This window comes from Rhinolophus sinicus, chromosome 3, assembly GCF_057876585.1.
Source record: "Rhinolophus sinicus isolate RSI-liver-muscle chromosome 3, RSI-T2T, whole genome shotgun sequence".
NCBI lineage: Eukaryota > Metazoa > Chordata > Mammalia > Chiroptera > Rhinolophidae > Rhinolophus > Rhinolophus sinicus.
The window spans coordinates 145722973-145931327 of record NC_142503.1 but is presented as its reverse complement, the minus strand read 5'-3'; the positions used below and the strand labels follow the sequence as shown (position 1 = coordinate 145931327).

Genomic DNA, 208355 nt, shown 5'->3' with positions numbered 1-208355 from the left:
GACCCACCAGGCCTTAGAAGCACTATCCTCTTACTGTAATATTGAAATGAATGGACCCCCAGGCTGTTGAGATGCGCCTGAAGAAGCTGTGTGTTTAACGGTGTTAATGTTTTGTGCGATGCAGACTTAGAGGTCATCCGGGTAATCCAGTGGGGGAGAGGGAAGTACCTTTGGCACCGGAGAGCTAAAAGGTCTGAGAAAGCTGGTGCCTGCTGGGGAAATCAATAAAGGGGGCAGAGCAAAGCTTTGGTGTTTTGCTGTGGTCAGGGCAGGGCTCTAACCAGGCTCTGTCGGCCTGGAGCGGGGTTCCACCCGGAGCCGAGGAAACTTAAGGATGGGCCGCTGTTAGCCCCCAAGGCCGCGGGCTTGGGCGCGTCCCCCGGCTTCCTAGCACCGCAGGGCCTCCGCGGTCCCGGCGGGCAGGGTGGAGCGCGCAGTCAGGCCTGTGGCTGCAGGAGCTGGTTTCGCTTTTCCCTTGGAAAGTGCGCCCGGGAGAGGCAGGACGCGGAGGAGGGGGCACCCGCCATGCTAGGACCGCAGCCTTCATCCGCTGCCTCCAACCCACCACCCCCGCGGCACCGCCACCCGCAGCCCTAGTGAGGAGGAAGCGGAGGCGGTGGCGGAGGCACCGCCCCCTTGGCCCGCTTCCCGACCCGGAGGCCTCCGCAGGACCCATGGCGGATTCTTCGCCCGCGCTGGCCCTGCGGGAAGGCGGCTCCCGCGCGCCCCGGCCCTTGGCCCCTTCGCCGCCGCCGCACTCACGCTCCGGCCCCGAGCCGGAGGAGGCCGAGCTGTCGCTGAGCTTGGCCCGCACCAAGACCCGCTCTTACGGCAGCACCGCCAGCGTGCGGGCGCCACTAGGCGCGGGCATCATCGAGCGCCATGTGGAGCACCGCGTCCGTGCGGGCGACACGCTGCAGGGCATCGCGCTCAAGTACGGAGTCACGGTGAGCAGGGCTGGCTCCTCGGCCTGCGCTGGCGGCAGTGGGTGGGTGTGGGGGTGGGGAAAGGACGGGGAGAACGGCTAGGGGCGGGGCGCGCGAGTAGTGAGGGTCGAGGAGGCAGCCCTCGGTCCCGGGGAGGCTCGGCCCCAAGCCCAAGTGCTCGCTCCGCGCGCGCCAGCAATGGTTGCCAAAGCTGGTCCTGTAGCCAGAGGGGCGGGCCGCCTACGCTCCCTCCCCAGGCAGGTGCATCGAGTTCCGGGTGCCCTGCCCAGACGCGGACCAGATCTGTCGCGTGAGGAAGGCCAAAGAGGACCTGGGCTTGGCATCACGGGCAGCCACGTTCACCTGATTTTTCACCGTCGTTCTTACCATGACGTATATATTTAATCAAAGCCAACCTGACATGTGGACTTGAGCAGAGTATTTTATTTTCTGTGCAAACAAGCAAGCACTGCGATGAGTCAGGAATGGTAGTTCCCGCAGGATGCTCTGGTTCTATCGATTATGCTGCTTTATTTAGAAGTGAAATTACACCCCTAGGCAATTGTGAATGTGACACCTGTCGTTAAGCAGCAGCCAAGAGCTGTGGTCTAGGTGAGCTGGAGAGCTGTGTTTATTATAAATTTATAAGTGTGTGTGTCTTGGGCATATTGTATTACACCTCTGGGAAGAACATGGAAACCTGAGGGAACATATTGTTTCATTAAAATTACTTATAATTAACTCTGAGCTGTGTGATGGCCTTTTTGCATTTGAGTTCTGTATCAGTTTTCAGTGTTCTTTCCTGAAGCACCTTAGACAGCAATGAGAAGAAAGGTGATCTTATCTAAATCGTTCTCTTAAAGTGAAACTCTTTCTGGTCCTTCACCGAATGACAGAGACTGAGTAATCTATTTTGCACATTCCAGCTAGTATATGTTTACCTAGCAGGTCCTTCTATCATTTAAACATTTTGAGAGCAGGGATCTTGCTGTGCAGGGGTGTTCTGATATTATGCCATGGATAGTCCTATTCTATTCTCTTGGGAGCTTCTATAATATACATCAACTTATAACCACAATTCTTATGTGCATTAATGGGGCCTGTTTTGGGTCAAAGCCAGAGGAAAACATCGTTGGCAAGTATTAGTTGCTACCTTGTGCTGAATGCCTGCTGTGTGCCAGGCATTGCATTTGTCCAGTTCCATCTTGTTCTTACTCAGTTTGACTTTCTTAATACGCCTCGAGATAGGTATAATTAATCTCCTTTTTGCGGATGAGAAGATAAATGAGAGGGAAGGATATTTTTCAAGTATGCTTATTCATAGAGACAAACTTGAATCAGCACAGTGACAAAGCATTTGCTTTTCTCTAGATATTACTTCTGATTTCCACCCTTATTTTTATCCTAGCTTTATCAAAGTCTCTCTTAACAACTTGGCACTGAAGAAGGAAGGCCTTTTCTGTCTATTTTTTATGCATCTTACTTAGTAGGCCAGAGTGACTACACCTAAGAGACCATGATATCCAAAGAAGTGATATTTCCCCATTTCCCTGCCCACCGCAATCTCTCTGCAACCAACTGCCCTCCGTGATTTCACTTGACTTGCGTAGATCTAAACATCTGCTCACTGCAGTTCTACACCTTAGATCAAATGCTTTCTAACCCGGTTTTGCTAATATAGATCCTGTTACTCATAACCTTATCACCCCTTACCATTAAAATGTAAATCAGATTTTTATAAAGACTCGATTATAAGATGTTAAGCTTGATTATGATGAATTGGGAACTATAATTTATAGCCACAGATGGTCTATTACAGACAGGGTGTCTCAACACCAGCACTGTTGACATTATGGACCAGATAATTCTTTGTTGGTGGGGGGAGCTGTCCTGTACATTGTAAGATGTTTAGCAGCATCTCTGACCCCTGCCTACTAGATGCCAGTAGCACCCATACCCCATCCAGATGTTGCCAAATGTTCCCTGAGAAAAAACTCACTCTTGAGAACCACTCGTTTATTACACACACACACACACACACACACACACACACACACACACAATTTACTTTTGGCCCTGAACTATAATTGATAAAATTTTTAGAGACTCTTCCACTGGTTATATAGAACCAATGAAAGTAATAATATTGTTACAGTGAAGTGATATTCTTGCTTTAATTAATATCTGCAGATATTAACTGGATTTACTCATTGTAAATTGAGATTTTTAGGGGGAAGCTAAAAAGGCAGATGGTTTTTTCTTTCGTTGACTGAACAGAAAGAAGTTGAGTGAGTTAAATTTCTAATATTGACTGCCAAGATCATCAACATATTTAAATTATTGTTTAAAGGAGTAGGTAATGAGATATTAGAGATTTAGAGACACATAGCAGGACACTTGGGAATTGAGTCAGTCCACGCATGCATTTAACTTGAATATCCCATGTCTAGTAAGAGCATCTTTACCAGAATAAGAGGCATTTGAGGAAGTGGGTCTGAGAAATTGATACTCTTTGGGCTGAGTTGAGAAACTGTTAAATACATATAGTGCAGATCTCAGACATGAACTTGCTTGGGCTGGAATTTCCCTGGCTGAGCTTATCTCCACTGAGAAGTTAAGGCCCCTCACCTAACTTAGTATTCTAGATTTAGCTATGGCTTTTGCAATGATCCTTCTCTTCTTAGTTGGACACAAGCCTCTGGAGGCAAGTGTCCAGCTTAAGGCAGCCACTGTGAACTCTTTGTTTGGAAACCCTGGACAAACATCTAGAGAACAGTATAGAAACTAAAAGTGGGTAGGAGACAATGAGCGGACCTGTTATTTGCATAAACTTTTTCTTCTTCTCTTTGCTTACCCCTCTCAACTTGCCTGCACTCTCCCCTCTTCAGAGGCCATATTGCATCCAGTACCCTCAGTCATTTCCTGTCCCGTTTTATTCTGCAGGGTCTTCTCTTTCTTTTCCAGTGAACTGCTAAGCCCAGTCAGTCACTTCTTAATACTTCCCTGAACAGAAAAGGTAAAATGATTGTCATGTTAGTGGGAACATGTGTTGGGACTTAGAAATGTAAGTGTAAGTAAATCCTTCATGTTTATAACTCTAACTCCTACTGCTGATAGAAATTGTTGACTCTTGCTGGTCAAAGGGAAGAGAACCATAAATAAATAATGCCATCTGTTGTAGTGAGAAGTATGGTAGAGTAGCTTTTAGTAGTTTGGGGTCTTAATAAATTCTCATGTGTTCTTTTTTAAAAACAGCTTTATTGAGGAATAGTTTGCATAGCACAACACTGGCCTATCTTAAGTGTACAATTCAGTAGATTCAGTCCTAAAAGTAGAACTTTTAGTAGATTTACAGACTTGTGCAACCATCACCAGAATCCAATTTTAGAACAGTTCCATAACCCCAAAAAGATCCCTGTGCCCATTCCCTTACTCACTGTTCATTTCTCCAGTCCCAGGCAACCATGAATATACTTTCTAACCCATGCATTTGCCTTTTCTGAACACTTCATATAAATTGAATCTCATATATTCTTTGGAGATAGCATGAGGAAGAAATAAATCCTTTTCCCCATTAGCATATGGCAGTGGAGGAGTCTGATTGCCACTCAAACCTAGAACTTAACAGGAGACAGTGGGGTGGTGAATCCAACTCTTACTAGAAAATGATCTTGAGAGAATCCTCTAATGATTAAGTCTGTTTTCTTTTCTGTAAAATGATAATCAAATGAGAGTTGTGTGTATATGAAAATATTCTGCAAGCCACACAGTGCTGTATAAATGTTATTTATTACGTATCCTGAAATATTTTTGGAAGGCTGTGTCTTTTTTAAGGAATGGAGAATGTTAACCTAAAAGTGAAAGGCCTTTCAAAATGAGAGGCAACAAGCATTTACATTGATCAATAAGAATAACTATTTGGGAATCATTAATTCAAGCAGAAGCCCAGATAATGTTCCGATTAGGAGACAAAGGCAGTGGGTATTTATGACAAAAGAAAGGGGAACAATTACATCAATAGAAGGAAGACATTTCCATTGGCGCAGATAATATAACATAGTGATGTTAATGCTAAACAATGCTTTTAATTTTTTAGTCCAGTAATCAGTCCCTGGACTATAACTGCTTTCTTGTTATCCTTGCAAACAATTTTTTGGGAAACAAGTTTGCTTAGACTCAGTTCAAAGATTATTTTGCCCTGTTTTTATCTTTCCAAGGTTTGAGACGTAAGACATGCAAAACAGTTCCTCTGGAATGGCAGCTTTAGCTCCATTTTAAAGTGGCTCATTTACATTATTCTTTACAAGAGGAAGAAAAAGAAATTTTGAATGTTACATTCACAGTTAGGCAGGTGGCCGGGTAAGCAGACCAGTCACCTTTGGGGACGAGTTCTTGGCCAGGCCCAGCAGCTGCTGTCAAGATGTCTTTTGGGGGTAACTTTTTGTGATTTCCCCCATAGTGAATTCATCTTTACAAAACGAATTTATAGGGGAGTCATTTTAAATAAGTTGTTTTTAAGTTGTTGATGGTACTTGTTCTATTTAATTTCACCATGGCCTTGTGGCCACCCTGTTAGCTCTTACTTCACTATTCTGTAATCTGTTTCTGTTTCTTAGTGACCAGACAGTGAATTTTATTGAGTCATGCTATTCAATCCTGATTAGAAAAAATTTTTGAAATGAAAGCAATTTGATTGCTATACCTCCCTCCCTACTCATCCGCCCCCAGGAAACTGAGGGCAGTTCTGTGGCACCTTGAAAAGGTCCCACTTTCTATTCTCAGCATTAATTGAGTATTAGGAAATGTCGAACAGAGGGCAGGTGGAAGAGCTGTATGGTTTTCCAGCTCTTCCTTGGATTAAATTATGACTTTTCCCAGAACATTAGACCCATCTAAATTCAGATAAAAGGATAAAACATTCCTAAAACATCCTTTTACTATTTGGGGTTATTTACAGTCTCCTGTCTGTGCTATTGCAGTTTCCTGCATAACTGGGCTGCCTGTTTCCAGTGAGGCCTCTTTTTGGCCAATCCATTTTCCACAAAGCTGCTGGAAGTAATCTTTAACTGTAATCAGATCATGTCACTGCTTTTCTTCTCCCTCCAATGGCTTCCCATCACTTTAGAAATAAAATCGAAGTTCTTTACCTTGGCACCCCAGGCCCTGCATGGCCTGGAACGTGCTCTTTACTCTCCACACCATTGTTTTTCCTGCTCTGGGGCATTTGCAGCTGCTCTTTCTGGCTGGAATGCCTTTCGCCCCCTGGCTTTTTTGTATGGCTGGTTTCATTCCTTAATTTTACTGTGGGTAACTGAGTTTGGAGCCTATGTAGTTGTTTCAAGCCATTGCCTGTGAAGGAGCACAAGTGAAGATCAAATTAATTACCTTTGAAAACAAACTTAAAGTTCACACCGTAGGGCAGTGACAACATATAATGTTATTCATCTGGGCTTGTTTATATGAAATTTCCCTAATGTATTCTTACATCGTGAGAGAAATATTTTTATTAGGAGAAATTCCTACCTCTTTCCTTCTCACTTGCTGAGTACATGTTAGGATCTGCTCTTCCCTGTTGCTTTCTCACTTTTAACCAAATTTAATGATAACAGTTGTTAGCATTTTTGAGTGCTTCCTGTTTTCCATGCATTATTCTAAATGCTTTACATGAATCAAATCATTTAATCCTCATAATAATCATATTATGTGGAAGGTACTCTTATTATCCTTACCTTGTTAAAAAGAAAAGAGGCAGAGAGAATGGTTGCAAAGTGGCAAAGCCAGGATGGGAACCGAGAAAGTGTGGGCCCAGAGCACATGTTTCTAACGCCTGCCGTGCATTAGACGCATTGACTGTTTTCACCTTCAGGCTCAACTCTGCCCATCCTTAGATTGGTTCCCACCTTGATGCTAACTATGTCTGGATATGCCTGGTGTCCTCCATGCTGGCATCTCATGTTTCATCTTAGAGTCTAGATGGACGGGTCGACATAACCCTTAAATGCTTGCTGATAATACTGAGATGGAGCCAGCGCAGTCCCCGATGTCAGGAAAAACATAGACTAACTAAAGGGGCAGCTCTACTAGTGAATCAGCGGTACAACAGCATTCACAATGAGCCAAGGGGGCCCTGTCCTTCAGCCCCCATGGTCTCATGCCTCCTGTCATTGGCTTCTTTCCTGGCTGTGATGGCCTGCCTTGCTCTGAATGTTAAGTGTATCAGTCGGGTCCTGGCAGGATACCGATAGTGAGCTTAGAGGGTGTGGCCAAAGAGAGTTTAATGATGGGACATTTACAGAAGTATGAGTAGGGTTAAGGGAACCAACAAGGGATGGTGAAGCCCCCGAGACTGGTAACACGAGGGAGACATTACCTCCAGGCCTGAAGGGCCAGGGGAAGGAACAGTGTTCCAGACACGGGCTGCCTGGCAGGATGTTTGCCAGAGAGGGACGCAGCCCCCGGAGCCATGGTGCAGGCGTTCTGACAGTGCCTTCCTTTGCGACACCAACTGGAATTCTAAGAACTGGGTAGAGCAGTTCTCAAGAGCTCAGCCTCCTGGGGTTCATAACAGACTCAGGAACAGTGGGGGATGGATTTGCAGGTCAGGGTGAGTTTAGAAAATAACCAACACAACAGATAACTTGCTACCCCTTTCTGGTTACTTCTCTGGGTTCATCTTTTATTCCTGTTCCTCTGACCTGTATCCATCTGTCCATCCATCCATCCATCCTAAACACTTAGTGTGTATATGATCTTAGTTATACCCTGGGAAGCTATAGAAGTAACAGTTCTTGTCCTGAAGGAATTCAGTTTACTGTTGATATTCCTAACCCTGCAGCAGCAGTCATACCCTGGTGTTCCTGGCTGTTTCTGTCTTCCATCATTATTCCCAGAAAACAGTGACTGTTAGCAATTGTAGATCGCTGCCAATAAGCATTCGAAAGGGCCCTGTATCAGTGAGGGCTCTTTCACTTCCAAGTGACAGAAAACCTAACTCAAATTGGCCTAAGCAAAAAACAAAACAAAACAACAATAAAAACCAAATCAACAATGTCATTTGTTGGCTCATGGAACTGAAAGAGCTTGGGGTATTCCAGCTTCAGGCTTCGATTCAGGGGTCTGATTGCCGTCCTCCAAGGTGGCCTTGTTGTCAGGTTACATGAAATAGAAGGATGGCTGCTAGCAGCTCCAGTCCCATCTCCTTCCAGCAGATAAAATAGAGGACCTTCTCCCAGACGCAGCATCTCTGAATTGTTCTGAGATGGGGCTGTGACCTATTATGGAAGCCAGGGCACTGCGATGCCCAAGGACTGGAATGAGTCACACGCTCACCCTCAAGCCCGGGGAGAGCTACTATTGGAAGCCCATGTACTAAGAAAGATAGAGAGATGGATGCTAGATGGTAAACACAAGGGACACTCAAGGCAATTCAAATATACCTGAACCTGCTGTGAATACAGCATTCAAGTTATTTAACTGTCTCAACTCTAAGATTAAACTCGACCATAAATACTTAGGATTTTCAGATTTTTATTTTGTCTCTAAAATGCACCTGCCTAATCATGTTCTCTCTTCTCACTCTTGCCTTCTCCTTTAAAACTAGAGCACAAAAGACTACCCCACCCTACAGAAAAGGTACATTAATGTAATGTCTTTCAAAGAAAAAAAGAAAGCTTTAAAAAAACAAAAACAAAAACAAAACAAAACAAAAACAAAAAAATAATAAGAAGAAAGCTTCAAATGTACTATGTATTTGTGTGGATTTTGCTTATACCCTGTTTCCCCGAAAATAAGACCTAGCCAGACCATCAGCTCTAATGCGTCTTTTGGAGCAAAAGTTAATATAAGACCCAGTCTTATTATATTATATTATATTATATTATATTATATTATATTATATTATACCCGATCTTATAGTAAAATAAGACTGAATCTTATATAAATTTTTGCTCCAAAAGACACATTAGAGCTGATTGTCTGGTTAGGTCTTATTCTTGGGGAAACACGGAGTAAGAAAACAGAAGAACAGGGTCTATTTATTTAACTATTATTTTTTTCAGGCTCTTTGAAATAGAAATCTAATTTTTTTATTCAATAAACTTCGCATTAAAGGATCGCCATAATTTGGTCCCATTAGTCATGCACTTTAATCCCGGTGTTATATAGACTTTAGAGTCAGACAGAAATTCTGGCTCATACATTTAAAGAACCATATGTACTTGGTTCAATCAGTCATCTCTTGTGTGCCTTAATTTCTTCATTGGAAATGGAGAGAAGTTAAGTACCATGTACTGCCAGGTGCTTTGCTAAATAGTCTATCCATCCATCCATCCATCCATCCATCCATCCATCTATCTATCATCTATCTATCTCCTCTATGCAGGTGTGTATAAACTCTCATTTAATCCTTCCAACAACCCCGTGAAGGGTAGATGATACCTGTTTTACACATGAGGAAACTGGCTCAGTGGGAGAAGTTACAAGCTCATGTTCGTAATTGTTCGTATTGGTGGAGCTGGGATTTGAAATCAGGACTGTCAGATTCCCAAGCCTGTGTGCTTAGCTATTGTACCAAACTGTCTCAGTTCCATACCTCACAAGAAAGAGTTGTGAAAATTAGATGGTGCAGTGAATGTAAAGAGCCTAGCATGGTGTGAGTCCCAGGCTAGTTGAGTGGAGAAGTCTGCAGATACACTGTAACACGGTGTGATGAATGTAAGAGTAAGCATTTGTCCAACATGCTCAGTACCAGCATAATATGAGCCCTGTGTGCACCTACCAGCATTGTGGACTTAGGCCACTTCACTCTCTTGACTCTGTTTCATTTGTTAAAAGGAGATGCCAATATCTAGATTGAAGAACTATTATGAAAGTTACATGAGATTAAATAACGTATGTAAATTCCATTCCCTGTTTCACCTCCACCTCCCCTTCCTATCTGGTTTGAGGGAGTCATCCACAGGCCATGAAAGAGTTTGAGGTTATCGGAACCTGTATTAAATTCTGACTTCTTCATCTGTCAGTTGTATGATGATTCCATGGCACATAATCTCTGTGAACTTTGTAAAGTGTATTTTCAAATACATACTCCATTGGGTTAAAAAAAAAAAAAGATACTGTATATAAAGTGCTCCCCACCTCCTTTCCTTATCTGTCTCACTTCTTCCCACTCTTCAGGGTCCATTCAAAATTGAAAGAAACAAAATCAGAACCCCATCTTCTCTGTGCAGCCTTTCTTAAGGACTGCAGCCCCATTCTTCCAAATTCTCATGGTACTTATCTCTGTACCACCTCCTTTATCCATTATGTTTATCAAACACAGTTCTAGAGACACAGGAAGCACCCCAGAAGTAAAATAACAGCACTTGTAAGTATTTTTAAAAACTAGATAATAGAAATGTTGAAAGAAGTGAAATTTATTAAATGCTGCTAAAAATTCTGTGTTTTGTGACTTCCTGCTCAGTGAGAGCTGCCTTGTAGGGTAAATAATATAGTGAGGGGAAATTAGTCTTTCCTTTTTTAAAACTGGGAAACAGAATTTCCTGACATCTCTTGAAATAACTGGGGGTAGCTGGGGAGGTGGCAAAACCCGATTTAAAAATCTTTCATCCAGAGAACTCATTGCACGTATTTTGCTGGTGAGTATTTTTAGCTCTGTGTTGTGTAACAAGCCCTACTTCTGGATTTATTTATATGTAACTCTGTTTCCTTTTTTATATTTTAGATGGAGCAGATTAAAAGGGCAAATAAACTGTTTACCAATGATTGTATATTTCTGAAGAAAACTTTGAACATCCCAGTTATATCAGAGAAGCCGTTGCTGTTTAATGGACTTAACTCAATTGATTCTCCGGAAAATGAAACTGTTGAGAGCAGTTTTTCTCAGGAAGAAGAGCCAGTGACGCCTGGAGAAGACCCCTCGCCTGCCAGTCCTCAGGAATCCGACGTTCAGCCTGTGCTGCCTGAGGAGGTGTCAGCCAGAGATTTCCTGCAGAGACTAGACTTGCAGATTAAGTTATCAACACAGGCAGTCAAGAAACTAAAAGAAGAGAGCAGGTAAAAATATGCTGGTACTGGGTCAAATTTTCTTTTTTGCTTTAAAAACTATATTTCAGTTCCAGAAAGGCATTTGTTTTTTTTTTAAGATTTTATTGGGGAAGGGGAACAGGACTTTATTGGGGAACAGTGTGTACTTCCAGGACTTTTTTCCAAGTCAGGTCGTTGTCTTTTCAGTCTTAGTTGTGGAGGGCACATCTCAGTTCCAGGTCCAGTTGTCATTGCTAGTTGCAGGGGGTGCCGCCCACCATCCCTTGCCAGAGTTGAACTGGCAACCTTGTGGTTGAGAGGACACGCTCCAACCAACTGAGCCATCCAGAGCTCAGCGGCAGCTCAGCTCAAGGTGCAGTGCTACCCACCATCCCTTGCGGGAGTCGAGGAGTTGAACTGGCACCCTTGTGGTTGAGAGCCCACTGGCCCATGTGGGAATCGAACCAGCAGCCTTCGGAGTTAGGAGCTTGGAGCTCCAACTGCCTGAGCCACCGGGCCGGCCCCCGCCCCAGAAAGACAATTTTAATATAGGAAGTTGAAACAGAGCCATTGCATTCTGCATAAGGCTTTATCTGTGGAAATGCTTCTGTTTCTGTTATTTGTTATAAAAAGTTTGCTTCTTTGCTTTAATAGCATAACTGTCCAGCTAGCAATTCTGGGTAACAGCAAAGTAGAGACATCTAGCTGACACCTTCAAAGGAAGTAATGCCCTAGATAATACTTGTGAAATGGTGATCCTTCTAAAATTTGTCAAAGACATTGTCCATTATGTGTTCCCAAGTGTTTCCTATGTAAGATCTCATGCGAGCTTCCTTCTTTGTTCTTTAATTTGGTACCAGGGCAAACCTTTCTCTCTCTTATAGGGTTGGTTCCCTCCTTCCTTTATGATTCCCAGATTGGCACCACCTACTGTGTTTTCTTTTTCCCTTGCTACCAAAAGCCTGCAACTAAAATTGATGCTCGGTTCAACTACAATATGTCTTACGGTTAACATAGTTGTATTTTTCTCTTTTCTTTAGTCCTGATTTTTAATTTCCATTTTATTCATTTTATATGTACCCCTTTTTTTGTAGGCACCTCACACCCTGTTGAAATGTTAGAAATATAAATAAGTATAAATATGAATATAATTTATAATTTAATATAATTTATTTAAATGTAAGATAAATAAATATACATAGCAAGCACCATTTTTTATTTCAGTAACGGAGACACAAAATTGAGTCAATAAGGTACACTCCAATGAATAGTTGTATTTCATGCAATTTTCAAGGCATGTATGATATTATAAATTGATATACTCCTGCATTTCTTTAGTAAGTGGATATTAAGTTGTTTGATAAGTATATGTGTTAGTTTTCTGAATACAGTTTTTAAACACTGGTTTATTCCATATTTCTTTTTTTTTTCAGAGATGAAGAAAGTCCCTATGTAACTTCACTCTATCATAGTTAGATGATCAGGGGGCATAATCTCCCTTGGATTGAGAGATGGTTGGATTGTGAAGAAACCAACGACTGAAGATTCAAAAGCATTCCTTTTGGATTCTCATAGTGTGCATCTTTAAATCATAATTAAGAAGTTCCACCTACTGCAATTGCTCTGAAGTGAATAGTTCCTTCTGGCTTTCTATAATTTTAAGTCTGCATTATGGCATGATAACAAAATTGTATCCTAAAGCTCATCACTTTTGTAGGTGGTGGTAGTTTTTAGACTTGGCTTTTGTAAATACTGGTTGACATAAAGCATCAAAGACTATTTACATAGTCAAGCTAAAAGCAATGTTTATCTCTTGAGAAATCCTAATTATGTGAAAAACATGGTTGCTGTTTAAGTGATGCTGATTTTGCTATGTGTTTATAACTTAAGTGCTATATATATATATTTCGAGATGTACTACAAAGTCTCTATTAATATAAAGAACCAAATTTTGTCTGCTATTTTGTAAAAAATAAACTACAAGAGTCTGAGTGAAAAAATAAACTATGTTTTTATATTTGAGTCTTCAGTTTTTTTCAACAAATGAGGAAAAGTTGATTTTTAAATTATATTTTTGAAACAGTGACAGTTTCTCCTCTACTTTAATGGTTTTTAATTATTTTAACTGCAATTTTGAAAAACATGTCAATAACCTAAAAGCAAACCAATTGCAGTTACTAGTAATATTTACATTTTCGTAATATTTGACTTGATGCATTTCAAATAGAATGAAAACACAGAACACGATCAAAAGAAGAAATATGCCATGACCTGATACATTGGTGAGTTATAGTCTCTATTTCATTGGTAAGCACTTTACAGAGTGTTTTTGTAGTCATTATGTTCATTTGAGTTGAGGGTTAGATTTTTATTCACTTTAATTTCATTTGTCTTACTTTTATTATATGTATAGGTTTTAGCAGGAAACCTTAAGCCCTGTATTGTTTACAATTAAGTGGGATTTTTAAAATTTCACTTTCTATTCAAATGCTGGGTTAAATCTTTAAGCTTCCACAAAAATTCTTCGTAGTTATTCCTCCTCAAAGGAGTCTACTTCCTGTGAGAGCAAAAAGGACTTTTGTTTCCCCTCTTCTTTCCCTCTTCTCTCTTTCCTCTTTTTCTTCTCCTCTTCTTGCTCCTCCAGGTCTCCCTTCAGCAGGAGACACGTGCCGGTGCCCTTAGGTGTTAACGCAGCAGAGCTTGCAGAACCAGAACTGCACGTGTCTAACCCTTGAGGCATGAATGGGAAATAGTAGCTGTCTGCCCTTATCTTGAACTTCTTGTTTATTCATAACATATAATCCCTTGTTTTGTTTTGTTTTCTCATGGTTTTTTTTTCATGGTAATAACATCTCAGTGTTTATTTCTCTTTTTCTTTCTCATGTTGTTATCTTTGATAGAGGGTGATCTCTTCATACTTTGCTGTTTTCTTCTATCCACTTCTACTTGAATTATGGGAAGTTTGTTGGAAGAGGAGAAAACTAAAAGAAAAGAAATAAAGGAAAGGAAACAGTTGTATATGTAAGAAAAGACTCAGGCCTCTGTGGAGTCCTAGGAACTTTAAAAAATACAAAGTTATGCTGTTTAACAATCTACGATTTGAGTGTCATCCAAAAGATATGAATCCAAAAATTCTATCCAAAAGACATAACATAAGCTGAAAATTGATATAAAGACATTTTATATCAGAACATTTTACCTCAAAAACATTTTCCTGAGTCTTTTATTTTTGCCTAAAGTCCCTCTTAGCAATTACTGGCAAAAACATCTCTCCTCTTTTTCAAGTTATTAAAAACTTTGAATTTGTCATGGCTACAATTAAACTGTCCTGGACTAGAGTTCTTTACTCCGTGTCTTGCACACAGACTCACTGTGAAGGAATGGACTGAGAGTTAAGAAACCTGGGTTCTAGTTTCAGCTTTACCACTTCTTAGCCATGCGAGTTTGAGCATATCTTGTTTCCTTGATTTGTGTGTGTGTGCGTTTGTGTGTATGTGTGTGTACTAGTTTCCTCATTTATAAAACAGGACTGACGTTCTCCCTTTTGTCTTCATTATCAATAGGAGCTAATGAATGTCAGCATGTTCAGAAAGCTACAATGAACTCACTAAATAGATTTCTTATTTTTAAAAACACTGCATAGATTTTAGATGAATTATAGCAAATGGAGAAAATGCTTCAGTGACAGCCAATTTTTTCTCTCTGATGTAGAAGCAGCCTGTTTGGACTACAGGACATGGGTGAAGTAGAGTTAGTCATGTTATCAAAGATGACTCATTAGAACAAGTATGATTCACCATGCTTTGGCAAGTGTTGTTTGGGGAAAGTGTTTTTAGTTCCCTCTCATCGCTCACCAATGAGTACTGGCTTCTCTAGAACATATTAAGTAACTAGTTTATTTGAGTGTCAGGCGTTGGTTTTTGTTTATTTTTGCAACTCTATAGAGGATGGGCGGAGCAGTAGTGGTCTCCTACATGTGAAAAACACCCTTTTACATTTTCCCTGTAAGTTCCCCAGTCCTCACCAAAAAGTGAATACCAAGTAGGGGCATTTAAAAGACAAGTATCAGAAGGCTATTTGAAGTAGTGACAGCTAATACACAAAGTATTATTTTTATGATTTTCAACTGAAATATGTGGAAAACAATTTTTATTGAATAGCACATTTTTAGAGCATTCTTTGGTATGGGAACATCGCCCATTAACATTTCAGGAAGACCTTGGGACCGTGTATTGTTTCCAGGGCTGTTTGGGTGGTGGTGGCTGAGAAAGACAGGTTGCAGGGACCTGCAGTTCATTAACTTTTCTTCAGGGAAGCTCATCTCCCAGCTTTGGTTCACAGGGAAGAGAATGATTTTTATCTCTGTTTCAACTCTACTGCCTGGCCCTCTTGCTTTCTGTTGAGAAATCTTGGCTTGGATCAAGTCCAATTTAGATAACGCAGATCTGGCATACATTTTTACCTTGCTTGATGTAGTGTTTATGACCTCATTTTTATTCTTGGAGAGTACATATGTATCTCTCTTAATAAACAAACTCAATGTCTGAAAACTAAGGGAAAATGTTTAGAGTGGGGGAAAATTGGTAATAAATCCAGCAAATCCTATGCCTATTTTTCAGGTTCCTGTTTGTACCATTGGGCCTGATAAAGAGCCAGCAAGAGCAGCCAAAAAAGCAGATAGCTTCCTTTAAGCTATAGAGGCTTTGAGAAAACGTGACTTTATTTCAACCAAAAGGGAACTGGTAGTGGAAATGACATCTTGTAAGAGACATATGCTATGAGATGCTTTGGTACCCAGCATGCCTTGAAAATACAACCCCCTTATTCTTCAGGGGGTGCTTATATGTGTGACACAGCAGGAAAAAGTTTCATTTTTAAGTTGCGTCCATTACAGGATTTTCCAAAGCAACATATCTCTGATTATAAAATTGAAATCTACAGGGAAATAAGGATTCTACATACAAAATCTCAGCTTACATACAACTTTACTTTTCAGATAGTTTTTATGGCAAGAAAGCTGTTTTTAACCACTTCTAAAAGGTTAACTACTGTAAATCCAGCACTTTCTAATAATCCTTGGGTCAAAATAACTTTCATCACACAATTAGAAGAGTTTTAAGCTATATTATGTTTTCTGAAACAGTGGAAAGAATCTTGGATCTTTTGCCATTTTTACAGGCTGCTGTAAATCCGCTTGATGGCATCGGCTTCTTCTTTATCAAGGATGCCTTTCTCCACGTAAGCATCAGCTTGTTGGTTGATGAAGTCCCTCATCTTTGAAAGGTCATAATCTAGAAAATATCATGAGAGTATCATGAGCAAAGACCAGTAAAGAGCAATCCCATTGCAATGATTGCCGTGAACTAAGAAGCGTTTACCATTAACTAAGAACCACCACAACCATCCCGTCTTTCACACTGGAAGACATTTTAGGCCTTGGCATTTGTGCAGGACTTCGCAATTTAAAATCACAGGTATGTGTATTATGTTAGCTCATCCGCTCTCCATCATCACACCTGTGAGGTGTTCCTTCAGTTGGGGTGTACCACCCTCATCTGACTATGGGGGGAACAGGCTCAGAGACCAGGGCTTTGCAAACTTTACTGTATATACCAATCACCTAGGACTCTTGGGCAGCTGCAGATTTGCATTCAGTAGATTCGAGGTGGGGTCCCAGAATCTGCATTTTAAACAGCTCACGGGAGATGCTGCTGCTGCTGTTCTAGGAATCACACTTGGGGTAAGAAGATCCTAAAACTTAAGTAGCTGGTTCAAGGTCACACAGGTAGTAACGTTATGATCCAGGTTTTTTGACTTTCTGAACTTGTTACACTGGTTAGTCAACACACCTTTAAATTTTTTCCCAATTAAGAATTACCTTGATTTTCACAGTTAGAATTATATACACGGAGCAAAAAGCCAAACCATAACCTCATTATGGTTTCTCTGTCCTACTTGAACAAACAAAAAAATTATGTAAACCATTAAACCACCCACCCAAAACAAAGAGATCCCCAAAGTAAGGAGACTGCTTGTGGCATCTTTCTGAAGACTTAAAAAGAAACCACATCTTTCCTTGATTCTTTAAGCATTATATACTTAGTGTTTTAAAAAATGAAAACTACAGAAACACAAAATAAAATTTAAATCACCTGAATTCTATTAATCATGGATAACCACAGCTGGTATTTTGTTCTGTTTCTTTTTAGCTTTTCAAATATATCTATCTCAACCCAGAATTGAAAGTATATAAAAGAATTGAAATCACGTAAAACCTTATAACTGGCTCCTTCCACTTAACTTTAAACAATGGGCAGTAATTTCTTCAGAAACACTATTTTAAAGGCTACATACAATACCATACATCTTATGGAGGTACCAAAATGTATGACAACACCCTTCATGTTGGGTACTGGGTCTTCCACACTATCAAGTGCTTAAGGAGACCTCTCTAAATTGGGAGTTCCTCATTTTGAGGCTGAGTTCCTTGAGGACAGTGCCATTTGTCTTGGATGTTGGCAGCCCTTGAACCAGAGGCCTGCTTTCCATCAGTTTGTAAAGGGAAGAGAAAGGAGAGAGGGGGATACAAAAGCTCAGAGCATTCCACGGCCCCTTTAGCTAGCCTGAATACCTCCTTAATCTGGGTCCCTTGGGCATCTTTAAGCCCCTGCATGAAAGGAAAACTAAGCATGACGGGACCTCTCTGCAAGCACCAGGCATTTATCATATCAAGGTGAGCCGAGGCTTAGAGAGAGCTGTTTCTTCTCCACCAGGGAGAGCATTTGCTCCTCACTCGGGCACAGCCATGAGGATTAAAGAGAGGAGTCTTGGCATCGAGCACTTTACAACCATCATCTGACCTGCTCTTCACAAAACCCATGAGGTAAGCAACAGTATCCCCCTTTCAGAGATGAAGAAACGGGACAGAGGAGGTAAATCATATGCTCGGCTCGTGGCAGTCAGATTCGGACCCCGGATCTGTCTGTCGTCACTGCTGTGACCACTCTGTGGCCTTGAAGTAGTGAACGTGAAGGGTCTAATGCATGCAGAACAAATGTTCAGTTAGTGCTTGGGTTTTGTTTGTTTGTTTGTTTGTTTTTTGACTTTCCCTTTCTCTCAGACACAAAATAGAGAACCGGCTAAACATACATTTTGTGTGCACTTCAGGAGCCGATTCCTGACTGACTCATAGGGCACAAAGAGGCATTTCTTGATTACCACTTGTTCAAATTAATACTTGCTCTTCAGACTGGTTGCAGGGTCAACATTTCAGTGGGACAAAAGGCAGACTCCCATAGACAGATGTGAAGAGGTCCAGGTGATTTGAATGGGCAAATAGGAAACTACTGTGCTTTCTTTCGAAATGGAAAAACTGTGTCTTTATGACAGAGCTACCACTGTATGCCAGGAAAACAAGCCTGGTGCCGAGGAAAGGCTGTTAGCTGGCTGTGAGAGTACACAAGTCAGTAACCACCTTGCTCATCTTAAAAGGGGTTTTAAGGTTGGTAGGTTCAAAAGAGGTAAGGGCTGCGATTCACTTTTTTAAAAGTGCAGACTTTTATTTTAAGGCTGCACAAGATTTTATCATTATCCTCTCTATCACACCACATGGACTGTTCTTGCCTCGATTTGGGAAGGAGATTCAAGTCCCCCAGTCCCCGCCAAACAAAGGGCATCAGCAGAGGTGAAGGAAGGTCAGAACTGATAGTAAGACTTCCTGCTCATACAGCTACCGCCACTGCATGGCCCTAGATCCACACAGGCTTTGAGAGATGACCCCACTCTAGCAGAGCACATGTGAAGGGTGGAGGAAGAGCTCTCTGTTCCTGCCTGCAGGAGGGTCTAGTGCATATCACCCTTACTTCCCGGAGGCAGAAGGGAGCAGCAAACTCAACACCGTTGTTCTGAGGTTTGCTCACAGAGCCTTGGAAGCAAACGTCAGAGGTCCACACTTCACTAGGCTGGTCGTTTCTGTAAGTGGAAGACTGAATTGCAGGATGTTGTCAGTTATGACCAGGAATCTGATTTATAGGTTCATTGGAGAAAGAAATAACATAAATAGTCCATATTGTTGGACCATACCATTTACATTGGTTTTGGAATACATTTCAAATATCGCACCTACTGTCTTACACTGATTCTAAGATAAACTTTTTTTATTTTAAAATCTTCACAGTCATTGATGGCATGTTGTAATATTTCTTCCTTGGTGGTACATGAAACAATGGTACATCTTCCAATCAATGACACATTTGATGAAATATGGTTCACGTGAATTTTAATGGAAACGACAGCCTGGAAATTCACATCATACTGAGCCAAATAAAATGAATATGTGTGAAGATCTGATCATTGTTTCCATCTTGCTTAACACATAAGACCACAGGCTAATGGTATGCTGAAAATACCTCTTCCTCCCACTGTGCTCTATCTCAGTGGTTCTCAAACTTGGCTGCATGGTGGAAAAATGAGGGGTTTAAAAATACTAATGCCCGGGTCCTGCCCTTCAAGTTTCTGATTTGGTGGTGCCATGGGGCATTAGGATATGTAGCAGTTCGGCATATGATTTGCATGCACTTTGAGGTTTGAGAAGCACTGCTTGTCTGGTCTTAGAAGCCTCACCTTGCAACTGCTCTGGCCAGACCCCCGGGAATCATAGCAGACTCCTCTTGATTCGCGTAGCTCTCAAGTTTCTTCCCTCTTTCCTTATTTCCTCTGCCTTGCCTTGGCTTAAGCATCATCATTTCTGCTCTAGATCTTTGTTTCCTGTCTCTCCAGCCTTCTGAGGTCTAATTTTTTCAAGCTGTAATCACACTGCTTGCCAGATAGATTTTTCAGTTCTTAACTGAGTTCTCAGGGCTTAAGTAAGCCCTACTGTAGGCTCCTCTGGCTAAAGCGAGCCTCCTTTGCAGCGTGCACAAGCCTCTTCTTGACCTGGCTATTATCGCCCACCTTCCCAGTCCTGTCTGCGGATGCTCCCCACAGACATCCAGTGTTCCTGGGAAACCGAATGGCTCCAGTTCCCAGAATGCATGTTTTGTCCTTTCGTCTTGGCATGCAGCGTTCCCCCTGCCTACCATCTCTCTTCACTTGCCGGAGGATTTCACGCGGCCTTTCCAAACCCAGCGATCTCTGTCTCTGTAAGGATATGCACCCCTTCCTCTTGCCTCCTTTGCATGACCACTCCTGCCTATGACAGTATCAAGCAGGGCCAACAGTACTTTACTGATGCCGTGAGCAATTTTGGGTGGGGTGGGGCTACCTTATACTGTGCTTCACATTTCTGGCACTCAGAACAGAATCTAGTACTGTGTTTTGAGTGAGTGAGTGACCTGCTTTCATGACTGCAGCGTACACCTAAGAAGTGCTCAGAAAACGCCTTTGTTTAAAATACCCCAAGAAAAGGGTGGGGGGAGAAGACAAAACAAGATTGACAAATGTTGATAATTATTGAAGGTGGGGTGATAGATGCATGGGGATTCATTATACTATTCTCTCTACTCTTGTTTGACTTTTTTTTCCCGTCATAAAATGTCAAAGAAAAGAAAAAAAAAAAAAGCCTTTGTTTAAAAGGCTGGTTTGAAAAATAAGACAAACGGAAGTTCTGTTCCCTTTTGCATCTGGGAAGAGCTGCAGTATTTCTGGACTCAGACTGGAGATTTTGGCCCAGTTTGATTGTGGGAATCTTTATTTAACAAGAGCCCCTGCCAAATGGGTGAAGTTTGCAATTTATAACTACACTAAAGCCTTACCTTCTTTATTTCCTTTTTTGTTATGTTTCTTCAACCATTCAATATTTTTTCTGATGGCTTCCAAATAGGCTTCTGTTTTCCCTGGAAAAGGCAGAGAACCCACATCAAACACTCATAAAATTCCATTGCATTTCTTTCTAAAGACCACTCTTACGTTTAAAACGATAAACAAATATTGGAGTTATCAATAACTTGTGAGTTGGTGTCCCTAGGAGGCTGTGTGCATATTTGTGTGGGGGTAGCAGGGTTAAGGAGAGTGGGTGGGGATAAGATTCCAGGAGAAGGGACCAAGCTGGTCAGTGTCAAGGAGCCAATATCACCCCACACAAATAACACATTTGATATCCTGGCAGAGAAGGGTTGATTCAACTCACTGGATAGGTGGATCCTTACAATTCTTAGATTGGTTCAATTGTGAGTAGAGATGGCTCTTCCAAACTGAGGAGCACTGTCGGGTCAAGACCTGAGTCACAATCTATCATCAAATAAGTGATGTTAAGTAAGCCCAAATTCGTGGCTTTGTGTAAGTTGCTATGCAAGTCTTCTGCCCAATTCTGGTAGGGAGTGTGTAAAAACCCAGATGAAGAGGCAACCTGGGCCTCATTTCAAGGTTTGGATAGCGAACCTAGAACTTATTCTAGTAAAACTCCCTTGGATGTAAAACATTCTCTGATGAACCTCAAGTGTGGTGGGAGAATACCAAGCGTCACTGAAGTATCTGCTGTTTGATGGCCTCTGCATCCCTTGACTGAAAGTGGGTATTATCATCAACTTAGAGAGGAGGAAACTAAGGCTCAGAGAGGCTAAGTGCCGTGCCTGGGGCCACACAGGAAATAACAGAGCTGGAATTTGGACTCTGATCTTGCCAAGTTTTTGCTACCTATACTATCTGAAAGATAACACCTGTCTTCAGACATGGATACTGGTGTATCCTCATTCTGTTTCAAAGAAATCAACCATCCCCTGAATTGGCTGAGGCCCCTAATGCTCAGAGTATCTGTATCAAGAAACCAGGTGGTCTGGAGAGGACTGGATTGCCTAAGAAAAGAGGCTTTCAAAGTCCAAGGCCTCTCCAAAAATAATGGCTGCCAAGGCTCAGTGTAGGAACTATTCATTCTGAGCCCTATTACCTCTAGTCTACTGCCTAGACCTCTTGGTTGAACTGTCAGTACTGTGTGCTTTTCATGAGCCAGGGGCTGTGCCTTGTGCTACAAAATGCATCATCTCTTCTACTCTTCACAACAACCTTTTGAGGTAGTCCTATTTCATACCCATTTTACAGATGAAGAAACTGAGGCACAGAGAGATTAATATGCTGAAGATCACATGGCTAGTAAGTAGTAGATCCAAGTTTGAACCTGGGTACCTTGTTCATGAACAATAACACTGCCTTAAGATTTGACGCTGATCAAAAAAAAAAAAAATTTGATGACGCTCCAATTTCTATTGCATTTAACTAAGTGACTTCCTGATCTTATAAGCCCACTCCTACCTCACTATTGAGGCTCCATGTTATTTGGTCCCCCAAAGAAGCACAGAGAAACTCTTGTGCAAAAAGTAGACAAGAGAAGAGCCCTGCAATTTTCAGTCCCTTTTCACTTCAATGGCATGTGTAGAAAAAGCCTTGATTTCAGTACTTTGTTTTTAAGAACATTTGAGCATGTGAAAAACAATGTCCCCCTGGCTGATGTTATACAATTACAGCCCAATGAATATAGAGATTTTCATTGTCTGTTGCCGGTTTACTGAGAAGGTCAACTGGATTTGGTGACATAAAAACAGTGTTCTCTATTTCAAATTAATTCGGTTAGAAAAGGCATTTTGAACAAGCAAAGAAATCTTAGTGCAGACTATTTCTAAAGAATGCAACTTCACTATTTTTAAAGAGTTTACATCAAATAAGTGGATCTCATAGGGCTTGCTTTAATGAATAGATAATTTGTCATTAGTACATTAAGTAATTAGGGCTTCTGAAACTTTTGAGAATGTATGAAAATAGTCTTGTTCTTTAAATAATTTTAAGCATTCTTCTCACAGTCTTATCTATGACATTGTATCATAATGTGGCGAGCTTATTTGAGAAAAGGAAAAGCAGAGCTTAGTCTCTGTTTAACTACTGCACTAAAAATTCTGCATTAGGAGAATGAAAAACAAATATGAGGTTTTTGTCTCAGTATAGCAGACATTGTTGGTTCCCTACCCTCATGCTTCCCTTATTCCAAATATGCTAATGAAGGGACCCTAAACCTATGGTGGACAAAATTGGTAGATAAATACCCCAGCTTCCTTACTCCTCGCATTGCCCAGAAATCCTCAGTGGGACTGAGCCCCCGCTGTCCATAGCTAAAGCCCACTCATTGACAAACCTTATATTGGCTCCTTTCCCTTCCCTGTCTCATGTACCTATCCCTCCATTAGTGCTTCCTGGTTTCACCTTCCAATTCCACTACTTGACCTCAAATCCTTCTCACAGGGTCTGCTTTGAAGGGAACCCAACCTAAGACAATTTGAAATAGGGGAATCAGCAACTTTGGTAGGTTGCTTTTCGCTCAGAAACCAATTATGTATAAAAATGGTGTTGGATTTTAAAAAGTATGAAATGCATGAAAAGTAATTTCATTCACTAGATTGACATATTAACGCACAACAGAGAACAAGTTTACTATAATAGTTTACTGCAGCTTAAAGAAAACTAGCCTGCAATCCATCAAAACACTACTACCTTGTGGATCATAACATACATAATTAGAAAGTTTCTCTGATTTAAAATAGAATCCCCCAATCATCCTCATCCCCCTTTTCTGCTTTATTTTTATCCATAGCACTTATCACTTTCTACTACATCATATCATTTAAGTTTGTTTGTTTTCCTCCCTTAGGAATATTTCTTGTGTGCTGATGTACTCTCATGCCTAGAATAAAGCCTGACCCATAGTAGGCTCTCAATAAATATTAGCCAAATGAGTGAATGGATGAAGGCTTTTTATATATTAGCCACCTTGTAATGAGAAGATTGTTTGGTGAGCATGGAATTGAAACTACAGAAAACACAATTTTTAAAGTACAAATGTTATAGATTTCTTTCTTTTCCTTTTTATATTTTTTTTTTACAGAAAAATAAACTTTATTTGAAAGACTTGAAATTTAGTGAATTCTGAATGGTTATAGCAGAAACACCTTTAAATACCTATGAGTATGCTAGACATATTACATCCATGTGTCATTCAAGCTCCACAAAGCTCTATGAAATAAGCATTATTATTCCCATTTTACTCATGAGGAAACTACGGCTCAGAAAGATTAAGTGACGTGCCCATGGTGACACAGCTGAGTAAGGGTCAGAGCTTGGTCTTGAACCAGAATGAATCTGGAGCCTTGAATGAGTGGAGCTGGATAAGATCCATCTTTTAGACCGGAGTGACTTTAGTGCCTGCTATTGTTGCCTCTAAACTGGCACTAAGGCAGTGAGTGGTTCTCAGACTAGGCTGCACACTCAAATCACTTCAGGGAGCTTTTGAAACTCCTGATGCCCAGGTCACCCCCATACCAATGAAATCAGGATATCTTCAGGATATCTGTGGGGCGGGAAGGGGGTTAAGGACCAAGCATCAGTTTTTCTGTTTTTTTTTTTGTTGTTGTTGTTGTTGTTTTACAAATAATCCTGAGACGATTCCAATATGGGGTCACGTTTGGGAACCACCGCCCCTGGTATTAGGACCTGTACACATTTACAGGAGCACCAGTGACAACAGGAATAAAATCAGGTGTTCCTCTGCTCTTGGAGAGAAGCAGCTGGTTCCTGTTTACATTTTCTCTTCTCGGGAGCTGTAAAGTACATCCTTTATTTACACAATATGCACTGAAAGCCCAGGAGAGTCCATTTTGGAAAGCTGGACTATTTTTTTTTTTTTTTTTCAAATTTATCTCTGCTTCCTTTGGAAAAAAATAGCTCATAGTTGAGGTAATATGGCAGCAGCCTTAAAACATATGTTGAAGCAGATGGGAAGAGAGCCAGAGTCAGGAGGCAGCCCTGCTTTTCTGGCTGTTCTGGTTTTCAGCACTACAGAAGAAATATCCTTTTTTATACATGAATTCGTCCTGACCCTGACAGGCTATCTTGATCTGCACCACCTTAAAAAAACAAAAACAAAGCTGAAGAAGTCAAGAGTTAACCTATTGAATACTGGATATACTAAAGATGTTAGCTCTTCTAAAAGAGTGTTTATAAAAATTAAGTTTGATATAATGCTTACAATTGTATATAGTAAAGATTATATGGTTAGTTCTGAGCTGCATAAAGCCAAGCAACTGACATTTGTGTCATGGATGCCAACATGGGCCCTACAGACATTCAATTCAAGAATGTTGACATAACGATGACATTTTCTGTGCCGAAAATGCAGTATGGAATACTGGGCTGAGCACGGCATGGGTGACAGCGCACATGAGTTCAGGGCCCGGCTCTGCCCTTCTTTGGCTATAAGATCTTGGGTGAGTCACTTCACCTTCTGAGCCTTGGTTTACTGATTTGTAAATTAAGGAGTAAATCCTAAAAAGAAGATCTGTAGTTTCTACATGTGGAAAGAAGTTCTCTTTTGCTGTCCCTGAAAAACCTGTGTGGATGGCAGGTCTCTGGTGCTTGAGCTTAGCTCCTAGAACACTTACTGACTCACAGGGGAGAAGACGGGGCTCCCTATTTTTGGACATTTCTAGAAGAATGCTTTGGGGCTTGAACAAAGGCAGGAATTTTCTCCTCTTACGTTGCTTTAAAAATAGGAGGATCCATATATATGAGTTAGTCAATTTATTATCAATTTATAATTAAATAGTCTACCTTCTCTTCTGCCTTCCATAAAGAAGATATGGGAATGATAGGATATTTAGGTGAAAGGTATCTTAGAGACCACTTTTTTAACCCAATTCGGTTATCCAGCCATAAACTTGACAAATGACAGCATTGGAAGGAGTTTATGGTATTATAATGCTTACCTCATGCTTTGGATGATTGAAAGAAAAAGGTTTGCAGTGACTCATAAGAGAGAAGTGAATGAGTAAACATCAAACTGGCAAAGACAGCCACAATTAGATCATGGAATGAAGTTTTAAAGTACTTTTCTTTGGTCTCCAGAGAGCAATTTACTTGAAAAGTTAAGCAACTTTATAGATATCATTGAAATTAGAATAAATTTGATTTCATTGGTACATCCCTAAATTTAGGAATAATTATTAAATCATTCAAATACCAACTAGAAATAAATATTCTTACAGATTATTGTTAATGTGAGTCCTTGTAGAAAGCACAAGTTTAAATAGTTTAAACAATATTCAAAGGTGAATGTGTCATTTTTTTTGTCATTGGTAATTAAATTGGATTTTTTTTTACACTGTCTGCCTGAGATGACATTTCTGTAAGTTGATATAAATGTAGGATATTATTATTATACATTATTATTATTATTATTATTATTATTATTATTAATCCTATTCTCCAAGGACCCACATATGCTTGGCATGATTAATAAATATTTGCTGTGGTTGGATGGGGCCATCACCTCACATTGCAAGGCCAAAGCAGACTATAGATGTTTCCTATCAATGTGTCTTGTTTATAATTAATTCCCTAAGTGGTTTTAGCTGTGCCATTACCTTGTCCCTTGCTCTGCTCTTCAATGTGCCCCAACTTTCCCTCTGAAGGGAGCCTTTTGTACATACTCCTGATTCATCGATACAGAAGATATGCGTGCATGTGTGTGGCTTGTGTTACACTTGCCTATGCATGGGTTAAGAACTATTATTCTCAGGTCATTTCGAAGCTTGCTTGAGTCCTCAGAGTTAGGCATTGGTTCTTGTATTCCTCCTGTGGCACAGTGCCAGGCATGCTGTCTGCATAAATCTTTATTTGTTGCTAAATAAATGTCTCAGAAACCCCAGTCAACCCCACCTTCACCCACATGAATGCTTTTATTTTTCTTCCTAGAGACAACAGGTGTTTCCTCAGTGGGTTTCATAATACAGAAGCAGAATAGCCTTTGAAAAAAGTGCAAATAAAGCAACTGTGAATACAAAAGTATATTCTGGGGATTAACTACATTTTTTTTTTTTTTTTCAAGAAATGGTCACCTTTGACTTAAGCTCAGTTTGATATTTTCTAAACTGTACTAGAATCAAATTTCCCTGTCCTATAGTAACGGGGTCAGGGGTAGCATGAATAAATTAAATCTCTAAATAAAAATAATTTTAGCCCCGAATCCCTACCTCTTCCTAATGTTTTAGGAGAACCATTACACAGAGTAACACTAAATGGATGGAGTTTTACTCTCTGCCCTACCCGTTATTATCTGATGGAAATCTTAATGAGAAAAGAAATCTAACCTCATCATTAGTCTCTAAATACATCCTAAATTGTCAATACCATGAATCATGAATCAAGCTACCATGAATTAACTCCTTCATATTCCTTTTTACATAATATTTTCCTAAAACAAGCAAAGAAACCTACCTGTCAGCACCCATTCGTAGGGACATTTGCACAGTGATATAAGGTGTTGTCTTAAGCACAGGGCATGCTGCCTCAGCAAGTCAAAGGACCTAGATATGGTTTGTTGTGTTCTACAGAAATAGATTTATTATACACGGGCTGCTTGCAGAGGACATGATGCAGGCATACTGGGTTTCTGTTGGGGTGAGCTGTAATGCTTTGTGCTGCCCAATTCCTAGCCCAGTCTCAGGCCACAGGACCACCCTTTTCCTCATTAGCTATCTTTCAAGAGTTTACCACTCATCCTCTACCTCACATCCATTAAGATAGCTCTGATTGAAAAACAGAAAATAAAAACTGTTGGTAAAGATGTAGAGACATTGGAACACTTGCACACTATTGATGGGAATGTAAAAGAATGCAGTGCTATGGAAACAATATGGGTTTACTCAAAAAATTAAAAATAGAATTACTATATGATCCAACAATTTCACTTCTGGGAATATTCCCCCCAAAACTGAATGTAGGGTCTCAAGGAGATATTTGTAATACAATGTTCACAGCAGCATTAATCATAATAGCCAAAAGGTAGAAGCAACCCAACTGTCCATAGTCAAATGGATGGATAAACAAAATGTGGTATACACATACAATAGAATATCATTCAGCCTTAAAAAGGAAGGAAATTCTGCCATATGCTACAGCATAGATGAAACTTTAGAGGACATTATGCTAAGTGAAATAAGCCAACCACACACACACAAAAACAAGTACTGTGTGATTCCACTTATATGAGGTACCTAAAGTAGTCAAATTCAGAGACAGAAAGTAGAATGGTGGTTGCCAGGGGCTGGAAAGAAAGGAGAATGGGGAGTTATTATTTAATGAGTGTAATGTTTCAATTTTGCCTGAAAAGAATTCTGGAAATGGATGGTATGCTGGCAGCACAAAAATATGAATGCTACTGAACGTACATTAAAAAATGGTTGGGATGGTAAATTTTTATGTTATGTGTATTTTACCACAATTTCTCAAAAAAATTAAAAGATTAAATAAAAGTTTATACTGATCCAAAGAGGGTCTAGGGTTGAGTGAAAGTATCAAGGCAGCGTGACTGGTCTACAGGGTCAGCAAACATGACATGGATATCACCAATTCCCCCTCAGATACCCATGACAAACATTATTAATTATCCCAATATTCTTTCCTCCTGAGCCCAGATGCAAAATCATAACCTCTCTTAACACAGGCTACTATCAAACAATTAGAGTTCATATGTTAGCTATCTCAACATAGGAGAAAATTGTGAATGTCTTTGAAATTCACGCTAGAGAAAAGAAGGATACAATAGTATAAAACTGCATAAGACAGGAAAAATCAACGTAAACTTGACACGTTAAGAAAAAATTTCTTTTTCAGTCCTCCCTCAAAAATGTCCCATGAACTGAAATAGAAGCAGTACCTTTGGCTAACATCACCACTCATTTGAACCCATGTAATCCAGATTCAGCTCTATATTTTCTACAAAAAGGAACCAGAACTCTTTGAAGGGGAATTGATTTCAAATCTTGAGACAGAGGGTGTCTAGAGTATCCTGTTGTTGTCAGAGAGCAAAGATGCTTTTTAAATCCACTGAATGTAGTGCTAAGAGGACAAAAGAGAAACAGGGGGACTCCTTCTGCCCAAGCTATACCCATATAGCATAAAATCATCATCATCATCAACTAGAACAAGATACATAAATGGAAAAAGGTAATATAAAGTGTTAAATGCAGTAGTAATATAAAAGGGAACTAGTTTGACATTTTATTGCTGTTATTTAGTTACAAGGTACTGAGTACATAGCTAGTCTGTTTCTTGTCTACTTAATACACACACACACACTGTTAAGCATGGGTCTATCAAGTATGGAGTGAACCTATTTCTATCTGTATGAGCAGGGAAGAGTGGGAACTTGCAAATGGGACAAGCAGTTCCTTCAAAATTAAGAGTTATACCATGAGCAGGATCAGCTCTGTGGCCTCGTATCAGACTATAGCAAAGAATAAGCAAAGTCCATCAGCTCATTGCCATCAATGATTATACATAAACAATGAAAAGAGAGTCCAATGGTGTGTTTTCAGGTGATAGATCAGCTGAATGTCATGCCCACTCCCCAAGGGAGAGCAATGACCCACTCCCTCAGCTTATAGGGGATAAAAACCTCTAGATGACCCTACTAATGAGCTACTGATAAGACACATATAAGGTTCCACTTATACCAAAGAGGTCAATGTATCATAAAGACAGAAAAATAAAGTAGGTTTAAGCCATCTGTTCACGACTTCTGGTAAAAACAATGAGTTTCAGAAAAAGCGTATCTGTCTGAGAGACAAGAATATAAATTTTCCATGATGTAACTAGCACGCGTTGTAATAAAAGAGGCTTGAATCACTGGACTATGCAACCAAATCCTACATCCTGACCTGAAATTAAAGTTAACAATTAAGAACTTGCAAACTCACAGAGTCTTCTTTCTTTCAGGGTATGGTAAAGTTTCTAAAATCCTAGGAAAATGTAAATTTTGTATCATGTAGGCATACTAAAGCAGAGTAAACTTCGGACCCCAGGAATGTATAAGAATAAAGATAAAAACATATGTTTTGTAACTATTGGACTAGTTTAATATGTGGTTTTTATGTTTTTTAAGGTAGTTAGGTTATTTTAGGAAATTTGATACATTTGATTTGTGATTTTTAATCAAGTCCTTAAAAGTATTTGTCAGGTTGCAATCACTGTAAAGGATTAAGGAAATTTGCTTTGTTAAATCCATAAATTTTGATGACTTTGCTGAGTATATAGTATGTGACTATTAGAGGAATATCAATTACATTTACAGAAATATTGCTTAATATATTCCTAAGAGTATAAATTGGACAGTGAACAATGCACAAATGTTTGTGAATATTCCTCCCCAAGCACAAAAGTCCATTGGACACTAAAGAAAATCAGAAAGATAAAACCAATTTGCCATCCCAGGAGACTCAAGCACATTAAAAAAAGATTGCTATTCATATAAAGATACCATATGCTGAATCTTTTCTATCCAGATGGTGTTAATTTCTCAGATTTGGTGGGACCTGACTTTTAGATCACTCTTCCAGGTGCAGTGAAAGTTTTTGATTCCCTGATTTCATTGCCAACCTACAGCTATCAATTCCATACCTTTTGGTTCATCTGTTTTTCCTATTGGGTTATCATCTTTTGTGGAATCTTTCAAGGTTCCATATTCCTTTTCCATCTTAGCCGCTTCTTCCTTGGTACTATCTGTTTCTTCATGACTTTTCTCTGATGGTGCTGTAATCAGATTGTGCACTGTTGTTATAACCCTATTTCCTATTTATTAATTAATTCCTAACATAGAAACAAACTTTATTGAAAAGGTACAGTTTGAGGTCAGGTAATTTTTTGAGGTGAAAGGGATTTTCATGATTATCTAGTCCAACTCGCTCCTCCCCATTTTACAGCAGAAGAACCTGAGGCCCAGAGAGGGGAGAAATGTGCCTAAGGTCACTAAGGTCACCCGCTGAGTTAGCAGAACAGCTGACCTCCCCACCCCCACCCCAGCTTTCTGGGTTCTGGTTTAGTGTTCTTTCCCTTCTGTCACACTGTATCATTAGAGAGTGAGTTATTGTCCTTACTTTAATCAATGTAGGCAATCAAGTAGGCTATGTCAGATCCCAACGTAGATTTGAATCTTGATTCCAAAGGAAAATAACTGTAGTTGCCCAATTTCTCCTTGGTGTTGTATTTTGAAGAACACGCTATTACTCAGAGTAGCACCTAAGAATCTGGGGGCTGTGGAAGAGCTTTTCTCCATCTGCCTCTTTCTTCATACTCCCTTGCCCTCGTCACCCCAAGGCAAAGTAGAGAATTGGACCCTTGCTGTCAAGAAAGGATAACCCTTGCTCACTTGTCCCCTAAAAATAGCACTATTTCCTTCTAATACTCCTATATTGAATTAAAAAATCATAAACCTTAAAGTAGGTAACCCCTTGAAAACAATTGTAATGCATTCCTGTTGTCAATAAACTGAGGAGCCTCAAGCAGCCTAATAATAAGCTGGGTTTTTTTCAATAAAAGGATTACTAATACAGAAAAAATAGGAAAGAAAGAAAAATCAGTTATTGTGTCATTATGTAAAACATCCACAACCAGTGCTGTGGTCTGTATTTCTTTTTTTCTTTTTGATGTATAATTTTTTTCTTAGTTGTGGCACAATTTTGTTGCTTGCTTTTGTCATTCACATCATGATGGAAGGACGTTTCCAGGTTATTAAAAACTACTTCAAAACATCATTTTAAAAGACTGTATATTATGCCATCACATATATGTCATAACTTCTGTGATAGGGACACAAACTTAAGGTATAAGAACTTGCAATCTTTTCTTTATTTGCTCTTCCCTCCCCCCTGAAAGGAAGCTCCTTTGTATACATTGGTTTGGTGGGGTTTGCCTAGCTGAGCAGGGTGATGGGTACAGATGCAGAAGTGAAGAAACTGAAAGGGTAAATCATACTAGGGGCAGACTATCCCAGAGAAGAGAGAAGACCTGGGAGGAGAGAGAAAGTGGAAGGGGTAGCAGAGAATGGACAGATGACCAGGGACAATAGTCTGGAAAAGTTATCTGGGGAAAAAAACAACAACTAAAAACTAAAGGAGAATTTTAGGAAGAATTGCTCAGTTTTGTGATGTAGCCCTCTCTGTTTCCCACCAGCCATCTCCTGAGAATCTTCTGTAAAGACATACATTTCTTTTCAATGCATCTTGAGATCAGATTTCTGTGTTGGGACTGGCCACAAAACAGCCAAGGGTATAGCTATTTAATCCCATCGTTGGATTTCAGATGTTAAAACGTTGTGAAATCTTACTAACAATGGTCACCCGAATAATCTTTAATTAAAAAAAAACAACTTTGTTAAATCCACAATTCTTTATCAACATTTATTGAGGTTTATTACTTACCACTCAACAGGGTGGTTGTGCTAAAGGCTAGGAAAAATAGCTAAATTAATCATACCTGGGAAAAGCTTGTTTTTATTGTCAGTAACATTTTTTTCTAGCTTGTTCTTGGTCTGAAGAGCAATCGTTTCATCCAAGTTTTCTGGAGGGAGGAGGGGAAGACATACAATTTTATTTCCTGAAAGATGCTATCAAACTTCTACTAAAAACTGTTTAAACCTCACCAGGAATATCACAAGAGCAATTCCACAATGTTAACACTGCTAGTAAGATGCTTTGACATGGACTTTATTTCTAGGAATCACAGACTCTCAGGACTGAAAGGCATTTTGTTTGAGATCCTCAAGTTCGGTCCCCTGCTCAGTTAATTGCAGAAGTCCCTTCCGTATCTTTGTGGCACTGCCAGAACACATCCAGGGCAGAAACCTATAATGGACACCTATGGTTTTGCCTACTTGATTTTCTTTTGGAGAACACAGACCTCTCCCACTCAGCACATTTGACTCAAATGGGTCTGAACAACCCAGGCCTGGCTCCTCAGGATCTTCCATCCCCTGGGCTACAGTGATTGGTTCAAGGAGAAACATATGCTCAAGTCAGGCCAATGAGATTCATTGCTAGAACCATTGGGAGAAAAAGGCTCTTTCCCACCAGGATTGTTGTGCTGTGAGGACGTGAGGCTGAGGCTGTGCTAGCCATCTTGTTTCTATAAGGGAGCAGATTGTCTGGAAAGTCAGAGCTGTGAGATGGGGAGGAATAGACTCCTCACACGATAGGTAAACTTCACAAACCTGAAGCCACACCAACCCCAAACACAGACTTTTCAGTTACATGAGGCAATTAAATTTCCTTATTGCTTAAGCCAAAGAGTTGGATTTCCATCATTTAGGGTCCTCACTAATTCATGAGGCAGCCAGTCCTATTGTTAGGTAGTCTTAAGGGTGAGAATTTCCCTGTTCCTATCAAGATGAAATCTGTATCCTTGCCTTTGTCCTAACTTTGCTCTTTGGAGTAACATCATATAGGTGCTACCAGACAGAAATCTAGACTATGACCACCTCAAGGTAGACAATGCATTAGAATCCACACTCTTTGTATTCAGTTATTCAACCAACCACATATCCATCTCTCTAATACAGCAGGCCTTTTTTTGCTATTTGCAAACAAGCACTTCTTTGCAATTAGTCTATAAAGATTCCATTGTAACTTTGTATTATTTCTCCCCAAGTAAACTCCTACTTCCACCCTCCCCTCAGGCCTCTTTTGAGAAGAAAATCAGTATTCTATTGTGTGATGCATTTTGTTTTCTTTCTGATAGTATTTTGGTATATTTCCTTCCAACTTTCTAATAGTGTATCTGTTTTTTAACACCAAAATTGATGTCACATTCTAAATGGCTTTGAGCATTCAACAGTATATCGTGAACATTTCATCCTGTCATTAATCCTTATAAACAATATTTACATTGTATATGTAATAAACATATACAATTATTAAAAATACAAAAATTTAAAACTAAAATTAAATAGCCCAACATAAGAATAAATTAATAAATTATTTTAGATATTCTCCTCTTGTGGAGTATCTAGGTTATTTTCATTGTTTTTTTCCCTATAAACCAGTGTTGTCCAATAGAACTTTCTGTAATGATGGAAATATTCATTTCTGTACTGTTCAATATGGTAGCCACCAGGCACATGTGGCAACTGAACACTTTAAATGTGCCTAGTATAAATGAGAAATTAAATTTTGAATTTTGTTTACTCTTAATTACTTTCAATATTAACAGCAATGTGTCGTTAGTGGCCACCATATTGGGCAACACAGCTATAAACAGCAGTGGAAATACCTACCTTGTGCATAAGCCTTGTGCCATCTCTAATTTATTTCCATAGGATAAATGACTTAAGTGTGGAAGTTCTGAGTCACAGGCTCTTGGTATGAAATAGTGACAGATTTGAACCAATGTTTTTGATCTACTGTTAAATGAGTAAAGTAGGCCACAAAGCACTGTGTGTAATATGAACTCATTTTTGGTTAAATAAAAGGAAAAAATGACATACGCATACAAGTGTGTGCGCACACACAGAGAAAAACATCTGAAAAGATATAAATCAAAATGTTACCTGGATGCTGGCATGAGCGATCTTTTTACTTTCTTTTTTTGCATTGACTGATTTTAAAAAACGAATATGCTCTTTTATATCAGAAAAAAACAGCAAAACTATTTTCATGTAGGAAAAAAATGGAGTTCATACAAAATAATTCTAGATTACTCTGTCCTAGTAGGTTTTCTTTTCTGTTTAATTCTCCCTCCCTCATCAGAGATCAGAGTAAGGGGCCATGAAGTCATCTTGCCCAAAGAACATGAGGGATACATGGTATTTGTTGATTAGCTAAATCAAGCAGGAAAACAAAAGGCTCTAAAACAACAACTTACAGGCAGAATCAAAGAGTGTCCAAGCTTATTTATAAAGTTCCAAGAATCAAGGGTTGGCAAACTTTTTCTGTAAAGGGCCAGACAGTAAACATTTTTGGCTTTTCAGGCCATATGGTCTCTGTCGCAATTACTCAACTCTGCCATTGCAGCACAAAAACAGCCAGAGACACTAAAACAAATGAGCACAGCTGTGTTCCAACAAAACTTCATTTATGGACACTGAAATTTGAATTTTAGATAGTTTTCTTGTGTCACAAAACACTATTCTTCTTTTGATTTTTTTCCAACCATTTCAAAATATAAAAGACATTCTTAGCTTGTGTGTTATACAAAAACAGGTGATGGGCCAGATTTGGTCCTTGGGCAGTAGTTTACCAGCCATTGACAACAAAGCCCTTTTCTTTATAGATGCAGAAACTGAGGCACAGCAAGGAGAGTGCCTTCCTCCACAAGACAGAGCTGGTCTGAGGCAGAACTTCTGATGCCAGTCCAGTGCTCTTTCCTCCTTACCGCACACAGACCTCACTGGTTAAAATCAAGACTCTTTTAGTCCTAACCATTCAAACACAATTGAAAAACAGTAAGTCAAATTTTAATAAAGTTATCTATGTGGTGATTATTAGAGAGTGTTAGGAAGATAAAATATAACAAATGTGCAATGTTTGTACTCTAATTGGATCTATAAAGATAAAGAGTTGAACACTTCTGGTTAATTTTATTTGCATATATTATCAAGCTGGGCAATTCTGGTTACCCAGATGATTCAGGTTATTTTGGCATAAACTATCATATTAGTGAAGTGATTATTGCCCAATCCCTAAATCACTTTGGACAATGGAAACTAACCACAATAAAAACAAAACAGATAGGACTCTCACCAAGGTAGGAAACACCTTCTTCTGGAGATATTGTGCCATACTTTACCATCATCTTCACAAAGTCAATCAACGTTTTCATGATAGTAATCAGTGTTTCTTTCTCTTTTGCCTCTTTTTCTATATAAAAGAACAAAATAATTTTTAAAGAAAACTAGTGGAGTATAGCTTCATCTTTCAATGTCAGTTTATGAAATATGGCATCTTACTGAAATATTTCTCCCTATATTTATAGCTAAAACCATATATATTTAATTTACAAAAAGCCTAAGACTTTATTGGGAATACAGGACAATGTACAGGAATACTGAACTTTTTCAGAAATGGACAATTATAACTCCTCCGAAAAGATTTACTTTAATCTAAAATATTTTATTAATAGAGTAGATGATAGAGACAGTTTATGACCTGAGATAATATGAACTCAAAAGGAAGGTTAGAAGATTGGTGACCCAACAACTTTTCTCTCCACTCGGGTTGTACATTTTTGAGGGCCAGAACGACCTGTGTTCATTAATCAAGATTAATATTTTAGATAAGAACACACATGTACCTTCATTTTTTAAATGTAAGGTTGATCTTTAACAGTAGTATATATTATTTTCTATACTTTATTTCATTTTAAAGTATAGATGTATATAATAACACTATTCCAACAGTATCGTAAATAATGGTGAAATTAACATTCTCTTCCTCCTCCCAATTCCTCCTCCCCATCAGTAACCACTAACCAGCTTCTTGGGAACTCTTCATATTTAACATAGTGTTCTGCATCTGTTTGGAACAAGATGGCCAACGATTCTGTAGTAGTTTAGTACACACGTATTAATTCTAAAATCAGAAAAAAATCTATTTCCATTTTTGAAGAAAAGAAAAACTAAGATGCTAGAGGAGAACCCAAATTCCCTATTCTTTTAGGTGTTATGAAGGATTTTCCTCTACATACTTATAGTCTTTCCCCCCATCTTTTCATCTTCCCTATACATGAGGTTAGTAGGCAATAGCCATTGGTCTATATTTCTCTACCAATGGGATTTGGAATCTTTCTTCTCTCTGCTCTCCTGGAACAGTGGAAGGCACCTGAGAAAAGCATTTGATCTGCAGACTCAAACTATCCCTGGGATTGGCTCTTTCAAGAGCTAGACTGAGGAGCAGGGAAGGAGCAAGCCCACTCTCAACTCTCATACTAAGCTCAGTTCTACAACCCAGTCTTCACCAGTCTCAGAGATATTTTGATTTTATACCTGCTTTATTATTTCTCAATTGGTTCAGACCTTGGGTGAGAAAGACAGGAACTATCAAAGACTTCAGCGTAAATATTTAAATTAAAAGTCCATAAAAATAAAGGCAATATGGAATGGGGTCAGAGAAACTGAAAGATTAAAAAACAAAATAAGACACATCCCATACAGTGAAATCTTTAAAAGACCATGAAAATCACAAGATTAGGAGAGAGGAAAGGTAGGAGAAGAGGTTGGGGAGAGAGCCTACAAAAGGACTGGTAAATAACAACTTCAGCCATTCCATTATTTACTCAAGGTCACATCCATATAAATATTTGGTGTCATGCTGATGCTCTTCACTGAGAAGAAGTGAGTCACCGGGATGACAAAGGTTCTGAGCTGGGCATCTGCCAACTAGTGGGGCAAGATGGCTCAGAATGGACCCTCAAGATTACAAGCCCTGCAGACACCAGCAGAGGGGCTGGTGCCATCTGGTCAATGTCTGGAATTGAAGGACAAAGGATATTCTCCAGAAATGAAAACTCACTCTAAGGTAATTTCTTGGGGAAATATGTTACAATTACAGAAATGTTTATTACAAGCATTCTGAGGCTGAAGCCTTAAACAGGGCGAGAGAAGCCATTAAGGCAGTGTAGTGGTATCTGTCTAGACAATAACAACAGAAAATTTGCCCAATATTATTCTCCTCACAGGTTAACCAAAAGTAAACATGAACTGAAATCATCAGTTAACTTACTTTGGTGCACATATAAGAGAAAAGAGCAAGACAGTTAAAGGCTTTAAAACTAAAGACTTTAAAAAACACACAAATCATTTTCCAAGTGTGTTTGGGGTTCCTGACCTCCTTTAGTCCAGTGTTTATGTCACTCTGACGCATTTGAAGACTGACACTGAAAATGTCTAAAAAGCAAAATTCTGAGTCATTTATAAAATGATAAATTATGTTCCACACACTGTTCCCATTAGGAAAGGAAAATGAATAAATCCTTTTAAAAAAATAAAAGATTCGCAGTGGAGTTGAGGCTGAACTGGATCAGGTGGGGACACTGCTTGATTCATCTCCCCACCTGCACAAGATTCACTCCAGGACCACGAATGTAGCACATGTTCATTAACTGTTGAACAAATAAATGAACCCTCTGTCAACAAGAAGATTAAACTGTCCAGAAACCCCACCTTTCCTGACTATCCTTTCCTAAATATTTCCACGACTGGTGTACTTCTTCTGAAAAAATTGATGTGAACTATTTTCCCCAAGGTCACAATACATATCATTGAGGGTTGCATTTGGAAACTGAAAACAGGAAGAAAGTAAAACCACCCACACATTTCCTGGAATTACTGTTTCTGTTCCACATGGTCAGAAAACACAGTTTTTACCTGAGTCGATGCTTTTCAGTAATGCATAAAAGTTTGGGAAATATTGGAGTTCCTCAAAGTTGTCTTCACCATAGGTTTTAGTTCTCCTTTCTAAGCCATTTGTCAAGGTTAAGGTATTAGATACTGTTTCATCATTGTCTCCATTAGTGAAACCATCTTGAATTGCTGCCATTGGAGTCTCCCGTAGGAATAAAAAAAAAAATCAATAAAAAATAAAGTTTGTTAGAACTAATGACATGCCAGCTTGATTTTTTCCTCTGTAGTGTCCTCGAATGTAAAGTGCAAAAAACCCTCCTCCTTTGCAAGCTGCTGCAGGTCACACCCTATTCTAGGTATGCAGGTGGGCATTGAGTCACGTGGAAAAGTCATTGGGACTTAGAGACAGGAGCTGTACCTAAAGACCCTGGACCCTGCTCAGGGGATAATAGACAGGGAATTTCTACGTTCCTGCTCTGGCCAAGTTCCCCTCCATCAATCCTCATGAGTGTCTCCTCGTAAAACTGCCTTTCACCGAGGAGGGGAGTTTTGAGTTCGCAGAATCTACCAAAAGAGATGGTGCTTGTCAGAATACCTACCACCACTAGAGCAGTCACACCGGGAGATTTCTGGGTGACGTTTTAAGGGATGTCTAGAAGGGTATACAGACTTTTTTCCAGACCTGATCCATGCCCAGTGTTCCTCATCTTAATGATCCATTCTCCGTTTAGTGAACTAGACAGAATTTATGAGCCTTTTTCTCTCTCTTCCTTTTCCTTTCCTTCTATTCAACCCATCAGTAGTCTTTTTGGCCCTACTTTCAAAATTTATCCCAAATTTGTACATTTCTCTCTTTTTTCACTACACACTCTGGTCCAAGCTTCTTCATCTCTTACCTTCTAACTAGTGGACCACCCATCTCCAATCTGTTCCCTGTACTGCGTTTTCCACATTTATAGTCAGAGTTAAAAACCTGACCATGTAACTCTTTTGCTTATATTCCTTCAGTGTTTTTCCATCCTTATGATAAAGATCAGAATCCATATACGTCTCATAAAGTCCTACCTAGTCTGGCCTGGATACACCTCCCAAGTATCAGCTCTCATTTCTCTTTCTCTTTCCTCTCCTCTCCTCTCCTCTCCTCTCCTCTCCTCTCCTCTCCTCTCCTCTCCTCTCCTCTCCTCTCCTCTCCTCTCCTTTCCTCTTTTCTCTCTCTCTAGCTCTCTCTCTCTCTCAGATCACTTAATGCAGTTGTAATGAAAATACATGACTATTTAAAGACCATCTACATCTTCCTTTAGACCTTATGCATCATGAGAGCAGGAATTATGTCTTTTTAAATGAGCATTATATCCCCAGTGCTTGGTACATAGTTGGTACCTCAGTCAATATTTACTAAAAGAATATTTCACTTGCATTTTATATGCATTGATGCATTTAGGTAACAGAGTGAACAGGTAGAAGACATGGAAATAAGCAGTACATACATATTTGGAGTCAAGGATCAATCACAAAAAATAGCTATGTTGGTTGCAGTTTAGATTGGTAAGCTTGAGTGAAAGTCACGAGTTCTTTGATGAATTTAGAAAGCTTTTTTTGGAATGGATGGTTCTTCCAAAGGTGTTTAAAAAGATGGCAGCTGCTGGAGATTGAAAGCAGGGAGAGCCAAGGAGAGCTTTTAGGATATCTAGTAAAGAAAATCCAGACCCAATTTCCATTTTCTAGCCTCCTCTAAAACAGGATTATATAAGCCTGTATTCTCTTTTTCCTTCTATTTGGGATAGGATTTTGAACGGGATGAGAAGACACAGGGTTGGGAGCTCTGGTGGAGAAAATCAAATTGGAGGTGAGGAGTTTGATATATTCCTGTGGTCAGCTCCATCTAGAGTTTTAAAGAGAATTCAAGGAGGAGAGAAAGATTTCAGCAGCTTTGCTGAGGTTAAAGAAAAGATGAAGAGGCAACGAGTCCAGCAAGATGAAAGAATGAATGACTGGTCTAAGTAAAGGATGACAGATAAGCTCTGAACCAATGAAAAGAGGGAGGAGCAGGTGAGTCAGTGCGAGGTAGAACAGAGAGTCAGCATCAGGCAACCAGCTCCTGGGAATATAAAAGCTGGTGAGGCAGAGGATCAAAGCAACTGAGTTTTTTGTGGGGGATGGATTGTAGGGGCAGATGACATCCATGGTGAATAGAAGTTGGATACCAAAAGGGCTGCGAAATATTTGGTTTCAGTACACTGAGATTATATAAATAGTTGTCACGTGCACTAACCATTTCACATAATATTATATGTTATTATACAGTGGAGTATAAGATGTAACATTTTCTGTGTAATATAACATGTATCCAAATTATTTTCAAAGTAGAGTTCATTTATATCATTTAACTTAGTGGTATTTCATGAATATATATTTTAAGTGGGCTAAAAATGTCACATACCCTGAATCTTCTTTGGCACCAAGTGAGGTACTAATTATACACAGATTGTATTAATTATATTAATTATATACAATATGTATACACACATCCATGCACATGTATACATATATATATACATAACGTACGCATATACATTCACATATACCTACCATTTTCTCTGGTATTTTTCCAGCCTGAATCTCAGTCCTGCTTGTGGGATTATTGAGTTTCTCTTCATAATTGTTGGCTTCCTTAGAGATCAATTTTTGTAAAACCTCTGCTACCTCATCTTCCAGTGTGTGTGCCTGGCTTTCTGTGATCTGTTATAAAGAGTCAAAAACACATATAAATGTTATTCCCATTTTTATGATAAAAACATCTAGACTAAACTCTGTAGCTGAACACACATTTTTAGAAGACAAGAGAACCTTCTGGTCCCTCTTCTGGACAACCTTGTTTATGCCTCTGTACCTGCAGGCCGATCATAGTGACTGACCAGCTCTCCTGGAAAGAAATGCCTTGGACTCACCGTGCAAGTGGTCAGTCCTGTCTGTTGCAACTCACAGAACACTTACTTTGAGACACATCTTGAGGGTTGTTTCTCAACCCTCATTGCTGGCCATGCATGGCCAAGTAACCCACACTGACTACCCTATTAAAGACAGTCAGGATTGTGCCGGGCTGGGGGCCTAGCCGAGGCAGGGTCAATGAGGACTGCTTAGTTTCCCTAATGTTGCATGACTTTGCTCATGTTATTTCTTTCTCACCTCACACATCTTTTACTTCTGCTGGTTAAATCCTAACCATCTTTCTAAGCTCACTTCAAACACCTCCTCCACTGAAGCTTTCCCTTATAGTTCAACTGGATATAATCCATCCTCTGGCACACTGAACTGATCTTATGGTTGTTACACAGCTTGCATGCATGCACTGTCTAGTTCCTCTGACAGACTATCAATTTCCAGAGGGAAAGGATGTTGTCTTACTTATCCTCAAAACCTATGGTACCTAGTATAAAGTAGCTACATTATAAACATTTCACTACTTGAATCAAGTGGCGTGGCTTCTTAGCATATTCCAGACTGTACTAAGAATTTGGTTTATTCCCATGCATGTGACTTACTAGGCCAAGATTCAGGAGTTTAGAAACGATCTTGTCAAATACTCCTCTGTCGTTTTCCTCGTAAATTCTGGTAGCAATTTTCTGGACAATGTCTTCAGCGGTTAAAGGCGTTCCATCTAGCTGATGAAGGCCATCGGGATCATCTAGACAGAGTAATCACAGTTTCATGTGGACCTATTTTGCGGATCATTTTAGGTTTATAATCTGTACCTTGCTCTTGTACACTCAGATATGTTTGGAATAGATTTATGGTGGTGCTTGTACTATATACACTCTTGGTTTGAAATAAAATTTGACTTCAAGTTAAGAACCTAGGATGATCAGAGAAATTCTGAAAGCTTCTTATGTGATTATAAGAGGCAGGAATATCTGAAGTCAATACAAAAGGTCTCTCCATTTTTTATTATCATTAATAATACAAACAATATTATAATTTTTATTTTTATAGTCCACCACATTTATGTAGTATTCCATATTATTCAAAGCACCCTTCTATATGTTATATAATTTGATATTCCACTTCCATGCAAGGAGTAGATTAGTAATATTCACACATGTACTCGCTTTGCAGACAAACTCTTGGGCTGAGGGTGGAAGAATCTGCCTCACACCCAGAATCAGAAAGTGTGTGCTGAAGATTTTATGACTTACCTGGAATAAATGTTTACTTCTAAGTGAACATGTGTCAGAGTGCCTTTACATAAGGCAACTTAATGTGACAAGCCTCTTTTTCCAGAGAATAGGGAACTTATTTTATGTGCCTGGAACTTAAACTTCTAAAATGTGACAACAGATTTGTACATTTGTGAATCTATGTGAATCTCTGCAGAGAAGATTGCAAATATGTACCCTTGGCATCCCCTGGGAACACATTTGGCAGCACTACTTCAGACTAAAGCAAGGGCCCATCCTGAGGGAAAGGGAGGATGCAGTAGGGCTGGTGGCAAGGAAGCATTGCACCTCCTCCACGGAGAACTCCCAGGAGTCAATTGGTCTTTTCCAATCTATACGACATGGAACAGTATATTTATATGTGCTAGTTTACAAGGCACTGAACTCCCCATCATATCTAGGCAGGTTGAAAAGATCAGAATTTTAGCCCATGATACCTCTTGTTATCTATCTATGTTTATATATCTTCTACTGTAAAGGAAGATAATAAGGTTTAAAAGCACCTTTTAAATTACAAAGTATTATATGAAAGTTAATGTAGTGTCATAACAGACAGTGCATTTGTACCTGAAATAAAGGAACTGCAATTATCTTCTAAGGGAAATAGACATTGAATCCCTGGCCAAATTCTGCCCCTCTAATTCTGATCATATCCACTCAAAGAAAGAAGAACCTAGTATTTCTATTTTGAGTTTACAGTTTTCTTTCATGGCTTCAGGGGATTCAAACAAGGAATTTCTTCCACGGTCTGTCTCAGACTCTACGGAGATGAAAGTATATGCAGCCTCAGGCAGATTATCTTCTTGTTTGGAAAGAAGCTAAGGAAAATGAGTGGGGTGGTTATGCACAAAGGGCTGGAAGGTTTCTGACAGTATATTGTTGCAGAGCTGCTGGCCAACCCATGAATTGTGAGCCCGCTGAACCAGAGTGACTAATGAACACAAAAGCCCTAAGAAAAATCCCATAAAATCAGTTCCTCTCCTGGCTGAAAATTGAGTCCATCATCTGTTTTTTTTTCAGGAGCAGAAACTCACTATCATTTAGGTCTGATTTTTCCATTTGTGGGTTGCAAGTCATACTCTAGGGAATAGATGGAGCAGAAACGGGCCGGCTCTATGCAGGGGTGGAAGAATTTATTTCCCTTCTCACTTATCCCTTAGGCTCTGAAAAGGGAAGAGTATTGGTAGCTTCCGCAGGCAACCAATACTCGTCCTTTTTCAGATCCCAAGGGATATGTGGGAAAGGAAGTAAATGAGATGACTGCTTTTCAGCTCATGTACTTCCCAACAGGGAGAACATTAGCAACATTCTGAAGGAGTAGCCTTTTTCCTCCGCTGCATGGCTCTTCTGTCTTGACGTAGGCCCCCCCAGCAGAGCTTTGCTAGATGGGGTTAATAATCAAGCACGTGGGCATTGCTCCTTACCTCCCACTGATTTCCCCTGGCTCCTCTAACATGGACAGAATCACTCAGAATGATTTATCTAATGCTCAGGAAGGTATTTCACCCTGCTGTACAGATAATTACGGGGAAGCCAAACATGAATTCAACATTTATAACCTTTTTAAAGCAGCTACAACATTCTAAGTGAAGGTAAAAGGGACATGTTCTGCCTGGTTACGTTTTGTCCGGTTATGTTTTGAATCTCCAGCATCTAACATGGCACTTGATATTCATTTGTTGAATACATTTTAATTAAAATCTTAATATGGGCCAGAACGGGAAAGAGAGTGATGAATAGTGTAGGCACGGTCCCTAATTGCACAGAGCTTATTGTCTAGTTCGTAGTCTGACATACAGTAATTGTTCAATGAATATTTGTTTGGTGAATGCACACAGGGGCCTGAAAGCACTACTTCATAAAAGAAACTTGAAAGAATCCTGAATCACACATGCTGCAGAAAATACTGAAGGAGAATCAATGGGCTCTACAGCTCAAGCCTATTTGGAGGTTTACTAAAGGTGAGAAAACACCCAATGGAAGTTAGGTTCCCTCGCCCTCCCGTCTGGGATGTGTCTGCATGCCTCTGAGCTCTAGTCACCTTGATGGTACCAAACACTCTGGTTCCAGGGTTTCCAGGGTATGAGAGGAGAACAGAAATTCACTCATAAATCATTTCTCTCTAAGAATCTTCTCTATAATCACAAGTAGACTTAAAATGACTCCTAGGGGAAACCTAGAGCCATCAGGACTAGCACTTGGTAGTTCAGAACCCATTTGGGATGGTAATAAAATGTTGAATAATTTAAAATCAGTTGCTCAAGTTAGTGGTCAAATCACAAATAGACATGTGCCTCTGCCTGTATGTACAACTAGTTTGACCAAAAAATTCAGTCAAACAGATATTAGACTGTTTTTATTTTATTTTATTAAATCAAAAGGTCAGTTCAGTCAACGTGGTTGAATCCGTTTTGTGTGCAGCTATGCCCAGTGTCTATTTCTAATCCAAATAATTTAGGTTAAAAAGTCAAATTCAAGAATAAAAAAACAAATGCCCTGAGTAGGAGATGTAATATGAAAGGTGTCAAAATATAAAGCATCTCCCCTACCCTATTACATGCACAACACACTTCTGAAATCTCCTCAGGCTATGATATCCTATAAAAGTCAAATTTAATTGGTAGTTGTTTTCTGGCAGAGAGAATCAGCATCATTCTCTTGTGGCCATGGGCAGAATAAGGACATATAAGAAAATTTGTAGTCACTTCTAAGCACTGGTCCTCAGAATGGAAAACATGCTCTCTTCCTCAATGCCTAGGTACAATAGTTCATTTATTCACTCGTGTATTTTTCATTTGTTCATTCATTCATTTATCAACTCTTGCAGTGAATTCATGAGCATCCAGACACGGGCTAGAATGTCTCTTTTCTCATGAGGTATTCAGTTTAGTTTAGGAGAAAGAGATAAATCATAAGTCATCACACTTAGGAATGTAAAATTACAAACTGCATTAAGTGCCATGAAGGAAGAGAACAAGGTTTCCATTAGCTCATGTATGCTGGATAAACCTAGAAAAGCAGATAGGAACCAGTCCATGCAGGACTGTGGAAGCCATGTTAAGGATTTTGGTTTTCAGCCGAAGAGAAATGGGAATCCATTAATGGGTTTTATGCAAAAGAGTGACATGCTCATATTTGCGTGTTGGTAAGATCACTCTGGCTGCTACATGAAGAATGAGTTGGAGAGGGGCAGAGTGGATGCTGGAAGATCCATTCGAAGATTTTGCTGCGTTTAAGTGAGGCATGATTGGAGCTTGGAAAAAGGTGGGGGTGATTAGAGATAGAGAAATAAATTGAGAGATACAGGAGAGAAAATTGATGTGACTGGAGGAATAGAATTTGAGAGGTAAGGAAAGAGAGAAATACTTTAATTCCTAGATTTCTGTCTTGAAAAATTGGGTGAGAGGTAGTGCCTTTCCTAGAGAAGGAACACACTACCAGGCTAAATTGTAAGGTGTACAGAGATTAATCTTGGATGTGTTAAGTTTGAGGTGCTTCTGAGACTTCCAAGACAAGATGATAGGTAAGTAGAATGTATATATTGGGGGTGCCAAAAAAATTGTATACAAGTGGACACTTTGGTCAACGTTGCTCAAGCAATAGTTCGCCGTAATCAGAAGTGTCTGGACTCTGATGGTAACCACTTTGAGCACCTCTTGTAATTGCAGAAGTCAAATATGACTTGTATTTGTCTTTTGTTACCAGTATATATTGAATATTACGATTTTAATAGTTTTCCTTTCTTAAAATGTGTATACATTTTTTGGCACTATATATATATATATATATATATATATATATAGTGCCTATATATATATATATATATCTCACTAAATATATATTTATATATGCATATAAAATCTGTCTATAGCCCTGAAAATTCTGTATTAGTGATATGAGACATCAGGATATCAAATGGTAACTGAAACTATGAAAAGGTTACAATGACTTAGGGAGAAAGGCTATAGCTGGAAAGAGAACACTGGAAAGGGAATAATAGATAGTTCACCTTTGAGAAGAGGGTATTTTCTTGATTTAATTATTTGAGAATTATGATTTTTGTTTGTCAAAATAAGATCTTGTAAAATAAATTGGAAAGTTAAAATGAATTCAGTAACATAAAATATAGACAGTAGATCAAAAATATTTTTTCCAAAGCATCAGTAAAGGAAACTTTAAAGAGAAAATAAAATCTGGACTTCTGGGGAGCTGGGGCTTTGCATATTATCAGTACATTTGGACTTTATCTTAATTTTGGACCTGACTAGTAAAGGATTATGAGTGTACAAGAGATATTTTTTTAAATATAGGACTTTCTTCTAACCCATAATGGGAAACTCCAAATTAGAGAAAATAGGTAGCAAAAGTTCTTTTTCCTCATTTACCTTGAAATTTATGATCCAGTCCACTCTTAGTGGAATCATAATCATCAATCAGTCTTCGATTCTTGGTTGAATCAACATCTTCCACATTCAATTTATTATCATATGGGGAGCTTCTTATGGATTGCCTTTCTTTCTCAATTTTTTCCTTTTCTGTTATTGCCTTTAGCAGTTTCAAGTTATCAACAAAGGAATGATTGCTTTCACCTGGCTTGTTTTCTGGAAGAAAGGCCCCCAAACCCCACAACATCTATTTTAGTTAAGATTCTCATAACGTACATTATTTAAATTAACATCAGTATAGTTTCTTTTTACCTGGAGGGTATGGTTTTTTAATCTTGTCTGCTTCTGCTTCAGCAATCTGTGAAACAAATAGGAGATAGACCTGGTTTTAAATAGTTGCTCCACCACTTACCAAATATGACAGCTAAATGATTCAATCTCCACGGGATTTAGTTTTCTTGTTTGTAAAATGTAGATAATAATTTCTATCTCAAAGCATGTCATAAGGATTAAATGAGATAAAATAAAGGGCAGATGGTCTATAAATATTAATTCCCATCTCCTATCGTATTGATGAAAGGTAAATCTCTGATAAATTAAGTAATCTTAAAATAGAATGGATGTAATGTGGAGCTTACTGAGTTATTATACAGTCAGCCCTATGTATTATACAGAACTTTCTATATAACTGTCAAGACATAGATACTACCAAAATCATATTTCCCATCCTAATTTCTGTCAATTTATTATTAATCTCCTGAAGTTTGTGAATTCAAAATGGCTAAAATGTCATAGCATAATTACATTAAGTTATAATAACTAAAATAAAATAGCATTTATAATTTTATTTTTGACCCACCTGTTCATTCAGAGGTCTTTCTGCACTTAATTCTCTATTATGTAGGGATTTGTCTAGAATAAAAACAAATATAAATTTAATTGTACATTGGAAAGATACAATATATCTCTTATTAAATAAAATCTTCATAACAGAAAAACAAATATTAGGAGAACTATTGTTGGATGAGTGTGGAACAAATATATATATATACAAATATATATATATATATATATATATATATATATATATATATATATATATATACAAAGATTATACAATAATAATGATTATAATGTTCTCTTGCTTATTATCTTGCTGTATTTCCTGAGTTAATAGAATTACACTTTTTTTTTTCTGACCACAAATCTAATACATATCTCTAACACTTGGTCTACCAGCTGTTTTCACCTAGACAGAGTATAATTTGGATTAGTATTATTAGCACATTAAAAGCTCTTTTGTCACATATTGCACATTTTATGAATAGAGTATTTTAGAAAGATTTTAAGACAATAAGAAAAAAACCCACACAACCAAACCTCTTTGTTAGGCGGAAAAGCCACCCCCTCCTAATTTCAAAATAAGATCTTTCAAAACAACCCAGGTTATCGCTCTATCATGTTACAAGTGAGGGGGGCGGGAATCTGTCTCTAAATTCGAACTGATTTCTCTGTCAATACGCATGGATATGATCTGATTAGAAAATCAGGCAAGGTGATCTACAGCTCATGGATTATGCCAAGCTTTACCTTTTCGCGGCGAAATAAAAGGAGGGCTGGAAGGAAAGTGTCCACGTACCTTGGCTGCCTCCCGGTTTGGGGAAAGCTTGAATTGGACTGCTGTGAAGCACCAACACCAGAATCCAAGTGCCGGTCCAAAGGAACCCCATTCTTCCACTCTTGGCTTCAGAAACAGCCTGGCGCTGGCTCCCGGAGCTGTAGCTTTTGTTATGAATGAAAGAGAGGAGCAAAAACAGGAAGAACTAGGAGAGTGGGTGCGGGGAGGAAGAGTGGTAGGGACCCAGCTGCCGGTGGAGCTAGACGCGGCTCTAGAGTAATGGGATTAGAAAGGCTCAAAGCTCTCGGGAGTCAGGTCTTCAGGTGGAGGAGAGCGCTGTCCGCCCCGCGGGTGCTGAAGTTCCTGTGACGCGGAGCCAGCCGCGGGTAGGCTAGGGCGTAGCCTTACTCACGCTCCCTCCTTAAGAGGAAATGAGGAAGGAAGCGCATGCTCCCTGCGAACCAGAGGCGGGAAGGGATGGCGTCAGTGACTCCAACTCCACTCCAATCCCCCGGGAATGGAAGGAGGAGGGGCAACATATCGGCTAGCGTATTTTCTGTGCCGCAGTCCTAGCCTGCTTCTGTGCTCAGGGTCACCTGGATTCCTGTAAGCTTGGACATCATTGTCCTAATTTCCCAAGTAAACGTTATCTCAAGGACCAAATGCCTTCTCTGCCCGTGTACCTGTAAAGGGAAGCTAGGTAACCTGCGTGAAGTGTTCTACTTTGGAATTATTCTGGGATCTGTTCCAGAGTCCCTTCTTTCCATCCCACCCTCTGTACCTAAAAGGTGGATGTAATCCTTAGCAAAGCCCTGCCTTTTGCGTTGACATAGCAAGCATCCTTTGGTGCTCCTATTTGTGTTTCATTGAGCTCTATGGAGTCTTTTTGAATTGGGAAATTCAAGGAACATTCTTTCAAACAGTCAGATTACTGCAACACACTCTCACTCTCGTAGATACTGAAACGGAACTAAAATATACATTGTCTGTTCTCCTAAGAGTGAAAGTCCTCATCAGTCCTGGGTGGGTCAACCGCAAGGGCCAGTTTCATTCTAAAATTTCCCCTTTCCCACCAAGGGTAAAGCTCTCCCTTCACCAACACCATCACCAAAAAGGGAAACAAAACAACAACAACAACAACAACAACAACAACAAAAACCACTTGCACTTCTGCAAAATTCTTCCCCAGGATTCAGTTATGTCTAAAGACCTGACTGTTCCAGTAGACCTTGAAGAGAGGGTATAGTAATGAAAAGCATTTTTCATCATAATTAGGTCGAGGAGGTGCTTGAGAATATTCTGAGAAAATTCTCAGAAGCCTAAGATTATTGCATAAAAGGAGCTATCAAATGACTTTTAAATGATGAAAGTAAGCAATACTAATGTGAGCAGAGTGCTGAGCAAGCTCTTTGGTCTCTGATTTTTAAACAAGAGCTTGGACCCTTTCCTTCCAACTGCGGCATACTGGGAACCAGTCTGACTATTGACCAAAGGGAAGAATTCAGCACAATCAGTCCTTTGATTTCTGCACCCCTGCTTTTCAAGGAGCAAGTTGGTCATTCAAGTACCTTGAAACAAACAAACAAACAAACAAACAAACAAGCCGACAAACAAATCTTCCTTGTACTGGAGGTTTTTGAGTTTGGAAGTCACTCAAATATTTACTTTAAGAATCTAAAGAATACTTTTCATATAACAGCTACTTCAAAACAAATAGTTGTTTCTTGGCAAGGATAACATAGTATCATTATCCCAGTACACTAAATTAAAAAATTCAATCAAAATTTAAAATCCCAGCTGAGTGAAGGGTAAATTTTCTTAGTTTCCTCTTCTTTAAAACAGAGATGGTAGGCTCTGTTTACCTCACAACGTTATTGTGGAGAGTGAATAGGTATATGTTTAGATCAAATAATTTTGATGCCAGGAATATTTTGACACAGCCTAAAAAATAAATCATGAAATGTTTTCACCTTTTAAAAAACATTGCCGAATATTATGTGAACAAGCCATTCACCAATTCTGAAACTCATGCTATCGCTGACCTAACCCCTCAGCTTTGCTCCACTCTTTGTCCTGTTCCTGACTCTCTTCTCCCCTCAATATGCTTGGGAAAGGCTCAGGATGGAACAAAGGTGAAGGATGGTTATTGAGCACATTGCATTGCTTGCCCAAAATAAGAAAGATATTTGACCTTTTTCTTCCATTTGTATTCAAAGTGACTATGTTAAATGAATACTAAACCTAGGAACATGTTATGTTTCTTATCAAATGAGCAGTGGAGCACTGAGTAACTGTAAGGCATGATTTAATTTAGATTCCTCATTCTTATGGATGTTTTTGCTGAACAAAAACATGGGTCTATGAATGGAGTAATGTTAAGTTTTATTTATTCACTCATTCATGTAACCCATGTTTATTGAGCACTTGAAATGTACCAGGTATTGAGATAATTTCTGGGTGTACAAAGACAAGTAAAATATAATCACTGCTGGTCTTATAACCTCCTAGAGAGAAAGGACTGTGATTACAACAATTAGAACAACAACCACAACTGTTTACTGAATAAGTTTCATGTGCTATACATTGATCTCATTTAAATATAAGTGAACGAATAAGCACAAGAGTGTGTTATGGGTCCCCTGTTGTATGTTAGGGGTTCGGTGGGGTGCAAATAATGGAAGAAATGATCGTGAAAGGTTTCAAAGAGAAGATGTCTCTTTTCTTAATAATAAAAAGATTAAAATATTTGATTATTGTGTGTAGCCACACTATAAATGTTGAATAATATAAAAAATATATGCTGAAATTGTAAGGCAAGTGTCATTGAAACAGACCAGATGATCATGAAATCGACAACATACAATGCACAGTGAGTTGAATGCTTTTTGTGTGTGCATCAGCGTGTACGTGGTTGATTGTCATGTGCTCATTCACTGGTGGAGAAGATGTCTTTTGAGCTGAGACTTGAAGATATGTTTGAGGGATGTTTTTATTTATTATAGAAGCTACTGTTATATTAATTGTTATTGCAACTTTATTATAGAAAATTTCAAACAACACAAAAGCAGAAAAAATATTGAAATGTACTCCCATGAGTTCATTACCCAACTTCAACAATCATTAATTCATGACCATTCTTTTTACATTGTATTCCCACCACTTTGCACCCCCAATGGATTATTTACCCATAGAAGTACCAGACTTCATATCATTTCAACCATATGCAGGTCAGTATGTTTACCTAAAAGATAAGGATTCTTTTTTTCCAATATTACTGTGGTATCTTTATCATAACTCAAAATAATAATACTACCTTAGTATCAAATATCCAGTCAGAGTTCAAATTTCCTCACTTGCCTTATAAATATTTTTACAGTTGGTTTGCTTAGATCAGGATCCAAGCAAGGCCATGCATTGCATTTGTTTGGCATGTGAGAGACACGTTGCCAGGTTTTCTTTGACTTTCCCAGAGAAGTTAGTTACTTCCTCAGAATACTGTGCATACTTCCAATATAGCATGTATTCCATTGTGCAGCTTTTTGTGTATACTTCTTTTCTTCTCATTTCAAAAATAATAAATATACGTTGAAGGAAAATTTCTGAAAGTACAGATAAGCAAAAAAGGAAAAATCATCTTATAGAGATAACCACTACTAACTTTTGGTATATGTCCTTTTGGTGCATGTTTTCGCTAAGAAAATGTTTTACACATAAAATTGTATCTCTCACTAATTATCTGCTTATGTATCTAGCTATCTATCCCACTAAACTGTGAACTCCTCCAGGGAAAGGCTCTTGTCTTACTCATCTTCCATTTCTCAGCCCTTCTTACAGCATCTGGAAATCTATTATATTTGCTTAAATCAATAAAGTGTCAGAGGGTTGCGTGTTTACCTTTGGTCCTCAAATGCTGAGACTATTATTGCTGTCCCACATGGATAGTTCATGACAATCTTGCAGTGCCAAGAGCTGCAAGGTCCATAAACAGCTCTTAGTCACTGTCAGTGTGATTCTCCACTGGAAAGCCTTATTCTCAGGGCTCAGTCCTTTACGTACATATCTCTACTAAGAAGTCATGTTCTTAGGGAGACAAGCCTACTGTCTCAGGATGGGTTCCCTGGGAAGCAGACCCTGAAATGGAGATTATCATGCAGGAATTTATGCTCTTGAACCAACAACTATGGAAGGGAAAGAATGGGAAAGATGCAGGATTTGGCAGAGAGGGAAGTTGAGCTGCAACATAGTTTCAATGGAAGCTTTAGCCAATCCTACAAGGAATTCTAAAGATGAGATGACCCTTCAGAATTGTCCTGAGTTGGGGCGAGAGGTATAGGCATTTTTACTCCTGCATAGACTAGTCACTGGGTGTAGGCTTTTCCAGGAAGAAATCATAACCGTGGATGAGGGGGCCCTTTTCAGCAGCTGGGGAAATAAGTCTTCAGTCCTGAAGTGAAATCTGAGCAGTGTATTCGACATTCATCACATGTACCCTGACCCCCTTATTTGAAGTTGTAACCTCTGCCCCAGCACTCTCCCTCCCCTCCCCGCCTTGTATTTCTCCATTGCACTTATCATATATCATACCATACAATCCACTTATTGATTTTATTTTTATCTCTCTCTCCTAACTAGACTGAGATGTTTTTGGACAGGGATTTTTGTCTATATACTTTCTTCACTGCTGTATTTCAAGCTTGTAGAATAGTGTCTAGTAAGTGCTCAACACATATTGATGCCTGAAATATACTGTAACCCCTGAAGAAATATATATAGTTAAGGTAAATAGAAAAAATAAGACTGGCTATTAATTGAAAATTATTGAATCTGGGTATTAATATACTATCCTCTCAAGTTTTGCTTGAAATGTTTCATAGTAAAAAGTCTTATGAAAAGGTTTAGTATTTTAAATTCACTGCTCACAAATGGAGAGAGTAATAAGAGAGACTGTTTTTCTTTCCTCTTTTTTCTTCCAAGGGTATTCTGAAAATACAATTCAACATCTTCCTCAGTGGAACAGAAAATCAATAACTTTGCTCTGGTGCTCCAATGCCCGTCCTCCAGCAATCCCTGTATGCATGCTGCCGCCAGGGGAGCCCCAATAACTTAGCTGGCCATGCCCCTGCAACGTTAGTGGTGCAATTTCAGTTTTCTTCTCTTAGGATGCCAACATTTTACAGACATTGGAGAATTAGGCCAGCATTTCTTGCTAGACGCTGCACAGATACAATTAGATAGAACCAAGGCATTCTGAGAAACTAAGAGTAATTACTGAATTTCCCTTTTCATCAGACATAACAGTGGGTAGGAAGAAGTTGTGCGGGAGTGCTCACTTCTCCCCAAAGTGGAGGGTGAGTTGACCCATGGGGTTGGGGAGAGAGGTGGAGTCAGCAGTTCCCTTTTTGCTGACTATTCCCCCAAAAAAGCCCCACATGATATGGCTTCTGTGGCCGCTCTGACCTCATATCCTCTCACTGGCCCTGCCCCGAAGCTCTAGCTACACTGGCCTCTGCTGCTCCTGACAAGGCCAGGCATGCCCTTGTGTTGGCACCTTTACAGTGACCTCCTCCTCTGCCTGTAATAGTCTCCACATGGCTCATTCCCTCACATTCTCCAAGCCTTAGCTCAAATGTCACCTTCTCAGTGATGAATTATTCAAACTTGCACCCACTTCTACCACCCCTATACTCCCAGCCCTATGACTGTGCTCTACTTTTTCATTATTCCTTGCCCCTTATCTCTTCCAAAGATGTGTGTATATATATACATACATATACATACATACATACATACATATACATACATATATACATATGTATATATATATACATATGTGTGTATATGCATATATCATATATACAGATAGATATATGTTTATCTATCTCTCCCAATAATAGTGCCTGACACATAAAATTTCAGTGGGAAAAAGATAATCCATAAATGATGTTGAGATCATTGTCTAGGAATTTTTTAAAGTGATGAATATATTTCTAACACTTTCATTGAACTAAGTTGTAGATGGATCAAAAATTTAAATATAAAAACATGAAAAATTGTGAGTACTTTTGTAATCTTGAGAAGAGAAATGTTATTCTAAACATTATAGATAAAAAAAAATAAAAGAAAAGAATGATACATTATCTACCTAAAATTTACATTTTGAAAAATGGCAAAGTGTTAACAGAAAAACTGGGGGAAACACTTGCAAAATTAATTTCCATAATACTCATATAAAAAGCTCTTACAAATCAATAACAAAATAAAACAGTCTAAAAAAATGGGCAAAGGTCACAAACAGAAATTCAAAAATAGGAAGAAAATCCAATAAATATATGGAAAAAATGTTTAGAACAACTAATAATCAAGGATGCAAATAAAGTGACCATAAAATATCATTTTGATCTTTCAAATTAGTAAAAATTAAAAGATTGACAACACTGAATGTTGTACAGTGTATTAGTTTCTTATTGTTACTGTAATAAATTTACTACAAACTTAGTGGCTTAAAATGTCACAAATTAATTATTTTATAGTTCTGTAGGTCAGTGGGCTAAAATCAAGATGTTGACAGAGTTGCATTCCTTTTGGAGGCTCTAGGGAAGAATCCATTGCCCTAGATGATGGAGTAACTTGAGGACAATCAATGCTGCTGCAGAAAATAATCTGAAGAGCATGCAAATGGACTAAATTCTTCAATCAAAAGACAAAGATGATCAGACTGGGTGAAAAAAAAACAACCCAACAACAAGCTGCTCACAAGATATGTACTTTAAATATAAAGTCATAGAAACGTTAAAAGTGAAAGGAACCATATGGAGCCTGAGCATGTATGTGGAAAATTCTTCTAATCATCAGAAGTATAAAATTGTAAATGGAAGATTCAGTTCTCCATGCCTGGTCAAAATGGAAACTCTCTTTTTAGGAATATACTTGATAATGCTGCATAAACAGTTTAAAATATATATCTTTTCTACTTTGTTATAGGAATCTCACACAATAGATTTTATCAGAATCCCTGTGTTTATGGGGCGTAATTCTATAGCAGTACTACTGTGTGTGTGTGTGTGTGTGTGTGTGTGTGTGTGTGTGTGTGTGTGAAATTGGATACTTTAACTATCCCAGCAATCAAAATAAAAGTTTTAATTGTCATGCTATAGGAAAGATTGACTTTTCCTTCTATTCTCTCTATAGAATATGATAAGTATAAAATCAATGTCATGTGAAAAATTTGTAGCCCAAAAGTATGGAGAAGAAACATAGTATACAGATATGTCAGGCAGTTAATGAAAATATTGTTTTTTTAAATTTTGTAATGTTTTTGATATTTGTCGTCTTTTCAAAATCTGTAATTTGTTGATTTCTTTTTTTCATCCAAATAAATATTCATCTTTTGGGTATGTAACAATACCACAATTTGGTACTGTTATTCCTTTTCTTATGAGGGTCTCAAAACTTTTATAGGGCCGGCCCGGTGACTCAGTTGGTTGGAGCTCCACGCTCCTAATTCCGAAGGCTGCTGGTTCAATTTCCACATGGGCCAGTGGGCTCTCAACCACAAGGTTGCTAGTTCAATTCTTCGAGTCCCGCAAGGAATGGTGGGCAGTGCCCCCTGCAACTAGAAAACGGCAACTGGACCTGGAGCTGAGCTGCGCCCTCCACAATTAAGACTGAAAGGACAACAACTTGAAGCTGAATGGCACCCTGAACAACTAAGATTGAAAGGACAACAACTTGACTGGAAAAACGTTCTGGAAGTACACACTGTTCCCCAATAAAGTCCTGTTCCCCTTCCCCAGTAAAATCTAAAAAAAAAAGCAAAAAAAAAAACTTTTATAAGCTTCAGGTCCCCCTCTTCTCCTAGTTGGTTCCTTCCATGCCCATAGGCCTGTGAATTAACCATAAATAACAAATGAAACAAGTCATGCCATTTATTTTATTTGAAACATAAATGAACAGCTTTCACAGTTGAATAGGACACATCTTCTGAGCACTGAGCTCAACACAGTTCGTTTGAGATGCTGAGTCTCTGGTCCATCTCCTCTGAGAAATATTTACTCTTTCATGTAGACCTGTAAATAGGAAATTCTTTGTACTAATTGTTGAAGTAATGATCAGAGCCTCTTCCTAGAATTCTTATTATTAATATATTGTATTCATCAAATTGATGAGGGCAAACAGTGTATATAGTAACAATGGTGGAGCAAGTTTCTTCCTCTGTTTTCAAACTCAGAATACCTACAGAAGTGACTGAGTTCATGTTACCTCTCTCTCTTGCCCAAAGTTGGTTTCATATTTTCACATTTTAAAAAAGTGTGACTCTCTTGGAAACCCATTTTTAGAACACACAACTTCTTCCTCTTTAAAATGAAACAGAGCCCCTATTGGGGAACATTAGAAGATCAGTCTGTAGGGGGAAGTGGGCTCTGAGTGGACTCGCCGGGCCTAACTTTGTCCTTTGCATTTCAGATTTCTTTTGGGATCTCTCAGTTTTAGAGTCCCTACTTCTTTCTGAAAGCTCTAAGTGTGGACAGGAACCCCTGTGTGTTCTGGTAAAGAGTTAGGATCATGAGCACTGGAGCGAGAAACGTGGAGGCCCAGCTCCACCCCTCACCATCTGGGAGCCCATGGACAGATACCTCAAACTCTCTGTGCCGCCATTCGTTCAATAGTCTAACCAAGGGTTGTTTATATTTGTGTTTATATTTATATATCAATGAGTAAATACTGCAAATACACTAAATAAGACACACGAGGCTTCGGCCTGCATGACGTTTCCATTTTAGGGTGACGCAAACAATACCTCAGTAAATGTAGAGGAGACTGCTCTTTCCAGATGACCCCCACTTCCCTGGGAACGGCCTTGCCCAGGTTTACATCCCTTCTCCGTGGTGGCTCATGGCCAGTGACTAGCTCATGTGGACATACAAAGGCCTAGCCCCCTTACCTCAATTTCAGACAACTCTTAAGAGCCATCCCAGCTCCAGAGCTCGGAAAGGCTCGGCTGAGGCCTCCTTAGTAGCAGCTACATTGGAGCCAGCTTCTCCCTCGGCCCTGTGCTGCCTTCTATTCTTTTTCTTCTCTCTTTAGAGCCCCCAATAAACCTTCCACATATAACTACACTACAGCCTGTTTTAGAGAATTCGAGCTAGCACAATAAAATATAATATATAAGTTAGATATCTATGGATTGTGATATGTGAAGGAACTCATTTAAGTGTGTATGCACATCTGGGGAAAGTTTGGGGGCTTGGGTTGAACCAGGAGGGTTAAACTCAGACAGTTGTTCATGTGTACATGAGCCAAGTTCGAGGACAGTTGAAATCCTAGATGAAATAGGGCGATGTGATAGAGAATAAGGAAAAATAACTTTAACTACCTGGGATAATCACCTCTAACCACTTCTCCTAAAAGTAAGTATTCTTAATATTTTAATATGTTTTATTTCAATATATTAATTTTTCAATGTGATTATTTCTAGGAGGAAAGTAGAAATCGATTTTTTATTTTTCAATTACAGTTGACACACAAATTATACTAATTTCAGGTGTACAACATAGTTATTAGACATTTATGTAACTTATGAAGTGATTGCCCTGATAAATCTAGTACCCATCTACCCATGCATAAGTTATTACAGTATTATTGACTATATTCCCTATACTTTACTTTATATCCCCATGATTATTTTGTAACTACAAATTTGTACTTCTTAATCCCTTCACTCATCCCCCCAACCCCACCCGCCTGGCCCCCAAACAGGCAACCATGAAAATGTTCTCTGTATTTATGAGTTTGTTTCTGTTTTGTTTATTCACTCATTTTGTTTTTTAGATTCCACATACAAGGGAAATCATATGGTACTTGTCTTTCTCTGTCTGACTTATTTCACTCAGCATAATACCCTCCCTCTAAGTCCATCCATGTTGCTGCAGATGGCAAGATTTAATTCTTTTTATAGCTGAAGTGTTCCATGGTATACATGTATCACATCTTCTTTATTTATTCATCTATTGATGGACACTTAGGTTGAGTCCATATCTTGGCTATTGAAACAATGTTTCAATGAACATATGGATGCATATGTCTTTTTGAATTAGTGTTTGGGTTTTTACAGATAAATACCCAGAAGTGGAATTACTGGGTCCTTCTTTGTCTCTTGTTATAGCCTTTGTTTTAAAGTCTGTTTTTTTCTGGTATAGAAGTCAATTTTATGTACAGTTTAATTGTAACTATAAAAATATGCTTAAAGAAAAATGGATGAGAAAGGAATATAATGATATGTTAACAGGTTATGTTAGTAAAAATATGTGTTTTTTTTCTCTATTTCAAAAATTTCTGTAATCTGATATTTTTAATGAGAAAAATTAACATTATAAGCTTTTAAACATTAACATTATAAGCTATTTGTTGAAGTAACTTGCAAAGAAGTCTTCTAAAATTACCATATACATATAACTGTACTGACCTAGTAAGTATGTGCCTGAACAATCCTACCTCTTTTCATTCATGTGACATTGGACATCACTTTACAGGATTGGGTTTACATGGAAAGTGCTCTTGAAATAACAGAAGCTACTTATTTCCTCCCAGATATTCTACCCAACATTTAGGAAATACTGCCACCCAGTGGATAGCAGAATTTAGCTTTGGTTCCTGTTGCTTTAATTCCATGTAGAAAGTCAGAATCGAATGGAGACCAACAGTGTGTGTGTGTGTGTGTGTACATCTAGGGCAACTCCTGGGACTTGTGTTGAACCAGGAGGGTTCAACTCAGAGTTGCTCATGTATATGAGAGCCAAGGAAGAAAGATGAAATCTCAACTAGGAGGGAAGCTGAAATGGAAATCTTCAAGAGACTGAATTATGCATCTTGTATACTGAGTCATACACACTGATTCCAGTTTTAGAATCTATCCTAAGGAAATAATCACGGATGTGCTAAGATTTAATGCTGCTGTTTATTATGCTTTTTTCATAACAAGAAAAACAAGAATGTAAATGTCCAATAATTAAGGATTAATTGAATAAACAATGATACATGTCTACAATTAACTGCTCTTTGACCATTAAAGTGATATTAAAAATGCATAGTGACAAGAATGATGTTCATGATATACAGTTGACCCTTGAACAACATACGTATTAGGGGTGCCAATCCCATGAAGTTGAAAATCTGAATGTAATTTTTGATTCCCCCAAAACTACAGTCGTCCCTTGATATCCGCAGTGGATTGGTTACAGACCCTCTGCAGATATCAAGATCCGGTCATACTCAAGTCTCTTATATAAAATGGCACAGAACAATGCAGACAGGCCACCCTCCACATCCAAGGATTCCCAACCGTGGATTGAAAATACTGTTTCGATCTGTGGATGATTGAATCCTCAGATGAGAAAACCAGAAATACGACAGGCCAACTGTATATTTATTGAAAAAAAATCCTCATATGAGTTGACCTGCATACTTCAAACCCATCTTATTCAAGAATCCAATGTATTTTTTAGTGTAAAAACAAATGCAGATCACAAAGTAGCATATATCACACACAGCTAAAACACCACAAGGACATACATTAAAATGTTAATAATAGCAATAATAATTTACATATATTTAGTGCTTACTATGTGCCAGGCAGATTAAAATAGCTATCTTGAACCTACCTAGGCCTCTCTTCTCTAATTAAGTCCTTCTAATGCTTCCCTCTGCTTCCATTCCTAGACTTTCTTGGGCCCTGGACCTCTTTAGCAGACTGGTCAAGCATCTGGAATCCAGAAGGATGTTTTTAAATACATAAAATAAAATACATTGCATTAAACAAAAACAATTACATTGACATACAGTTAACACTAAAATATCTAAACAAATTTGTGATATAGTAATATGTATGTATTGTATGGATATGTATAATATAGATATGTAATATAGTAATATATATCTGTATACTTTATTAATGCATTAAATAAGATACAGTAGAAGGTGTAGTAACAATTACTAAGTAGAGATATTAACAAATAGTATTTCAAGGTAATTGCAGCAACTGTGATATATGAAAATATTTGTGGTTTCTGTTGATAACAAAATTACTGTGTTTTGTAGGCTATATTCATAATTGAAGTAAATGTTAAATTGCAGCCGAAACTTAGTGACAATAAAGATTTTTTTCCTATTCATAATATATAAGTTAAGAAACCCTGCCCTTCAGTCTATTATACAGCTAGTTGTCAGCTCATGTCTTTCCGTTTTCAAACTTCTTAAATGGCTTCCCATTTCCCTTAAAATCCTGACCCCAAGACGATCTGGCCCATAGTTTCCTTTCTGACCTCGCTTCGTACCATTTTCTACTACTCTCCTTCTTGCTCACTGCCATCCAACCCCACTGTCTTCTGTGCAGTTCTTTGAACACAAGCCAACCACAGTCCTGGCCTTTGTTCCTTCCATTGTCTTTGCCAGAACATTCTTCCCTTGGATATTGGCAAGGCTTGCTGCCTTCCATCAGGGGTTGGTTGATATTTTCCATAAAAGGAGAGATAGTAAATATTTTAGGCTCTGCAGGGCATATAATCTTTGCAGCAACTAATCAATTGTATTGTGATAATGCCAAAGCAACCATAGACAATATATAAATGAATGAGTGTGGATGTGTTCCAATAAATCTTTATTTTTAGACACTGAAATTTGAATTGCATATAACTTTCACATGTCATGAAATCTGTCAATTTTTTTTTTTCATTTTGATTACGTTAGCTCCCTCGTCAGCTATCCTAGTCATCTACAAATTTGACAACTTTTATAATGTCTTTTTCCAAACCTTTCAGAGTAAGGCAGAGAGGGGGACTGACACCACATGACTCCTCCAGATGCGGGGCAGGACCATTAACCCACCGTTGTGGGATAAATCTTGTAGGTGATCCTTTAGGTCAGGGTAACAGAGAAGTCCTTCATACAAGAGCTGGGAGTGGAAGGAAGGGCGGGGGGGACTTCAGATAATTCAACTAAATACCAGCAACCGACATTGTGAAAGCATATTCTTAAAGAAGGGAAATGCCTAAAATTACTATTAATATATATGGAGGATGTGTCAATCATAAGGGTCTGGAATCAGCTGTTGAGAAACAGAGGAGAATCCCTGAGGCAAATATCAGCCTTACTCCCCCAGCCTTATGTCAAACTTCCTGATAGAATATTTCTGTTGCAAGTTGGCTGTTTGAATCATCTAACATACTCCCTTTGTTCTGATTCCAGACTGATATAGACACATTCTGAAGATTCAGCTTCCCATGGAATGAATCCACAGGGAGAGAATAGGCTGGTCAGGTTGACTCCAATGTCTGGGCCACGAGCCTGTCACATTTCTCACTGAAAATTAATAAAATGGTGTCTGTTCCAACAAAGTATGTGTTCATCGACAAAATATGTAAATTACTATATTCATACATTGGAGTACTGCTTAGCAGTAAAAATATAACAGATAAACAAAATCACTTATAATACCACGACAGACAAGGACAAAGGGAACTGAGGGTTGTTTACCCAACCATGGCAAACAAGAATAAAGGGGTACTCCTTGATGGTTGTGAGGTAAATTTAGGAGAAACACTGCAAGATAAAATAAAAATAAAACAGCATAGAAGTTAGCAAAAACAAAACAATTCCCATCCAAAGCTGAAAACAAAATCCCTGCCCTCCAGTAGCACGGATCCCGTAGTGGGGACTGACCCTCATAAGAAGACTGAAATTAAGCATTTCAATCACATGCTTTATTAAGTGAAGTTCTATCATTATAAAAGATATACAGTGTTTGCCTGAGAAGGAGCAGTGATAGGGACACCTTTTCTGCTGATGTAATGAGGGACAGGAAACAGATTTTAGTTTTATTATAAATTTCCATTGAGTTCTCCAAACACATGAGGCAAAAAGGAGGTGTCACTTTTTAAGCACTGGGTTCATAGTAAATATTCAATAAACGGTCTTTTGATTACTTTCACTAATATTCTCACTAGGTTTCATAGTGTCTCCTTAGTGATACGATGTATTTGTTAGGTGAAATTTAATAATTATTATTTTTGTTATTATTATTAAATTTGACCTGAAACATTTATATAATGCTTATTCTGCTCCAGGCAACATCTTAGGTGTTTCATATGTATTAACTTATTTAATTCTCACAACAACCCCTGAGATAGGTGCTGCTGTCACCCCCATTTTACTGATGAGAAAGCTAGGGTGTGGCATGGTGAATGTGCCCAGGAGCACCAAATTAGCAAATGGTAATTCTAGGATTTGAACCTAACATGTTTCACGAGTCTTTGTGCTGCATTGCCTCCTACTTGGGATTTAGTTCATTAGAAACACCAGGGAAACCCTACATCAGCCTATTCAATCAAAATCTCTAGGAATGTGATGCATGATCTTATATTTTAACAGGCTTTCCGGGTGACGCTTCTCCAATTAGCCCAGTACTAGTCAATGGACTGACATGAGCAAACCAAAGCCCCAGGTTCCTCTTGGTTCCTATTGCCACTGTTGCTCAGGTAACCATCATGCCATAGTTGTTGTTGCCTATGTAAGTGCATCAATTCTTTAGAATGGGTGTCAGAAGCTCGGACAAAATCCCAGACATAATAATGAAACACCATTGTAGAAATTCTGCAACACTAGTGCTTTTGATGGCGCAGAGAATGATATGGTGTGGAAAACCCCAACATTGACAATTCTGAGTTGAAGAGTGATTCAGTAGAGTTGAAGTCTGTGTAAGAACAAGTTTTAGGAAATTTCACCGATGAATTTTGCTTATATTTTCTTTTTTTTTTTCTTTTTGATATATGCCCAAGAGAGCTAAATTTGATAAAAATCAAGAGATTTTTCAATAAATTTAAATATTCCTAGTAGTAAGAAAGCCATGTGTCATAGTTTAATTGGCAGTTTGTATTCTTTCTTTGCGGTCTATGAAATAATGGTAGTCTTAGAGTCAGTGGCATCTTAGATAAGATACAACACAAAGGAGTTTCTCTAATCTTTTAGAATTACCCTTTAGTTCCTGATAAATGAATGAGGTATTTAAATTCCTTCTCAGCAGACTTGGATTCTCACTTGGAAAGAAACCAAAATATTGAATTATAAAGTGAAGAGAAATGTTGTGAACCCAGAGGACTAGATAGTAGAGTCTAGACAGTAGAGTCTTCATCTCTACCCCTTTCTTTCACACAACTTCAATTGGGTTGAGATGTTTGTGATGGGGCTGAGATGGGGGAAGTTGAAGGTAGAAATAACACAGGCATATCTTGGAGACATTGTGGATTTGGTTCCAGACCACTGCAATAAAGTGAGTTGTAATGTTTTTGCAGGTGGAGGGTCTTGCCTTCAATTTGTAGAAAATGCAATATCTGTGAAGCATAATAAAACAAAGTACCATAAAAGGAAGTATGCCTGGTACTGGTCCTTCACCTATCATGTTTCAGCTGAGGGTCCCGTGTCCCAATTTCATATTCCCAGCTCAGAGAAGAATCTGATGGGTTCAGCCAGGCTATAGGCTGGTTCTCAATTGAATAGGGGCACAACCCTGCAAGCCTTAGTGGGGGTCAGATGGGACAAACATGGTCAGTTAGTTTCCCCCTTTCAGCAGAAAAGGTAGATGGAGGCAATTTCAAAGAAGGGGGCATGATTTGAATTGGCAACCCAAAACATGTCTATTATAGTTGTCATAATTAATTATTAATCTGTAGTTCTTAGCACCATTATCACTGTGTATGTGACTGTGTGGTTTTGGATTTTTCCTACTTCATTAGACTCTCAGCTTCTAAAGGGCAAGATTTAGGGCTGGCCCAGTGGCTCAGGTGGTTAGAGCTCCATGCTCCTAACTCCGAAGGCTGCTGGTTCGATTCCCACATGGGCCAGTGGGTTCTCAACCACAAGGTTTGCCAGTTCAACTCCTGGAGTTCCACAAGGGATGGTGGGCAGCGCCCCCTGCAACTAAGATTGAACACCACACCTTGAGCTGAGCTGCCGCTGAGCTCCCAGCTGGCTCAGTTGGTTGGAATGCATCCTCTCAACCACAAGGTTGCCAGTTGGACTCCCACAAGGGATGGTGGGCTGTGCCCCCTGCAACTAGAAAACAGCAACTGGACCTGGAGCTAAGCTGCGCCCTCCATATCTAAGACTGAAAGGACAACAACTTGAAGCTGAACGGCACCCTCCACAACTAGGATTGAAAGGACAACAACTTGACTTGGAAAAAAGGCCTGGAAGTACACACTGTTCCCCAATAAAGTCCTGTTCCCCTTCCCCAATGAAATCTTAAAAAAAAAAAAAAAAGGGCAAGATTTAGCATTGTATGACCTCAGTGTGCTTGTTTCCTCTTCTACAGAAAGTGGTTCATATGAGAAACAGAAACTCATAGACACAGACAATAGTATAGTGGTTACCAGAGGGTAAGGGGGATGGGGGGTGGGAGATGAGGGTAAGGGGGATTAAATATATGGTGATGGAAGGAGAACTGACTCTGGGTGGTGAACACACAATGGGATTTATAGATGATGTAATACAGAATTGTACACCTGAAATCTATGTAATTTTACTAACAATTGTCACCCCAATAAAAAAAAAAAAGAAAAGAAACTGGTTCATAAAAGCATCTAGGTCATTAGGTGGTTGCAAGCATTGAAGATAATGTGCTCAGTAAATATTACCTATCAATATTATTATCTCTTCTTTGTAGCTTTTTCAGTCTTTTTGTTCCCCACATGCAAATAGTGAATGGTTCTCAAAAAGTTTTCTGTGTATGTGGCTGAATTGAATTCTCAGTAGGTAAGCCATGAATGAGTTTTGCCTCAGGGATTTGTGGAATCACTTCTCTTAAGAATAATTCTAATTGTGCCTGCTCTCTCTCAATTCTCTCACTTCCATTTGTGGATGTTACAGATTAATCTTTTTAAGTCACAGCTCTTGTATATGTGTAGTGTATATAAATTATTTGTTTATATACCTTTAATATGTACTAAATATGTCTCTGAAGTCAAAGAAGATATTTTTCTGCCTTTGTATCATGTCTGTATCCCTAGAGTCTTGCTTGGTACCTAGCATGAAGGAGCTCAGTATTGAACTAGTAGCTGAAGATCTAGTTTTGAGCTCATACTCTAGCAAGACTATAGACAGATATCCAAGCTATAAAGTGTCAAAAAATACTGTCCAAACTCGGAAAAGGGCAAAATAAATTATTGAATATCCTTTTAGCAGAGTGTTTGGCATTGGCTAGGGAAAATTTATGGCTATTTTAAAACCCTGTGAAAATAGAAGTTAAATTTTAGAAAACTGATAGCAGTACAAATAATTCGTGTTTATACATTGTTTATAACAATGCAAATGAACTTTGTCAGGTAGAGAATATAAATTTCTGTAAGTCAAATTCTCATCTGAGCTAGTTTTAACATCTTACTGGTTTCCTCATTAATGAGTGAGTTAAATAAAATTTATAGCACAATTTTATTTTATATTTGCATGGGAGTAGCACTTTTAACTCTTTGAAAAAGTATATGTTAATAGAAATAATGTGATAAATCTTGTAATGGAGGCACAAAGATTTGTGGGAACACAAGGTGGGATTAATTTATTTGATATCATGGGAGGTAAAATTTCACTTAGGAGGTGATTTTTTAACCTGGGGTTTGAAGAAAAGAGTTGAATTGAGGTACAGCTATGGTTGGGGAAGACGAGAAAGGGAAGAAAAAAACTACAGGCAAAAGATACTGGAGAAGTGGTGGGTCTGTCTTTTTGTCCCCTTTCTGCTTAAGAGGTGTACGTCTTAGAACTAGCACTTTTAGGCATGGTGAGACCTCAGACTTAGGTTGCCTGACACTGTTGTAGGACTGTGGAAGTCATCGTCAGTGCTAAGATCAAATACCCAATAGGGACTCTGATCCCTTTAAGTATCCCAACACATACTCTGTGTAGGTTTATTCAGCATGTAGAATGTGGGGACAGAGTCCCAGAGAGCAGTTTACAGGCTCTCGGCCTCACATGGCAAGGTGCTGGCTCGGGTAGTAGATGGCCATCAGCTGTTACTGGTTAGCCATTAGCCACTGATATAACTGCCATGGCTAAGTTAGCACTGCGGATTGCAGTTAGCAAGTGAGGTTGGTTGGCAGAGAAGCAGACAGCAGGTTGCGGATTGGATCGTGTGGCTCCTGCTTCCTGTGTCTCCAGCCCAGGGGGAATGTCGGGCGGGAGACCTTGCTCGCTGCGCCATTTGTCGTGCGGGGCGGCCTGCGGGGTCTCTGCTCCCGCTCCCAAAACAAGAACGCAGGATATGGTGAGGCCAAAAAGGAACACCCACGGAGCCATAGGTAGGGGAGTCATACCACAATATTCTCTCTGGCGGCACTATACTCTCACTGGAGGCTGGATCCACACTGTCCGCAAACCGCCATCCACGCTTGCCAGCCCAGCCACCATCTTCTTGCTAGCCCCCATTTTTTTCCTCTTCCCTTTCTGCTAGCGTAGCCACAGCAGTTATATTAGTGGCCAATGGCTCACTGGTTACAGCTGACGGCCAACTAGCCACAGCTGATGGCCATGCAATCACAGTTGATGACCATTTACTACCTGAGCCAGCACCTTTCTATGTGAGGCCAAGAGCCTGGAAATTGCTCTTTGGGGCTCTGTCCCCACACCCTATCTATGGCTCCGTGGGTGTTCTTTTTTGGCTTCACCATATCCTGCGTTCTAATGCGGGGAGCGGGACTAGAAACCCTGCATGGCACCCTGCATGACATAGAACCCACTGAAATACTTTTGTTTGTTTTTTTGTTTTTTGTTTTTCCATGCTTTTAAAAAGATTTTTTATTAAAACATAGCTAACATACAATATTATGTTAGTGAAATGCTTATTTTTAAAACAAATTTAGACAGGGTATTTGCATTCACATTTGAAATTTTGTATACCAGTATGTAAAAATTATAGTATTTTAAAAATAGTGAAATACAGAGGTGCCAAAAAAGTGTATACACATTTTAAGAAAGGAAAAAACTGTATTAAAATTGTAATACTCAATATATATCGATAACAAAAGATGAATATAAGTTATGTTTGACTTCCACAATTACAAGAGGTACTCAAAGTGGCTACTATCAGTGTGATTTTAATACAGTTTTTTCCTTTCTTAAAATGTGTATACATTTTTTTTTGGCACCCTCTGTATATTCCATAAGCCCCTTATATTCGTACTTAAAATTTAATTCTGCCACAGGAAAACTGAAATAAATTACATGAACATGGTTTCCTAGTTTTATAATTAAACCTCTTCATACACGTAAAAGCCACTCTTTGTTTAAAAATTTTAAATCATTATGTTTTCATAATATAAAAGCAATATATATTTTTATGTATTCATTGTAGAAAAATTGGAAACTGCAAAATGATAAAATTAAACTTGTTCATAATTCTATCCACTAGACGTAATAATTGTTATATACCTTCCAGATCTTTTTCTTTGTACACACACACACACAGTTTGATTTTTTAATTAACAAAAAATCTTTCTTTATTTTATTGAGGTGAAATTCACATCACATAAAATTAGTCATTTTAAAGAGAACAATTCAAGGACATCTAGCTCCAAAACATTATCATCACCACAGAAAGAGACCCAGTATCCATTAAAGACTCATTCCCCATTTCCTCCTCCCCCCAGCCCCTGGCAACCACCAATCTTTTTTCTGCCTCTAGGGATTTACCTATTCTGGATATTTTGTATAAATGGAATCATACAATATGCAACCTTTTATGTCTAGTTTCTTTCACTGAGCATACTTTTTTGGAGGTTCATTCATGTTATAGCATATATCAGTACTTCATTCTTCATTCTGGCTGAATAATATTGTGTGTATGTATTGTATGTATTGGTAAAGAGCATAATTTAACTGAGTAAATTTCAAGATCTTATTGGCTTTATTAAGTGATTCATGAATCAAGCATCGTCCCATGTAGCAACTAATAGGGTGTTATGATGAGTTGTACAAAATGTAAGGTTTTATAGGCAGAAAGAGGGTAGGACTGAGAAATTAAAAGGGTGGATTATTTCAGGCAAGGACACCTTCCCTTAGGGGAAAGCAGGGGTTTTATCAGGCAGATTACCTCACTACTGTTAATCAGGAAATTCTAGACTGATTGGTTTAAAATTCCATTCCTCGAAGAAGGTGAAGCTGCAATTAGGTTAGTTTATTAAGTTTTGGTTTGGTGAAATCACTTAGCAAGTAACTCTTTTTTGGATAGTTGTTCTTTTCTCTTCTCTTCTCTTCTCTTCTCTTCTCTTCTCTTCTCTTCTCTTCTCTTCTCTTCTCTTTCTTCTCTTCTCTTCTCTTGTCTTCTCTTCTCTTCCTTTCTTTCTTCAGTGTATAAATTGCAGTTACTTCTGTAGGTAAGAATAAGAATGACCCAAATGGTGCCCCTTCACGCTTGAAGATAAAATCCTTGAGTTCTCTGGTGTGCTAGTCAGCCTCCATGATGGTCCCCAGTGATTTTCATTTCCTGGTATTCACTCTCTTGGGAAATATTCTCCCACACTAGATCATGGCTCATCTGTATATCCAATAAAATATGGTGAAGTGATGGTTTGTGACATCTGAGGCTGGATTATAAAAGACATTGTGGTTTTCTCCTTGGTCTCTCTCTTGGATCACTTGCTCTCGGGGAAGCCAGCTGATATGTCTTGAGGATACTCATGCAGCACTATGGAAAGGACCACATAGGAGGAACTGATGCCTCCATCCAACCACCAGGACTAACTTACCAGCCATGAGAGTGTGCCATGTTGGAAGCAGGTCTTTTAGTCTCAGTCAAGCCTTAAGATGACTGTAGCCCTGGCTGACACTTCTTTTTTTAGATAGCTTTATTGAGGTTTTAGTTTACTTAAAATTCACTAAGTACAATTCAATGTTTCTAGTAAATTTACAGAGTTGCACAGCCGTGACCGCAATCTAATTTTAGAATATCTCCATTTTGTCCAAAGAAACCCCGTGCCCATTAGCAGTTACTTCCCATTCCACCACCAACCCCAGGCAACCACTAATCTATTTTCTATGTCTATAGATTTGCCTTTTCAGAAACCTTAATCTAAATTGAATCACACAATATGTGGTCTTTTGTTTCTTTTATTTAGTATCTAGATGACATTTAAAAATGTATACATATTTTTTCATTTACAGTTGACAGTCAGTATATTTTATATTAGGTTGGTTTTGCACCAACCTAATATTATTTTCAGGTGTACAGTGTAGTGTACATTTATATAGTTTATGAAGTGAGCCCCTGATAAGTCTAGCACTCACCTGGCACTATACAAAGTTATTACAGTATTATTAACTATATTCCCTGTGTTGTACCTTATATCCTTGTGACTATTTTATAACTACCAATTTATACTTAATCCCTTCACATTTTTCACCCAGTCCTCCAAACCCCTCCCATATGGTAACCATCAGTTCTCTGTATCTATGAGACTGTTCCTGTTTTTTTTTTTTTTTTTATGGTTCCTTAGATTCCACATATAAGTGAGATCGTATGGTATTTGTCTCTGTCTGACTTATTTCACAGCGTAATACCCTCTAGTTCCACCCATGTTGTTGCAAATAGTAATATTTTATTTATTTTTTTATGGCTGAGTAATATCCCATTGTATATATGTATCACATTTTCTTCATCCAATTATCTATTGAAGGGCATTCAGGTTGCTGCCATATCTTGGCTACTGTAAATAGCACTGCACTGAACATAAGGGTGCGCATATCATTTCGAATTAGTGTTTTAGATTTTTTTGAATAAATACCCAGAAGTGGAATTGCTGGGTCATAGGTAGTCCTATTTTTAATTTTTTGAGGAATCTCTGAACTGTTTTCTATAGTGGCTGCACCAATTTGCAGTGCCACCAATAGTTCACAAGGGTTCCCTTTTTTGCTACATCCTCACCAATACTTGTTTTTATCATTTACTGATGATAGCCATTCTGACAGGTGTGAGTTGGTATCTCATTGTGATTTTAATTTGCATTTCTCTGATGATTAGTGATGTTGAGCAGCATCCATTCATATGTCTATTGGCCATCTGTATGTTCTCTTTGGAGAAATGTCTATTTAGGTCCTCTGCCCATTTTTAAATTTGATTGTTTCTTTTCTTGGTGTTGAGTTCTTTATGAATTTTGGACATTAAGCCCTTATTAGATGTATCATTAACGAATATCTTCTCCCATTCTGTAGGATGTCTTTTCATTTTGTTGATAGTTTGCTGTGCAAAAACTTTTTAGCTTGATATAGTCCCATTTGTTTATTTATTTATTTTTGTTTCCTTTGCACAAGAAGAAATATCAGGAAAAATATTACTAAGGGCAATGTTATAGAGTTTACTGCCTATGTTTCTTCTAGAACTTTTGTGATTTCAGATCTTACATTTAGGTCTTTAATCCATTTTGAGTTTATTCTTATATATGGAGTAAGAAGGTGGTCCAGTTTCATTTTTTTTGCATTTATCTGTCCAATTTTCCAGCACCATTTATTGTGTAGACTTGTATATTCTTGCCTCCTTTGTCATAGATTAAATGACCACTTAGGTGTGGATTTATTTCTGGGCTCTCTATTCTGTTTCATTGATTTATGTGTCTGTTTTTATGCCAATACCATGCTGTTTTTATTACTATGGCCTTGTAGTGTAGTTTGATATCAGGTAGTGTGATACCTCCAACTTTGTTCTTTCTGAAGATTGCCATGGCTATTCAGAGTCTTTTATGGTTCCATATAAAGTTTAGGATTATTTGTTCTAGTTCTGTGAAAAATGCCATTGTATTTTGATTGGGATTGCATTAAATCTATAGATTGCTTTGGGTAGCATGGACATTTTAACTATGTTAATTCTTTCTATCACAAGCATGGTATGTGCTTTCATTTATTTGTATCTTTTTCAATGACTTACAATTTTCTGAGTACAGGTCTTTTACCTCCTTGGTTAAATTTATTCCTAGGTATCTTATTTTTTTTTAATGTAATTATAAATGGGATTGTTTTCTTAATTTCTCTTTCTGATAGTTCATTATTGGTGTATAAAAATGCAACTGATTTCTGAATATTAATTTTGTATTCTGCTACTTTACTGAATTTATTTATCAGTTCTAAAAGCTTTTTTGGTGGAATCGTTGGGGTTCTCTCTACATAGTATCATGTTATCTGTAAATAATGATAGTTTTAATTCCTCCTTTCCAACTTAGATGCCTTTTATTTCTTTTTTTGTCTGACTTCTAGCTGGCATTTTGACTGCAACCTCAAGACAGACTCTGAAATAAAAACTCACAGCTAAGCTACTACTGAATTCTTGATGCACAAAAACTGTGAGTTAATAAATATTTATTGTTGATTTTAGTCACTAAGGTTTGAGATAATTCGTCAACCGATAATATAATAGATAACTAGTACATATGCGTATGTGATTACTGCTGGGAAACTAAGTCCCTGTTCCATTAAACACAACCCCAAAGGTACAATATGTGTTACTATTAAAACTTGTGGACATGAGAAATTATACGTTACAGTTGTATTGGCATGTTTTGCTAATGACACAAAACTGATGCTTTTTCGAATAAAAAAAAAAGATACCATTTCCAGATTAGAAGGATCTTCACTTTATTTTTAGGTCCATGCAAAAGGTTGGATGAACAAGGAAGAAATTAAATTGTGGACAGTTAAAGTGTGGTCCAGCTGTCCTAGTTGGGTGTACTACTAGGGAAACTTGCCATACTAGTCTGGAATGAGTTTTGGTTGATCTGATTAGACAACAAAAAGCTGGCCTATAATTCCAGAAGACTGAACTAGCCAGTTGCAGCCTTAAGACTTTGTTATCAAGAAGTCATTTAAAGGATTCGTAAAGGATGAGAAGAACAGGTGTGTGCAGGCTTCAGATTTTTTGAGTTGATACCAAAAGAAGGAAGAGGCTTACAATTTCATAACTATGTGAATGGGTCAAAACTTCATGGAATGCTGTAAAACAAGAGCCAATTGTGCAATGGTTTAAATAATGTGGAATTAATGTTCTTGACAATCTGAGTACAATTTTTTGTTTGATGATGGCTTTAACTGAGTTTTTAATGCAGTGAAGGTTGAAGATTAAGAGATTCCTCTAGAATCCAGTAGTAGCCATAGTTTTCAGGTATTGAAAATATTTCGTTAAGCTTTGAGGGTGAAGATGAAAATCTTTATGACACAGAAACAGTGTTCATTTCTTGTTATGCAGCTACTATCCACTAAAATACTAGCTTCTATCACACATATTCAATTTTTCCTGTTATTCAATGTGTATTAATACTTAGTAAAATATTTGCCTTTATTCTAAGTATGAGCATGATGTTGGAATTTCTTCAAATTTATTATTTTGCTGTATGTTTTGCTTCAGTTTTTACTGAAATGTTTGTCTCCATGTATTAAACCGTCTTGCAAAGGAATTTATTTAAATTTATTACTTGCTTTATACCATTTTTAACTGATATGTTCTCTCTCTCTCTCTCTCTCTCTCTCTCTATATATATATATATATATATATATATATATATATATATACACATATATATAAGTATGTATGTATATATATGTATGAAGTGCCTTCATGGTACTTAATGCATAGAATCGGGTTTCATTTACTCATATGTGTGTGTGTTTTGTTGTCTGTTGTATTTTCACTATATGTTAATACTTCTTTTAGCTATGTGGCTTAGTACCTTGATTCATGATTAGCAGTATATACTTAATTACAGCATATAATTAAATACATAGAACCTGTGATTTCCTTGAACCCAATACATTGTGCATAGTATATACTATATTAACATGAGCATATAATACTTCCCTTCACAAAACCACTGTAAAATCATTTAAATACTGTCACAAACACAAATAAATACATGTATAATGTAATTACTTTTTACCCCATAAATTCTTGCAAAATTGAGTGCTCTTATTCACATTCAAACCCTGCATTTCAGCAAATAAAGCACTATGATTTAGGCATGTGGGGAAACAGGAACATAAGATACTGATCCTGGTTTGAAATGTTTAAAACCCTAGAAGAAACAGACCAACAAACCAATACTTACACTGCTATGTGATATGTGTGTTTCAAGAGGAGGAAGCCTCAAGGTGTTTGGGGATAGACAAGGAAGGATTTACTGAATAGGTGACTTTTAAACTAACTTGTGGTTTGTCAGGTCAAGAAGGGGAGGAGGGGCATTCCAGACAGAGCAAAGTGCATGAACCAAAACAAGGAAGCATAAAAGAACACAGCACACTCTGGAAACAGCAAATAGCTCAGTGGGTCTGGAGCATAGTAGTTGTGAGGGAAGATCAGGCAGAAACCAGAATGAACAGGTTTGTGAGCAAAGCTAAGGAGTTTAGACTTTAACCTGTTGGGAGTGGAGATTTAAGCAGAGAAATTTTTCCTTTATAAGGTTTGTCTGGCTGCAGTGTAGTGGATGGATTGGAGAGCAGAGATGGAAGGCAGTCAGACTAGTTAGGAGGCTAGAGTATTGTGATAATTAAATGAGAAACGATGAAGTCTGAAATGAAGGTAATTGGCAGTGGGGATGATGAGGAACATGAATTAGGGACTTCGAAAAGAAACCTTTAGATGTGGGCCAGAAGGAGAGAAAGGAGCCAAACGTGGCTCTGTGGTTTCTAGTCTGATTGACTGGGGGAACAGTTATGCCACTAAATAAAAAGGAAAATGCCTTAGGTCATTGAGATTATCTTTGACTCCTTCTCCTTTCTACTGAACAGATTACTAATTTCAGCCAGGCCTTTGCCATCTTCCCCACCATTCCCAATTATCCTTCACAAAGTCGTCTTCCTAAAGCAGTTTTGACTGTATAAACATTTGATGGACCCCCACATCCCACCCCACCACACACACACCATGTAGAATGAAATCTAAGCTTTTAGTGGAGTATTTAAGACTCTCCTCCTTCAGACAGGCCACGAGCTACCTCTTGGATACCTTTTATCTCTTTAACTACGTTACCATTTCCTTCCCCCACCCTGTATATCTACTTCAAACATCAATCTAATCTTTGTTCCTCTAACACATCCTCTAATCCTTAGCACAAGCTATTTTCTCTATTTGAATGCAGCGTTGGTTGTCCATCTCAGCCTGCCAAAATTCACGGATTGTTTATGTCAGCATCTCCATAACACTTTATCCCATCCGCTTAGTCAAAAGTATTCTTCCTTTTTTGTGGTGCATAGACTTTTGTGTCTTAATCATTAACACTTGGCGTCTGCCTGGTTTTGTAGATAGTTGTGCCTTGGTATCCCTTCTATTTCCTTGCCCCAGTGACTCATCCACAGTATAGACTCAAAATTTGTGATGAATTGACCTGGAGCAGGGATCTGATCCCTGTTTCAACCACTCAAAGTTTAGCAGACAGTCTGGAAAAATCAGGCGATTCTGCGAATCCAAAACATTACGTAAGAAAACAAAATGCATAGAGGAGACACCCGTCTCTAGGGGGCCCTTTCGCTGTCTAGAACGACTGTGACAAAAGATGGGAGCAAAATAATTTGCTGTCAGAGGAGTGCATCTTCAGGTATCAAGATGCCTTTATTGTTTATGTAAAATAAAATATCTCACGTACTGTACTTTGAAAAAAAGCCCTAAGGGATTTCAGAATTCCCTAGGTGGAATTTCCCGATGACGGGTGTTCTTCAGAGCTCAAATGCACTGACCATTATGCAGTGTATTTGGGAGTGGATTTAACACTCAGCAAAAACAGACTCGCGGTGTTTCCCCAGACTTGGACAGCTGAGTGGCTTGGAGCCCCGCCCTTGCCCCGCCCACGCTCCCGCCCCCCAGCGGCCGCGGCCCGGAGGCTCCGAGGGAACTCCCGCACGTCTGCGCGCGCAGTCCCGGGCCAAGGGTCCGCACGCTGCGCGCAATTGCCCTGGAAACCACTGCGCGCGCACGCGCAAACGTGGGGCGGGGAGAAGGACTGAGCCAAGAGCTTTGCGGCTGGAGGAGGGTTTTACCCTCCCACTCGACCATCACGCCCCGCCGGGTGGGCGTGCGCGCCGCCCATCTCCCTCGGGCGGAGCGTCCCTTCTAGCACGCGCCCGGCTTGCGCGTTAGCCCCAGCGCTCCCCCGCCTCACACGCACCCTTTGCCCTCCTCCCGCATTTGTGCGCCGGTGCAGCAGGCAGTGGGAGCATCCGGGCATTTCCGCCGCCGAGCGGCGATCTGGGCGGCGGTGGTTGAGGATCTCCTATGGCTGGGAAGAAGCGGGTGGGAGGCAAAAGAGGGGCCAGGCGATAAGCCAGAGGCGCCGCGCGGTGGGTCCTGAGGGAGGCGGAGAGGGGAGTGCTCTTGAGGCCGGAGGAGGGCCGGGCGCGAGGCTCCTGGAGCCTCTCTTGCATTCTTCTGGCCAGTCTGGGCTTCGGAAATGCATCTGCATCAGGTCCTCACTGGTGCTGTCAACCCTGGAGACAACTGCTACTCCGTGGGCAGCGTCGGGGATGTCCCCTTCACGGTGAGCGGCGTCCGTGACCCAGAGGGGGAGGGACCGGGGTCCAGACGCGGGGGCCGAGACCCGTTGTCCAGTGCCCACGCCTCCCCCGGGGGCTGCGAGGTATTGATGGGCCCCCACTCGCTCTCCCTCTGCAGCTCATTTAAGGGCGGAGGGGGCGTGCGACTGCGAGTCCGAGTCCTGCGGCTGGTATAGGAAATTAATTACCCGTCAGGGGAAAGGATTAGAAATTCACCGCACTGTCCGCCCTCAGCAAACGGGCTCCCAGGGTGCTAGACTAGAAGGTTCCTCTCCTAGGGCGGCCCCTGGTCTGCCGTGGAGGAAGATGGTTGCAACCTCGGAAATCCCAGTGTGTCCGTTTCGCACCTGCTATTGGCGTGGAGGCAAAGAGACTTGGTCATGACTCGGAGCTTGGAGGCGATACCGATGCGCTGAGCTCCCCCTGCTTACAGTGTATAGGGCAGCGAGGAGACGCCGGAGCCTGCGGCTTTAAACTCGACCCAGCCCTCTATCTCCTGATAAGCAGAATTTTAATTCCCCGCAGAAAGTAGAAAAATTCGTTCTCTGACCCTGAAAAATTTAGAATGGAAGGGTTCGCGTGACAGTGGCCTGGAGAGCTCTTATTTATCACGAGATCACTGTATGGTAACCTTCGGTGATATTTTAATCCGTTTGCAAGGTAGGCTGGGTTTTTTAAGCTAAGGCAATGTGAAAATGTTATGCCTTTTTCTTGTTCGTGCGAGTAAAGTATGTAAACAATAACATGTTAGAACCTCCTTAAAAGCTAGATGAAATAGACATGTTTCTCAACGAGCGTGGATGAATCAGTCCTTTTTGAGAATGGGATGTTAGTATAAGCTAATTCAAACCAAGCCCTGGAGCTTCTTTTACCCATAGATACACTCCCATGGATTAACACGAGTTCCTTTTTTTTGTATTAAATTTATACATGGTCCTCATTAGAAGGAATTGTAGGCAATGAGACCTCAATTAACTACACATTGTATTGATAACCATTTTGCTTGATAAAATTGGAAATAGCATAATGGTGTGCTTTTTAGATAGGGAAACACTGATCTGCTGTCTGCTTTCCAACAGCATGTTTTTAAAGCTGCAGAAATATCCAGCAAAACTGCAGAATCATGAAGCACAATGCATTCTGGAACAGAATTTGCCAGTATGATACATTAAAAATAATTCTGTAAGATTGCTTTTTGGCCATTTTAGTTTTTAAATGTAATTAGCTTGGCTTTGTGCCAGTTTAGAATGAACCCTTTAAAAATATAATTTGCCTGACTTGTATTGTTACACCCTTTTCTATCAATATAGTGTTATCTGTGTTTTGTGTACATGTGACCTAAAAGATCTATATAATATTGAGCCTGGACTTCAAGTGTGTAGAGGATATTTGGGGCATAGAGAGAAGAAATTTCCCTCTCCACTAATTGTGTAGGTGGGGAAGAAGTTCCTCAGTGTTAGAACAGGCTTCCTCCATGAAGAAACAAATCTGGAACTTTGGATTATGGGGTATTTCCACACTATTGTGGCGGTAATTTTCTATTTTCATCTAAAGTGGAACTGTTTTCCTCTAAAGTCTTACTGCGGGCCTGGCATATAGCACTAAACAGATTTAGATGCAGTCTGGAAAAGCCAGTGTGAGAATTGTGAGTGCTGCCAGGTGTGGTTATGCTGTAGGCCACTCTTGACGAGGTCCTTGGAATCATTGTCATATCTTTTTCCACCTCCCCAATTCAACCTGTCACCAAGTCTAGCTGACTCTCTGCAGTATCTATCAGATTTATCCCTTTTCATGTCCTCACTTACTACCTTATACAACCTTATTTGTAGTTAATATGATATGACAGCTTCCAAACTGGTTTTCCTGACACTGATCTGATCACTTCAGCTCATCCTTCACACAGCTGCTGGGATCATTTTCTTCCAATACCATTTCACCAAATTCTGGATTCAATAATATGTAGTTGTTCCTAATAGCTATGTTAGGAAATTTAAACTTGTCAGATATTCTTCTGCCATCTTTGACTTCATATTTGATTATATATACTTCTGCTGTAGACATAACTAATTTTACTCTAGCCTACATTTTTATGTTGCAACAAGAGAATCCTTTTCAGTTTCCTAAATAGCACTCAGAATTTACCTGGTTTAGGATGCTTACCTATGACACTGATTACTTGTAATGCCTTTGGCCTTACAAACCCATGCTGCACACTGTCTCATTTTAATAGTTAGTTTTGAATACACTGATCCCGTTATAATTTTGCCTTGAACTAGAAATGACCTTTTGGACTCTATGAAGAACAGATTTGCTTTAAAAGAAATGATGAAATGATGACAAGTTGTTTTTAAGTACTCTAGAATTAACTAACAACTATTTAAATGCCCATACTAGTATAGTAAAATAAAAAATTTAAAAAAGTGTATCTCCTTTACAGAGAACATGCTATTTAGTTTGTATAGCAGTCAGATGAAAAAACTTGAGTTCTGGGTCAGATGACTAAAAAAGGGGACCAGCCAGGACTGGAATGAAGGTCTTGTGACTTCTGACCGGTGAGTTTTTTCTGTAGTGTTTCTTTCCTATCAGAGTTCTTGCTCTGAAGGGTGTGTATGTTTGTGGAAGGCCTAGACATGGCCAGTGTACAAGGAAAGACTGTCTTGCAGATAGCTAGTGGTTCTTAGCCAATAATAACCTGAGGACCTTTTCAAAATATGGTAGATCATTTACTTAGGATTCTATAAACAAAGTTTTTGAAAAGGAATTGTTGCAAAAGGAATTTGAAATGTTCATGACGTTGCAATTGAAAAACAGCATGTTATATATATAGTGCTGTGCCTGGTGGGTGGTGTGATTTGCTGGACTGTGAATGACTGCTAGGTTATGTCAATATGGTCCAATCTGTGCTATGTTGACATGGTGATGCAGTTTGTAATGGATTGTCTTAATGATGTGTGTCCTTCTAGTGCTACGTTTTCACTAGTTGATGGTTTTCACTTGAGTTTTGGTAATAAGCAGTTTTTAAAAAACAATTGTGATTTTATAAATATAGTTGTATGTATCACCTTTTGAAACATTCTTTTCTTTTCATTGTAATATCTAAGTTCTGGAAATACTGTTAATCCTACAAAAGTCAGGTCCCAGATAGTACAAGGAGATGATCTTCTACCATGTAATTGCTTTCTTGTGTTTTATTTTGCCATTGAGACATTGACATTTCCAACTACATTCTTATAGATAGGTGGATGTTTGAAGGCTTAATGCAACAGATAGTGTAAATTTTTCCTTACTGATATTGTTTATTACTTTCCTGAAAAATAGTCCTTAGTTATTTTTTTTGTAAGCATTAAAATGATCGTACATGATGATTATTAATATAATTTAAAAATTTTCACCATTTGGCATTAAGGGATGCAAACTATATTTTCAGGCAGATAGGAGCAGTTGATGTCATTCCAATCTGATGTGAATTCAACACATTGATCAAAGTTTACAAAAATTAGTGAGTCATTTCTACTCTCAGGGAGCTTATACTGGCAAAGATTAAAAAGGATGTACATAATTATAATGTAACGCAAATAAAAGAGATCACATGTAGTTGGGAAGATAAAAGATTTCACAGATTGACATTTGAAAAGACGGAGTGGTATTAGACCTTTCTGGATGGCAAGAACAACAAAAGCCAAGGAATGGTGTGACAGAAAGGATAAATTATTGGGTAGAATGGGTATAATGGTGTGATATGAAGGATAAACTCCTTCACAAAAGTGGTTTTTTAAAAACACAGGATTTTCTTATTAAATAGCAAACACCCTTAGAGTGTTGAAAAATATAATTTGCAAACAATACCCATAGCTTTTTAGGAAAACTTAGCTGTATTCTGACATTTCTTGACTTTTGTTGTTGGTTTTTTTTTTTAAAGTCACCAGGTTAGTAAAGAATGAAAAAAACATTAATTTAAAAGTTAGAAGATAATGCTTATATGACCTCTTTTTCTGGCATTTAGATATATTTTAATTCAACTGTAGTATAATATTCTAGTCCTATGGAGTGGCAACACCAAACGTTGAAAATGATCAGCCTGTTTATACATTTAGCAAGTGTTGTTTTGAACACATAGGTGTGCGAGACTCTATGGAGATTAAAACAAAAAAACATAGTTCTGATTTCAGGGAATTTATTAAAAAATTGTGGTAACCTTAATCTAATAGTAGAGTTAAGATCTGTACTTAACCACAGCTGGCCAGCTGTGTGGTATTTTTAGGCACTTAAATTCTATGAGAATTCAAAAGGAATAATAGATCACCTTTGGCTAGGGGAACTGGGGAGTTGCACAGAAAAATGCTTCTGTACAGGCTGGTTATCTATATGAGGTGTGACGAAACAATACGGTGAATATTTAAATAAAAAATTTCTTATGGTGAAAGACACATTGCCATTAATCACCCTCAAAATACTCCCCCTCACTTCAAACACACCTATCCCATCATTCTTGTCACTTTCTGAAGCAGTTCTGGAAGTCCTCTTTCGTGAGTATCTTTAGTTGTGCTGTCGTGGCTGCCTCGATGTCCTGAATCATTGTGATTTTGGGAAAGAGCCAGAAGTTGCACCGTGCCAGATCCAGTGGATGAGGACACACCATGATGTTTTTATTTGACAGAAATTGCCATACCAGAAGCAATGTGTGGCGTGGAGCGTTGTCACGATGGAGGATGATTTATCACACATTTTAAAATACACCTTCACTCAAATGTAGCTCACACTCGACTGACAGCACCGAACAAGTTGAAACTTGTCAGACATTGTTACCAAGGTTCCACATACCGCCTCCCATATAGAAGATCCCTGCCTTTCCGTTGCATGGCACTCGGCAGCATCATTCACTGTATTTTGTGATCACAACGAAAAGGCTCCGTGTCACACGTTGCTTCTGGTACAGCAATTTCTGTCAAAAACATTATGGTGTGTCCTCATCTACCTTATTCACCGGATCTGGCACCACGAGACTTCTGGCTCTTCCCCAAAGTCAAAATGACCGTGAAAGGTAAATGTTTTGAATTGATTCAGGACATCAAGGCAGCCACTACAGTGCAACTAAAGATACTCATAAAAGAGGACTTCCAGAACTGCTTCAGAAAGTGGCAAGAATGATGGGATAAGTGTGTTCGAAGCGAGGTGGGGGGAGTGTTTTGAGGGGCATTAATGGTAGTGTGTCTTTTACTGTAGTAAATTTTTTAAAAATTTAAACATTCACCATAATTTTTGTGTAGGTATAACAACTCACACCTATTAACAGCCTTTGTTGAGAGTAAAGGGGAAGACAGAAGCAAGAATTTAGAATGGATTTGTTTTCCAAGCAAATTGGCCTGTTCTTGGAGAGTGGCTTCTTGTTTATTTAAATTGATGTCTTTCAGTTTGTGGGGTTGTGTTTGGTGTCAGCCTGTAGGTGTATGTGAGGTTATAGAAGTTTTTTCTTATGTCCTCGAGTAGATTGTTAATTAGCCACTCTACCTGTAGTGAGAAGACTCCCAGACTCCCAGCAGCTACTCAGAAACTCAGGTATAGTCTTGACTGATGCCTTTTCAGAAAAGGGAGGTCAGAGACCAATGACTTACATGACCTTGACTAAATCAATAAAACTCGTTTAGGTTTTTCATCTATAAAATGAGGTTCTTAAATTAGGTACTAAGTGTTCAGATCTCAAATGAGCATTATATCAGCTTCTTTAGAGATTTCCAAGGGATAAATGAGAAAGTGGACCAGAAACATACAGTGCTTGTGGTGAAGTTATAGGTTTGGAGTCTGTTGTACAATTCCCCTCCACTTGTACGAGGTAGGACAGTTAAGTTCGTGAACTCATCCTAGAAAAAGTGCTGCATCCCTCATTGCTGAGTATCACTATGGTCACTTCGAACTACTCCCCTTGGGAAGCTATGCACTGATGCCAGAGCCTAGTCCACCCTTCAAAGCAATTTTGGAACTCTTTTTCTTGAATGGCCATCAGAGTTGTCATTGTATTACCCTTGATGTCCTGAATGTAATCCAAATGTCTTGCTTTCAATATTTCCTTTATCTTCAGGTAAAGAAAGAAGTCATTGAGGGCCAGATCAGGTTAGTAGGGAGGGTGTTCCAATACAGTTATTTGTTTCCTGCCTAAAAACTCCCTCATAGACAGTGCCGTGTGAGCTGGTGCAGTGTCCTGATGCAAGAGCCATGAATTGTTGGTGAAAAGTTCAGGTCATCTATCTTTTTCACGCAGCCTTTTAGCACTTCCAAATAGTAAACTTGGCTAACTGTTTGTGCAGTTGGTACAAATTCATAATGAATAAGCCCTCTGATATCAGAAAAGAGTAGAAATATTGTTGCAACAAGTTCGCGAACTTAATTTTCAGACCTGTTGGTCAGACTTTATGGTCAGGGAGCCTGACCTCCTCCTTTCTGGCTCAGGGTATAAGTCATACAGAGAGTTTATGAAGTAGTGGGTCTCTGGGCTCACAGTCGAGAAGGAGGCTCTTGTTTATGATTGTCTCCTCAGCTTTGGTTGCTGGTAGTTGCCTGTAACTGTCACATGCAGTGTACGAGGAGAGTGGGCGATGGGCTAGTGTAATGGCGTTAGGGTTCTCCACCCTCTAAACATATTTACTCCTTTACTTTCTGTTCTTATGATTTTGGGTATTTGAAAGATGACTTTACAAATTATAATCAGTATCTTACCTTGGATCTTGGGAAATTTTTAGAGCAAATCAGAATCTTAGTGTCTAATCATCAAAAAGAACACAGCATGTTGGGTTACAACCACAGTGGTGCAGTGGGAAAAAAGTCATGTCTGACCAATTTAATTTCCTTCTGTGATAGGAAAAAGCAGTATTTAAAAAGGGATAATAGAGAATATCTGTAATTTAGATTTAGTAAGGCTCTTCTAGCTTGTGGGTTGTTTTTTAAATAAGTTCGGAAGCCAAATATTTTAATAGAAGTTTTAGGGTTTTTCAGTCTTTTTAAGTTTGTAGAATTCTTTGCATTAGATTTTTTCTCTGGAACCCTCACTTATGATGTAACAGGATTGACCTATAATTGATGAAACAGGTGCAACTTACACAGGTGGTATGACTGTACTTTCCTAGTGATAAGTTCATGTAACCCTGCGATTTGATGTTTATACGTAAAACCAATTGCCTGCACTTGTTATTCTCAAACCTTCTCATTTCATGATTGCTAAGGGCTCCTTTAATGCACTCCCCCCATCATAAATACGTAAAAAATAAGATGGTTATCTTATATCCCTCTGATAGAGAAGTCAGTAGGTTTAAAGGGGTCAATGAATAGAGCAAGACTCCTTTAAACATTTTACTGTATGATAATTTGGTGGGATGATTTGAAAACCATAAATAATATCCTTCTATGTTGTTACTGAAGATTTTTTTCCTTTTAGGCCACTTCCTTTAAAAATTGAACCCTCTCAGGAATAATCACATTTAATTTAATTCATAACAAATCATGATATTTTCATCCTGTGATTTTAGGAGAAACTCAGGAAACCTGAGACTATGTGGGCATTATGCAAAAGGGCATAGATGAACCCCAAAAACACAAGAAAGTTTTGGCTTAGACTCAGTTCAAAGACATAATTAGCTTCTATGGTAAAATGCCAACATTTTCCTAGGAGTGAGGGCTGGTTTTGTGATGTGTTGTCTGGCCATAACTGTATCTGTACTTAGAAAGATCTAACAGAAGGAGACAATTCAAATTATCATGTATTCTACCCATAGTATCTTCCATCATTCCTTTTATGTAGGTGAATTATGTTTCCAGCAAAGGCCTGTTCCTCCATTTATACCAGTGGTTTTAAACTGGGAGTGATTTTACCCCCTCGGGGACATTTGGCAATGTGTGGAGACATTTTTGATTGTGACCCGGTTGGCAGGGAGGACTCGCGTTTAGTGGGGAGAGGCCAGAAATCCTGATAAATGTCCTGCAATGCACAGGACAGACCCCCCACAATGAAGAATTATTCAGCCCCAATGTCGAAGTTGTGAGAAACCCTAGTTCGCATGCCCTGTTATCCACTCAAGGGCATTGCTCTAGCAGTTTCTCTTTTGCTGTAAAATTGTTTTTTCTTCTTTATTGAAATACTTTCTTCATGTAGCTCTCCTGGTTTTCCTCCACCTTTCTTCACTGCTCCTTCTCAGCCTGGTTCCAGATTTCTATAGCCAGCTGTTTCTTTGACATCTATCCTCTTGAATAACAGCTACTTCTGAGTCCCCATCCTCAGAACATTCTCCTTCTGCCTTTCCTAATCAGTAAATGGCTACTTCATTTTCAGTTCCCTTGGATTCTTTTACTCTTTCCTTTTATTTACTCCCCATAGCTAATATTGGCAAATTCTGGCAGTCAGAATCTGACCATTTCTCATCCTTTGTACTGCTACCACCCTGGTCCAAAACACCATCATCTCTTACCAGGATTATGGCGGTAGGCTCTTAACAGAGCTCCTTGCCTTGTCTGCCTTTAGTCTTATCCTCCTTCAGTTTATTCTCAACATAGTAGCCAGAATGATCCTGTTAAAATACAGTCAGGTGATGCTTAATGATGGACACATTCTGAGGAATGTGTCATTTTTGTGATTTTTGTCATTGTGTGAACATCGTTGAGTGCACTTACACAAACCTAGATGGTACAGCCTACTACACACCTAGGTTATATGGTATAGCCTGTTGTTCCCAGGCTACAAGCCTGTACAGTATGTTACTCTAGACACAGGAGATTAAATCAAGCCCAAGAGAAAATGATGCAGTTAAGAGATGGGAGTAAACACAAGATGTATGAAGCTGCTGCCCGCGTAATATGGCATACTGTTTTACAGAAAAAAAAATTTTTATAAGTAGAAAGAATACACGCTAAAATAATGCTATACTTTTAATATGACTGGCAGTGCATTAGATTTGTTTACAATAGCATCACCACAAACACATGAGTAATGTGTTGAGCTGTGGCATTAAGAGCACGGTTACATCATCACTAGGCGACAGGAATTATTTAGCTCCATTATAATGTTATAGGATCACTGTCATATATTAGGTCTGTTGTTGACTGAAATGTTATATGGCACATAACTGTAAATCAAATTTTGTTAGTCCCTTGTTCAAAACTTTCAAGTGATTTCTTTCTTTTCACTTGGAGTGAAGACCCATGTGCCTTCAATGCCCTTTACTGCTGTTTCTTTAGCACCTGGAACAAAAATTTCTTGGGTACAAAAAGGCACCCAATAAGTTAATAAATATAAAGGACACTTAGTACAATACAAAACAGTCTTATGGTAAACATAGTGACCACTTTTATAAGGCTAGTTTTTATACTACCTCTTCATATAGGTCAGTGGCATTAGTCCGTGTTTAGGTAAATGGGTTTTATAGGATGAGGGCAGAGAGAGCTTATATAATACAATCCAGGTATAAAGCTTTGCTGGTCTGGTTTAATTCAAGGATGGGGTATATTAATGTATTGGGAAGAATTGACAGACTGTGCCCATCAAGCTGTTCTCAAATTTTATGATTTTGAAACACTTTAATACATAAACAATTGAAAATTAACCTAATACCCGGAGTGTAGTGATTCTGTACTTTAAGAGTTACATGTTTTACAGTCAGCTGATCTGGGCCTGGAATTGAAAATTGATGAGCCTGACAAAGACATGATTTAGTACTAGCTGCCACATTTGGTAAACTGAACTCAGCCAAAGGAATATTCTTCAACAGAAGCAAGATTCTCTTGAAAAAGTAATTTTAAGAATGTGCCAATACATAGACAAATGGAGCATTCAAATATGACTGTCATAATTTTATGCTGGAAAAATTTTATATAGATAAAATCAAATGTCCAATTTTGTCATTAAAAACAAAAAGAAGAAAACCCTAAAGAAGTCAAATATTTTGTTTAAAAAATTATTAATGTAATATCTGCATTATAAAAAACTCATAATTCAAACAATGTTGAAATATAGAAAGTAAAAAGGAAACTGAAAAGGAAAGTTTCCATTCCCCAGTAGAATTTTGATTAACATAACTTCCTGGTTAGCCTTCATTCAAAAAATATTTGAGCGCCCAGCATTGCGTATACCCATAAGGTAAACCAGCTATTAAACATGCCCTGTTGTACAGGAGGACATGCTGTATGTTGTGATAAGCTATAAACTAGTTAAATTGGGGTCACCTACCAAAGTGATGACTTTGGCAATAGGGTAATTGAACTGTAGCCCTTCTTTCTAGCAGTGTTGAATAGGTCCAGTTGTATGTGCTTAGTATATAGAAATGACAATATTTTTTGAAGTGGAAGGATTAATATTCTCTTTATGTTAAATTGGTACATGAAATTAAATGTTTTACAATTTAGATCTAGTAAAGGAATTTTATATCTAGGAATTAAATGATTTAATCAAAGTCACACAGCTAGACCTACGGCAGAATGAAGACTAGAACCCAAGGTTCCCAGTCCTTCCCCTCTTAAAATTTAAAAAGTAACATATGCCCTTGTAGATAATTTGAAAAATGTAGAAGAAAGATAAAATTATCTTTTATGTACAATCTTTTATGTACTGCACCCTGTTAACATTTTGGTAAATTGGACCAAGGCCTCATGGAGGAGGCTTATATTGATTTGAGAATGTTATCTGTATCTTTTTCCTTACTGAGTTTTGGGTTGTTATTTTTCTAAGAACTTATTCTTTTGCACAGGTTTTCAGAGTTATTAGTTTAAAATTGTTCACAGCAAGCTCTTATTATCTTTAATGTCTGTAGCGTTTGTTGGGCTGCTTCTTTTCTCATTACTGCCATTGATTATTTGTGCTTTCTCATTTTCTTCAATAGAACTTTATCAACTTTATTAATCTTTTAAAATAACTTACTTTTAACTTTATTAGTTCTCTGTGTTATATATTTTCTATTGCATTTAACTTTTTTTATTGGTTTCAGGTGTACAAAAACAACATCATGATTAGTCATTTACACCCCTCACAGAGTGATGACTCCGCCCCAAGTCTAGTACCCCTCTGACATTGTACACAGCTATTATAATACCATTGACTATATTCCCTATGCTGTGCTTTATATACCATCTCTCTCTCACACACACACACACACACACACACACACACACACACGCACACTCACGCATGAGGTATGACAATTAAGTTCACAAACTCATCCTAGAAAAAATGCTACATGCCTCATTCCTGAATATCACTACGGTCACCTTCTAAATACTCCCCTCGGGAAGCTATGCACTGATGCCAGCGCCTAGTCCACCCTTCAAAGCAATTATGAACTTTTTTCTAGAATGGCCATCAGAGCTGTCGTCATGTTACGCTTGATGTCCTGAATGTCATCAGAATGTCTTCCTTTCAATCTTTCCTTTATCTTCAGGTAAAGAAAGAAGTCACTGGGGGCCAGATCAGGTGAGTAGTGAGGGTGTTCCAATACAGTTATTTGTTTACTGGCTAAAAACTCCCTCACAGACAGTGCCATGTGAGCTGGAGCATTATTGTGATGCAAGAGCCAAGAATTGTTGGTGAAAACTGCAGGTCATCTAACATTTTCACGCAGCCTTTTCAGCACTTCCACATAGTATACTTGGTTAAGTGTCCATTTGGTACAAATTCATGAATAATCCCTCTGATACCAAAAAACGTTAGCAACATTGTTGCAACAAATTCACGGACTTAATTGGCAGACCTCCTGTGTGTGTGTGTGTGTGTGTCTGTGTAAAATTATAGTTGACATTCAGTATTATTTTATATTTGTTTCAGGTGTACAGTACAGTGGATAGGCATTTATATGATGTACGAAGTGATCCCCCCAATAAGTCCAGTACCCATCTGACACCCTGTATAATCTTTACAACATTATTGATTATATTCCCTATATTGCAAGGCACATCCCCAGGACTATTTTGTGACTACCAGTTTGTACTTTATAATCCCCTCACCTTCTCTACCATTCCCCGATCTCCCTCCCATCTAGCAGCCATCAGTTTTTTCTCTGTATCTGTGAGTCTATTTCTGTTTTGTTTTCTCATTTATTCTGTTCTTTAGATTCCACATATAACTGAGATCATATGGTATTTGTCTTTCTCAGTCTGACTTGTTTAATTTAGTGTAATATCCTCTAGGTCCATCCATATTGTCTCAAATGGTAAGATTTCTTTTTTTTTTTTTTTTATGGCAGAGTAACACTCCATTGTATAAATGTACCACAATTTCTTTTTTCCAGTTGTCTGTTATGGGCATTTTGGTTTCCCTATCTTGGTTATTGTGAATACCACTGCAGTAAACATAGGGGTGCATATATTTTTTTCGAATTAGTGTTTTGGATTTCTTTGGATAAATACCCAGGAGTGGAATTGCTGGGTCAGAAGGTAGTTCTGCTTTTAATTTTTTGAGGAACCTCCATACTTTTTCCATAGTGGCTGCACCAATTTGCAATCCCACCAACAGTGCACGAGGGTTCCCTTTTCTTTACATCCTCACCAGCACTTGTTCTTTGTTGATTTATTGATGATAGCCATTCTGACAGGAGTGAGGTGGTATCTCATTGTGGTTTTTATTTGCATTTCTCTGATGATTAGAATGATATTGAGCATCTTTTCATATGTCTATTGGCCATCTGTCCTCTTTGAAGAAATGTCTGTTCATGTTCTCAGCCCATTTTTTAACTGGATTGTTTGTTCTTTCGGTGTTGAGTTGTATGAGTTTTTTAAAATAAATTTTGATATTAACCCCTTATCAGATGTATCGTTGGCAAATATTTTCTCCCATTCAGTAGGATATCTTTTTGTTTTCTTGATGGTTTCCTTTGCTGTGCAAAAACTTTTTAGTTTGATGTAGTCCCATTTGTTTATTTTTTCTTTTGTTTTGTTTGCCTGAGGGGATATGTCATTAAAAATATTACTAAGGGTAATGTCTGAGAGTTTACTTCCTATATTTTCTTCTAGGAGTTTTATGGTGTCAGGTCTTACATTGAAGTCTTTAATCCATTTTTAGTTTATTCTTGTATGTGGCGTAAGAAGGTGGTCCAGTTTCATTTTTTTTCCATGTTTTCCCAGCACCATTTATTAAATAGAGTGTCGTTACCCCAGTGTTAATTCTTGCTTCCTTTGTCGTAGATTAAAAGACCATATAGGCGTGGATTTATTTCTGGGCTCTCTATTCTGTTCCATTGATCTATGTGTCTTATTTAATTAACTCCTATTCTTAATTTATTATTGTTTCTATATTTTTTGGATTAATTTTGCTGTTTCCCCCATAACTTGAGATAAATGCTTAGCTCATTCCAGTCTTTCTTTCTATATATGCATTTATGAATGTAAATTTTAAATTCTTAGGACCTGCTACTGTATCTGCATACCACAAAGGTATTTTTTAATCATTCTCATAAATAATTTAGAAGTGTGTTTTTAAATTTCCAAATATATGGGACTTTTCTGGTTATAATTCTGCTTATGAATTTCTAGCATAGCTGTATCGTGTCCAAACAACATACAACATATACTTCCAATCTTTTTAAGTTTGTTGAAATTTCAGTTGATCAATTTTTATAAATATTCCATGTGTGCCTAAAGAAAGTGTGTGCTCCACAATTATTCGGTAGAGTGTTCTACATATGTCCTTTAGGGGTTGTTTGTTTATCATGTTTAAATCTTCTAAAACTTTAGTGCTTTTCTGTCTGCTTACTCATTTTACTGAGACGTGTTAAAATACTATGAGTATGATTTTACCCGTCTTCTTGTAGATTTGTTAATTTTTGCTTTAATTATGTGTGCTTAACAAATTTAAATAATTATATCCTCCTGTTGAATTGACCTGTTTGTTATTGTGAAGTAATTATTTTAAAAAAAAAATCTCTAGTAATGCTTTCTGTAGTCTACCTTATCTGATAATTAATGCAGCTATCTCAAGCTTCTTTTTGGTTAGTATTTTCAAAGTTTATCTTTTTCCATCCTTTTTACTTTCAACTTCTCTAATGTTGCAATAAACATTTTAGTACTAGTTGTAATGTTTGTTTGCATATCTGAATGTTTTCTTAGGCTAGAAATAGACTTAATGAATCAAACTTAAATCTCTTTATAGTCTCTTAATTCATACTACCGAATTGTTGTATGGAAAAGCCATATGGTTTTATATTCAATAGCATATGAGAGTGACAGGTACACCATACTTTTCTTGCTTATTGCTTTTTACTATTTCTTATTTAAGGCTGAAAACAATACATTTGACTATCTGGTCTGGCTTCAAAGTCTTACTCTCTGGTAGGCATTATGGGTCCCAAGGGATCACAGATGACTGACTGCTTTAGTAACTGTGCATCTATTATACATCCTGTTTTGCTAGCTTTCCATCCTAGCATCCTCATTTCATTCCCTGCTCTAATATCATGGACAATTCTGCATTTCTTTTGAAGCTCTGCTGTGAATATCCTCAACCTTTGTACCGGCTTTGGTTTGAGTCAGGGCAAGGGACAGATGAACTGAAGTTAAAAACAAGGTTTATTTCAGGATGCACAATGAACCATTAACGGAAGACAATTGGGCTTTAGAGTGATTGAAACTAAACAGCTGGTAGAATCAAGACTGCCTTCTCGTAAGGATTTTATATACTTGTTTTCTCATAGGAGTGTTCTTGTTTTTGGATATTTGATCCATTTGCTTCTCAAAGTGGTGGTTTCAGTTTCATACTGTACATGGTTCTTAAATGGCTGCCTTATCCTTGAATATGTATGACTTTTCAGCTAAACTCTTCCTGCTAACTCTGGTTCTTTTAGTTTAAATTCCCCATAGTGGACTTTGATTGGTGCAGCTCATCTTTTTCAGCTGACTATTAGCCAGTTGGTCATTATTCTGGACCATCCTCACCTCTTGTCAGCTGTGAGCATGGGAAAGAGTCACAAGATAAAAAACACTTAGCTGGGCTCCATGTAAAACACTAGATTATTTATTTATTTTTTACCAGGACGATTTGAAACAAATTTGTGCACATTTAATATAATTACAGCTTAAAAGTTGAAAGGGATCTCAGAAGTGATCTAATCACAATCTTTCATTTGACTGATGAAGGAAACATCTATAGAGAGATTGTGATTTGCTCGTTGTTATGGTCAGTGTTAGCGCCTCTAGATTCTTAGGAATGTACCTGTTTTATCAGTGAAGGTATTGGGAGTTTAATTGCAATTTAATGGTTTAATTTATTATTTGAGAAATACTTTTTTAAACACTATCAGGACCATCTCCCTCAACATATCAACATTTAGGATAAGTGATTTTCTGGAAATGTCCAGTAGTTACAAAATAGTTGGAAGTTGTCATAAACATTGCATATTAATAGTGCTACGTAATACGTAATATACTATTAACTTAAAAATGTTTTCAAATGTAAAATATATTAAGAATGAACTAAGAAGCAAAATATTGGGTCACTTATTCTGTTTCTAATAGTTTAATGTTCAAATAAATGTTCATTCAATTTCTTTAAAGTAGCCATCTAAAAAAAGTGTTTTACTTCATTATTCTTTATGAGCCAAATTGTTGTATACGCTAAGCTTTAGAGAACAAATTGGAGGCTAAAAGGTTACCCTTAGGTTTTTATAACTGCTAGCCAGACCATTGGGCTTATTTTTACCAGTATTACTGTGATTTCCTTAGAAATTTGTGATAATTAATACTTTAAATGGTTTATTCTTAGCACTGACATAAATAGTTATTTGTAAGAGAGAGATGATTTTTGGTTTCCACTTCCAGACCTACCTTTTAATAAGAATGCAGGCCAGCTCCAGATAGAGCTGGTTTTGTAATGGTTAATTAGAGCAAATTAATTAATTGCATATTTCTCTTTTCAAGGTCTTATTTTCCTTTCAGATGTTACTAGCATCAGTAAATTTAAAAAACATGTTTAGGGGTACTGAAATAGATTAGTTTGGACTGCAGGTGTTTTTGTTTCTTTTTATCTTAGTATTTAGAAGTTTGTTATAGCTGCATGTTGTCAGTAAAATATCAAAACTGGCTAGTTTTTAACTAATATTAAAAATAATTCTTTTTAAGTTTAAAGTTTTAATTTTAAAGAAAGTTCTATGTTCTTTCAGAACATTTGCTTTTTGGGTTGGTAGGAAGAAGTGAAAATGAATCATTTTGTCTCTTACCGCTTAATCATGAATACTTGTAATAATTTCTTCTATTTTTTTCTGGCCATAGACTTTTGTTTTTACATATTATTAAGCTTTGTCTTAGGCTTCACTCAGGATACCATTTGCAGCTTTGCCTTTTTCTACTGCTACTTGTAAGTAGTCTGTTAATTTTTCATTTCCTGATATGAGTTGTTTCTAAAAGAAACAATCTCCTTGGTTACCACACAAATAGTCATTAGATTATTTCCGACATTGCTCCAACCTGTTGTTGACCTAGGTTAATTTTTTGGCTCTAAGCTTTTGCATACTATTTAGTTTCTTACTTATTTATTTATTTTGCTCATTCAGCATTCTTGAGTGGACTTTAGGTTATTAGAATGATTGGATCATATCAGTAAAGTGTGTTCTTAGTCATGTGGAAAGCAGAGCTTCCTTTTGAAGTACTACCCTTTCCACTGTTTTAACTGTAGTGCCTGCCTACTTATATCTGAGTGACAGGAGGCTTATTTATTTATTGGGCAGGTGGTGGTAGGGGACAGTAGTTGATAATGGTAAAGGTTTGACTTTAGGTGTAGAAACTTACAGAAAGACAACTTGTTAGATATGTATGATAAAGAGTGAATTCTATAAAGAGCTCTTATAAATCATTTAGAACAAGACTAAAGACCCAGTTAAAAAATGGACCAATAACATGAATAGTCTGCAGAGAAATAAATATAAATGGGTGATAAATATATGAAAAGATGCTCAACATTCTTCCTAATAAAAATGCCAATTAAAACAACAGGGAGCTGCCAGATTTTGTTAGATTAAAACCATTAAAACATTTGATAATGATCGGGGTTAGCGAGGAAGTGGAGAAACAGGTACTTTTATACACATGGGGAGTATGATCCTTTTGGAGGCCAGTTTGCAGTTGTTATTAAATTTTAATCACTGACCCAGCAAATTATGTCGTAGAATTTACTCTATGGGTATCCTTGCACACGTGTGCATAATATATTTTATATATGAGTAAGTTCATTGAAGCATTTTTTGCAATAGTGAGACTGGAAACAATCTAAATTAATTATGGCAATGCCACAAAATGGAATACCATGCAACAATTAAGAAGAATGAGGTTATTCCTTCTTTGCTGATATATCCTTGGAAAATTTTCAAGATCTATTGTTAGTTAAATGGAAAAAAGTTGTAGAATTTGTATAGCAATCCCTTTATGTTACAAAAAATATTTATACATAGATATACTTGTATACCGGGGGTGCCAAAAAGATGTCTACAAGTGTATATACACTGTGGACAACGTTGCTCAAACAGTAGTTCGCTACAATCAGAAGTGTCTGGACGCCGATGGTAACCACTTTGAGCACATCCTGTAATTGCAGAAGTCACATGTGACTTGTATTCATCATTTGTTATCGGTATATATTGAGTATCACAATTTTAATACAGTTTTCCTTTCTTAAAATGTGTATACATTTTTTTGGCACCCTGTATACACTAAACATTTTAGGAAGGGTTTATAGATAATTATTACGTAACTGCTTTTTGGGAATGAGGAGAGATGGTCAAGACTAAGAAGGTTACTTAATTTTCCTATTTTTAAAAATTTAGTGCATGTGTTATTTTCTCTATAAAAAGAAAATCTTGTTACTAAAAACATTAAAAATTAAACATTCAAAATGGTTTATTTAGCTTATAGATAGCTTTAATGGATAACTATTATATATGAAAGTTCTAGCTTAATAAGGGACTTACTCAATAGGGAAACCTGTTTTCCATTTTAGAAGTTAATTTTTAATTCTGAGAGCATCATAAACAGTTAGAATTTTAATTACATGACTAAAATGAAGAGAGGGAAAGGATGTTTTCTTGGGAAATTTGTGTTAATCTGTGCTTTGTTTTCATGGTTGTAAGATTTTTCATAGGCCAACATTGGCCTCCTAAGAGTATTTTCTGAAGATAACTTGGTACAACCAAGGAACCAAAAGCCCTGTTAACCGTATCTTCTCTTTAGCTTTTTGTTTGTTTATAGAGCAAAAGATCACAACAGAAATGAAGAATTTAAATGAATTTGTGCAATAAACCTATAAGAACAAAAATTTGAGCAGTAGAAAACAAAACGATAGAAAATGGTCATTACTTAAGTGGATAAAACAATGTAGAGATCTGAATTTGCATCCCAGCATGTATTTACCTTGTTGGTTAGGACTTGGATTAAACCATACAGTTCCATTTCCTTATATTAAAGTGGGACTAATAACCAACTTATATAAGATTGTTGCAGTCTTGAAAGAAAGACTAGGAGTGTAGAATGCATAGTACAATACCTGTTACCCAGTAGGCTTTCAGTAGATACCTCTTTTTAGTAATTATTTTTCGACCTCTTAATAACATGTGTCCTCATTTGTAGAAGAGTGAACATATTTACAGGATTCAAAACTCTCAGGGAGAGGTGGGAGGTTAGCAGTAACACTATTGATAAAGTATTCTTGGTAAGATTACAACACCTTGTTAAAGTAGACAAACCTCTCAGCATACTCAATGCCTCTTGATTCATCAGTGCTTTCTTTTTCTTTAAAATTTTGATACATCTGTCATCAGTTGTTAATGATCTCCAACTTTGACCCTGTAAGTATTCTTTAAAGCATCCAACTACTCTTTAGAAAATGCCAATATAATTTTTGTTTATACTCGTTATTCTCACAGGAAAGGTCATGTTTCTCTAAGATTAAAAAAATAATTTCTTTTCTTTATACTTTAATTTATCTAAGACTTAAAGGAAATATGATAAATTAGAATAGTATTTGTGGGATATGAGTATTGTTTGCTTTTCTGAAAGTAATATAGTCAAAGCCATTATGTATAAAAATGAAATTAGAGAAGATAGTGAGTGTTTTATGCCTGTTTGAATACACTTAATCATTGTTCACAGTAACATTAAACTCTACAGAAGGCAGCAATATCTTTATTATGATAATGATGGTATGCTAATTCAGAGTAGTTTATGACTTTAGAGGATATTCAATTTTTTCATCAATTGTAACATTTTAATAAGATAAAAGAAGAGGGTAACTTTGTTTTTCAGCCTCAACTAATTGACAAGGTTCTTCTAATGAAGTTTTGGGTATCTCAACTAAAAACATAGAAAAGAATCTTGGTAATAAATACTTGAGTTTTTAGCACCTATATCATTATTGTGGGATAATATGACAAGTTTTGTCTAAGGAAGGGATTCTTTTAGACAAACTATTGAGATCTGTGCATCCAGGGAAAACAAGGACATTCACGTGACTTTAAATATAATTTCTAGGAGTTCAGAGACCTCCTGAGACCATCTGTGATTTATGTGTATTACAGTCCACATGGAAAACTGGTAGTTTCAATGCTCAAAGCAGAGAGAAAACTTGTCTCTTTCCTAATAATATGGATTTGGTCTCCAACAATAAGGCTAAAACAAGTGAGGATTAATATTTTTAAAGCATGTCTATGACTTTAGGATTTATACTACAGAGTTATCTCTTGGTCATGAGTTCTTACTTTTGGCTACTTATTAATTCTTTTTCATCATAAGGACAGCTTAGTCCTTCCATAAAATAAATCTTCCCACATGAATGGAACGAAAGGGTGTTTTTCTGACTTTTTCTCTTTTCTTGGGCCTTACCTATGGGTTTGGGCCTGACCATATCCTTAACTTAGAGATAAAATGTTTTATAGATCAGTACTGTTACAAGTGCAGGACCCTGGTAGATAGTGCTATGGCACAGGGGCAGTTCTACTGTGAACCCAAGGGATGAAGAACCTGGTTAAGGGATTCCATTCGCTCCAGAAAAGGCTTGATGTCCTTTTTCTGCTTCCCTGTAATGACCCTGTGGCCTGTCTCCCGTTTGTGGAGTAGTTCATACTCAGCTAAGTCAGAGATATTTTATTTATCTAGTACAAGGGAGACCACATCCCACACTCTGGGGTCATTTTCGTATTTGCTTGCAGCCTCAGTGAGCACCCTCTTCCTCTTGCACTATAAATTCTTCTCTGGTAAAACTGAATTCTGAGAAAGAAGAATGGAACAAAATTGCTGTTGACCTAAAATTGAGACAATATTAATCTCTTGAGTAATTATAGATCTTGTATAAACCATCTCATCTATTGGCCTTCCTCTGGGCCGGATACTATGGTAAGTTACTTGGGATTGCAACGATGAACATGGACTTTCTGGCACTAATACGACAGCTTAATGGAGTAGAAGTGGGTGATGCACTGGAAAGAGCAGGGGCTTTATTATGAAGCAAATGGATCCTCACTCTTACAAACTTGGACAAATTACTTATCCTTTCTGGGCCTCAGTTTCTCCATGTTTAAAAGGGGGCCTGTGAAGATACAATGTTCATAATGACCATAGCCGACTGACTGACTGATCATAACAGGTATTCAGTAAATGATAAATTATTAAGGAAGACTTTGGTAGATTCCTTTCAGATAGGTCTTCTAAATCCATGATACTGTTAAACTGGAAATTCAGCAAAATCTCCCTCTCTTTCCTTGTATAGCTATTGTCTTAGACTTGGCCAAATTATTAGGTTATGTCAGCTATCTGAACTCGATGTTGTTCGACCAAGGTTCCTGGTACTTAGGCTTCTGGAGCCAGATATTAGGAAGATTTTGAATCATTCATTTGTTATACAGATATTTATTGAGGGCTGCTATGTGCTGGCTGCTGGGATTGCAGTGGTAAACAAGGACGACATGGTCCTTGATCTGATGGACCTTTCAGTGCAGTGGGATCCAGACACATTTAAACACACGTTTATATAAATCATTAAATCTTGTGAGCCTTCAGTTACACAATGCGTGTGATTCAGTACGGATAGATTATGAGTCCCCGCTTCTTCCCTACATGGGTTATTTGTGCCTTACACTCTTTAGAGAAAGGTAAAGAATAATACTTTCCCTCTGTGTTTTGCAAGCTCTTAGTGTGCAATCGTTTAGGGGGTTCCCTTCTAGGTGTGACCATGGATACTACATAAAATGGCAGGCATTGCCTAGCTGTGGTTCCATAGGAAACCAGTACCAGACATAATTGTTCCATTATGATGATAATTACTAGTTTGATAAGGGATTTGAAGCCATTTTAGAGCACTAGTCTAAATGTTTAGCAGCTGCATAGTATTCCAGTGTATAGATATTCAGTTATTTATTTCACCACACAATTATTTTTAGTTTTTGCTGCTACAAATAATGAGGCAGAGAATATCCTTCTATGATATATATATTTTTTGGCAAACTTATAAATATGCCTATAGAGTAAAATAGGAGCTTATTTGATCAAAGAGTACATTGTATTTACATTTTGATAGATATTTGCCAACATCTTTTATCCATGAATATTCTGATTTAATAACTTTGGAGTAGGACCAAGCAATCTGTATATTTAACCAGTTCCTTCAGTGATTTTGATGCAGCTGGGTTTGAGAACTATTGCTGGATCAGAAAAATGGCAAGATTCCCTGCAGGTAAGGAGTACGGTGCATCTTTTCTGGAAACAATCGAGCAATTATGAATATCTAGGGAAGAGTAAACATCCTTTTTAATGAGCAGTAAGAGCCTGTCTGTCTATAGTAGCAGTTGCCAGGGTTGGCTCATCTTTAGAGAAGCAAGTGTACTAAATACTTATCTGGAATATTTTGTGTCTTTTGATATGTAATGTTGGGGGAAGGAGCATAAGAATTGTAAGAATCTGAGTTTCAGCATCTTCCACTTACTAACTGGACAAATTAATGAACTATCTTTATATCATGATAATGATTGTATCTTCCTTCAGTTTTGTTGCAAAGATTAAAGGGGGGAGTAATATAACATTTATTGAGTACCTTCTGTTTTCTTCTAGTAGTTTTTGGGTTTATCTGTCATGGCAGTTTGTTATTTGTGATTGGTGATTCACTTTGTCATTTCCCCATTAGACTCACTGGAACCGCATCTTGTGATCCTGTGTTCCCAATCCTTAGCCCAGGCTTGGGATATTGTGCAGTGTTTTGTTTCTTAAATGAACTATGTGTGCTAAGCACTATGCAAATAGATTTTCTATTTTAATTTTCAAAATTATCCTAAGAGATAGGTATTATTTCTTCCATTTTACCACAAGAAATGCTCAGAGAGCTTAAGTAACTTGCTTAAGATCACACAGTATAACAGAACCACAATTGAAAGCCCAATATGTGTAATTCCAAACTAGATAATGTCTGTGCTCTTTCTATCAATCCACCTTGCTGAGATAATTCTATAAAGCACTTTGGAAATTGTGAAATGTTGTTTAGGGGTAAGGTTATTTTAATAATATAATTTTACAGATTAGCATGGAGATACAAACATTTCTTCTGCTTATACTCAATATTCCCTTTCAGTTCAGCTTTCTTGAATACATGGTGTAAGAATATAAGTGGTTATTTCCTCCTGTGAGTGATTTCCCCCCCATATTTCCTTTGCTTAACATTCTTTGTTTTTCTTTTGGTGAATTTTTTGGTATTTGTAAATTTATGAGTTGAAATGGTTTATAGTGGTTATAGCAGGATTTTGGCAACATTGGAAGGTTTAGTAACCTGTAGAAGTAGTGTTTGTCTTCCTATCTCTTCTTTATCTTCATTTCCCTCTTTTCATTAGCAGCCACACGAGGATCTCTTCAGGGCAGAGGTCACTAAATTAGGTGTCCTCACATGTCAGCCCTGGCTATTGGGTATCTATATTTTGTAGGACATGACCATATTGCTTAAAGGTGTAGAAATAGTGAGGAAAAATACAACCTCATAAATTTTATATTTATGTTGCTTTTAATGGGGCTTTTTCATTTGAGAATTAGATTGTTCAGTTATTTGGAATATTTAATCATCAGGTGATTTTGGAAGCAAAAACACATGTCCCCACTGTCTGCCCCTTATGTCATCATAAAATTCACCAAGTTGCAAAACAGGAATGGCGTACACCAAAAAGTGTGGCAATAGGAAGAAATATGTGGTTTTGCACATTATAGTTACGTTGAACAAGAGAATTTTCCAGGAACTTAATTTTGTGTTATTTTATTTTTTGACTGTATAGTTGTATTTGCCAATATTTTATATAAATCAGTTTTATTTTGTATTTTATTTAACCTTTTTGTGAAACCACTTTGGGTTGGTTTCCTCACTCCCTCAAGGTTGAGGGAAAGGGGCAGGCAGGCTTACTCATGGATTCTCTTAGGCAGCTGAGTTTTAAGTTTAGTCCTTGCCTTAGTGCATGTAATTCTGTCTCAGAGGCTCATGTCTATTTAACTAGCTCTTTAAGCCATGTGGAATTGTGTTGGAAAATGCATCTGATTTCTATCGTGATCTTTCTCAAGCCTCGTTTGAAACCTGGGAACACAATTGTAGTCTTCAGTGCCTTATTACTTTCAGATGGAGGTTTTATTCTTTGGAGTTTACTGAGATGAGCTTTGGAGAGAAACTCTAAGCAGTGTGATTTCTGACCTGCAGGACAGAGCCCATAGTGTTTAACAACTGCAAGGACCCTTTTCCTGATAATAGCAGTTTTGAATGATAATGCGTAGGGTGTCATCATCCCATTTTTTGATGTGACTTAATGTTCTTATTTGGAAATTGGTATTCTTAATATTCTTACATTAACTATTTCTGTAAAATGTGTTAATGTACACAATTACAATGGCAATAAAATCTAGGATAAACTGTCATCATAATTCAAAAGTTACGTATCTTATATATTGTAAAACTTTCCTTTTTAGGCATATGGGTCAGGCTGTGATATTGTTATTTTGGCAAGTGACTTTGAATGTGTGCAGATCATACCTGGTGCTAAGCATGGAAACATCCAAGTCAGCTGTGTGGAGTGTTCTCACCAACATGGAAGAGTAAGTAAGGGATTTAATTACTTTATTATATGTCATCCTTTAATATATTTAACAATCCTAGAGTATTCTTATCTTTTTCTACAAGGCTTGCCTACAGTTTCTTATTAATATACCTTGCTTAGATGCCTATCGATAGGAGTGGGTGAAGTGATATTTGTATACAAATTGTAAAGAGCCATTAAGCTGACAATGTGATAATTAATTGTTCTACAGGTGTATACAGTCTTAAAAGATCTGTAGGCCTCACAATCCTGTGGGTACTGATATTCTGCCAGTTAATATTCTAGCAACTATTAAATCAATAGTAGGGAAGCAAACTTTTATCTTCTCTAGCTAGCATCCCTTATCTCTCCCCAAAATTATAATAACATCAAATTTTTATCAAGAACTTTGCCAAGTTTTTAATGTCTAAAATAATATTTGTCATATAACAGGTGCTTTGTAGTTTCTGTTAATTTAATGAAAGTTTATTTGTTGAGTGAAGAATCTTAATGTTTATTCCCTTCAGACTTTAAAACAGGGTTTATTTTGATATAGTTCAAATTTCATCAAATTTCACCCCTCTCCCCACATTTCAAGCCTAATGTACATAACATTATGGTTTATTTAATGTAAAGTAAATATATCATATTTGCTGTATACTCTAGCAATGCAGCAAGGGCAATACTGTGTAGCAGAGTTGAATGGCTCTACAAGAATATGAAAATGAGATTTTTCCTGTCATAATTGTAATAATTTAAACAGCCTTAGTGGTCTCTAATTTTTCTTTACTGAGTAATAACATTTTTTTTCAAGGATATGTTAAATCAGAATATTCATGGTGATAAATAGTAACCATGCAAATTTATGCCAAAAAATACATTATTATAATACCATTTCTGCTGTCTCACCCCGCTGCTTGTATCAAGCTTTAATATTTGTGCAAATATAGCATAATATGGCAATCCAGTGATATAATTGACCTAATATTGAAGTACTGAGTTTCCTGGTGTTTTCTGATACTTGTTTCTTGCTTTTCTGACTTTTCCCAATTTTTTTTTTTCTTAAATATAGCTTACTTTTTAGAGAACACTGAGAGTGTCAGATTTCTGTCATTCGTTTTTCATTGCTGATCTCCGTAGGCCAATTAAGGTAGCTTTAAACCTGCCTAGTGATGTACAATAGTTGTCAGAGATGAATTTTAATAAATTATTTATGTGCTGGTAATAATCACAATAAAATTCTATGGAAGCAAAGTTTTTTTTGTTGTTTTTTTTTTAAATATATAAGGCCTTGGTGTTCATATCTATGTTTTTACTTTTCTATACCTGGAAGATAAAGAAGGTAAAAATATGACATTTTTGATATATTGTCTTTTATTTCCTTTGTCCACAGTCATTGTGGTGATAACTGGCGCCAGTTATAATCATTCATTCATTGACTGACACGTTGAATGTGATCATTCATAGCATGTTTTGCCTAAGTATTACCTCAGCCAGGCATTTTAAGTAGCTTCTCCCTTACCATTGTGGATTAAAAGCTTTTTTTTTTTTAAAGAAAGAATGTTAGATATTAAGTAACAAGTTAAAATCACTTTGGCATGAGTGTACCCTGAAATCACAGTAGACCTTTTTGGCTGGCCTTAAAAGAATACATACTTTAATTTAAGTTTATAAGTTAACTGTTAGGTCTAGAGGTATCAGCAGGGATGGTTAATGGTCTGTTCCCTGTCGTTGATTCCCTCTTGCCAGGAGAAGGATAAACCGGAAATGGCTTTTAAGGAATTATTGAAAAGCAGGCTCTGGTAGTTTCTAGGGAGAGAGGGGTTTATGTCCCTTCTTATCAGGTATGTGACCTGGAACAGAGTCCACCGGGAGATGTCTGCATCTGCTCTTTCTCCTCCAGATGCAGTCGGTGTCTCTTTGATTTCTCCTTAGTCCATTTTCTCTATACCTTCTAGATGGTTTTCCCAGTTGGCATTCTTTGTTTGATGGTGTAATTAATGTCATTTTATTTGATATATATTTAATACCTGTTACTCTTTGATGTCTTTCTCTACTTCTCATGGTTTTTATAGTGACTGGATTATAAAGTTTCTGACAGATGTACTATTGAAATGTGTCTGTTAATAAAGTTATTTCTATATTAAAAATGAAAAACCTCCTACAGAAAACGATGATTTCTTTAATAGGTCAACCTCGTATTTGCTGTAGATCAGCCTTGTATTTGATACATAAAATGAAGCCTGCTGAATTTTTGATAATAGAGAAGAGATTCTTAAGTCCAATACTTTTCCAGTTAATGTTTACGGAAGGGAATAAATCATGAATATTGTATTGGGATTGTTATTATATGTAATTAGTTCATACATTATTGTGAAAAGGTGGTTGTCTTTATTTTTTCTTTTCCTAAAAATTAATGCTTTGTTCATTCTTTTTTAGATTGCAGCTTCGTATGGTAATGCTGTTTGTATTTTTGAGCCCTTGGGCATAAATTCTCATAAGAGAAATTGTGTAAGTACTAAATGATAGTAGAAAACTTTTAGAATTAAATTTAGAATCCAGTTGATAGCAATAAAGAGCTCCTCAGGAACCGGTGTTATAAGGTGGCCTGGTGCTTTATGGTAGATCTTTTACATTCACTAGGAACATATCCCCAGGCCTTTTAGAAACTCAATTTTCTAGAATATTGCTAATTGAGATTTACCTTGTTAATTGGGATTGACCCTAGTTGAACTGTTATTTCTTGTTTAGATTACTAGACTATTCTTTGTCTGATAGCTGTTTCTATCCCCCTTTCTCCTCTTTTCTCAGCAGAACGGATCATGACATTCTCTGCTTAAAACTGTGATGGCTCCATATTTCCCTCAGATTCAAATCCAAAAAGCCTTAGAATAGACCACAGCCTTTCTTTGCCCCACCATCCACTTATTACTTCTCAGAGCTCATCTCCTACCGTTTTTGTCCTCTCTGATGTCACTCCAGCCACACTGGCATTTTTACTATTCTTAGAACAGTTACCCTCCCATCTAGGGCCTTTGCATTGGTTGTTCTCTTCTCTGGAATGTTATTCTTTCTCTAGATAGCTCCACAGCCAGCTCCTGCAGATCCTTTAAGGTTTTGCTTGATAATAACCTTCTCAATGGGGTCTACCTTCATCACTCTTTTAAAAATTGTCACTTGCTTCTACCACCTTTATTTTAACCTCCCTATCCTTCTATTTTAAAATTTTTTCCATAACACTATCTTGTTTGTTTATTGTTTACTATTTAGAATGTAAGCTTCATGAGAGTAGGGAGCTTTATTTCTTTTGTTCACCAATGCATCCCAAGTACTTAGAATATATTAATATCTGGAACATAATAGTCTCCTAAATATTTGTTGAATGAAGGAGTTAGGAGCTTAGGTAAATTCACTTACCAGATAAGTGGTCTAGCATAACACATTGAGAACCATTCAGATTCATTCTGGGTGCTGTATTTTATTTTATCTTACTGAATATTCAGAAAATCCCATATGGTTAGAATTATTAACCCCTTTAAAAGTTACTGCATGCATAGGAACTCCATCATCACTCACAAATAGTGAAAAATGCCAATGTGAAATCTGAATGCCAAGAGTATATATTTACCAGTAATTTTTTTTAAAAAAGGTATACTCTTAAATACATTAAAACAAGTGATTTTGATGTTTTATTAAATATATATATTGGAATTTCTTTTTACTTTAAAAAAAACATGAATTAGAATATTAGTCTTTTCCCTATGATAGTATTATAAAATGGATATCAAATGTTAGAGTGCTTAAGACTCACCTGAGGTTCCTATTGAAAATTCAGACTCCAAGCCTCACTCTCAAAATTTCTGCTATGTAGTTGGTTCATCAATTACACTCTGAGAAATACTAAAGGAAAGAGTATTAGCAATATCTTTAGTTGTAGGAATGATTTAATTATTACTCTGAAATAGATCTGTTGAACAGTATTTAAAATACTATTGCAACTGTTGTTTGTTCAGCAGTGATGGGAAATTAACATTTACCCTAATTGAAAATATAAAATTATTTTTAGATAATGAAATTCAGGTTTGTAGTTATATTTTAAAATTCTGCCTCTGGATAGTTATGAAATCTTGAATAAATTATTAGCGATTCTAAAAATATTATAAAGAGAAAGGGAATTGCCATTTATTAAATTATTAGTACTTGCCAAGCGATTAATGTATAACTTGCCTCAGGCCACACAGCTGTATGTTGCAGTACAATTTACCATGAGGCCATTTTATATTTGTGTACTACAAAGAAATACCTAAACGTCTTTTTACTTAGATATTGTATTTGATGACAGAGGCCTTTGACTTTTAAACTTTAAATTTTCTTTCTACCTTTTAGAATGAAAATAGTAAGAAAAATAATGGAAATTATTCAAATAAATATAATATAGGTCAGGTTTGTAGATTTTATATATTATATAATTCAAGTTTGTTGACTTTTGGGGAGGCATATCTAGTTTTATTTTAGACATTGAGTCCATAGAATTGTGATAATTTGCACTTTTTCCTAAGGTGTATTTTGTTTTCATAAATATTTATCGAGCATCTGTAGACTTGCCATTACAACACTGAAGACATAATTCCTGCCCTTGAAGAGCTGTAATTTAATGGGCGAGTCAGACATATGAACAAATATTCAGTGTGACTAGTGTTATAATGGTAGAATGTAAAAAGTGCGATGAGAGCTACTAGTATGTCAGAAAAAGATTCACAGCAGAGGTGATGATATAGCTAGATCTTGATGGATGTAAGCCTAAGAGTTTGCAGGTGGAGAAGAGAGGAAAGCATATCTTAAGTATAAGAATATGTTTATAGATGTGGAAAGAAGCCTGAGATAACATGCTTTGTTTGGGCATGGCAAGCAGCTTGATATGGTAGAATAAATAGTAAGTGGAACTATTGGAAGGTTTTTTAAAAAAATGGTATTTTGGAAATAATAGTGAAATTTTTAAATCTTTGTTTTCGATCATAAGGTCTTAAGTTGATGAAAATGATGAAATGGTAGTGTTTGTGGATATTATTTTTAAAATCTGACCTTTTTCTATGTTTCAGCAACTCAAGTGTCAGTGGCTTAAAACTGGGCAGTTTTTTTTGAGTTCCGTGACATACAATTTAGCATGGGACCCTCAAGGTATTTAGTAATTATATTAGAAATTATGAAAAGTAAATATTTGTTTTAAATATATGATTATGATGTGATATATAATCACCCATAATAAAATGATCAATAGTATATTTTCGTTTTGCTAGTGAATGAGTGTACTTTTTTCTTCTTGGTATACACTACTTTATACAGTGCTGAATTTACTATTAGTTCTGTGCTTTTTTTCGCCCTGTCTTTCAATATTTTATTTTAAGAACGGTGATTTGTTTCTTTACTGAACATGTGCTGCATTTTACCTTTAATTCTATTTATTAAGAAAGAAATCAGAAATAAAACATGACCAAAGAAACCTATCTCATTTTGTTATTTGTATTTCAGGAAATTATTGTCTTTAATTTTGAAAGATTAGAAATCTCTAATGGTAATGGCTTTTATCCTTTTTACATTCACAATTAATGAGGATAATTTTTTTTAATGAAGATAATTTTTATATTCCAAGTAGAAAAGCAGATTTCATTAATTTTGCCTTATATTTCATTAGTTATATCTTATATCCTGAGAACATTCTATGTGGTATTTTTTGGGTTTGTTTTTTAATTGTATTTTTTCAGTTATTTTTAGAAAAGATTTATCTGATAAATAATAGCTCTCTGCCAGTAAGCTTTTCTTTTTTGTTCTCAAGTTTCCTGCAAGAATTACTCTTTCTTGCCTAGTGGATTTTTAGAATTTTTTTCATAAACAATATTGCTTATTTTTCACAGTACAGTTTTTAGACCTATGTAGCAGCTGATGTGTTTCTTTCTCTAGATAATCCCTGCTTATTCAGTAGAACATTCTTTAATTTTCAGATAACAGATTGTTGACAGCAACTGATTCCCTTCAGCTGTGGGCTCCTCCAGAAGGTGACATTCTGGAAGAAGAGGAAGAAATTGATAATAAAATTCCTCCAGTTTTAAGTGATTGGAAGTGCATCTGGCAGTGCAAGTAAGTGTCTAATTCTGTTGTTATGCTCATTTATTTAAAAAAAAAAAAGCCTCCTAAAATATGTTTCACAATCATCTTTATTTTTTGATGGTACCATTGCATTTAGAAGCCTAGAAAGTAGAATTTTTCTAACCAAAACTTATCATAATACGTATCTTCAATCTGTGCTACAGTTGATTGTTTTTAAAAAGGGCAAAATATTTTCATAGTAATAACCTCAGTACTTGGGTTGACAGGATTGACACATAGGGATTACTCATTAATGGAAGAGGTGTGGATGGTGATGGGAGGGAGAAGATGTGATGAATGTTGACAGTCCCTCTTTCAAGTGGAAGGATGGCTGAACTAGTAACGGTATGGATTATGTGAAGGGGACCAATTAGCCAGGGAAGATGGTGAGCTTAATTTTTAACATGTTATATTTAGGATGTTGGTCGGGCTTGTAAAATTGGAGATATCATTTATACATGCTAATTGCATTCTTTGAATCCCCAAAGAGAATTTTGGATTAATTTTAATTAATTTGTATTTTTAGGGAGGTGAAATATTTTATTTTTAGAGAGTTCGAACATTCTTGTTCTAATGATGTTGAAAATCATCTATACAGTGTTCCAGATTTTAAAAATGGTAACTTTGTTTTTTTTTAGAACCTCAGTATCTGTACATTTGATGGAGTGGTCCCCTGATGGTGAATATTTTGCTACTGCTGGAAAGGTAAAGGACCAAACAAAACATTAACAAAAGAAACAAAACAATTAAAAATGTTCCTGTTCGTTCTCATTTTTAGTTTTCTCATCTGTAAAATTGGGATAATGTTACTCTGCAAAGCTAGCCTGAGGAATAGTGATAGATTTGTGAAGATCAGGTATATTTCCCTTAGATAGTAGGGACTTGGGAAATAATGGCTATTATTATTCTTATTTGACCTTTTTAAAAAAATGTTTTTTAAAATTAATTTTTATGTTTAAAAAATAGCATATGTCCATAACTTAAAAAGGAAAACAGTACCACTAGAGTCACAATGAAAAGAAACATTCCATTCTTCCTGCTCTTAAGTCCTATGTCCTGGAGGCAGTTATTTGTCATATTGCATATATTGGTACTTCCTCCCATGTTCCTAAATAACTTGCTTATGCTCCCATTTCTTGATTTTTTTTCCCCTTTCATTTTTATGTATCATTCTTGCTTTCGTACTGTGGAAGCTGAGACTTCTGTTCTCTAGCTGATGTTCCCAACCCTCTCTCTACTTCTAGCATATACGCAAATCACTTCCCTTCCTCCTGTCTTCCTGATGTAGATTATTTTGTAATATTTGGGTAAGTATTTATTTTTCACATTATTGATTGTGCAAAATATTCTTCACAGAATAATTACTTTGGAGTTAATAATTACTTAGTTTTACTAATTGCTTAGTTTTCTATATACCTAATCCGTTCCCTAAACCTCTGACAGCTTTTGCATCTTCTCTCATCACAATCCCACATAGGAGGTATCTTGAAGATGTGTATTCTCTTTGCTCCAATCCGGCTTAGTTGCTCTCCAACTCTAAACTAGAGCTCTCATTTTGGGATTTTCTTTTAGCAATCTCAGGAGATTCTCTTTGCCTATCTTTATTAAATTCCCTGTTTCTTAGCATCATTTATCTTCTTTCCTTGTTTTGATGGTGATATCCTCTAGTAGGTTCCTTAGAAAAGATGAGTGGGAAAAACATTTTGAGGCCTTGCAAATCTGAACAAGTATTTCTTCTGCTTTTATGCTTGATTTGGCCAGGCGCAGAATTGGATTGAAAATAATTTTCCCTCAGAATTTTTTAAGTAGTGGTTCTGTTGCCTTCTAGCTTCCAATGTTGCCATTTGAGAAGTACAGTGCCTTACGACCATACTCCCCCCATCTCCAGCTTATAGAGGTTTTAGGAATCTTCTCCTTTTTCCTGCTGTTCTGAAATTTCATGATGATGTCATGATACGGGGCAGTCATCTATAAATATTTAATATGTATCTCTAAGGGATAAAGACTTGTGCCGGTAATTTGGTGGGCCTATTCAATCTGGAAATTCATGTCCTTCAGTTTAGGGAGATTATTTTATATTATTTGTTTTGTGTTATTTCCTTCTTTCATGTTGTCTTTTCTCTCTCTCTGAATCTCCCCTTATTTAGAAGTAGATTCTTCTATACTGATCCTCTAATTTACTTTTTTCCCCCTCTCTCCATTGTCCATCTCTTCATCTTTTTAATTTTTTAATTTAAAAACATTTTTTCATCTCTATGGTTTTGTTTAATTTCTGGAGGATTTTTCATCTTAAACTCTGGGATAATTATTTCCTGCTATCACATTTTTAATTTTCAAGAGTTTTTTCTTATGCCTTTTTAAATGATAAATATTTCATAAATATAAAAGACTACATATAAAACATATATAAGTATAATGATTAAACAAATACACATGGACCTATTACTCAATTTGAGACAAAGAATATACAACTAATGGGTTTCTTATAGTCCTGCTTGCATCTCCTCCTTTCCCTTCCACCCAGGCAACCAGAATTTTGAATTTTATGTTTTATTTCATTGTCTTTTTTTTTTTTTATAGTATCACATGTATGAATTCTCAAATAATATAATGTTTAGTTTTCTATAGTTTTGAACTTGCCATACAGTTATTAAAATACAGCTTCGAGATATTAAAAAATAAATTTCCCAGACTTCCGGAAAAATGGCGGCGTGAGGTGAGCCTCTGTAAAGCTCCCCTGGAATTTACAAAGAATCGAACAACAAAAACTCCACAAAGGACTCCCTGCACAGCACACAGGCAACACGAAGAGGCCCACTACCGACTGAAATCACCTACAGGTGGGAGATTCGCGCGAGTGGAGGGAGGAGGAAAGGGAGAAGCGCGCGGAGACGGAGCCGCGCGGGCGCAGGACGCAGACCCAGCTCAGTGCTCCGAGCTCGCTGCTTCCCGGAACTACTGCAGCTGCGGGAGATCGGACTGCTAGGGCTCCGCCAGGGCTCCACAGGGCTGAGGGGACAGCATATAACACGGCTGAACCCAACGCTCACGGCAGAGACCTCGGAGAAAAGACTGAGGGAAAAAGGCTGAAAACGGTGGTTTAAGCCCGCACTGCCGAGCAGAGAACGGAGCCTTAGGCACTGAGACTAGCCGCCCCCTCCCTCCCCTCCCAGAGCTCGCCCCGCCCCCACCTGCCCGGTGCTAAAAGCGAAACAGTAGCAGTGTCAGATCAAAACAACAGAAAATTTGCTGTTTTGAGAACTGTGGACTGCAAACACAATTTCACAGCCCAACTAGTTCCAGCAAAGGGGAGAGAGCTGTGGAAGCAGGACCGGCTGTGGTGGTGGTGGTCGCCGCCATTGCTCTGGGCCACCTCTCACAACTCACCCCGCCCCTGACCCCACCTATCTGGGCGGATCCCTGCAGGAGTAAACAGAACTGCTGAAATATACGGGCTCTGAATCAGCAGCTGGAAGAGCTTTGGAACATCAAAAGCTCTCCGCATACCCACCGGGACACTGCGCCCTGTGACCTAGACGAACTATTAACAGAGGAGAAGCCCGTCTCCCAGGGAATCCCCCCATTGTGTGAGAAGCTGGAATAGTGCAGAGAAAACATAGCACTACTGTGTGGGAGAAGGAAAATAAGTTGCAGTTGGGGAAATAATAAAACATTCTACCAACAAGTACTGGCAAACAAAAGAAAGACCGCTTTCTATCAACCTGTTGCAGAAGCCACTCCTGTAGATGTCTAGGAAGAGAAATAGTAAACCAGTAATCGCCATGAATAACCAAGGCAACAAGATAGCTCAGAAAGAAAGTGAAAAATCTCCAGAGAAGGCACTTAAAGATACAGAAATATGTGACTTAAATGACAGAGAATTCAAGATTGCAGTTCTGAAAAAACTCAACGAGATACAAGAAAACACAGATAGGCAGTTAAAGGAACTCAGAAACTCAATCAAAGAACAGCATGAGCATTTTACGAAAGAGATTGAAATCTTAAAAAAGAACCAAATAGAATTTCTGGAGATTAAGAACTCAATAGAAGAAATTAAGAATGAAATAACCAGCTTAGGTAGTAGAGTTGACCAGATGGAGCAAAGAATCAGTGACATCGAAGATAGAAACCTGGAAATGACACAAATAGAAGAAGAAAGAGACTTGAGACTTAAAAGAAATGAAAGAACTCTACAAGAACTTTCTGACTCCATCAGAAAGAGCAATATAAGAATAATGGGCATACCAGAAGGAGAAGAAAGAGAGAAGGGAACAGAGAATATATTCAAACAAATTGTTGATGAGAACTTCCCAAATTTGTGGACAGAACTGGACCCTCGAATCCAAGAAGCAAATAGAACACCTAGTTACCTCAATCCCAACAGACCTTCTCCAAGGCACATTGTATTGAAGCTGTCTAAAATCAACGACAAAGAAAGAATCCTCAAGGCAGCCAGGGAAAAGAAGACGGTAACTTACAAAGGAAAGCCCATTAGATTATCATCAGATTTTTCAGCAGAAACTCTACAAGTCAGGAGGGAGTGGAACCAAATATTCAAACTATTGAAAGAGAGAAACCATGAGCCAAGAATAATATATCCAGCAAAGCTATCCTTTAGATATGAAGGAGGATTAAAGACCTTTCCAGACAAACAGAAGCTGAGGGAATTTTCTAATACACGACCTGCACTACAAGAAATACTAAAGGAGGCTATTCGACCACCATCAACAGGGACAATTTGTGGCAACCACAACTCAAAAAGGGGGAGAGTAAAGGCCTGAACCGGAATATGGGAATGGAGAAAGTAAGCGTGCTGAAGAAAATGGAATACTCTAAATATCAAACTTTCTTTTACATAAACTTAAGGGTAACCACTCAAAATAAATCCAGAATTGAAATATATACTGAAATAAAAGAAGAAACAGAGGGAAACATAACAAAAGAACAAGACAAACAAATGAGAAACAGAAACTCATAGACACAGACAATAGTTTAGTGGTTGCCAGAGGGTAACGGGGGCGGGGGGTGGGGGGTGGGAGATGAGGGTAAGGGGAATTGAATATATGGTGATGGAAGGAGAACTGACTCTGGGTGATGAACACACAATGGGATTTATAGATGATGTAATACAGAATTGTACACCTGAAATCTGTGTAATTTTACTAACAATTGTCACCCCAATAAATTTAATAAAATAAAATTAAAAAAAAATAAAATAAATAAATAAATTTGTGGGCCGGTCTGGTGGCTCAGGCAGTTGGAGCTCCGTGCTCCTAACTCCGAAGGCTGCCTGTTCTATTCCCACATGGGCCAGTGGGCTCTCAACCACAAGGTTGCCAGTTCAACTCCTCAAGTCCCGCAAGGGATGGTGGGCTCTGCCCCCTGCAACTAAGATTGAACACGGCACCTTGAGCTGAGCTGCTGCTGAGCTCCCGGATGGCTCAGTTGGTTGGAGTGCATCCTCTCAACCACAATGTTGCCGGTTCAACTCTGGCAAGGGATGGTGGGCTGCACCCCCTGCAACTAGCAATGACAACTGGACCTGGAGCTGAGCTGCGCCCTCCACAACTAAGACTGAAAGGACAACAACTTGACTTGGAAAAAAAAAAAAAGTCCTGGAAGTACACACTGTTCCCCAATAAAGTCCTGTTCTCTTCCCAATAAAATAAATAATAAATAAATAAATAAATAAATTTGTGATAATAGCCATAATGTTCTTTTACATTAATACATTCAGTAACAAAAATTACATTTAAAAATCACAAGTTAAAGTTTAATTGTGTTGTTGTATATGGAATTAAAACTTCCATATTACACTTTACAGGGCAAGGATAACCCTATCCTTGCCTTTGGAACCCTATTCTGGTTCCAAAAACACCAGAATTCACCCCAGCTTTTTGAGTTTATCTCTAGAACACTCAACTGTTTTGTGGCTGAGTAATTACTTGGCACAGAGGTAGTTGCTCAACAGTTGATGACATTACAGAGAGGAAGACTATGCAACATTATAGAAGAAAGACTGCAATCGTGTGTAGTTTTGTAGTAAATTATATGAAAACTCACAATTTCAAAATAGTGAGCAGTATACATACTATTTTGAGATACCTGCAGAACTAATGTAATTAATAAAAAATTGTGATTTCTGTCAGAGACAGTCACATGTCCTGCTAATACTACTTTGGTTTGTTGCTTATATTTGTAATTTAAGTTTAACATTTCCTTCAATTGGCAGTTACGAAAATAGAGAAATAATTGTTTCCCACTCAAATTCATGGTAATTCTGGATCTTAGTTTTCTTGATTGCTCAAGAAATAGATCCCAAGACAAGGATTCGAGCATAAGTAATTAATATGGGGAATGATCACAAAGAAATAGACTGGGTTTGAGGCCAGGAAGTGAAGTTGCTTAATAAAGTGTATATTAACCTATGCAGGTGATTAACACACTTAAATCTCTGGGTGACTGTTGGAGCCAGTGTTCCTCACAACATTACATTCCTCACACATATTCATTACATGTGTTACTCATTGGTTGAGGACTGCTAAGGGCATGGCACTCTCAGCCCTCACAAACAGCTCTTAGAAAACCCCAGGCAAAGAGATGTGGATGCTGTCAGTTGGAACTCATACACTAAAAGTTAAGGCATAAGACAATACAGTTGATGTATCACAAATATCTTTTATGTCTATTCACTGGCCCTTTTGGTCAGAGGACCTCAGGCGAAGAACCTCTGGTCTAAAATCTGCACATTTTATTTTTTGTCTTTCACATTTAGGTTTAAAATCCATGTGGAATAATTTTTAGGTATGGTTTGAGGAAGAGGTCAAGTTTCATTTTTCCTCTGTGGATATCCAGTTGTCCACAATTTATTGAAAATCCTCTTCTTTCTCCAGTGCTCTGTATTACCACTTGTCATAAAATCAAATGTTTATGTTTGTGTGTCTGTTCCTGAGTTCTTTTCTCTAGTCCATTGGTCTTTCCTTGTACCAATGCCACCTGTCTTAAATGCAATAGCTTTTAAATTGTCTTGTTATCTATCTGCTAGAGCAAGTCCTCCCATCTTGTTTTTTCTTCTTTTAGATGATCTATTCTTGGCCCTTTGTATTTCCATGTTAATCTTAGAATAAGCTTGATAAGTTTTACAAAACAAACCAAAAAACCTCTTGTGATTTTGATTGGTATTGCATTGAATCTAGATCAGTTTGGGGAGAATTGACATCTTTACAATTGAGTCTTCCCATCAATGAATGTGACATAGCAGCCCTTCATTTATTTTAGATCTTTTTATTTCTCTCAGTAATGTTTTATGATTTTCTGTGTTTCCTGAACTTCTTTTATTAGCTTTATTCCTCGGTATTTGATATTTTTAATGTTGGTAGAAATGGCATCCTTATATAAATTTCATTTTATAGTTGTTACTGATATATACACTTAATTTTTGGATATTGTGTTTATTATACCCAGCAATCTTACTACTAAACTTATTAATTCTAGTAAGTCCTCTGTATATCTGTTTGGATTTTCTGTGTGCGTAATTATATTACTTGTGAATAATGACAGTTTTATTTCAACTTTTCTAACTTTCACGTGTTTTATATCTTTTTCTTTTTTTTTTTTATACAGTATCTAGGACCTCTAGTGTAATGTTGATAAAAGTGGTGCGAGTAGGTATCTTTTTCTTATTCCCAGCCTCTAAAGGATACCTTTTGCTGTGTTACCATTAAGTATGACGTTTACTATAAGTGTTTATGATAGATATTCTTTTTCAGATAAAGGAAGTTTCCTTCTTATTTGTAGTTTGCTAGAATTTTCTTTTTTTTAAATCACAAATGATATTGAATCTTATTTTTTCTGCATCTAATGAGATCATTTTCTTCTTTTTTACTCTTTAATGAGATGAAATACATAGACGTATTTCCACGTGTTAAATAAATAAACCTTGTGTTTCTGGAACAATCCCAACTTGACTGTAATGTATCATCATTGCTGGATTTGGTTTACTAATATTTGGTTTATGATTTATGAGATCTATGTGTTAGAGTGAGATTTGGCAAGCAATTTTTTCTTTTTTTGTATTGTCCTTGACAGATGCTGGCCTCATAAAACAGATTCGAAAGTTCCCTTTTATCTACCTATGTAAGAGTTTGTGAAAGATTGATATAGTTTTATTCTTAAATAATTGCTGGTGAAGCTATCTGGAACTGTTTTCTTTTTCTTTCTTCCTTTTTGTTGTTTTTGTTTCTGGTTTTGGGCTACTTGGTAGCTCTCCCCCTCCACCCCTCTTTTTAAAGATTTTTATTAAAAAATATTAGCTAACATACAATATTATATCAGTTTCAGGTGTACATTATAGTTGTTCATCTGGACCAGGAATTTTCTTTGTGGGGTTCATTTTTTAAAATAGTTATAGGCTTATTCAGGTTTTATATTTATTTTTTATGTCACTTTTGGTGAGTTATATTAGAATTTTCCAATTTCATCTACATTTTCAAATTTATTGGCATAAAGTTGTGCAGAACATTTTGTCTTTTTAATATCTGTAATATATGTGTGATTTCTTTTTCATTTCTGATACTGGCTATTTATGCCTGCTCTCTCTCTCTCCTCTCTCTCTCTCTCTTTGATTTATCTCACTAAGGGTTTATCAATTTTATAAGTTTTCAAAGAACTAACTTTTGGTTTTGTAGACCTATGTATTTCATGTTTGTTTTCTGTTTCATTTATTTCTGTCGGATCGTTCTGTTTTTTTTCAAACTCTTAGATGAATGTTAGCCTTTTTTGTTTGTAGCATATACATTTAACCCTGTAGATTTTCCTCTAAGCTTAGCTTATCCCACAAGTATTTTTAATACCATAAGTTTTTATATGTATTATTTGTATTATTCTAAACAAAAATTTTACTTTTTTTTATTGTGATTTATTCTTTGATGCATGTATTGTCCATGGGTTAGAATCAGGTTCAGTTATTTTGGGGGTAAGGGTAGATGGTGCAGGAGTATTTTATTGGTGGTGACAACTTTTATTTGCATTATTAAGTAAAACTTACAAGTAATTTGTAATTAGAATAATAACTACTAGTACTGTCATGACAGCAACTACTAGTTATTGAGAGTTATGTATCAGAAATTGTGCCTTCAAAAAGCTTATGGGGCAGGCAGTATTCTCTCCGTTTTATAGAAAAGGAAACTGCAGCTTGAGAACTTCCAGAGAATGCAGAGCTAGTCAAAAGGTAGAGCTGGGAGTTTAATCCCGGTGTATTGGATATCAAAGCACCATATCAGCTACCTTTGTATTTCACTCAGGAAGTACTTATTACAAGTGCATTTGTGGGGATTCTTTGAGGCGTGGATGGAATGTGCATTCTTCAGAAAAGGTTTATGTAGCTTCTGTCAGACCCCTGGGGGCACACCCAATTCAAATTAAATTCTCAGCTTGGAAGTTGTGCCACACAGATAGTGTGTGTTCGGGTCTCATGAGGTCTTCCAGCCTTCAGAACTGTGAGAAAATAAATTTCTTTGTTTAAGTCATCCAGTCTTTGGTATTTTGGTATGGCAGGCTGGGTTGACTAATATAGCATAGTGTACCAAACATGCTATAATCTTACCCCTTCTAAAACAATAACAAACACCTCCTGACCTTCTCTCTCAGCTTCTGTCACATTTCCTTGTCCTCTAGCACCTTGAAACGGTTACTTATAGTTGCTGTCTCCATGATTTTTCTCCTCATTTTTTGTTGTGAAACTCTTCTGAAACTCATCAGTAAGTTCCTGTTACTGCATCCTGTGGTTAGTTCTTAACCTTTTAGCATGATTTAACACAGTTGGTTACTTCCTCCACCTTGAACACTTTCTTCACTTTACTTCTAGGACACAGCACATTTTCTTGGTTTTCTTATAACTCCCTGGCCACCCCTCCTTAGTTTGCTGGTATCAGCTTATCTCCCCTACTTTTTAATGTTGGAGTACCCAGGGCTTATTTCTCGGCCCTCTCACCTGACCATATGCATCCCTTTTATAATCTCATTTTACCTCATGGCTTCACATGCATTCATATTTGTATCTTTTGCCTGTGCCATTCCCCTCTTCACTATGTGTATATGGGTGCGTGTGTGTATATATATATATGTAAAATCCATGCACATCTTCAAGTAAACGTGTCTAAAATGGATCCTGTTCCCTACTCTCTGCCCCCTGTCTCTACCTTCAGAATATATCCACAATCTGCTCATTTCTTTACCACTATTGTTATAATCTGGTTGAAGCCTCCATCATTTATCACTTGTATTATTGTATGAAATTCTTAATTGGTCTCCCACCTTTTGCTATGTTCCTGTACAATGTATTTTCAAACAACAAGCTGGAGCGGTGTTTTTTAAAATGTAAGTCAGTTCATGTTATTCCTTTGTTCTAAACTGTAACAAGGTTTCCCATTTCATTCAGTAAAAGCCCAAGTCTTTATGATGGCTTACCAGACCCCATACTTACTAGATCCCCCATCACTTCTTTGACCTTATCTCCTATTACATTCCTCCTTACAAACTTGACTCCTGCCATACGCTCGTTATTGTTTTTCCTGAACAGAGCTTTTGCTGTTGTTCCTCCTATCTGGAAAACTCCTTTCTCCAGAAACCTGCATAGCTTTTCCCCTTAACTTTAAATATCACCATCTCAGTGAGGCTCTTCCTGAGTACCCCTTTTAAAATTGCATCTTACCTCCCACTATAATTTCTATTCCCTTTGCTTGCTGTAATTTTACTTACAATACTTAAGCAATCAGTAGGAGTCTGTATTCATTTTTTTGTTATGGAGTAACAAATTACCACAAACTTTAGCAGCTGAAAAACACACTTATTTTCTGAGCTTTTGTGGGTTAGGTGTCTGGGCATGGCTTAGCTGGGTGCTGTGATCTAAAGGTTTCCATCAAGGTGTCTGCTGGGCTGAATTCTTACCTTGAGCTTGATTAGGGCAGAATCCTCTTCCACGCTCACTCAGGTTGTTGGTAGAATTTATTTCTTGGTATGACTGAGGGCTTGGCTTTTGTCTGGCTGTTGGCTGGAGGCCTCCTTCAGGCCTGAGGTGCTGCCTGCAGTTCCTTGCCATATGGACTTCCTCCCCCTCTCCCTTTTCTTCTCCTTTTCTCCCTCTCTCTCTTTCTTTTCCTTTCTCCTCCTCCTCCCTCTTACAAATAATAGAGCTACCTAAACAATTTGTCAGGGCAGAAAGTAAGGAGCCAAAGGAAAACAGGAGAAAATAATACAGATAAAACAAATAAATTAGAAGGAAGAAAATCAAACTAGATTTTAAAAACAAAACCCTGAACATTTTGATAAGCCAATTCAGTGGCCTACAAATAAAAAAACACAAAAAACTGGAGAAAATGTAGAGATGCTTGAAGAGTTTCCCATTATGTCTGAAAAGCAAGGTTAATAAAGGAAAAACTGTTACCAGAATCACAGGAAAAAAACGAGGCAGTCACCTTTAAAGCTCTGATCTTCAAAATCTAGCATTCCGTTACTCCTAAAACTTGGCCATGAAAAAACCTGCCTACCTACAGTTTTGTTCTTTTTGCTACTCATATTTCTTAGGGTTACCATATAGTCATGCATGATTAGTAAAGTTAGTTCTATTTATTTATTTATTTTATTTTATTTTATTTTATTTATTTATCTATTTATTTATTTATTAGTTTCAGGTGCACAAGACAAAGCAATACTTAGACGTTTATCATTTAAAGTTAGTTCTTTGATTTAATGAGTCCGTAATTTAAGTCCATAAATTAAGAAGTAAAGCCATAATGATTTAATATTGGACCAATCAGTGTGATCAGAAAGCTACTCTAGATTCACGTTGGAATGCAGCTTTATAATATTCCCAGATAGTCATTGCTGACATCAGCTTAGGTATTGCTGTGCATACTGTGCGTCATCTGAAGCATGTTTTCCTACTACCATCTTCTAGATAATGGCACTATGATTGAGGGCAGGTATTGTATGCACTTAAGTTTTTCTTAAAACATACAGTTTTACATTGTGTGTGTGTGTGTGTGTGTGTGTGTATATATGTATATATAGTATTGATATACTTTTTGTCATAGAATTGGTCAAAGAAAATTCATTTCAAATTCTGGCAATCTATATTTGTAAGGCATACAAGAATCTATCATAGTTGGATTCTCATCATGATAGACTTTCTAATATATATAATATATACTGTACAATATTTTTTTACATATGTGTCTCTATATTTGCCAGTGCATTTTATGGGGGAAACTATTAGGTTGGTGCAAAAGTAATGGAGGTTTTTGCAGTTTTTAACCTTTTAAACCAAAGTTACTTTTGCACGAATAATTAGGAATTTTACTGAAATTAACCTTCACGAGTTTGGCAAACCTTTTTTTTGAAGACCACAGTATGTCCTGAACTGTTCTATGTGCTGGCAGTCTCGTGCTGAAGAGGGCAGGCAAGGTTGCTGTCCTCATGGAACTTAACCTCTAGTGAGGAAAGACAGAAAGAGCGTTGTGTGTTAGTAAGTGCTACCCAGAAAATTCACACAGAATGATTTAGTGTGAGTTGGTGTCTGTTAGAGTGGGTGATCTTTAGAGAGGTTTTTCTGGGGAAATAACTTTAAAGTGAGAACTGATTAATAGGAGGAGACAACTGTGTGAAGTTTATACGAAAGTATTTTTGGCCAAGGGAACACCAAGTGCAAATGCTCTGATAGGAATTAACAGGGGTTGTTAAACAACAGCAGAAAGCTGTTAGTATAGTGGCTGGATCAAAGTGAGATGTTTCCAGGTCAGATAGGATAAGGTAGTCAGTCAGTAGTTTCCTGGAGAGGTCAGACTTGGAGATACAGAATTTGAATTTATTAGCCCAAAAAACGGTGTTTAAAGTTATGAGGCTGAGTGCAATTAGGGAGAAAATGTATGGTGGAGAAGAGAATGGGGCTCAGGATGAAGTCCCAGAATCCTTAAAAATTAAGAAGTGGGAAAAAGAACAAAAACAAATGGGGAGTATACAAAGGAGGCTGAAGGGTGACCACTGAGATAGAACGAGAACAAGGAGAATGACATTAGAGAAAAAAAAATCCAAGAAGGACGGAATAGTTATAATTCTGTCAAATGAGCTAGAAAACAACAGGAGAACAGTTTGAACTAGTGTAGAAAGGATAGGCCTACCTGTTTGTGCATAAATTCAAATAAAAAATACATGCTTTTAGAATCATAGGATTCTAATGATCTTAGAGATCATAGAAAGAAGCTGAGTTCTTTAGGGGTAAAGTCCGTTTCTCTGCCTCTCCACTGCTTCTACCCAAGTTAGCATTTTCTTGTCTCTGGACCCTTTGCAGTTGTCTCTTAACTGGATGCCCTGCAACCATCCTCAAATCCAGTCTTCAAACAGTGGCTAGGGACACCTGAGTGTACCACACTGTCCTATGCACCATCCTTTCATGAGTACTGTTGCTTATCAGGTAAACACTACAATCCTTAACCATGGTCTGTGAGGCTCTGCTGTATGGTGTGGCCCTTGTGTACCTCTCCAGCTCCTTCCCACCTAAGGCCAACTGATGGCCTTTCGGAGCCTTGAATATGCCAAGCTTTTTACTGCTTTCAGGCCTTCGTACGTGCTATTCTGTCTGTAGGGAATGCTCATCCTTCCCTATTCTTTGCCTGGCCATCTTCTGTGTATCTTTCAACTCTCTGTTTCGATACCACTTTTCTAAGGAAACCTCTGACCTCCCAGACAAGGTCAAGTCTCTCAATTAAATATTCTCATAGTAAACTTCTCATTTCTAACACTTAACCATAATTATAATTAAAACAATAATTTATGTCCTTATTTACTGTTGTCTTCCCTTCTAGAGTATAAGCCCTGTGTAATTTGGCAATATATTTTATTGTCTGTCTCTTCCCTTGTCCCACCTATATCCCCAGCAGTTCACACAGTGGCTGCATTCAATAAATATTTGTTGTTTGAATGAATCATGTGATGATTCCATAGTGTGCGGCAGTTAATAGCACATCATTATCCATTTTTATGCTACAGACTGATTTTTTAAGTCTGAAATGGATCTGAAAGCCATTGACTTTGCTCAGAGTGAAATTTGGGTCTTTAATAAATCTGTATCTGGACATGATCAAATGTAATATAATTGGTTCTTATGAAATATATTGAAGTATATGTAATTGGATTGAATTAAGAATAGTATATTGATATGGATTACAGAATGCCTATTCCTCCCTAAATGAGACAAATGAACTATTAAAATACTTTAAAAAAGTACTGTTTATTTTCTAGATTCTTCTCTTTCTGTCTGTCTTCTCTTTCTGGTCTTTGAATCCATGAACGTGGTATATTTAGGTCATCTTTTTCTTAGCAAATTTTTGTAGTTTTCAGCATATGTCTTGTACATAAAATTTGTTAAGTTTGTCTTAATGTAAAATATATTTAAACAAATTACATTTCCAGTTATTACACAGAGAAGTAGAATTGCTATTTGAATTTTGATCTTTAGTTTTATGACCTTGCTTATCAGTTCTAGCTTTTTTTGTAGATTCCTTAGGATTTTATGAATAAAGACAATTTTATTTCTTTCCTTCTAATATATATATATAACTTTTATTTTTCTCCGTACCCAATCTTTGCAAGTTCTAGGACTTCTGGTACAATGTTGAATAGAATATATGGGAGCAGACATACTTGTATTGCTTCCAATATTATGGGAAAAGCATTCAGTCTTTCACAATTATATGTAAATTGTAGGCTTATTGTAGCTGTACTTGAACAAGTTGAGGATGTTACCTTCTATTCATAGCTTGCTGAGAGCTCTCCCTCCCCTATGAATTAATGTTTACTATTGTCAAGTGCTTTTTCTACATATACAGTTGACTCTTGAACAACTCGGGTTTGAAATGCATGGGTCCACTTACATGAGGATTTTTTTCAATAAATACACAGTTGGCCTTCTAAATTCTTGGGTTTTGCACCCACAGATTCAAACAACCATAGATTGAAAACAGTATATTTTCAACCTGCAGTTGGGAATCTGTGGATGCGGAGGGCTGACTGTATGCATTGATCTACACCATTTTATATGAGGAACTTGAGCATCCATGGATTTTGGTATCTTTGTGGGGGTGGGGGACCTGGAACCAATTCTCCATGGATAGTAAGGAACGACTGAAGTTTTGGGGGAGTCAAAGTAACATACAGATTTTTGAGTGGCGGTAGTAAGTGTTTGGCACCCCTAACTCCCATGTTGTTCCTGGGGCAACTGTATTGAGATAATTATATGTGTTTTCTTTTTCATTCTGGTAATATGGTGAATTACAGTAATTTATTTTACAAATGTTAAACCCACTTTGCTTTGCTGGGATAAATTCCACTTGGTCATGATTTTTTTTTTTTAAACGTATTACTGGATTTGATCTGCTAATAATTTATTAAAGATGTTTGAATCTATGTTCATGAAAGATATTCATTTACAGTTTTCTTATGTATTATACAATTTCCTCAATTTTCTGAAAAAATTTGTAAAATTGGTGCTATTTCTTCTGTAAATGTTTAGTAAAATTCATCAATGAAACTATCTGGGCCTAGTGTTTTAGGTTTTTTTTGATGTAAAGATCTCAAATTGGAATTTCAACACCTTTAATAGATGTGAAGTTGTTTAGGTTTTCTGTTTCCTCCTTTGTCATTTTTCGAAATTGTCCTTCAGGGAATGTGTCCATTTAAATTGTTGAATTCATTGGGATGAGATTTTTCATAATATTCTTTCATTACTCATTTAATGTCTGTAGCATCTGTAGTCATGTCTTGATAATTTGTGTTTTCTCTCTAAATATTTTTGATCACTCTAGAATATCAATTTTAGTGATTTTTCAAAAAATTACTTTTGAATTCACTGATATCTCTGTATTTTTCATATTTTATTTCATTGATTTCCATTCTTCCTTACATCTACTTACTGTGGGTTCACTTTGCTCCTTTTTTACTTGCTGCTTCAGGTAGAAGCTTAGACTATTGATTTAAAACCGTTCTTTTTTGACAGAGCACTTAAAGCTATATATTTCCTTGTAAGCCATAATGTAGCTGCATCCCCCAAATTTTGATGTTATGCTTTACATTTCATTAAGTTCAACATACTTGAAAATTTCCCTTGTAATTGAAAGGTGTTTTGTTTAGTTTCCAAATATTTGGGAATTTTCTAGCTATCTTTCTATTAATGATTTCTGATTTACTTCGGTGTGGTTTTAGAGTTTTAGGTATTAACAGATGAAAGTGGGGCTTATTCACGTGAGAGTGAGGCTGGTGGGAATGGGAGAAGGGTCTAGAATGCCACCTGCTTGTGAAGGGTCTCTGCCTGTCCTTTATGACTTTTGAGGGTCTCTGAGGTACGTGTAAGGTTTTTTATGGTACATAGCCTGAAACCACTGCCATAGATTGTGCAGTAAATTTGGTTAGGTGAAAATGAAGCTAAGGTGAAGAAGGTACTTGGAAGAAAGCAGTTAGTATGTTCATTGTTAAGTTGTTATTTCAGAGCAAGCTCTTAAAGAGATTCACTGTATAATTCAAGTATCCAAATAAGTGAAACATCATTGGCAACATACATTATGCAGTATAAATTGAGAATGAGAACCAAGAAGGAAAAGAAATAGAAATGTTTTGTCTAGTCTAAATAAAAATATTTGGACCGATACACACTTTTCAGGAATGCATAATTTCATTGTTTCTTACAGATTGAAGTTTTTACGTAAATGATAACATTTTATTATTTTCCTTAATGTAGTTTTCACCATTGAGGATAAAATACGATAAAGTACATAGTTTCTGTTAAATAAGATGCAATTATATAGACCTCTAACAAAATTGTTAGAACTAAGTAAAATGGTAAAGTCAGTGCTTCTTGTTATACCTGTAAATATCTTAAGTGGGCACAGAGGTGGTTCCTGACAACGACCTAAATACCTTCTCATTGTTCAGAGTAGGGGTCTGAAAACTGTGGCCCTGAGCTAAGAATGGTTTTTACATTTTTAAAGGGTTGTAAGACAAAATCAAAAGAGTCTGTGTCACAGGATGTTTGGTTCACAAGGCTTACCATTACAGGAAAGGTTTTCTGACTCCTGACTTAGAATAATAAACAATTCATATTTAAAAAGATGTTGTTTTACCCTTGCAGATCCCTTCAAAAAGGAAAGGATGATACCGTGACTGATAACATGGAATCTTTCTTATTCTTTATCTTATCCAAGGAGCTAGCTTCTGGTTTCAGAATCTTTTCTCTGCAGTTACCCATGTATATTTCAATGGCGGAATTTGGCATCAGCCTATATTTGAAAACCACCATTATGCAGAGAAGATTTATAATGAGCAAATGGTCCATGTATTTTTCAAGAAGAGTATTCTTTAAAGTAATAAATACAATTTTAGGTTTGGTTTTGTACTATGTATAGGTCACACATTAATTTTTTATATATAGCTTAATTTTTAAAGCTTCTTCAAACCACTTAAATATTGCCTGTGTAAAAATTAATTTTATATTCACTTATGCATTTCTGCAGGATGACTGTCTTTTGAAAGTATGGTATCCTATGACTGGATGGAAGTCTTCAATTATACCTCAGGATCATCAGGAAGCGAAAAGGAGACAGGCATCTACCCAATTTTCCTTTGTTTACTTGGCACATCCTCGAACTGTGACAGGTTTTTCATGGCGTAAAACTAGCAAGTATATGCCCAGGTTAGAGAAATGTTTCATATAATTTCAGCTTGTGTACTTAAATATTTATTAAAATAGTGAAAGAAAGGTCCTTTTACTGCATTGACTGGTGGCAGTTAAGAGCATAGGCTCTGGTGACACTGCCTGAATGCAGACCCTGCTGTTGGTACTAGCTTCATGAGCTTGTGACTAAATGTCTTAAGCTTTCTATGCCTCAGTTTTTCTCTCTGTAAAATGAAGGTAGTAATAGTACCTACCTTAGGGAGTCGTGAGGCTAAAACGTGTTAGTACACATGAATGCTTAGTACAGGCCTTTGCACATAGTATGTGCTCAGGCTGCGTTAGCTGGTATTGTTAGTAGTAGCAGCAGTAGTAGAAGATTCTAGGAAGGAAATGTTTGCAAGTAATAGGAAAGCATACATCGAGGGGAAATAAAATAGTAATAAACTGTCAGTTATACACATGGTGGGAAAGCATGTCATATACAGTGAATAAAGTGGCCAGATTTTTCTTAGGACTGTCAACAGAACCTTCTCAAAGGATTTATTATTGTAAAATTTTCCTCATTGTTACAGCATCTTTTGAAAGTATTTAGAAGTCAATGACAAAACAGCTCATACAAATGATTCCTGTGTTACATATTCAATTCTAAAAGAGCTTGCTTAGAAATCTGTATTCATTCTTGAGGGAAGTTTTTTTATATCTGCTGAATATATTTTAGAACTGTTTACAACTGATGGGAAATGCAGCACCCATTATAGAGGTGCTCAGTAAATGATAACATGGGGAATTTATACATTTTTGGAATCTAAATAAAAGGTTTATTCTTAAGTTATTGGCATCTGTTGAAAAATTTGCAAAGCACTTTATCTTTGACTCAGATTCTATGTAAGTATTTTTTAAAAGGGAGAATGATTTTTTTGTTTTTTCATAATGAGCAGTTAGTTCAGCTGCTTGATGCAGTGACAGTTTTGCTTATTTTAACTTAATGGAAATTGACTTATAGTTTGAAATTATTCTTATAGTTTTATTATGAAGATGTTCATTTGTTTACCTATTTGTAACCATTTAGGTCATAAGAGGGATGATGCAAAATGATGCAACTACTGCCACAAGTTCTAGATTAATAGTTTAATTACTTTTAATCATCTTTTATTATGGTCATTCTATAATTTGCAATGATTAGGTTTTCTTTTGCTGTTCAGTTTGTTTTGTTTAGGTGATACAAGTATTCCTCCAGAGCCTAGTTTTCAACCAGTACGGGTGTAATGGGGCATTAATTTCTGTTTCCTTTGTTAAGATCACATCCTAATTTTTATGATGTTCACAGCAATACTGTGTGTGATTTCAAGCTCTTTGATTGACCACTCTTTTTCCATACAACGTTATTTCTAAATCAATTGGAAGCACACTATACTGTCATTTAGCTTAGCTGTTCAAGGCATGATTTAATGAGTTAAAGTGAGTGTCAGGGACAGTTAGGTTGCTCCTATTTTCTGGTCACTGATTGTAGCCCTATATCCAAACTCCCACCTTGCAAATGTGAGCAGGTAATAAATGCGATTTGATGGGAGTATGAAATAGCCAGTGGGAATCTATTGCCATCATTGGAAAAATAAATACACATAGATCATATTGGCAGTTTTGCACTAATGTCATCTTTATATGTGAAGATCTAGATACTAACAGCCTTTAATTGATGGTGTTGATATTCACAGTAACTTTATTTCTCTTTGTCATTAGAGGTTCTGTGTGTAATGTGTTATTAACTTCATGCCACGATGGTGTCTGCCGGCTCTGGGCAGAAACCTTATTACCAGAAGACTGTCTTTTGGGTGAGCAGATTTGTGAGACGACTACTTCCAGCATTGCCAGCAACCTTACTTATGCTGGAAGACACAAAGACAGAATACAACATGCTTTGGAGGTACTGTATTATTTAAGATGGTAATTGAATTTTGAAGATGTATGTGTCTTATAGGAATTCATAAACAGATACAGAAAGTGTACATATTACATGTAATGATAGCATTAATAGCAAAAAATTCTCACTTATTTTATGCTTGTTAGATGACTCATTTTATGTCACTTAGAAGCCAAATATGGGTAGTAATAATCTCAGCCAAGAAGTCTAGGTAAATGAGATACTTTTAATTCTTTCATTTTGTGTGTCAAATGTGAAAATCTATAGGAGTAAGCAGTTTTGATTAGTAAAACATGTAAAGGTTGTTTTACATTTCCTTGAAATTAGTTGTAATTAAAAACGTTTTGCTTTTATTTCATGAGGATTAAAATTTACTTTTGTTCAAATTAAAAGTGACTATTTTTGACCCTTAAGAATAAAGCTGTTAAGATGCTAGATGCAAGTGAACTTATGTAATTGCTTTACAATTTCCATCGTTTAATATTTTGAAAGTGAAATAATTTTCCAGTTTTTAAGTGCAATACATATGAAATAAAAGTGTTTTCTAAGAAATTAGATTATTTATAATATACTATAATCTACTGTATCCATTATGATTAGGGACTAAAATGAGATAAACACATTATAAAAATTTATTCTAGTAAACCTAAATTATTAATTTTCTTAATTTTTCATGTGACTTTTTTTATTACACAAAGAATATATGCATATTGTATTTACAAGATTGAGGTTATATTTTAATTTTTTATAACTTGCTTTTTATACTGATGTTTAGAAATACCTTGTACAAGTATTTACAAGGTAAATACTTTTACCTTGTACGTGTACATTAATAGTTTAATGGTTGCATAGACACAATGGCTTTGCTCTTTCAACAAGCAAAAAAAATTTTGGATTTGGCTAAGGATGTGGTCCTTAAAAGTTTTATATAAAATAGGCCTGCTCTGAAACTAGCTGTGATTGGGCACTGTTTATACATTTTTTTCCCCCTCAACATTTAAAGCATTAATGAAATTAAAACCAGAAGTCAAAACAGTTAAAGTTTTACTTTGTTTGATACTGATTGAAATTTTGTGGGACAACACTTAATTTACTACATAGTGACAATCATTTATATATACTTATGTAACATGTGGTGTGATCAAAATATACAGTGAATGTTTAAATAAAAAAAATTTATTACAGTAAAAGACACATTGCCATTAATCCCCCTCAAAATACTCCCCCTCACTTCAAACACACTTATCCATCGTTCTTGCCACTTTCTGAAGCATTTCTGGAAGTCCTCTTTTGTGAGTGTCTTTATTTCATCCTCCCTCATGACAATGCTCCGTGTCACACACTGCTTCTGGTATGGCAACTTCTGTTAAATAAAAACATTACGGTGTGTCCTCATCCACCTTATTTACAGGATCTGGCACCATATGACTTCTGGCTTTTCCCCAAAGTCAAAATGACCATGAAAGGAAAATGTTTTGAATTGATTCAGGATTGAGGCAGCCACAACAGTGCAACCAAAGACACGAAAGAGGACTTCCAGAACTGCTTCAGAAAGTGGCAAGAATGATGGGATAAGTGTGCTCGAAGAGAGGGGGGTTATTTTGAGGGGGATTAATGGCATTGTGTCTTTTATTGTAATAATTTTTTTTTTATTTAAACATTCACCGTATTTTGTGATCACACTTCATATTTTATCTTTAAATTACATAGAACTTTTGGAAAATAAGGCCTTTTATATATGTCTTTGTATCTTCTGTGGTACCTAATATATTGCTTTCAAGTGTTTGTTAAATTGAATTACTAACTGCTATATAAAATAAAAGCAAAAATATAAGTAAGCATATGTAACCAGTGATTTAAGAAATTTTTGCTATACTTTAATATTAATTAGTAATGTTAAAATTGTTTCTAATAAAAAAAGTCTAATTGTCTGACTTATGAGCTATTTTGCTTTCTGATATCCTTTCCTATGAAACTCCTAATTGCAATGCCTATATAATTCTACATATGTTTAAATTATACATTTTGTTCCTAGGAGAAAATAGTATTGTACAAGTCATGCCAGTCTAATTAAAACTAACAATAAATGTCAAAGATCGAGTGAGAATAATTTGATAAGCAGTTTGGAGTGGGAGGTCTTTAATACCCATCTTAACACTATTATCAAAGAAACAAGCATCTCCATAGCAGGGAGACCAGAGATAGTGGACATACTGTAGAACTGATCGTTTTCCTTATGAAAAAGAATAAAGGGCTGTGGAAATTAAAAGGAAGGACCAGATATGTTACTTTAATGGAGGAAGAATTGAGAGGATGCTACATTTTTACTTGATTGGAGGTGAGGAACAAAGGAAAAGAACGTGAAGTTATTACAAAGCATGGTGTTAGGGGGTGAGTTAAGTGACAGAATAAAGGAGTATTATGTGGCAGGGTTATGGTGTGGAGAAAAAATCATGCTGAGTGATGGGGCCCTGTGTCAGAATAGTTCAGGTGATCGAGTGTGCTAGTAGAGAATTTTTATCATACAGATATATCTCAATTTAAACAAATCCCATTGGTCAACACTTTTATGAGGTCTTTCCTGGCCACTCTTATCTAAGTGGATTCCCCTTGTTATTCTGTATGTTTGTACCCTCTTTTCTTCTTTATAATAGAGATCATATATTTGAATATTTGGCTGACTATTTAGTTCTAAGTGAGAATTTTGGAGAGAAATATTCTTCCTGATAGGAAAATTCTGGAATTTTTTTTTCTTCTGTTATAACTAGTTAGTTTCATCTCAGTACTGGGATATTCTGAAAGAACTAGACTTTGAACTCCTAATCTTAATAGAGGTTTCTGTAGATAATATGAACAAGTATTTTTGAGCAACTACTCCACCTTGAACTATAAAATATTCAAGAATGATGGAGGATGTATTCAGAATTGTTCTAGTGTTGTTAAGAGACTTTCATGTAAAATGATCAGGTTTTGCAGAGAGAAGAATCATAAAATCCTTAAAGTCAAAAGTACTTCGATTGAGACCTGTTAGACTTTCAAGAGTTGGATTTAGCAATTACTTTTTTATTTTAGACAATACACCATTTGAAAAATTTAAGAAAAGGACAAAGGAGGTCTTCTGTTCTTGTAACTCACACCGAATTAATGCATGACCAGATGGCAACGCATGAAGTTCAAAGGCACATTTCCCACCATGCAAATGCACTGTGCCATTTTCACATTGCAGCAAGCATCAATCCTGCCACAGGTAAAGGATAGTAAATTTTTCTCTCTATGAATACACTGAAATAAAGTAAATAAATAGAAAAGTGGGACTACTTTTATAACCTATTCTTTATTTTATGTTAATGTTCCATGTTTTCTTTTAAAATACTTCTTGATTGGAGTAGGAATATAAGGTACCTTTTCTTAACTATAGACTATATGATTCTCAGGGAATAACTTCAGATAAGTATTTTTGAACACCTTTGTCTAGAATATAGCAAGGGTTCCGAGTAAATTGAGCTTTAGTTGAACTTGGGGACACAAGTGATGGCAGCCTGGTTAATTAGTGTGATTTCCCTCCCTTTTATATTTTCACTGTTATTCTTCTCAACTGTTCTTTATATCTTTAGCTAACTATATTTTTACATGGTTTTTATTATATTTCAGCATATCTTGTTTCCTACTCCCATAGATTTTCTTGTCCTACTCTTAGGGAAAGATATTTTTTCTTCTGACTTTGATATTTTCTTTTTGTTCTTTCCTCATGTGGTTGAGAAGTATTTTTAGGCAAGTTCAGTGTTGGCAAAATTATATTTAAAAGCTTCTATTTAAGGCATTGTTTTCTTTTTGTATGAAAACCAGAAGGCCTATAAATTTCATATTACATTGTAGGTAGAACTGTAGTTATATATAGTCATGTTTTATTGAGAGGGAAGTCTATTGCTTCAGCGTGCGGAGGATTTTATTTTTAATTGCTTGTTTATAAAAAGGTGATATTCAGTAAATAAAATTCCAAAAGGATGATCTTTCGGATGCCTCTCCCCATTGCGGCAGTGGCTCTAGATACGTGCTGTCCAATATGGTAGCCCTTAACCGCATGTGACTGTTTGAGTACTTGAAATGTGGCTAGTCCAAATTGAGATATGCTAAAAAATACACACCAAATTTCTAAGACTTAGTACAACAGAAGATTGTAAGATTTCTCAATAATTTTATTTAATATTGATTACATGTTGAAATGATAATATTTTACATATATTGGATCAATTAAAATATTAAAATTAAGTTCACCTGTTTCTTCTTACCTTTTATAATGTGTCTACTAAAATGAAAATTAACTGTACCTTGCATTTGTGGTTTGCATTATATTTCTATTGGACAGTGCTGTGCTAGTAGATGAAATGTTATTTTGCCTGTTATCCTTTCTGATCTAAAATCTAAAGTGTATTCTAAGATGGTCTTTATAATATTAACTTGTTTTCAAAATGTTGGTGGTTTTAGATTTTTACAAATTTTTAACTTTTTGAAAGAACCTAATCTTGAATTATTGACTGTGATGAAGATCTAACTTTAAACAATATGCAATTAGTGATAGTATGCAGTAAATTCAACACATATTAAAAAGCTTCACTATTAACTGTATACACTATTCTGTCAAATTGGAATAGGATCACAGGATTGTTCCCTGTGGAGGGGTGTTCTATCATATAGTTTGAGTGTAAGGACGGCATTCATCATTTTGAAAAAATATTTAACATCATGGATTTGTGTTATACATGCTATATGTAAATACAGCATTTAGGTTGACCAAATTGATGCAAATGCAAATACTTTTGTATTGTAGGACTTTTCTTCTTCACCTTTTTTTGGGGGAAAATATTTTGAACCTACAGTAAAGTTGAAAGTATAGCACAGCAAATACCTTTATATCCTTTGCACAGACTCAGACTCACCAGTTAATATCTTATCATGTACGCTTTTATTCTTCCTCTTCTGCCCATATGTATGTTGTTATTCCCTCCTCCTTTATTTTTGACTTAGCCATTTGAAAGTAAAGTTGTCACCAACATTATATTTCATCCCCTAAATATTTTACTACATTACATAGTATTTCAAAATGTGTCTTCTAATATAAAGAAGAGTTGCCTCCCTAACCCCAATACTGTTATCACATGCAAGGAGCATAGATAAAATAATATCATTCTAATATATAGTTCATATTAAAGTATAGATTCTTTTTTTATGCATGTGATTGTCACTTCTCTTTAAATTCCTTTAATCTTGAACAGTCCCTCTGCCTTTTCAGTTGTCCAAAATAGTCTCTCAGTGGCAAAACAATGATCTCTCAGTTATCTCTTAGAATGCTTGCAGGCTGAATATTTGTTCATGATAAGACTTAGGTTAAACATTTTTAGCAAGAATACTACACAGGTACTGTTTAATGGGGTTGTACTGTTTAATGGGGTTGTTAATTTATAAATCCTCTTTCATGTGATGTTTCATTTTTATTGGAAAACCAGGACTGCCATCCAGGAATTGGAAAGAAAGAACAACTTGGAGCTTTATTTAACACTGATATTTATTAATAGAAGATTACTAGAATATTCTGTGTATTTTATCTTTAGATTTTCACAGATTTTTACAGAGGACAAAGTTTTATTTTTTCTTTCTGTTGAATAGATTATTTATAATATAAATTGGGATTAAGGAAATTAATTTTTTGAGTTATACTGTTTTACACAAACTAATTAATCTATATCATGAATTTTAGTTAACCCAAATGGAGAAAACCTGCAGTAGTTAGAAGTTTGCCTGCCTTCCTGTGTTTTTTCTTGTCATTATTTTCTCCCAAGTTTTGAGGAATGTTTTCAAATATTCAAGAAAGTTGGAAGAATAGTACAGAGAATATGCAGTTCCTCTATTTTGATTCAACAATTGCTATCACTTTGCCACAGTTTCTTTATTCTCTCTGAATATACACATACGTATGTATATATGTATGTGGGCATGGTGTGTAAAAGTTTTTCTTAATCTTTGCAAAGTTACGCATATCATAGCACATCACCCTTACATATTTTAGCAAGTATCTCCTAAGGGTAAGGAAATTCTTTCACATAATCACACAATATCATTATTACACCGAATAAAATTAGAATTTCATAGTCTCTAATACAGTTCATAGTTAAATTTTTCCAGTTGTCTCAAAAATTTTTCCAGTTGTCTCAAAAACTTTTGACTCAATGTCTTTTATAGTAGCTTTTTGTTTATCTTTCTGTTCCCCCATTCCCAAATCAGGTTCAATAAAAGTTCATACATTTGGTGTAGTTGGTTTTTAAATTAGTAATTTAATTCCATATAAGTCTACACCATTAGTTCTTAATATTTACATTTATCATTAAATTCAATTAAAGTTTTTACAAATCCTGCTGTAGTTACTTTGACTTGTTGTTAGCACTTTTTCTGTGTAAGTACAGAACTGGTCTTTCTAAGCATTTGTAATATTTTTAAAGGAGTTAAAAAATTTGTCTTGAAATCTTATCTTTTTTGTTTTCACAGATATTCCAAATGTCTTGGTTGGCACTGTATTTAACATTGATGATGGAAATGGGGGCTTTGTAGTTCACTGGTTAAACAACAAGGAATTTCATTTTACGTCATCTACTGAAATATTTATGCAGCAATTACGCAAACTTTCTGAAAAGCAGGTAGATCATGAAATTGACGATGCAGATGGAGAAGATGAGGAGCGCTCACAGGAGGAAAAGGAGAGGGGTTTACATATGAAACTAGACCATGGTTGGTATCCTGTGTTCAGATTTTTGTTTTTCAAGGACACAAGTTTTTGTGGTGTCACTTTTAGTTTGTAATCCTTCTTGCTCTCTTTCCTTTGAACTTTTCCATTTATTCTGCAAATACTGACTATTTACTATGAACCATCTATCATTTAACTCTGTATGCTTTGTTATAACATATTGGTTTGAGTACTGCATTACTTTGGAAGCCATATACTTTTGGGGGGAACAGGCTTTGCTAATGGTAATAATAATGATAGTGTGAATGAAATTTTGATTTTATCTAAAAGTAAGAAATTTGAGTTCAGACCAGAAAAGTTTCCTTCTTTTGTTTTTTTTACCTGACCATAAATTGTAAAAGGGATGTATAGTTTATAAAGATGGTATGCTGTTTAATTTACAGTCTAGTATGTCAGTGAATTTTTATAGTATTATTAGTATGTATTGATAAATTTATTTTCTGATTCAGAGTTATCCCTGGACAGAGAATCTGAGGCAGGTACAGGATCATCAGAACATGAAGATGGAGAACGAGAGGGAAGTCCTAGATCCTATTCACGACCTAGTATATCAATGCCACTGCCTACCATCCTGCTTGATCGGAAGATTGAAATGCTGCTAACGGAATGGAATAAGAATCCTGACATGCTTTTTACTATACACCCTGTAGATGGTACCTTTCTAGTGTGGCACATAAAGTATTTGGATGAATATAATCCTGGAATATTTAGACAAGTCCAGGTATATTTTATTGATAAAGCAATTATTACATCATATATTACATATATGTATACGTACACACACATATATAGAAGGAAACATGCTATGCACGTTTAGCAGGTTTTTAGAATTACTCAAAGATTTTGATAAGCAACTGATAAAATATTTATTCTTGTTCCCAAAGGGGATCAGTAACCACAAATTTTACAAACCTGGTTAATTTATAGTAAAATGAATTTGGCTTTGGAATGTGATACTAAATATTTGAATAGGTGTTTTGATTTTTTTGCAATATTTTGAATAAAGCGAAAAAGCTTACCGCATGATGTGATTTAGAATGCGCTCTCCCACCCCCCGCCCCAGTTTATTAACTAAATCTAGCTACCTTTATCTGTTATCTTTTTGAACTTTAGATTTGTGGTTGTGGTCACTTTTATGTACAGACAAGACACTTCAAACTTTTTTTCTTCAGTCTTCTCTTAGGCTATGAATAGCGGTGCGATGTTACATAAATACAGGAAAAGGATTAGAACATAAAAGGTTGAAAATGATACTTTTTGCTAGGAAGCTGAGATTTGGCATTTTGAAAATAGAACTATTTTTGGAAGACTGTGAGAGGAGGCAGACTACTTATACTGAATCATACAATTGTGTTTTTCAGGTTTCTTTTTCTTCTCGGATTCCTGTTGCATTTCCTTCTGGTGATGCAAGCTCTCTTAGTAAAAATATCATGATGTATGCCTGCATAAATGCTACGAAAGATTCTCACCCCACTCCGTTACACCAAGAAATGATGGCTGCAGGCAGTCCTCACAGATCACAGCCACACTATAGATCACACAGTACAAATATGAACATTCTATCTCCCACTGTAATGATGGTCTCTAAACACATAGATGGTTCTTTAAATCAGTGGGCAGTCACTTTTGCAGATAAGTCTGCCTTTACTACTGTTCTAACCGTATCTCACAAATTTAGATATTGTGGTCATCGATTTCACCTCAATGACCTGGCATGTCATTCAGTTTTACCACTGTTACTGACATCATCTCATCATAATGCTTTGTTGACTCCTGAATCAGATTGTCAGTGGGACTCAGACAATAAATTAAATAGATTAATGGATCCTGTAAAACATACAAAAGGTTCCTTGAAACAACCTCTTAGAAATGCTGCCACGCGTACTTTTCATGACCCAAATGCAATCTACAGTGAACTTATTCTATGGCGTGTAGACCCAATAGGACCTTTGTCATACACTGGAGGAGTATCAGAATTGGCTCGAATTAACTCTTTACATACTTCTGCCTTCTCTAATGTAGCTTGGCTTCCAACTCTCATTCCCAGCTATTGTCTTGGTAAGTGTTCATTTTAATTGTGAACTTAGTAAAAGCTTTAAACTATTATTTTTTGTCCACAAAATGGTTTATGTTTGTCATTATTAGGAGGATTTTAAATGAGTGTTCAGAATGTAGGCACCAGACTTATGTTTAGAATTTTTAGAAGTTTGTTTTTAACTTTTCCCTTTCCTATTTTCTCTTAAATTTTTTGCTAATAATTTTGTATCCAGTTATGTCTGTTTAATTCTGACTCTTGACCATGGTTATGCCTAAAAAGCGAAGTGAATATTTGTTTCTCATACTTCAGCCAATAATAAAAATAAGCTACATTTTAATGCCAGGTATTTACTTTTTCAGGCACATATTGCAATTCTGCAAGTGCTTGCTTTGTTGCTTCTGATGGCAAAAATCTGAGACTCTATCAAGCTGTGGTAGATGCAAGGAAATTATTGGATGAATTGTCAGATCCAGAATCTTCGGTAAGTATTCACTAATCTTTATTAATATAGTTAAGATGATAAAGAATTCTCTTTTATTTGTCTAGGATCTTTGTTATTTGGTGTTTAGGGAGTGAACATATGTCCTGGGCTCTATATGACAAATTTATTTTTTTTAATTTGTGTTGAGGTTCATGAATCAAAATTACAGTCTACACATCTCACACACACATAATACATTTTACATTTAAACGAATTTTTCTTTTTATAAAATATCATAATTTGTTTGTTTTTGATTAAAGTTTATTGGGGTGACAATTATTAGTGAAGTTACATAGTACAATTCTGTAATACATCAGTTTTGTTTTTTTCCAAAAAAGGTTTTAGGCAGCTTTACCAAAGTCTGTTTATGTTAGAAAATTTGAACTTTTCTGAGCTGAATTCACTACTTTAAAAAAATGTTATAGTTAGAATATGTTGTCAGTGGATGGCAGTATATCATTCTGGTTCTATATCTGAACTAGAAGTCATATATATTAGTTAATATCCAGACTTGAATTGTGAATTTTCTATTTACCTATAAAAACATGCCTCTTTATGAAACAACTCTTCTAATAAAATTATTTCCAATTTTGAAAACTAAAGACTATTGTTGAGTGGCTATTTTGTGCCCCTTTAAGGAGCTTTTAATTTAGTTGAGGAGAGAAATTATTAATAAAAAGTTAAATAACAGTTTAAGACAGAAGAAGAGGTATCTGAGGGTGGTATGTAATTAATTGTCAAACAGATGGCACTAAAAGTATTTCATAATTCAGTGAAGAGAAATACCAGTTTAGGGTAGGCATAGAAGTCTCTGTTAAGGACAGTATTTGGGTTTGTTTGTGATGAACGGATAAGATTTAGAAAGACAGATCCTTTGCCTTTGTCTGAGTGAGAGAGTGACCTGAAAGTAAGTATGGATATAGGAAAGTACATTTATAAATAAGACTTGTTCCAGAAACCGTGAGAAAACCAATAGAGTTGGAAGATACTTAAAGGTCACCTAGTCTAACCAGCCATCTGATGTTTTATTCTCCTTTACCACATTCCTACCAATTTGTCATCTGGCATCCAAGGAGAGAAAGTCAACTCTAAAGGCAGCTTATTCTGTCTTTGAGTTACCCTCACTATGTTATCGAAATTAAATTTGTATTCCTTAAATTTTATTTGTTAGTCTTAGTTCCATTTAGAATAAGTCTAGGACTCCTTGCACATGACAGCACCTCAGATATTTGAAAATAACTATCTGGTAACCCTTGAACCTTTTTTCTTCAGGCCAGACCTGCTGCCCCCTGCCCATAAATTTCTCTGTTTTACGTTTGACCCTGATTACTCTTCTTAGCAGGTTTCAGTTTGTCTGTACCCCTCTGGGCATTGTAAGATCACTAGAATACAGAAAGAAGTATTACGGCCTCTCTCATCAGTTATTACTATGTTTTGGCAGTAACACCATAGTCTTTCTATGTAATTGATTCATTCTGAGCTGACTCTCACTAAATATTGCAAAGTTAATTTTGTTTTTTTTTCTGCCAGTAAGCCATTCTGTATTTGAGTTTGGGGCCCAAATGTAAGCCTATTTTCCCTCTTACATTTCATCTTGCTAAGCTCAACTTAACAGTACAACTTTTTAGTATATTTTTGAATCCAGATTCTGTTATTTGTTACTGTTTTATGACATATAGGACCAGCCTATTTGATGAATAGTGTATCTACATCTTCATCTAAATCAATTATTAAAATATTAAACAGGACAGAAGTGAAGAAAAAGCCTAGTAGTACACATTTAAAATCTTTCTCCATTTTTATTGTCTGGAATATTTCTCCAGCTTGTGTTAAGGATTTCTGTGAGACAGCTTGTTATGTACTTTGCCAAATCTTCTGTCTGCCAAATCTTCTGCAGTCAAAAAAAGGAAGTCAAATATGTATGCTATGAGTAATATATAGTAGGTTGAATGTATGTACCCTGATGTCTCCTGATGACTAAAACGTTGTACTAAATAGACATCAAGCTCTTCTTGTTTTCTTTTTTGAAAATTGGAACATTTGCCTGTTTTTAGTCTTTTGGCTATGGCATTCCCCAGGATTTCTCAGAAAATATCCTCTGTTGTACATTGATCTCATTTACAAAATTTCCCTAACCTGGGCATTATTTTTCCAGAAAATATAAATCCATTTAGAGCAGTTAGACACATTCTTGGAATTTATTTATCCTGGGATTCTACTTCCTCCTTGGCAATGTACTTTTTTCTTAAATTTTCCATTTTTTTAAAAGTGAAAAAGTAACACTCACTGTAGAAAAGTTTTGGTTCTTTCTACTTTTGTAAGCTAAATTCTTAAAATGGAAGATGAGCGAAAAAGTAGAAATTGAGTTTTTTATTCTTTGGACTTTATTAACATTAAATCATCAGCTTCTGTTAATGATCTTATCTTTTCCTTTACCTCTGTACTCTGAAAACAATAATTTATTCAATGCCTAAGTTAATTTTTAAATAAACTTTTAATTTTAGAATAGTTTTAGATTCACAGAAAAGTTCCAAATAAATCGGGTTCCCAGAATACCTCACAGCCAGTTTCCCCTGTTGTTAGCATCTTACATTACCAGAATACATTTGTCACATCAGAGACACCATCATTGGTATGATATAATTAATTAAATTCCAGACTTTATTAAGAGTTAACTGATTTTTCCACTCAGACTGGTCTTTTTTGTGTTCCAGGATCTCATCCAGAAAACATTATGTTTAGCCATCATGTCTCCATAGTCTTCTCTGAGCTGTGAAATTTTCTTAGTTTTTATCAGTTTTCTTTTTCATGACTTGGGCAGTTTTAAGTAGTATTGGTCAGTATTTTACAGAATTTTCTTTCGATTTGGGTTTGTCTGCTATTTTTTTTCATGGTTAGCCTGGATTTATGAGTTCGGGGGAAGAATAACACAGATGTGAAGTAGCCTTCTCATCACATTATATGTTGATTACATGCTATCAGCATGACTTATCACTGGTGATGGTAACCTTGATCATTGGTCCAAAGTAGTGTTTGCCAAGTTTCTCCGCTGTAAAGTTACCTTCCTTTTTCCTACCCTGTCATGATTTGTTCTTTGGAAAGAAGTCATCATATTCCACTATGCACAGCCCGCAATCAAGGGAGAAGGGAAATTAGGCGCCACCTGGGGTGGGGAGCATTGACTTTTAATGTCATTATCACTGTAATTGTGTTTAAGGCTACCATCTGGCTATTTTTTCCCTATTTGTCCCATCTGTTCTTTTTTCCACTTTCCCTCTTTTTCGCTCTTTTTTGATTCAGTTTTTTCTCACGCTTCTCTTTTAGCTACTCCCTTTGTTTTTGTTTTTAGTGGTTCATCTAGGGTTTATAATATACATCTTTAACCTAATACAATTGATTTTCAAATAATAGTATATCACTTCAAATGTAATGTAAACACCTAATAATACTACCCTTTCATTTAACCCCGTCTCCTTATGTAGTTTTTAGCATACAACTCCTGTACATGTTTTATTAGGTTTAGACCTAAATTTTTTTTTAGCAATTTAAGATGGTAATATATTTTAATCTCACTGTGCATGTGTTCATTGCCAGAATTTAGAAATATACTTTATTTTTATATGTTTATTTTGTATCCTGCAGCCTTTCTGAACTCACATGCTGTAGTTTTTTCTTGTGGATTTCTTGGGATTTTCTACGTAGACAATCATGTGTAAATAGGAATAGTTTTATCTCTTCTTTTACAATACTTATGCCTTTTATCTTTATTCCTTATCTTATTGCACTGACTAGAGCTTCCAGCACTATGTTGCATAAGAGTGGTGAGATTGGACGTCTTTGCCTTTTTCTTAATTTTAGAGGGAAAGCATTCAGTTTTTCACCATGAAGTAGAATGTTAGCCATAGGGTTTTTGTAGAGGCTTTTTATCATGTTGAGGCAGTTCAGCTCTGTTTCTATTTTGTTCACAGTTTTTAAAGTTAGGTATTGAATTTTGTCAAGTGCTTTTTCTGTATCAATTGATATGATATGTAATTTTTTCCTTTAGTTTTGGTTCACGTAGTGAATTACATTGATCCGAGACTTGAAGCTGTAACACTCTAGTCTCTGCTTCTGTCTTCCCATAGCCATCTTCTCTTCTTCTTAGGACACCCGTCATTGGATTTGGCATCCACCCCAATCCCATATGACCTTATCTTAAAATTGATTAATCTGTAAACACCCTATTTCTAAACAAGGTTACATTCTGAGAGTCTTGGTGGACATGAACTTTGAGGTGACATTGTTTAACCCACTATAGTAACCAACATTTTTTCCTCATCATTTATATTAGCAGTTGCATAGTCAGGAACCTCCAAAGTCTCCCTTGAGTCATTTTAACTTTCAGAGCCTCATGCTATAAGGAATTCCGAGATTTTTGTCTTTCTAAAATGTAGCCTTGCCCTTATTGTTGATCTTAAATTTTTAAGAGAACGCAGTTGCTTTCTGTCAAGTTCCATTTTCTCTGCTTATCTTTTTTGTTTTCTTGTAAGTCAGCAGCAGTTCTCCCAGTTACTTCCCACACTGATTGTGAGTTGAAATGTAGCAGGAAGTTGTCACATGCTGTCTTCTTCCTCAAATGAGATTTTTAGTAGATGCTGAAAGAAGCTAACTTTTAAAAAATTTCATGAGAAACAGCTGAAAAGATTTGAATTTTCTGTGGATCAAGAGGTAGATTGAGGGCCACTGAAAATTTTGGGACTGGGCAGTAAAGTGGCTAATGAGTGGGATGCAGTGCAGTTGGTAGCTGCAGAGAGACAGCCAGGAATCTAGTGACTTAGTTGCTGTGTCATTCAGGACCTACGTGGGAAACAGATCACACCCAGAAAGGTTGAACTGAGGAGAGTTTTGTGAAAGGACTCCTTACAGAGGTGAGCACATGGTTAACCCACAAGGAATAATAGTAAAGCTCTCAGAGTCCAGCAACCGGATGAAGCCATTATCACCCTGGTAGGCAGAATAATGTTCCTCTTCTCGCCCCAGATGTCTGTGCTTATCCCCAGAACCTGTGACTAATTGACTTCACGTGGCAAAAGAGACTTTGCAGACGTGAGTGAATTAAGGACTTTGAAATGTGGAGATTATCCTGGACTCAGTCTAATCACAAGTCCTTGAAGCAGAGAGCCTTTTCCAGCTATGGTCTGAGAGAGATGTGACAAAAGAATGATCAGAGAGATGATGTTGCTGCGTTTGAAGATAGAGAAAAGGGGCCATGAGCCAAGGAATGTAGATAGCCTGTAGCAGCTGGAAAGGAAAAGGAAACAGACTCCCCCTAGAGCCTCTAGAATGGAAGGCAGCTCTACTGACACCTCAATTTTGGTCAAGTGAGACCCATGTCAGACTTCTGAACTACAGAGCTGTAAGATAATATATATGTGTTTGTTTATTTATTTATTATTTGTTTTTATTAGTTTCTGGTGTACAAAACAATGTAATAGTTAGACATTTATCATTTATACCCCTCACAAAGTGATAACCCCTCTCCCCCCATCTACTACCCCTCTGACATCGCACACAGCCATTACATTTCCACTGTCTCTATTCCTTATGCCGTACTCCACTTCTTGTGAATATATATATATTAAATTATAGTTGACATTCATTATTGTTTCGCTTCAGCTTCAGGTGTTCAGTGTAGTGATCAGGCATCTACATCATCCCTGAGGTGGTCTCCCTAATAAGACAAGTGTCCATTGGATACCCTTCAAAATCTTTATAATATTATTGATTACGTTCCCCAATCTGACTTTCATATCCCCGTGGCAATCTTGTGGTTACCAATTGTGCTTTCTAATCCCTTCACCTTCCTCCTTATCCCCACCCCCACCCCCATCTAGCAACCCTCAGTTTTTCCTTTATGTCTCTGAGACTGTTTCTGATTAGAGGAACCTCCAAAGTCTCTTGAGCCTCCAGACTCCCTTGAGCCATTTTGACTTGCAGGACCTCATGCTATAAGGAATTCCGAGATTTCCTCTGTCCACTGCTCCCGTTGACTGAATTCATCCTGAAACTGGAGAGGGCCTAGAAGCTAGGTGATACAGTCCAGAAGTCAGCCTCTTGGGGACACAGAACAAGGCAGATCAGGGTGGAGAATGGATCAAAGTTTAGATGCAAATAAAGAATAGCCAGCAAAGTCCACTCTTTTTGCCCATTAGCATCTGTTCCTGTTCTTTAGATGAAGAAACTTTGATCTCCAATACAGGGGCAGATTCCCATTTGGTATTGTATCATTGTGTAATGGTGCCAATTCACTCATAATCCCACTTGGAACCTAAATTGTAGTTGTTGTACCATCAGTGCAGCAAGGAAAGTGCAGCAAGGAAATCAGGAAGAAAAGAAACAATTAACATAAAGGAGAGCTGTCCTAGCCCCTGTGTCTATAGGTAGTCACAAATCTAACATCCAATAATCATAGCCTTCTTTCGTCACCAAATTCCACATTCCCTTACACTTTTATCAGTACCTTGGGTCTCTTTTTTCTTTCTTTCCTTTTTCTTTTTAAACATGGTGGAGTGGCCCAAACATTCCCATATGATCCAGCTCCTGTCTTTTTTGAGTTGCTGCTGTTTCCCATCAGTTCCCCCCCCCCCCTTTTTTTAATAGATTATGACAGTACCAAGAATTTCTTGGGTTTCAGGCACAGTCTTTCTTGTTCTCATTTTGTAGTAACCAGATCAATTATACTGACCAGTCATTCTTCTGTGCATGTTGGTTGAATAGCATGAGTTCAGAATAGTCAAGGGACAGTCTCAGCTTCCAATATAATGGAACTCTATTTTCCCAGACAAAAGTATTTGTTTTTTGAGTATTAGTACTCTCTAGACACATCAAGCCCAAGACTGTGGGGACAGGAATAAAAAATTCTATAGGTGGGTTATTAGGTGAAATAGGGAGAGGGGTTACTCCTACCTGTACCCTTCGATTCGCAGACCTAGCTGTGGAAGAAATGGCATCTTACCATTAGTTTAAGGTATATACTGCAGCTTGGAGGACAGCACTCCACAATATAGGGCATTGTCTCCCAGCTGGTGCTGTAATTCCAGTAGGCATTCTACTGTTCTGTTAAGCCAACTGCTTCCAGGTGAAGAGCCACTTGGTTAAGGCCAAGCCAGTTTTGTGAGATTAGACCTAGTGACATATTTCTTCCAGATGGACTGGAATTAGGGTGAGTGAGGCACTCACCGCCGGTAAAAAACTAAAGGAAGTGTCAAACAACAGTAATTAAGATAAATACTATTTTAATGCACTATTTTAAACAATCAAAATTATGCAAAAATTCCATGGTGAACAAAATGCCAACATTTTAGAAAAGACAGGATCCAACAGTGCCGTGATCAACCATATGGGAACCTGAGGTAAAAGGAGAAAGTTTGCCCTATAATTATAGCTTTCTGTATGTTTTTAATGGTTAATTCCCCCCCCCCCACAACATTAAAGTAGTTGAAAAGTATTGCAAATTGAAAGTAAGTATATTAAAACTGACATTATTTTAAGTTTAAATATTTAATTTATACCAAAAACAGAATTCATTATAATTTTACTTTTCTGGCATTAATGAAAGCAAACTCTTCAATAATATTATCAAAATGTCTGTCTGGAGCTTTAAGGTTGCAAAATGAAGACATGTTAAAAGAACTAGATGCCTGGAAGTTATATACTATTTATGAAGACACTATAGATTTTTCCAACTGCTTAGTTAATTTTAAAAATGAGAATAAGAATGAGTACAAAGGTTGGAATGTTTCTTTGACTGTTTTGCCATTTTCAATCAGTGAATTTGAAGGGGCCTTTAATGTCTGAGACGCTGTGTCGTCTTTTCAGTAGATTCATAAGTTGTTGATCATTAACATTACGTGTTTTTTGTTTCCAGAAACTTATTGGAGAAGTATTTAACATTGTGAGCCAACAGTCTACTGCTCGACCTGGCTGCATTATTGAACTGGATGCAATAACCAACCAAGTAAAAACATGCTTTTGAATTGGTGATATTAATATACTTTATCCTAGAGTACTTTATATGCCTATGATATATTTCATTCCCAAATAATTCTCTTGTTTGATACTAAATACAGTCAACTCTTCTTGATTCTTGTAGTGAAAAATCTAATGATTTAGGAATTATTCTTTTCCAGTTGAATTGTATTGTTAGCCGTATTTTCTTGTTTAAAGATTATTTGACTCAGGGAAGTCATAAAGAAAATATAGTACAGCTGCATGGATGCTTGCTTTGAGGTTTCCCTTTTTATATCATGACTCACTTCATCTCAGTAGAGGGTGACTTTATCTTTAGAGTGTTTGCTTTGTTTGGCTAAATCGTAAATATTTCTATGAGGTCCATTAAATGCAAGATGAAAATAGGATCAAAGTATACGTTTACTTTCTAATCACAGGTCTGTTGTGTAGCCATTGTTCTTTCCCAGCTACTGCTTAGGAAATGCATTCTAGCTCTCAGGATATTTGTTTCTTCAGGATCATGTTTATGGACTAAAGAGATAGAACTAATATATTCATTCCAAATATAGAAAAAGATTAGTGAGGAAGTTACCAACATTTTCAAACAAGGAAATGAAGAAAGAGCCAGCCATATTTAGAAACAAATATAGAGTTATGTCATTATTTTTCCATGGTGCCTTGCACATTCTTTTGGGGAAAATGTAATAATTTCCCCCAATGTAGAGAAATTACCAGTTCTTGGCAACAGAACTGTGGCTGCCAGACTCAAATTACTAATGCCTTAACTTTTCTATCCTAAGTGCCATGCCTTGTTTACAAATTAAACCTGAAATGTCCTTTTTCTACTCTGTAGGGACATGGGAGAAGAGTAGATTGGCTTCATTTCTGTAGACATCTTAATTTCTAATGGACTGGGGGTGTTAAATTCATCCCCCACTTTAGCCCCTTCTTTACTCTTTATCACAGGCTATTAATATAGTAAATATTAAATTAAATATTGTGAATTGGTGATATTCATTAGCATTGTGCTTTTCACTGTCACTACATGCTCATGATATTTTCCCTCCTTGTAGTGGCTGTCTTTAACACAAGGGCTGGTAAACTGCAAGCACTGATAAATGACTTAGGCTTTTAATAAATGATAAAATTTAAAACTCATTCTAGGTTTGTACCCAGTGTGCTCTACGATTTCTGTGTCCATGAAGACGGCACCCTTCCCTTTTATTTATTTTTCCCTGGGGGAGGTGATCTTTTATACTTGAATGTGAAAAGATTTTTTTCTATTTCTACCTTGAAATCTGTGGCACAACCATCTCCATCTAATTGTCCTGACACACTTCCATAATAAGCTTTTGTTTGGATCTAGCCTTTCCATGAATTTCTGTTCACTTTTGTGATTCTAATTTGCTGTTTGTACCATAATGGTCTTTACTCTTCTCTGGTCTAAAAACATGGTCATGTAGCATAGCAACTGACAGTGATGTTTCATCCATCTTTCTCGAAATCCTAGTTACGTATAAGTACATTTCTTCAGAGATGTGACATCCCCACTGGCTGTTATAGGATCCGTCATCATTCCCACCAGACAAATTTATTCGGAATATTTTGACGCCCTTTCTAGTTTTTCTTTTTTTTTGAAGTGTAATTAGGAAAACTAAAGGAGTCCTGTACTAATGTGACTTACATAGTTAGCTTAGCCTTCTCCAGCCAGGCATGAGACCTGATACTTTTGAGCTCAGAGTGGTGCAGGTTAATTATGTTTTGTTATTTGGGATTTTTTTCTTTCTTTTTTTTTTTTTTAAGAAGCATACCTGTTGATTTGTTTTTGTTAGAGCTCCTCAGTTTTGCTATTGGCTGTAGCATCTTTGAAAGTATTTTTCTCTGCCCAGGTAGTTGTAACGATTTTTTTTGTTTTCTGTACTTTTTCCTTTCCAATGAGTCAGTAGATAAAGAATAGAAATTGTTAGAGCGATTTATTTCTTCTACATTAGTATTATTGGGGCAGTGGTGTGTGAAAGACAGGGAATTTCAAAAATAAAGAACTCTTCATTTTTTTCATACTTGTAGTGTGGCTCAAATACACAATTGCTTCATGTGTTTCAAGAAGACTTCATTATAGGATATAAACCACATAAAGAAGATCTGGAGAAAAAGGAAACAGAAGTATTTTTTCAGCCATCACAAGGTAATTTAAAAAAATAGTCTTGAGTTTGCTTACCTTCATCTTAAAAAAAGGCTTCCTAAATTTTTTCAGAGTATAGATCTTTATATCTAGTGTCATCACTGTCATAATTTTTAGTAAATATACCAGTTCTATCAGAATTGCTTGTTTGTAGATTTAGAAGGCATGTTGCTGAAATTAACATTTTGAAAGAGTTTCATTGGCAACATAGACTTTTGTCAAGAAATGTTATTTATGAAACCTAGTTTAATTGTTTCAAAAATTAATTTTAATTGTTTAACTTTAAAATTGTTCTGAATGGTAATAAGTTCCCTGTGGTATCTTATTAATTAATTAAACAAGCTAATTAATTTTAGTGTAAGTTCAAAAAATAATAATAAATTGGTACATACTGTTGTTGAATATAGAGTGGTAAGATATGTTGTATGGTCTCTTAGAAACTTCAGGTATGCTGTGAATTTAAGGTATCATCTTAAAGTTTTCTCCTCTGAAGTGTTTTATTTCTTTTTTCTTTTAGTGAAGGAAAGTAAGTAGTTCTCCATTAGACCGTTCAAGAACAAACCATATGATGTTTAAACTTGCGTATTTAGCTTAAAATGTTCCCTTTAGAAGGTATAAATTTGTAATTATAAAGTTACCATGTTCTATTTGAACATAGAACATATTGAATAGAATACTTTCTATTTGAAAGTAGGAAGGACACATTGTATTTTAATAATTCATTTTCTGTGATGAACACTTTTTAGTTTAAAAGGGTTTCCAGATACTTTATCTCATTTGGTTATAGAGTGTAAGTATCTAGATGGACATACTTGATTTTCTTAGTATAGCTTTTATCACAGAATTATGTATAGTCATTTAAGGAAAGTATTTTTAATTAATTTGTACAGATAATTTTCTTTTCTTTAGTGGCAAATGAGAATGACTGCCTGTCTTCTATGAGGCTTAGCTCAAACATTTTTTCACCCCTCAGACTAGTAAATTTTTTTCCCCCTTTATGGATCTTTCTTCATATATCAGAACTTTTCTTTTTTATAAGTTATTCAGTTGTCATGTTCAGTTTTATTTCACTATTATAACAATACTACCTTATAGACTTAAAATTTGCTTTTCCTTAGTATTTCACCTTTATCTGGGTTAACCTTTTATACGCTTTCCAACAAAGTTAGCTATCATTTATCATGCTACTTGTAACAGTAAATACATGCCAACCTACTAGAAAACAATGCCTATATCAAGTTGGTATGTTTATTTATAATATTTTAATGGAAAAACTTGCATTTAAAAATATTTTTTTATTTCCATCTTTTGATATTTCTTTATGTCACTGCAAAATCAGGCCAAAAGATTTTTCCAACGCCTTTCTTGATTTTCCTTTAGTTTTTTGTGTACAGTTTTTTCTGATATTCTAATTTTATAGCTATTTTTTTAAAGGACTTGATATGTATTAAATAATGTATAAATGTGTATGAAATTAATTACTCTTAATTTTTAAAAATACCACTTATAGAGAAAAGTGGAGTACATAGTTACATTAACCCTCCTACGCCTATAACTTAGATTGAAATTTTAAGATTTTTGTCTCATTTACTTTACTCTATTTTCTTTTCCTTTTTTCCTGAAATGTTTTAAAGAAAATCCAGCCGTCATGTTGTTTCACTCCTGCATACTTCCATATACGTTTCTAAAAATGGCTTTCTTACATGTATGCTATTATAATATTAATAAAACAACGAAATTCCTCAGAATTGTGTAATAACTAGTCCATATTGATTTCATTCAATTGTTTAAAAAATGTTGGGGTTTTTTATTTGTTTGGATCCATATTTAAAGTCCACATATTGTGTTTCATTATTTATTAAGAGTCTTTGAATCTAAAGTGATCCCTCTTTATGCTGTCACTATGCCCCTGAGTTGTTTTAGAAGTTATTTTATAGAAATTTCTTTGACTAGTTACTTATGATGGCATTTAACTTTGTCTTGTAAAGTGCAATTTAGCTATGTAGACTTGATTAGATACAGGTTCAGCTTTCTAGGTGATGCTATGGATTTCATCTGTATCACACCAGAAAGAACATGTTAGGATGTCTCATTTTTAGTGATGCTAACTAAGAGTCAGAATATTCAGGTAGTGGCTCCAATGTAAAATTTGCCAGCAATCTTCCATTGATAGTGTTACTTTCAATTATTTCATTAAGAATTACAAAATTATGACTTTCTAATTTTATCAGTTCTCTTTTATGTTAGCTGGAAAGCGTTTGTAAAGAAAAGCTTTTCCTTATCAACTGGAACTATTTGGCTACTTTGAAATAGAGTTATTTTTAGGAAAGGTAGGGTAAGTGCTTAGTTCTTTCCCTTTGACTATGTCAGAGGGAGAAGTTTGTGCCCAAGTTACCCCAGTGGTTATGATGAATTTGTTGTTGTTGTTTGCCTTTCTTTTCCTTTTGGGTATCATTATGAACCCAGTAATAAAAACTCTTTATTGAAGAATAATATACATACAGAAAAGTACTCATACTACTTATGGATGTTTATGTTCTTAACATGTTTCAATTCGTTTACAGTCATTCTTTTTAATACTCACATTGTCCTATAGTAGGCTAGTGAGGATCCTTTCAAGTTGGTCTTCTGAGTCCTTTCGAAACAACCTCCTTAGTCTTGATAGTTTACTTTCTTTCATGCTCTACTAGATATCCCAGGCTCATCTTGTAGACTTCCTTTGCAAGAATGGAGTCATCCCACCAAACTCTTCCTTTTGATGGGGAATGGGATTTAGAAATCACAGTTTGAGCCCTAGCACTGCTCATTGATAATGAGTTGTCATTATGAATTTTCATTTTTAAGGAAAATTTTTGTTTTCCTGTGTAGATCTCATTTTCATATACGAAGAGTACAATTTACATATATGAAGAACATGGAAAATTATGTCCCCAAGTCACGTCTTTTCATAAAAAATGCATAAAATTTCTAAAATGTATCTTCTGCACCACTACCAGTGCCCCTCTCCCCACGACTTTAAATGCTGTTTTTATATGGGAAAAGTAGGATAAATTTTTAAAAAATTTTTCCTTTTAATTGCTTATTTTTCAAATAAGGAGTTAGTGCTCCGGTTACTTTGAGGGGCAACCATTGAGCCTGGCTTCGCTCATGTACTCTCCCTCCCTCTCTTGCTCTCTGTCTCTTCCCTGTCTTTCTCTTCTCCTTCCATTTCTTCTTGTGCCTCCTTTCCTTTTTGTCTTATATGCCCTCTCTCTTTTATTTTTATGAACTCGTGTTTTTTTAATATAGTTAGTGTGTTTTAATAAATTGTATTCATTTTTATCCTCTGATGCTCAAATTGTCCCATCTTTGACCAATTGATGTCCCTTCATATTGGCTTTTGTGTACTTTAGACGTGGCCACATTAGTTTTTGATAGCTACCTAACTTTTGGCACAAAAATTATATAAAACTCCTAAATGTCTGTTCTGCCTTCTCCCTCCCAACTTCTATGCATATCAAGAGATGTTTTTTAAAAGTGTCTTTTCTTTTAACCTTATAGAAACATATTAACTTAAATATCCTTTTCCTTTGAGCAATAGGATATCGCCCACCACCATTTTCAGAAAAGTTCTTTCTAGTAGTAATTGAAAAGGACAGCAATAATTACTCTATTCTCCATATGTGGCACCTTCATCTTAAATCTGTACAACCATGTTTAGGTAAGTAATTATAATTTTTATGTAGATATAATGTGAAATAAATTCATTTTATGGAATATGCTTTAAGTTGCTTAGTTTTTTAAAATGAAGATCTAGTGAACTATAAATTGAATTGGTGAATTGAAGTATGTATATGCTATATTTTTAATAGCAAGGTCATAAATCATTAATGAAACAAATCTAAAAACATATGGGCACATTAAACATATAAAAAAAGCTTGATTGATTTATTTTTTCATTAATACTTCTTAAAATGTTTTTATGACTGTTCTAGTTACTATGTCTCTATAAATTAGTTTTGCTATAGAATTAATATTGTACTTTCCTGTTGATTAATACATAACGCCTTCTGATACAGTGTATGTTAGCTTTAGTATCACTAAGAGAAGCAGATTTGCTGTTTAGAAAATGTCATTGAGCATGTGAAGCTCATAAGCAGAACTGTTTTGGTGGCATATTAGGAAATGCAACATTGATTAAAAAAATCATTTCAGCCATGCTTTCGCTATACACATTCATATTAATTTCTTAATGAAGTAGAAAATCTACAGTATGAAGCAAAGAAATTCATCATGGATCTTTCTTTTTAAAATAAACTTACTTTCTAAGATACAATTCTTAAAATGAAGAACTGTACAGATAGCTATATCAAACTGAACCACCTTTAAATTACTTAACTCAAAATATTTGAGTTACTAAAAGATTTTATTCTTTCTCATAATTATATAATTTAACTGATTTTATATATATTCAAAATTTTAATACAGGGAACTAATATGTATATATTTTTTCTCTTTCTAATTCAAATTGTTAGATAACTATGTAAATAGCAGTTTTAACTGAGTCATGAACTGGCATTAGAAAAGCCAAATGATTTGATAGAACTCTTTTACCTGTGCTTAGCTGAACCTGATCTTCTTGAGGCAGAAGGAATCCAAAAATTCTTTCTAAACCTTTGCAATTAATTCTTGGCATTACATGTTGTTTCACGGAAATGTAAGAGTAGAGGGTTCTAAAACCAGCTCATCAGGAAGAGAATTCTTAACCCACCAGAGAATATAGTATTCTCTAGAGTTGGGCACAGAGCCAGCAATGGTTTCAAAGAGTAATAGAGATAGTAACAGATCCTTGTGGTAGGAAAGGATGTGATACCTTCTGACCCCACTACCTATGAGGGACGGGTCCCACCGCTGTTCCCCTAAAGCCAGAGCTAGTGTAGAGCTGCTTGCTTGCCATTTTGTGACAGCACTATATGATCACAAACAGTAAGAGTACAGTAGAGTCAAACAAATAATATGCTCTCTTTAACTGTGAAAGAAAGCACTTATCTTTTCTTTCTAACATTCCTAGCAAGTTTATCATAGTGGATGTATATTGCCATTCATAGCTAATACTTGAGTTTATCAGTGTGTTGAAAATCCTGGCTGAGGATGAAATGAGAGGCTTAAATGTAGATTGGGATAGAGCATGTTGAGTAACTACTAGGTAGGTGCCAGGCACTGAGATAAGTGCTTTATATATGTGAGACAGATGTTATCCTCACTTACTAGTGGAATATTAAGTAACTTGACCAAGTGCCCCATCTAGCTTGTCACAGAACCAAGTTTCAAAATCAGGTCTCTGGCTCTGAAGGCTTTGCTTTTTTCCTGCTCTTATTTTCTTTCTTAGCATGAGATATAAGAAAATTGCCTAGTTTACAGGAAGAGAAATGATACAGTTCATCCTTATTTTCAGATGAGAAAATAGCCAGAGATAGTGAGGTGTCTTGTTAAGGAAACATATGTAGCTAATGATAGATCCAGGAGTAGTACTTATCTCTTCTCACTACTGTCTCAAGTTTGTAATCATAAAATGAAGATGTTTTTATATTTCTTATTGAGTGGTTGGCCATTAGATTGACACATTTAATATCCACCAGAAGCAAAAGGGGGTTGATTATTATCTATTGGTATTCTGGTGCTTCTTGAGATGTACAAAGTGATAAGACATCATCCTTGCCCATAGTCTAATGGGGGAAGACAGACACACAAATAAATAAATGTAATATAAAGTAGCCCTCACGTGTAGCAGAAGCACAGGTAACTAAATCTGCTTAGAGAGTTACACTCCATTCTAGTATGAAAGCTGGAAACTCTTTGGAGGAAGATTAAGACCAATACAAAGGCAGTCAACTAATGTTATCTTAAATTTGTTTGGAACTTTTATTTTTTGTATTCTTGAAATCATTATCTTGTTTCAATACTTAATTGTTAAGAGGCTGTTATTTTAGTGTCTTCTTTGCCACAACTAATTATATGACCTTAGGAAAATCATTAAGTTCTCCGAGTTTAAATTTTTTCATCTGTTAAGTGAGGCAGAACCTTGTTATTTCTCAGTTTGATTCATGACTCATCTGTTTCAGCAACACCTAAGGTGCTTATTAATGCGGATTTCTGGAATTGACCCCAAAACAACTGAATCAGTGTCTCTCTGGTTAGGCCCCGGGATCTTTATCTTAACAAGTTCCTCAAGCTTTTGATGTATTTGAAAGGTTGAGAACATTGGACTAGATAACTTAATGTGTTTTTTTCTAGCTCTTACATGTTGTGATTTTCCCAGACAGTGTCCCTGTATTGCAAATGGCTAAGAAAGAGTAAGAGTAAAAAGTAAAATAAAAAAAAAATTAACAAGGTAACTAAGCAAAGTCTGAAAAGTAACCTTGTTTCTAAAGTACTTTTAAGAAATTATGTTTTTAAATGATAAAGTTTATTTTGCTTCATGTATATAGTGATGATAGTAATATATTTCATAATTTTGTAATTTATTTTCAAAGCTAAAGCTTCAGAAGGTATTTCATCAGAGAGTCTACTTTCAGTCCCCGGACAGAAGAATGTAGACTCTTCTCCAGAAACCTCTCCCATTGTGAGCCCTATGCCACATTCTGCATCAATTGCCAATCTTCAGACTGCTAGTAAACTTATTCTGAGTTCTAGACTGGTATATAGCCAACCTCTTGATCTTCCAGAAGGAGTTGAAGTAATAAGAGCAACACCTTCAGCAGGTAAGGTAACTTTAAGACCAGGCAGTTTTATGCAGCTCAGAACAATCTTTAGTGGATAAAATGGATGAACTCTTCTGAAGTATGTACTATGTTGACATTGAAATAAAGATTTATTTTCTAGTAATGATACATCTGTTTAGAAATATGTCTTTATAAGAAACAATTTCCTGTGATAAATGTAATCAGCTTGACAGAAAACTGTAAATATTTTAATGTGAGGTTTCTTGCCTGCACTATGATTTCTTATAAATAGGAATGCTATGATAGTAAAATTACAAAGAACAAATACGTTCATTTTCAAATCACTGAAGCTTATTTTTTAAGGCTTTTCATCCACATTATGCTAATTGTATCTCTTATTAAGTATGTTTGAACAAGAGTTGGCAGATACTTTGGTGAAAAAAATGTAGGCTACAAGACTCTAATTTGGCTGCTGTGGAATGACGCTGACTAACAAGGTGGATAAGAGAGTGTGGAGGGCAGGACTGGAAGCCAGTGTAAAACGGTCTGCCCCTTGTGGAATTGGAATCAAGGAGTTCCTAGAATAGTGTTTTTGGGGAACCAAAATTGGCGGTTTAAGACTATTCCAATTCCTGGTGAATGATTTTGAGTAGGAGGATTCTCGTATTCATCCCTAAGACAGGACGGAATTCAGAGTTGGAAAGATCACATTAAGAGTTTACTCTGGGCTTTAGTGGCAGATGCAGATCTAGGCTGGTTTTTCAGTCTTTCAAAATATTTGGTAATTTTGGGATATACTCAAATGATTTTGTTGGCCTTGATAATAATAAATTATATTTTCGGCAGCTTTATAAAATACTTTCAGATGTGCTATTTGACACTACCACTCCAAGAGAACTAGTAACACAATCCCTATTTAGATGGGAGAACAGGCTCAGATGTGGAAGCGGCTTTCCCACTGTTATGAAGGCATCAGTGGACTGGAACTTGAATCCAGGTCTTCTGACTCCAATCTTAATCACTATTACCCCTCATCTTATAGTTGATGGTAGATGGGCAGTGTTAGTTTTTGGCAGCCAGGAATAAGTAGTGAGGGTTTTGGTTCAGTGTCATAAGAAAGCGTGAGTTAAACTTGGTAAAAATGGTGAGATCTTAACGGTCTGCTTAGCTGTCTGAAAACATTTTGATGATAGGGGCAAGTCTAGGGTCTATATTATTTGAGGGCAGGTTAGGGACATTTGAAGGGAAAATTATAAAGATTACTTTGGCATCGATGATGAAAGTGATAAAAGATATAGGATGAAAGTCCAGTGAGACATGTTGTGGTGAAAGCATATAAAAATTACAGATTTATTGATTAAGGATTGACTTGAGTTTTATTTTAATGAAATATTTGCCTCATTTAAACTTAATTACCTAAAAACAAATTAAATGATTGTTATCGCATAGTTTGATTTCACCAGTGGGCTGTTCAAGACTTCTATAGATACCTTGGTCACTGGGCATTTAGTGTAGGACATTAGTTAAGGGGGATCTGCAGTTATTCTGAAACTCAGAGTTGCTTTGGATTTATCACATTCTAGAATTTGATTATTAGCATTTTATTTTGTGGTTCTATTATTATGACTATCTGTTTTCTTTTTTTTTTTAAGGCCATCTGAGTTCCTCTTCAATTTATCCAGTGTGCCTTGCACCTTATTTAGTGGTTACAACTTGTTCTGACAATAAAGTACGCTTCTGGAAATGTAGTATGGAAACCAACCTACAATGTAAAAGTAATGAGAAGGAAACCTATCACTGGAGGAGATGGCCCTTGATGAATGATGAAGGAGAAGATAATAGCAGTACAGTGAGCATTGTGGGAAGACCAGTTGCTGTTAGCTGTTCATACACAGGTCGCCTTGCAGTGGCTTACAAACAACCTGTCCAACACAATGGTTTTGTTTCCAAAGAATTCTCCATGCATGTTTGCATATTTGAATGTGAATCTACGGGAGGGTCAGAATGGGTTTTAGAACAAACAATTCATCTTGATGACTTGGTCAAGGTTGGGAGTGTACTTGATTCAAGAGTCAGTGTTGACAGTAATCTGTTTGTGTATAGCAAATCAGATGCCCTTTTGAGCAAGGATAGATATCTTATTCCGAATATCAAGCATTTAGTACATTTGGACTGGGTATCAAAAGAAGATGGCTCCCACATTCTCACAGTGGGGGTTGGTGCTAATATCTTCATGTATGGGCGTCTTTCAGGAATTGTGACTGAACAAACCAACAGTAAGGATGGAGTAGCTGTCATTACTTTACCATTAGGTGGTAGTATCAAACAAGGAGTGAGGTCAAGATGGGTTCTTCTTAGATCTATAGACTTATTGTCTTCTGTTGATGGTACACCTTCACTACCTGTTTCTCTCTCGTGGGTAAGAGATGGGATATTGGTGGTAGGAATGGATTGTGAAATGCATGTATATGCACAGTGGAAGCATGATGTCAAATTTGGAGACACTGAAGCTGATAGTCCTGATGCAGAAGAGACTGCAGCACAAGATCATTCTGTCTTTAAATCTAATATGTTGTCAAGAAAAAGTATTGTTGAAGGAACAGCTGTTGCTGATGATGTTTTTTGTTCACCAACTGTAGTTCAAGATGGTGGCTTATTTGAGGCCGCACATGTACTTTCCCCTACTCTGCCACAGTATCATCCAACTCAGCTGTTAGAATTGATGGATTTAGGGAAAGTTCGCAGGGCTAAAGCTATTCTCTCTCATTTAGTAAAATGTATTGCAGGTGAAGTTGCAGTAGTTAGAGATGCTGATGCTGGAGAAGGAACTAAGCGACATCTTTCTCGAACCATTAGTGTAAGTGGCAGTACAGCAAAAGATACAGTCACCATAGGAAAAGACGGTACTCGAGATTATACTGAGATAGATTCTATTCCTCCACTCCCATTGTATGCATTGCTTGCTGCAGATCAAGATACAACCTACAGAATTTCAGAAGAAAGTACAAAAATACCACAGAGCTATGAAGATCATACCACAAGTCAACCAGAGGATCAGTATTCAGAGCTGTTCCAAGTACAGGATATAACAACAGATGATATCAATTTAGAGCCAGAAAAGAGAGAAAACAAATCAAGAGTAATAAATCTTTCCCAGTATGGACCAGCTTACTTTGGCCAAGAACATGCTAGGGTCCTTTCAAGTCATCTTATGCACTCAAGTCTGCCAGGCCTTACCCGTTTGGAACAGATGTTCCTTGTAGCTTTGGCTGATACAGTGGCTACCACCAGTACTGAACTTGACGAAAATAGAGATAAAAGTTACTCAGGTAAATATTCACACTAAAAGTTTATAATGTTATTAATAGAATTGTTTGTTTATCTAAGTAATGGCTCATATTAAATTGCAGTCTTTCTTTGAACCATGCAGGGAAAAGACCTGTCTAATAGATAATTATTATTACACAATATGATTAGTTGTGAACAAAAGACAATTGGCATTGGCTGTGACTTATGCATATAACTTTGTGGATTTGTGGTATCGGCACATTGCTACATAAGTTTTTACACTGATACTTTGGTATGGTTTCGGGTATATAGTCTTTCATTTTTTCCAAACAGATTGATTTCTTTGTTTTATTTGTTTATTTACTTTTAGTGATACTAATGGCCCATTTGTTAATTTTACTTCTGAGCCACAAGGCTTATAGGCACCTCATGGGTTCAGCTTGTTCATCTTACCATTTCATTTCTAGGTATAAATAATTTTTATAATTACCCTATTTTCTCCATAAAGTCTCGTGATAAGGAGGTTTTCACATATTTTAATATAATGTGTGTCTTGCTTAATTCATTCTGTAACCAGAAAATGTTTAGCTGCCTATTAAAACTAGATTCCATTTTCTTTTATGCAGATAGTTGAAGGTAATGGTGCTGATTTTAAATGATGTCTTTAGCAAAGGAAACTGAAAATGATTGCTCATTCATTCAATAAATATTGTGGAGGAGTGAATTGTTATGTGCCAGGCACTTCGTGTACTTTATCATAATTAACAATCACAATAATCTTCTAGTGGGTAGCTATCATTGTATTTAATTTTATAGATGAAGATGCTGATCCTTAGGGAGATTAAGAGACTTAATAAGATCACACAGGTAGTAAGTGGCAGAACTGGAGTTCGTATGTGGATAAATCATTGCCTTCAAGCCTGTATTCTTAACTATGTCACAGGATTTCCAAATTTGAGGAAAAAAGACTTCCTCAAAGCCACCTAGAATATATCTCTTCATAGAGGTTTATACCCTTATAATATGTCCCCAAAATTTTACTCTGTAGATTAAAATAACTAGAGATATTAGAGGGTTTTGTCTGTGACCTATTTTCTAACTATGCTAATTTAAAAAATCCTAATCATTCTGAGTTTGTGTGCAACAGAGCAAGATTCTCCCCAGAATAGCCTTAAACCTTTGGAGCAAACATAATATATATTAGAGTTTTTACTCTGGGACATTAAGAAAGTAGGCATGCCACAATCCATGAAAAATAGTTTGAACTTTCTGATACAAAGCTATGTCATTAGCTAGGCATTATAAAAATGGCTCATCCGGTAATGATGGACTTTCATGAGGTAGATAAGGCAGGAATGAATGTCTCTGTTTCACAGGTGGGAATCTGAAGTTCAGAGATTAAATAAATTACACATCTCAGTACATGGATTCTAAGTAAATGAATTTTTCCATTTGTTCAGGTGAGATAACTTAGAGGCGTTCTTGACTCTACTTTCTCTTACCCTATATCCAGTCCACTGGCAAATGCTCTCAGTTCTACTATATCTAGAATCCAGTCATTTCTCATCACCTCTCTTGTTACCACTCTGGTCCAAGTCACTGTCATCTTCTGACTAATTTTTGACGAAGTCTCCTAAACTGCTTCATTCTTGTTACCTCAGTCTGTTCTTCATATAGGAACCAGTAATTATTTTACAACAAAATCGCATTAATTCTCTCCTCTGCTCATCCCCTGGTGAGTGGATGCGTACCTCGCTTTAGAATAAAAGCCAAATCCTTACAGTGGTCTACATATAAGGCCCTCTGGGATTTGTGCTCATTTCCGCTCTACTATATGGGCCTCCGTGCGGTCCCACAAACCACCAAGCACATCCCTGTTTCAAGGTCTTTGCACATATTTTCTCTGCATAGAATGCTCTTCTTCCAGATTTATGCATATTTCATTCTCTTACCTCTTCAGATTTCTGCAGAAATGTCATCTTATTGGAAAGTTCTTCCCCGGCCACACTATATAAAATACAACCCTCTAACTCCAGCATTCCCTTTTTCTCAATCCTGCTTTATTTCTCTCCATAGCATTAATTTCTACTAGACACATTGTTTATTGTTTGTCTCTGTCTCCTGAAATGTAAGCCCCATGAAAGTGGACACTTTGCCTTATTCACTGCCAAACCCCAGTACCTAAATGGTGCTTTGCATGTAGTAGATACTTAATTTGTTGGATAAATAAATGGATGGATGAATGAATATAGCTAATGGAAAAAGAGCTGGAACTTGAACTTTGACAATTTAACACATTTTATTTTCTTCTAAAAAATGTTATTCAACATTCTCTGAGTATTTCCTAAATGGCAGTCACTGGATTGGGTACTATTAATACATTTGGATTGCTTTTATACAGTAGCGGCTGTTTTGATTAAACTTACCACACTTTCATACCTTTGTTCAACTTTTGACTAAAAGTAAATTTGTGGAATCATTATGGTTCAACCTTAACTTTTTGTAGCACTGGCCTGGGGAATCAAATTTCAAATCTCTGATAGTATTATGTTTCAGTTGAGCTAACCAGCCTACAAAATATTACCTATTTAATTATGTAATAAATGATTTCGCTTTAGTTATATAATTCTTGTCCTTAAATCTCATCTAAATTCACATAGGGAATATTTTTAAAAATTGTGTCTAACTTACTATAGTTAACATATTTTTATTGGCCTTCAAGATCTCTTTCCTTCTCATTTATTATGAGTAGCTATAAATATTGTTGTTACCTGTATCAATAGGTAATTATATTTCTCCAATTGTTTTTTATTTGAATTTTAGTATTTATGTTTTTTTGTAAAGGTATTTTTAGTAAAGATATTAAAGTGTTCACGAAGCAATACACTAAAAAAATATCTTACGTATTTGTGTAAATTATCATTACTAAATTTATTATTTTCTAACTTTTGATCGCTATGTGACTTGTTGCATTCCTTTTTCCTTAAACATATTTTCTATTTACATTACAGGAAGAGACACATTAGACGAGTGTGGTTTGAGATACTTATTAGCTATGCGCTTGCACACATGCCTTTTGACATCACTACCTCCTTTATACCGAGTACAGCTACTTCATCAAGGTATTTAACTCCTTGTTTGTACAACTTTTATTCAGTATAGAAGTGGTTGGTGTATTCATATTTGTGTATAAGCATTAGGTAAATCGTAGCATACCTTTCACTAGATTTAAGATCTTCCTGTTACGTAGTACCCACTTATCATTTTTCTGTGTATCTTTTAGCTCTATTCTTTGACTTTTCCTCATATACCTCAGTTTCTCAGACTTTACTCAATAAAGTTGTAGTAGCTTAGCAGTAAACCTGATTTGCCTGATGTTGTAATCCAATGCGGCCCTGAATTTCTTTGATGTCTAATGTCTTTTCATTAAAAATTATATAAATTTTGCCCTACATGTTATAATTTGTTTATTTTAATGTAATCTAAGTCATTTACTCACAAGTAAAGCTGATGTTTCAGGAATATCTGCCATACAGGAATCCAGTAGATCTGCATACTTGCAGCATACTGCCGCACACACTGCTTTGAGACAAGGATTTATTACCATCCTCTTGTTTGTAGATTACAAAATTGAAAATGTAGAGTTTAAGGTGATTTGCCCAAGATATAGGGCTATGTATTAATGGAGTTGGAAGTAGAATCCCAGTCCAGTGCAGTTTTCATTAGACTATGTTCCTTTTGATACCAGCATCCTGGACATAGCCCTATTCAAATATGTGTTAGTATTGCAGGGCTTATAATAGAATAGCAGACTTTATGGTTTGTTATTCTTACCCATAGCACTCTTTACTCTCAATAAATGTTCTTGGAAAATATGATTTTCTGTAATCTGATAGTCTGTCATGTGTCTAAACTGTATTTCATCTATCCAATTTATTTTTGAAACAAATTTTGCTGGGTATTTTTCTATTTGAATTATCACTGTAGTGAATGTCCTTATAATATTGCATGTAAATATGTATCTATCTGATTATGTCCTCATGTTTTCTAGTGGTGCAATTAGTGGTGGAATTACTGAGTCAAAGGGCTTGACAATTCTTAACTCTTGATAAGTCTTGCCACAGTTTGAAAGACTGTGCTAATTTACATTTCCAGAAGCAATGTTTGCTGATGCCAACACTCAACCCATTGCCAACACTTGACATCATTTTAAACAATCTGTGCCATTTGGATAGGTTTAAAAAATGGTGTCTTAATGTTTTTGTAAATTTTAGTTTTAAATGGTAGTCAAATGGTACTGAATTACTTAATGACAATTGTGTACCTTGCCTAGGGGGATTTAAAACAGCTTAAATTTCTAAAGCGTGGTCAAACTCCATTCTCCCTTTAATACACTTAAATCGTTGGAGATGAGAAGTGACTGTTGTTGCCCTGGGATGGTCCTGTGAACAGTTTTCAGAGAAAAAGTTAAGTGGCCAGTGTATAGATAGAAAAGCTAAGAAGAACAGATAAACTGCAAAGAATAGTCTGCTGTTGGTATGCAAATAAAAATAAGAGCCTGTTCTTTTTCTTTCTTTCTTATTAGTTTCAGGTGTACAAAACAACATAATGATTAGACATTTACACCCCTCACAAAGTGATAACACCCCCAAGTCTACTACCCTGCTGACATTGCACGCAGTTATTACAATACCATTGACTATATTCCCTATGCTGTACTTGATCTTCTTCTTTCCGATACCTTTTTTCACCAAGTACATTCATTGCTCTTAATCTTGTTTTCTGAGCTTAATTCTCTTGACATGCCTGTGTATGTTTTTATTTCCTTTTAATTATACCAAAAATTTAATTATTTTATTTAAGGGTATAGAATGTAATATATTGCATATTACTTTCTTATATTATAAATTTTGTATCATCTAAAGTATGCATTTTGCATTACTGTATAATAGCAATTTCTAAAGCAAAGTGTCAGTTATTTCATGTAGTATCACTTAAATCAGACAAAGATTTAAATAGTGAGAAAATCCGCCTTATAGGTTCTGAAAAACTACAAATGATGTTAGTTAGTTTTGTCCATTTTACCCCGAAATTTATAAGGGCAGTAAAGACTTACTGCATTGATTTTTGTGATATGATTTCAAATATGATTATATATAAATGTTAGCAATTACTCTGCCATAAGAAAAGATGAAATAGTGCCATTTGTGACAATATAGATAGATCTTGAGATTATTATATGCTAAGCGAAATAAGTCAGACAGAAAAAGTCGAGAATCATATGATTTCACTGATATGTGGGATATAAAACTGAAAGGAACAAGACAAACAAATAAAGAAACAAAAACTCATAGACACAGACAATAGTTTAGTGGTGACCAGATGGTAAGGGGGAAGGGGTGTGGTAGATGAGGGTAAAGGGGGTCAAATACATGGTGATAGAAGGAGAATTGACTACGGGTGGTGAACACACAATGTGATATATAGATGATGTATTACAGAATTGTACACTTGAAACCTACATAATTTTACTAACCATTGTCCCCCCAATAAATTTTAATTAAAAAAAATGTTAGTAATGGGAAATTTAAATTAACATTATTATTTAAAATGATCATCAACAGGTTTTTTTCTTTTATAGAGTCTAAGGGAATTATTTTAAAGCAGTAATTGTTAGAAAAGCTTTGAACTACATGTAAAATTTGTATAGTAGTTGTTAATGAAAAACATTATATGTAGTAATATTGATGGCCTATAGCACTGAGAGGCCTGTATTGTAATGTGACTATCATTGACCTCAGACACTTCTTTACAAAATGGGTTCACAGAGATGGCTGCTTTGACTAATTTGGCTTCTTTCCTAAGCTTTTCAGGGTTCTTCCCATCATTTTCACTATCGGTCACCACTCAGTGTGGTCTACTCCCCTCATGTTTCTTCATCTGCTCTAAGCGAAGTGTTATCTATCAGTAGTTAAATTATTGATAAACTCACTTGTACTTCAAAGTCTGATGGTGTCACTAAATCCATTTTGTTGCATCTAAATACAGCCTAGGTCCCTGTCAGTCTTCTACCAGCGCAAAAGGAGTTTGCTTTATCTCATCAATATTAGGCAGTGCCTTATCTCATCAATATTAGGTAGTTTTAAACTACTTTCAACCAAGGCACTAAAGGCAGAGGAATGTGCCTCCTATCTGTTATTCCCTGGAACTCATGAAGTTTAGAGCTTGCTTTGAAGTGATACTTAGCTCCTTGGTCAGAGAGATGAATGGGGTACTTTGCATTATTCAATACTAAAGGATATGGTCCCCAAGCAAGTGGAACTGTGAAAGGATACCCAGGCACATGGGGCAAGATACTTTGACTTGACCAAAGCTTTCGCTGTTGATACGTTTGTTGTGTGTACCTATGAATGCCTCCATATTCAAACACTTTTCTTTCTAATGAGTAAGTTTTAGTGTCTATTTTTGCAGTGGGGGGAAAAAGCAAATATGTTTGGGAAAAAGATTTTGGTTTTGTGTATCCTGTCACTAATCTTGTATTTAGAAGCGTTATAGTATAAAATCCTGAATGATGAAAAACTTCCTTTTTTTTTGCTTGAAAATTCTTTCCAGAATGATTGAATACGTGAGTATGTGAAAAATTGTTTTTGTTCTTTTTTGATATAGTTCTGAAGGTTATTATTTGTATTTCTGATTTAGGTGTGTCTACTTGCCATTTTGCCTGGGCTTTTCATTCTGAGGCTGAGGAAGAACTAATTAATATGATTCCTGCTATTCAGAGAGGAGACCCTCAATGGTCTGAGTTAAGAGCTATGGGAATAGGTTGGTGGGTCAGGAATATTAACACTCTTCGAAGATGCATTGAAAAGGTAACTTTACTTCATTGGATTTTGAAGTTAAAAAAAAGTTTGTTTTTTTTAAAGGATAAAATGTATTATCTTCCATAAAACCTGTAGTGGGGAATTTGTTTATCTTGAGATTCTGAGAATTTCTTAAATAAAATGTTTTGTAGATTCCAAAACTTGACCTTTGTAAAACATCTGTGCAGTATATCATTTGTCTTTTGCCATATACACTGAGTTTATAATTTTTATGAAATAGCAATATTTTCTGTTCTCAGTCGAGGTGTGTTCTAGTTTAAGAAAAATGAAAAAATGTAAATTTAGAAAGTAAACTTAAGTTCTTATTAATTGTATACATTACATAGGACAATCATTCTTTTTAAATAAAGTATTCTCTAAGTTAATAAACAGCAAACTTCCTGTGCACACTTAAAATACCATTTAATAAAAAGTTTTGATTTGTGTGTACTTGAAGGACATCTTTGGCAGCAAATGAATCATGCAATAAATTTTTTTAACACACGTTTTTAGAATCAGTTTTCTGATAGATTTCCTTTAGAAAAAAAATTGTTAATGGAAGCTGAAAGTTTTTTCAGTGTTGCAGAAACTAACTGTTGTTGAGTATCTACTGTGTGCCAGGTTTGGTGCTAGTTGCTTTTGATAAATTATTTCATCTTCTCATCGGCCACATCTCTGTTTTCTACCTGATGGAACTAAGACTCAGAGAGGCTAGTTAACCAGTCCAAACTCCTATCACTTATAAATGTTAGATTTAGTCTGTGCCTTTTCTACTCTGTGAGGTTTAGGAAAGCAGAATTCTCATTCACTCTTTACTTTTAGGAGTCCATTAAAATTCCTGAAGTACAATTAATGATACTACATTTGTGAAGTACAAATGTATTTCTCCCAGAGGAATTAATTCCTCTAGTTCTCAAATTTTAGTGTCAGAAGAATCACCTGGCAAACTTATTTAAAATACATATCCCTCAGTCCTGCTCCCAGAGATTTTCATTTGGTAGGTTGGGGGTGGCAGAGCTGTGGCATCTTAGCTTAGTGTCCTGTGATTCTGCTGTGCATGGTTCTCAGATCATAATTTGACATATGAGGATAAAAGTGTATTTTTCCTGCTCCATGTAAGGCAGCTAATAAGATATCAGCATTTCTCTTCTCAAAATAGGCACAAATGTCAGAAGGAACTTCTCTCACACCAACTAAGAAATCTAGTTTTTGGTGTACAGCAGTGGAAAAAAGGATGTATTTTGCCTGAAATGTTTCAGATGTTACCTACAAAGATCTCTTTAATTTCTTGTCAACAGTGGGTTGTGTCATTATAATTGAATATTGCTGGTATATACATAACGATTTATTTCCACACCTAATGTTTCTTAAAATTAAAAGGTAAATTTTTTGCCTTTATATACCGGGGGTGCCAAAAAAATGTATATACATGACTTGTATTCATCTTTTGTTATGAGTATATATTGAGTATTACAATTTTAATACAGTTTTCCTTTCTTAAAATGTATATACTTTTTTTTGGCATTCTCTGTATTATAAATCCATAATTTAAAATGAATAAAAATTCCTCTAAAATTATTAAACATTGGAATACTAAGTTATGTGATTGAAGGCAGAGAAAAATACTAAAAAATGGGAAGAGAAATAAAAATATTGAGAGTAAAGCATTTTGTGATATGATTTTAGGTATCTTTCCCCTCTCTCCCATGCCTTGGTAGCTTCTTGCTTCACCATCAGTCAATGTGAGCTAGTAAAACATCCATGTTTTGCAGAGGTTATCTCAGTCTCTTTGAGAAATGAGATATATCATCTATTTGGTATTGTGTTCAAAACAATATAATTATATACATTGTTACTGGCTTAATAATTTTTAAAGTTACTCTGAGTTGATTGTATAAATTCAGCAGCTTTGGTTTTATGGCTGAAAGGAGGTTATCATTATAATACAAGGAGAATTATGTGCTCATTAAGACTTTTTCTCGGAGTGGCCGGTTTGCTCAGTTGGTTAGAGCATGGTGCTAATAACACCAAGATTGCTGGTTTGATCCCCACATGAGCCACCATGAGCGGTGTGCCCTCCTTAACAAAAAAAAAAAAAAAAAGAAGACCTTTTCTCATTAAATTTCTAAGAACTGAAATTTGTAAGGTCTTCAAAATAATGGAGCTTCAACCTTCTGTATTTTAATTACATGCCAGAAAGACTGCGTCAATCCTTCAGAATTGTCAAAATTTGCAAAATATCAGAACAGTATGTTTTTAAAAAAAACATATTGTTTTAAAAATCCTGGAGCATTTACTTTTGTCTGTAACTTTATAAATGTGATTGTATGTGTATGTGTAATTGATATTTATTCACAGATGTCTGTATCAGTATCAGTTGAGAGCTTTCAATTGTGACATCACATATATCATAGAAGTTAGTATTCTAACTTTTATAAAACATTAAGAAATATATTTAATTTTCAAGAAAAAGATCACATCTATTAAATAGTCTGCCTTCTTTATTGTTTCCTATGTTAGACAGTTTTATTACTACAAGGGTTCTACTTCCTTTTCTCCTGTTACTGTGTGACTGTAGGCATTTACTTAACCTCTCTGTGTCTCAGTCACCTCATGTAAAATGAGGATACTAGTACCTCATGGATTGTGGTGATTCAATAAGATAAGTGAAAGGTACTTATTTTTATTATTGCTAACATACAAATGGTGATCTTTAAGATCATGTATCATAAGATACTGGAGATTGTGGAATAGAGCCACCTTTTCCCCTCTCCATGGTTTCTATCAGCCATGGAGGTAGCAGAAAGAAGCATTAATTGCTATAAATTTTTTATCAGATGGTTGTAATTTTTTATCAAATGGTTAAGTTAATATAATATTTCATTCACCAATTAGGTTGCCAAAGCTTCTTTTCAAAGGAACAATGATGCCTTGGATGCTGCGTTATTCTACCTTTCAATGAAGAAGAAAGCAGTAGTATGGGGTCTGTTTAGGTAAGTTGCCTTAATACTCAACGTGATTTAATTCAATGAAGGTTGTGCTGTGAATAGAAGCCTAATACTTTTGAAAGTATTTAGATATATGAGCTTGATCAAATCAGCTTACTTCTTTGTGCCTTGATTCAGTTATCTGGAAAAACAAGCATAATATTGTTTCAATTTACCTAAAAAGTGGTATGTTGTTTAAAAAAAAAGTTGATAAAAGCACTTTGGAAAGTAAAAAACGCTCTTGCTTCATATTTATGTATACATAGGGTAATTTGAGCTTTCTTTATTAGAAGAAGTGAAGAGAAGCTTGATAATAAACGCCTATTATGGGTTATTGTTCTTTTTTTAGATGGATATTTAAGGTTTTTATTTTTCATTTTCACATACTCTGTACAGGATTCAAAATACTTAAAATTTGGTTTAACCACTGATGTTTGTGCTCTGGTTCCCAGGTCACAGCATGATGAAAAAATGACAACATTTTTCAGCCACAACTTTAATGAAGATAGGTGGCGTAAAGCTGCTTTGAAAAATGCTTTCTCTTTACTTGGAAAACAACGCTTTGAACAATCTGCTGCTTTTTTCTTGTTAGCTGGTTCATTGAAAGATGCCATAGAGGTATAAATAAGAAAATGTACTATGCAATACTTGCAAGAGATTGAAAACCTGGAAAGATTGTAGAGCAGATTGTAATTTTTTGTCATATGTTTGAAAGGATGGAGAATAACTACAGAAGTTACTGAACTTAAATAGTGGCACTGTGATAAATGAAATTATAAATAAATTTAAGTGAGAAACATAGATGAAACATTTTATGTACAAATATTTCATTTCAAGATAAGTATATGCATTTCAAGTATAAATGTATGAAAAATGGCAAAAATGGTTTATGAATATCTTCTTACTGGCCATCTTGTGATTCTGAACTATTTAAAGCATATGTAGATCACAACCTCCTTATCTAGTGTAGAAAGGCAGATACTTGAAGTTCTTTTTCTTCTAAATGTAATTCATAAATATAGAACTAAAATTGCATTTTGTACTGTTTTGTAATGTAGTTGTCCTAGGTATTGGCAAATGAATGTGAAGAGACAAAACTTTGCATTTTTTGAAATATAATCCTGGCAACTGGTTAAGAGAGTAATTATAAATGTTTCTATTTATTTATGATATCTTCCTCGTAGGGTACTATCATTATGAGCAATCCAAATGAGTGAAGGAAAAATAGCAATGGAAATAGTGAAGGAAAAATAGCAATGGAAATAATACACGATAGAAGAAATAGGAAATATCCAACAAAATGAAAGTACTTTACATTTGAATTAGTCATATTTTCAAAATTATCTCAGGTGTATGATTTTTTTAAACTAACAAATGTTTACAATTTTGAAATGGGAAGTTTAGCCTAGAAGATACTCAGGCAAAGAAAAGACATGTTATGTTGATTGACCGAAAAGTGCTTTTGTTGCCTGAATGATCTCAAATTCTCAAGATGAGTAGTTATATTAGAATATAAATTCATAGAGAGTAATAATTAGAATATGTGGTTTTATCTCATGTGTTATTTGCTATATAAAGAGAAAGTCCTTTAAAACAGTAATAATTATGTTTATATGGAAATACATTTGGAAATTAAGAGGAACTGACGTATCTAAATTCAAATGTCGTAAGTGGCATTTCATTTAAAAATAAATGTTACTAATTTAAATTGACCTGAATCTGAGATGATGTTGATATACTTTTATTTTTATTTTATAAATGATTTTCCTAGGTTGGAAAGCTACTAAGTTCTGGTTTCTTGCTTTTCTTGTTGTTCCTTAATCTATCAGGCAATCATTTACACTTCAACCTCTGGACCCTGCCTCTCCTTCCCCAGTGAGAATATAAATGGTAGATAATTTCAAGATATTGGTGGGATATTTTATATCTCTAAATAATTATTATTAAGTATTTTTTAATATTAAACTTTACAGGTATGTCTTGAAAAAATGGAAGATATTCAGCTAGCCATGGTTATTGCCCGTTTATATGAATCTGAATTTGAGACTTCATCCACTTATATATCCATCCTAAATCAGAAGATTTTGGGTTATCAAAAGGATAACTCAGGATTTGATTGCAAAAAGTTACACCCTGATCCTTTTCTGCGTAGTCTTGCCTATTGGGTAATGAAAGATTACGTCCAAGCCTTGGACACGTTATTAGAACAAACACCAAAGGAGGATGATGATCATCAAGGTAGGACATTTTCTAAGTTTCTCTTTTTTTTTTTATAAAAGAAGACAGTTTCTGAGCTAATATTCACGTAGATCAAAAACAGAAACAAAAACCAATTATTACCAGATTTACTTTTCACCTTTGAGAAATTATTATCAAAATTTCTTGTGTGGCTAAAAGATTAGTCACTTACTATTTGTAATTGAGTCTAACATTTTGTTATCAGTTTGAGTAGTGTAAGAAGATTTCACACACATTTTTACTCCTACAGATATATTGAGATACTGTATTTTGCCATGTATAATGTGCACTTTTTTCCCCACATTTGTAAGGGAAAAGTAATGCACATTATATATGGGTAGTACTAATTCGGTATCTATATAAATGTTTTTAATTCTTTTACTTATGCTTATGAGTTAAAAGTGTAATAATAAATAAATGCTAAAATTCATTTATAATACAAAAAACAAGTACCTAAATATAAACAAATAAAAATTTGAATTAAAAAATTAAAACTAAAGATTTTTTCCCCTGAAAGTTTGGGCCAAAAATGTGGGTATGCATTATACACAGGAGCGCATTATACATGGCAAAGTACGGTATATCGTAAGATAGAATTTCCTACCATGCTATTCGAATTTCGTATCTATTAAACTGAAGCATACAGAATGTTTGCCACATAATACAGCTCTTTCCTTTTAATTACATAGCCATTTTTTTTTCAATTGGGAAATATTGGGGAACAGTGTTTTTTTCCAGGATGTCAAGTCATTTTTCATTCTAGTTGTGGAGGGCGCAGCTCAGCTCCAAGTCAAGTTGTTTTCAATCTAGTTGTGGAGGGTACAGCTCACTGGTCCATGTGTGACTTGAACCAGCGACATGGTGTTATGAGCACCTCGCTCTAACCACTGAGCAAACTGGCTGCCCCCCATTTATTTTAAGAATAAATTTTGGCTGTTTCACATATTGGCTTAGTGCATGGGCCTAGAAAAACTTTATTCTTATGTGCTAAAGTTCTTTTACTCTTAGTTATCCCAAATAATTTAGATTTTTTAGTATCTAGAGGGTATTTACCAGCATTGTTGGTAATAATTAAAAAATGGAGCATTCTAAGTAAATAGAATAAATTATACCCATAATATACAAACAGTGTCATTAAAAATGAGGTAATAAATTGGTGTGTTAATATGTGCTATATTATTAAATGAAAACAGATGCAGAACAGTTTGATTCTTGTTGCATTTTACATATATACAGAGGGTGCCCCAAAAATGTATACATGTTTTAAGAAAGGAAAAAACTATCAAAATTGTAATTCTCTATATACCCATAACAAAAGATAAATACAAGTTATGTTTGACTTCTGCACTTACAAGAGGTGCTCAAAGTGGTTACCATCAGCGTAATTTTAATAGTTTTTTCCTTTCATAAAATGTGTATACATTTTTTGGACACCCTCTGTGTCATGCATACACACACGAATGTGAGCTTACACAGTATTTGGTCTCCCTCTCCCCATATTGTTTCCTGGAACAAATCACAAGAAACTAAATACTGGTCACTGATTACCTTTTGGGAATAGGAGTTGAGAGATTTAAGCTTTTACTTTTCATCTTGTACTGTGTGTAGTTATAGTTTTCTAGCCTTATAGTTTTATTACTTACTATTTTTAAGTTCTGAAAGAGCTTATGAGATAAAGAGATGAGGGCACCATTTTTACTTTCTTTTTTACAAATGATAAATACAATATTTTAATAATATTTAAAGGAAAGGAAATAAAAAGAAAACCTTTAGAAAAAATATTAGGTTGGTGCAAAAGTAATTGTGGTTTTTGCAATTATTGTTAACCTTTTAAACTGCAATTACTTTTGCGGCAACCTAATAAATATCTGAGTTACCCAGGTAATTTTTATAGAAGGAAGGTGTAACTTATTTCTTATTGTTTTCCAGGTTAATTTTTTAAAGCTTATTGTGGTAAATTTCAAATACATATAAAAGAGTAAATAATATAATGAAAGTTTGTGAATCCATCACCCAGCTTCAATAGTTATCAACTCATTGTGTCATACATACTCTATACTTTACATTCCTTCCCGTTCTCAACATAGATTTATTTTAAAGTGTATTTTACCATATCATTTCATTTGTAAATATTTCTACATGCATTTCTAAAAAATAAGGACTCTCAAAAAAACATAACACATACCATTTTAATGAAATTCTATTAATAATCAACAAATACACAGTGTTCAAGTTTCCCTGGTTATTTCATAAAATCTTATACAATTGATTTGTTTGAATTAAGGTCCAAATGAGGCCTATATGTTGTGAATTGTTATGTCTACTTTAATCCATAGTTCTTCCTTCCTCTTTTTTTTCCCCCTTGCAATTTATTTAGGAAGTTAGATTATTAATCCTGTAGTTTTTTGTCTTTTGCTGATTGTGTACCTTTGTGTAATTTAACATGTTCTTTTCCTGTAAATTAGTAATTAAGATTCTAGAGTCTTTTATCAGATTTTTGGGCAGGAATATTTCATATGTAGTATTCATCAGGGGCCTCATAATGCCGACTTGTTTTGCATTTTTGTGGTATTAACAGCCATCAGTGATTCTTTATTTTATTAGTGGTTGTAAAATGGTGATGTTCTAATTATATCATTTTACCCTTTTATGAGCTGGAATACTTCTCTTGAGTAGTATTCCTTAGCAATTGTTTGATTACACTGAAGTCCAGTAGTATGTACAGGAAAGGGAAAATAAATGTTTGATTCTTTCTATTAATCAGTTTTCAAAATAATAACTTGATTCCTTAGCATCCTACAAAGCTGAGTAATTAGATTTTATTTTTTTAAAGGTTATCTTGAATTCACGGATTTAGATAGATTTGTGTTTCAATCCATTGCAGTTTGTTATGGATGCTTAGATTAACCCATCTTTTTTTAAAAATCAAAGTTTGTTGGGGTGACAATGGTTAGTAAAGTTACATAGGTTTCAAATGTACAATTCTGTAATACATCATCTGTATATCACATTGTGTGTTCACCACCCAGAGTCAGTTCTTCAATCATCATACATTTGACCCTGTTTACCCTCATCTACCCACCCCCCCTTACCCTCTGGTAGCCACTAAACTATTGTCTGTGTCTATGAGTTTTTGTTTCTTTATTTGTTTGTCTTGTTCCTTTGTTCCTTTCAATTTTATAGCCCACATATCAGTGAAATCAAATGGTTCTCGACTTTTTCTGACTTTTTCGCTCAGCGTATAATAATCTCAAGATCCATTGATGTTGTCACAAATGACACTATTTCATCTTTTCTTATGGCAGAATAGTATTCCATTGTGTACACGTATATATACCACATCTTCTTTATCCAGTCATCTATCTAAGGACACTTTGGTTGTTTCCATGTCTTGGCCATCGACAAAATAAAGAGGCAACCAACTGAATGGGAGAAGATATTTGCAAACAACGCCTCTGATAAGGGGCTAATATCCAAATTATATAAGGAACTCATACAACTCAACAACAAAAAAACAAACAATCCAATTGAAAAATGGGCCGAGGACCTGAATAGACATTTCTCTAAGGAGAACATACAGATGGCCAATAGACATGAAAAGATGCTCAACTTCACTAATCATCAGAGAAATACAAATAAAAACTACAATGAGATATCACCTCACACCAGTTAGAATGGCTATCCTCAACAAGACAAATAGTAACAAGTGTTGAAGAGGCTGTGGAGAAAAAGGAACCCTCATACACTGTTGGTGGGAATGCAGTCTGGTGCAGCTGCTATGGAAGGCAGGGTGGAGGTTCCTCAAAAAATTAAGAATAGAATTACCACAGATTATCCCATCTTTAACCAAAGGCAGCTTCTTCAAGTTCTTGAATCCTTTTGACATTACTCCTTGATAGTTTCTTTGCTTTCTGGTTTGGCAAGATGTTTCAGGCTCATTTTGTACATTTCCTGCCTTAGACCTGGAAATGGCCATTCCTTCAAAGAATCCTGGATCCTTCAGTATGGGATAATATTTAGAGACCACAGAATGCACACGGGGATTCTCATTGCTGTTGGTTGTCATTTCTAGGCTGTTTCAATGAATGCAGCTAGAGAATTTTTTTTCTGAGAATTCATGAGTTCACACTGAAATTTCAAATTGAAATACATATTGTAGGGTTCTTTCTGCTTAGATTTAAAATTTGTGTCTTATAATGAAAAGCTTGGATTCTCATGCCATTAGCATAATTATTTGCTATATGTTATATGCATACAATAGTTTCAGAATAATAATGCAATTATTTTTTATAACATTGTTACTGAGAATAAAGCTTTTTTTTTTGTAGGTATTTTTGCTATTATGATATATCCCACTAAGGATGTACAGTTTAATTACTTGTTTTAAAGTCACCTTATAGTTCTTCTCTGTGTGGTTAATGCTACCAATTCGATACACAGAATCATTTCTTTAATTTTGCATTTGTGTGAATTTAAAAAATAATTTGAAAAGTCATAAAATACTGACATGGTATTGAAATGAAACATTTCAGATATTTTCAGAGAAAAATCAAGCCTTCTCCCTGATCTCTCTATCCTATTTCCTCCTTTTTTTAGGGAACCAGTTAATGTTTTGCATGTTTTTTTCCCTCCATTAAAAAATAGAAGCGTGTGTGCATGTATCACCTCTCCACTTTCTCAGATGAAACATAGTTTATGATACACTGTTTTTTGCACCATCTTTTACTTAACATATTCTGTATACATTTGATAGCAGCACAGAGGGAAATTCTTTTTATTTCAGCTGTGTTGTTTTACTGATTACATGGAGGTATATAGTTTAACTTATCCTAGGTTAATATTTAAGTATCCTTTATGTTGAGGAAATGCTGACATACTTTATTCATTTGTAATATAAATACAAATTAACATAGTATCTTGTGATTGTATCTGTTTGATTTCTACAGTTATCATCAAATCTTGTAATCCAGTGGTGTTTAGTTTCTACAACTACCTTCGAACTCATCCTTTGCTTATTCGAAGAAACCTTGCCTCCCCTGAAGGAACTTTGGCAACTGTAGGTCTCAAAACTGAGAAAAACTTTGTTGATAAAATTAACCTCATAGAAAGAAAATTATTTTTTACCACTGCAAATGCTCATTTTAAAGTTGGATGCCCTGTTTTAGCCTTGGAGGTACTCTCTAAAATTCCAAAAGTTACCAAAATATCTGCCTTACCTGCAAAAAAAGACCAGCCTGACTTCATTTCTAAAAAGATGGGTGATATACCTTCGGAATCAAAAACTGTGAGTGATAGCAAACGAAGTTCTGGCATTGATTGGTCAAATGTAACTTCATCACAGTTTGATTGGAGTCAGCCAGTAGTAAAAGTGAATGAGGAACCTCTTAATCTTGATTGGGGTGAAGACCATGACAGTGCCTTAGAAGAAGAGGAAGAAGATACAGTCGGCTTAGTAATGAAAAGTACAGATGTCAGGGGAAAAGATAAACAAGATCAAAAAGGCTCAGACCCTAATATGTTATTAACTCCTCAGGAAGAGGATTGTCTTGAAGGTGATACTGAAGTTGATGTGATTGCTGAACAACTAAAATTCAGAGCTTGTTTAAAGATCCTTATGACTGAACTAAGAACATTGGCTACAGGTTATGAAGTGGATGGAGGAAAACTCAGATTTCAACTCTATAACTGGCTTGAAAAAGAAATCGCTGCCTTGCATGAGATATGTAATCATGAAACAGTTATTAAAGAATATGCCAGTAGGACATACTCTAAAGCAGAGAGTGATCTTCTGAATCAGGAAGAAATGGTGGACAGACCAGATATTGATTCCTATGAGCGCCATCAAATAGAAAGACGAAGATTGCAGGCTAAACGAGAGCATGCAGAAAGACGAAAGTTGTGGTTGCAGAAAAACCAAGATCTCCTAAGAGTTTTTCTTAGTTACTGTAGCCTTCATGGGGCTCAGGGTGGTGGTCTGGCCTCAGTAAGGATGGAACTCAAATTTTTGCTACAAGAATCACAGCAGGTATGAGCTTCACTTTTCAATCTTGGTTAGTTTTAATAATTTCAATAGCTCTTCCAGTTACAGCTATAAAGCTCCTTTTACTAGTTAATCTAAATTGTTTAGCTCCTCAATTTATAGGAGGTAGATATTTATAATCAACATGGGTACTTTTAGACTGAAGTTTTCAGAGTTAGGAGTAGGCTTTTAAAAGCCTGAGAGCACGGCTCATACTCATCTTTATCTTCTGCATCTAGTGTAGTACCTGATACATATTGGGTGCTCAATAATTTTTTGTAGACTGGGGAAATAAGTACATGAATATACTGCTTATATTTAAATATTCATCAGTATTTTTATCAAATAACTATTAATTGTTTTTCCTCCTTCATTTTAAGTGCTTTGCAAAAAATAATCTATTGCCCACAGGAAACTACAGTGAAGCAGCTCCAGTCTCCACTACCATTACCTACCACCCTACCTCTGCTTTCAGCAAGTATTGCATCAACAAAAACAGTCATAGCTAATCCTGTATTATACTTAAATAATCACATCCATGATATACTTTATACTATTGCTCAGATGAAAACACCACCTCATCCCAGTATTGGAGATGTGAAGGTAATGTAAATTTTATGATCATTTGATATTGCACACACTGAAAAGGTAAATATACTTGTCTTCCAACATGAACTTAGAGGAGATATTTTAAAGTGCTCTTATATGCTACCTACTCCTGATCAGTTCAAGACTATTTGTCCAATGAATGTAATTTAAAAGTAAGTTTTCTTCTTATTTCTGGAAAAGTTATTGTCTTCCTTTAAGACAGACTAACACTCTTTTGGTAATAAAATTAATTTCCTAGATAGTATTCTCGCCGCTTAATATTTCTTTAGATCCTCCATTCCCCTTAAATGAACCATTAAGTTAGACATATTTTTATGACTGTTTGCTTATATGCCAAGATATTGTGAAAATACAGGTTCTAGGGGTATCTGAGAGTACCATGATTGATCAGAAATACTCTTAGAGAAAGTATCCTTGTAACTGTTTCCCTGATGATTGTATTTGTTGGAGGCTGTACAGTAGTTAGGGACAATCAGAGTTTTGGCAGAGTTATTACCCAAAATTAAACCTATACTCTGTTTGAAAAACTGAAAAATGAATAGATTCCAAGAAACCCTAGGGAGCTTGACAGGATCTGGAGAGTTGACCAGACTCCCACTGTGCTCCCCTAAGTGTATTTGTGCTGTGCCTTTTCCAGTACCAGTGGTTGATGTCATTTCAGGTTCCAAACATTTTTATTTTTTATTTCTTTCTTTTGAAAGGCCTGTTTGATCTCTGGTAGTACATTCTTCTGAAGGACCCAAGATTTACTGGTCACATCAACCTATTAGAGACTTCTAATCCATAGTATAAATAAATCTATATTAGTATTTTAGCAGAGATTACTTAAATTATTTGTTAGGTGAATATGGATACCCAGAAAAGGCATTAAATGCATATAAATTCTAAGTAAACATTTCCAACTCCTAGAAATTTAGGTAAGGCTTTCAAAGTGTATGAACCTTTCTAAGTTTCCTTCAAATTTTAAGATTTTATGAGTCTGAAGATGTTGATTCACTATGGTACTTTAGAATGTGGTTTTTATATTTTGATAATTTTTAAACTTTCTAAATTAAAAATTTTAATTTTAATACTAAGTAAATTATTTGCTTTCTGGAAAATCAGCCATTTCACACAGTGATTGTTTTCTAAGCATTTAATTTATTCTTTCTGATAAGATCAGTTTTTTATTTTGATCAAGAAAATGTCATAATGCAAGTTTAAATTAAAACTCTGAAAAGTCTTTACTTACTTTGGTTCTGCTTTTTAAAATATTACTATTTAAGCTAATTATTAGCAGGTGAGGACAGTCCCAATAATATGGACATTGACACTTTGCCCAGGGCCTGGTAAATGGCAGGCTCACAGTAAGTAAATATTTGATAAAGATGTATCAGTTAGCTTCATTGTGGGCATGCATATAAAGTTAGGTGAGTGTTATTCTAGAAGTTTTAAAGTAGAGTTAGTTGTCTCATATGGGATCTAGTCTTATGATATTGCTAGTTTCCTGAGTATTTTCTAATTGTTAAGATATTACTTTGTGTAGAGATGTTAGTATAAAATGTAACTGTGGCTGTTTTGGTTTTAGGTGCACACACTTCATTCACTAGCAGCATCACTTTCTGCATCAATTTACCAAGCATTATGTGACAGTCATAGCTACAGGTAACAAAAAAAAAAAAAGTCACCCCAAAATAATATTAATACAGCAAAAATATTAAACTGTTCCAGAGTTATATTAAAGTTCTATTTACTGGGGACTGAAAAATACTCAAATATGACCGCCATATTTACTTTAATAGATGAGAGAGAATGAAAAAGCAAATAATTATTTGTTTAGTTTAGCTGTCAACCTGGTAACAACAGGGACATATACAAAATGATAACTAGTAAATGGAAATTACCATCATCACCGTCTTTTTTGTTTTCAAGAAGAGAAGTGTTGTTTACTATCCAAAATAATTTATAAAATGAAATTAAAAATTTTTTTTTTCCTTAAGAACTATTTCTTTTAGCATTGGATTAACTTCTATTTGTTTAACTGGTTTTCAGTTGAAAGAGGAAATACTTTTGAAAGAAGTACATTCCTAATACTGAGTTATTAAAATAAATTTTACTTATGCATTAATGTATAATATAAAAGTCTTTGGATGTGATATCAATTAGAAGTAATAATTTGAATTTTTTTAAATGTGCAATTGCCTCCTTCAGTGTATACTTTGCGTTTTAATGGTTAGGACAATCAATGTAAGTAGTAAGAAATTGAATCACCTGGAAAGATGACCCAGAGTTAAGTGAATTATATTAATAAGTGAAAAGTTTGTAATATACATAAAATCACATTAAATTTATATTAAACATATGTCTAGGGTTCTTTTCTTCAAAATTCAGCAGTCTTTTGTGGGAAGATTTGATATTGTATAAGGAATTACTCTCTCAATATGGCCTATACTCTGATTTTAGCCTAATAAGGCCATGTCTAAGTATTCCAAAGACTTGGAAGTGTAAATAAAGGAAAATAATTTATTTAATTGACTGTGGTCATCTTAATGCTCAAAGACAACTTGTTTGTTATCAGTCCCTTGTTAAAATGGTGCCAAATGAGAATTCAAATAAATTTTTTTAGATGTGTTTTTTTAGTCCTTGAGCTAGAAACCCTCAAGGGTGTCACCTTTACTTTTACTTCTGTATTCTCCTCAATTCCACAAAGATAAGGGAAGTAATATTTAGGCACAGTTTGGTTTTAGGATTGGGTATTTCTAAAATATGATTCTCCAGATTTAATTCAAGGTTAAGCTTGTACAACTTTGCAGAGCTAAGAAATGCAACAAAATAGTACCCTGCAACTTTCTAATATATCCTAGTACCAACAGTAGTCTCCTTACCTCAGACTTTAAAAAAATACCAAAATGGGTGAATATAGAAAAGATTTCAAAGTATCAGTGGCATCTGGAAAAGATTTTAAAAGACTAAGAGTCATCTGCCCAACATAGTAAAATTGGTATTTTGTTTTAAAAAACTATCAATGAACATTTGTAACTAATTTCAAGAACTTACTAAAATAAATTCTTATTAGAACAGTGAATTGAGTGTTAAGAATTTTGTTTTTATTATAATCATCTAAAATAAATATGTATAAAGTACAATTTCTTATTACCTCTGTTAAGATGATAAAGAACTGAACCTTATATTTGTTTTAGCAGTCAAACAGAAGGAAACCAGTTTACTGGAATGGCATATCAAGGACTTCTTTTAAGTGATCGTCGAAGACTAAGGACAGAAAGTATTGAAGAACATGCAACACCAAATTCTTCTCCTGCTCAATGGCCTGGTGAAAACCTGTTTTGTCGTTGTTTTGTTTTGTTTTTTAATCTATTTGGCAATTCCTTTTTTAAAAGCTACCAACTGTTTTCCTGATTTTCTTTCTGGATTTGGTGAATGCTTTTTTGTTTGTTTTTGATGATGTTTTCTGCCATGGATTAAGAATTCTTAAATACTGGAATGTTGTCTGAAGACTCTGGAAGTTAAGGCTTCAAAAGCAACTGTGTTGACCAGCATAAAAAAGCAAGGTTTAACATCCTACATAAGGGTGGGCACTTCATTTCCTTATCCTTAGAAATTCTGATGTGCCCACCCTTAGGAAGGATGTTAAACCTTGCTTTTTTATGCTGGTCAACACAGCTGCTTTTGAAGTCTTAACTTCCAGAGCAATATCAGACATATGCTTAAGACATAGCAGGGAGAATACAATTATTTTTGAGTGTAAATTTATATATTAGCATAGGGGTGAGCATTCTGTGGCACATATGTCATGCTCTCTGCAATCCTTTTTTTCCTCTGGTTACCTCTCTTTCTCATTCTCCACGTTTTAAACCTTTTACTCTCTTAATAACCTTCTTTACTCTCCTAATAGCCTTTTCTGGTCTTCCAAGTTATTTAATTTTTACTCTACTTGCTTTATAACTGAGTTTGCATGTTAGTGATCATTGTGAAGAGTGGCAATAGAAAAAAATGACAAACTCAAAGTGTGTATTTAAAATTCATTTATACATATGTTCATAGAAAATTTCATTTTAACTTATTGAAATAATTTCAGACGTTATTAAAAAGTTGTAAAAGTAGTACAATTTCTCCATAACCTTCATTCAGAAACCCCAAATGTTAACATTGTACCATACTGCTTATCATTCATTCCTTTTCTCTCTGACTCACTTATTTTGTGTATGTATATATATGTGTATTGTTTTCTGAAAGTTGAAGACAAGATGCCCTTTTAAATCTAAATGTATCAATGTGTCTTTCCTAAAAACAGACATTCTCTTGTATATAACCATAGCACAGTTATCAAATTCAGCATCTTAATATTGATATAATACTGTTCTCTAATCCATAGATCTTTTTCAAATTTCACCAATTGTACCACTTATGTCTTTTTTTCTGGTCCGTGTAACATTTAGTTGTAATTGCTCATGAGTCTCCTTTAATGTGGAGTAGTTCCTCATTCTTTGTCTCTCATGACTTTGACACTTTTGAAGAGTACTAGCTAATTACCTTTTAGAATGTCCCTCAATTGGGGTTTTTCTGATATTTTCTTAATTTTAGATTCAGGTTATGTATTTTTGGCAGGGCTACCGCAAAAGAGATATTGTGCCCTGCTCAGTGCAAAATATCAAGAGGCATATGGTGTCTTTTGGTCCCATTACTGGTGCTATTCACTTTGATCACTTGGTAAAGTGATTTCTGCCAGATTTCTCCTTTGTAAAGTTACTACTTTTTCCTTTGCAATTAATGAATATGTTTTGAAGAGACAGTTTGAGAGTGCGTAAAATATAGTTTTACCCACTAATTCTAGCATCCAGTGATGATTGTTGCCTGAATCAGATATTAATGTGGGGATTACTGTTCTGTCATTCCTTCTATTTTATTAGTTGAAATTGTACTGACATTGATTGTAAGGAAGAGCTTTCCTTTCTCCCCTTTAAATTATTTCTTCTTTCTTTTCTTATATTGCTATATAGACTAATGGATTCTTGTTTTGTAAGCTATAAGCCATTCCTATCATTATTTATTTTATTGCTCAAGTTATGGAAATAATGTTTTTCGTGTAATATAGATAAATAATTTGGTTAAATTGAGAATTTGGATTTTTTTTCCTTCTGGAGCTTTATGTTGATATAGTTCTTATGATATTATGTACCCTTACAGGTGTGAGCTCACTTATTAATCTCTTGAGTTCAGCCCAAGATGAAGACCAGCCAAAATTGAACATTTTGTTGTGTGAAGCTATTGTTGCTGTTTACTTAAGTTTATTGATACATGCTCTTGCCACAAATTCCTCCAATGAATTGTTTAGACTTGCAGCCCACCCATTAAATAATCGAATGTGGGCTGCTGTTTTTGGAGGGGGTGTGAAACTTGTTGTGAAACCTCAAAGACAATCAGAAAGCATTTCAGGTAAGATTACTGTATGTAAATGTAAATGATTTTCAATGTTTAAGTAAAAGATTTTTTAATGTTTTAAGAATTTTTAATTTGAAAATCAGTGATGTTTAAAGTATAACCACTCTTGTTAGGGTAGTATAGAATTAGACTCATGTTAGAATAAGGAATGTACAGTAATTTCAATTTAACATTTTTCAATACAAGGACAAATTTAAGGAGGATAAAAAAGAAATTGGAGAAAGGTAAAAGTAAGTGAGGAGACAATGTTAAGGAATGAGGTCATGGAAAAAGGATAGTTTTTAATCAGATAAAGAAGATTAAAATAAATCCTCATAATCTTTACAGAGTGTACCAGCAGTTGGCTTCAGATTAAGTTTATGGTCATGTACAAGACAGCTATTCCACTTATGCACCTGTTTTGTTTATTCCATTTCTGCATTTTGTTTTTTCTTCCTTTCTGGACTAGAGTATATTTTTCATCCCACTTTTTAAGATGGTAGGATATGGTGAGATATAGACTAATGACATAGGAAAGGTTTCCATCTTGGTGCTGACATATAGAAATCATCTTAATTCATCCTTAGAAATGGTCTTATTACAGATGAGCAATCACTGGCACAGTTTAAATGACGCAAGTTCTAATCTGTGTCCTTACTGCCAAAGGTTGAATTAAATGAATAGGTTACTATGTAAGTCAAAGTAAGGGAGGACATCTCACCAGCTTTCATTATATGTGGATGACTCTTACTTAATCTTTATCCTCCTAAGTAGTAATAGTCTACTTTAAACTTAAGAATTTTCTCTCCAAATCACTTCTTCTCTTCCTGAATTTTCTGTTATTTTTTTTCATGGTAATTCATTCAATCCAGTCATCCATGCTTAAAAATCTCTGAGTACACATTTGTGTTTGCATTCACTTAACACCTACTATCTGCCAGGCAGTGTTCTAGACTTTGGAGATGTGGAGTTAACAAAACAGACAAATCCCTTACCGTCATGAAGCTTATTACATCTAGTGGAGGTAAAATTAACAAGTAAAAATATTTCAGGTATGATAAGAACTCTGATACAAATAAAGCAGAGTACTGTATTTTCTCATGTATGATGTGCTGCTGTGTATAATAATCACCCACGTTTTTGGCCCAAACTCTCAGGGAAAAAATCTTTCATTTTAATTTTCCAATAATTTTTGTAAAACTATCAGCTTGCTTGCTAGCTCCCATCTAAAGTGTATGAAGAGAAATGTCACGCTGTTCACCCTGTGGTAATAAAGTCAGCATCACCTATTTTATAAGTCAGAGTCACTTACTCTGTGGACAACAATACATCACTCTTCGTTTCATTTCATTGACTCTTTGGCTGAAATTACTTTCGTTGCAAGTTTGTCCTAAGTTCAACAAAACTGATGATCCTATTCCAGGGTATTATTTTATATACGGATATCGTTATTAATTTCTAGAGTTACACTTTTAACTCATAAGCATAAATAAAAGAATTAGAAACATTTATATAGTTTTGGAATTAGTACTACCCATGTATAATGCACATCCTTATTTTTCCCTCACGAATTTGGGCAAAATGTGCATTATACATGGCAAAATACAGTAAGTGGAGAGTGATGAGGCAAAGGGGATGGGGATAGTTTAGTTAGGGTGGTCAGAAGACACATTTCTGATTAGATAGCACTCGAACAGAATCAGGGAAGTCAGGGATCACAGCGTGCAGAGCATTCCAGGAACATGGAGCAATGAGGGCAAAGTAGGACTGAACGTGGCCTTTTCTAGGAACTGCAAAGAAGGTCAGAATGGCCATCATGAGCCACGGAGTGTGGTCAGAGATAAGTAAGCTAAATTGCTGGGGGCAAGGTCACTTAGTTTGATGGGTTATGGTAAAGACTTTAGGTGTTCTAAAGAAAGACAGGAAACTACTGGAGGGTTTTAAGCAGAGGAATGATATAATCTGATTTAAGTTTTCAAAAGACCCACTCTAGCTGCTGTGTGGAGAGTAGACTGCAACAAGAATAAAGGTAAGGAGCCTGGGTGGGAAGCTGTTGTAATAGTCTACTTAAAAGATAATTGTGGGTTACCAGCAAGAATGAATGGATTTAATTATTTCATATTATATGTAAATCAGACCATCATGCTGTACACCTTAAATTTATACAGTGATGTATGGCAATTATTTCTCAATAAAACTGGGAAAAAAAGAGTGGCAATACAAGTGTTGGCAATGGCATTCCCACCTGTGGGACTGTATAACCATTTTGGAAAACAATTTGACAGTTTCTTATTAATTTACCATGTGATCCACTTACCCCATGTCCCAACGATTCCACTTTTAATTAATTTCACAGAAGAAATGAAACATAAAGTCACACAGAGACTTGTAAATAAATTTGTACACAGCTTTATTCATAATAGCTCCAAACTGGAATTAACCCGAATGTCAATCATCAAGTGAATGGGTTAAATAGAAAAAAGAATGGGTAAACAAAATGTGGTATACATATATAAATGAGTGTTACTCAGCCATAAAAAGGAATGAATACATGCTGCAACCAGCATGAACCTCAAAAATATGCTAAGTGAAAGAAGCCAGACACAGAAGTCACATATTGTATGATTCTGTTTATTTGAAATACCAGAATAGATAATCAATCCATAGAGACAGAAAGCAGATTGTTGGTTGTCATGGGCTAGAGGGAGGGAGGAATGGGGAGTGACCGCTTAATGGATATGGGGTTTTCTTTTGGGGTGATGAGCATGCTTTGGAACTAGATAGAGATGGTGGTTGCACAACAGTGTGAATGTACTAACTGCCACTGATTGTACACTTTAAAATGGTTAATTTTATGTACAGGTCACCTCAATTAGAAAAAAAATTAAAGGTGGTTTAGCTTACTGTGATAGTCATGGGCAGAATGAAAAGTCATATTCTGGATATAATTTGAGGTTATTGCTGATAGATTGTGAATTGCTGATAGATTGTGATAGATTGTGAAAAAGGAGTTGAGATAGAGTTGTCATTTTCTGTGATGGGGGTCTTGAGGAGTGGAGCGGTTGACCTCTACTTTTTGGCCATCCCATATCCAATGAGTTCCTGAATCCTTTTGATATTTCTTTCATGTATTCCTTGTATCTAACCCTCCTCTCAGACTTCACCATCCACCATGCTAGTTCAGGCCCTTATGTCATTTCGTCCATCTTCCTCTCTAATTGATCATACCTGATCATGTGACTAGCTCAAGATGCTTTCATGAGAATGCCCATAGGATAAGCCCAGCCTCATATTCACAAGCTTTTCCTGGCCTAACTCTAAATTGTCCCTGCTGCCTGTCTAGCAAAAGTAGTGTACTCTTCATTAACCTAAATCTGTGATCATTTGTGTCCGTTGTCCCTTTCTCTTTTCACACTGAGCTTCTGCCCTTTTTTTAAGGCATGTTTTATATTCTACATATTCAGTGAATCTTTCTTGAACAACATAAATAATCAGTCAGCACTCTCCTTACGACTTATTGAATATACCATTTATTTAGTGCATTGCACCTAGAATGACTTTCATCCTTTTCTGCATAGCACCAAGACTGCGTCATGGCCACATATCCTTTTATGCTCTGTCCTCACCTGCATCTTTGCCATGATGGCTGGAAAACTGATGCAGTAACTAGAAGTGTTTAGAAGCACAGATGTAAGTAATTTGGTATGGAGTAAACCATGGCAAGAATAGGATGAAAAGAAAGGTTAACTCTTTGAGTTAGTAATGGAAAATAAATGCTAATTTTTTTCTTCTATCTATTTAGCACCTCTTGTTCCTTCTGAAGACATAGATAAACACCGTAGGAGATTTAATATGCGAATGCTGGTCCCTGGAAGGCCTGTAAAAGATGCTACCCCACCACCAGTGCCTACAGAAAGACCATCTTACAAAGAAAAATTTATTCCTCCTGAACTTAGTATGTGGGATTATTTTGTTGCAAAGGTAAGGGGTGTGAGGAATGCAAGTTTGAAGTGTGTCTGTTTTATTAACTCTTGTACATGCATCACAGAGGAATGATGGGGCAGCTTCTGGATTGGTTAACCATAGCTTAGACATTCGTTCTCTCAAGTCTAGAAACTAAGTAGTCATTCAGGGACGATCAAGTACTTGATATGGATGACACAAATTAAAATCATGTGTGATTTACGTATAAATTAGAAGTCAGTTTATTAACATGTAATCAGCGTCATCCTTTTCTGGTGACTGGAATACTTGTATCGACCTTCTAAGTTCCCTTCATCTGCTTATCAGTAGTTCCCTTGGTCAGCATGGAATTAGGGCAGCAGTAGATGGATAGACATTTGGCGGATTTATTAGGCCATGGTGAGGCCTTATGACACATTCTATTTTCGGGATCAGAATACTCATGGTGACTAGATCCGTTACGGTTCTGACCACGTGGCTATATCACTTGCTTTACAGCACTTTGTTTTTTTGAGCTCATCACCTTCCTTCTATTAACATGTCTGCCTCTTTGCATGTGATACCACTGTTGTCACCTTGCTGCGAGTGCACATGAGGGAATACATCTCCCATCATGCCTCCTCCCATTGTTAAGTTAGGACAAAAAGAACCCAATTATACATTTAAAAAATAACTTTACTTTTTATTGCAGCCATTTCTTCCTTTGTCTGATAGTGGTGTTATATATGATTCTGACGAAAGCATTCATAGTGATGAAGAAGAAGATGATGCTTTTTTTTCAGACATACAAATACAGGAGCACCAAGATCCAAATTCCTATAGGTAAATAAGGATTTTCTTCTTCTTCTTTTTTTTTGCCATTTCTTTTGTAGAAAATCCTTATATTACTAATTTTAAGTACATTATCACAAATTTACATAAGAACTGATTTATGTTTTCAGATTAGGAATTCTGTACCTTTGAGGTAAATTTCCAGACAGAATATTTCACATCTGGTTTTCAAGAATAATTTACGTACAAAATGCAAACACAAACATTTTTAGTGAGGAAAAATATGTAATTTATTGCGTGGTTAGAACTTACATTAATTTGCCGATGTGTTTTTAGATTCCCCGTGACTGTGTAGTAAATTGTTTTTCATCAGGTAATTTCCAGATATTGTAAGTGTAATATATTGTTGTATATCTTTTATTTTCAAAGACTACAGAGGTGCCTTTTTAAAAAATATTAAGCTGTTAGAAAAAAACAGCTTTTTTTCTGGGTAGGAGATTGGGCTAAACAACTGACAGGGATCATTACTATGCCTCTCTCATGATTTTATTTTTCTATTAAGGAGAATTTTTTTTTTTTTTTGTCCCCCTTTGAACAGCTGGTCTCTTCTGCATTTAGCAATGGTTAAGCTAGTACTTCACAATGTCAAGAATTTCTTTCCCATTGCTGGAGTAGAATTCTCTGGTAAGTTTGGAATTTGAAAAATTAATGTTAATAAATATAATAATTACCATCAAGTTTTTCTTTACAAAATCCATGTGAAAGGGCATTTGGTACTAAAAAAAATACACTGCCTTTGAGATTTAAGAGGCCTTGTTTATTTTAGGCTCTAGTCTATGGTTTTAATGCATAGCAAAAATCACTATCTACCTAGAAGGTTGAAGGAAAAAACAAAAACCCAGACTGGAGAAACTAGACATTTTTTCAGCTCATTTTAGAGAGCTGGCCTTCTGCTTTGTTGAAAGTATTAAGAATCCAAGTGATACTAGATTAACAGTTTCAGAAGTTATAGCTATAAAACTAGATTTTATCAATATGTGAATGATGATCTACATTTTTTATCAAAATGAAATAACATATTCTACCACTTTTTAGAGTTGCCTGTAACATCACCATTAGGTATTGCTGTGATTAAAAACTTGGAGAATTGGGAACGCATCTTGCAAGAGAAAATGGATCAGTTTGAAGGTCCACCCCCTAACTATATCAACACATATCCAGCTGACCTTTCAGTAGGAGCTGGACCAGCTATTCTTCGAAATAAAGCAATGCTAGAACCTGAAAATACTCCGTTCAAGTAAGAATGCTTTTATAATGCTTGGTTTAACCTTTCTGGAAGACATTTTGTTAAAATATGCCAATAGCCTTCAAAATATTCATAACTTTGAACCTGCAATCCTACTTCTAGCTGTATGTGCTAAGGAAAACATCACAAATTTGCTTAGAAAAGTATTTTTCCCAGCATTACCTATAATTGAATAGACATTACTTTTATAATCAGGAAAAAAACCTTTATTGTGTTTTTTTTGGTTATTTAAAGAACTCTTAGAGAAATTTTTTGAGATAATCTACATATGCAAACAGGTGTTACTGACCTTTTTTATTTACATATGCAAACAGTAATTTAACAGTAAATACATTTTTTTTCATTGATGGTTTGATCTTCTACCTGTTCATCTGGGCCCCCCCTTTTTTTTTGAGGTAGTGGGCCATGATTGCTCCTAAGCTTGAAAGAGCAGGCCTTTTGAGGTTGTTAGGATGTTCAAAATGAAATCTATGACTTTATCTTCATTGATGATAATAGGCTTTAACCAACAAGACCAACCTAAAGTATAATTTAAAAATAATAAGAGATTCATTTGACTCTCAGCTCAATCTGTTCATTCAGAGAACCTGTAATTAGAGAATTAATTGCTAGATGAAGGGATGATTTTTTTTTAGAAAACTAAAAATTAAAAGTGAAATAAAGTGTAATGTTTTGTTGAGCCTAATGTATCTTCTTTGCTGTAGATAATGGAAGTTTTTAACAAAGGCATCTGCAAATATTAAACACATTTTCTATAGACTAAAAGAGTGTAATGTGTTGATTGTTTTAATAGATCCAGGGATTCCTCTGCACTTCCAGTCAAACGACTTTGGCATTTCCTTGTTAAACAAGAAGTTCTTCAAGAGACATTTATTAGATATATTTTCACGAAGAAAAGAAAGCAGAGTGAGGTATTTTGAAAAAAAAAAAAAAAATTCTGTTGTAATTTTTGTTTAGTTTTCTTTAGTATTTTTAATGAAGTCTGTGCTTAATTTATTTTGAAATTTACTTTTTGTTGGAACTTAGTATCTTTCATACATCATAGGTAATAGTTTACCAAACTACAGTAAATTTCTTTTAAGATAAAAACTTGTAATTTTTATTTCATAACAATGAGATGATAGGTCCCTTGATAAATCATATATACTTAAGTGAGAGTTGCTACTTCCTTTATAATATTTCCTTTTGGGCTTTTACATATGATAAACGTGACAGATGGTGTGGGGAATGTAATATGTAAATGAGTATACTCTATATTCTGATCTCTGTATATAATTTAATTGAAAATACAATGTAGCCCTTTAAAAGCATTTTATTTATTTAGGATTTAGAAATGGACAGGATAAACTTTAGTAGCAGCAAATTCGGGATAATTTTGTGAGAGAACAGACTACAGAAATACTAAATACATGATGAAGTAAGATCAGAGTGAGGCACAGGTTCTGCATTGCACGGTGATTTTTAACCTAAATATAAAGTAGTAATGTAATACCATTCAGGATTTAACAAGAATCAGGAATTTGGGAGACTGCAGTGTAGAATTTAAATTCTATATTTTATAAGGATTTCTTGCTTATAAAATGAGGGGTATATAGATGTTTTATAAGAGCATTTTAGTTCATTTGCCATTTAATGAGGTAATGAACAGTTTGGAGAGTGTACTCAGTACAGTGTCAGATATGGTTCAAGATTTGGCAAACAAAATTTATGAGAAAAGAAAAATGAATTATATTTCACCTAGGTAAGTGAAAACCAAGAGGGACAGTCTACATGATTCAGTTTTTGCAAGGTGAAATATAGAACTGCTTCTCAGTTTTCCCCCATACCTAGGGCAGCAGAATCTACTGAATTCATTCCTTTCACTAGTCATCCACTTACCTCTATGGTAATTGTGATCAGCCCTGTGAACAGTCATTTATTGTCTGTACGGATTTAAAAATTATGTACTTACATGAGGAATTAGGGGATTGAACTGTAGAGATTCTTTTGAGTCATACAAGCTTTTTTGATAACATACAAAAGACCCTGATGGTATTGAAGTTATTGATGTGGGATTTGTTAGAGGACTCATAGAGCCGAATTAATTTCCTTTTTCATTTAACCCACTGTTTACAGCATTTCCTGTAGTGATGCTGAATCCATATGCCATAAAATAAGATACAGAAATCTAAAAAATAGATTTAAAATAAAAGATACGTATTCAATTAAGTCTCAGTTATCTATAGAAAGCCAGTTCTTTAAAGGATCAATTTCCTGAGTGTTTAGTTCTTCAGATTATTAAACAATGATTTATTGAAAATATGCTTTAATTATTCATAAGGTTTGCAGCAGTTGGATTGTATAGGATTGTCAGAGTCTCAGCCTGCTGTGGGGAGCTGGGTGTCTAGATTGCTTGGACCCTCAGACCCTTGTCTTGCCCTTCAGGTTCTGTTCTCTCCTCTTGGGTTTCCTTCTTCCTTAACTAAGCCTGTGCCTCATTCCGCCCCTCTCTCTCTTCTTTATGCCCCTCAGTCTCAATGCTCTTGGCATTAGCAGCCAAGCTGTGTGTTCTCTGATATTTTTCTACCAGCAGAGGGTCTCCATGAACTGAGATGTGGGATAGGGATAAATAGAACATTTCTTAAAATGCTCTGTAAGCATTGGTTGGCTCCAGGGAAGGGAAATACACGCCTGGGAGTTGGGACAGGAGGAAGAATTTTTATCATGTACCCTTTTGTACCTTTTGAATTTTAAATTGTTGAATGAAATGATTATCTTGTCCAGTGCTGTGAAATAGAACTTTCTGTGATAATGGAAATTTTATCTGTTCTGTATAATACAGTAGTTACCAGACACATGTGATTATCGAGCAGTTGAAATGTGGCTAGTGTGACTGAGGGACTGAATTTTTAATTTTGTTTAAATAGCCACATATGCTTAGTGGCTACTGTATTGAATAGCATAGATGTGCTGAAAAATTGTTTTCATTAAGGAAAAAAATGTTAAAGCTGTTAAGACAAAAACTGGTCACTAAGTTCAGAAATGTGCAACATTATTAAAATGACTCATACAGGAAGAGTTTTTTTAAATTATTAAACAGGATTTTGATAATCAATAAATTTAGCAAATTCAGTGAATTAGTTAGTAAAACTGGCAAACTAATCCTAAAAGTGCTAAGATGTTAGCTAATTAAAAAATAACTTAATAAAAATTCTGAGAAATGCTGAAATTTTAGATGTATTCATAAGAAATTTTTACTCATCTAATATATTAAACAAGAATATTCCACAAAACAAGTTTTTGTCAACTTGATAAATGTGGCAAACTCAGCTACTTGGTTAAAAGCAAATAAGATCGTTAGCACTTGGGCTTTTGCTGGATTGGCCCCTGCACACATTTACCATTCCTTCACTGTCAGCTGTAGCAGCCCTGGGGCGGTCGCTGAAGGCCTGGTCAGAGAATTTGGCCCTTTTGGCTTTAAGTGAAGCAGCCACTTCAAGAGGAATAAATTGCTCTGATCCAACCTTTAGAGGTTTCCACAGCAGAGCAGAAATATTACTTCTGATTGTAACCACCCCTAACGACCCTTCATCAACCAGAAGCAAGTTATTTGTGTTATTTTTCCCCCCATACCTCATTTTGTTAAATATTTGTTTGTTTCTAAGGAGAAAAATCATATGATTATAGTAAATGGTTGTTGTGAATTTTAATCCCTGACTCTCTTTTCATGGATATATTTCTTATGAATAAGAGTGAAATAATTATCAGGGCTTTCAGTCTGAGTTTAGAGATAAGTAGTTTCAATTTGTATTTTAACTAAACCCCTATCAGATAGGAATCTATGTAGTACAGAATGCATCTGCTTATGCATGTAGGTTTTATTTTTATATAACGGATAGAAAAATATCTAATTTTTATTTTGAAATAGGTTTTGTATAATAGTCACATTAACTTTAATTTTGCCTGGTTTGCTTTGTGTTGTGTTTATCTGATTACATCATGTTTTACTCAGTTTAATTTCTTTCTTGATTTTGTGTTTTTAAAAGGCAGCCTTGCAAATTCACTTTTACTATCTTCACCATTTCAGTTTGAAATTTTTCATTCTCTTTATAATTTTGTTTCATGCATGTGTTTTGTGTTTGTGATGGTGTGGTGTATTTAGTCTGTAGAAGAACATGTGGAGCAGGTCAAACAAAACTACGTAGCAGAAGATTACCACATCAAGGTAGTATTCCAAGTTCTTGTATTTAGCTCATTCTTTGAAGTTCAGGGAGCTAACCTCTTGTCTCTAATACTAACCATCACCTCCTCAGCTGGCTAACTAGTAAGAGTACTCATCTCTCCCATACGCCTCAGTGACATACAGTAGGAGACGTTGGGTGTGACTGGCTTCCTCTTCCTGCCACTGGTTCTGCTTTTTCTTGTCCACCTCCGCTTCCGTCACTTTTTCCAGTTTGTTCTTAAACATAATTTTTTTAAATCTTTCTTCCTTCTCGATTCTGCCTCTTCTTTCCTTCCCATCATCTTTGACTCTAAGCCACTATACCTTCCTCTCATCAATCTCCTTCATTCTTTTCTAACTATTCTTCTTTCCAACTTCTCCTTATTCCTATCTCAGCACCCTTATTTAAAACATGTTTCATTTCTTATGTGACTCCTTTGTTTACGTCTTTTTCTTCCATTCTGTGCCTCTTATGTATACACATTCCTACTGCAATATCTCTATACACTTTTGGAAGAGATAAGACACGTTACTGTCATAAATACTAATGAAAACTGTGTTAGCTATCTTTTATGCCAGTTAATCAGTGTCCTATAATCACAATGGAATATTTATAATTGGGGTGATTACAGGGCATCAGAGAATTTAAGATAATTCCAAAGCTAATTTTCAACACACTAAAAATTACCTTTTTATTTGCTGCTGCTACATTTTCTTCTTATCTTTCCTTAATTTTGTGGAGTGTACAGATTTCTGGATGGAGCTATTCTGTAACAACTAAAGCTGCTGACAAATGTTTTGTAGGTTGAAGCTGATCTGGGCTATCCAGGTGGAAAGGCAAAAATCATTCATAAGGAATCAGATATGATCATGGCATTTTCCATTAATAAGGTAAAAGCTTTAGTCATTATAATTTCACTTTTTTAGTGAAATTGCTTAAATTATTGATTCTGCCTTTGCTTTACAGGCAAACTGTAATGAAATTGTTTTGGCTTCAACACATGATGTACAAGAACTCGATGTTACTTCTCTGCTGGCCTGTCAATCATATATGTGGATTGGAGAAGAATATGACAGAGAATCCAAAAGGTTAATATCTTATGTAGATAATTTTAAATGTAGTTTTCCTCAAAAGGAACCCTTTTAGTTATGCACATGATTTTGAATTATCTTGAAAAGTATATTTGTATCTCTCTCCCTTCATTTGGATAGGAGACAAATATAATTGGCTTAGCTGCCAATAAAAGGCTCTGTTTACACCATGAACAAACTACTCATACTTCTTCATTAGACCTTGAACTAGTGTTTGAGTCAGCATAATCCTCAATGCCAAAGGCTAATGCTGACAACTGCCATTTTGACATTTAACTCCAAAGAAATGTCAGGAATTACACAATGTTAAGTAAATTCATCTGATCTGGATAATTAAAGCAAAAAGCGGTATACACAAGTGTATTAATTAGACTGATTGTTGAGTCACATTTACTGAGTAATTTCCAGTGTTTCTTCTTATCTCCTTATAAGCATAGCTTTTTTACAGATAAAAATATAGACAACTTTGCTTTTCAGTAAAGCTATAGACACTGTACCAAGAGTGTTTTTGCAACACTTCCCTTTATTGGGGTTTCTCCTCCACATTTGTCCTCCCTCTTGCTTTTCTCCAGACTCTTAAAAATTTTATATGCTTGGGAATGGTGCCTTGATAAGTCTGTCTTTGTTCTGTTGAATTTTCTATTTTGTCAGTATATAATATAACTAGATATCAATATCACACTTCAGAGTAGATATAACCATGTAATATATGATATGATATAGTCCATCATAAAAATTACTTCAACATTTTTATGTGATAATTAGTACCTTACTTAAAAAAATCTTTAAAAATGTTTGAATTTGATACATGGGATAGCTATACTTGAATAGAATACATAGCTTTTTTCTATACATGATAAAAAGAAAAGCTCTGTTAAATACTTCAAAATAAACATTGGTTCCAACTTGTGCAGCAATAAAATTACCCTGAACAACATTCAACTAAATTTATGTTTTGCTTAAAGGGAAAAAGTTAAACGGTACTAAAGTTGGCTGTGATTAGAACATGTACCAAAGTTTTTCTCATGGATATTTACTCATTTTTTAAAAATAAAGGTGATCCTGTGTGTTCATAAGAAGCTCTGTAATTGGAATTTGTAATTGTAATTGGAAAATGCAATTTTCACAGTAACACGCGAATATTTTTCATAGTTCAGATGATATTGATTACCGTGGTTCCACTACAACTCTTTATCAACCCAGTGCACCGTCCTATTCAGCAAGTCAGGTGCATCCACCTTCATCTCTGCCGTGGCTGGGCAGTGGACAGACTAGCACTGGAGCTAGTGTGGTATGTTATTTACTTTTAGGTATGGTTTCTGGATATGGACTCCCTCAAAAACAAGTTGAAGTCACTTTGACAAACAATGATCCTAATGGTCAGTGGCAGTGACCAGTTATAATAATAGCTAACATATTGTGAGTTTCTTTTTGTCAGGTGCATGCTTTTTCTCACAACAACCTGAGGTGGTAGGTGCTATTATTATCCCTCATTATCATCTTACAAATGAGCAAACCATGAGGCACAAAGTGGTAAAGCAAAGTCCAAGAGGAATTCATGTCTATGGTAACACTGTTGTTACGTAGTCACTGGAGTTGAAGGGGTCCCATTCTCAGGTTCTACTCTGAAGACTGGAGATACTCCTGCATGTCCTCAGGAGGGGCACTTACTATTCGGTGAAGCTGCTTGGTATCCGCACAGTCCACACAGGCCAGGGCTGCACCAGTAAGGGACTTCCACAACCTGTTCAGACAAGTATTGTATGTGTAGTGGTTCAGAAAATCCACAACAGTTTATTTCAGTAATAAGCCAGTTGTAAAATAAATATTATCAGAATTAGAGTTGGCTTGAATCATATCCTTCCTCATCCGTTCTGTTATGTACAAAATACATTTTTTTATTCTTTTAAAGCTTATGAAAAGGAATCTACATAACGTTAAGAGAATGACCTCGCACCCGGTCCATCAATACTGTAAGTATTTTATATATGATCCAAGGATTGCAAATGGCCTCCATCATTTTGAAGTGGATTTATAGAATGGAAATATCAGAATTCTTTCTTTAGCTTTTTCTGTTATTTTCTGCTTTTCCTTTTGTGTTTCAGATCTTACAGGTGCCCAGGATGGCAGTGTACGAATGTTTGAATGGACACGACCTCAGCAACTTGTCTGTTTCCGCCAAGCCGGCAATGCAAGAGTTACCAGGTTATATTTTAATTCTCAAGGCAACAAGGTTAGTTCTTGGGGGTTACTACTAAATTCATGTGAAAATAAGTATGGATATTTATGAGTAAATGGTTAGTAAAACTATATCAAAACGCAAATTCAATGACCCTGGATTGAGCTGAACAGGTAGCTTGTTTGTATCTGTTTATATACCACCTCATCTCCCAATAAAAGTATAAATCCACAAAATTTTGTATGGATTAATTATCCGCTTAAAGATACTAAATACTCTGTGAGGGTAAAGAGCTTTGTCGAGTGTGTTGGTGGAGCCTGTAATCGCAGTCAAGCACCTGAGAGGACCTTCCAGGTTCTTACTAAATTCTTCTACAGAAGATGGGGGGAAACTGGGAAAGCATTTAAAAAGGGCAGGATGTTGATAGTACTTGGACTTTCTTGGGAACTGTAGCAACAGAAACAGGTATAGGCAGAATGTTCAGTGGGGATTAAGTGACTGCTTTCCGTAAATGTTTTTACCTTTGATACGGCCACTGAGAAGCTCTGTTTAATGTCTCTCTGCTTTTCTAACAGTGTGGTGTTGCTGATGGAGAGGGTTTTCTGAGTATCTGGCAAGTAAATCAAACTGCAGCAAATCCTAAACCTTACATGGTAAGTATCACTTAGCATTCCCAGAGTGTGTAGAGGCCACTTGTTTATGAAGTGTCTGTTTCAGACAGTGAATCTCATTGGTGGATCTGGTGGGAAAGGCACTTCCATCCAGCAACCATACCATAGCGCAGTACCCATCATTGTCCTAGTTTTAGACTGAAATGACCTAAAACAGCTTGACGACGAGTAGTCATTAAATCTGAAATATTTTAGGGGCTTTCCCTGTACATGGTCTTCCGTAGAATACATTTTTTTATACTTTTATCCATTTTGAAAATTAACTCTTTTTAATGATAGCATTTTGTAGTAATTGATTTTACACACCTATATTAAGACTCCAACAGGTTCCATGTACAGTTGTCCCTTGGTATCCATGGGGGTTGTTTCCAGGACTTCCATGGATACCAAAATCTGCAGAAGCTCAAACCCCTTATGTAAAATGGCGTACTGTTTTTCCCCGAAAATAAGACCTCGCCAGACCATCAGCTGTAATGAGTCTTTTGGAGCAAAAATTAATATAAGATGGGGTATTACATTATATTATACCGGGTCTTTTATTAATTTTTGCTCCAAAAGACGCATTAGAGCTGACAGTTTGGCTAGATCTTATTTTCGGGGAAATACGGTAGTATTTGCATATAACCAATGTATGTCCTTCTGTATACTTTAAATCATTCCTGGATTACTTATAATATCTAATACAATGTAAATGCTATGTAAATAGTTGTTATACTGTATTGCTAGGGAATAATGACAAGAAAAATCTGTACTTGTTCCATACAGATGCAGTCATCTCGGGCCTAACTACATAGTACACATCAGCAACAATGTAACATTTAAAACATTTTTGATCTGTAGATGTGGAGGGCCAACTGTATTCCAGTTTGCTCCAGAATTTTGTTTACTGGGTTATAAAATAACCAATCCCAATAGGCCACCCATTCATTAATCCAAATCATACTAAATCATTTGGTAATGCAAGCATATCTTCACTTGGTGGGGGAGAGGTGGAAGATGATGCTATCCTATAAGAACTTCTGGCTTCATGTATTTTGATTCTATAGAAAGTCCTGAACCTCTAGGGTTTAGGTAGATTCCCAGATATTTTTAAATTTTATTTTCTAGGCTATGCACATGTTCTTACGTATGTGGGATAAGATATTTCTCTTAAATTAGTACACTACAGACTGTGTCATCAAGTCTTTACAGAAATGGAAGTGATATTGAATCTATCCTTTACCTTCAGTCAAATCTATACCATGATAATTTCAAACAGAAAAATATCTGTTTTATTTTAAAATACCCTGACATCTTCCTTCTTGGTCCTCACTCGGTCCTCACCTTCTACTCATCCAGTGGATCCAACAAGAAAAATCCCTGGCTCAGTGAATGGTTTCCCACGGTACTGGAATACCCTTAGGAGCTGTTTGGGACAGTCTTAAACCTCTGGATTATTTACAGGACCACTTTTTGATCTTGTTTTTGTAATTGCTAAAGGTCTTCACCTGGGGGGGGAGGGCAGGGAGCACAGATGTGGTAAGGAAGGTAGATGGTAACCAAGTTAATGTGACTTAAGTTCTTCACACTATAGTCCAAGACTAGATGGGTATGCAAGAGTTTTCCTCCTTGGGTTGTTGTTATGATTTATATTATTATTTAAAGTGTATTAAATGTATTTGAGGTCATTAGCACTAAAGTTGCTTGCTTGAGCCCTTAACCAAGCCATTTAATTATATGAAGTTCATGTACTTGTTATCTTACTCTTTTGTTATGTATCTTAAAAAAAAACCCCAAAAAACCTTGAATCCTTGAATTCCGTGTTTTTACCATCCCTTTCAGGTTTTAAAAAACTATTTTATTTTACCCAAATATGCAAATGACAGCTAATTCTCACACTATCACTTACTATTCTAGACTGTTTTACAAAACTTTACTTAGCTCATGCATATATTAAGAGAATTATGTGTGTGCACTGTACCAAATTTTACTGTATTTTTAGATAACATCAATTGTATTTTGTTTTCCATAGAGTTGGCAGTGCCACAGTAAAGCCACAAGTGACTTTGCATTTATTACCTCTTCAAGTCTAGTTGCCACATCTGGACAGTCCAATGACAATAGGTAGGTTGACAGAGAAGCAAAATGAGAAATAAGCAAATTTAGAACAAACAAATCAGAAATAGACTTACAGACACAGAGAACAAATTGATGGTTGCTAGATGGGAGGGGGATGGTAGATGGGAGGGGTGTTGGGGAGATGGGTGAGAATGGCAAAGGGATTAGGAAGCACACATTGGTAGTTACAAAATAGTCTGGGGCTGTGAAGTGCAGTATAGGGAATATAGCCAAAAATGTTGTAAAACTGTGTATATGGTGTCAAATGGCTGCTGGACTTGCTGGGGGATCACTTCGTAAGTTGTATGGATGCCTGGCCACTGTGCTGTACATAAATGTGAGTGAACAAAAAAGATAACAAGATTCAATAAGATATTTGACTTGAAGACAGTTTGCTCCTGGTGATGACTTAGAGCAATTGTTCATGATGTATTTTTCTTATTGTTTGTTTCTTTATAAGAAATGTATGCCTCTGGGACACTTTGATATCACCTGGAAACAGCCTCATTCATGGTGAGTTAAGGTCTGTGATTTTTAATACACTATGAAGGAATGCTTTCCTGGTTTTTAACCAGTGAATCTAGTCAGTATTTATTCATGGGTTGACAATAGAGAACTATTTGGAACGTACAAAATTCTGAAAGTTAACTAGAATGTCTGGCTACCTTGCTAAGGTAAATATGTACATGTATGATCATAGAAATCCAGCTAGCCTAGAGCAGTCTTTAGTTGTATTCTATTCAGAAAATATGGTATGGAGTGTGGTGTTACTAACAAGGCTATTTAAGGAATTAGTTGTAAAGTATTCATTGAGCTTAATAGAAATGAGATCATATTTTAAAGAATTAAACCTAACTATGAAATAAAAGTTAACCTTACAGTTAGAGCTAGAAATATGAACAATGCCATTTAAGTAGTATTCATTTTGTTTAAGATAGTATTATGTTGGTGCAAAAGTAATTGTGGTTTAAAAGGTTAAAAATTGCAAAAACCGCATTTGCTTTTGTATCAACCTAATATTTCCCAAATTGGTGTCCTAAGGATCTCTCTTCCACATAGTGGTAGAGTGCTCCATCCAATAAGTTTGGGTTAAATAAAGCTGGGTGGATTTTTTTACAGGAAGATTTCAGTGTTTTACTATGATGATGTGCATATTGAAAGCTGTAGTTGTTTCCCAATTTTATTTGATTTCACAATTCTTTTTTCTGTGAATAACTGTTAACATCTTTTAAAGATTTGCCACATAGTAATTTATGAAATAATCATATTAAAATGCAGAGAATCCTTGGAAGGATAACTTCTTAAATTGTAGCTGGTCATTTGCACACAGGTGTATTTGAGTTTCAGTTACTTACTTGTGAAGGTTTGATGAGGCTGTATATGAGGGCAAGAACTAGGTGAGGGTAAGTACTTGTCATTGGTAGCTGAGTGTGTCATTCAGAAGCTTGGTCACCTCTACATTTTTGCTTCTGCATACTACTTACATGGTAGCATAACTTAGTTTGGGCTTAAGGTTTAAACTTCCTGTGTGTGTTTTCATATTGAGATTGTGGGTAAGAATATCTTTTTCTGTCACTGGCTTGGATCTTCTTTAATACTTTGATCATATGATTACAGAAATTAGAATGAAAAAATGTATCAGTAATTTCTATATTATTTAAATAGGCATTTAAATATGATCAGAATTGCCAAGATCGAAATTTTGGGAGAAATGACTCGTTTTCCTTCTTCAGGTTTCGCATGCCATGATCATGGTGCCACGGTACTCCAGTATGCACCAAAACATCAACTCCTCATATCTGGAGGTAGGAAAGGATATGTCTGCATTTTAGACATCAGGCAGAGGCAGCTGATCCACACGTTCCAGGCACACGACTCAGCCATTAAGGCGCTGTCTCTGGATCCCTGTGAAGAATTTTTTACTACAGGGTCAGCCGAAGGTAACATAAAGGTAAGTTAGTACAAGAGGTGGGAATGTGCTGCTATGTGTTGTCAAGACTGGTTGGGAAGAAAAACCCAAAAAACCCCACTGTGCTCTTTGAAATGAGGCATAAAGTGAAGCTTTGTGGAGCTGTTGAATGTTTCTTCCTTCCATGTGGTTCTTTCTAAACTGTTATGGTCCAGAAAACCATATAATCAACCTCATTAGATGCTCAGGTTATGAAAAAGCCTTAAAGGACTGTTTTGAGTAACCTGTATGAATTTAACTAATGCATGGATTTTTTGGTGACATTAGTTTGGCTTCTCAGCACTTCCTCCCCTCTCCTCACCTGTGCTCCCAGTACCTAACTCTGTTTTGTATAGTTGAGGTGAGGTTTCCTGATAAGTGAGATGTTGCTGTTCTTTTATATTGCCCAGGGTCTAGCTTAGCATTAGGAACATTATTTGAATTAACTTAAATATTTAATTGAATTATAAATGGGGTTTTTGTGGTTAATATGAGATTACAAGAGGACAGGAAGAGAGAAATTTAAAAGAATGGACAGTAAAGTATTAGGACAGTAAATTAATCATCTGAATAATATTATTTCCAATCAGATAAGCTGTTAGGAAAGAGTCAGTGGTTGGGAAAGTTGGACTATAATGAGATCATTTAGGCCAAGGGAATAAAAGCGAAGGTCATGTTTTTGCTTTTGGTCTCTTTCTCTTTTTTAAATGACTTACACTTTTTGTTTTCACTCTGTTTTTCTTTTAAATTAGGTTTGGAGATTGACAGGCCATGGTCTGATTCATTCATTTAAAAATGAACATGCTAAACAGTCCATATTCAGAAACCTTGGGGCTGGAGTCATGCAGATTGACATCACCCAGGGCAATCGGATCTTCTCCTGTGGGGCAGACGGCACTCTGAAAACAAGGGTTTTGCCCAGTGCTTTTAACATCCCTACTCAAATTCTTGACATTCTATAGACTTAAAAGATTTGGGCTTTATTTTTATAAACATTTCAATTAAAAAAACACACTGCAATCGCTATTAGGCATTTCTGCTTTCCAAGCAGTTAACACATTGAAAACACTACAGAGAATCTCTGTGTAGAATTTGAATCTGATTCAAGCTGAGTTTTATGCTGACTATTGCCCATACAGGTTGGTAGAATGATTGTGCATGTACCTTTTATCATGCTGACATACTTAAAAAAAAAAAAAAAAATCAAACCTAATATTGTATGAAGGATAGCTATTCTTTATAGCGTTTAGCAAATCTGATTCAGGAATCATTATTAGTAAGTTATAATAATGAGAAGGACCTTTATACCAAATTAAAGAAGAAAATGTTGCTGATTCAGGTTTTTCTTCCTATTCTTACCACTGATTGAAGCATGCCTGCACTCTCCTTTGTTGAGCGAAGGATAGTCATAAGGTGTTAGAAGCTCAAGATTACCAGAAACACTTTCTAAACAGTGGAGCAGTGTGCAGTGACGAGTACTCTGCCGAGAGAGGTCATTGCCGAGAGAGGTCATTTCCATTCTTTCCTGCTGAATATTTTTCCTGTTAGTGTTTAAACTGAGCTAGTACTGTAACTTGCAAATGAGTGCAAATTTAAATGCAGTGTTTTCCTCACATCTTGCACATTCACGTTTTTTGGACTGCTAGTTTTTCTATTTAAACATTTGCCTTCATGTTAGGAATATAATACGTGAACATGACTAAAACATACCAGTTTAGTATTTTTTCTTTTCTTAGTCCAGTGTAGTACTATGTTGTAACTACACCAATAGAACATTTCATATCACAATTAAAATGTATGTTAGGCTTTTTGTGGCCAGTTAATAGTTGATGAGATTGGTGATACTATTTATTATCACAGCCTATTGTATAAACAGTGCAGAGCTAAATATTATTTGCTTATAAAATATTAGCCATTGTTGTTATATTTTGATGTACCTCCTTGGTTATGACCAAAAATATGTTGAGATATTGAAATCAATGTCTGTGTGTTTAAATGTTTACCAGCAAATTGTCTCATCATGTTAATGAGAATGCTTAATGCCTGTGCAGTAAATAGTAAAATATAATGGCATAAAAGCACCTTTCTTGGAAGACAATGTGATGTTCAGGCTGTGAAATATATATGTAAAGGAAAAATAAATGTTATTTGTTAGAGTTTTGCCTTAGTTTGGTCTGGTATTCTTTGATAATATTTTAAACAGTTGAGATGATTTTAAATTTGACAAAATGTTTAACTTAAAGAATTTTTAAGCTATTAGGCAGTTCATTCATTCATAAATATTTACTGAGTACCTTATATATCAGTGGCCATTTTAGGAAATGGAATAAAGTGGTGACTCAGGGATGGCATTCAGTGTTGGGATTTAGTTGGGTGAGAACTAACCTCACTGTGCCTTTTTGTTCATAGAATCTTTGATTTTGGTGCTGACACTAGTGAAGGAGCTGAGCTGGGAATAGTACTTAAGTGGAGTGGCGAGGGAAAGAGGAGAGTGGGTGGCTGAATACATGGGAACACAAATTTGACAAAAATTGCAAACATACATACACTTACTACAGTTTAGTATACCATAAACTGTATGTTACATCGTGCCATCATTGTATATATTACACTAAAACAGTACTAGCTGATTCAGTTGGAATCTGTAAAATAGAATTTTGAAACTGAAATTAAAAGACTATGGTAGCTGTTATCTTCTTTAAGGTATTACTTTATAGTAATCTGCCATGTCACACTAATTTGTGTTATTTCTTTAAAAATTAAAAAAATTAGAACAGTTTTAGGTTTACTAAAAAACCTTAGTCAATACCACCAAGTGTTTTCATTTATTCCCTTTACCACAGTTTCCCATATTAACATTTTGCATTAGTGTGATGTATTCGTTACAACTAATGAGCCAGTATTGATGCATTATTAACTAAAGTCCATGGCTTATATTAAGCTTCACTCTTTATGTTGTACAGTTCTGTGGGTTTTGACAAATGCATATCATGTATCCATTACTATAGAATCATACAGAATAGTCTCATTGCCCTAAAATTCCTGAGTTCACCCATTCATTCTTTTCCCTTTGCCTCCAACCTCTAGCAACCACTGATCTTTTTACTGTCTCCATAGTTTGCCTTTACCAGAATGTCATATAGTTGGAATCATATACTATGCAGCCATTCCAGATTGACTTCTTTCACTTAGCAATAAGCATTAAAGTTTCTTCATATCTTTCCTTGGCTTGCTAACTCTTTTTTTGTTGTTGTTATCACTAATAATATTCCACATATGAGTATACCACAGTTTGTCCATTTACCTTTTGAAGGACATCTTGGTTGCTTCCAGTTTTTTACAATTATGAATAAAGCTGCCATAAACGTGTGCAAGGTTTTGTGTGGGCGTAAGATTTCAGCTCAATTGGGGAAGTACCTAAGAAGAGATTGCTGGGTTGTAGGGTAAGATTGTTTAGCTTTGTGAAAAACAGCAAAACTCTTCCAAAGTGGCTGTACCATTTTGTATTTCTACCAGCAATGAATGAGTTCTGTTGAGAATTCCTGAGTTCTTAGAGGTCCCGTCGTTCCACATCCTCATCAGCATTTGTCGTCAGTTTTTTTGGATTTCAGTCGTTATAAAAGATGTGTAGTGGTATTTCATTGCTCTTAATTTGCAGTTCCCTAATGACGTATGATGTTAATAACCATCTTTTCATCTGTTTACTCGCCATCTGTATATCTTCTTTGGTGAGAAGGGCTCTTTTGCCCATTTTAAAAATTGGGTTGTTTTCTTACTTTTCATTCCCTTAATAGTATCTTTTGCAGAGCTTAAGTTTTTTAATTTTAATAAATTCAAACTTAACATTGGAGTGACAATTTCCCCTGTGCTTTCAGTTCTCTGATGATCTATGAAAAGCTGTTGATTTTCATTTTGTTCTGGTTTTTTTGCTATGATAAGGACAGGAATGACGTGTTCCAAGCTCTTTACATGTTGGAGCTAAAACCTGAAGTTCTACTTTGTGTTTGTATAAGCATTATAAACTATTTCTTTTTTTAATTAAATTTATTGGGGTGACATTTGTTAGTAAAATTATATAGATTTCAAGTGTACATTTCTATAATACATCTATATATTGCTTTGTGTGTTCACCACCCAGAGTCAGTTCTCCTTCCATCACCATATATTTGACCCCTTTCCCGTCTTCTACCATCCCCTTCCCCCCTTATCCTCTGGTAACCACTAAACTTTTGTCTGTGTCTATGAGTTGTTTCTTTGTTTGTCTTGTTAGTTTGTTGCTTTGTTTTATATCCCACATATGAGTGAAGTCATATGGTTCTTGACTTTTTCTGTCTGACTTATTATCCTTAGCATGATTATCTCAAGGTCCATCCATGTTGTCACAAATGGCACTATTTCATCTTTTCTTATGGCTGAGTAATATTCCATTGTGCATATGTACTGCATCTTCTTTATCAAATTATCCATTGAAGGGCACTTTGATTGTTTCCATGTCTTGGCCACTGTGGATAATGCTGCAATGAACATAGGGGTACATATATCTTTACAAATAAATGTTTCAAATTTTTTGGGTAGATACATATGGGACAGAGTGCTGTCATATCGTAATTCTGTTCTTAATTTTTTGAGGACCCTCTGTACTGTTTTCCATAGTGGCTGTACCAATTTACATTCCCACCTGCAGTGTGTGAGGGTTCCTTTTTCTCCACAGCCTCTCCAACACTTGTTATTACTTGTATATCTGTTGGCTGTTTGTATTCTTCTTGGAAAAGTGTCTGTTCAGGTTCTCTGCCCATTTTTTAATTGGATTATTTGGATTTTTTGTTGAGTTGTATGAATTCTCTATATTTTGGATATTAGCCCCTTATCCCAGGTGTTGTTTACAAATATTGTCCCATTCGGTTGGTTGATGGTTCTTTTTGCTGTGCAGAAGCTTTTAAGTTTGATACAGTCCCATTCATTTATTTTAGCTTTTACTTTGCTTGCCTTTGAGGTCAAAGTCATAAAATCTCTGAACCCAAGGCCCATAAGTTTAGTACCTATCCTTTCTTCTACGCAATTTATTGTTTCAGGTCTTATGTTTAGGTCTTTGATTCATTTTGAGTTAATTTTGGTATATATATACACACACACACACACACACACACACATACGGTATATATATATACATATACATATATATACATACATATATATACATATATGTACATATATATATATATATATATATATATATATATATATGTACATATATATATATGGCGACAGATAGCAGTCCAGTTCCATTCTTTTGCACGTTTCCCAATTTTCCTGGCACTGTTTAATGAAGAGGCTTTCTTTTCTCCACTGTATGTTTTTGGCTCCTTTGACAAAAATCTGCCCAGATTTATGAGGGTTTATTTCTGAGTTCTCAATTCTATTCCATTGGTCTGTGTGTGTTTTTTTCTGCCAATACCTGGCTGTTTTGATTATTGTCAGTCAAAGAAGATTAAGAAGAGAGATCAAAAGATACATAGAAAGAAATAAGAATGAAAATACATCCTACCAAATTTTTTGGGATGCAGAGAAAGCAGTTTTAAGAGAGAAATTTATATCATTACAGGCCTATTTATTTGGAAAAATCCCAAATAAATAACCTCATGTTACACCTTAAAGAACTAGAAAAAGAATACCAAATGGAACCCAAGGTCAGCAGAAGAAAGGAAATAATACAAATCAGAGCAGACTAAATGAAATAGAGGGCAAAAAAACAATAGAAAAAATTAATGTGATAAGGAGCTGGTTCTTTGAAAAGATTAACAAAATTGACAAACCATTGGCTAGACTCTAAGATAAAAATAGAAAAGACACTAAGAAGGAAAATCAGAAATGAAAAAGGGCAAGTTATCATGGATGACACAGAAATACAAAGGATCATCCAAGAATACCGAGAAGGACTATATACCACCAAATTCAATAACCTAGAAGAAATAGACAAGTTCTTAGAAACATATAGCCTTCCCTTGCTGAACCATGAAGAGTTGGAAAATCTAAATAGACTGATCACCAGTAAGGAAATTGAATCAGTCATCCAAAACCTACCCAAAAGCAAAAGTCCGGGACCAGATGGCTTCACTAGTGAATTCTACCAAACCTTCAAAGAGGATATAATACCAATCCTGCTCAAACTCTTCCAAAAATTGGAGAAGAAACAGTACTCCCTAACTCATTTTATGAGGCCAACATTACCCTGATACCAAAACCTGGTAATGGTAACACACACACACACACACACACACACACACACACACACACACACAAACTACAGACCAGTATCTCTGATGAATACAGATGCAAAAATCCTAAACAAAATTCTAGCAAATCGACTGCAGCAATACATTAAAAAGATCATTCATCACGACCAAGTTGGGTTTATCCCAGGGGCACAAGGATGGTTTCAACATATGCAAATCCATCAATGTGATACATCACACAAACAAAATAAAGGACAAAAAACATATGATGATATCAATTGATGCAGAAAAAACATTTGACAAGATACAACATCCATTTATGATTAAAACACTTAATAAAATAGGTATAGAAGGAAAATACCTTAACATAATAAAGGCCACATATGACAAACCCTCAGCTAATCTCATAATTAACGGTGAAAAACTGAAGCCCTTTGCTCTATGTTCAGGAACACGACAGGGCTTTCCCCTATTACCTCTGCTTTTCAGTGTTGGAAGTCCTCGCTAAAGCAATCAGGCAGGAGAAAGAAATAAAAGGCATCCAAATTGGGAATGAAAAAGTTAAATTATCACTCTTTGCAGATGACATGATGCTATATATAGAAAACCCTAAAGACTCCACCAAAAAGCTATTAGAAACAACGAATACAGTAAAATTGCTGGCTACAAAATCAACGTACAAAAGTCCATTGCATTCCTACATACTAACAATGAAATCTCAGAAGAAGAAATTAAAAAAAAACTCCTTTTGCAATTGCAACAAAAAGAATAAAATACCTAGTAATAAACTTAACCAAGGATGTGAAAGACCTATATGCTGAAAACTACAAGACATTTTTAAAAGAAATTGAAGAAGACACAAAGAAATGGAAAGACATTCCATGCTCATGGATTGGAAGAATCAATATACTTAAAATGGCCATGTTACCCAAAGCAATATACAGATTTAATGCGATCCCCATCAAAATCCCAATGACATTTTTTAAAGCAATAGAACAAAAAACCATCAGATTTTGTGGGGATCCACCAAAAACCCCAAATAGCCAAACAACCTTAAGAAAAAAGAGCAATGCTGGAGGTGTCACACTCCCATACTTTAGCTTGTATTACTGGGCAACAATAATCAAAACAGCATGGTACTGGCAGAAAAACAGACACATTGACCAATGAAATAGAATTGAGAACCCAGAAATAAAACCACATAAATATGGACAGAAAATTTTTGACAAAGAAGCAAAAAACATATAATGGAGAAAAGACAGCCTCTTCAATAAATGGTGCTGGCAGACTTGGAAAGCCACGTGCAAAAGAATAAAACTGGACTTCTATCTGTCACTGTGTACCAAAATTAATTCAAAATGGATCAAAGACTTAAGCATAAGACCTGAAACAATAAACTGCATAAAAGAAAACATAGGTACTAAACTTATGGACCTTGGATTCAAAGAGCATTTTATGAATTTAACTGTAAAGGCAAGGGAAGTAAAAGCTAAAATAAATGAATGGGACTATATCAAACTTTTAAAGCTTCTGCACAGCAAAAGAAACCATCGACAAAATAAAGAGGCAACCAACAGAAAGGGAGAAAATTTTTGCAAACAGTGCCTCCAATAAGGGGCTAATATCCAAAATATACAAGGAACTCATACAACTCAACAACAAAAAAACAAAGAACCCAATTGAAAAATGGGCAGAGGACCTGAAGAGACATTTCTCCAAAAAGGACATAGACACATAGACATGAAAAAATGCTCAACATCACTAATCATCACAGAAATGCAAATAAAAACCACAATGAGATACCACCTCACCCCAGTTAGAATGGCTGTCATCAACAAGACAAATAGTAACAAGTGTTGGAGAGGCTGTGGAGAAAAAGGAACCCTCATACAGCCTTTATGGAAGATGCAGCCTTTATGGAAGGCAGTGTGGAGGTTCCTCAAAAAATTACGAATAGAATTACCATATGACCCAGCAATCCCTCTCCTGGGTATCTACCCAAAAAATCTGAAAACATTTATCCATAAAGACAAGTGTGCTCCAATGTTCATTGCAGCTTTATTTACGGTGGCCAAGACATAGAAGCAACCAAAATGTCCTTTGATAGAGAATAGATAAAGAAGTTGTGGTACACAATGGAATAATATTCGGCAGTAAGAAAAGATGAAATAGGACTATTTGTGACAATATGGATGGATCTTGAGATTATAATGCTAAGTGAAATAAGTCAGACTGAAAAAGCAGAGAACCATATGATTTCACTGATATGTGGTATATAAACCCCAAACAACAAAAGAACAAGACAAATAAATGAGAAACAAAAACTCATAGATACAGACAATAGTTTAGTGGTTACCAGAGGGTAAGGGGGGACGGGGGTGGTAGATGAGGGTAAAGCGGATCAAATATATGGTGATGGAAAAAGAACTGACTCTGGGTGGTGAACACACAGTGTGATTTATAGATGATGTAATATAGAATTGTGCTCCAGAAATCTATGTAACTTTACTAACAATTGTCACCCCAAAAAACTTTAACTTAAGAAAAAAAAGAGGGAAATTTATATCATTACAGGCCTATCTCAAGAAACAAGAAAAATCCCAAATAAATAACCTCATGTTACATCCTAAAGAACTAGAAAAAGAAGAACAAATGAAACCCAAGGTCAGCAGAAGAAAGGAAATAATAAAAATCAGAGGAGAACTAAATGAAATAGAGAACAAAAAGACAATAGAAAAAATTAATGTGACAAAGAGCTGGTTCTTTGAAAAGATTAACAAAATTGACAAACCGTAGGCTAGACTCACTAAGAGAAAAAGAGAGAAGACACTAATAAGGAAAATCAGAAATGAAAGACGGGAAGTTATCATGGATGCCACAGAAATACAAAGGATCATCCAAGAATACTATGAAGGAATATATGCCACCAAATTCAATAACCTAGAAGAAATGGACAACTTCTTAGAAACATATAGCCTTCCTAGGCTGAATTATGAAGAACTGGAAAAATCTAAATAGACCAATCACCAGTAAGGAAATTGAATCAGTCATCCAAAACCTACCCAAAAGCAAAAGTCCGGGACCAGATGGCTTCACTAGTGAATTCTACCAAACCTTCAAAGAGGATCTAATACCAATCCTGCTCAAACTCTTCAAAAAAAATTGGAGAAGAGACAGTACTCCCTAACTCATTTTATGAGGCCAACATTACCCTGATATCAAAACCTGGTAAGGATAACACAAAAAAAGAAAACTACAGACCGGTATCTCTGATGAATACAGATGCAAAAATCCTAAACAAAATTCTAGCAAATCGAATGCAACAATGCATTAAAAAGATTATTCATCACGACCAAGTGGGGTTTATCCCAGGGGCTCCGTTCTCCGAGTAATGGCAACTGCCAGACCACAGCTGCCTCACCTCTGTAGCTCCTCTCGTCACTGGAATTAGCTGCAGTGTGCATCTGCCACTCAGGAACTGTGTCTCCAGTTTTCAGGGCTGTAGCTATTCTGCTCTTTTATCCAACACTGGTATCGGTGTTTTTTTTTTTTTTTTTTTTTTTTTTTTTTTTTTTTTTTCTGGCACCCGCTGCTAACACTGGGAGGGTGTGGGGGAGGTGAGCAATGGGAGGATGTGGGGAGGTAGCCAGGCTCTGTGTCTTTGTTTTCTGTCTGTCAGTGAGGGCTGTTATACTGTAGTTTTTGCACTTCTGTATTTGGTCTTTGCCCTTATCACTGGGTTCAGCTGTATTATATGCTGATTCCTCAGGCAGAATTGCTGGGGCCACAGAGAGTGCACCTGCAGTGTCAATCCTCCCCTTTCCCAGGACCGCAGTGAGCTCTGGGCTGCATCCCATGGCTCCTGTCTCTGCACTTCGCCATTCTCTCTTCACCCCAATTCGCCCACCTTCAGATGTTTAAATGCACAGATCTCTCAGATGAGTGTGTATTACACAAATTCACAGATCTCTCAGATGTGTTTGTGTGTTGAATGTAGCTGTTCAACTTGTTGTAACTTCAAGGGAAGAGATCAAGGAGCACCCTGCCTGCCTCCATGTTCCTGACATCACCATAAACTATAACTAAAATTTTACAGTCTTATGGCATAATTTATATAAAATTAAATTTGTATGAATCAGTATTATGTACCTTCAGTACTTACGTATTTGGGCTTCACTGGAAGTTTTGGGTGAGACTGAAATGTAATTATGATGGTAGTTTCTCCAGAGAAATCATGATGATGGTGATCATTTATTGAGTACTTATTGTATACCAGCCCTGGCTTAAGCAACTTAAATTGATTATCTCAGTTAACTTCCAAAACAAATCTATGAAGCACTGTCTTTTTGTTAGAGGTAATAGATTTTAAAAATCTCTATTTTACAGGTGAAAAAAGTTGAGACTTAGAGAAATTAAGTAATATAACTCAGTAGTGTAGAGATTGTAATTTAGTTTCACTCTAGAGTTCACATCTATTTAGCCCTACACTGTGTTGTAAACTTTGCCCTACAGATAATCTAACGCCTGTTTGAAGATTCCCATGAAGTCCCTGAGAGAAATATATGCTAGGCATACGTTACTTGGTGGATCTGTGAACTCCATGATG

General features: G+C 36.1%; 3 protein-coding genes across 11 annotated transcripts; 2 read left to right on the top strand and 1 right to left on the bottom strand.

Annotated features, from left to right (window-relative positions):
• The first annotated feature begins 366 nt into the window (after nucleotides 1-366).
• LYSMD2 (LysM domain containing 2) lies at nucleotides 367-12966 on the top strand. Its single transcript, XM_019730640.3, has 3 exons — nucleotides 367-947; nucleotides 10648-10979; nucleotides 12383-12966. Exons 1-3 carry the CDS (start codon nucleotides 675-677, stop codon nucleotides 12423-12425), a joined length of 648 nt encoding a protein of 215 aa, XP_019586199.1. The 5' UTR covers nucleotides 367-674; the 3' UTR covers nucleotides 12426-12966.
• Nucleotides 12967-15651: 2685 nt separating this feature from the next.
• SCG3 (secretogranin III) lies at nucleotides 15652-48734 on the bottom strand. 2 transcript variants are annotated; one of them, XM_019730634.3, is made up of 12 exons: nucleotides 48333-48734; nucleotides 47553-47605; nucleotides 47006-47051; nucleotides 46694-46909; nucleotides 41637-41779; nucleotides 40684-40833; nucleotides 38119-38296; nucleotides 35498-35614; nucleotides 32238-32321; nucleotides 30384-30515; nucleotides 20702-20782; nucleotides 15652-16240 (listed from the first exon to the last, which is right to left on the bottom strand). In XM_019730634.3, exons 1-12 carry the CDS (start codon nucleotides 48421-48423, stop codon nucleotides 16122-16124), a joined length of 1410 nt encoding a protein of 469 aa, XP_019586193.1. In that variant the 5' UTR covers nucleotides 48424-48734; the 3' UTR covers nucleotides 15652-16121. The 2 variants fall into 2 exon arrangements, with proteins under 2 accessions (XP_019586193.1, XP_074183844.1); XM_074327743.2 differs by lacking the exon at nucleotides 30384-30515.
• A 26712-nt stretch (nucleotides 48735-75446) lies between these two features.
• On the top strand, nucleotides 75447-198719 carry DMXL2 (Dmx like 2). 8 transcript variants are annotated; one of them, XM_088797203.1, is made up of 44 exons: nucleotides 75447-75850; nucleotides 99792-99917; nucleotides 102338-102409; nucleotides 104998-105076; nucleotides 105898-106033; nucleotides 106681-106747; nucleotides 123601-123779; nucleotides 125502-125685; nucleotides 128755-128929; nucleotides 132223-132462; nucleotides 132928-133199; nucleotides 133840-134536; nucleotides 134876-134997; nucleotides 142904-142993; nucleotides 145054-145171; nucleotides 148749-148868; nucleotides 151681-151908; nucleotides 153522-155198; nucleotides 158169-158279; nucleotides 161857-162026; nucleotides 164913-165010; nucleotides 165457-165622; nucleotides 166978-167242; nucleotides 172189-173267; nucleotides 173673-173864; nucleotides 175438-175514; nucleotides 177053-177180; nucleotides 179055-179303; nucleotides 183091-183269; nucleotides 183943-184073; nucleotides 184621-184706; nucleotides 185118-185319; nucleotides 186122-186239; nucleotides 189470-189532; nucleotides 190334-190420; nucleotides 190497-190618; nucleotides 191774-191912; nucleotides 192534-192594; nucleotides 192727-192854; nucleotides 193376-193453; nucleotides 195483-195574; nucleotides 196029-196081; nucleotides 197302-197519; nucleotides 198269-198719. In XM_088797203.1, the coding sequence occupies exons 1-44, from the start codon at nucleotides 75764-75766 to the stop codon at nucleotides 198476-198478; spliced, it is 9171 nt and encodes a 3056-aa protein (XP_088653329.1). In that variant the 5' UTR covers nucleotides 75447-75763; the 3' UTR covers nucleotides 198479-198719. The 8 variants fall into 8 exon arrangements, with proteins under 8 accessions (XP_088653329.1, XP_088653328.1, XP_088653333.1 ...); XM_088797202.1 differs by having other exon boundaries at nucleotides 177050-177180; XM_088797201.1 differs by having other exon boundaries at nucleotides 75453-75850; nucleotides 148743-148868.
• Nucleotides 198720-208355: the final 9636 nt, after the last annotated feature.

What these genes read in the sequence shown, in the direction of transcription:
- LYSMD2 (XM_019730640.3), top strand. Translation starts at nt 675, where the DNA reads ATGGCGGATTCTTCGCCCGCGCTGGCCCTGCGGGAAGGCGGCTCCCGC. An exon ending in CGCTCAAGTACGGAGTCACG is followed by an intron (nt 948 to 10,647) that starts GTGAGCAGGGCT and finishes TTTATATTTTAG; the next exon opens with ATGGAGCAGATTAAAAGGGC. An exon ending in AAACTAAAAGAAGAGAGCAG is followed by an intron (nt 10,980 to 12,382) that starts GTAAAAATATGC and finishes TTTTTTTTTCAG; the next exon opens with AGATGAAGAAAGTCCCTATG.
- SCG3 (XM_019730634.3), bottom strand. Translation starts at nt 48,423, where the DNA reads ATGGGGTTCCTTTGGACCGGCACTTGGATTCTGGTGTTGGTGCTTCAC. An exon ending in CAAACCGGGAGGCAGCCAAG is followed by an intron (nt 47,606 to 48,332) that starts GTACGTGGACAC and finishes TTTTTATTCTAG; the next exon opens with ACAAATCCCTACATAATAGA. An exon ending in AACTCCTGAATCTTGGCCTA is followed by an intron (nt 40,834 to 41,636) that starts GTAAGTCACATG and finishes TCTTTATAACAG; the next exon opens with ATCACAGAAAGCCAGGCACA.
- DMXL2 (XM_088797200.1), top strand. Translation starts at nt 75,764, where the DNA reads ATGCATCTGCATCAGGTCCTCACTGGTGCTGTCAACCCTGGAGACAAC. An exon ending in AAGCATCAATCCTGCCACAG is followed by an intron (nt 128,930 to 132,222) that starts GTAAAGGATAGT and finishes TTGTTTTCACAG; the next exon opens with ATATTCCAAATGTCTTGGTT. An exon ending in CATTCCCAGCTATTGTCTTG is followed by an intron (nt 134,537 to 134,875) that starts GTAAGTGTTCAT and finishes TTACTTTTTCAG; the next exon opens with GCACATATTGCAATTCTGCA.